Source organism: Mercenaria mercenaria, chromosome 2, assembly GCF_021730395.1.
Source record: "Mercenaria mercenaria strain notata chromosome 2, MADL_Memer_1, whole genome shotgun sequence".
Classification (NCBI taxonomy): domain Eukaryota; kingdom Metazoa; phylum Mollusca; class Bivalvia; order Venerida; family Veneridae; genus Mercenaria; species Mercenaria mercenaria.
Window position 1 is genome coordinate 57,985,566 of NC_069362.1, and position 279,300 is coordinate 58,264,865.

Here is a 279,300-nt window from a genome sequence, read left to right on the forward strand (position 1 = left end):
TGCAGAACCTATCAAAACATCAGTACTTGTAGGACCAACAGAAACATCAGTTCTTGCAGAACCAACAGAAACATCAGTACTTGTAGGACCCACCGAAACATCAGTTCCTGCAGGACCAACAGAAACATCAGTTCTTGCAGGACCTACCAAAACATCAGTCCTTGTCGGACCCATCGAAACGTCAGTTCTTGCAGGACCAACAGAAACATCAGTTCTTGCAGGACCTACCAAAACATCAGTACTTGCAGGACCCACCGAAACATCAGTACTAGGAGGACCCACCGAAACATCAGTTCTTGCAGAAACAAGAGAAAAATCAGTACTTGCAGGAACAACAGAAACATCAGTACTTGCAGGACCAACAGAAACATCAGTACTTGCAGGACCCACCGAAACATCAGTACTTGCAGGACCAACCGAAACATCAGTACTTGCAGGACCCACCGAAACATCAGTACTTGCAGGACCAACAGAAACATCAGTACTTGCAGGACCCACCGAAACATCAGTACTTGCAGGACCCACCGAAACATCAGTACTTGCAGGACCCACAGAAACATGAGTACTTGCAGGACCCACCGAAACATCAGAACTTGCAGGACCCACCGAAACATCAGTACTTGCAGGACCCACCGAAACACCAGTACTTGCAGGACCAACCGAAACATCAGTACTTGCAGGACCCCCCGAAACATCAGTACTTGCAGACCAACAGAAACATCAGTACTTGCAGGACCCACCGAAACATCAGTACTTGCAGGACCCACCGAAACATCAGTACGTGCAGGACCCACCGAAGTTTTCATTTCTCATTTTATAATTGTTATCTAAAAGCCTGTTTCAGATGAAGATATTGTGTAAAAATATGGCTTGTAAATTCATGTTCAAAACACCATTTGACCCCTTATCACATTGACATTACAGACAGAGTCCAGGCTCTTCATACTCAAGGGTGTGATTTTTTTCTCCAATACTGAAATAAAATCAGAAAGTGAGTGTAAATATATGAAAAAAAAGTATTTTCGACTCAACGTAGCGTGAAGTTTAAAGTCGGGATGAGGATAAAAATGTTCTGTGCAATATCTTAAGACCATTTTGACTCCTCCTGATCATGATCTTGAAGGTAGGCAAACGGATTCAGTGTACTTCACACCACAGTGGTGTTAAATATGCAAATGTTGTCTTAGATTTTTATATAAAATTCCAGTTCCAATTATATTTATCTTTTTTACATTTTCAGTATTGAAGAGAATGACATTGATTCCAGTGAGCGGTTTTTGATATAATCTGATATAGTACTTAGTACATGTCATTAAGAGGAATTGAAAGACACTTTTACTAAAAAATCTGCCCTGCATAATAATAAAATCATTTGACCTTTTATACTTCTTATCAATCATTTTAAGGCAATAAATTGAAAAGAACAAGAACTGTTTATTGAATATAGGTAAAATTTATCTTGATCTTCAAGATTGAACATAAAAGGTGCAATGAGTAGTAGTGAGTGTTATTTATATCACCTTTTCTAACAAGACTTTTATTGGGTGCATGAATCACATTTAGCGATAGCTCTAGTTCCTTCTAATATAGCCTCGTCTAATTTCTAATATATATATATATGTTTCAGTAACCGCTTCAAAAGGCATATTTATGAGCTTTAACGTTTTGTCATTTTTTCAGTCCATTTGAAACATGTTTTAACTACAACTGACCTGCCAAAACGTTGAATTATTTAGGAAAAAAAAATTCTGTGAACCTTCACATGTTTGAAAATTTACTTTTAGGCTATATCAAAAGATTAACATTCAATTTCCTTTCATTAACTGTCCATTATCTTAAGCAGGATATGATAGGATGTTACAAGCAGACGACAATTAATCCAAGATAATGGACAAAGTGGTATTTGGACTCTTATCATTGCTGTTCCAGTAACGTGTATCTTACTGTGCCAGTAAAAGTGCCATGTGAAACTTTTTTTTATTTCGTAAAAACGAAATCTTATTTCGTGATTTCGTTTTTACGAAATAAGATTTCGTGTTTACGAAATACATTTCGTTTTCACGAAATAACGAAATAAAAAAAGTTTCCCATGTCACTTTACGGGCATCATAGTATCTGAATAACAAGTACAGACAACAATAATGAGTTCCTAAATATCAGTTGATCCAACTTCTCACTGGAATTATCGAGGCTGAGATCTTGGACAACTGTATTTTATTCAGGCGATTTGGTCGGGGGGAATGAGAATGGGAAACAATCTTATGTAATATTCAATTTGCTACGTGCGCTTTGGAATATATTTGCTTTTATAAGACCGGATTTGCGATTATCATCTAGACTGGAAAATTAAGAGAGATTTAGGACCTATAGCAAACTTTGTAATAAAGAAGCAGATTTAACATTGTCATTTTGAATTTCTTGTTAGCAGCGTTGTATTGCAAACAGACGGTGAAGATGTAAGCTGACGTCCTTCATTTATGACGGAGCGTTTTATGGTATCGTGCTGTCCGTCTGCCTGTCCGTTCATCCTTAGGCTCTCGATTCTGATCGTAGACGTACACTGTGAGAAAATTCTTCATCATTTCACTTCATTTGCATTTCTCTATTTATGTGTTCTATACCACGACTATTAAAAAAAATTAATGTTAACCTTGTAATACCATGATGTTACTACATCAAAAATAGCAATCAAGTCTTAAATACATTATATAATATAAGTTTTTATTCCAATTATAAGGGATTTATTTCATCATGTAACATCATGATGCTACACCCCTTAAGTAGCATAAATGTCGACAAATATTTTTTTCTAGATATTTTTCCTAGTTAAAGATGTTTTATGTTACGTATGTCATATCATGTTGTTACACTCCTAAAATAGCACAAATGACTAAAACGTTATGCCTAAAATTCGTCTAAAATAGATATACAGCCTTCCCAATAATATTTTTGCATGTTAGATCTATTTCTTTTTATTTTGTCAGCTATATAATTATATTTTTCTGTAGGCTAATAAAATTTTGATTGATATTGCATACCCCTAAAAAATTAAACTTTAACATTTAACTATCGCCATGGTTTACATTATATTTGTCGGGTTTACAATATCAGCTAACACGCTCAAATACATGTACATGTGATATTCCGAAGGGACGCAAAAATGACGCCGCAATGTATTGTTTTGCATATGATACAAAAGTGACATCATAGAAAGTCCCCATGCAAGTTCCAGAAGATTTCAGTTACTTCGTTGCATACATAGTTTTTAACATAAATGTCACTCACCAATTAATTTGAGAAAATATTTGGCACACGCTTAGTCATTTGAGGAAAATGATGACATTCCTGTCCACAGATTAAAATAAATGAAGCTGAAAACACAATCTAGTATCATTCGGGGTGGCCAACCCACGTGACTTTTGGATATCGTACACATGGAGAAACTGTCCCGATTCAGGTAGCATTTTGCCCATATATTCCTGGTTACTTGACGGATTTTCATGAGAAAGAGCGCCAAAGACACAAAAATGAGTGCTTTCCTCCGCACAAAATCAGTACTTTTCTCTAACAGTTATCTACATAGTCCACGAAAAGCAGTTGGGTGAAGTACTGAGAACTGATGGCAGGTGCTTTGTGAGGAGAAAAGCACTCATTTTGCTGTCTTCTTGTGCATTGTTTAAACGTTATACGCAGTGCCGAAGCAGCTCAGCAGAATTTTGCAGGGAATGTTGAGGGACGGGTACATTTAGACCGAGGCACAAACTTAGATTAACAAGACAACATTAATTTTGAACAATTTCTCAGAAATATATAAAGTTACGAGGGTCATTCTAAACATAATGTCTGTGTACAGACTTCAAATTTAGCTTATCCCCCGCACCCACCCACACACACTACCACCACCGCATTGACTTCCAAGCACTATCCAAGAGGTGAATGTTACAGAGTAGTCTCCCCTTGGTATGGTCTAAAGTAAATGAAAAATACCACTCTCAAATGCTTTATTCGATAAATATTTTGTGCCCAGCCAGCATCTTTTTCAGTCTTGGAAAGAGGAAAAAGTCACAAGGACTTTGATCTGGTGAAAATCCAGGATAATTGACTTGTACCTCTTTTTATATCTCAGAAACTTTTGAACGATGACACTTTTGTGAGCCACAGCGTTGTCATGGATCAACTGGAGGACGCGAATACCAGTCCTTGGACACATTTATTTTTTTGTATTTTCAAAACTTTGTCTTTATAAAAACTTTAGCACTTGATAAAACTTTCCAGTAACCGACATTCCTGGCGGTATAGGAATTTGTACAACATTATCCCTTAAGTTAAAGAAGATGGAATACAATACCTTTTTGACACTTTTAGTTATTTTTTTTTTCTTTTCTACGGTCACCTTTTCACAGCCACCTTAAATATATTCCGGTCTCATCTCCTGTTAGGAGAGATCATGTAAATTTGAGATTTTTTTTTCACCGTTTCTTTAGTACATTTGGCCCTTTTGCTCCTCTGTTAATATGTGAGACACCCACCGGGCACAAACATTGCTTGATGATCATGAGTTCTTCCCGTTGACATGCAAAAAAAAAAAGACACTATCTCGGACACCTTCATCAATCAGACGCCTTACAGCAGCAATGTTCTTTGATGTCGCTGCTGTTTTATGCCTGACCATTTTAACCCTTAACCTGCTATATTTCTATAATGGACTGGTCCATCTTTCAATTTGGACAGTACCACTTATTACTCAAAGGGGTTTTCACTGAAAATTTACTGACTGAATAGCGAACAGTGCAGACCATGATCAGACTGCACGGATGTGCAGGCTGATCTTGGTCTGCACTGGTCGCAAAGGCAGAATCATCTGCCGCCAGCAGGCTAAGGGTTAAGAACTGTCTGACCATCTTTAAATTTACGTACCCACCTGTAAACACCGGGTTTTCTCTGACTTCCAAATCACTGAGTATCTGCCTTGCATGAACAACGTACTTTAATGTACGCTCTAATTTCATATTGTGTTCGCTTTTCACAGCTACATGTAGTTTGCTTAGTGTATATGACCACATCTCGGAAACACTGATTCTCCGAAACGGTACGATAAAAGAGCCGTTCATGTCTCATCCATGTAAAACTTGCATGTCAAACTTCTACGGAAGCGCGACATTGATTCTCCTATCTAGTCATCTTGAAATTCTGCAAGACAAGTGGGTTGATTATGTAATATTATACCTTTTACATTTTCAAACTATAAAATATTTCTCTTTTTGAAAATGTTTAAAAAGTCCTGTGCTTCCAGCCTAATTCTCGGGAGATCTTTGTAAAGGTTATCAATCACATTTAGGCAACATTTGATTACATATTTCAGTTTTCGTATATTCTATTAGAGATGTATTTGAAGAACATAAAGCTCATTGTGTAGTAGAAATGTTTTTACATTTTTGTAATTATCTCCCTTTACTAGCATTGACACATCTGAGTTTTTCTTTTAATTTAATTAGAATGTCTAGTCCTGTATCTGCATTTTATAGAAAATTGAACGTACCGAAAGGCAACTTTTAAAACTTTGTGTAGCATCCGATTTCATTTATTTTCCATTTTTCTTCGTTACACAAAGGGACGTAACACTAACATTACAAACGCATTCCTAATGGATTTCAACTAAATATGTAATTGTTAATAAATCTTAAACAAATGTAATACAATCGTTCTGATATTCACAGCATTCCGTAGGCGAAGTATATTTATCAAATTAAAACTTCTACATAATCAACTCTATCTTAGTTGGGCAACCAGGGTTGGACAATATAATTTAAAAATCCAATGAATCCAACATGTATTAAGCAGTCATAGTCCATAAATATATGTGAATAGCTGTCTAATCAGACGTTAAAGTTCCATAACTTGATTTTATTTTAAATGTGAATGTGAGTGTATATAAGTTTATTAATAGTCGCCACCGGTAACCCATATGGGCGACTCCTCCAAAGACTGTTAATAATGTTAGTGGGAGGATAGTGCAAGATACAGAAGACGATCTAATTCCAGAAGCTTCCCTGGTTCCGTTTAGCGGGCCAGGTGTTAAGCACCCATATCCCAATGTTAGAATTTTTTAGGAGAAGCGGGGGCTCGAACTCACGACCCCTGGTTTCGTAGACAAACTTGAACACTGGAAATTGCGTCCGCTCTGACTTGATTAAAATGTAATTAACCACCTTTTAAAATGTTGTGGGGGTCGTAGGTTCGCGCCTCACTGGGGCCGCGACCGCACCTTCTCATATGGCAGCAGTACTGGCTTTCGCTGGAAGCAGACTCTGGTGTGGTTCATTATCACAATCTAGCTAGAACAAATTAGTATAAACTAAACTGTTAGAATACCATCCCCTTATAGACTTAATTAATTCTGTTTAATGATGTAACAAATTTATTTTTTTTATATCAAAAACTCATTTATTGATATCATGAAATAAGATTAAAGCTGTAATCTGCCCTTAATTAAAAATAATGTTGAGATATCAAATAATCGAATTCTAAATTTGACTTAATTGGTTTGTGCATGATTGAAATCGTGGAAATGAATTCTTGAATAGCATTAATTAGTCCTAATATACTCATTTCATTCTATTATAACGCTGGCCAAAAACGTCCTAGCGATATAAAAAAAGAAAACAGGCAATAATTTCGATGTATGATACTTCACCATGAAAAATCTAGTATTGGCCTTACTGAAAGGCGCGATTGACAATATTGACAGCCTACTTTCGTTTTGAAGCGCCTGCCCCGGAGTGCGCATAAACAAAATCAACACACAAGCAGCGTTCGCACTCCAGCTGTCAGCCAGGCAAAATGGCCGAAACTGTGGGGAAGGGTGTGCAACGGAGAGGAGCTTTAAGGCAGAAAAATGTGGCTATTGTTAAGGATCATAAAATGGTGCAAAGGTTTTTCAAACAACCTACATTCTGTGGTCACTGTAAGGATTTTATATGGTAAGATATTGCATGCGTAACGGAATAATTTGTGGTATAATTTGATGACTGTATTTAACAGTCAGAAATGACATTAGATTTCGCGATTTTACTTCCTGAGTTTTTGGCGTTTATTAATTAAGTTCATGATGTATGACATGCTTAAAGCTGTCGTATTTTGAGAGGATCTATTTTTGTTTTTTTCCAGGGGATTTGGAAAGCAAGGATTCCAGTGTAAAGGTGAGTAAAGTATACTTTTTCATACACTGCACCTGTAGTAAAATATTGAACAAGTGTAGATGGTCAGAAGGTATCTGGTTAAGATGCAGATTTATAAGAGGAGAGTTTTAACCAAGTATCAGTCAAGAAATCCTATTACCTTTTATTTTTTCCCCTGTTCTCAATAGCTTTTAATGGTTGGAATATAATGAACTGTGCCTGAGGGAGATTTATGTCTGTAAACAGAAATATGTCGCAACTATGTAAAATTAAAAATGACACAACAGAATTTGGATTCCAGGTAAAATTATTTTCATAGAACAATCTTGTTTATTAAAAAAAAACTTTGTGGGTGAAAATTATCTTTAAGGCTAATGAATATAATTTAATCCATCATTATGCAAGAATCACAAAATTACACACGTATCACAGCCGATGTACAGAACTTAAAAATTTAAAAGGGCGATCTGCAATCAATGCATAGTAAAAACTGTTTTAAGTGATATCATAGCTACATGTTTTTCTTGTTGTTTTAATCACTGTGTCATTGTTAAGCAAGTAGCATATTTTATAGATGTTTTAATACTTTCTCTCAACAGTCTTTAATTAAGAAATAAAAATGCATAGAAAAGACTAAAGTTCTTTTCGATGTTATAAGGTTTATTTGAGTAATTTAAATATTCTTGCATTTAAATTGCCTTTAAGTAATGTACCACTATATGTTATTCTAAATTCAGCTGTAGGAATTGTAGAGTTGTATGGCAAATTTATCTGCAGTCACTAAGGCTGTAACGAGTATCCGAGTACTCGGATATTCACGAGTTTGACCAAAAGTTCGAGTACGGATATGCGTTATTGTCAAGATCGTTGGATCCCGATCTTTTTCATTAATACATGCAATTTTTAAAATTCTATCAATAAAACTAAACTAAAGCCACATTAAACGTCTTCAATAAATTTTCTACCACATCTAAGACGATTACGCGCTTTTAGATCATTCTAAACCGGATGTAAACAAATGTCTTAGGTAGAGTTAGCATCGGTCCTATTTTTGAACTAAAATTAATATGGAATCTGTCAAAATAGTGAATAAACATTTATCATTTAAGTAATTAAATTCAATAAAAAGTTAGATACAAAATTTCTGTCCAACAAATAAAAAAATTTTATCAAAAAAAACCAAAAAACGCGGAACTGTTACTAAATATTGTGATATTAATGACTGACGTCATATCGTTCATCTGCAAGAATGGCCGAACATTAAAGAAGTCCAGCCGCGAAACCTGACTTTAATTAATGAGCAAAACATTAAACATAGGTCAAAACTATTAAACTGGTCACTATGAGAACTGCAGAGCTTAGATTCCATAACGAAAACAGTACAAAAGATAACAGGCTTGCATTTTTGTATCATTATAAGTTGTTGCTGGTGATCTGTGGTTCGATCTGTAAATCGTCAGCCCCGACTCGCAGATCGGATCGGATCGCCACTTGTCTGACGATCCACAGCCCTAGCAGTCACCACTCAAGTAACTTAGAAATTTATACCATTTCTGTAATTTTTGCTCATATTCAGACACTTCATTAATTAATAAAAAAATTACTAACACTGCTCAAAAGCAATATAATATTGATTGTTCATAAGAAAAATATGTTGGGAGATTGCTATGTACAGCAGACCTTTGTTTTCTCGATCTAGACTAGAGACATTTTTCACCACTTGAGTCAGTATATACATGTACTTTAATAAATTTACCTTAACATTATTCCCAAAACATTTGCAAGCAGAATTTCTTTACTTGAGGTATAGCTTTTTCTGGCTGATTTTGTAGCCAATGTAAGGTCATATTTCCAGTTGAAAAAAGTACATTTATATTAAATTTCCCCAGATTGCTGACAACTTTCCCAGTCCAGACAGCAACAAATTAAAAAATGATTACTTTTCATATTTTCATAAAATTTATTGCAGTGTCTGAAGCGACTGTATTTTAGTAATTTTCCATTAAAATGCAATATTTATTATTCATTTTTCTGACATTAATTTTTGATAGAATAGAAATACTTCCCACTGCTATAGGGGTCACGTTTTCTAGATAAACACTGTTTTAAGTGAATATATGTATTAATAATTTAATTATCATTACCAGGGTACATACTCGTTAAATTACAATGGAACTTAAAATGCCAGCATTTTCCATACTGATTTGTAAATTTCATATCAACTGTGTGACATGTGTTAATATGTGCTATCACAATTAATGCCTTTATTTTCAGCTTTACTTGTATATATAATCAAATACAAATGTATAAATATACATGCATACACAGTACAAAGTAACAAGGCTCCAGATAATTTTTTTGGCCTATGAGTATTTACTCATCATAATTGTTTGTGAATGAGTAAAATGGTAAAATCTGAAATTGACTAGGAGTAATTTAACAGAAATAGTAATAATATAGAAATAATATCAGTCTTATAACATATTTATTTGGTGTAACACCCATGAATTTGTTTGCAGTTCAGTTTCAATTCAGCATTCAAGTTTTTGCTTCTTTTTTCTCCGTTGGTTTGCTTTGGCTTCACACTCGCTACCAAATCCAATAGAATATTCAATACACCTTTAACTGTGTTTTGGGGATCATTTTTGTTGGTTTAAAGAATGCGTAGTGTATTTGTTCACTTTTTACATTTTTAGAAAGAGACTTTTTTTACTCCGCTCCGGAAGTTGATATTTTAAATAGACACCGCTTTAAAATACACTACCATACCATCAATTTTAATTCCCAGCTATTTGATTTACGCATGCATTGAGTGTATAATATAGTTCAGCCTAGGTTATTATAGAGTACCGTTCAGTGTGTGTGTACGTTCAATATGGGAGAATTAATGCTGACCATGCTCTGTTAGGTAAAGCATCAGATTCAGATTTTGTTTACGCTAGTAAAAAGTCATTGCGTGCGTTCTGTATTTTCATATACGTTTTTATACGTTTAAAAATTACTAGGGAACTCGCCTAGCGGCTCGTCCAATATGGTTTTCTCAGCTGGGTACCAGTCCAAATATATCTCCATATTGCACAGAACAATGTTAAATAACCTAATATTATTAAATCCTATTTTCCATATTTTTTTCTCATATTTTTGTCAAAGGTTTGAATATTGATAAACAGTTCCAAAAATATGATTTAATCCATTGTTATATATTACCTCCCTGTATGGCAGTAAGTGTATCATTGATAATAGATGGGATTGGAAAGAGAATTATATAGTTATTTAAGAGTTCTGTAAAGTCATAACAAAGTATTTACAGCAGAATTTAAAGGGCAAAATGTTTTTATGTGTCACGTATTTTCTTACCTATTGTCTAGTCAAACATTATTAGAACTCTAAATGGTCTGAGAATGAAGTAAAATGTGAGGAAACATTATTTTATGGAGAAACTAGCACCAAATATAGCTTGCTAAATCATAAATAGATGGCATTTGATCTCTGAGGTCCCATTTCTCAAATAAACGACATGTGATATTATCTCTGTACTCGGAAACACTGAAATGACTATAAAAACAGCTTTTTTTCCCAAAATGTGAAGAGGTCCTAGCCTTTTGGTTTTGTAAAAAACAAGCAGGGATTTTGAAGTTTTATCATTGTTTTCCCCAGAATTTTGAAGTAAAAAGCATGATTTTGACTTGATTTGTGAAAAAATGTACAGTATATATTAATTTGATATTAGAATTGTTTTGCACAGAAGTTTTCTTTGGTTTTGGGTACATGCAGCAACTTCTATAGAACAATTTTTATACGCCCGAAGGGACGTATTATGTTATGACGCTGGTGTCCGTCTGTCCGTTAGCAATTTCGTGTCCGCTCTGTAACTCTTGAACCCCTTGAAGGACTTCAAGGAAACTTTACATAAATGTTCACCACACCAAGACGATGTGCAGAGCGCATGTTTTGGATGTCTCGCTTCAAGGTCAAGGTCACACTTGGGAGTCAAAGGTCATATCAGTCTGTTTCGTGTCCGCTCTGTAACTCTTGAACCCCTTGAAGGATTTCAAAGAAACTTGACATAAATGTTCACCACACCAAGACGACGTGCAGAGCGCATGTTCCGGATGACTTGCTTCAAGGTCAAGGTCACACTTAGGGGTCAAAAGTCATATCAGTTTGTTTCGTGTCCGCTCTGTAACTCTTGAACGGCTGGAAGGATTTCAAAGAAACTTGGAAGAAATGCTCACCACATTGTAACGATGTGCAGAGCGCATGTTCCGGATGACTCGCTTCAAGGTCAAGGTCACACTTAAGGGTCAAAGGTCATATATGACTTTGATTTTTGTATATTGCTCTGCATTGCAGTGCTCTTGTTTTTATTTGGCAGATCTCTTTTTTGTACTTACAATATATTTTTTTTTTAATTACTTCCCTTTTATGTTACTATAAATAGCTTATATTGAAACTTTTTTATTATTGGCCATAGGGAAAAACCGAGACCACTTTTCTGTGGTACAACATGGATGGTACCTCCAATTTTAAGGTGTATTTTTACATACCAGTACCTGATAAGGATTTTTTTGTAGACTATGAATATTTTTTTTGTGGACTTAGATTTGTTTTTTGAAGTTTTCCTTTTGTTGTTCCAGTCCTTTGGGGCTACAACAGTCAAGTTCTTAAAATTTTGCTCCCATCCTATGATGTAAGCCTTCGGGCGTATATTGCCCCGCTTGGCGGCGCTCTTGTTATTTATGTTTTGAAGTTGTTTCTGAATTGTGAAGGATATTTTGCAAACAGAGATTATGCATGATTACATGGTTAGAAAAGTACTACATGAAACCATAAAGGGAGGAAATAAAAAAGGATAGATCCATTAGTTTGTTTATCTATGTTAATCAAATATTTAAGTCTATGACAAATAAATGAGACAACAGTTACTGAAAATAAGAAATAACAAGAAATTCTTGTATGTTATGTCCACAACAACAACAACAACAAAATGCAGCTTTCTACATTACAACCAAAACCATTATGAACATAATAAGCCTAGGGAGGCCTTTTTCACATTAAGCATTGTTTTACTAAAATAAATAGACAGCAATTCCAGTTCCAATCTGTTTCTGAAAAATGTGTTAAATTAAAAAAAAAAACTATTAACATTTGTCATGAGAGAAGAAACTTCTAAAAAGAGCTGAATTTTCATTCTCATGAATTTATAAGATCGGATACTTAAAAACAGCATGACATTCTGAAATAGGATTTTCCTGAAACACCAGTTCAGTTATAAATTATATATTGTCAGAGTTTAAGAGAAGTTTATAAAAGAGGAAGGGCAAATTTTATAAGAAAAAGTTGGGCAGAATTTTGAAAAAAAAAATGGTGAATATTCAGATGTTTTTGAAATTTTCATAAAATTTGTTCTCATTTTCTACCACACTGAATTGAAATTATTATTTTTGATATTCTGATGGTTCGGGAGTTTTCTACATCAAAATAAAACTAAGTTTTTTTCTACAACACCAGAAGTGTCTTATAATACACGTTATTTGGACATCAGTGATATGATTGTTGCCATAAACCTGTTAGGTTTTGTCATACCTCACCATCTATCATAGTATTGACAGTATTCATTATTGTTTGATGCTAAAATGTACATTGTGTCTGCAGTGTCTAATAAAAGATAGCTCTCCACTAATTAGTAATGTCTGTTGTTAATAACTTACAGGTATATATTGTTAGGCAACATGATTAAATATATATTTTTTCAAGTTAATCACATACTGTATATTTACCATTATAAGGCCATAATGAATTAATTATTCGATTAATATCCCTTCCCGTCCCCTATTTTTCATGCTAGCCAGACTCATTTTTATACACCCGTCTCTGAAAGAGCGGGGCGATTATGTGAACACCCGTGGCGGCGGGTGGTCGGCGTCCAAAGCATGTCCGCTCTCTTCGAACAGTTTTCATCCGATCTTTACCAAACTTGCTGACAATGTTTTGTGGGCATAATATCTCGGCCAAGTTTGATAATCAGCCAAATTGCCCCAGACACTGTTGGATTATGGCCCTTGAATTACTCGAAAAACTGCGAATTTAGCCTTGTCCGCTCTCTTAAGTCGAACAGTTTTCATCTGATCTTCACCAAACTTGCTGACAATGTTTGTAGGCATAATATCTCGGCCAAATTCGATAACCAGCCAAATCGCCCTAGGCACTTTGAGATATGGTTGGCCTTTCATCCAATAAGAAATACAGTTGGTGTTAATTCTTTCCTTGTTCTGAGAAAAGTTAATAGCATTTGACAGTGGAAGACATTACATTTGAGTAAAAAGGTATTAGAAGGAGATTATTGCATGTTACACATGTTTTTAAAAATGCGTCAGTCATTTAAAATTGTCTTGTAAACTTTGTGTGAAAATTCTTTAACTTATGAAAAAGAAAGAAAAAAACCACAGGGTTGAGAAGGTTTAGGCTACTTTAAAACTACACCGTAGCTACAGTAGCAGCAGCAGGAGCCAAAACAGGGCTTGAAAGTAAGTGGTACTGCAGAATGAGCTGCTTAAGACTTTAACTCATCTTGCTGCAATTTGGACTTGTACTGTACTTCACTGAAGAAAATTGCCTGTTGAACTGTATTGCTCATGTGTACATGCATCTCTACTGTATCTGTATGGGATGGATTTAAAGAGTTGCAAAACAATAAAGTAACCTGTTTTGATGGCTGACAGCATTTTATCTATCCTGCGGCTCCCCAGTCGAAATTGATGGTTTATTACCATGGTAATTCATGCTTTACCAAGGTAGTTCATGGTCATGGGACAGTGGTTTAGCATGGTTGACCATGGCTGTGGTAATTGGCACCAGTCATAAAACATGGTATCAGACCATGGTCAAAAACCATGGTTGTGGACCACAGTCAACCATGGTCGACCAAGGTCCACGACCATGGCTGACCATGGTAGTTATTGACTATCAAAAACTGTTATGAATTTGAAAGGGTCAAGAAAATACATGACAATTGCAGTCTATATCTATTTTTGCAAGTCAGTCATTTATTTGTCATAAAATTGCTAATGTGACAACAAATTATAGTCAGACTATGAAAGTTTACCTTTGAATCTGTCTATAATTGCAGGGAAACTGTTCTATAACTAGGAAAACTTTTGGAGTCAAAATGCAGTCAGGTGTCTTTGGTGCATTAAGACTTGATAAGTGTGAAAATTACTAACATGACCATGGTAGTCCATGTTCAACCGTGGTTGAAAAAAGTTGACCACGGTAGACCTGGTGGTCAAACTGTTGATAATCTTTTCTGACCATGGTCGACCATGGCCAATCTTATCTGACCATGGTCGACCATGGCCGACCGTACTCCTGACCATGTTTCCACCATGGTATTTGATGGTTGACCATGTTAAAACTTGGTCAACCATCAAAAACCGTGGTGACCCTAGTCTACCATGGTCATTATTTTGCCTGGGTCCGTTTTTGTTAAATTTATCATATTTTTGGTAAAAAATTACTCTTGTCCTGTAAGATGAGCATTACTGTGAGTTCCACTTGCTATAGCAAAATGTCTTTTCATGTACATAGTATATGAGTTGAGGAGATTGAATTTTGTCAAGCCCTTAACAAAACAACAACATTAACAACAGTAGGAAGAAACAATGAAAGAAGTCCTCATGTTTGATCTTGTAAAGCATGCGGTAATGATATTGTGGAAACTACACTTATATGCATAACAATCAGTTGACAGTGCACATTTCCCTTGAGATAATTACATTTGATTGACACTTACATAAAACTGACATATTGAAATGATCACTGCATGTTTATGTTATGGTGATGATTTGAAATACACAATACAGATCAACTCTCAGGTTCAAGTTTAATGCTGATGAGCCTCTTATGGCTCTGAACTTTTAATATACCTGTGCACACATACATTTTTGCATAATTATGCAATCTTTAAACCAAGAGATTGTCACTGACTAAGCTTACATGCCTCCTCCATAAACTCAGACTTGAAATCGCAGGTTCATAAAACCAGCTTGTGCTTTCTCCTTATAAGATACAGACCCGGGGAGGGAGTGGGGTGGAGGTTATAGATTCAATAGCTGTATGCTTCCTCTCCACACACAGATCTGTATTGATCACTGATTTCCGGCCTGTATGCACCCTCAATAAACTTAGACCAGAAGTTACAGATTCAAAACGTGTACTTTATATAGACAGAGAGTGATAGGTTGCTAAAATATATAAGCTTTGAAACATAATACAATATCCGGGTTTATATAGACTAGGTTTGAATATATAATCAGCCTGCATAATCATAGTACTAAGTTTTTATTTATCTGGTTTTCATGTAGAAAGCTAGGGAAGCTGCTGTTTTAATATTTTATATCCTACATATATAAATATGAAGCTGTTATCATTTCTCTGCATATTTAAACTGCCCACGCACACATTAATATTTCAGTTGCAGTGATTGTAATGCTTATATCACTAAGTAAAGTAGCACATCCATTTTTAAATGTTTTTCAATTAAATTGATTACTATCCCTTTGTCTAAATCAAATTGAAATTAGGTGTCTTTGAAGTGTTTCATTAACTAAATGTATTAAAACACAATTAAATCATAATAATGATATATATCAATTAATTAAATTTGAATATTAATTAATTATTGTTGAAATAAGAGCTGTATTATTTTTTTTTCAATCAGCGTCATGAAATGATGGATTGTTGCCGAGTGCAACGGCATCAGTTTGACTGTTTTTATACATGATGAAATGTCTTCCACCTAACTGCAGTATATAAGTGCTACCGAATATCGAATATCGGAATCCCGTTCACAATTGCAAATGATCTTTCACAATTTTCAAATTGGGTCTTATTCACAATTGGTGTGAAAATCTCTAAAAATAGTAGAAAAACGTGAAAAAAATATTGAAAAACTTAAAAGAGGTTTGTTATCGACTTTTGCGAGGAAAAGCATCCGATCGATCAAGATTTGTTACGTTCATCATACTATACTATCAGCCTTTGAACGTTAATTCATCGTGTGTTTAGGTATACGAATCTGGTACGAGTCATTTCAATGGTTTCGTTGCACAGTTGTTTCCTACACCCCATTGAATAACATAGTCATAAAAAAAATCACAATTAAGGGGGAAAATTCACAATTTATTTAAAAAACAACACTAATTATGCTCCTGAAGGGAGGCATATAGTTTTTGAACCGTCTGTCAGTCTGTCATTCTGTCAATTTTCGTGTCCGGTCCATATCTTTGTCATCGATGGATGGATTTTCAAATAACTTGGCATGAATGTGTACCACAGTAAGACGACGTGTCGCGCGCAAGACCCAGGTCCGTAGCTCAAAGGTCAAGGTCACACTTAGACGTTAAAGGTCATTTTTCATGATAGTGCATTCGTGTCCGGTCCATATCTTTGTCATCGATGGATGGATTTTCAAATAACTTGGCCTGAATGTGTACCACAGTAAGACGACGTGTCGTGCGCAAGACCCAGGTCCGTAGCTCAAAGGTCAAGGTCACACTTAGACGTTAAAGGTCATATTTCATGATAGTGCATTGATGGGCGTGTCCGGTCCATATCTTTGTCATTCATGCATGGATTTTAAAATTATTGGGCATGAATGTGTACCACAGTAAGACGATGTGTCGCGCGCAAGACCCAGGTCAGTAGGTCAAAGGTCCTAAACTCTAACATCGGCCATAACTATTCATTCAAAGTGCCATCGGGGGCATGTGTCATCCTATGGAGACAGCTCTTGTTTTTATAATTTTTCTGGTACTGGACCCATTCACAATTTTTAAAAGAAAATCACTGAATAAATATTTAAATTACGGTCATTTACAACCATCAGTAACATCTGCTACACATGATATTAACGTTTTTAATTTCCCCTCACCCTCAGTCTTTCGATAGCATTCCCCACCATTGGAAGAGATATGATAATATGAGAAATCCTGCGCAAGATGTTGTGGATCTGTTGGGGGTGCGTGGCGGGGTGTGTGTGTTCTGTTGGCCAGTTAGAAATCATGTCCCAAAATACTGAGGGGCTGCTGTTCAATGGTGGGGAATGCAATCGAAAGACTTGAGGGGGAATTAAAAATGTTAATATCACTTGTATCAGATCATACCTCAGTAACCATTACATGTATTAAGATTGAAACCTTACGTAAGGCTTCTTAGTCATCAAGCATATACTAAAATAACCAAGTTAGGTAATTCTTGGTTGAATTTAGTTCAAATCATGAACTATGTTGGCCTGTTTAGTTCTGTATGCAACTGTCAAGCTGCATCTCAGTAACAACCTCATGATTATGATGGAAACTTCACACAAGACATTTACTTACATAAACAAGTGAGAGAACTCTTAGTTGAAATTAATCCAAATTATGGTCCTTATTTAATCTAGAAAATATGATTGAAGTGTCAACAAAGTTATATTAAAATGATAATCTGTAATATAAACTGTAATAAACATTAGTTCTTTATTTTGACTTATTATCATATAGTTGAGCATGCTGTCTAACAGACAGCTCTTGTATTAATTATACCATGCACATTAGACTCAATAAATTGATTTGCACAGTAGTAAATATCATGTGTATATATCTTTATGTATAAATTCAATATGGACCACTGATGAAATTAAAGAGTCTTTTATCTGATGGTAGAATGGAGGAATCGAAATAATGTGGTAATCAGGTTTTATATTTATGCCATTCCTAGAGGTAAAGTTTGAAATACAGAATTAATATATTATTGAGATGGTGAGTGAATGAGAGTAGAAATGGGCCAAGGCTAAGTATATTATAACAAGAGAAAGAATCAGGAAAAAATGTTGGGTACAAATTTGTATTGACATATCTTGTCCTAAGTCAGACAAACATACAGGTATACAAAGATGTATGTCTGTGATATATTTAGATACATACATTCCTAATGCTGGCTACATAGTTCACCAACATATGGTTTCTATTGTATTCCCCCCACCCACACACTGTTAGGTATCTATCACTTTTTTCCATGGCTCAATTTTTGTTATTTATATTTTTTTCTTATTCAAGGGAGATAATTTTTACAGGTTATCTCATGTTTATTTCTTGAGTAAGATATCTGATGCAGTCTTAAAACCCCCAGAATCATTCAGGTGCAAATAGGCTTATCATAATAAGCAGGCTGATGTGAGGAAATTATGGTGAGATAGCCTTCCAAAAGATTAAATTGAATGATAAACAATGCTTTGTACATACACCAGAATGAATTCTGCGAGTGCATAAAATCTTAAGATCACCTGAATTAGGTGTCTTAGTTGCTGAGATAGTCTTGTAAGAGATCAGTTAAAATATTGGGAAATATTCTCTCTTTGAACTGACGTTGATTGACTACGAACAATAAATTAAGATTGTAAAGAAAGAATAATATTTCAAGAAAGAGAAGATCACAAAGTTTCAAATATTCAAGTTTTTGTGTAAGTATGCATAGACATAAAGAGTTGATTTGTGCACTCATAACTGTCCTTCATTCAGTACTACTTTACTTATGTTAAAGTTTGACTTTAGTCAATGGAGATTTCATTCATTTGTGTAGCCAGAAATAAAATCAGTATAATGATAATGGGATGCTTTATGTCAGTAATTAGGTCAGATTGTTAGATCTGAGTTCAAGTATGTTTATTGTAAATTGTGAAATGAGCCGCGCCATGGGAAAACCAACATAGTGGCTTTGCGACCAGCATGGATCCAGACCAGCCTGTGCATCCGCGCAGTCTGGTCAGGATCCATGCTGTTTGCTTTCAAACCTAATGGATTTTACAGAAACTAATAGCGAACAGCATGGATCCTGACCAGACTGCGCGGATGCGCAGGCTGGTCTGGATCCATGCTGGTCGCATACCCACTATGTTGGTTTTCTCATGGCACGGCTCAAATGAATTTAGATAGTTGTGGCAGTGAATTATTGAATTGTGGTGAATAACTCACATCTGATAAATGGAGTAGCATTTTTGTATCTCTAAGTTTCCGGTTTTTCAAATGCAGAGCAAAAGCTCACAGTTAAAATATTGGGATATATCCTTTCTTTGAACTGACATTGATTGACTACAAACAATAAATTAAGATTGTAAAGAGAGAATGATATTTCAAGAAAGAGAACAACATTTTGTTGACCTGACTGCTGCAATATAAATGCTGTTTGATTGAAGCTGAGTCAATTAAGCAAATTAAATATTCATTGAAAATGGATAATAGTAGACAAAAATAATCTAGAAAATCTATTCAGTCATAATGATATCAACTGTACTAAAGTAATAAATGGAGGCCAGACAGGTGAATATTGATTGACTGAGTGATGTTAGCACAGGTTTCATTGTATTAGAAAGTGGGTTTGATGAATAGCCGATAAGGGGCTATAATTATGGTCATATATGTTGTAATAACCACTTCGGTGCATAACAAAGCAAGGCTAATCTCCCTTTACTGCATAATTGATGAATTGGAGGAACTTCTGGTGCTATTTCTTACAAATATTTCATTTTTGTGAATGACAAGGTGTAAATTTACAGTAGTTTTGTCTGCCATTAATTAAGGAATTCCCTTGGCAGTAGTTACTAAAATTCAGTCTGCTGATCTCTGTAAGAACAGAATGTATGATGTAGAGGGAGAAAAAAAAAACACTAGAAATTCTAATATTTTTGTCCAGCAAAACCTTAAAGGCATTCTGAAACAATATAATTTTACACCCTAGTTAGTGAGAAATAGGAAATACATAAAAACAATCACTACACATTTGCTTTTTGGTCGATTTTCCATAACAGTATTCCTGAAGTTTTGATATACCTTTAAACAACCTCTTCTCATGAACCGCTTGATAAATTTTCATCAAATTTGATCTGTAGCATCATTTTAAGGTCCTCCTAAGTTTTTAGCTCACCTGAGCACGAAGTGCTCAAGGTAAGCTTTTGTGATTGCCCTGTGTCTGTCGTCCGTCGTCAGTCGTCTGTCTGTCCGTCGTCCGTCGTCAACAGTTTGACTGCTAACACTCTAGAGGTCACAATTTTGACCCAATCTTAATGAAACTTGGTCAGAATGTTACCCTCAATAAAATCTTGGACGAGTTCGATATTGGGTCATCTGGGTTCAAAAACTAGGTCACCAGGTCAAATCAAAGGAAAAGCTTGTCAACACTCTAGAGGTCACAATTTTGGCCCAATCTTAATGAAACTTGGCCAGAATGTTGCCCTTAATAAAATCTGGGATGGGTTTGATATTTGGTCATCTGGGGTCAAAAACTAGGTCACCGGGTAAAATCAAAGGAAAAGCTTGTTAACACTCTAGAGGTCACAATTTTGGCCCAAACTTAATGAAACTTGGTGAGAATGTTACCCTGAATAAAATCTTGGATGAATATGATATTGGGTCATCTGGGGGTCAAAAACTAGGTCACCAGGTCATATCAAAGGAAAAGCTTGTTAACACTATAGAGGCCACATTTATGACTCTATCTTCATGAAACTTGGTCAGAATGTTAATCATGATGATCTCAAAGTCCACTTTGAAACTGGGTCATGTAGGGTCAAAAACTAGGTCACCAGGTCAAATCAAAGGATAAGCTAGTTAACACTCTAGAGGCCATATTTATGACCATATCTTAATGAAACTTGTTAATCTTGATGATCTATAGGTCAAGGTCAAATCTGGGTCAGGTGGAGTCAAAAACTAGGTCACCAGGTCAAATCAAAGGAAAAGTTTGTTAACATTCTAGAGGCCACATTTTTGGCTGTGTCTTCATGAAACTTAGTCAGAATGTTAATCTTGATGATCTTTAGGTCAAGTTCGAATCTGGATCATGTGGGGTCAAAAACTAGGTCACTGGGTCAAATGAAGGAAAAGTTAGTTAACACTTTAGAGGCCAAATTTATGACCATATCTTAATGAAACTATCTTGATGATCTTTAGGTCAATAGGTCAGGTGAGCGATACAGGGCCTTCATGGGGGATGATGGCCCTCTTGTTTTTAAATGGGAGGAGCTAATGGCCCCTGTTAAGGGGCGTCTAGAGCCAAAGATAGAAATAGCTTCAAACTCTTCATCAAACTTTTGTCTGTAGCATCATTATAAGGTCCTCTCCCAAATTTGTTCAAAAAGGTTCACTTGGCCCCTATTAGAAGCCACTGGAGCTAAAAATAGAAATACCTGCAGGCAACCTCTTCTTATGGACAATGTGATGGATCTTCCTCAACCACTCCCAAATTGTTACAGTTGAGGGCACCCACTGCCCTTGTGAGGAATTCAAGAAATAATTCTGGAACAGTTCTTGAATCTAATTCTATAATAGTTAATGAACATTAAATGGCCATTCTAGAACTTATAGTTAAGGAACTTCTTCCACAACTAAACCTAGAACAAATTCTTGAACTCCTAGTTCTAGAATGGCAATTTAATATTCTTGAACTATCCAAGAACTAGTTCAAATATTAATTCTACAATGATCTTGAACAGTTCAAGAACTTCTAGATATGATTACAGAAATTCAATATAATTGAGTCTCTCCCTTTGACTATTCAAGAACAAATTCAAGACCCCTGTCAAAAATTTCGTGAACTGATCTTGGCAGGGGCCACCAACATTTTTTTGAAACTACAATTATTTATCAGACTGACCATCAAAGCCAAAGTTAGTGGCCAGACTTTTTTTAGTCTCAGTCACTGTGACAATGACATTTTACACCCTCAACAAATGACATGAGTAAAACAGTTAACTCAGAGTGGGATTGGGAGCATAATTAGAAGTACACAATTGCTGCATCAAATACAAAACTTCAAGTTAAACAATGTATAATTTACTTTAATCTCAAGATTGAAATTCGGATACTAGCCTTGCTTCAGGGTCATGAAAACATGTGACATTTTAAAAGGATTTTATATTTTTTAAAACGAACAATTAATAACAACACCATAATTAATTTTGATATTCAGTATACTCGTGTTCCTTTTAAACCATTCCTTATGTAGTATGATAAATATTTCCTTCTTATTTGCTGCACAAACTTCTCAAAAATTGCTGAATCACATGTGCAAAAAATTTCCCAGCATGCAAAAATATTATGGAAACTGATCATGTGACATTATGAATTTAATGTTCATGAACAGTTTATGAACTTGTTCATTATTGTAAAAGGTAATAAACCTAAGTTTTATGTATACTGAATGAACAGTTCAGAAACTCACAATTGGGTTCAAGAACTGGTACTGAACTAGAAAAAGTTTTTGAATTTTAGTACTTTTAATGAACCTGTGTTCATGAACAATTTTGGTTCTAGACCAACAGTAACTGTTCAGGAACTGGTAAAGTTCTATAAGTTCTTGAACTTTGGCAGTTTTTGAACCAATGTTCAAGAACCATCATTGTTCTAGAATCACAGTCTATGAACTGTTTGGCTGGTTCAAGAACAGTTCTTTAAGTTCTTTAGAAGTTCTTGAATGCCCAAGAACTTAATACTAGTTCTTGAATATTTTTACAGGGGCCAGCCCCTGGTTTTAGGGGCTGCTAGAGCTAGAAATAGAAATACTTTTTAAACAACTTTTTCTCAGGAACTACTTGATGCATCTTCATCAGTCTTGATCTTTTGCATCATTATAAGGTCCTTATAAGTTTATGAAGAAAAAAAATTCCCTGAAATTTGAAACTTTATTTCTGAGGCCAAGGAAATTATCTTGCAAGGTCAAGTCTTAAAAAAAAAAAAATTAAAACTCCATAGGCCATATTCTCTGCCTTGTCATCAAGAAAGTGATCAAAATTTTGTCTGTATAAAATGTAGGATTATATCATAATTGGGTCATCCCGGATAGAAAATTTATCACTTGCCTCCCATCAATGTGGGTTCAAGCCTCACTCGGGGCATTGAATTCTTCATGTGAGGAAGCCATCAAGCTGGCTAACGGAAGGTCTGTGGTTTTACCCAGGGGCCCGCTCATGATGAAATAATGCACTGTGGGGCACTTGGGGTTTTCTCCACCATCAAAGCTGGAAAGTCGCCATATGACCTATAATTTTGTCGGTGCAATGTTAAACCCAACAAAATAAATAAAACAAGCAAATTCGATGAATTGGTATCCCCCGCCGAAAGGGTTTGTGGTGAGGAATGGCAAAAAGATATATCCGGCAAAAAGTTAAGGATGTTAATAAGAAGCAAATAATTTCATTAGTCAAAATCAATTTAACAGAAAACAAATGTTTAATTAAAGAGTACATAATAAATGTATGATACTTTGATCCTGACTAAAGAATTTATTTTGAATGGGATATGCTTACTGTAATAAGCTTAGCTTTTAAAATTAAATGCAGTTGATTGAAATGTGAGCTTGAAGTTTAACTGGAATGAAATATTGTCTTTGAGTGGTCTGGCACCAGGTGTTGCTGTTTTACTTGTACATTTGAAATTAAAAGATCAGATGTCCTTAAGAGAACACAGGTAAGATATCTTGAACATGGCTGAGGGCAAGGTTTGTGCAGTCACAACTTAACATGTTGAAGGTTTGAACATTTAAAAAAAAAAAAAAAAAAGGAATGGAAATATATATATCTATATATAGATATATGTATATATTTATTTTTTTAGGGGGTGGGGTTGCATGGGAACGGGAGAGGAAACAAAATTTCACATGCTGATTATAAATATTGATTGAAAATTAAAAATGAAAAAAAAAAAGGTATAAGGGTGAAGTTGGAGTGGGGGGGGGGGGGGGGGGGGGGGGGGGGGGGGGGGGCCAGGCAGAGGATGCTTGATCAGTGGTGGGCATGACTGGGTGGAGAAGTGAGGTGGGGGGATGGTACAACTTGGAAGGTTTGAAAAAAATCTAAAATAAGAAATGAAAAAAAAAAAAAATTTTTTGGGGGGTGGGGGGGAAGGGGGTTGGGAGGGGGAGGGGTGTGACCAGTGCAAGTGGGTGACCAGGTGTGGGTGCGCAACTTCACATGTTTATAATAAATGTTCACAGAAAAGAATGAAAGAAATTTAATGAAATTCTGCCAAATGGTAAGTTTGTTATGTACAAATATGTGGATTTTTAGACAATTAAAGGGCAATAACTCTGAAGTTACAAAAAGAAATCCGTACAAAACTGTCTGTGCACAACCACATTATAGTGCTCTAAATTCTGTTAAAGTTTCATAGTTCTAGGTCAAATATATCAAAAGTTATGATGCAGAAATTGGCATATCTATAGATCTGTAGTACCCTATATAGTTAACACTAGAAACTTCTAAGGGCCGTAACTCTGGTGTTACTTGGGCAATCTGTCTGAAACTTGATGGGCCCCATAACCTCATAGTGGTGAACATGTATATGAAGTTTGTTTGAAAAAAATCTAAAATAAGGAATCATTTTTTTTTTTTTGTTTTTTTTTTAGGGGGGTGGGTGTCGGGGGATAGGGGGGGAGGTGTGTGATCAAGGTAAGGGGGTGACCAGGTGTGGGTACACAACTTCACATGTTTACAATAAATGTTCATGGAAAAGAATGAAAGAAATTTAATGAAATTCTACAAAATGGTAAGTTTGTTATGTACAAATATGTGGATTTTTATACAATTAAAGGGCAATAACTCTTAATTTACAAATAAATCCAAATGAAATTGTGTGTACACAACCACATTATGGTGATCTAAATTCTGTTTAAGTTTCATAGTTCTAGGTCAAATATATCAAAAGTTATGATGCAGAAATCGCCATATTTATAGTACCCTATATAGTTAACACTAGAAACTTCTAAGGGCCATAACTCTGGTGTTACTTGGGCAATCTGACTGAAACTTGACGGGCCGCAAGAACTCATTGTGGGAAACATGTATATGAAGTTTTAAATAAATATTCCCAACCATTTCCTAGATATGGCTCCAGACGGACGGACGGACGGAAAGACGGACGGACGGACAACGCCAAAACTATATCCCTCCGTCTTTCGTCGGGGGATAATAAATGGATAGAAAACTTAATCGTAAAAAATCTTTGTTCACATTTTCGAAACTGTCCGTGAAAATGATAAGAATGTTTATGTAAAATTTCAGGCAAATTTGAAAGTGGGTTATATAAGCCAAAAAAATTAGGTTTCTAGGTCACTGGAAGAAATCAAGTTGTTTACTGGGTCATCTTTGGTAAGAACTAGGTGAGGTGAGAGATTCAGGGCTTTCATAGCCGTCTTGCTAATTAACATTGAATATAAACTATAAATCCTGGAAATCCGTCATCTGATGAATTAATTGAAAAAAATATAAAGCTACTTTCTACAGAACAATATTAAACTTTGTTATTGAAACAAAAAAGAGTTCTACTTGTACTTGGTTAGGGTACTTTCATGGAAAGGATTGGAAATACCACGAAACCAAGACACCTAGCATGCAGTTATAAAAATAGTACAGTTCACCTAGATGCATGCACAGACATGTCTATTTCCAATTGTAGACAATGTCATAAGAAACCTAGACAAAACAGTTGACAATTGTGTGGAAAAATAATTAATACTAGTGTTGTATCTAGACTTTAAAAAGGGCTGGGTGCTGAAGAATGATGGCCTGGGCTAGTGGTGGGGGGTGATTTGAAATCAAGCGCGCGATTTCCTGCATTTTGGGTCATTTTCAAATAATCTGATACCATCTTTCAACAGCAACCGAATAAACAATTTCTGTGCAAATAATCATGCACCCAGTGCTAGAAATATTACATATAATTACCTGTAAATTGATACCAATTACGTTTTAGATCCACGCCGCATTAATTACGTCGTCAGTTATTTTCAATTCTTGTTTACCAAAAAACTCGCTAAAAACAAGAAAGTCTCTAACACAATATCATTATCATTCACATTAATTTATCCATTTCATAATACAACAAAACAAAATGTTTGTAATAGATATTTAACTTGCCGCTACTTATGTATAATTATTGCTCTAGACTTTAAACACGTGTTACATACATAGCACGTGCTGTGATCAATACACGCCACACTTGTCAGTTGATACTTACTACCGTATCGACCCACTTTCGATACACGCTTTAGGGCATGCTACAGTATACATGATCTGTGTGACGGGTCAGTAAGAGGGATGCTGGTGGGCGGAGTTAGTCAATTAAAGCTGCTAATGTCGGCAATTAACGGGTGGGTGGAGTGAGAAAAGGGCATTTTTAGAGCTTCGGATGGCAGTTAGGGCAATTGGTGGGGGGGTGGGGAGGGGGACTAAAAAGGGCCTGGCGCCGCTAACTAGGGCTAAGTGAAATACTAAATACTTTCTAAACCAAAAATACAAGTTGCGGTCAAATTACTGTAGCAATAATACACCAAAACACCTTAAGATACCAATAAAAGCATTAGTTCTGATAATATTGAACAGATCATTGTGATTCTGATATGGCTCAATTTGATTGCCAGTTAAACAAAAAAGAAGGTCAAGGTATGTATATTCAGTGATAAACGACTGTTGAAAGCAGACCAGTAACAGAATATTAATTATGATGTAATTTATGCCAAATGATGTCCTCCAAACTGGCACATGATGTGTGGTTCAAATAAAGTTCAGCATAAATTTTATCAGCATGTAAGAATGAAATCAATTAAGGCCTTCTTATGAATTATGTCTCCCACCACACAGTGGTGTGGGAGACATAATAATTTACTCCAGTCTGTCTGTGTGTGTCTGTCACAAAGCTTGTCCGCACTCTAAGTCGAACATTTCTCATCCGATCTTCACCAAACTTAAACAAAATGTGTTTGACCATAAGACCTCGGCCAAGTTCGATAACTAGCCAAATCTGCCCAGACACTCTTTAATCATGGCCCTTGAATTACTGATGTGGTCCATTCATCAAAGCCATCGAGAGAAACTAAACATTTTTCAATGGGACAGTTGTGGGAGACATGCGCTTTTCTCAAAAGCATCTCTAGTTATCATCTAATTTGCTATGGTTCATTGTTCAGATGCCTAGATATTTAACCAGTCAGGCTTACAAGCTTACATTCTTGTTCTTGTGGTTCAGATCCTTCTGATTTCTGAACCGTGTTAAATCGGGCAACAAACCACCGGTTGTGGGTGACAATTACGGAGACATAGTACATCTGTCTGTCTGTCTTTCCATGTGACTTTACTAACACCACAGAATGGATGTAAACCAAACATGTTTTTACCTTGTCTATGTGCAAAATTTAGAAAAATAGTAGATATTCACCTTTTTGTATTGAGGTCTTATGATTAATTTATTAGTATAGGTTATAGATTATTTATTGATATTCTAATGCAATTAAGTTGTTCACAAAGTGACAAGGTGAGCTTTTGTGATCGCGCAGCGTCTGTCATCCGGCGTCCGTGTGTAAACTTTTGCTTGTGACCACTCTAGAGGTCACATTTTTCATGGGATCTTTATGAAAATTGGTCAGAATGTTTATCTTGATGATATCTAGGTCAGGATTGAAACTGGGTCATGTGCGGTCCAAAACTAGGTCAGTAGGTCTAAAAATAGAAAATCCTTGTGACCTCCCTAGAGGCCATATTTTTCAATGGATCTTCATGAAAATTGGTCAGAATGTTCACCTTGATGATATCTAGGTCAGATTCGAAACTGGATCATGTGCGGTCAAAAACTAGGTCAGTAGGTCTAAAAATAGAGAACCTTGTGACCTCTCTAGAGGCCATACTTTTCAATGGATCTTCATGAAAATTGGTCAGAATGTTTACCTTGATGATATCTAGTTCAATTTCGAAACTGGGTTACGTGCCATCAAAAACTAGGTCAGTAGGTCTAAAAATAGAAAAAGCCTTGTGACCTCCCTAGAGGCCATATTTTTCATGGATCTTCATGAAAAATGGTCAGAATGTTCACCTTGATGATATCTAGCTTAAGTTCGAAACTGGGTCACGTGCGGTCAAAAACTTGGTCAGTAGGTCTAAAAATAGAGAAACCTTGTGACTTCTCTAGAGTCCATACTTTTCATGGGATCTTCATGAAAGTTGGTCAGAATGTTCACTTTGATGATATCTAGTTCAGGTTCGAAACTGGGTCACATGCCATCAAAAACTAGGTCAGTAGGTCAAATAATAGAAAAACCTTGTGACCTTTCTAGTGGTGATATTTTTCATGGGATCTGTATGAAAGTTGGTCTGAATATTCATCTTGATGATATCTAGGTCAAGTTCGAAACTGGGTCAACTGCACTCAAAAACTAGGTCAGTAGGTCTACGTCGTGCGTGTGTCCGTGCGTAAACTTTTGCTTGTGACCACTGTAGTTTAAGATCCAGCCTTGAAATTTGGATGACATGTACAGTTTTGCACACCAGTCTTTAAACTGTCTTTCAGTGACCATAAATTTGACCTACTGATCTACTTTCTAATATTTTAGCATCAGTTTGCCATTTGAAGCATGTGGTTCAATATACTCAGGTGAGCGATTCAGGGTCATCGTGACCCTCTTGTTTATATTAGCACATTAATTTTGTACATCGTGACTTTTTACATCTTATTCAAAAATCTGATTCTGTTTTATTTTGCAAAGGTGACTTTGAGAAAAAGTTTAAGGCTGTCAAGAGAAATTTTTAATTTGAATTTCCCTTGGAGGTGTGGCCAACATTGTACACAAAATCATGCGGATGTAATTATAAATACATAGAAAATGTCCTTTATAAGGATATGATTTGAAGAGGTTTACTGCATATGTATCAATCACTTAATAGAAAATAGTCATCAAGGTTATCCAGTAACATTTAATAAGTATTGAATTGTTTTCCTGGATAGGGTGATGATCAACTGATAAAGTACTTCCTTTAGGAGCATTTATATTGATTCCTTTTGATAAGAAAATATGGCTTTTCTAAAAAAAAAAACACTTACATGCTGCAGTAAATTATTCACGAGGCTTATCTTTTATGAAAATGTCTGTTAAAACATAATGGAATGAAATCCATTAAGCTTTGCTTACACAGCTATGGGTTTTGACTTTGTATAAATTCAGCAGAGATTTTAATGCTGTGTATGAAAGTGATTTTAGCTCACCTGAGCTCAAATTGCTCTGGTTGAGCTATTGTGATTGTTCACCGTACATCATCTATCTGGCTGTATCATCTGTCCACACTTTTCACTGAAAGCATTTCATGGAAATGTATGAAACTGTCATGGATGTTCATTGGAGGGTCTTCTATTGAAATTGTTCAGACGGTTCTTTTTGGTTGCCTATAGAAGTCGCCAAAAATCTTCAAATGACATCTTCTAAAATCTAAAAGTATTTGTCAGATTTTGAAATAATTTCACAGAAATGTTCTTTGTTTGACCGACTACTAAAAGTTCTATAAGCCCCTGCTCCCCCTCCCCTCCGCAAAAAAAACAACAACCCCAAAACACGGAACACGGGATAGGTCTGTTTTTATCTATATGGCACTATGGAAGACTTTGAAAAAATCTTCTCTGCTGAATCTGCGGGCCAGTTTTAAACTAATTTGGCAAAATATATGTTTCATGTTACTCCTGCCTGTGCTGTGAATTGTGAACAATATATATAGGGCCATGATGGCCCTCATGTCTTAGTAAATTGGCATTGCTAGAGTTTTGTTATACATTTTATGCATATCATACAGACAAACAGTCAAATTTGATATCATAATATATAGAATTTTAATTTTAATGTTCAGGGTGACCAAATTTTTACTATTCTGAAATTTTTTTACTCACCTGAATGACCCTATCTTCATGAAACTTGGTCAGAATCTTGATGAATCCAAGGCCAAGTTTAAGAGGTGAGCAATATAGGGTCATATATATTATATTATACCAGATTTGACTCTGTTGTTTAATCTATCTTAGACATGTACTGCATCCTTTTCCATTTTCTCAGAAGAGTTGTAAATATTTCTAGGAATGATGATGAGCTGTTGATATAAAAATACATTATTAAGTAGCATTCATTTTGATTCCTTTGGCTTCGCTGAAATATTATATGCGCTACAATAAAATATTGGTAATTACACATAATAAATATTCAAATGAATGTATATTTTGTAAATGAAAAAGAGAATGCATAACATTACGTCACTATTTAATTATATTGCCTGAGTGCAAAGATGACTTGATTCATTGAAAAAAAAAAAGCAACAAAACTTAAATTGAAAATCACAGAATGAATAGGAAATATGTTGTAAATTTTAAATAAACTCTGTGGATCGCATGTTCAGCATCTATGAATCAGCATTTCCTTATACCATTTAGAATAGTCCTGAAAATAGATACATCAAGTGATGTGCACATTTCTGTTTGTTCTCTAACATGACATTGTAATGCAGACATCTTTATGATATCAGGCAATATCTGTGCATTATATAAGCAATAATATACTCTTCATAAATTGCTTGCGCAAGTTTGCTGGTCGATAGGCAAAACTCTTTGGACCAAGGCAAAATAGTTTGGACTTCAGACTAGCAAGCCATTCTATAGTACTGCAGTATTAAATGACATCAGAAATGGATTTTTCCATATTTTTTTCAAGTTTTTACCTAATTGTATTGAATATAGATGCAGGATATATTACTAGCTATTGACTGGCAAGTAATATATTAAAAGTCCTGTAATAATGTACATAATTATATTGAATGGCTTGCCAGTCAGTAGTCAAAACTATTGCCCGAAGTCCAAAACAGAGGGCAAACAGTTTTAAGTATTGACCTGCAAGCCATTCCATAAAACCTTTCTTGCATGACATCAGAAATAAGTTTTCTTTATTTGTTTTCATCAAGTTTTGACTTCAGTAAAGCAAAATTTAGTGTTGAACTTATAATATACTGGTCAATAGCACAAATTATGGATTGACATGTTATATTACTATTTGTTGCATATTTAATCAGTAGCACCAGTATCTCTTTTTTTTGCAGTTTAGTATATTTATTAATGCAAATCATGATAATTTGCTAGTCATTAGTTACAGGGTTTCTGGCACTGTATATTGCTGCCATCAGGTACAGTGCATGGAGATAATGATGTATCAGAAAGTGTGGCCAAGCAATCACACTGTGAATGCTAATTATAACCACAAATTTGTGTAGTTTAATCATCTAAAATAATATATTCTCATACATTAATGATACATTGTGATAAATACAGTATAACTGCTGTTTGTGGTGTCTCTAATGAGCCGATAGCTCCCTGTAACTCTTGGTCAAATTTGTTTTTATCAGTGTTACAGTAGTAATGTAGGTAATCTTTGGCTTTGATTATGTCAAATGAACATTTTGTATTTGAATTTCAGTGTGCAGTTTTGCAGTACATAAGAGATGTCATGAATATGTGTCATTCCAGTGTCCAGGTGCAGACGCGGGACCAGATTCTGATGTGAGTATTACCTTTGTACTTGAGCCAAGGTTGGGTACGGAATAGCACAAGCACATGTTAGCTTAATGCATTGAGGCATAACTCAAGTTGGGTATGGCTGAAGTGTGGGGGTATTGCTTGTTATTCTTGAAAAATGACATAGTCGCCGTCTGAAAGGTATTCTATTTTCTATCGTTATAATCCTTAAACCTCAGTCTTAGACAATACAATGAGGCAAATGGGCTCTTACCTCCCTCACACTCTGGTAAGGTAACAAACTCGGAAGTGAAATAATTTGTCAAAAAATAGGAGAAAGATCCAGGCAGGCATGCCAGAAAGTAGATGTTCATTTTACTTCCTACAGAAAAGTGGTTTTCACCTTTCAATCAGATGAAAAGGAAGTGTTAAATTTTGCTCCTCATGTTGTTCACCTGTTGGCTGAAACCAGAAAGATCGCACTAAAAAGTAGAATTGAAGAGTTAATTTCTAAGCTTTTGTTTATGAATACAGAATGTTATAGTTCCAGACTATTACAGATTAAACAGGATGTATATATATAGGAGGGATGATCAATAATTACGTAGACTACCTCTATATCTTTAATTGTATAAGACATGCATTAATAAAAAATATATCAATAGAAACTTCGTTCTATCCACTACTACATCTGTAAATATCAAAAATGTCTGTCTCTCCTACATCAAATGACTGCAACTTGAAAACGCACACTATCGCGCTGCCGGCCTGCGCCGTGATCAGTTCGACAACGTCAACGACGTCGCTTATCCTGAACGTGCTCAAGATACGTCTGGTGTGATCTCAATTCTTCTCAAAGTAGGCACCGGAACATTGTAAACAGATATAGTCAGGTCTCATCAGTCGTGATGACGTAGTTCAGAAAGTCATTGTTCTGTCTGATGCGCCGTAGAAACTTCTCCGACTCCTTCACGCGCCTGTCTCTCTCGAAGTCGGTCAGGATGCGTGGCACCCAGCGCGCGTGCACCTGCAAATACATGTACATCGGCTCTCAGAATAATAAAATATAATTTTGTGATTTTGAAAATTATAAAAATAACTGCTTGCGGTTTCCTAACTTAGGACAATTTATAGCATTTTAGTGTTCATCACAATAATTTGCAGCAATTTGAATATTTCCCTCATCCAATATTAAAGTACTATTATACTAATGTATATTAAATATCATTGTACAAGAGAAGTGAACACTGCTAAATACCTCCCGCATGTTTAATTTGGTGGTCAGAATGCAGTGTGCGGTTCCATAGCTGACATTGGCAGCCTCTGACAGCTCCCGTACGGTCATTCTGCAGTCACGGCTGACAGTCCGATTGTTGACTTTTGTCCACGACCTGCATCATCTTCAAGGGACTGTCGGCCATCAGAAAAGAATATCAGCGCACAGCAAACACAGTTTTCTCCCAGTGTCTGCTTCAGTAGCTTATAAGTTTCCGATGGTGTTTTGCTTATTTCTTTGCAAAATTAAATGTTTGCGTGAATTTCCAAACGTTCTTGTGACGATATATTTAAATTCATAGCATGCGTGACTGTCATAGAGCAGAAGTTGTTTATTTCACAATGCAATGGCTGAATGACGTCATATTTTCAGATAACGTGTTGCAAATGTCGTCAAACAGAATCGCGGATTTTTTTTAGAATTTCTGCGGCTGATATTTATTTTGTTAAGCTTTTATTTCAGCATGCGTATGACAAAACGTCACCTGGCTCGGTAGCGCATTACTATGGTTGCATTATATCCTGTTGTTTCGTACTGTGCTATGTCATGCTATTCTAATCAAGTCAGTCAATAGAAAAAGGTTTACTCTTTCAAATGGTACCATTTTCAACATGTTGCAAGTACTATGAAATTCTGGGACCAGTTTACGTAATTGTAGATCATCCCTCGTATATGCCTTTTACTGTATTGCTCAAAAGTTTCGATAAATAATTATTGTTCAAAAAGCCATTTGCAGCTGAAAGAGAATGGAAAAAAGAAGGGCAAATTTGATTTATTTCTTCAGGTTTTTTCAAAGACTTTTTTCAAACATTACTTTATATTCCATATATAATTTGCATGATAGCTCTCTTGCTACTGGGAATATAGGAAAATAGATGGACAAGGGAAAATGTTCCCATTATATTGATTGCATATTAAATACTAGACAAAACTGAAAGATCAAAAATTACAGCCAGCTACTGTATTAATATAGAGAAATATCATTATTTATTTGCATTGAAATAGATCACATGCAGGAAGGGTATTGCATGTTATTATTGACAGATTCTATTGTTTCTTTAATGTCAGCTGGTGCAGCAGATGCGGGTTCCATTGAATCATAAATTTCTATATAAGCATCATTTTACACAAATGTCGATATGTTACGTCTACATAAAAGGCCCTAGTCAGATTACAGGAATGCTGGACAGGTCATGGAATCCATTCTACACACTGGGACTGATACTGCCTAATGAGATTATTACATACTTCACTATAAATATTAACAAAATTACCCCTGCGGAAAAAGTCCAGAACAGTTCTTGTAAATTCTAGAATAGTTCTAAGTACAAGTCTTAAACATTCCATGTAACTATGTTCTAGAACACGTTCAGAACAGTTCTACAACGTTAAATGGCACTATATATAGAACAACTGGTTCTACAAATGTTCCAAAACAAACATGATATAAAAGTTCTAGAACAAAAGTAACAGAACAGTTCTAAAACCATAGGTTCTATATATGTTCTAGAACAGTGCCAGAAATAACCATATGGCTGGGAATCCCAGTGAATGTAAGTCTGCATATGATATGCTGTGTCAGTAATCATTTATTTCTGAAAGACAAATGATATGTATTTATTGGATAATCAATTGTGCCATAAAAAAGTCTCCAAATTCTGGGTCTGCTATAAAAAAAATTCCCAGCGATTGAGCATGATCTCTCTTTTCTTTGCTAAGTTTAGTATGCTCTTTCTTTATGGTGTTGCATGATTAAGCTTCAGTAAGGTTATCATTAGTTATGGGAAGTTTCAATTTTACAAATTTACTTGAAATCTAAAATGTCATGCCTTGATTTTAAATAACTAAAGTATGATGTTCTGGACATGATTCAGGAAATGTTTCATTATCTCTTCTATGATATGATTTACAAAAACCAAAGGTTAACAATTTAAAGCAGAAGAAAAAAAAAGATCTGGAACTTAGTTTCCTAGTAATTCTCCATGACATACATCTCCATCACATTTAAGAAATTTCTAAGTTTTCATTATGGAAGTTGCTTCAGGAAATCGGTATGAAATGTAGATCTGTTTTAATCAAAAGAGCTAAATCTGCTAATTATTTTTTGGCCAGTGGATTATATATTTTTATGCCCCCCTTTGAAGAAGGAGGGGTATATTGTTTTGCAGATGTTGATGTCGATCGGTCGGTATGTCGGTCGGTCTGTAGACCAATCCGTTTCCGGTTGATAACTATGCTAAGAACGCTTGGGCCTAGGATCATGAAAGTTGGAAGTTGATAGGGAGGTTGGTCATGACCAGCAGATGACCCCTATTTTTTTTTAGGTCAGTAGGTCAAAGGTCAAGGTCACAGTGACCAGGAATAGTTAAACGGTTTCCGGATGATAACTCAAGAACACTTTGGCCTAGGATCATGAAAGTTGATAGGGAGGTTGGTCATGACCAGCAGATGACCCCTATTGATTTTGAGGTTAGTAGGTCAAAGGTCAAGGTCACAGTGACCCGGAACAGGTAAGCGGTTTCTGGATGATAACTCTGGATTGCTTGGGCCTAAGATCATGAAAGTTGATAGGGAGATTGGTCATGACCAGCAGATGACCCCTATTTATTTTGAGGTCACTAGATTAAAGGTCAAGGTCACAGTGACCCAGAACAGTTGAACGGTTTTTGGACAATAACTTGAGAACCCTAGGATCGAAGGGAGGTTGGTCATGACCAGCAAATGACCCCTATCGATCTTAAGGTCAGTAGGTCAAAGGTCAAGGTCACAGTGACCCAGAACAGTGAATCTGTTTCTGGGTGATAACTCAAGAATGCTTAGGTCTAGGGTCATGAAATTTGATAGGGAGGTTGATCATGACCAGCAGATGACCCCTTTTAATTTTGAGATCAGTAGCTTAAAGGTCATAGTCACAGTGACCCAGAACAGTTAAACCAATTCTGGACTTTAACTTGAGACCGCTTTTGCCTAGGATCACAAAATTTGATAGGGAGGTTGGTTATGATCAGCAGATGACCCCTTTTGATTTTGAGGTCAAAGGTCAAGGTCACAGTGACCCGGAACAGTTAAACAGTTTCCTGATGTTAACTTGAGAATGCTTGGGCCTAGTATCACGAAACTTGATAGGGAAGTTTGTCGTGACCAGCAGATGATCCCTGTTGATTTTGATATCAGAGGTCAAGGTCACATTGACCCAGAACAGTACAACTTTTGTGTACAGTGACCAAATAATATCTATTCCTTGTGCAATTACTGAATGCATGAAGGGGGGCATTTCGTGTTCTACGAGCTCTTGTTAAATTTTTAGATCTCTAGATATTTTTATCTTGTTATTGTAAATGTTCTTTTCTGATCAAAACTTTATTAATTGTTGGTAAGGTTTTAACAAAATGTAATGTAAGCTATTACTGACATTCTTTTTAAAAAATCACAAGAACTATTAGCTGTAAATAGGGGATGACATAAAATAAATAGGGGGATGACATAAAATTGTCTTATTTTTGGTGAAAATAATTGCAAATGTTACAGTGGCAGGTAAGCTGAAAGTAACTTTACTGTGTGATAGCCCTTTGAGGAGAAACAAGAAGTGTCTTTAAAAATGATACACGGCGGTATTAGTCAATGCACACTTTAATCTACAAAACGTGTATGCACTCTGCACTTTTACAATATACAATTGGCTATTTGTAAAGCAAAACAAAATGTAGTTTTTTTGCCCCCAAAGGGAGGCATAAATTATAGTTTTTGAACCGTCTGTCCTTCTGTTGGTCTGTCGGTCTGTCCGCAGTTTTCATGTCCATACCATATCTTTGTCATCGATGGATGGATTTTCAAATAACTTGGCATGAATGTGTACCACAGTAAGACGACCTGTTGCGCGCAAGACCCAGGTCTGTAGCTCAAAGGTCAAGGTCACACTTAGACGTTAAAGGTCATTTTTCATGATAGTGCATTCGTGTCCGGTCCATATCTTTGTCATCCATGGATGGATTTTCAAATAATTTGGCATAAATGTGTACCACAGTAAGATCACATGTCGCGCGCAAGACCCAGGTCCGTAGCTCAAAGGTCAAGGTCACACTTAGACGTTAAAGGTCATTTTTCATGATAATGCATTCGTGTCCGGTCCATATCTTTGTCATCCATGGATGGATTTTCAAATAACTTGGCATGAATGTGTACCACAGTAAGACGATGTGTCGCGCGCAAGACCCAGGTCCGTAGCTCAAAGGTCAAGGTCACACTTAGACGTTAAAGGTCATATTTCATGATAGTGCATTGATGGGCGTGTCCAGTCCATATCTTTGTCATTCATGCATAGATTTTAAAATTATTGGGCATGAATGTGTACCACAGTAAGACGACATGTCGCGCGCAAGACCCAGGTCCGTAGGTCAAAGGTCCTAAACTCTAACATTGGCCATAACTATTCATTCAAAGTGCCATTGGGGGCATGTGTCATCCTATGGAGACAGCTCTTGTTATAGTAAAATTTTCATGTTTATATGTAGAACATATTTTACAGAACACATATTTTACATCATAATTATATAATCACAATCTAGAAAACGCTGTGTCAGAGTGGCAAAGTTGGCAGGTTTGTAGTCGAACTGAGACTGCCGAAGTTTCACTATTGAGGGGATTCATGTTTATGACGTAAGATGATTTCCACAGGAGCCTTGCAACGGATTATACTGTCTGACAATACAGCTCAGACCACCGCCACACCCCTTAAGAAAATATCTGTTCCATTTGAAAACCTGTGGAATTTTTCATCCACCAATCAATATTTACAGTTTTAATCAGCTATTAAATGACCTTCACCCCAGATATTTACAGGAAGTAAAGGTGAAATCAGTACCAGCATGTGACCTGGAAAAAAATCTTATTACATGACAGAATAAGCTGGTGTAAAATGGGATCCCTTTTATAAATTGCTTGCTAAGTCTTGCAATTTCATCTGTATCCATATTGAGACAAAATACAGAAAAAAATGTTCTGTTTTAGCATCATGTTCATTTGGGAGTACAGATGTGGATCATTGTGATATATCATATATATTTATCTTCATTTGGAATTCTCTAGATGCTCATATAATTTGATGAAGTATTAAACCATCTGTGGTGTCTGAAAATAAAGCGCTGGATGAATGGAAACATAAAACTTGTTAAAACACAATATTTCATCTCTGTTTTGTACAGTTAAGTTGCAAAATAATGAAAGTGCAAGTTGCAAGTGTTGAAATGGAAATTTCCTTTTCATCTTTATAAAACAGAAAAAAAGCTTCTCACTGATGAGAATAGATTATATTAAATTCATATGTTTGATTTTGTAATCATGTCTTTAACCTTGCAGTAATTTGCTTCTGTAATACACAGAATTGCTGCTGGGAGAAAAATATTAATAAACATCAGTCAGATAAGTAACTCGATCTGTAAGCAGCTTTGACAAAGGCACTGACTGAAGATATCTTTTAGCTTACTTCTGATGCCCAGTGTCAAAGATTTTCTCCAGAATGACTAAAAATTATTGTAAGAAACCATCTGTAACCGAATTTAACATGGAAGACTCAAGTTTTGCATACTGGTGTGTTAGGTCCTGACACGTGGATATCTTTTTTGATAATAATGGTTCATCTTTCTTTCCTATTAGTGACAGTTATCTCAGTCCATATAATCCTTTTTTTAGTCTGGTCAAACACAAACCTATATGTTACACCTACGTTTTTTCACAAACTTGTTTGAAAGAGGGAAATACCAATACATTTGCATATCCTGGACTCCTGCACATTATAGTTTCAAGACCTTCAAGGAAGGAGTTACATTTTGGTATTTTTTGTAGGGTCTTGAAATGTTTTCAAAATTTTTCTCACAAGAGAAATAATGAACAGTTATAATAATAATAATAATAATAATAATAATAATAATAATAATAATAATAATAATAACATCTTTATTAATAGAGGCTGCACATTTGGGAAACTCATTATCTTCCATGTGGGCCTTAAAAAATATTGATTATCAGTGTATTAATAATGGCACAAAGTTAAATGATAGATTACTTAGCACTTTTGAGTGACTAATAATTTTCTGCAGTTACTGTTACTATTACAATGATTGTTTTGCAGCAGAAGTTACAGCAGAAGAGAGAAGATTTTCATCTTTATCCTTATCCCTATTGGCAGTTTATTCTGAACAGAAAAAAAAGATTTTGTTCACTTTAATAGAATATTTGAAATGTTTCTAAGGCGAATCTTCTTGGTCTTGGTCTATAGCATAATGTATTGAAAAAAAAAACCTAATTCAGACCTGATTTGTTCTCCACTTCAGATCCACTGTTTGTGCACTCTTCTGCTAATCATATTACTGTCCCATCACTTTGCCATCTTTCTTTGATATGCCTCATCCTTCCTATTAGGGACAGTTTACCTAATAGGTATCATCTTTTTTTAGTCTGGGGCCACGCACTTAGTAAGTTTTGTCACACATTTGCTTGGAGGACTCAATAGGAGAAAACCAATCCATTCACATATCCCAGACTCCTGGGCTCCTGTAGTTTTCTCAAGCGTTAGTTTTGAGTTCTCCTTGCTTTGCTTGACAAAGGAAATGAATTGGGTACCTTGTTAGCTAGACTATACGAAGTATAAGGAGAGCTGTCCTACTCGACCCATCGTCGGTGTCGGCGTCCTTCCGTGTCGCCACCTTGGTTAAAGTTTTTTTTTACACTTTCTCTTTTTTCTTCTTATCTCTGTAATTACTCGATGGATTTGATTCAAACTTAAAATTGTTATTCCTCATCATCACCCACTTCATATGACACAAGGTGCATAACTCTGGCACAAATATTTCATGAATTATTCCCCCTTTTTACTTAGAATTTCAGGTTAAAGTTTTGATGCACTTTCACTTTATCTCTGTTATTACTGAATGGATTTGATTCCTACTAAAATAGTTGTTCAACATCATCACCCACATCATATGACACAAGATTCATAACTCTGGCACAGATATTTCATGAATTATTCCCCCTTTTTACTTTGAATTTCAGGCTAAAGTTTTGATGCACTTTCACTCTATCTCTGTTATTACTGAATGGATTTGATTCAAACTTAAAATAATTGTTTAACGTCATCACCCACATCATATGACACAAGATGCATAACTCTAGCACCAATTTTTCATGAATTATGCCCCCTTTACTTAGAATTTAAGGTTAATATTGATGCATTTTTACTATATCTCAGTTATTATGAAATGCATTTGATTCAAACTTGAAGTAGTTGTTCCACATCATCACCCACATCATATGACACAAGGTGCATAACTCTTGCACCAGTATTTCCTGAATTATGCCCCCTTTTTGCTTAGAATTCTACTTATATAGTGTTTTGATACACTTTATCTTTACCTCTCTTATTACTTAATATTTTTGACACAGACTCAAGCTATTGTGCAATATCTTTATCCACCATTGGAGATATTAAACACTTCATTGACCTCTCCAGTTTCCTCAGATATACCCAGTTTCACTATCCAGCATCGAAATAGTTGAGCGCGCTGTCTCCTGTGACAGCTCTTGTTTTTTTAGGAGCTCTAACCTTTAAGAAAAAAGGATAAAAAAATTAACAATAAAGCTGTAAAATCTAGCTTTTATAAATAATTGCTAATTTTATCATCTAGTCTAGCATTTATTTCAAAAAGCAATTTTTATAGCTATTTTATTTTTGTTTTAGTCATATACACTGTAGTATATTATAAGTTAAGAAGTTTAGATTGTTGTGTGAAATAAATTTATAATTAATGGTATAGCCCAACAGTCGGAATCAGATACAAATGCAAATGGAGCTTTCATATACTCAAATGCTAATTTATTCTCAAATACTAATTTAATTAGATATTTAATGAGAACCTATATTGATGAAAAGTGAGGAGATATGAGCAGGAGCTCTAGTTTGGGGGTGGGGAGGGGAATGTTCCCCAGGGATTTTTATGCCCCCGAAGGGAGGCATATTAGTTTTCAACTGTCCGTCCGTTCGTTCGTCACAACGTTAACTTTTTGCATGAAGGCGCTTTACTCGCGAACCACTGCACCAAGGACCTTCAAACTTCACATGCTGATAGTACTTATTAAGTACACCACCCCTACTGACTTTGGGGTCACCAGGTCAAAGGTCAAGGTCACAGGGGCCAACGTTAACTTTTTGCATGAAGGCACTTTACTTGGGAACCACTTCACCTGGGACCTTCAGACTTCACGTGCTGATAGTACTTACTGAGTACATCACCCCTACTGACTTTGGTCACCAGATCAAAGGTCAAGGTCACAGGGGCCAACGTTAACTTTTTGCATGAAGGCACTTTACTCGCGAACCACTGCACCTCGGACCTTCAAACTTCACGTGCTGATAGTACTTTTTTAGTACACCACCCCTACTGACTTTGGGGTCACCAGGTCAAAGGTCAAGGTCATAGGGGCCAACGTTAACTTTTTAGCCCACCATCATCAGATGGTGGGCTATTCAAATCACTCTGCGTTCGTGGTCCGTGGTCCTTCCGTCCGTCCGTCCGTCCGTCATTCCGTCCGTCCTTCCGTTAACAATTTCTCGTTATCGCATCTCCTCAGAAACTACCAGGGGGATTTTGACCAAACTTTGTCAGAATGATGTATTGGTACCCTAGTTGTGTCCCCCTGAAAATCAGACTGGTTCAACAAATTTTTAATAAGTTATGGCCCTTTGCTTATTTCTATAATTTACATAGATTTATATAGGGAAAAACTTTGAAAATCTTCTTGCCCCAAACCACAGAGCCTAGGGCTTTGATATTTGGTATGAAGCATCATCTAGTGGTCTTCTACCAATATGATTCAAATTATTTCCCTGGGGTGTAATATGGCCCGCCCCGGGGGTCACATGTTTTATATAGACTTATTTAGGGAAAAACTTTGAAAAACCTCTTGTCCAAAACCACAGGGCCTAGGGCTTTGATATTTTGTATGTGACATCATCTAGTGGTCTTCAACTAAGATTGTTCAAATTATCCCCCTAGGGTCAAATATGGCCCCGCCCCGGGGGTCACATGGTTTACATAGACTTATATAGGGAAAGACTTTGAAAATCTTCTTGTCCAAACCACAAAGCCTAGGGCTTTGATATTTGTAATGTAGCATCGTCTAGTGGTTCTCTACCAAGTTTGTTAAAATTATCCCCCTAGGGTCAAATATGGCCCCGCCCTGGGGGTCACATGGTTCATATAGACTTATATAGGGAAAAGCTTATAAAAACTTCTTGTCAATAACCTACAACATTCAAATTTGGACCACATGTATGGTTTTGAGTGGCAAGATGAACCTTGACATGAGTTGACCTTGATTTTGACCTAGTGACCTACTTTCACATTTCTGTAGCTACAACCTTCAAATTTGGACCACATGCATAGTTTTGTGCACTGAAATAAACTTTGACCTTGACATTGACCTAGTGACCTACTTCCACATTTTTGAAGGTACAGGCTTCAAATTTGGACCACATGCATAGTTCTGTATTCTGAAATAAAATTTGATCTTGATTTTGACCTAGTGACCTACTTTCACATTTCTCAAGCTATAGCCTTCAAATTTGGACCACATGCATGGTTTTGTGTACCGAAACAAACTTTGACCTTTACATTGACCTAGTGACCTACTTTCACATTTTTGAAGGTACAGGCTTCAAATTTGGACCACATGCATAGTTTTGTATTCCGAAATAAAATTTGACCTTGATTTTGACCTAGTGACCTACTTTCACATTTCTCAAGCTACAGCCTTCAAATTTGGACCACTTGCATAGTTTTGTGTACCAAAATGAACTTTGCCCTTAAGATTGACCTAGTGACCTACTTTCAGATTTCTGTAGCTATAGGCTTCAAATTTAGACCACATGAATAGGATTGTGTACCGAAACAAACTTGACCTTGGTATTGACCTAGTGACCTACGTTCACATTTTTGAAGGAACAGGCTTCAAATTCGGACCACATGCATAGATTTGTGTTGTGAAGTGAAATTTGACCTTGATTTTGACCTAGTGACCTACTTTCTCATTTCTCAAGCTACAGCCTTCAAATTTGGACCACTTGCATAGTTTTATGTACCGAAATAAACTTTGACCTTAAGATTGACCTAGTGACCTACTTTCAAATTTCACAAACTACAGTCTTCAAAATTGATGCACATGCATAGTTTTGTGTACAAAGAACTTTGTCCTTGAAATTGATCTAGTGACCTACTTTCACATTTCTCAAGTTACAGCTTTCGAATTTAGACCACATGCACAGTGTTGTGTATGGAAATGAAATTTGACCTTGAGCTAGTCAGTAAGTCTTGAAATTTGGAACACACAAAAATGACACATTGGTGGGCGCCAAGATCACTCTGTGATCTCTTGTTGCATGAAGGCACTTTACTCGGGAACCCCTTCACCTGGGACGTTCAAACTTCACATGCTGATAGTACTTATTGAGTACACCACCCCTACTGACTGGGGTCACCAGGTCAAAGGTCAAGGTCACAGGGGCCAACGTTAACTTTTTGCATGAAGGCATTTTACTTGCTAACCACTGCACCCAGGACCTTCAAACTTCATGTGCTGATAGTACTTACTGAGTACACCACCCCTACTGACTTTGGGGTCACCAGGTCAAAGGTCACGGTCACAGGGGCCAACGTTAACTTTTTGCATGAAGGCACTTTACTCGTGAACCACTTCACCCAGGACCTTCAAACTTCACATGCTGATAGTACTTACTGAGTACACCATCCCTACTGACTTTGGGGTCACCAGGTCAAAGGTCAAGGTGCTGCAGGGGCATTTGTCACCATTAGTGACAGCTCTTGTTTTTTCTTGAAAATGTGCAGGAGCATATTCTAGCATATCAGCATCAGTTCTGAAGATTCTTTCTAAGCTGAGGTCTGTTAGTCTTTCAGGAGCTGTGCTAGTGATCAATAAAATCATGTTAAAGGGTTATATATTTATCAGCAGTTATATATTTGCTGAAGCTGTTAATACAATTAGCTTTTGTTACGCTGTCATTGAAAGGACACAAACAGTTTCTGTATTTTCTATCTTGTTTACCTTGGTATCCTCTGTTGTTGACATTTCCGTTCTAATCACAAAGAAAACTTATTGCGCATAGGGTAGAGGACACTTTTTTTGGACAATAGAGAGATAAGTTCTCCGCTGACTGAAGTGACATATTGCCCAGAGCCCACAATGCTGCCAGTCTGAGAAAATGTCTTCTCTTAAGAGGAATCATAATATCATTTTTCTTCATGTCATATTTGACGTTGTACTAGATTTTTGATTACTTGAAAAAAAATAAGGAAAAAAAGTAATGTCTGTGGATATAAGGTCAAGTAGTTCAGTAGAAGATGGCAGTCTGCAACATTTATTGCATGTTTCTGTTGATTAACAAATCAGTCCGTTGATTTTTTAAACTATACAAAGTCTACGGAAAGATTTGCTACTATTCAACACTGTGTCCGCATCCACATCCTTTCAGCATCCGCACCTTCATCAAAGTTTTTATGCACTTTCACATTATCTCTGTTATAACTTGATGATTTTTCATCTAACTTAGAATAGTTATTTGTCATCATTACCCATCTCATATTAATCAGGGACCGTAACTTGTGCCAATATTTCATGAATTACTCCCTTTTTACTTAGACTTTCAGGTGCACTTTCATTCTACACTTAGGGCCATTTCTAACCCGACACTTTTTAATTTCGTGAATATAGTTCAGTATGTTAGTTTGAAACTATACATAAAGTTGTTTGGCTACATTAGCTGTAGAGAAATTATAAAATCTTTCAACCCTGACTATCCAGCAGTTTTGCGCCTGGTATGTGCACGATGTCAACACTTTGCACAAGGAAATGTTGGTAAGCAAAAAATATTGATTTTTGTTTTCATTTAGTTATTCTAGAATTCTGTTCACCTTGGAAAAATATGATTTAGCTATTAAAATTGTAATGGTTAGGATGAATATTATAGAGCACGGTCGCACAGTTGGCATGTTGCAAGCCGGACATTCACTCACACACACAAGTAAATTGGATTTTATTTATATAACAATATTTTGACAGCAAAAATTTACAAAATGAATCTATTCACAATAAATTATAATACAAATATACATTTATCAGTGAAATTTTCATATTGAGTTATTTTCTATTCTTTGGTAGACATGTACGCACAGGCCGAGTTGATGATGAGCCCAGGCAGCCTCGCAGAAGGGTGACAATGCCTGCACAGGATGCACTGATCATTACAGATCATCTTCAAGATTGTTTCAATACCGTGACATGCACTGCGAGGGTGAACAATGAAAGGCATGCTTAACCCATAAGTTGACAAACAGTCGCCAGGTGGCTCCGCGAACATGGAATAAGAGCTAGGCGGCCATTCAGGGGACTTATTCTGACACCACATCACTGACAACAGCGGGAGTAATGGGTCCGCTGGCACCAGCATATGATGCGGGCTGAGTACTCAAATGTCCTGTTAGTGGACATGAATTGGTTTAACTTGTACCACACCGATGGAAGGTTGCGAGTGTACAGACATTGAGGTGAAAGATTGAATGACGCATGTGTGTTCCAACGTTTGACGGTGGTTCCATGATGGTATGGGCCGGAGTGTAGTTACACACAAAAACAGACTTAATAGTTGTTTGTGGGAATCTTAATGCAGCTAGGTACCAGCAGGACATCTTGGTCCCTGTTGCAATTCAGCACCTATGACCCGGTGGACCTGGCATGCAGTTGCTGCAAGATGGAGCACAGCCCCATACCAATCATAAGACACAGATATTGCTGCAACAACATTAACTTTAGGGCCTTTCCCACCAAAGTCACCGGATATCAGTGTTATTGAGCACCTGTGGGAAAAGCTTAACATGCAAGTAAAGAGTCGCCCAGCAGCCCCTGCAATATATGTGAACTGGAACAGGCCCTTGTGCAGGAATGGAGGAATATTCCCCAATGGGTCCTCTGGAACTATGTGCTTTCCATGAGGCAGAGGTGTGAGCCATGGGAGGACACACAAAGAATTAATTACTCAGATGTACAAACTGTTCTGTGATTCAGTTACTTCTCACATTGTTAGAATTTTGCATTATACCATTTTGTGAATTAGGATTTTACAGTAATTTTTTAGCTCACCTGTCACATAGTGACAAGGTGAGCTTTTGTGATCGCCCTTTGTCTGTCGTCCTTCCGCCCACAATTTCTTATTAACATGATATAGACCATATTTTGCATCTGATTTTAATCTAACTTGCATACAACTTGTATTGGCGTAATATCTGGGTTCCTTTAAGAAACTGGCCAGATCCCTTGATGGGTTCCAGAGTTATGACCCCTTAACCAAAATTTGCTATTTTGGCTTTTGCAGCCATACAGAGACTTCACTTATGGTTTGATTTGATACAAACTTGCAAAATATTTTTAACAACAATAGAACTTTGATTCCATGATGAAATTCCATCAGATCCAATCATAGGTTCCAGAGTTACAGCCCCTGATTGATTTCTGAAAGAGCCAAAATTTGTTAATTTTTACCTTGTGAACATGATAGAAGTGACATTTACATTCGATTTTAACCACACTTACATACAACTTAAGTCATAATAAGATCTCTGTTCCTTTTGGAAACCAGCTAGATTCCATCATGGATTCTAGAGTAACTGTCCCTGAAAGGGGCAGAATTTTCTATTTTGTCCCTTTCAGCAATGTAGAGGTCTCATTTATGCTTTATTTGATAAAACTTGCACAGAATGTTTATCTTGATGATCTCTAGGCCAGGTAAGAAACTGGGTCATGTGGGGTCAAAAACTAGGTCACCAGGTCAAATCAAAGGAAAAAGTTGTTAAAAGCCTAGAGGCCACATTTATGACCCTATCTTTATGAAACTTGGTCAGAATGTTTATCTTGATGATTCCTATGCTGGGTCGTATGGGGTCAAAAACTAGGTCACCCGGTCAAATCAAAGGGAAAGCTTGTTAACACTCTAGAGGCCATATTTATGACCCTACCTTCATGAAACTGGGTAAGAATGTTTATCTTGATGATTGCAAGGTCAAGTTTAATAGATGAGCGATATAGGGTCATCACGACCCTCTTGTACTTAGAGTTTTAGATTAATTTTGATGCATTTTACTATATCTCTATTATCAATTTTAACTTAGAATTTCAGGTTAAATTGAGAGGTTATTCATCCACATAGCCAATTTTGAGTGTATCAATTTAAGAAAAACACGATTTTGTTATACATTATTTCGAATCTAATATGCTTTTTATCTGAAATAGAAGATAAGGTATAGTAGCACTCTTTCTTGGTCACAACAAAATCATCAAACCCCAAAAAGCCGATGATATGCATACTGAGACTTGGCTGTTATTACTCCTGTTAGGTTTGGTGGAAATCTGCCCAAAAATATAACTGAAGTGGCTAAAATTTAATGAATCTAGGACCATAACTCAGCTGAAAATCATCTAACCAGAAAATGTCGATAATATGTACAACTATTATATTGGCAATTATAAATCACTTGTGAAGTTTGGTGTGAATTCATCCAGTTGCGTGGACAAACTTTGTAACACACAGACAGACAGACAGACAGACAGGCAGACGGACAGCACTCAATATGTTTTCCCCGCTACGAACAAAAGATATCATATAGGTAATCTGTCCCAGAATAGTGATATTATCAGTTGTAAGTTGTAAGTTCTGGCACTAGAAACTCTTTCATCCAATTGATTTACTGGGTCAATCAATGAAGCTTTAATATTACTGTTTCAGTAAGTAACTGGCAAAATAATAGGCACATCTTAGGCACTTGATCAAGCAGATCAGTTGAGAATTTCAATACTGGAAATTGGTGTGCAGCTGTCCTCTACAGTATCCAGATGCTTCTAAACATGTCCCAGCTTTTTCTTTGTTTAACTGGAGGAAAAGTCTTGTATAGTCAGCAGCACTTAGGGTAGACCATATTTGCATACAGATGACACTGAAATATTGTAACATGAGAAAAATTGGCAAAAAAAAATATTTTAGACTGCAAACTGTTGTTTAGAAATAAAGCTGCATCTAAATGGCTCTTTTCAAAAAAGACAGGAAGTATTATCGCATGGTGTTGTCCATCAGTGTGTCGTCAGTGTGTAAACACTTTCCTTTTCCAGGTCATAACAAAGAATAAATACCAACAGCTTCTAAACTCTACAGAATGGTCAACAGGTCAAAGATCGAGGTCATTAGGTCATTGATCAAAAAATCATTTGGTCAAAGGTCAAGGTAACAGCATACATAATTACATACCCGCTTGCTTCTCTTAACAAGTCAATCAATGGGCACAGATGTTACAAATTAACAATCGAGTCTTGATAGCAATTACTTTGTTTCAAGAACTGTGTGATGAATAAATTTGAAACATCCTTACATTGGTCTCTCTTAGTCCGAATATTCTTCTAGTGACCAGAGAAATGGTTAACTTGCTAACGCATGGATGATGGAATGTCCCAATTAAAAGAAGTAGTCCCACGATTGAATATTTTTCTGTATCTGGTTGGAGTTGAATAGTTTACAGGGTTTTGTATTCATTAGTGAAATACATTGCGTATTTCAGACCGAAAATTCATATGTATATAATAAAGACTAAGATCGATCTTAGTTTTCATCTGGGATTCCTGAAGTGCTGCATTATTTGTTGGATTTTGAAAGGCAGTTTTTTGTTTAGAGGTTTCCTGCAAGACATTAAAAATTCAGTCCTCATAGCACCTGTTCATTTCACTCCATTGAAACCATTCCATGATAATGAGTATTACATTCAAATTAGTGACTTGAATACTCTCCCAGACAGGTATGTTGTAATGAAGGATTCTCAGAATAATATCTGATGATGTATTTGTAAACTAGTTCAGGAGCCTCCATTGCTAAGCATGTGAGGTCAGCGGTTCAAATTGTTTGCTTCCACACTGCTGTAGATTTGAAACCTCTCTATAATAACAGGATGTAGAATTCTTTCATGTGAGGAACTTGTCCAGCTGGCTTACAGAAGGTCAGTTGTTTTACCCGGGTGCCCCTTGTGCCTAAAATAATACCTGGAGGGGCCCTTGAGATCTTCCACCACCAAAAGCTGGAAAGTTGTCGTATGACCTAAATCATGTTTGATATGAGGTTGAATTCTACAAAAAAAAATATCCTGGTTCAAAGTCAACTTCAGGGTTGGGTTATAAAGAAAATGGCGAGACATTGTGGTAATTTCGTTGGAACTTTAAAGTGTTTTCACTAATATTTTTCACAGGAGAAATAATTAAAAGTTATGAAAATGCCTTTATTGATTATCAGTGTATTAACAATGGCACAATGTTAAGTGATAGATTACGTAGCACTTCCCGAAGATTTCTTACTGAGAATTTACAGTAAGGTTTCTGCAGTTACTATTATAATGGTTGTTTTGCTGCAGAAGTTACAGTTTATAAAGACAGGAGGTTTTTATCTTTCATCCTCATCGATGGCGAACAGTACATAAAATGTGAAAAATTGTGAAAAGTGTTTGAGGGAATCTTTCACCAAATCGGTCTATATATAGCATTACATTGAAAGAACCAGTAGAACTACAAATTCAGTACAACAGAAGTGATTTGTCCTGCATCTCTTATTCATGTTAATACTTATATAGAGACTGCTGTTGTGTAAATTGATGAATTAGGTTGAAAAAGTATTGTTTGTGACAATGTCAGCAGCTGTATGTTGTTGTCAATTGTTATTTTAGGCTTGTCATTTAATGTAACATAAGTTGTGTAGGAGTTTTTTGTATGTTAATATGTTAAACTAAACTTGACAGTTTTAAACCAAAGTGTAAAAGTTTCAGAAATAATATCAATTTGACTTTGACATGTCATCTAGAATGTGTGACAGGTTAAGCTCTTTCTGCCAGCTGTATATGTAAGGAAATCAGTGTGTTCGAATAGAGAATAGAAAACATTTTTTATGCTGTTGTAACTGTAATTTCATGTGCACCCCCCCCCCCCCCCCCCCCCCAACCCCAAACTCCACCATCCGCTCTAAAAAACTCCTGCTGTATAAGACACGTAGTAGCAGCAGCAGTTACTTATCACTGTAATGTCCAGAAATAACTGTACTGCTAGAAAAATTGTAGTCGTTTTGAACACAGTTTAATGTTCTTCAGACTAAAGGTTCTCCTGTTAATAATTTAGTTTGATTGTAACTTATTTAGTTTGTAACATTTTGCTAACAAAACTTCTCATAAACCAGTTGGTGGTTTGTCACCAAAGTTGTTCTATAAAGTATCTTTTTGTGAACTTCTCTCTACTGAAGTTAGAAAAATACCCATTGAACTTGTTCACATAGAAAAAAATGCTTCAGTTTTTAGTTACTCATTTGATTATTTTCAACCAGACTTGATCATTTCTCTTACTTTGTTTAAATGGTTCCTGTCAGTTACACTGTCTGACAAGTTACTGTAATTTCAATTGGCCTGAGTTTGTTTCACATTAGTTTGCAACTTATGCTATTTTTCTGTAGGCAACCAACTACTCATTTGTTTGGCTTCCTTAGCACTGACCAGGTCTGTCTAAGTGTATGCGGCAGTGCACAGGTCTTTTGAGATAGCTAAGTGGGAAATCATATATTTTTGCAATAAATTATAAATTCAGATCAACATTTGAAAATTTGTGGTCAATAGCAGTGAATGTAGAAACATACCACAAGAAAGAAACAATAACTTACCTGGAACAGGTCTCAGAAAGTTATAAGAAATTTGAAACTTGTTACTTTTTACTTGCAGCTCATGGGGCTCACTCTTACGCTGGAGCATTGATGTTTATTCCAAAAGCAGGGAAATGTGTTTTCTTGCTAAGCTTGTACTGGTGTATCCAAGGTTGGGTGAAATGCCCAGTGTTGAGCAGCTCCCACATTGTATTTCTTTGTTTTAACTGAATTAAGGGAAGTGAACTGAATTAAGGAACATTTTCAATTTTGTCAGCGAATGGCAAAAAAGGCCCAATTAAGTATAAGAACAGAATCAATTGAACTCCTGAATGGTGTTTTTGATGTAAATTACATATGAAATTTGTCACAGAGAGTCTGATTAATTCAGCAGCTTTAACCTCCAGAGAAATTGAAGGAAGTCTTTGAAGAAACTGAGGTCCCATATTTGTGTCAACTGTTGGTCTTTTATTCGATTACAGAGCGTATATTTGATTAAGAATTCATTCATGGTAACTGAATTTGTTACAGAAGCTATGCTTTCTTGTTATTACATGAACAGCAGCCTACAAAAGAGTTTAATTGTGCCCCCCTCCCCCCCCCCCATGAGTGGTGGTGGCATATAGATTTGGTCTTGTCCGTCCATCCGTCCGTCTGTCCGAAGTTCGTAACGCGCCTAGCTCTAAAAGTATTTGATATAAATTGATGAAACCTTGCATGAGTCTTTATCATGATATGAACTTGCGCACCTCCTACTTTTTGTCAAAATAGTCAAAAATGCACATTTTCACCTTGTGACATGCCTAGCTCAGAAAGTATTTGATATAGATTCATGAAACCTTGCATGAGTCTTAATCATGATATGAACTTGCGCACCTCCTATTTTTCATCTGGCTCCACCCCCTATTTTCAGAGTTATGGCCCCTGAAATAGTCAAAAATACACATTTTCACCTTGTGATACACCTAGCTCAAAAAGTAGTTGATATAGATTCATGAAACCTTGCATGAGTCTTAATCATGATATGAACTTGCGCACTTCCTGTTTTTCATTTGGGTCTGCCCCCAACTTTCAGAGTTATGGCCCCTGAAGTAGTCAAAAATGCACATTTTCACCTTCTGACATGCCTAGCTCAAAAAGTATTTGATATAGATTCATAAAACCTTGCATGAGTCTTAATCATGATATGAACATGTGCACCTCCTATTTTTCATTTGGGTCCGCCCCCTATTTTTAGAGTTATGGCCCCTGAAATAGTAAAAAATGTACATTTTCACCTTGTGACACACCTAGCTCAAAAAGTATTTAATATGAATGGTTGAAAACTCGCATAAGTCTTTATCATGATATAAACTTGCACACGTCTAATTTTTTGGCTGGCTCCACCCCTTATTTTTAAAGTTAGGCCCCCTGAAATAGTAAAAAAATGCACTTTTTCACCTAATTACATACCTAGCTCAAAAAGTATTTGATGTAAATTCAGGAAACCTTGCTGGAGTCTTTATCGTGATGTAACCTTGCACGCTTGGCATTCTTCTTGAGAATCTTAGCTCTTATTACAGAGTTATGGTTCTTGAAATAGCCAAAATAGTGGATTTTTTGTTTGTGATGCTCATAGCTCAAAAAGTATAGCGCCTAGAATAATGAATCCTTTTCATAAAATGTTTGTTGAGGCTATACCCCATTAAGACTGCAAACATTTGAATTATTGCCACTTATTTGTGACAAATGTACCAGTGGGAGCACACCCTGTGTCCTACAGGCACATTCTAGTTTGAAACATGTTTGGGATAAATCATACCTATTTTTAGCTCACTGGAGCACGAAGAACTCAAGGTGAACTATTGTGACCGGTCATTGTCCGGCGGCGGCCGTCATGCAGTGTGTGTCGTGTGTCGTCTGTCAACATTTGCCTTGTTAACACTCTAGAGGCCACAGTTATGACCCAGTTTTTAGCTCACCTGTCACATAGTGACAAGGTGAGCTTTTGTGATCACGCAGCGTCCGTCGTCCGTCGTCCGTCCGTCCGTAAACTTTTGCTTGTGACCACTCTAGAGATCACATTTTTTGTGGGATCTTTATGAAAATTGGTCAGAATGTTCACCTTGATGATATCTAGGTCAAGTTCGAAACTGGGTCACGTGCCTTCAAAAACTAGGTCAGTAGGTCTAAAAATAGAAAAACCTTGTGACCTCTCTAGAGGCCATATATTACACAAGATCTTCATGAAAATTGGTCAGAAAGTTCACCTTGATGATATCTAGGTCAAGTTCGAAACTGGGTCACGTGCGGTCAAAAACTAGGTCAGTAGGTCTAAAAATAGAAAAACCTTGTGACCTCTCTAGAGGCCATATATTTCAAAATTTCTTCATGAAAATTGGTCAGAACGTTCACATTGGTGATATCTAGGTCAATTTCGAAACTGGGTCACGTGCCATCAAAAACTAGGTCAGTAGGTCAAATAATAGAAAAACCTTGTGACCTCTCTAAAGGCCATATTTTTCATGGGATCTGTATGAAAGTTGGTCTGAATGTTCATCTTGATGATATCTAGGTCAAGTTCGAAACTGGGTCACGTGCGGTCAAAAACTAGGTCAGTAGGTCTAAAAATAGAAAAACCTTGTGACCTCTCTAGAGGCCATATATTTCATGAGATCTTCATGAAAGTTAGTCAGAATGTTCACCTTGATGATGTCTAGGTCAAGTTCGAAAGTGGGTCACGTGCCTTCAAAAACTAGGTCAGTAGGTCAAATAATAGAAAAACCTTGTGACCTCTCTAGAGGCCATATTTTTCACAGGATCTGTATGAAAGTTGGTCTGAATGTTCATCTTGATGATATCTAGATCAAGTTCGAAAGTGGGTCACGTGCCATCAAAAACTAGGTCAGTAGGTCAAATAATAGAAAAACCTTGTGACCTCTCTAAAGGTCATATTTTTCATGGGATCTGTATGAAAGTTGGTCTGAATGTTCATCTTGATGATATCTAGGTCAAGGTCGAAACAGGGTCATGTGCAGTCAAAAACTAGGTCAGTAGGTCTAAAAATAGAAAAACCTTGTGACCTCTCTAGAGGCCATACTTGTGAATGGATCTCCATAAAAATTGGTCAGAATGTTCATCTTGATGATATCTAGGTCAAGCTCGAAAGTGGGTCACGTGCCTTCAAAAAGTAGGTCAGTAGGTCAAATAATGAAAAAACGTTGTGACCTCTCTAGAGGCCATACCCTTGAATGGATCTTCATGAAAATTGGTCAGAATGTTCACCTTGATGATATCTAGGTCAAGTTTGAAACTGGGTCTCGTGCCTTAAAAAACTAGGTCAGTAGGTCAAATAATAAAAAAACCTTGCGACCTCCCTAGAGGCCATATTTTTCATGGGATCTGTATGAAAGTTGGTCTGAATGTTCATCTTGATGATATCTAGGTCAAGTTTGAAACTGGGTCAACTGCGGTCAAAAACTAGGTCAGTAGGTCTAAAATTATTAAAATATTTTGACCTCTCTAGAGGCCATATTTTTCAATGGATCTTCATGAAAATTGATCTGAATGTTCACCTTGATGATATCTAGGTCAGTTTCGAAACTGGGTCACATGCGGTCAAAAACTAGGCCAGTAGGTATAAAAATAGAAAAACCTTGTGACCTCTCTAGAGGCCATATTTTTCATGAGATATTCATGAAAATTAGTGAGACTGTTTACCTTGATAATATCTAGGCAAAGTTCAAAACAGGGTCACGTACCTTCGAAAACTAGGTCAAATAATAGAAAAACCTTGTGACCTCTCTAGAGGCCATATTTTTCAATGGATCTTCATGAAAATTGGTCAGAATTTTTATCTTGATAATATCTAGGTCAAGTTCAAAACTGGATCACATGAGCTCAAAAACTAGGTCACTATGTCAAATAATAGAAAAAACAACGTCATACTCAAAACTGGGTCATGTGGGAAAAGGTGAGCGATTCAGGACCATCATGGTCCTCTTGTTAATATTTTAACGTCAGAAACATTTGAAACATGTGTCTCATATTACTCAGGTGAGCGATTCAGGGTCATCATGACCCTCTTGTTATGAAAATTGGATCAGAACGTTTGTCTTGATGATCTCTGTGTCAAGTTCGAAACTGGGTCATGTGGGGTCAAAGACTAGGACAGTAGGCCAGATCAAAGGAAAATCTTGTTGACACTCTAGAGTTCACAGTTAAAGTTTGAAACTCATGAGAATTGGTCAGAATGTTTGTCTTGATGACCTCTAGGTCAAGTTTGATTCTGGGTCATGTAGGGTCAAAAACTAGGTCACACTGTCAAATCAAAGGAAAAGCTTGTTAACACTTATGACCCTATCTACATGAAACTCGGCCAGAATGTTTATCTTTATGATCTTTAGGCCAACTTTGAAACTTGGTCATGTGGGGTCAGAAACAAGGTCACTAGGCCAGATCGAAGGAAAATCTTGTTAACACTGTAGAGGCCACATTTAAGACCTTGTCTTCATGAATCTTGGTCAGAATGTTTATCTTGATGATCCCTAGGTCAAGATTGAATCTGGGTCATGTGGAGTCAAAAACTAGGTCACATGCTCAAATCACATGAAAAGCTTGCTAACACTGTAGAGGCCATATTTATGATCCTAACTTCATGAAACTTGGTCAGAATGTTTATCTTGATGATCTTAAGACATGTTCGAATCTAGGTCATGTGGGGTCAAAAACTAGGTCACCCGGTCAGATGAAATGAAAGCCTGTTAAGGCTCTAGAGGCAGTAGGCCCAATTACTCAGGTGAGTGATCCAGCAGCATCATGACCCTTGTTCATTTAGTCACCCTGGTAATACTAAAAACTGATGTAGGACATTATAACCTACTGGGTATTTCATGAACTTTGAACTGAAAGTGAGATTTTATCCTTTTCATGATATAATTCATGAACACATTTTAGAATTTATTCATAAATTGTTCATGAACAAATTTATAAAATGTGTTACAGGTCATTGATAAGACCAAGCACTTGATACAGTCTCATTTTCATTTCATGAATACTTTTTTGGAAACTACAGTATTTTTTGGTCTAGTAGATTGATCATAGTCAAGGGCACAGGCGAAGCAGCCATCCTATGATGTTTGAGAGTTTTAGGTCCCAGTAATTAGAAAGTTCATGAATATGTTTTCCAAACTAATGAATGAATTGTTTGCCAGAGATGTTTAATTCATGATCTACATTCATGTCATCTACCTCAATTTTATTTGTGATTGTTTCATGAATTATTGTTCATGAACACACTTTATGAACTGGTCATGAGTAATTCATAAACAGTTTATGAATGACCATGAACTGTTCATGAAAGTTCATGACCTCATGAGCTTCATCTTGACTGGTAACCAGATTTATAGAAGAAGAAACCTGACAGAATGGTTGTCTTTTGCCAGTACATAGAGGTATTGGACATGCCTGTTCATTGGCATCCGCTTCCCAATTGGGTTAAGAATATTTAAGCTCCCCAGTGCACAAGGTGAGCTATTGTGGTTACTCACCATTATCTGTCTGGCCATCCATCCATCTATCATCATTCTTTCTTCTATTAAAATTTTCTTCAAATAACATCTCTGAAACTACTAGTTAGAAATTCATGAAATTTGGCTTTGATTTCCTTGGATGGTTCCTATTCCAAAGATGGTGTTTTCTTATGGTTGCTTATTGGTGCGTCAGAGCTAACAGTTACGATTCCTGAATTACTGGTCCAAGTAATATAAATACTTGATTGCAGGTCTGAGTTCGAAATACTTTGATGGAATTGTTTCTTTGGTGACTTCCAAAGCGTTCAGATTATTATGATTTGTCAAAAAACCTGGTTGCTAGGTGTGGTCACTTTTCCTCCTAAATCATTGGTACAATTTTGAAATAGTTCCACTCGAATGATTCTTGACTGACCATCTACCACTGAAGAGTGTTCATATTACTCTGACTTGTCAAAAAGACGTAGCCACCAGAGCTGGAAGTAGAAAAATCTTCAAATGCCATCTCTTCAGTCAGTCAATTTTTGTTGAGCCCGAAAAACATAGTTGTCCAAATGGCTGTTCGGCGTATGTGTGTTTGTGCATCCGTTCAGATTTGTTTGTCCGGACCATAACTTTGACATGCATGGCATGCATTGAGGTATCTTGTTTGTATTTGGCATGAATGTTTAACTCAGTGAGACGGATTCTATCTCAAAGGTCAAGGTCACAGTTATGGGTCAAAGGGCAGGCTAGACATGTTGTCCGTGGGCATCTAGTTTTAAATAATTTCACAGACATGTTCTGCTAAGCCATCTTGATTTGTCAGGGAAAAAAAACATGGCTACTGTGGTCAGGCTAAGTTTCCAATATAATGGCTCTGTGAAAACCATTGCATGAACATCTCCGAATCTATGGGTCAGTTTTAAAAGTAATTTGGCAGATAATGTTTCTTATTTAATACATGTTTGAGCTGTGAAACTCAGAGTGAGCGATATAGGGCCATCATGTCTCTTTTGTTTTGTAAGATTTTATCTCAGTAACCAGAAGTTGGAATGGAATGAAACTTAAACACACTTGTTCAGTTGACCACATGAAATGCTTTCAGGTGCCATAAATCTGCTTGTCTTCTACAGCTGTAAACTGAAAGACAGGGTTGATAACTTGATATTACAAAATACCAGTTCATTTAGCTAAGAGTTACCTAATGAAGCTAAAATGCACACACTATAACCGATTGTCCCTAGCTGTCGGCACATTGCTACTTAATATACAACAAACATCAGATTTTACCAGGTCTTCTGTAATTGTATTGTAATGCTGTGTGTGGCAATGTTATTAACAAATATAAATTGTGAAATCTAGACATATCCTGGTTCATTTTAGCTTCAAAATTACAGGATATTACACCATTACCGACTGTAATTGATACATATCTCTAGCGAAACAATAGTACAGTGATTATCAGTTTTTGTATCTGGTGTGCTTGGTTTTACAGCAATATTTTATTTACCAGAAATTATTCAGGGATGGATCTAGGATTTTGGTTTAGAGATGGGGGTGTGTGTGTGTGTGTGTGTGTGTGCAAAATATTTGGGGAATCTGGGGACATGCAAAGATAGAGTAAAGTAATAAAAATGATGAGACATGTAATTTATTCCAAAATGATGGTCTTAAAATCAGCTTGAAATGTTTGAATATTTTTTATAACTAAAAAATAAAGCACACAGTACTATTCACATGTCGGGGGAGTTAGGGTGGGGAGAAGGACATATTGATTTCAGAAGTGCTGTCTGTCTGTCACAAAGTTTGTCAGTGCAACTCAAGCGGATTAACACCTAACTTCACAAAAATGACCTTTGCCCAGATCATTGACATTTTACGGTTCATTGATTTTTAGCAGGGTTATATTTGATAATATTTAATAAGTATAATTTAATAATGAACTTGAATGCAGAACCAACTTGGCAAAATGTTGGTTCAAGGTCATGGTCACAGTTTAAATGCCCATAACTACGGAGAAGAATGTTGAACTTAACAATTTTTAATTTGAAATCTGTATTGCATTTTTATACGCCCGTTTGAAAAACGGGACGTATTATGGGAACGCCCCTGGCGGGCGGGCGGGCGGGCGGGTTGGCGGGCGGGCGGGCGGGCGGCGTCCACAGACCTTGTCCGGAGCATATCTTCTACATGCATGAAGGGATTTTGATGAAACTTGGCACAGTTGTTCACCATCATGAGACGGAGTGTCATGCGCAAGAACCAGGTCCCTAGGTCTAAGGTCAAGGTCACACTTAGAGGTCAAAGGTCAAATTCAAGAATGACTTTGTCCGGACCATATCTTCTTCATGCATAGAGGGATTTTGATGAAAGTTGGCACAATTGTTCATCATCATGAGAAGGAGTGTCATGCGCAAGAACCAGGTCCCTAGGTCTAAGGTCAAGGTCACACTTAGAGGTCAAAGGATACAAGAATGAAAACTTTGTCCGGAGCATTTCTTCTTCATGCATAGAGGGATTTTGATATAACTTGGCACAAATGTTCACCACCATGAGGCGGAGTGTCATGCGCAAGAACCAGGTCTATAGGGCTAAGGTCAAGGTCACACTTAGAGGTCAAAGGATACAAGAATGAAAACCTTGTCCGGAGCATTTCTTCTTCATGCATAGAGGGATTTTGATATAACTTGGCACAAATGTTCACCACCACGAGACGTAGTGTCATGCGCAAGAACCAGGTCCCTAGGTCTAAGGTCAAGGTCACACTTAGAGGTCAAAGGTCAAATTCAAGAATGACTTTGTCCGGACCATATCTTCTTCATGCATAGAGGGATTTTGATGAAAGTTGGCACAATTGTTCATCATCATGAGAAGGAGTGTCATGCGCAAGAACCAGGTCCCTAGGTCTAAGGTCAAGGTCACACTTAGAGGTCAAAGGATACAAGAATGAAAACTTTGTCCGGAGCATTTCTTCTTCATGCATAGAGGGATTTTGATATAACTTGGCACAAATGTTCACCACCATGAGGCGGAGTGTCATGCGCAAGAACCAGGTCTCTAGGTCTAAGGTCAAGGTCACACTTAGAGGTCAAAGGATACAAGAATGAAAACCTTGTCCGGAGCATTTCTTCTTCATGCATAGAGGGATTTTGATATAACTTGGCACAAATGTTCACCACCACGAGACGTAGTGTCATGCGCAAGAACCAGGTCCCTAGGTCTAAGGTCAAGGTCACACTTAGAGGTCAAAGGATACAAGAATGAAAACTTTGTCCGGAGCATTTCTTCTTCATGCATAGAGGGATTTTGATATAACTTGGCACAAATGTTCACCACCATGAGGCGGAGTGTCATGCGCAAGAACCAGGTCTCTAGGTCTAAGGTCAAGGTCACACTTAGAGGTCAAAGGATACAAGAATGAAAACCTTGTCCGGAGCATTTCTTCTTCATGCATAGAGGGATTTTGATATAACTTGGCACAAATGTTCACCACCACGAGACGTAAATGTCATGCGCAAGAACCAGGTCCCTAGGTCTAAGGTCAAGGTCACACTTAGAGGCCAAAGGTCAGATACAAGAATGACTTTGTCCGAAGCATTTCTTCTTCATGCATGGAGGGATTTTGATGTAACTTGACACAATTATACATCATCATGAGACGAAGTGTCATGCGCAGTTCCCTTTTTTCGAATTACTTCCCTTTGTTGTTACTATAAAATAGCTTATATTGTAACTTTTTCATTACTAGTCGTAGGGAAAAATAGAGACCACTATTTCTGTAGTAAAAACATGCATGCTACATCCAATTTTGAGGTGTATTTTGACCAGTCTCTACCTGGTAAAGATTTTTGTGAGGACTTACAATATTTTTTTTTGATTTTTTTTTTTTTTTTTTTTTTTTTTTTTTTTTTTTTTTTTTTAAGATTAACTTCCCTTAGTTGTTACTATAAATAACTTATATTGTAACTTTTTTATAATTGACCGTAGGGAAAAACCAAGACCACTTTTCTGTGGTACAACATAGATGTTACTTTCCAATTTTAGGTGTATTTTAAGGTATCTCTACCTGGTAAGGAGTTTTTTTGAGGACTTAGAAAAACAAAACACTTAGTTATTACTAAACAACCACAAAATTAAAATTCCATTTGCAAATACAGGTGCTAGAGTAAAGAAATTTGCTGTGACGGGCGTATATTGTGACATTCTTGCACTCTTGTTGTAGTATAATTAAGAAATGATAAGTTCCCAAGTGTGGTTTATTGTAGAATAATCCGTGTTTTGAGTTCTTATGCATGAGAATATATCACGAAGGCCGTAGTGATATATTGTTTTGCATGAGAATGAAAAACTCTGGTTATTCTATGATAAATCACACTTGGGAACTTGTTATTTCGATTCTAACACAACATAGTTAAAACAACAGTGTTAGAAAAAATGGTAACTACTTTTTGCGACATGAACTACATTTCCGGCTATGCACCTGGATTTGTCTGATGAAATTTTCTCCATGTATTCTCCCCATTGCTTAAGGATTGCAGCAAATATTGTGTTACATGGCCGTCAAACCTTTCATCAACTACCTTCCAATCCCCAAAACCACAGCGAATCTCGCAGATTGTTCCTGTACACAACAGATTAGTTGTTTGTGCCATTTTGCAGCCAAACTTTGTTGTTGTTGTATGTGGATACCACGATTTTTTAATACGCTAGTATTTACAAACGTCACATGACTTTCATTCATAAAAAGAATTGCACGCAGGGATTTGGCGGTATACTGAACAGCCAAAACAGTCCTTTTCCGCGCATGGGTTATCGCAAAATAACTGTTGATTGATTTTCTTCTATGTGTATGTAGGTTATTTGCTGGTCGTGTTAGAATATAGCATAGTGATCGAAATAATAAGCCAGACACCATTTGGTAACTAGTATTATACAATTATGAGTTCCAGTGTACAGTATTAAAACAAACATCCATTTAAGGTCATTCTGAAGAAATTGTAGGTACAGAGCAAAATGGGCTCCCTTTCAAATGTTCATAAACCTGTTAGAGTTTTTTTAAAACATATCATGTGACTTCAAATTCAGAATGACACTTTGCATTCTGGGAGAAGATAAAGCCCAACAATTTACTGCAGTTTTATCCACAATGTGTTTATTATTCCTTGAGGGCATAATCAAATGACGATAAAAAAGCTATTTTCCACAAAAACTGAGATTACCATTACACACCTTAAGAGCAATAATTAAAGCTTGTATCTTGCCAAAAAAACTATTCTTAGCCATCTTCTAATACAATTACATGCTACGAGAAAAATCACAGTCTCTGCTTAAGACATTTGACAAATTCTTGTGTCGTTTTTAACAATTTGCTAGAACACAGGTCACAATCATTGATGCTCGTGGCGTCCTTTGACTTGTGTTTAATAATTCTTTAATGTGAAATGCCAGCCAGCTGGCATAAGGAAGGTAGGCGGTTCTACCAAGATGCCCACCCATGCCAAGCGGGGCACCTGGTGTCAAAGTTGAGCAGTTGTCATAATTATCCCCCGACGAAAGTCGGAGGGATATAGTTTTGGCGTTGTCCGTCCGTCCGTCCGTCCTTCCGTCCATCTTTCCGTCCGTCCGTCCGTCCGTCCGGAGCCATATCTAGGAAATGGTTGGGAATATTTATTTAAAACTTCATATACATGTTCACCACTATGAGTTCTTGCGGCCCGTCAAGTTTCAGTCAGATTGCCCAAGTAACACCAGAGTTATGGCCCTTAGAAGTTTTTAGTATTAACTATATAGGGTACTATAAATATGGCAATTTCTGCATCATAACTTTTGATATATTTGACTTAGAACTATGAAACTTAAACAGAATTTAGATCACCATAATGTGGTTGTGTACATACAATTTCATTCGGATTTATTTTGTAAATTAAGAGTTATTGCCCTTTAATTGTATAAAAATCCACATATTTGTACATAACAAACTTACCATTTGGTAGAATTTCATTAAATTTCTTTCATTCTTTTCCATGAACATTTATTGTAAACATGTGAAGTTGTGTACCCACACCTGGTCACCCCCTTACCTTGATCACACACCTCCCCCTGACACCACCCCCCCCCCCCCCAAAAAAAACAAAAAAAAAAAACAATTCCTTATTTTAGATTTTTTTCAAACAAACTTCATATACATGTTCACCACTATGAGGTTATGGGGCCCATCAAGTTTCAGACAGATTGCCCAAGTAACACCAGAGTTATGGCCCTTAGAAATTTCTAGTGTTAACTATATAGGGTACTATAGATCTATAGATATTACAATTTCTGCATCGTAACTTTTGATATATTTTACCTAGAACTATGAAACTTTAACAGAATTTAGACCACTATAATGTGGTTGTGCACAGACAGTTTTGTACGGATTTCTTTTGTAACTTCAGAGTTATTGCCCTTTAATTGTCTAAAAATCCACATAATTTATTTGTACATAACAAACCATTTGGCAGAATTTCATTAAATTTCTTTCATTCTTTTATATGAACATTTATTATAAACATGTGAAGTTGCGCACCCACACCTGGTCACCCACTTGCCTTGGTCACACCCCCTCCCCCTCTCAACCCCGCTTCCCCCCAAAAAAAAAATATAAAAAAATTTTTCATTTCTTATTTTAGATTTTTTTCAAACCTTCCAAGCTGAACCATTCCCCCACCTCACTTTTCCACCCAGTCATGCCCACCACTGATCATGCATCCTCTCCTCCCCCCCCACCCCCACCAACTTCACCCTTTTACCCTTTTTTAGCCCACCATCATCAGATGGTGGGCTATTAAAATCACTCTGCGTCCGTGGTCCGTCCGTCCGTCATTCCGTCCGTCCGTCCGTTAACAATTTCTCGTTATCGCATCTCCTCAGAAACTACTGGGGGATTTTGACCAAACTTTGTCAGAATGATGTATTGGTACCCTAGTTGTGTCCCCCTGAAAATCAGACTGGTTCAACAATTTATGAGTGAGTTATGGCCCTTTGTTTATTTTCTATAATTTATATAGATTTATATAGGGAAAAACTTTGAAAACCTTCTTGTCCAAAACCACAGAGCCTAGGGCTTTGATATTTGGTATGAAGCATCATCTAGTGGTCCTCTACCAAGATGATTCAAATTATTTCTCTGGGGTCAAATATGGCCCCGCCCTGGGGTCACATGGTTTATATAGACTTATATAGGGAAAAACTTTGAATAACCTCTTGTCCAAAACCACAGGGCCTAGGCTTTGATATTTTGTATGTGACATCATCTAGTGGTCTTCAACTAAGTTTGTTCAAATTATACCCCTAGGGTCAAATATGGCCCCGCCCTGGGGGTCATATGGTTTACATAGACTTATATAGGGAAAAACTTTGAAAATCTTCTTGTCCAAACCACAAAGCCTAGGGCTTTGATACTTGTAATGTAGCATCATCTAGTGGTTCTCTACCAATTTTGTTCAAATTATCCTCCTAGGGTTAAATATGGCCCCGCCCCCGGGGTCACATGGTTCATATAGACTTATATAGGGAAAAGCTTTTAAAATGTTCTTGTCAGTAACTACAACATTCAAACTTGGACCACATGTATATTTTTGAGTGGCAAGATGAACCTTGACATGAGTTGACCTTGATTTTGACCTAGTGACCTACTTTCACATTTCTGTAGCTACAGCCTTCAAATTTGGACCACATGCATAATTTTGTGCACTGGAAAAAACTTTGACCTTTATTTTGACCTACTTTCACATTTTTTAAGGTACAGGCATCAAATTTGGACCATATGCGTAGTTTCGTGTTTCAAAATGAAATTTGACATTGATTTTGACCTAATGACCTACTTCCACATTTCTGTAGCTACAGCCTTCAAATTTGGACTACATGCATAGTTTTGTGTACCGAAAAAAACTTTGACCTTGACATTGACCTAGTGACCTACTTTCACATTTTTGAAGGTACAGGCTTCAGATTTGGACCACATGCATAGTTTTGTATTCTGAAATAAAATTTGACCTTGATTTTGACCTAGTGACCTACTTTTACATTTCTCAAGCTACAGCCTTCAAATCTGGACCACTTGCATAGTTTTGTGTACTGAAATAACCTTTGACCTTTACATTGACCTAGTGACCTACTTTCACATTTTTAAGGTACAGGCTTCAAATTTGGACCACATGCATAGTTTGTATTCCGAAATAAAATTTGACCTTGACATTGACCTAGTGACCTACTTTTACATTTCTCAAGCTACAGCCTTCAAATTTGGACCACATGCATAGTTTTATGTACCGAAACAAACTTTGACCTTTACATTGACCTAGTGACCTACTTTCACATTTTTGAAGGTACAGGCTTCAAATTTGAACCACATGCATAGTTTTGTATTCCGAAGTAAAATTTGACCTGGATTTTGACCTAGTGACCTACTTTTACATTTCTCAAGCTACAGCCTTCAAATTTGGACCACTTGCGTAGTTTTGTGTACCGAAATGAACTTTGACCTTAAGATTGACCTAGTGACCTACTTTCACATTTCTGTAGCTACAGGCTTCAAATTTAGGACCACATGCATAGTTTTATGTACCGAAATAAACTTTGACCTTGACATTGACCTAGTGACCTACTTTCACATTTTTGAAGGTACAGGCTTCAAATTTGGACCACATGCATAGATTTGTGTTGTGTACGGAAATGAAATTTGACCTTGAGCTAGTCATTAAGTCTTGAAATTTGGAACACTCAAAAATGGCACATTGGTGGGCGCCAAGATCACTCTGTGATCTCTTGTTTTTTTCATGTTTAATTTTCAATCAATATTTATAATCAACATGTGAAATTTTGTTTCCTCTCCCGTTCCCCTGCACCCCCACCCCCTAAAAAAATAAATATATACATATATGTATATATACATATATATATTTCCATTCCTTTTTTTTTTTTTTTTTAAATGTTCAAACCTTCAACATGTTAAGTTGTGACTGCACAAACCTTGCCCTCAGCCATGTTCAAGATATCTTACCTGTGTTCTCTTAAGGAAACTGTCCTTTTAAGTTCAAATGTACATGTTAAACAGCAACACCTGGTGCCAAACCACTCGAAGACAATATTTCGTTCCAGTTAAACTTCAAGCTCATATTTCAATTAACTGCATTTAATTTTAAAAGCTAAGCTTATTACAGTAAGCATATCCCATTCAAAATAAATTCTTTGGTCAGGATCAAAGTATCATACATTTATTATATACTCTTTAATTAAACATTTGTTTTCTGTTAAATTGATTTTGACTAATGAAATTATTTGCTTCTTATTAACATCCTTTCACTTTTGCTGGATATATCTTTTTGCCATTCCTCACCACAAACCCTTTCGGCGGGGGATACCAATTCATCGAATTTGCTTGTTAGCATCTAGATTGGTGCCAGTACCAGGTCCTCTCTTTTAATGAATAAATCAAGTTTTTTTTTTTTTTTAACTATAAGTGTTAATTATTCAGATTGAGTTTCCATACAAATCAATGCCTTAACGTTTGTTGGTAATACTACTTATAAATAATGTCTGTTTGAAATTCGTGTTTTCAGTGTTGATCACAGGCATACACTCTTTCTTGTAGTTTTCATTATATGTAGGAGTTTATAAAAGAAACTCTTTACTTTCAAGATTGAAACTTGGGAGTATAGGCATTTTCAAAATTCTTTGATATTAAGATCAAACAATTTGTGTTTGTTTCATGAATAAATTCCAAATACAGTCAAACTTATGTTAAGCAGCCTGCCAGTGGCCAATATAATTTGGCTGTTCAAGACAGGTTGCTGCTGGAGACATGGTGAAATTAGAACAAATGTTACAGCTAGTACAATTTGCGTTAAGAGACTGCCTATATGCAAGGGAAGGGCAAAAGTGTTTTTTTTTTTTTTTTTAAAGCTATATCACTCTGAAATAAATACACTCGCTTTTCTAAACTCACTAGTCTACTTTAGTGCTATAAAAATACTGGTTCTGCCAAAGGCTGGCACTTCATAAGCAGTTTCTACTTTCTGCAAAACTTAAACTTCCATGAAAGTTCTGACCCTTTTAGAAAGGATTGAAAATGTTTTCATTTTGAGAGAACTTTATACAAATCACACAATGGCTTTTGTTCTTTTATTTCAACATTTGAATTATGCATGCTCAGAATTGCCTTTTCAAGGATATAGAAGAAATCTAAGAAGCAGTTCAGTATACATCAACAGGTATTTATTATGCTCTTTCTAGAATGTGGGAGGTTTAAAAGGTCCATCATTGTAAAAAATCATGTTTGTCTTTGATGTTCAGTCATATAGCTGTATACCTTTATACATGCTTATGAGCATAGACCAAAAACAAATTTTCTGTGATTTTGATAATGTTCGTTAACCTTTAGCCTGCTGGAGGCAAGTGATCCTGCCTTTGCGACCAGTACAGACCAAGATCAGCCTGCACGTCCATCATGGTCTGCACTGTTTGCTATTCAGTCAGTAAATATTCAGTGAACACCCCTTTTACAAACAAGTGGTACTGCCCAAATTGAAAGATGGACCAGTCCATTTTAGAAATTTAGCGGGGTAGAGGTTAAAGGTCTGTTTTGCTTGATGAGGTCAAAGGTCTAATAGGGATTATTTCATGTTCATCAAGCATATTTTAACTCCCAGGGAGGATTATCAAACAATTTGCCACAACTGTAAACTATTATAATGAAGAGACATACATAGAACAACTTTAGGCTATGTCAGTCAAGGTCAAGGTTGCAGAGGTTTGATAGGAATTACTTACTGATTTACGTCCTGGAAAGATTTTCAAACAAATTGCAACAACAGTTATCGAAACTAAGATTCTGAAGATGAGGTTAGTAAAATAAGCGGGCATTGTTACTTATCATTTACGCTGCTAAATTTCTAAAATGGACTGGTGCATCATTCAGTTTGGGCAATACCATTCATTATTCGAAGGGGTGTTCACTGAAAATGTACAGACTTGATCCCAGAGGCAGAATCACTTGCCACCAGCAGGCTAAAGGTTAAGGTAAGTTTTACTTGAAGTAAATATGAAATGAAAAGATGTGGCATTATTTCAATTCAAGGTCAAGGTTGCACCATGAAATAAACATGTAAGATAAAAGGAAAATTTTGAGCCAACAGTGTGTGTTTATTGCTTGGTGAAATTTAATTTGCATCTATTTGTACTATGACCAATTGTTATGATATTTTTGTTATGACAGTTGTCAAGCCCGCTTGCAGAAGCAAAGACATAGTTGTCCAAATTGCTGTTCAGTGTATGAGCGTGCGTCCATCCTGATTTGTTTGTCCAGACCAAACATTGACCTGCATGGAACAATCTTTTTAGCTCACATGTCACAAAGTGACAAGGTCAGCTTTTGTGATCACGCAGTGTCCGTCGTCCGTGCGTGCGTCCGTCCGTGTGTCCCTAAACTTTTGCTTGTGACCACACTAGAGGTCACATTTTTCATGGGATCTTTATGAAAGCTGGTCAGAATGTTCATCTTGATGATATGTAGGTCAGGTTCGAAACTGGGTCACATGCGGTCCAAAACTAGGTCAGTAAGGTCTAAAAATAGAAAAACCTTGTGACCTCTCTAGAGGCCATACTTTTCAATGGATCTTCATGAAAATAAGTCAGAATGTTCACCTTGATGATATCTAGGTCAAGTTCAAAACTGGGTCACGTGCCTTTAAAAACTAGGTCAGTAGGTCAAATAATAAAAAAAAAACTTGTGACCTTTATAGAGGCCATATTTTTCATGGGATCTGTATGAAAGTTGGTCTGAATGTTCATCTTGATGATATCTAAGTCAAATTTGAAACTGGGTCAACTGCGGTCAAAAACTAGGTCGGTAGATCTAAAAATAGAAAAACCTTGTGACCTCTCTTGAGGCCATACTTTTGAATGGATCTTCATGAAACTTGGTCAGAATGTTCACCTTGATGATATCTAGATAAAATTCGAAATTGGGTCACGTGCCTTCAAAAACTAGGTCAGTAGGTCAAATAATAAAAAACCTTGTGACCTCTCTAGAGGCCATATTTTTCATGGGATCTGTATGAAAGTTGGTCTGAATGTTCATCTTGATGATATCTAGGTCAAGTTCAAAACTGGGTCAACTGCGGTCAAAAACTAGGTCGGTAGGTCTAAAAATAGAAAAACATTTTGACCTCTCTAGAGGCCATATTTTTCATGGGATCTTCATGAAAATTGGTCTGATATCTAGGTAAAGTTCGAAACTGGATCATATGCGGTGAAAAACTAGGTCAGTAGGTATAAAAATAGAAAAACCTTGTTACCTCTCTAGAGGCCATAGTTTTCATGAGATCTTCATGAAAATTGGTGAGAATGTTCACCTTGGTGATATGTAGGTCAGTTTCAAAACTGGGTCACGTGCCTTCATAAACTAGGTCATTAGGTCAAATAATAGAAAAAACCTTGTGACCTCTCTAGCTGGGCAGAATGTTCATCTTGATGATATCTAGGTCAGGTTCGAAACTGGGTCACATGCGGTCCAAAACTAGGTCAGTAAGGTCTAAAAATAGAAAAACCTTGTGACCTCTCTAGAGGCCATATTTTTCAATGGATCTTCATGAAAATTGGTCAGAATTTTTTACTTGATGATATCTAGGTCTAGTTCAAAACTGGGTCACATGAGCTCAAGAACTAGGTCACTATGTCAAATAATAGAAAAAACGACGTCATACTCAGTTCAGAACTGGGTCATGTGGGGACAGATGAGCGATTCAGGACCATCATGGTCCTCTTGTTTATATTTGGCATGTATGTTAGCCTCAGTGAGACGGAGTGTCTTGTGCAAACCCTAGGTTCCTATCTCAAAAATCAAGTTTACAGCTGGAGGTCAAAGGTCATGTCAGATCTTGTCCAGCCCATAACTCTGACATGCATTGAGGAATCTTGTTTATATCTGGCATGAATGTTAACCTCCGTGAGACGGAGTGCATGCACAAACCCCAGGTTCCTATCTCAAAGATCAAGGTCACAGTTGGAGGTAAAAGGTCATGTCATTGTCCTGCCCATAACTTTGACATGCATCGAGAATCTGATTTATATTTGGCATGAATGTTTAACTCAATGAGGCAGACTCTATCTCAAAGATCAAGGTCACAGTTATGGCTCGACATTTTGCCCATGGGCATCTAGTGTACAGGGTTCGCACAGGTCTGGAAAAGTTATGGAAAACGAGATTTGTCTGGAAAAGTCAGGGAAAATTTAATTTTTGCATTTTGTCATGGAAATGTCATGGAAAATTTAGAAATCGTCATGGAAAGTAGGAAAGTGATCTGGAATAAGTCTGTATGTGCATAAAATGATTACATCTGTTTTAATTTAATATCAGAAAAATCCAGATTTAAACGCGTAATCTAACAATCAGTAATTTACGTCAATATTGGGGTTGAATCTGGTTGGGTACGAAATGACCGTTAAGTTTACTATTGCACCGTTTCCGTTTTATTAGCCCACCATCATCAGATGGTGGGCTATTAAAATCACTCTGCGTCCGTGGTCCGTCCGTCCGTCATTCCGTCCGTCCGTCCGTCCGTTAACAATTTCTCGTTATCGCATCTCCTCAGAAACTACTGGGGGGATTTTGACCAAACTTTGTCAGAATGATGTATTGGTACCCTAGTTGTGTCCCCTTGAAAATCAGACTGGTTCAACAATTTATGAGTGAGTTATGGCCCTTTGTTTATTTCTATAATTTATATAGATTTATATAGGGAAAAACTTTGAAAACCTTCTTGTCCAAAACCACAGAGCCTAGGGCTTTGATATTTGGTATGAAGCATCATCTAGTGGTCCTCTACCAAGATGATTCAAATTATTTCTCTGGGGTCAAATATGGCCCCGCCCTGGGGGTCACATGGTTTATATAGACTTATATAGGGAAAAACTTTGAATAACCTCTTGTCCAAAACCACAGGGCCTAGGGCTTTGATATTTTGTATGTGACATCATCTAGTGGTCTTCAACTAAGATTGTTCAAATTATACCCCTAGGGTCAGATATGGCCCCACCCTGGGAGTCATATGGTTTATGTAGACTTATATAGGGAAAAACTTTGAAAATCTTCTTGTCCAAACCACATCTTCTTGTCCAAACCACAAAGCCTAGGGCTTTGATACTTGTAATGTAGCATCATCTAGTGGTTTTCTACCAAGTTTGTTCAAATTATCCTCCTAGGGTTAAATATGGCCCCGCCCCGGGGGTCACATGGTTCATATAGACTTATATAGGGAAAAGCTTTTAAAATGTTCTTGTCAGTAACTACAACATTCAAACTTGGACCACATGTATATTTTTGAGTGGCAAGATGAACCTTGACATGAGTTGACCTTGATTTTGACCTAGTGACCTACTTTCACATTTCTGTAGCTACAGTCTTCAAATTTGGACCACATGCATAATTTTGTGCACTGGAAAAAACTTTGACCTTTATTTTGACCTAGTGACCTACTTCCACATTTTTGAAGGTACAGGCATCAGATTTGGACCATATGCATAGTTTTGTGTTTCAAAATGAAATTTGACATTGATTTTGACCTAGTGACCTACTTTCACATTTCTCAAGCTACAGCCTTCAAATTTGGACTACATGCATAGTTTTGTGTACCGAAAAAAACTTTGACCTTGACATTGACCTAGTGACCTACTTTCACATTTTTGAAGGTACAGGCTTCAAATTTGGACCACATGCATAGTTTTGTATTCTGAAATAAAATTTGACCTTGATTTTGACCTTGTGACCTACTTTTACATTTCTCAAGCTACAGCCTTCAAATTTGGACCACTTGCATAGTTTTGTGTACTGAAATGACCTTTGACCTTTACATTGACCTAGTGACCTACTTTCACATTTTTAAGGTACAGGCTTCAAATTTGGACCACATGCATAGTTTTGTATTCCGAAATAAAATTTGACCTTGATTTTGACCTAGTGACCTACTTTTACATTTCTCAAGCTACAGCCTTCAAATTTGGACCACATGCATAGTTTTGTGTACCGAAACAAACTTTTACCTTTACATTGACCTAGTGACCTACTTTCACATTTTTGAAGGTACAGGCTTCAAATTTGGACCACATGCATAGTTTTGTATTCCGAAGTAAAATTTGACCTTGATTTTGACCTAGTGACTTACTTTTACATTTCTCAAGCTACAGCCTTCAAATTTGGACCACTTGCATAGTTTTGTATACCGAAATGAACTTTGACCTTAAGATTGACCTAGTGACCTACTTTCACATTTCTATAGCTACAGGCTTCAAATTTAGGACCACATGCATAGTTTTGTGTACCGAAACAAACTTTGACCTTGACATTGACCTAGTGACCTACTTTCACATTTTTGAAGGTACAGGCTTCAAATTTGGACCACATGCATAGATTTGTGTTGTGTACGGAAATGAAATTTGACCTTGAGCTAGTCAGTAAGTCTTGAAATTTGGAACACTCAAAAATGGCACATTGGTGGGTGCCAAGATCACTCTGTGATCTCTTGTTTTCGTTGTACTTTTAAAAACGAAACTAAGCGTGAAATAGTTAAAAATAGTAAAATATGAGTCAGAAAAGAAGTTGCCGATACAACACTAACTGGGAAAGGAATGAACAGTACAAAGCATGGTTAAAGCCTTTCAAGTCGGATAACAGGAAAGCCTTATGCACCGTCTGTGACAAACTTATCGATCTGTCAAATATGGGTGAAACTGCAATAAAATCGCACATGAAAGGTGGAAAACACGTTGCAAGCATTGAACTCCGTGATAAAACGACAAAAACATGTGACATATTAAAATCTTTTTTCAAACCTGTGGAAACAAAACGCGAGGAAACTGTCGTGTCTGATATGTGTATTCCCCCACCCACTCAAGAACAATGTCCAAGACAAAGTGCCAGTGGGATAGACTGCTTTGTGTCTAAGGAGGATGTAACAAGGGCTGAAATATTATGGACATTTGTGACCCAAGCTAACTCTTTGAGAAGGACTGCTAAAGAAAAGCAACAGGAATTAGAGCAGTTGGACCTTAAACTTGACCATAAACTTGACTCACTAAAACAAAAAGAGTAAATAGCTGTTGGAACTTGAACTTTACTCTTGAAAAAGAAATTAAAACAACTGAAGTCTTATTTTGCAAATAGTTTGAAATAAAAGTCTTTGTATGCCAATAAAATGAGTGTATCATTGCATTTATTTCGAGTTTCGTATGTTTGGATTGCATCATGGAAAACCAGGCAATGTCATGGAAAAGTCATGGAAAAGTCATGGAATTCTTGTATCCAAGATCTGTATGAACCCTGAGTGTATCATTAGTTGCCCCACCATTTTATTACAAAGTCTTGGGGAGACATACATGCTTTTAGTTCAGAGGCAACATCTAGTTAATCTTTGCTCTCATTTGATAAATTATGAAGCTAATTCAAGAATAATTTAAGACAACTAAAATTCAGAAAATTGCATTGTATTCTGATCTCAGACAGTCTGCAGGTTTCTGGTATTCTCTTCTTTAAATAGCTTTCCTTCTCTGCCAGCCAGACAGCCTCCATTAGTACAGAATGTAGCCCCATCTTCTTCTATTATAGTAATGATATCAATACTTTTGAAATATGGCTTCTTATTTACACATGAAAGATTGGTTTCTGCTTCTGCACTTTTATCTGTACTTTCAAGTATGATGCCAGAGTCCCCAATGTTAATGAAATTAGGTGCTTAAATGTTGAGGCAGTGGCACTTTTTTTTCAATTTCAGAATCTGTGAAGTTTGATTTTGTTACAGTTGGAATGGAGGTTTAACAACATGCAGAGATTTTTTTTTATGTTTAAAATGATAAAAAAAGGATCCAAGAGTGCTGTTATCACAGACTGTTGTTAATGTAGTTTAATTTCAGAAGGTGATTGAATTTTGTTTGATTATATGAATAAAAACTTGATATTGGTCCTGTTCCACATACAGCTTGAGTTGCCATGCTTGCCATGAAATCAGGTTTTATTGAAAATATTCAGATATATAAAACTCCAGTGAAAGGAAGTATTTCTTATAGCTAGGTAATGAAATACTGTTTCCACACAAATATATTACTGGCAATCGACACATATATTACAGACATGAAAATTGAAAATTTATGAATTCAGCTACAGTCACCACAAATGATACCGTAGTAAATCATACTGATGTCACATACTTCTGGGGATGTACAGTATACTTTCGCTTATAAGACGCACTCCCTTATAAGACGCACTCAGACATGGGACTTACAATCTGGGGTTTCCTTTTCTTTTAATTTCCCTGTAGTACATGCTTTTAAGATGCTCCCCACATTTTGAACTGGAAATATGACTCCTAATAATGCGTCTTTTAAGCAAAAATATACCATACTTAAAAAAACCTCTGTAATTGATAATGCCCCATGTCATCTGCCTGGGATGCATTAGTGATAAACTGTCAGTTATATCCCAGTCACAAGACTGCTACGAGCTCGGTACGAATAGGTTTTCAGTCAAATTTTAGCAAACTGGTATGTGCGCGCGTCTGTACAGACATCGTTGACTTGTACAAGCATCATATGGATTTTTAGCTCACCTGAGCAATGCTCAGGTGAGTTTTTCTGATCGCTCGATGTCCGGCGTCCGTCGTCCGTCGTCTGTCGTCTGTCGTCCGTCGTCTGTCGTCTGTCGTCCGTCGTCTGTCAACATTTAGCTTGTGTATGCGATAGAGGCTGTATTTTTCAATTAATCTTCATGAATATTGGTCAGAATGATAATCTTGATGAAATCTAGGCCGAGTTCGAAAATGGGTCATCTCGGGTCAAAAACTAGGTCACTAGGTCAAATCAAAGAAAAACCTTGTGTATGCGATAGAGGCTGTATTTTTCATTTAATCTTCATGAATATTGGTCAGAATGATAACTTTGATGAAATCTAGGCCGAGTTCGAAAATGGGTCATCTCGGGTCAAAAACTAGGTCACTAGGTCAAATCAAAGAAAAACCTTGTGTATGCAATAGAGGCGGTTTTTTTCAATTAATCTTCATGAATATCGGTCAGAATGATAACCTTGATGAAATCTAGGCCGAATTCGAAAATGGGTCATCTCGGGTCAAAAACTAGGTCACTAGGTCAAATCAAAGAAAAACCTTGTGTATGCGATAGAGGCTGTATTTTTCAATTATTCTTCATGAATATTGGTCAGAATGATAACCTTGATGAAATCTAGGCCGAGTTCGAAAATGGGTCATCTCGGGTCAAAAACTAGGTCACTAGGTCAAATCAAAGAAAAACCTTGTGTATGCGATAGAGGCTGTATTTTTCAATTGATCTTCATGAATTTTGGTCAGAATGATTGCCTTGATGAAATCTAGGCTGAATTCGAAAATGGGTCATCTCGGGTCAAAAACTAGGTCACTAGGTCAAATCAAAGAAAAACCTTGTGTATGCGATAGAGGCGGTATTTTTCAATTGATCTTCATGAATTTTTGTCAGAATGATTACCTTGATGAAATCTAGGCCGAGTTCGAAAATGGGTCATCTGGGGTCAAAAACTAGGTCACTAGGTCATATCACGTAAAAACCTTGTGTATGCGATAGAGGCTGTATTTTTCAATTGATCTTCATGAATTTTGGTCAGAATGATTACCTTGATGAAATTTAGACCAAGTTCGAAAATGGGTCATCTGGGGTCAAAAACCAGGTCACTAGGTCAAATCAAAGAAAAACCTTGTGTATGCAATAGAGGCTGTATTTTTCAACTGATCTTCATGAAATTTAGCCAGAATGATTACCTTGATAAAATCTAGGCCGAGTTCGAAAATGGGTCATCTGGGTTCAAAAACTAGGTCACTAGGTCAAATCAAAGAAAAACCTTGTGTATGCAATAGAGGATGTATTTTTCAATTGATCTTCATGAAATTTGGTCAGAGTGATTGCCTTGATGAAATCTAGGTCGATATTGAATATGGGTTATCTGAGGTCAAAAACTAGGTCACTAGGTCAAATTAAAGAAAAATCTTGTGTATGCGATAGAGACTGTTTTTTTCAATTGATTTTTATGAAATTTGGTCAGGTTGATTGCCTTAATGAAATCTATGTCGAATTTGAATATGGGTCATCTGAGGTCAAAAACTAGGTCACTTGGTCAAATCAAAGAAAAAACTTCTGTATGTGATAGAGGCTGTATTTTTCAGTTGATCTTCATGAATTTTGGTCAGAATGATTGCCTTGATAAAATCTAAGTCGAGTTTGAACATGGGTCATCTAGGGTCAGAAACTAGGTCATATCTAAGAAAATGCTTGTTTTATTGCAAGAGACCAATTTTTTGGTCCAATCTTAATGAAAATTGGTCAGAATATTTGTTTCCATGAAATCACTAGGTCAAACGTGTTTTACACTGTTATGGAGTGTTTCTTAGGTGAGCGACCTTGGGCCATCTTGGCCCTCTTGTTTGAACTCCCCGAGGACTTGTGAAAATGTTTCACCGAGCTCTTGAGTTTTCTACCAGCTTGTAGAGATTTTTGAAGTCAGGTGCAAGCTCGCAAGAGCCCCATTCGGGAACCGCACGGCCCAGGAAGAGCTGGTACGGGCATCACACAATGTCTGTGCGGATTCTGTATGTCTCTCCTGCTTCTACTCACATCTAATCAACATCATGTAGACATGCATTTACTGTGAGGAGTTCCTTATCCTGAAATATAAGATATTAGTTTGATTTTGTGTTAATAGTCTAGCTTATACTAATAAATTTCAGAGAACAAATCATGAGTCGCTGCTTTATATTTAGCATTGCTGCAGTTTGATTCATGTTTAGACCAAGGAATTTTTTGGTCAGGCAGTATTAATGTGTCTTAATGAGGCTGGATGAAATCGATGACAAAAAACTTCAAGCTTGTCCTCTAGGAAATGTCCATAATTCAAAATTCCTGACGAAACTTGCATGGGAATTCACTGCTGGAAAATTAGTGAATGTTTTTTAATTCCTTTTCCTTGAATATAATGTAATTTACATGTATCTCATCTCAGCATTTCCAAGAAGATTATAGCATCATTTTGTTTTTCTTGAGAAAGAAAAAAAAACTTAAATTTAAACAGAGGTCTGGAAATTCAGTTTATTTTGTAGGTAGTGAATTAAACTGAGTTCATGATATTGTAATTTAATTTTGATGTTTGATATATTGTGAAGATAGGAATGAAAATGGGGATTGACTGGTTACAATACTTTCCCTTGATATTCTTGAAGTTTCAAAATTAAGAGTTTCTTTCTTTTCTTCTCCCTTGCCTATTAATGACTGTTATACATAGACTTTACACCCCAAAGGGGTTGATTTTCTTGAAACTGAAAATTGTTGCCATAGTTACCAGAAACTACTCAACAACTGACAATAACTGTCTTAATATGTTTTTTGCCTGTAAGGTGACAGCGTAATGTAACTACATTATGAACACATGAGGGAATGCTGCTAAAACCGTAACTACGAAGATTTTAGATCTCTGATTTGCCTTATATAGCATCACCACATTAATGTCTCGCATCTGCTACAGTCTGAAAATATTCCCTGATTGCTCTGCAATAGAGATTTATGGAAAAAAAAGATATAAATGGAAATAAAATATGATGGAAGAGGATAATGTTTGCACGGTATACATTACATCAACAATTTCACTTGTAGAAAGTATTTCTCACAGTGCAAGAAAATAATAGTACACCGTAACTTTATTTGATAAAAATATTGTGGTTTATACCCCGCTGTTCAACTTGTCTGGTATATAGTATTAACCATAATTTCCTGGAATAAACAGGATACAGGAAGCCAAATGTATTGTTGTGTGGGCCATTGAATTCTGTATTATGAGAGACAGTTTGACCAGTAACTACAAAATAGTCCAATCAAACGTCATAATCGGTCATTATCGGTCTGGTGGGATCCACTGATAAATAGCGCTTCTAGACATACAATTTAAGACTTAAATACCACTTTGTGAAGAAAACAGTAATATGTGGAGACTTCTTCCTTCAGTATGAATTCCCAAACTGCTGAAAAAAATTTTTTTATTGTTTGATGTAGAATTCAGGATGAATGCTCATATGCTTAACAACTAGCACCATATTTTGGAAACAGATTCAGACAACATCAAATCATAGAAAGAAAGAGTTGTTTTACATGAGAATTGAAAAGCGTATAAAAAAATGTATTAATCCATGAATGATGGTCAGTTTGCTGATAATATGGATTGAATTCAAGAAAAGGACTGCGTAAAGATGCTAAACCTTTGAAGAGTTGATTCGGCCTTTAAAAGCTCACTGTTTTCAAAGAATTGTTACATATCTTTTATATTTGATGCATTTGCAGCAATGTCCCAGTGATGAAATTTCACATGACTAGCAATTGTTTAGTTTTATTTGTTTACAAATGGCTTCCTGTTTTAAAGGGGGACAACTTTTTAAGAATATTTATGTATCCAGTCATGTGGGACAGTACAGTAAAGTCATAGGTGATGTTGCTCATTTTCCAAAATTTCTGTGATATGGTGATATACAGCTAAATCTTATTCAAAATGTAAATGACATTTTTGTGAAACAAACATGATTTTGCCAGTTGGGTAAAATAAATTGAGGTGTGGATGCAGAAATGTCTTAAGTGCTTCTTTGTTTAAATGCATTTAAACCTTTTTTGTATTCACTCTTCATATTATGAATTAATTATGTTTAGTCACATGAGCAAGAATGGGAAGATATAAGTTACTCAGAAGAAGTTAGTATGCATGGAAGGAATCCAAGTGCATTGTTTAAGTTTACTGACCAGTGTTTAAACATGAACTACTGTTGGAAGAAACAACATTAATTCCTACAAAAAGAAACAATAGTGTGAGTAAATTATAACCAATTTATGAACTTGTAAAATCTGTTGTCCATCCTTCAACCATTTTTCAATTCCATTTTAGTCTGTATGTTAAATTAGAAGTGTATTTTATAATTTCAGGCTACCAATTTACACAAGTTTAAAGTGCACACTTACGGGAGCCCAACATTCTGCGACCAGTGTGGTTCATTATTGTATGGGCTCATCCATCAAGGCCTCAAGTGTGAGGGTATGTACAAGCATTTTATACAAGACTGTTTGTCTTACGTTTGTTCAAATGGTACTGCTTTTAGGGGCCACTAGGGTGAAAAATATAAAACTTCTTCTTCATGTTGCTGTAGGTCAGTTTAAAGGGATTGAGCCCAGACACTACCAGATCCTAAATTAAGGTTTATCACAAATGGACCTGAATGTGAACTTTCAAGGCTGATGCTGCTGCAAGAAAACTCAGCCTTAGAAGAAGAAAAATCTAGGGGAATTTAATAAGCTTAGAAGATAAAATACAAAAATCTGCAGGTACTCTGGTTTAGCCATTACATCATACTCAAAGATTATCAGAATGTGCATTTGTGTTGAAGGATATGTATCTTCTATTCTTGCTGATCAGAATCAGTATGAATGGTATTGTACTTGAATTATGTTGCAATTCCTTCATTCAAAAGTATCTAAATCTTCATGAATTTTGCAATGTCACGGTAGGCTTGTGTTCAGAGCAACAATTGTAAATATACGAGGTTTAAATTTGAAAAAAGCTCTCTGGAATTCTAAGAAGGATGGTAATAAGGGTAAAAAGTAGCAAACAGTGTGTTTTAAATTTGCATTTCGTAGGAGAAAATGTTTTTTCTTTACACCAACCTCTTACTCTTGTTTTTGTGATGAAATTACCAGTGTGTTTCAACATGTATTTTAAGTTTATAGGTACAATTTATTTATTACCCAGCCTGTTCAAAGTTGAAAACTAGATAATGAGATTGATTAGCAGTTTGGCAGGTGGGTTGGAGGATGGATGGGTGGCATCAACCAAACTAAACGTTCAGGATGAGCTGTTTGTATAGGTGGATGGTCCATCGCCCATCATCAGTTGTCCATTTTCCATTGTCATTTGTCCACAATTTACATAAACATCTCTGAAACTACTTGTTAGAATTACACCAAACCTGGTCTATAGCATCTTGGCAGGGTCCTCTCAAATTTATTCAAATGGTTCGACTTGACCACTTAAGGGGTCGCTGTGGCTAAAAAAAGAAATGCTTTTAAACAATTTCTTCTCATGAACTGCTTGATGGATCTTCATCAGACTTGGTGTGTAGCATCATTATAAGGTCCTCTCCCAATTTTATTCAAGTAGGGCACTTAGCCCCTTGTAGGGGCCTCTAGAGCTAAAGGTAGAAGTACCTTAAAAACACTTCTTCTTATGAACTGCTTGATAGATTTTCATGAAACTTGATCTATAGCATTATTTTAAGGCCCTCACCCCGTTCTGCATAAATGGAGTTTCTTGGTACCTTTTAATGTCTGCAAGAACTAAAAATAGAAATATGTTTAAATATTGTTACATCTTCAAGCTTGGTCTGTAGTATCATTGTCAGGTCCTCTCTCGTAGTTTTGTTAAAATGGGGACACTTGGGGCCATTTATTCAGTCTTGGTTACCAGCATTTCTGCGGGCTTCTGCAGACATAAATACACAAATAAGCGTGTATTTTCTCTGTATTCGTACCTACTTTGTTGAAATAAAAAATCTGATAAAAATTTTTGGGGCTTAAAATCCAATTTGGGCAACATACGACAAGCTTAAGTAATATGATATTGCTAAAGAAAATTGTATATAGGGGACATCTTTTAAATCTGGAACATGTTTCATAACTGATTTGGTGAAATCAGATCCAGCAGAATAATTTAAAGCATATGAGGGGATATTAATTCAGTAGACTGTGGAATCAAGATCCCTGAACTCTAAGTACTGAAGAGTAAAAGTAATATGTATTGATGTTGTTAATGGAAATATAATTATAATGGCTGCTGGAATTACCAGATATAACATGATTGCTGTTAAGCAATTTGTTTTTAGCTCACCTGTCACAAAGTGACAAGGTGAGCTTTTGTGATCGCGCGGTGTCCGTCGTCCGTCCGTGCGTCCGTGCGTCCGTAAACTTTTGCTTGTGACCACTCTAGAGGTCACATTTTTCATGGGATCTTTATGAAAGTTGGTCAGAATGTTCATCTTGATGATATCTAGGTCAAGTTCGAAACTGGGTCACGTGCCGTCAAAAACTAGGTCAGTAGGTCTAAAAATAGAAAAACCTTGTGACCTCTCTAGAGGCCATATATTTCATAAGATCTTCATGAAAATTGGTCAGAATGTTCACCTTGATGATATCTAGGTCAAGTTCGAAACTGGGTCACGTGGGTTCAAAAACTAGGTCAGTAGGTCTAAAAATAGAAAAACCTTGTGACCTCTCTAGAGGCCATATTTTTCATGAGATCTTCATGAATATTGGTCAGAGTGTTTACCTTGATGATATCTAGGTCAAGTTCGAAACTGGGTCACGTAGGGTCAAAAACTAGGTCATTAGGTCTAAAAATAGAAAAACCTTGTGACCTCTCTAGAGGCCATATTTCTCAATGGATCTTCATGAAAATTGGTCAGAATGTTCACCTTGATGATATCTAGGTCATATTCGAAACTGGGTCACGTGGGGTTAAAAACTAGGTCAGTAGATCTAAAAATAGAAAAACCTTGTGACCTCTCTAGAGGCCGTATTTTTTATGAGATCTTCATGAATATTGGTCAGAATGTTCACCCTGATGATATCTAGGTCAAGTTCGAAACTGGGTCATGTGGGGTCAAAAACTAGGTCAGTAGATCTAAAAATAGAAAAACCTTGTGACCTCTCTAGAGGCCATATTTCTCAATGGATCTTCATGAAAATTGGTCAGAATGTTCACCTTGATGATATCTAGATCAAGTTCGAAACTGGGTCACGTGCGGTCAAAAACTAGGTCAGTAGGTCTAAAAATAGGAAAACCTTGTGACCTCTCTAGAGGCGATATTTTTCAATGGATCTTCATGAAAATTGGTCAGAGTGTTTATCTTGAAGATATCTAGGTCAAGTTCGAAACTGGGTCACGTGGGGTTAAAAACTAGGTCAGTAGATCTAAAAATAGAAAAACCTTGTGACCTCTCTAGAGGCCATATTTTTCATGAGATCTTCATGATTATTGGTCAGAATGTTCACCTTGATGATATCTAAGTCAAGTTCGAAACTGGGTCACGTGAGGTTAAAAACTAGGTCAGTAGGTCTAAAAATAGAAAAAACCTTGTGACCTCTCTAGAGGCCATATCTCTCAACGGATCTTCATGAAAATTGGTGAGAATGTTCAGCTTGATGATATCTAGGTCAGGTTTTTAACTGGGTCATGTGCGGTCAAAAACTAGGTCAGTAGGTCGAAAAATAGAAAAACCTTGTGACCTCTCTAGAGGCCATATTTTTCACGAGATCTTCATGAAAATTGGTGAGAATGTTCACCTTGATGATATCTAGGTCAAGTTTAAAAGTGGGTCACGTGCCTTCAAAAACTAGGCCATTAGGTCAAATAATAGAAAAACCTTGTGACCTCTCTAGAGGCCATATTTTTCAATGGATCTTCATGAAAATTGGTCAGAATTTTTTATCTTGATGATATCTAGGTCACATTTGCTCAAAAACTAGGTCACTATGTTAAATAATAGAAATAATGACGTCATACTCAGTTCAACACTGGGTCATGTGGGGATAGGTGAGCGATTCAGGACCATCATGGTCCTCTTGTTTATTTTGTTGAGCAATTTGGTCAAATGGGCATCTGTAGATAGCTTGTAAATACATGCTATGCATATATACAGGGTAGAATTTTAAACATTGCAAACATATAACTGGTCTGTCACCTCGGCATTAAAAGTGGTTAACTGCATTGGCATAAAGAAGCGGTCAACTACATTGACATAAAGGAGTGCTTAACTGCTTTGGCATAAAGAAGTGGTTTACTGCATTGACATAAAGGAGTGCTAAACTGCACTGGCATAAAGAAGCAGTTTACTTCATTGACATAAAGGAGTGCTTAACTGCATTGGCATAAAGAAGCAGTTTACTGCATTGACATAAAGGAGTGCTTAACTGCATTGGCATAAAGAAGCAGTTTACTACATTGACATAAAGGAGTGCTTAACTGCATTGACATAAAGAAGAGCTTAACTGCATTGACATAAAGGAGTGCTTAACTGCATTGACATAAAGGAGTGGTTAACTGCATTGACATAAAGAAGCAGTTTACTACATTGACATAAAGGAGTGCTTAACTGCATTGGCATAAAGAAGCAGTTTACTGCATTGACATAAAGGAGTGCTAAACTGCACTGGCATAAAGAAGCAGTTTACTACATTGACATAAAGGAGTGCTTAACTGCATTGGCATAAAGAAGCAGTTTACTGCATTGACATAAAGGAGTGCTAAACTGCACTGGCATAAAGAAGCAGTTTACTGCATTGACATAAAGGAGTGCTTAACTGCATTGACATAAAGAAGCAGTTTACTGCATTGACATTAAGGAGTGCTTAACTGCATTGGCATAAAGAAGCAGTTTACTACATTGACATAAAGAAGCAGTTAACTGCATTGACATAAAGAAGTGGTTTACTTTTTTGACATAAAGCAGGGATATAAATTAACACTCGCCCAGTGCGACCAGATTTAAGGCTGGTTTAGTCAATTTTCCAAGATAGTCACCCAACCGGCTAATGGCTTTGGATTCTCCTAATGTCAATATTCTGGGTTTTCTGAGACTGTCTTATTAAAATGCACAACGTCACTTAAATCGACCAGTTAAAACTAGCGATATATACTACGACCAATCGGCATACGCAGATTATTTACTTCGTCACTAACAATGGCTGCGCCCATAGAAATACAGCACTAGAAAGTAGGTGTATTGAAGGCTGTTAAAGAGCTTAGAACGGCCGGTCGCGGCAACAAAAGGAAATATTTTCAGGATTATGAAAAGTCCTAAAGGCCAAAGAGGACTTTTAATGAAAAATGGGCTGTTAACAGACCGTGGCTGCTTAGAAAACCGACCGCAGCATGGTTTGTACTTTTTGTACAAGTAATAATTTCGTGACAGGTTGCGAGTCCTGTAACTCATCAGTGTAACAAAATACTAGAATTCAGACGTCCTTAAGCGCGCAGCCTCTATTAAAAATGCCCATAAACAACCCAAATCCTTTAGTACTGCAAAAATCAGTCAAACTTTAAATTAAATGCGTCCATGTTTGAGAGGCTGTGTCCTATGTTTAGAACATGTCATGCACTGGTTGGTTACAACTTTCCTCGTTCAGTGTGAGTTTGATGAGTGTTCTGTATATAAGAAATTGATGGCAGGAAGGAAATTATAAGACTTATTATTAAGTATGTAGATCTTAACCACTGTTAGTATATTTTTCCGCTAATAATAGCTGGGCCCCTAACTTTTAGGCTGGGCCCCTAGAATTTGCCTGTAAGTAGCCCAGATGGCTAATAGGGTCTGAGCGTTAATTTATATCCCTGTAAAGGAGTGCTTAACTGCTTTGGCATAAAGAAGCAGTTTACTGCATTGACATAAAGAGGCAGTTAACTGCATTGACATAAAGGAGTGCTTAACTGCATTTGCATAAAGAAGTGTTTTACTGCATTGACATAAAGGAGTGCTTAACTGCTTTGGCATAAAGAAGCAGTCAACTACATTGACATAAAGGAGTGCTTGACTGCATTGGCATAAAGAAGTGGTTTATTGCATTGACATAAAGGAGTGCTCAACTGCTTTGGCATAAAGAAGCAGTTCACTGTATTGACATACAGGAGTGCTTAACTGCATTGACATAAAGAAACAGTCAACTACATTGACATAAAGGAGTTCTTAACTGCATTGACATAAAGAAGCGGTCAGCTACATTGACATAAAGGAGTGCTTAACTGCATTTGCATAAAGAAGTGGTTTTTAAATTACTACATTGACATAAAGGAGTGCTTGACTGCATTCACATAAAGAAGCAGTTAACTGCATTGACATAAAGGAGTGCTTGACTGCATTGGCATAAAGAAGTGGTTTACTGCATTTGCATAAAGAAGTGGTTTTTAAATTACTACATTGACATAAAGGAGTGCTTGACTGCATTCACATAAAGAAGCAGTTAACTACATTGACATAAAGGAGTGCTTGACTGCATTGGCATAAAGAAGCAGTTTACTGCATTGACATAAAGGAGTGCTTAATTGCTTTGGCTTATATAAAGAAGCAGTTTACTGCATTGACATAAAGAAGCAGTTAACTACATTGACATAAAGGAGTGCTTAACTGCTTTGTCATAAAGAAGCAGTTTACTGCATTGACATAAAGAAGCAGTTAACTACATTGGCATAAAATAGCTGTTCAAAAAGGTGTACACAAGATGTTATTTACAAAGTTTTATGCATTTTGTAACCTAGAAAAGCTCATCTGTTTCAGTGTCTGTCAAATAATACATTACCTGAAAACACACCAGATCTGCATTCAATTACATATAATGCTTTGTTTATATTGCTTTTGCTAAATTTTCTAATGAAACCAGTCGGAATTTATCACACCCAAATTGTTTTTATCTTGCAAAAGAAATATAAACTCCAGAAGTATTTAGCAGAGAGTTTCTTTTTTAATTTCATTTCCACATCCTGAATTCATTTTGATGGAGCATGACTCACAGTTAGGTCTAGAGAGAGTGAGAGCTCTGACATTAGCATGATGATAAAGAATCATCATCAGTGTCACTATAAAGTCAGAGATTTGAAAATCTTCTCTACAATAAGTTAATTATTGTTTAGAAAATTTGTAAGGCTGATAGAGTCAAGCAGAGAGCAAGAAATGTACATGCGTTTAGTTTTTCGGTTTTGGAATGCCAATCCAATCTAATGACTGAAGATAATGTTCTAATCCAGTAATTTCTTCTCCATCTTTCATGCAGTGCAGTTGTCACTAGGGTATTTAAATCAGAAGAAATCCAGGAACTTCCCATTTACCTCCAACAGAGTGTGTAAAATTTGACATCCAGTAACTTGACATCCAGTAACTTGACCAAACTTTGGTTGGGCAAGGTGTTCTTGCAATGCTATTTACCCTGCTAAATTTCTATAATGAACTTGTCCATCTTTTCAATTCGGACAGTACCATTAACAGTTAAAAGGGATGCTTATCAAAAATATATTGACTGAATGGCAAACAGATCTTGATCTGTGTAGGCCAAGAACCATAACTCAGATATGCATTTTGTCAGAATTATGGCCTTTTTTGTACTTAGAAAATTTGAGTTTCTTGGATGAAATTTTTGTTCAGGTCCACCTTTTCTCAAAAACTATAGGAGCAACAGCTTTGAAACTTTGCACACTAAGTATTGTTGATCATCTTTAGTTTACTATTTAGGCCAAGAACTATAACTATAACCTACATTTTGTCAGAATTATGGCCCTTTTTGTACTTAGAAATTCTGAACTCTTTTCTTTCATACTGTCTAGCACTTGCTGACAAGCGATGGCACCCATAGGTGGTGTCTAGTCAAAAGTAATTTGCTGTGATGAGCATTATATTATGACAATTTGTCACTCCTGTTAACTTTGACAAAGCATTATCAAAAAGGGTTGCAAAATGAATATTTCTTTGTGAAATATTTTTGTCAAATTTTGTCAGTGTAGGAAGGTTCAAATTTGTTTATTTATGAAGTGAAAGTTAAAAGACTGATAAAGATTATATGATTGTGTGTAATATTTGTGTCTTCAACATTTTAGTGTCTAATTAATAAACTCTAGACCAGTAAGTCTGCCTTTGGAACTTTCCCTAAAAATTGTCAATTAATATTTCGTTACAGGAAGGATCAATAGGAAATAACACATTGGTAGACATTGTTTCCTGAGATTTCTATCAGATATAATTCTTTTTTGACAGAAAAATAGTGTTACTAAAATTCTTGGCAGTTCCTCATGTCTGTAGAGATAGAATTTGAATATAAACTGGCATATCTGTATGCCAGAATTGGCAATATTCTTTAGCTCAGAGACAATTTATAAAATGTTTTAAATTTTGGCTTACTTAACAAAGCATTGTTCTACAATGTTATTTACTACTACTATAAAGATGGTATTTACAAGAGTTTGTAGCAAATATTGCCTTTTAAATTACTTGTCTTTTTCTAAGAAAGGCAACTTTGGGCCATATCTACTAATGATGTGGAGCAATAGGACAGGAGAATGAAGCTCATTTTTGCCAAAAATGATGTAGTATAGATTTTCTTATTATGTCTCCCCCAGGAGACATATTGTTTTTGCCCTGTCCGTCCGTCCTTCCATCCGTCCGTCCTTCCGTCCGTCCGTACGTCACACTTCATTTCCGAGCAATAACTGGAGAACCATTTGACCTAGAACCTTCAAACTTCATAGGGTTGTAGGGCTGCTGGAGTAGACGATCCCTATTGTTTTTGGGGTCACTCCGTCAAAGGTCAAGGTCACAGGGGCCTGAATATTGAAAACCATTTCCGATCAGTAACTAGAGAAGCACTTGACCCAGAATGTTGAAACTTAATAAGATGATTGATCATTAAGAGTAGATGACCCCTATTGATTTTGGGGTCACTCCGTCAAAGGTCAAGGTCACAGGGGCCTGAACATTGAAAACCATTTCCGATCAATAACTAGAGAACCACTTGAACCAGAATGTTGAAACTTCATAGCATGATTGGTCATGAAGAGTAGATGACCCCTATTGATTTTGGGGTCACTCCGTCAAAGGTCAAGGTCACAGGGGCCTGAACATTGAAAACCATTTCCGATCAATAACTAGAGAACCACTTGACCCAGAATGTTGAAACTTCATAGGATGATTGGTCATGAAGAGTAGATGACCCCTATTGATTTTGGGGTCACTCCGTCAAAGGTCAAGGTCACAGGGGCCCGAACATTGAAAACCATTTCCGATCAGTAACTAGAGAACCACTTGACCCAGAATGTTGAAACTTCATAGGATGATTGTACATGCAAAGTAGATGACCCCTATCGATTTTGGGGTCACTGCATTAAAGGTCAAGGTCACAGGGGCCCGGACATTGAAAACCATTTCTGATCAGTAACTTGAGAACCACTTGACCCAGAATGTTGAAACTTAATAGGATGATTGGTCATGAAGAGTAGATGACCCCTAACGATTTTGGGTTCACTCTGTGAAAGGTCAAGGTCACAGGGGCCTGAACATTGAAGACCATTTCCGGTCAGTAACTTGAGAACCACTTGACCCAGAATGATGAAACTTCATAGGATGATTGGTCATGCAGAGTAGATGACCCCTAACGATTTTAGGGTCACTCTGTGAAAGGTCAAGGTCAAAGGGGCCTGAACATGGAAAACCATTTTCGGTCAGTAACTTGAGAACCACTTGACCCAGAATGATGAAACTTCATAGGATGATTGGTCATGCAGAGTAGATGACCCCTAACGATTTTAGGATCACTCTGTTAAAGGTCAAGGCCACAGGGGCCTGAACATGGAAAACCATTTCCAATCAATAACTTGAGAACCTCTCGACCCAGAATGTTGAAACTTCATAGGATGATTGTTCATGCAGAGTAAATGACCCCTATTGTTTTTGGGGTCACTCGGTTAAAGGTCAAGGTCACAGGGGCCTGAACATTGATAACCAGTTCCGATGAATAACTTGAGAACCACTTGACCCAGAATGTTGAAACTTCATAGGATGATTGAACATGCAGAGTAGATGACCCCTATTGATTTTGGGGTCAGTCTATTAAAGGTCAAAGTCACAGTGGCCTGTTCATGTAAAATCTTTTTTTTGAAATAACTTCAGAACCACTTGACCTACAATGTTGAAACTTAATAGGATGATTGGACATGCAGAGTAGATGACCCCTATTTATTTTGAGGTCACTTGATCAAAGGTCAAGGTCACAGGAGCCTGAACAGTGACTTGAGAACCACTAGGCCAAGAGTGTTGAAATTTAGCGGGATGACTGGACATGCCAAGTAGATGATCCCTATTGCAGCCAACCATCCGTGTCTCTTTGACTTTCGCTCCTGACCCCTATTGACTTCTTGCCTATAGGACTTTGCATTGGGGGAGACATGCGCTTTTTTGCAAAAGCATTTTCTAGTTTAATTTGTTTTTGGTTGGTCCTGCTCTAGATCTTTGTAAATGTTCTCCAAAAAATATATCTTAAGCTCGAATAATCGAAGGGTCTGCTTAACACCTTGGTTGAAGTTTTGCTTGCAAGTATGTCATAGCTATCAGCTGAAGGCATATAGTTTTAAAACTTATGTTTTCTTTTTCTAGGTCAATCACCAACCTCATTGGGCCAACCCCATAGCTATCTCCAAAATAAATGCAGAAACTGGATTGAATCTCTATAGATATTTTAACATTTAGCTAATATTCGAATAGTGGGGCATTTCTTGTTTGTTTATAAAGACAGGGTTAGTAAAAGATACGCATAATAATGTACAGTAGAATTCCGCTATTAAGACCACCTATGGTTCTTTGTAAAACTGGTCTTATTAGCGGTCTGGTCTGATTAGTGGACAAGGCTATACGGGGAAGGTCTGGCAGATAATAACACATTGGAATACAATCAATACGCAATAATGGCAAACACAGTGTTCAATTTATATGTAGCTTTATTTTCTTTAATTTCTATATATACTACTATTACGGATCAAAATTAAGGACGCACTTAACTGATAATGATTTGAATTTTGTTCAAATAAAGACAATTACAACACTATCAAACCTTTTCAAACTTCATTCTTCGCTGAAATCCAAAAACGTATTTACATTAATAATAACAAACAAACACCGTTTAGATCTAATTAAATCCGTTTTAATCCAGTCAATTCGATCAGAAGGCATTCCTCTAATTACAAACAATTTAATTATTTCAACAATTTTATATGTTAAAATAGCGATGTAAAACACCAAACATCTTTAAATTACAATTTCAGACAATCAAACAGTTTGATACGTTGCTTTGATAACGTTTTAAGACTTGTTAGCAATTAACGGATAAATACACAATGTACATGCTTAACGTGTTAACACAATGTCGCACCTGTTAATTCCCGCGGCGATTCGCGGTAACATACAGAAAAAATTGAGTGGTCGTAATTGCGGTGATTAATTAAGTGTGAAAAAATCAAACAGTTCTGAAATTGGTGGTCGCATTAGTGGATTAGCGGTCTGGTCGCATTTTCGGACAAACGACCATTGGTTCTAAGAAGGAAATATTTCGTTCTTTGCAAAATCGGTCGTATTAGCGGTGCGGTCGTAATTTCGGCGTGGTCGTAAATAGGAATTTTACTGTATATGATTATGTCTAGGAAACATTTAGTATACAGTAAGCTAAGCTACTGGCAGTCTTACTTCCAGACCTATTAATATCTCTGTTATGAAATGCCATTTTTTCAAAAATCATGTAATTGGCACCAAATCAGTGAAAAGAATAAATGGTAATTATAATATATAATATATATAATTATATATAGCTCTTCATATGCTGCAGAGGTATGTTTAACTGTTCCTTACCTGAGTACAAACTAAATCTTTGTTTCCTGAAAGTAAACCTCTATATCTAAGTTGTGACACACCTCTTTGGGAGGTATCGTGTCCCTGCTCTGATTTTCTCATAGTGACAGGGTGAGCTTTTGTGATTGCCCTTTGTCCGTCGTCTGTCTGTCTGTCGTCCGTCCGTTCGTTCACAATTTCTTGTGAACATGATAGAGACCACATTTTGCAACCGATTTTAATCAAACTTGCACACAACTTGTATTGAGACCACATTTTGCAAACGATTTTAATCAAACTTGCACACAACTTGTATTGGCATAATATCTCGGTTCTTTTTGAAAACTGGCCAGATCCCTTCATAGGTTCCAGAGTTATGGCCCCTTGAAGGGCCAAACTTTGCTATTTTTGGCTTGTGAACAAGATAGAGACCACATTTTGCAATTGATTTTAATAGAACTTGCACACAACTTGTATTGGCATAATATCTCGTTTCGTTTCGAAAACTGGCCAGATCCCATCATGGGTTCCAGAGTTATGGCCCCTTAAAGGGCCAACATTTGCTATTTTGGCTTTTGCAGCCATATAGAGACTTCATTTACGGTTGTATTTGATACAGACTTGCAAGATATTTTTAACAACAATAGATCTTGGATCCCATGATGAATCCGTCAGATCCAGTTACAGGTTCTGGAGTTACGGCCTCTAGTTGACCCCGGAAAGAGCCAAAATTTGTTAACTTTTACCTTGTGAACACCATAGAAGTGACATTTAACATTCCATTTTAACCACACTTACACACAGCTTAAGTCACAATAAGATCTCGGTTCTTTTCGAAATCCGGCTAGATTCCTTCATGGGTTTCAGGAGCAAAATTTTCTTTTTTGGCCCTTTCAGCCATATAGAGGTTTCATTTATGCTTTGATTTGATACAAACTTGCATAGAATGTTTATCTTGATGATCTCTAGGCTGTATTCGCAACTGGGTCATATGGGGTCAAAAACAAGGTCACCAGGTCAAATCAAAGGAAAAGCTTGTAGACACCCTAGAGGCCATATTTATGACCCTATCTTCATGAAACTTGGTAAGAATGTTTATCTTGATGATTCCTAGTCCAGGTTTGAAACTGGGTCATGTGGGATCAAAAACTAGGTCATCACTCAAATGAAAAGAAAAGCTTGTAAACACTCTTGATGCTACATTTAAGACCCTATCTTCATGAAACTTGGTGAGAATGTTTATCTTGATGATTCCTAGGCCATGTTTGAAGCTAGGTCATGTTTGGTCAAAAACTAGATCACCTGCTGAAATCAGAGTAAAAGCTTGTTATCACTCTAGAGGCCATGTTTGACTCTTTCTTCAAGAAACTTGATCAGAATGTTTATCTTGCTGATTCCAAGGCCAAGTTAAACAGGTGAGCGATATAGGGTCATCATGACCCTCTTGTTAATTTTAATGAGCACTATATGATTTTCAGTTATCGTAGATACCCATGTATAATGCACAGTTTTTTGACTCCCGGGACTCCCGAATCGTGGGTGTGCATAATACACAGGTATAGACAGTTTTCCAACTTCAAAACAAGTTTGTTACCGATGTTCACCATTTTGGTAAAGAGAAACTACTCCCCGCGCTTACTGTCACCGCTAAAATCTAAGATTGCTGTTACGTTCCGTAAAAGATCAAATGGTTTATTTTTCTTTCAAACAAAATTAATTTCATATAAATTTAAAAGTATTTTGATGAAAGAAATGTTAATAAATCACAAAAATTATGATACTAATTAAAGATCCAGAATTATCTTTAACCGAGATCAAACTGTGAACAACATAATTGACACAAGGTGACACGTTAATTGCCGGTAATTACTGTTCCTGTTGAAACCACTTTTAGGTAATAAACTTTCAGCAGAACTTTTGAACTAAAATAAATGGATAAAAAGGCACTTTATAGCAAATTAGTAGTTTTAATAAATAATGTTTCCTCTTCCCTCTCCCCTCCCCACCCGCCCCTCCCCCCCCCCCAGGAGTAGTTTCATCTTTTGAATTTTTCACCAGTTGCATGTTGTTTATGGTCTCTTTTATGATTTTTGAACAGTTGTTTTGTCACAGGAAATTCTCCCGATTTCAAACTTATATAATATTTATAGGATGCAACTTGATATTTATGAATGTATAGTCACAGAAAATAGATTCTTATATGAATTCCACAGGAAAAAATGTAAATACTTAAGGAATTAAATCACAAAAAAAAACCATTTTAATGAAGTCTACGTAAACAGAACAGTCCTTAACCTTTAGCCTGCTGGCGGCAAGTGATTCTGATTTGTGACCAGTGCAGACCAAGATCAGCCAGCACAGCCTGTGGGTCTGCACTCTTCAGTATCTTTTTTGGTAAGCGCCCTTTTAACAGTTAATGGTACTGTCCAAATTGAAATATGGACAAGTTTATTATAGAAATTTAGCAGGGACCTAAGGTCAAACCACATTGAAACTCAAACTCACCTTGAGGCCAAAAAGGATTCAGGAATTTTTATAGACAGGTTCTGATGGTTGGTTTGAGGCTTCAGGAGTGGTCAGGTGGTCAAAAGTCACAGTTTTTCACATAAGTAAAAGTGTTGCTTTTTTGTCGAGGTTTATTCAGATATTATGTTGTTTAAATGTTTCAGTTGTGGTTTAACCTATGTCTTCAAGTTGTTTTAAGAACAATACATTTTAAATTTTGTATTGCATTATGTATTAGTACAGAAACAATGGTAATATAAGGGCTTCCTTTACTTTGACCTAATGACCAAGTTTTTTATCAGGTTGACTTACTGCTGTAATTTCTTTGTAGAGCTCAAAGTAGTTTCATATAAAAAAAAAAATCAGATAATCCTTGTAATGCCTGAATAAGTAAATTGCCAGAAAGGTCAATCCTTTGAAAAGCTTGGTTACTTTGTCAAATTGAGTTTTGTAAATGCTCCCCTGTGAAAAAGGTTGATGAACTTCATGAATTTATTCATGAACAAATTCATTAAATAGTTCATGAATAAATATTCATGAAAATCAAAATTTATGTTTCATGAATTTTTGATATCTCAGTATAGAAAATATTTTTGTATAACATTACAGTATGCACTTAACTTCTATCATTGACAACCTTTCTGTGTTCAATGATGCATGAGAACCATAACAAACATGCTGTTGTTTAAATTATCGTGAAATGTATTCATAACTATAAAGTATAATAAGAGCTCGTAGAACACGAAATGCCCCCCTTGATGCATTCAGTAACTGCATAAGGAACAGAAATTGTCTGGTCACTGTGCACTGGACGGTTGACGTACTGACCTAAAATCAATAATTATAGGTCATTTACCAGTCATAAGTGACCTCCGTATCAAATGTGATCTTAGACCGAAGCATTCTCTAGTTATTTGGCCAAAAAAGTATTTCAGTTCTGCGTCAAAGTTACCTTGACATTTGACCTACTGACATCAAAATCAACAGGGGTCATCTGCTGGTCATGATCAACCACCTTATTAAGTTTCGAGATCCTAGGCCCAGGCGTTCTCAAGTTATCATCCGGAAACCATTTAACTGTTCCAGATCACTTTAACCTTGACCTGTAATACACTGACCTCAAAATCAATAGGGGTCATCTGCTGGTCATGACCAACCTCCCTATCAGCTTTCATGATCTTAGGCCCAAGCGTTCTCAAGTTATCATCCGGAAATGGGTTAACTGTTCCGGGTCACTGTGACCTTGACCTACTGACCTCAGAATCAATAGGGGTCATCTGCTGGTCATGACCAACCTCCCTATCAACTGTCATGATCCTAGGCCTAAGCGTTCTTGAGTTATCATCCGGAAACCATTTAACTGTTCCGGGTCACTGTGACTTGACCTTTGACCTACTGACCTCAAAATCAATAGGGGTCATCTGCTGGTTATGACCAACTCCCTATCAACTGTCATGATCCTAGGCCTAAACGGATTGGTCTATGGACCGACAGACCTACCGACTGACTGACTGACATCTGCAAAACAATATATGTCACTGGATCATCAGGATACAAAATAAACATGATAAAGGGAATGACCATGTGAATGACAATCATGTCAGAATCGAACTGGAAAACTCATTTACAGGATCATACAATGATACAAAAATATTAGTGTTTACCTGAACTTAATTGAGATAAGAATCTTGTGCCAATTGTATTGGCTCTGATTTGTATGGAAAAGAAAAAAACCAGTTTGTTCTGTATTTGATAATGATAAGGGAAATTGTTTGGTAATTGATGGATGAGTGGCACACCAGACTTCCCCTGGTAGTTGAATGTGATGAGGTCAGAATTGATGCAATCTGTACATATTATCTCTGGCATATACCATTTATCTACTGGGACATCTGTAACCTGAATATGACCTAGACAGCATTATATGGCATTTTTTAGCTCACCTGTCACAAAGTGACAAGGTGAGCTTTTGTGATCGCGCGGTGTCCGTCGTCCGTCGTCCGTCCGTGCGTCCGTGCGTCCGTGCGTCCGTAAACTTTTGCTTGTGACCACTCTAGAGGTCACATTTTTCATGGGATCTTTATGAAAATTGGTCAGAATGTTCATCTTGATGATATCTAGGTCAAGTTCGAAACTGGGTCACGTGCCGTCAAAAACTAGGTCAGTAGGTCTAAAAATAGAAAAACCTTGTGACCTCTCTAGAGGCCATATATTTCACAAGATCTTCATGAAAATTGGTCAGAATGTTCACCTTGATGATATCTAGGTCAAGTTCGAAACTGGGTCACGTGGGGTCAAAAACTAGGTCAGTAGGTCTAAAAATAGAAAAACCTTGTGACCTCTCTAGAGGCCATATTTTTCATGAGATCTTCATGAGTATTGGTCAGAATGTTTATCTTGATGATATCTAGGTCAAGTTCGAAACTGGGTCACGTAGGATCAAAACTAGGTCATTAGGTCTAAAAATAGAAAAACCTTGTGACCTCTCTAGAGGCCATATTTCTCAATGCATCTTCATGAAAATTGGTCAGAATGTTCATCTTGATGATATCTAGGTCAAGTTCGAAACTGGGTCACGTGGGGTTAAAAACTAGGTCAGTAGGTCTAAAAATAGAAAAACCTTGTGACCTCTCTAGAGGCCATATTTTTCATGAGATCTTCATGAATATTGGTCAGAATGTTTATCTTGATGATATCTAGGTCAAGTTCGAAACTGGGTCACGTAGGGTCAAAAACTAGGTCATTAGGTCTAAAATAGAAAAACCTTGTGACCTCTCTAGAGGCCATATTTCTCAATGCATCTTCATGAAAATTGGTCAGAATGTTCATCTTGATGATATCTAGGTCAAGTTCGAAACTGGGTCACGTGGGGTTAAAAACTAGGTCAGTAGATCTAAAAATAGAAAAACCTTGTGACCTCTCTAGAGGCCATATTTTTCATGAGATCTTCATGAATATTGGTCAGAATGTTCATCTTGATGATATCTAGGTCAAGTTCGAAACTGGGTCATGTGGGATCAAAAACTAGGTCAGTAGATCTAAAAATAGAAAAACCTTGTGACCTCTCTAGTGGCCATATTTCTCAATGGATCTTCATGAAAATTGGTCAGAATGTTCACCTTGATGATATCTAGGTCAAGTTCGAAACTGGGTCATGTGCGGTCAAAAACTAGGTCAGTAGGTCTAAAAATAGGAAAACCTTGTGACCTCTCTAGAGGCGATATTTTTCAATGGATCTTCATGAAAATTGGTCAGAATGTTTACCTTGAATATATCTAGGTCAAGTTCGAAACTGGGTCACGTGGGGTTAAAAACTAGGTCAGTAGATCTAAAAATAGAAAAACCTTGTGACCTCTCTAGAGGCCATATTTTTCATGAGATCTTCATGAATATTGGTCAGAATGTTCATCTTGATGATATCTAGGTCAGATTCGAAACTGGGTCACGTGGGGTCAAAAACTAGGTCAGTAGGTCTAAAAATAGAAAAAACCTTGTGACCTCTCTAGAGGCCATATTTATCAATGGATCTTCATGAAAATTGGTGAGAATGTTCAGCTTGATGATATCTAGGTCAGGTTCATAACTGGGTCATGTGCGGTCAAAAACTAGGTCAGTAGGTCGAAAAATAGAAAAACCTTGTGACCCCTCTAGAGGCCATATTTTTCACGAGATCTTCATGAAAATTGGTGAGAATGTTCACCTTGATGATATCTAGGTCAAGTTTAAAAGTGGGTCACGTGCCTTCAAAAACTAGGTCATTAGGTCAAATAATAGAAGAACCTTGTGACCTCTCTAGAGGCCATATTTTTCAATGGATCTTCATGAAAATTGGTCAGAATTTTTTATCTTGATGATATCTAGGTCACATGTGCTCAAAAACTAGGTCACTATGTCAAATAATAGAAATAACGATGTCATACTCAGTTGAACACTGGGTCATGTGGAGATAGGTGAGCGATTCAGGACCATCATGGTCCTCTTGTTTAAATATTGCTCATTTTTAGCTCACAAACAAGAGTTCAGTGCTTTGTCTTTCTTCTGGCATTGGTAATTATTGTGCTTTGTCTGTTTTCTAGCTGTTTACTTTCAACAACTTCTTTTCATAAGACATGCGATGGATCTTCTCCAAACTTTGTCAGAAGCATGCTTGCATGGGTCAAATGGTTCTCACTCCTTTTAGGAACATGGATCTTTCTTAACATCGGTCAGAAGGGTCAGCTTTACTCCTACTTTTCTAAGATTGGTCAAATTGATCAGCTGTTCCCCTTTGAGGAACAGGCAGCGCTAAAAGTTGAAAAAACATTTTAAGTGTTATTTGTATTGATAAGAAAAAAAGAAAGAATTTCCAAAAAAATAATTTTAAAAGTGATTTTCGGTAGAGTTATGGCCTTTGATTTATCGCAGTTTATCTGGTCAGTGCAACTGCTCAGACAGTGCCAGGGGGAATTACAACAAACTTCATAAAGTGATGATAGCCAAGGCAAGCCTAGTCAGCATGTTCTGGTTTGGAGATTTCCAGTTGAGTTTAAATTGACCCTTGGTTTGTCAAATTTTATGTTTTGCACACTTCTGTTATATAATTGGGCAGATTTCCACCAAACCTTATAGGAGTGATCAGTAGCAAGTCCAAATTGCGTGTATCATTGACATGTCCTGTTCATTGATTTTCTGCAGAAGTATGGCCCTTGATTTTTTGTATATTTTACTTGCTGTACCCATACATGCCATATCTCCCGCCTGGAGACTTTTTCTCCCGTATTTTCAGTATATCTCCCGGTCTCCCGCCAGGACATGAAAACCTCCCGTAAAAAAATAAATTCAGAAATAAAGTCCTCTGTCGAAAAATCGTATCTGGGACCCAATGTAGACCTTGAGAAAATACTTGAAATTCAGTATCGAGTAGCCCGGAAATAGTACTCTTCAAACATAATTTTGATAGCTTGTTTATCGAGAGATACACGCCTGAGGCATTAATTATCTTTCCACCTACTGTCACCATCTGCAATTAACCATTTAATCTTACCCGTAGGCAATTGTAAACATGTGCATTCGAGATTTTAGACTGATTCAATAACATCAAAATCGCTGAACCGTAGTTTTAAAAACAATATGTAAACCAGTCTTAAAATTACGTCATTTTACCGCCATCTGCCAAAGTGTACTTTCGTTTTCGCTGACCTCAATATTTATCGAGCCATCAGAAGATGAGACAGGTTAGTGCTAACACCGAGTTCATGCTTCTCAATTTAAATACTTGCACAATATGCAAAAAAAATCAACCACGATTTAAGAAAAATTGGCGAGTTAATGTCAGACTACACAGAATTTCGGACAAACATGAATTCGGATAAGTGAATTTTATGAAATAAATTGCAGTTCATACTGCTCAAAGAATTGACTGCCATTCCTTTGTGATATTGTTGCAATAATTAATGGGAGAAGAATTCCCAGTTTAAATACATGTAGTTTTAATCTAAATATGGACAATCCAGCAATAGAACAACTTTCATTTTTGTTTTAACAACTTTGTTTCTGAAAAGAAATGAGTGCCCTTAAAAAGACTGTTTTTGACATGATATCTCCACAATCTTTTGAGTATTGTATGCTTAAACATGTCAAAAAAACCACTCTCTCCAGATGCAGAAGCATCAACACATAAAGCAAAACTAAAGTTCCTGGTTCAATCTTTCATGGAATTCTGAATTTCCAGCGGATTAATTTAAGTGCTGTAAGTATTAATCATGCATTCTGTACACAACTGTTGGCTCCACTCATCAATTCAATATAGAAAACTTGATGATTTTTTTCATGAAAACAGCTATTTAGCACGTAAAAATGAGCGAATAAAAGTCTCCCTTATTTTTACCCAAATCTCCCTTAAAAAGAGCCCTGTTGAGGCAAATCTCCCTTATTGACCGTCTGAAAATATGGCATGTATGGCTGTACCGTTGGGGTGAATTGGGCTTCACTTCACCAAACCTCATGAGTGACTAGTGTGATGGGTAGTTGTGCATGCCATCGGCACATTTCAGTGTAATGTTTTTCAGCAGAGTTATAATCCTTGATTTGTCAAATTCAGTGATGTCTGGGCTACTTCTATACCACTGGTTGGAATTCCGCCTAACTTCACAGAGTGATCACTGCCATGGCAAGTTTTGCATATCACTGGAATGTGATTCAGACAGTTTAGCTATTTTTGAGTAGAGAATACTTAGAAAAGTGAACTTATTAATTTTTCTCACAAATATTCAGCCAGACATATAAATTTGTGAAAGACTTGAAACATTATATATAACTAATGTGTTAAGATTTATGCGTGAATGGATGATAACTGTAATCGGAAATGACATCTTTACTGTCTGAAATTATACTGATAGTTTCATATTCAGCCAGTTTATATGTATGAGACAGCTCGGAAATGACCTTTTGCCAACTGGCATGGCTCTTTTCCATTATTTGCTGTTATTAGAGCTTAAGTTGGCAAACAGGAATTACCTACTTTTACCATAGAACAGAAATCAAATCAGTATCGTCAAAATATGACCACGTATTGCCCAAATTGTAAAAGCTTACCTACTTGAGGAAAGAATTGTATTGAAAGATACAAACGTCTATGCTCTACCCAACATTTATGTTGGAAAATACAACATCTTGTTCTTTGTAATAGTCAAATGTATCAAATGGCCTATTTGTTCAGACTTTTTACTGTTATGTAAGAATTTTTTTTCCATTTATCCTGAAGTATAGAATAATTTTAGTCTGATGGTGTCTTAATTTTGAGAATATGCAGGTTCTTTAGTTATAAGTTTCACGTCAAAAAAAAGGCAAATTCCCCTTTCTGGTAAGGGACTTTTATTGCTTTACAGTAGTCTATAGTTCTTAATGAAAATTTTATCAAATTATGTAGGTTTAAGTCCCTTACCCAGGGGCAGATTTTTATCTTCTCCAGCAGGTCATTGCTACATTTTGCAACCAAATAAGTTGATACTGGATAAAAGACTTAATGTAATATGTAATGTCACCGGAAATTCCCTAGTCGATTTTTCTTTTCTACAGAAAATAACTTTATTAAAAAAAGGTTGTGTTAAATACACTATAGACGACTACAAGGCTGTGATCTGGCTTCTGTTACAAGATAAGATCAATATAACACTAGAGGACTAGCTGGTGTCGCAACAAAGAGCTATATTTGGTTCTCAGAAAAAGTGTTTTTTGCATCTAAGACATTGTTAAGTTAATTAAGTTCCTTTGCATTAAAGTGCATTTGATAGTACCAGTGTATGTGTGTTGAAGAGTGTAATATGTTTGCATTAATATGTTTAGTAATGATGCTACAGACCAAGTTTGATGAAGATCCATCAAGCGGTTCATGAGAAGCTTTTTTCTAATTTTAGCTCTAGTTTTGTAATTGTCTTACATATTTTGTCGACTAAGCTTTGAAGAATGATACTGTTTGCTTTTTAGCTCCCTGAAAATATTCTAAAGACAAAGGCAGGTGAAGGTCAAGTGCCATTAAGGGAGAATTTCACATAGTCTCTGAGATGCATTATTTGCTCTTACTACTTGTCAAAAGAAGCTCTTGAGAGGAAGTCTGTTTTATATATATATAAATGTTGATTTTATCCCGCTGCTAAAATGATGGCAAAGACTTATGCAAAACAATATTTAGACAGAGTTCTAAACAAATATATTTATGTTTAAGCCATTATGCCTTAATCTTGCTAATGCAGAAAGCAATAAAGAAAGGCGATAATTTATTGAGAGCATTAATGATGTTTCAGTGTAATAGGCTGATATAAAAAGCAAGTTAATTGTGAAGTAACCATGTAAAAACAGAAACCTTGACACTGATTGAACAGCATATGCTCGTTGATTCTGTTATATCATAAATAATTCAAGCGAAGTAAATCTCCGCAACGCAACGGAAGCAGAAAATGTAAATTTTGAAGAAAAAAGCCAGCTTGAACCTAAGGTTTAAGGTGAGCTGTTAGTAATATTAAGGGGGATATGATGGTTGGCGTCCATTGTTTACCATTTTACAATTTTGCTGTTTATACTCGTGTCATAATTTCTAAATGGCCCACTGTTATTGAAGCCAATGGTCAGAATGTTTTCCTCAATAAAATGTTTGATGAGTTTTGCTTCTTTAGGACATCATGTTTAAAAAATTAGATCACTAGTTCAAATCATAGAACAACATTGATGAAATTCTTTGATGCCATGCTATTTTTCATCCACTTTCCATAAAGCATGGTCAGAATGTTTGCCTTAATATCTGAAGCTGGGTTGTCTGACTTCATAAGGTAAGTCACATCATGGTAAAACCTTGTTAAAGCCTTAGCCTGCTAAATATCTAAAATGGACTGGTCCATCATTCAATTTGGGCAATACCATTTATCATTCGAAGGGGTGTTCACTGAAAATTTACTGACTGGATAGCAAACAGTGCAGACCATGATCAGACTGCACGGATATGCAGGCTGATCTTGGTCTGCACTGGTCGCAAAGGCAGAATCACTTGCCGCCAGCAGGCTAAAGGTTAAAGCCTGATTAACATGAACATTGTCAAAATGCTTATCTTCATGAAATTTAATTCTTATTTGAAACTTTATTTTGTTGATCATTTTGTTATATCATAGAAAAATTGTTACCAGGCTGGAGGACAGGTTTTAAACCCAGTTTACCTGAAGTGCAGTCAGAATATTAATCTTTGTTAGATTTATGCCAAGTTTGATGTATTTGTTTGTGTTATAAACAAGGTCGGTGTAACTTGATCTTATCATAGAAAAAAACAATGTCACACTAATTTATGTGTATAGAGGTCACATCTACGACTGATCTACATGAAATCTGGTAGAATGTTTGCCTTTGTGAATCGTGGCATTTTGCATCGGGACAAGCTGACATTGACTAAAAGGCTTAATATTCTACATTATATCACAAGGAACTTTGTAAATAGATTTTTTTTCTTCAGAAAATAATTCTATTTTGAAAGAAGGTTGTGTTAATTAAATGATTGACTACTACAGGGCTTTGATCTGGCTTCTGTTACAAGATAAGATCAATATATCATTTGATACCTAGCTGGTGTCACAGCAAACAGCAATATTTAGTTCTTAGAAAAAGCTTATTGCCTCCAAGATAGTAAACTTAATTAAATTTCCTTGCATTAAAGTCAAAGGCAGATTAGAACTTTCATACTTTAGCTCAAAGTTTAGTACATTTTTAGCTCGACTATTCAAAGAATAGGTAGAGCTATTGGACTCACACATGCGTCAGCATCCGCGTCTGCGTCGGCGTCAGCGTCCCGATTTGGATCAGTTTTTGTATATAAGTTAGTATCTCAGTAACCACTTATGGGAATGGATTGAAACTTCACATGCTTATTCACTGTGATAAACTGACTTACATTGCACAGGTTCCATAACTCTGTTTTGCTGTTTTACAAAATTATGCCCCTTTTTCGACTTAGAAATTTTTGGTTAAGGTTTTATATGTAAACTGGTATCCTACTACTGGGAATGGATTGAAACTTCACACACTTGTTCACTGTCATGATCTGACATGTAATGCACAGGTTACATAACTCTACTTTGCATTTTACAAAATTATGTCCCTTTTTTGACTAAGCAGTGTTTGGGTAAGTTTTTGTATATGTAAGCTGGTATCTCAGTACTCACTAATGGGAATGGATTGAAACTTCACGCACTTGTTCACTGTCATGATCTGACATGCAGATTCCATAACTCTACTTTGCATTTTTACAAAATTATGCCACTTTTTCGACTTTTATTTTCATTCAACTGACAAGGCTGTTGAATAGTCAAGTGTTGCTGTCCTCTGACAGCTCTTGTATATGTTCACCAGTGAGACAGTGTACAGTATGTTTATATCACCTTTACATTTTAAAAAGATTGTCTAAGTGATAACATCTTTTCTTTGATGTCAAGTTTTGTGTAAGGAAATTTACTGTCTACATAAGATGCTGTTTTACCTCTTAAACAGAAAACCTGCAGGAGCTTTATTACATCGTTTGTGTGATGTATTAAAGTTATTGTCGTATTAAAATGAAATTCAGTGTGTTTATCATAAACTGTAATTACATTTTCAAGTTTTAGCAAAAAGGACCAATACAACAAGGAGTTCTCAGACATTTTTAACATATTTGTTGCAAAAGTCTTTGCCAGTTTTTATCAGTCAGAAAACATTTTTTTCCAATTTGATAAAAAGTAACATCTGAAACATGCAATACTTATTACAGACGCTACGGCCTGAAGTGTATTACAGTAAAAAAAATCAAGCCTAACCACCAGATCTGGTAACTTACCCTTCAGTTTCTCAGAGCAGGCGTGACAAATAATTCCTCAGTTTTAAAACAACTTATTTAGATCCCTTTATATAATCTGTATATGGTCTAAGGTATTCTGATATATTGTGTCAGAAATGATGTACAGTCTAACCTGTCTTAAGCAGCCAGCCAAGGGAAGCAGACAATTTGGCCGCTTAAGCCAGGTGACCGCCGATCGGAGGTGCAGCCAGTATATGTATTTTTCAGACTTCTGACCAGTCTATAGCCTTTAGGCCCATTTCTTTTTGGGTTTTCCATTATTATGTTACCAGAATACAATGATGTGCATTTGCCTTCGCAGTACGAATGGTCTTCTTAGCAATCTAAAACTCCGGCGTGTTTTTTTTACCACAAAAATTGTCACAGACAATTTTCCAACTACAGAACAAGTTTGTTTACAATTTTCGCCATTTTGGTAAGGGAAGCTACTCTCGGCGCTTATTGTCTACGCTAAATCTAAGATTGCCGTTACGTTCCGTAAAAGATAAGAGTGGTTTATATATTTTTTTTTTCAAACACAATTAATTTCGTATAAATTTAATAGTATTTTCATGACAGAAGTATAAAAAAATCACAAATACTATGCTACTAATTAGTTATTGAGTATTATCTTTAACCGAGGTCAAACTGTGAACAACAAAATTGACTTGAGGTGACACGTTAATTACCGATAATTACTGGCCATTTGATCATAACAAAAGGGGATTACACCCTTGGTTATCAGTTTTAATTGAGAAGCTCATGTCATTTTGTCGTTCTTGTGGTGAAGTCACGCGAAACTTAGCAACCACGTGCTTTTCAAAATCGGGTATCTTCGGCGATTATTGCCTAAAAATAATTGGTTTTAGAAGAAAAATGGCCGCTGAAAGGGGTCAGATACGGCGGTCGGGAGGCAGTTTCGGTGGCCGCTGGCTGCGGACGGCAGGTGGCCGCTGAATAAAGTGATAAAATAGAGGAAAATCCATCTGGGGCGTCATAAAATGGCCGCTGAACGGAGGTGACCGCTGATCGGAGGTGACCGTTAGTACAGGTTAGACTGTATATGTTTTGTACTAGTTCTGTTCATTTATAATAATATACTTCATACAAGTGCAGATGAAGGTCTTGTATCATTGAGGGAGAATTTCACCTTGACAATCCTTTTCCTTCTCTTACTACATGCCCTGAAAAAAAGTTTTGAGGAAGTTTCATACAGGGTTTGCACAGACCTTGAAAAGTCCTTTAATTTGATGAAAGACCTTGAAAGCTCCTTGAAAATGATGTTAACACTAAAAATCCTGAGAAAAAAAACTTCCATTGTTTAAAAGTCTGTGGATAGTGGAGATCATTTGAAGGAATATATCTTATTTTGTCACAGATCGATCATTGTATACATTGGTAGCAGTCTATATAATGCTAAAACTTTTCATGAGTTAAGTAACAAAATTGCTATGGCATGCGGAGTGGAATAAATAGGAGACATTGATGACAATAAACCTTGGGTGAAGCCATTTAAGTTGACAAAAACAAATGGGTCTATTCATCATTGGACAGCATTGTAAGCATGTGATATCAAGTTATGTAAAGCAGGCTGGAAAACCATAGCATTATTAGCATTATTCTGCAAATCTGGGTCATGTTGTTCTTTGTACTCAGGCCTGCAGGTAAAATTAATCCACACTGATGGAATAAAACATTCAGACTAAGATTTTTGAGACAGTCTTTTGAGAAGGGTAGGCCTTGAAAAAATGAAAATAAGTACTTGAAAGTCCTTGAAAATTGCTTGAATTTTTCCTACTATGTTCTGTTTGAACCATATATATATATATATAGGCAGAAAGACTGCAAAGACTTATGCCAAACAGTTTGTACAATAATTATGCTTAATGACAAATACATGTAAGCCTATGGTCCTTAATCTCACTAATGCAGAAATCAATAAAGAAAGAGGTGACAATTTATTGAGAGCAATGATGATGTTTGAATGTAATAGTAAAACATAAAAAACAAGTTAATTGTGAAGCAAGTATGTAAAAAAAGAAATCTTGACACTGATTGAACGCCATAAGCTCATTGATTCTGTTATAGCATAAATAATTCAAGGAAAGTAAATCTCTCAATCAATAATGGTGCAAGGGAAGCAGAAAGTATGAATTTTAGGGAAAGAGCCAGCATTTAAACAGTAGCTTATTTATTAAGACCACAGCAAAATGCTAGATGCCTATTATATTTGATACATAAAGTCACATAAATGAACTTACATCTTATAATATTTCTTAGTACTTATCCTTCCTACCTCCACTTCTAAACTCATGTCGATTTCTACCCCCCTCCCCACCCATTACACACCAGCTCTCCTCCCTCTCACCATTTTTGTTACAATCCTGAATTTTATTAGCTCACCTGAGCACTTCGAAGTGCTCAAGGTGAGCTTTTGTCATCGCCCTGTGTCCGTCGTCAACAATTTGACTGTTAACACTCTAGAGGTCACAATTTTGGCCCAATCTTAATGAAACTTGGTCAGAATGTTACCCTCAATAAAATCTTGGACAAGTTCGATATTGGGGCATCTGGGATCAAAATCTAGGTCACCAGGTCAAATCAAAGGAAAAGCTTAATAACACTCTAGAGGTCACAATTTTGGCCCAATCTTAATGAAACTTGGTCAGAATGTTACCCTCAATAATATCTTCGACGAGTTCGATATTGGGTCATCTGGGGTCAAAAACTAGGTCAACAGGTCAAATCAAAGGAAAAGCTTGTTAACATTCTAGAGGTCACAATTTTGGCCCAATCTTAATGAAACTTGGTCAGAATGTTACCCTCAATAAAATCTTGGACGAGTTCGATATTGGGTCATCCGGGGTCAGAAACTAGGTCACCAGGTCAAATCAAAGGAAAAGCTTGTTAACACTCTAGAGGTCACAATTTTGGCCCAATCTTAATGAAACTTGGTCAGAATGTTACCCCCAATAAAATCTTTGACAAGTTCGATATTGGGTTATCTGGGATCAAAAACTAGGTCACCAGGTCAAATCAAAGGAAAAAACTTGTTAACACTGTAGAGGCCACATTTATGATATATCTTCATGAAACTTGGTCAGAATGTTAATCTTGATGATCTTTAGATCCAGTTTGAATCTGGGTCATGTAGGATCAAAAACTAGGTCACCAGGCCAAATCAAAGGAAAAGCTAGTTAACACACTAGAGGCCACATTTATGACCATATAGTAATGAAACTTTTTCAGAATGTTTATCTTGATGGTCTTTAGGTGGAGACCCAATCTGGGTCAGATGGGGTCAAAAACTAGGTCACCAGGTCAAATCAAAGGTAAAGCTTGCTAACACTCTAGAGGCCACATTTATGGCCATATCTTAATGAAACTTGGTCAGAATGTTAATCTTGATGATCTTTAGGCCAAGTTCAAATCTGGGTCAGGTGGGACAGAAACTAGGTCACCAGGTCAAGTCAAAGAAAAAGGTTGTTAACACTCTAGAGGCCACATTTATGGCATTATCTCTATGAAACTTGGCCAGAATGTTAATCTTGTTGATCTTTAGGATAAGATCAAATCTCGGTCAAGTGGGGTCAAAAACTAGGTCACAGGCCAAAAAATGAAAGGAAAAACTTGTTAACACTCAAGAGACTACATTTATGACTGTATCTTCATGAATCTTGGTCAGAAAATTAACCTTGATGATCTTTAGGTCATGTTAGAATCTGGGTCATGCGGGATTAAAAGCTAGGTCACTAGGTCAAATCAAAGGAAAAGCTAGTTAACACTCTAGAGGCCACATTTATGGCATTATCTCTATGAAACTTGGCCAGAATGTTAATCTTGTTGATCTTTAGGATAAGATCAAATCTCGGTCAAGTGGGGTCAAAAACTAGGTCACAGGCCAAAAATGAAAGGAAAAACTTGTTAACACTCAAGAGACTACATTTATGACTGTATCTTCATGAATCTTGGTCAGAAAATTAACCTTGATGATCTTTAGGTCATGTTAGAATCTGGGTCATGCGGGATTAAAAGCTAGGTCACTAGGTCAAATCAAAGGAAAAGCTAGTTAACTCCGTAGAGGCCACATTTATGACCTTATCTTAATGAAACTTTGTCAGAATGTTAATCTTTAGGATCTTTAGGTCATGTTCTAATCTGGGTCAAGGTCGGGTCAAAAACTAGGTCACCAGGCCAAGTCAAAGGAAAATCTTGTTAACACTGTAGAGGTCACAATTTTGGCCCAATCTTAATGAAACTTAGTCAGAATGTTACCCTCAATAAAATCTTGGAGTTTGTTATTGGATCATCTGAGGTCAAAAACTAGGTCACCAGGTCAGATCAAAGGAAAATTAATGGTAATATCTCTATGAAACTTAATCAAAATGTTTGTCTTGATGACCGCTAGGTCAAGTTTGAATCTGGATCATTAGGGATCAAAAACTAGGTCACCAGATCAAAAAATCAAAGGAAAAACTTGTTAACACCCTGGGGTCACATTTATGACTGTGTCTTCATAAATCTTGGTCAGAATGTTAACCTTGATAATCTTTAGGTCAAGTTCAAATCTGGGTCATGTGGGGTCAAAACTAGATCACCAGGTCAAATCAGAGGTAAAGCTTGTTAACAGTCTAGAAGCCACTTTTATGATTTATCTTCATGAAACTTGGTAAGAATATTAATCTTTATGATTTTAAGGTCAAGTTTGAATCTTGGTCATGTGGGGTCAAAAACTAGGTCACTAGGCCAAATCAAAGGAAAAGCTAGTTAACACTCTAGAGGCCACATTTATGACCATATCTTAATGAAACTTGGTCAGAATGTTAATCTTTATGATCTGATCTTTAGGTCAATAGGTCAGGTGAGCCATACTGGGCCTTCAGGGCCCTCTTGTCTAGTATATAGTTACTTGTCCATATACCCTCCCCCTCTCCCTCTCCTCATGTTTTTAGCACCACTATTTGAAGAAGGTAAAGCTATTTGCACTCACCTGTTCTCTGTGATAATGTGACACGCAGAGCACAAGTTAAGTTATGCAAAGTATTTTTACAAAGATATGCCCCTTTTTAGCTCGACTATTCGAAGAATAAGTAGAGCTATCATACTCACCACGGCGTCTGCATTGGCGTCCGTGTTGGCGTCGGCGTCACACCCTGGTTAAGTTTTTCGTACCAGTCCACATTTTGACAAAGTCTTTTGAGATAAAGCTTTGAAACTTTCAGCACTTGTTTACCATCACCATGTCCAGTTATAGGCAAAAGTACATAACTCTGTCAAGCATTTTGACTGAATTATGGCCCCTTTTGACTTAGAAATCTTGGTTAAGTTTTTCGTACCAGTTCATATTTTGACAAAGTCTTTTGAGATAAAGCTTTGAAACTTTCAACACTTGTTTACCATCACCATGTCCTGTTGTAGGCAAGAGTACATAACTCCATTAAGCATTTTGGCTGAATTATGGCCCTTTTTGAACTTGGAAATTGGTTCTGTTTTCGTATATGTCCATGTTTTGTCAAGACTATTTGACATATGGCTTTTAAACTTTAAACACTTGTTTATCATTATGATTTCCATCTGTAGGCAAGAGTACATAACTCTGACAACTATTTTGGCTGAATTATGGCCCTTTTTGGACTTTGAAATTTTTGTCAAAACTATTTGAACTGTGGCTTTGAAACTTTTAACACTTGTATATCAACATGATTTCCATCTGTAGGCAAGTGTACATAACTCTGTCAACTATTTTAACTGAATTATGACCCTTTTTGGACTTGGAAATTAGTTAAATGTTTCATACAAGTCCACATTTTGCCTAACATTTAACTTAACATATTTGCCATCATGGTCACACATTGCCATTTAGTGCAAGACTTATTGAAATCCACAAATACAGAAACATTTTTTGTTTAATCAATTTTTTTCTTTTGTCTGAAAATCTATGGAAATATTTTGACCCCATTCTTCAATCAATTCTTCGAATAGTCGAGCGCGCTGTCATCCGACAGTTCTTGTTTGACTTAGCAATTTTTGGTTAAGGTTCTTCTGACAGCTCTTGTCATTATTTTCAGCATTCATGAAATAGTGTATATTTTTAATTTATAAAACTTGGATAGTAACTTAAAGTATGGAAAAAACAATTCCCCGTATATTTGACTTGCTGCCTTAATGGCATATAAGCATTAAGGTAGGCTATTAAGCTAAATTTGTCTGGCGTTGTTATACTGATTGTCATCTGTTTTATTGTTCCCTGGGAGCTGCATCTTTGGGCAATTCTCATGCACATTCAATTTGTAGAATAGTTTTCCAGTGAGGAGTCTGTTTTTACTTCAGAAACTGTAAACAGCAATAATTATTATGCCAAATAGAAATGAGCAGGTGCAATTTCTTTACAATATCTAATTGTCTTGGAGGTTATGATGACCTTTGCTTGTAAGAGTACATATAACATTGATAGAGTTGTGCATACAAGAGTATGTCTGTGCATACCTTTTGAAACTGGAAAAAGCACTTTAGGAATGTTTTTAATTCCCTACTGGTTTCTGTCCTTCAAGTTGGTACCTCCAAGTAATTTTAATATAACTTGGCACAAATGTACCCAATAACAAGACAATTTGTCAGGTGCAGAACAATTTCCCCATGCTCAAAGGTGAAGGTCACAGTTAAAGGTCAAAGCTCGACAGGTGTGTAAAGTTCCTGTGTACTTACCAGTCAAACATCTTTCAAGGGATTTTAATGTTACTTGGCACAAATGCTGCCCATAACAAGTTGATGTGCCACATGCAAGTCCCAACTCAAAGGTCAAGGTCACACTGAGGTCAAAGGTTAACAAAAAGACATGTCTGCTTGATAAATTTGCCATCCATTAGGGATTTTAAAAGTACTTAGCACAAATGCGCTGTAACCTTAACCATCTGTGAAGGGATTTTAGTATTACTATACACAAATTTCCTCATGATGAGATGGGAGATGAGATAATGCACAACTGCCAGACCCTTAGTTCAAAGGTCAAAGCTGTCATTGGTTAACATGGTATTAACAGGTTTTATTTCATTTCTATTACATAACTATCCATCAAGGGATTTTAATAATACTTGGCACCAATGTTTCATGTAATAAGATGAATTGTCATGGGCCAAATCCAGATCCATAGCTCAAAGGTTCAGATCACACATAACAGATTTATATTCAAATGACTTGGTGCAAAAACAATGTGTCAAGCGCAACACCAACACTACCCATACTTAGTTCTGTACCTCCAGCTACTGTATATTCCCAGCTAATAAACACCTGCTCCTTATTAAACATCTTCTGCCATATTTTTAAAAAAATTAAAAGGTTAATATACTGGTCATAAGTAAAAAAAAAAAATACCAGTATTATGGTAGTACTATTACTGTTAAAATTCGTTCATTAGAAGTCAGAATTACAGTTCAATATGAAATGCATTTGGGCAGCATTATTAAAGGAAGATACAATTATTTAGAAAAGACAATGGTTTTCGTTTATGCCATGTCTACATTTCTGACAAGCAAAATGAATATACAGCAGGATATATATTGATGCTAATAATGCAGACTTTCTGTTGATGATTAATTTCTTTTGTGACAGAAAAGATCTTTTACTCCAAATATAGATTCTTTGGTTCCTTTATGATACATCTCTGGCAGTAAATCTAAAATAATTGAAAACTAATATGTCTTATATGATAAAAGTTATTATCTTGGTATTGTTTGTGGACATTATTGTCTCATAGAGCAATTATTTGGGATTTGCACAGTATTTTCTTTGATTAAACTATATTATTACTATGGTGTCCTGTACATTCTAAGCACCGTAGACACCGTAAGCTGATGTTATAATTGCTTAGCTCATCTCAGCAGGAAGTGCACATCGTTAGCTTTTAGGATTATTCGATGCCCGTCATCAGTCCTTGCTTTTCATCCGCAATTTCTTTAAAATACATCTCCTTAACCACTATGCTAATTTAAACCAAACTTCGCAGGAATGTTCCTTGTGTGGTCCCCTTTCAGATTCCTTCAAATCTAGCCATTAATTAAGTATTCTGGTTGCCATGGCAACCAAAAGAAAAAGATGTGAACTACACCTCAGAAACTTTAGAAAAAACTTGAATTTGTTACTTATCTTTATAAAACTTTATCAGAATGTTTGTCTCAATGAAATCTAGGTCTAGTTTGAAACTAGTTTGATATTTCCTGGAATAGCCCATTTAGATCTACATATTATCTAGGGAGACATTGCAGTATTCTAAAGTTACTGTAGCAGTAGTCTGATAATCTAGCAAATTTCAGGAGTATCAAGCTCGAGCTGAAAACACGTTTTGTAAAAGTAAGGAAGATAATTATATATGTACGTTGCATGTATATTTTCTTTGTCTAGAAAATTACAAATCTTGTCTGCTATTTTCCAATAAAATAATCAATTATGGTCATAGGAATATATTTAATGCTGTCTTTGTTTCAAAAGAATGAACAGTCTTCCTAGTACTATCTAAATATGAGGAGCTTCCCCAGTCACTCCTACAAGGGTGTTGCCCTAGACCCACAGTTGGAGTGCATCCCTGGACTGCCATCATATTTTCATTTTTTCCCCAGATTTTGGTGTTCATAGCTCTTGATTCCAGTTTCTGTGGTGACTTTATGGCCTTGCCACTCATTGTGATTACAATAATGAGGTATTTTAAACACCATCTAGAGAATATGCTGGCGCCAACATGACTTGCATGATACTGTTCTACCAACAGAGAGACAATTTGACAACAACAAAACAAAGCAAGATGTGAATTTTTGTTTTATGTGTTGTTTTTGTATTCATTGAATTCTTGTGAGTTTGGAAGCATTGTAGAATCAGTTACTGCTAGAAGTAGAATTAGTAAATTCTTCTTCAGAATAGGATATAATCTTTCAGAACTCGTGCCTACAAAACCAGATATTTTCTTTCCATGTGGACAAATCCATTATTATGCCCCGCTTCGAAGAAGTGGGGTATATTGTTTTGCAGATGGTCGGTCGGTCGGTCGGAATGTAGACCAATCTGTTTCCGGATGATAACTCAAGAACGCTTGGGCCTAGGATCATGAAAGTTGATAGGGAGGTTGCTCATCACCAGCAGATGACCCCTATTGATTTTGAGGTCTGTATGTCAAAGGTCAAGGTCACAATGACCCTGAATAGTAAAACGGTTTCCGGATGATAACTCAAGAACGCTTGGACCTAGGATCATGAAAGTTGATAGGGAGGTTGTTCATGAACAGCAGATGACCCCTATTGATTTTGAGGTCTGTATGTCAAAGGTCAAGGTCACAGTGACCCTGAATAGTAAAACGGTTTCCGGATGATAACTCAAGAACGCATAGGCCTAGGGTCACAAAAGTTGATAGGGAGGTTGGTCATGACCAGCAGATGACCCCTATTGATTTTGAGGTCAGTATATCAAAGGTCAAGGTCACATTGACCACGAACAGTAAAATGGTTTCTGGGCAGTAACTCGAGAACGCTTGGGCCTAGTGTCAGGAAAATTGATAGTTAGGTTGGTCATGATCAGCAGATGACCCCTATTGATTTTGAGGTCATTAGGACAAAGGTCAAGGTCACATTGGCCAGGAACAGTTAAAATGGTTTCTGATCTTCTTATCTAAAACCACAGAGCCTAGGGCTTTGATATTTAGTATGAAGCATCATCTAATGGTCCTCTACCAAGATGATTCAAATTATTGCCCTGGGGTCTAATATGGCCCCGCCCCGGGGGTCACATGGTTTATATAGACTTATATAGGGAAAAACTTTGAAAAACCTCTTGTCCAAAACCACAGGGCCTAGGGCTTTGATATTTTGTATGTGACATCATCTAGTGGATTTCTACTAAGATTGTTCAAATTATCCCCCTAGGGTCAAATATGGCCCCGCCTGGGGGTCACATGGTTTACATAGACTTATATAGGGAAAAACTTTGAAAATCTTCTTGTTCAAACCACAAAGACTAGGGCTTTGATATTTGTAATGTAGCGTCATCTAGTGATTCTCTACCACGTTTGTTCAAATTATCCTCCTAGGGTCAAATATGGCCTCGCCCTGGGGGTCACATGGTTCATATAGACTTATATAGGGAAAAGCTTTTAAAATCTTCTTGTCAATAACCTACAACATTTAAATTTTGACCACATGTATGGTTTTGAGTGGCAAGATGAACCTTGACATGAGTTGACCTTGACCTAGTGACCTACTTTAACATTTCTGTAGCTACAGCCTTCAGATTTGGACCATATACATAGTTTTGTGCACTGAAAAAAAAATTGACCTTGACATCGGCCTAGTGACCTACTTTCACATTTTTGAAGGTACAGGCTTCAAATTTGGACCACATGCATAGTTTTGTGTACCAAAAAAAATTTTGACCTTGAAATTGGCCTAGTGACCTACTTTCACATTTTTGAAGGTACAGGCTTCAAATTTTGACCACATGCATAGTTTTGTGTACCGAAATGAACTTTGATCATGAGATTGACCTAGTGACCTACTTTCACATTTCTGATTGTACAGACTTCAGATTTGGACCGCATGCATATTTTTGTGTTCTGAATTGAAATATGACATTGATTTTTACCTACTACTTACTTTCACATTTCTCAAGCTACAGCTTCCAGATTTGAAGCACATGCATATTTCTGTCTACCGAAATGAACTTTGACCTTGATATTGATCTAGTGACCTTCTTTCACATTTCTCAAGCCACAGCTTTCAAATTTGGACCACATACATATTATTTTGTACCAAAATGAAATTTGACCTTGATTTTGACCTTGAGCTAGTCTTGAAATTTGGAACATTCAAAAATGGCTCAGTGGATGGCACCAAGATCACTTTGTAATTGCTTGTTAGGTTAAAGGTCAAGGTCAGATTAAACCAGAATAGTAGAACTTTTGTTTACAGTGAGCATATAATTTCTGTTCCTTGTGCAATTACTAAATGCATCAAGGGGGGCATTTCGTGTTCGACGAGCTCTTGTTGAATTAACCTCTCATCAGTATCAGCCTCCCTGCAACAATCATCTGTTAAAGAAGTTCAAGTAATGTTGCACAAACTACTTCTGCCCCTGTCTTAGAAATGACACAAATGTTACAATAAACCACAGATACACATGGGGCAACTATTAAATCAGTCTGTAACAGGTGCTACTCACTTAAACATTGGGACATTTAATGCAGTATTATTACATATATCTATCTACCTTTCAAGGTTTTCTTGAAAGGAGGAGAAAGAAATTTTTTAATACCTTAATTGATCCAGTAAGAACCAATACAGTTACCATGGCCTACACAATTGCTTCTCTAGATTAAGGTTAGAACCATGCATGCTATTTTTGAGCTATGTTCCTATTTTGAAAATCTCTTAATTGTGCTTAAAACATTTTATTGTCAGTATTTGCACTCTGATACAAATTTTAGAGCCAGCATATTTAGAGAGTAGGCTGGACATCATCTTTTAATTTACTAGAGCAAAGATCTATGAAGTTCAAGGTCAGATGCATGAGTTCTAAATCCAACATGTTATTTTTGGAGCTTGTTGGATCCTGACTTTTTTTTACCATGGTTTTAAACTGTCAACCATTGGTTCATCTGGTTTAAACATATTTTGTTATCCCCCGCCGATGAAATCGGGAGGTGGGTATTGAAATGGCGTTGTCCGTCCGTCCGTCCGCAGCCATTTCTCAGTAACTACTTGGTAGAATTTCATGAAACTTGAAATAAACATGAACCAACATACTGCGATGATGCCCGTCAAGTTTTTTTTTTTATTGGTCAATTTCCCTCAGAGTTATTGCCCTTGATTTAATAAAAAATGTCCGTCTTCAGCCATTTCTCAGTAACTAACAGGTAGAATTTCATCAAATTTGAAATAGACATGAACCAAGATACTGCGCTGATGCCCGTCAAGTTTTTTTTTTGATAGGTCAATTTCCCTCAGAGTTTTTGCCCTTGATTTAATGAAAAATGTCCGTCTGCAGCCATTTCTCAGTAACTAGCAGGTAGAATTTCATCAAACTTGAAATAGACATTCACCAAGATACTGCGACGATGCCCTTCAAGTTTTTTTCCGATTGGTCAATTTTCCATATAGTTATTGCCCTTTAATTGTTTAAAAATCCACAGATCTGTACATAACAAACCAACCAGTTGGAAGAATTTCATTAAACTTCTTTCATTCTTTTCCATGAACATTTATTATAAACATGTGATGTTGTGTACCTACACCTGGTCACCACCTTACCTTGGTCCCCCCCCTCCCAGTTCAGTATTTATAATCAACATGTAAACTGTTGTATCCTCACCCCACCCCCACCCAAACAAACCATTCATTTTCTTTTAATTTGATTTTGACTAATGAAATTATTTGCTTCTTGGTAACATTCTTAACTTTTTGCTGGATATATTTTTTTGCCTTTCCTCAACTCTGACCCTTTCGATGGGGGATTCCAATTCATCGAATTTGCTTGTTTTGCAATATTTTTACAACATGATTACAAATATACAATAAAGGATTGGACAGGAAGCTTTATAAGCTTAAGGTTGTCCTCTCCCATTGGTTCATCTGTAAGGTCAAGGTCACAACAAGAAGTCAAATGCCTGCATGCACTTGTGTATTTAGATTTTTGTATGATTTGGTTTGCAGATTAAACATATTGTTGATGAATCGGTTACCTAACACCTCTTAAAGATAATTCTACATTTCTAGATGATTGAGTGTATCTAAGTGTTAGAGTTGTTATTGTCAAATGTCTTACCACACCCATCTTTTATTGATAGACAGTTTCCTTCTGTATATTAATGGTCCTCAAAGACACTATAAACTGAACATAAATGACATCTAGATTGCCACTGTTGTAGTAGAAAATTCTTCACTTGTCTATTTCCAGTAGTTAATGCTCTTAGATTTGATTTAAGTTACAAGTTTGGTGACTTTCCCCAAATGAAGAGTTTAATGAAAATGGATAAAGTCAGGTTTAATTGATTTTCTGTCGGGTTTGGTTTCAGTGTTGGAAATAACAGCTGTAATTATCAGGAAAGCCTGATTGGTATCAATCATATTTATTGTTGGAATTTCTGCAGGTTAAAGCAAAGCTGGTGTGTGGCTAGAGGCTGGAAGCACTTTAGGTGATATGATGGGAGAATGAGTTAAGTACATTGTATCAGGGCCGTCGCCGACTTCGAAAAAGTGGTCCGGACATGGGACGTCGAATGCGTTCCATGAGTGCCGAAGGCAGGAGAGGGGGAGAGCAGGAAAGGGGGTTTTCTCCTCTTGTAAGGTGGGTTTGGGGGTGTCCCCCGAGAAAATTTTAAGATTTGGGATGCCCGTAAGTGCGTTTTCCTTGCATCTTGAAAGCATTTTCCATTAAGATTTTCAGTCAATTTTATAACAGTTTTCAAGGATAACTATCCAACATTTGCCCAATGAATGTTGATGCGTTTCACTTCTGAGTGTCAGCCAATACAGAAGAAAACAACTATTTCGACCCCTATGTGAGTCTCATCAGGCGGTGGCATTAATAATGAAGGCTTTATCAAGATTCGAACTTGACAACTTGCCGTCTAGGTGAGCAACCATACACACATGACAATAAGCGATGTCATTAGTTTCATCGTATACAACCACGATCTATTGGTGAACCACGAAGGCTGAAAACTTCTGTTCACCGGATTTTTCTGACCAAAGGTGCGTTTCGGAAATTTAAATGTCTTAGGTTGATTTGGAATTTCCATTTTGCAGCAATACGTTAAGCAACAAGTTAAGCATACGGTTTCAGAATTTAGAGTAGATAGAAATGAAGTTTATAGTTTTTTATAGCTTAGATGTACGTCGGCATTTTATTTGATTTAAAGCAGTTATTTAAGATTATTCAAAGTAATTAGAAAAAATTAGCTTTCGGTTAGGTTTGTTTTATTATACCAAGAAAAACCCAATTGTTTCCATTTATTTTAAACATACGACTTTATTTCCATCAAAGCAATTACTATAGGTTATAAAAAAAGAATCGCCCTTTAGATCATACCAGATTAAAGATATATCAGATAAGCATTTAATTATGATTAATCCAATCAGGCAGGGTTGATACTTTTGACACGAAGTGTGCCGAAGTTTTCACACCCCGCGGGCAATCATGACAATAATATATACCGCTTGTTGCGGATAATTAGCAAGGCAATATTTCGGCACTTTTAATCTAAGCAAAAGCTGAAATTTTATGCAAAAAAAAACACAAAAAAAAACTGGTACGGCCGATATCTTGCTCGGCCAAAAAAGTGGTCCGGCCATGGCCGGACCGGCCGGACCGCCCGCGACGGCCTTGTGTATGCACACAAAATAGAATTGACAGATTTTCTGATAATGTGATAAGAAACTGTAAGATTGCCAGTCTTGTAGCCTGGGCACTAGACTGGCTCCTGTCCCTATGATTGTTCTGTCCTATTCATTGACAGTGGAAGTAATTTCAGCAGGTTGTTTCTATATTGATATTTTTATTGCTCCTATGGCATTGCAAATTTATTAATTTCCATCGTTTCTTTATTCAAATAATTTCTCAATTTCTAATGTATGCCTTATAATTTTTAGTAACATTAATATTTGTTAGAATATTCTGCAGGTTCGATGTCATAACGTAATGGAAGATGGGAAATGTACAGATTATTAAGAGATGCATGCTAAAATTGCTAAAAACAAAAATCATCAAAGGAAATGCAGTTACTAAATACAAAATAACATACGCAAATACAAAAAAAAAAAAGAAGAAAATTTATGAATTCAGTAGATTTATTTATATTTCCAGTTCCAATTCATGCTGATATTCAGAAATACCTGAAGTTGTTTCGGCTTCTAGCCTCCTGAAAATTGTGGCACTTCCTTTTTTTGCAGGTAGGGAGTGGGTTGGTTAGGGGGAGGGTACATGGATTTTATTATTTTAACCTTGTCTGTATGTATGTCTGTCTGTCTGTTCATCCATCTTTGTGGCATGCAATTATTTCAAACTAGAGTCTGAGTCAGAGTCAGTAAACAATTTGCGCAGCTCTGGTTGTGTTTGAGATTTCCTTTTGACAGTCAGAATTATGCATAAAGGATCTCTAAGTGTGTACGTGTCACATGTATCTTGAAAAATTATTTGACATAATATTAGGACAGGTATTCAGCTTGTGAAGTTTTGAACCTTGGGTTTTGTTTGGGATGTAATTCATTCAATCAGCATCAAGAACAGAACAAAAATCTTTATATAATCAGTCCAGTAAAATTAACAATGTTTATAAACCAACATGAAATTCAAGTGAAAATGATACACCCTTTTCATATTTTGTATTATCTTTCTTTTAAATAAGTGTCTAAGGAAAACAAATGAATTTAAAATCTTAAGAGATTTTTTTGTCTCTTCATAAGGCTATGATGACCCATGGAAAAAAAAAACTTGACTAGCTAATTCATTGATAGAAATCAGTATATATGCTCTATATTCTCTCCAGAAAGAAATTGGAAATGAAATCAATGCTGGAATATTTTTTATATCAGAAATGACAGTAGTTCAAATTCATCTTTTTTTCTCATTTATCAAGAATGATGGAAATGCTGTACCACTTATTCATGTAGCTAACATTGATTTGCATAATCGAAATGAATGTAAAAAATATGCACATACCATCTGTATCACATTTTCATGCCCCCTAAAGGTGGGCATATTAAAATCGCACTGTCCGTCTGTCCGTCCATCTGTCTGTGCTGGAGGTCTAAAGTGTTTTCCATCAGTCCATTTGTCAAACTTCCATCTGTTCTGGTCCTTCTACAGGTTCAATCCAATTTGAAATGGAACCAATGGTAACTGCATCAACAACATGAACTGTGTAGTTGTAGTTTTAACTCTGCCTGCAGTTTCTATTCTACTGAAATGAAACTTTGTATACATCATTAAAATGGAATGGACATCAGCCTGTTATCAGGACTTCCATGTCTGATAATTTTTTTAGAGTTATGCCTGTTATGGACTTTATTGAAACTGCTTCACTGACCTAGTGGTAGAGCACCAGCTTCTAGAGCAAGAGGTTGTTGGTTCACTGCTTAGCTGCATCATACAAAGACATGAAAAATGGTACTTTTAAGTGGCTTCCTCCCGTGTTGCTCAGCATTATGAGGATAGTTCCAGGACTGGTCTGCCTGGTGTCAGTATAACATGACTGGGTGGGGCATCATGTCATGTGTCTACAGCCTGGTATTCCATTGAGGCAGATTATAAAGTATGGCGTTGTGCTCACTGCTACAAGTAGGCACTGTCGATTATATGTATGAAAAATTGTTGATGAAGACTCTAAATCCAAACACACAGTAATATCATTATTATGGCAGACAAGTTCACATTCTGACATGATAACCTGGCTAGTCAGCATAATAAGACACTACTTGGGCAAGTTTGGAGAAGGTAAAATGACTAGTTAACATACAAGACACTGTTTTGACTATAGTTAACACCACACCTTGAAAAGGTACAATGGCTAGTAAACCAGATAAGGCACTGTTTTGACAAGTTAACAACACACCTTTAGAAGGTAAGATGACAAGTTAACATAATAAGACACTGTTTTGACAAGTTGACACCACACCTTGAGAAGGTAAAATGAATAATAAGACTGTTTTCACAAGTTAATACTACTCCTTGAGAAGGTAAAATGGCTAGTTAACATGATAAGACACTGTTTTGACAAGTTAACTCCACACCTTGAGAAGGTAAATAATAAGACACTGTTTTGACAAGTTAACACCACACCTTGAGAAGGTAAAATGGCTAGTTAACATAATAAGACACTGTTTTGACAAGTTAACACCACACCTTGAGAAGGTAAAATGGCTAGTACTAAGACACTGTTTTGACAAGTTAACACCACACCTTGAGAAGGTAAAATGGCTAGTTAACATACTAAGACACTGTTTTGACAAGTTAACACCACACCTTGAGAAGGTAAAATGGCTAGTTAACATAATAAGACATTGTTTTAACAAGTTAACACCACACCTTGAGAAGGTAATATGGCTTATTAAGTTAACATAATAAGACACTGTTTTGACAAGTTGACACCACACCTTGAGAAGGTAATATGGCTAATTAACATAATAAGACATTGTTTTAACAAGTTAACACCACACCTTGAGAAGGTAATATGGCTTATTAAGTTAACATACTAAGACACTGTTTTGACAAGTTGACACCACACCTTGAGAAGGTAATATGGCTAGTAAACATAATAAGACATTGTTTTGACAAGTTAACAACACACCTTGAGAAGGTAAAATGGCTTACTAACATAATAAGACACTGTTTTGACAAGTTAACACCACACCTTGAAAAGGTAACATGGCTAGTTAACATAATAAGACACTGTTTTGACAAGTGAACAACACACCTTGAGAAGGTAAAATGGCTTACTAAGTTAAGGCTGTTTTGACAAGTTAACACCACTGCACCTTGAGAAGATAACATAACTTGTTAACATTTATTATAATAAAGAGTACTACACCACACTTTGGCATGATAACATAAATTATATAGTTTCTTGACATAATACAACATTGTTTTGGGAAGTTTACACCCACTGACAAATCAGCATGAAATGGCCAGACATAAGAAGCTGAGATGTTCCAAAATATAATATATGTAATTGATAAATCAGCAACTAAACACATCAATAATGGCCCAAATCACAATTTGCTAAGTGCTGTTTGCTATAATGTCTGATGTTCGTCATATGGTTCGCTGTACGTGTTCACTTTATGGATATAATATACCTTGGATATAGCAAACACTTTTTTCCCCCCAACAAGTTCCTTATGACTGAGTTTTACTGTAATATTTGTTTAGATGAAATTTTATGTAATAATAAGTTTTGTTCTGGAAACTGCGGGCTTTGCTAAAAGTTCAGTATTGTTACTAAAAAATCTTCAAGGCATAGATTTATTTCAACCTCTACATCCATTTTCCATAGAATTTCTTTGGAATTTTTCTCCAAGATTTTCAGCATACAAAATCTTTATAGCAGATTTACAATGGTAATCAAGTTTTGTGGGAATTTGCAGCTCACTGTGTTCACTGAGCTCTGTCCCAGTAATTGTTTGCTTATAAGGTTGTTTATGGCACATTTAGCACCAGTAACAGAAGTCAAGGTCTCCCGGATGGTAAACTTCTTTTACCATTCATTGCTCTGGACAAATTAATTTAATAAGTGGCATTGGTTACTGGTGGTAATTAGATCCTCCAGGCAATCATATTTTTGCACCATTTTGGACTTGTAATAGAAATTACAAGCTTAAGAAAACTGATTAGTTTGCATGAGTGACATTAATTACATCTTTGAGACCCTTAGAATGTGTTATTGAACCAGTAGTAGACAATACAATGTTGAAATTTGTAGAAACTTGGTGAAAATTGTTGGTAGAGCTTTTGTAATTCTGTCAAAGAATAGTTTCTTAATTTTCTTTGATGTGTTAAATTTGCTAAAAAAACGGTTTAAAGTCAAACTGAAGATTAAACCAATATATTAGGATAAAACAAACGCTTTAAGGTCTAAGTGGGGAAGATTCTTTTAATTTAATCCAGAATATTTGAGAGAAAATAGATAAAGGACAAGTAGATAACCTAATTAGCCTTAGAAAAGTCATTGCTAAACATAATTGTGCTTAGTATTATAATTACACAGATCACTTCTAATCTTCTTGAAACACAAAAATTATGTTTCATTTGTAGAAACCTGTATTTGTGTAATTACATCTTGGTTATGTTATTAGAAAAACCATTGAAGAGACTAAATGTTTCATTATATCTGAATTGGTCAATTTGAACAGTTTGAACTGTTACACTATAATCCATAATGGTACAAAGGCTGTTTATGTTTATATGGTGAAGATGGTTTTGAAACTTACTTAGTGGGCTTTAGGGGCCTCCTTGGCCAAGTGGTTAAGGTAGCTGACATTAAGTCACTTGCCCCTCACCAATGTGGGTTTGAGCCTGATCTTTACTCGAGACATTAAATTCTTCATGTGAGAAAGTCATCCAGCTGGCTTGCGGAAGGTCGATGGTTCTACCCAGGTGCCCGCTCGTGATGAAATAATTATTCACGGAGGGGCATCTGGGGGTCTTCCTCCAGTATCTGGAAAGTCGCCATATGACTAGTATGTTTGTGTTGGTGTGAGATGTTAAACCCAACAAAACAAACAAACAAGCTTAGTGGGCTTTAAGTGTTAAAGTCATTGAAATAATGGCAAAGAGTTTTGCAATATTATTTTTTTTTGTTGTTGAGTTGAGGAGAGTGCTGCTGTGGATGTTATGTTCAAATTGACTTTTCCTGTTTTATCAAATGATAATGGTGGACTAGCTTAAATACTGCCTTCTTAATCTTCTGGCTGAGACAGACATTTTCTAATTCAGCTCCAGGATTATCTTCTGACTAATTTATTTTCCCTAGGAGGAAACAGGTCACATATTTAACAGACAGTGCATTATATAACTGAAAAAAATAAAGACTTTGGTGCACAAAAAGAGAAGGAAAATTTGAGAATGATCAGATACCACAAAAGTTGTCTCAAGATTTCAGTTAATTGAGCTCTCCGGCTGAGAGCTGAATAAGCTTATGGTGAGCTGTTTTGAACACTCGCTGTCAGTCTACTGTCCACGCGACATTTTCTCTAAATGAAATCAGACCTTTCAAATGGCTTGGTAGAAGCTGAAACTTGGCATAGATAATTCGGTAAAATATATATTCCATGGGGACTCGTGTTGACAAAGCGACAGAATGGAAAAGCTTATAAACAAGTATTTGAAAATGCAGGCAAGATTTTAAAATAGTTTCACATAAATGATCCTTAGGTGACCCTGTAATGAAAACTTAAAAATATCTTCTCATCAAAAACTGATGGCCCAATTTTGAAATAATTTTACAGGTATACCTGTTTCAGCTGTGGAGCTGAGACTGGTAAGTGATTTTAAGGCCATCATGACCCTCTTGTTTTAGATTGAGAAAAATGAATACAATAATTAGGAAGTATAATATTACAGAAAATATTACTGTTGCCCACAGAAAAGTAGACTCTACCTCATTAGAGACAGGTCACAGTAATGATATGAAAATAGGATTTTAAAGTTAAACCTTACTGAAAGCACCAAACATATCAATAGAGATATTAAATAATCTTTTATGATTTTCCATAATTTTCTGACAGTTCTACACTTAGGGTATAGTCATGCAACTGATTATGTGATCACCTTAGAAAGACAAAATTGAGAGGGGGCAGAGAGGTTGTGGGATGGGGTCATAATATTTGCATACTGAGTGGCAACTGTTTCTATGTTTTTGCTGGAGTAATAAAAAAAAAATGGTGCCACCATATATCATGGTTATGATGGGACAGGGTCTGGCTGATTGTCAGTTGAAAGATTTTTTTCCCTTTGTGCTCTTATAATCAGTCAGCTGAATAGGTAGAATTTTGGCTACCAGACTGTAAATAACTTTGGAATTTTTTCAACTTTTAGCAAAGACAGTGTCTCAATAGTGGTTGCTCAGTATACAGAACCATGTGGTCAGTTTTAGGGAAGAAATCGATTAGTTGTGATCTAAGATTTACAAACCTGATATTGTGTTAACTGTTATTGACCAGGCAGCAAGATATTAAGGTAATCACAATTTTGTGTGTTAATGGGCATTCACAGTAATTGCTCTGATAGGACAATATTGTTTGGTTCAAATGTAATAGCCATGATTTCTTTTGGTATTGTAAATGCAATAGTTCATTTTTCTTCCAGGAGGTGAATCAGTTTCTTCAATATCTGAAATCTTGGCGTTTAGGCCTTTTAGCTCACCTGAACTATGTGAGAGCTATGATGACCTTTCGTCCATCGTCCGAGGAGGTGTGGGGAGGGGGAGGGCGTGCTTCTTGCGTCATATTTTTAGTTAAACATCTCCTCAGAGAATTACACCAAAAATTTGACTTCTCATGAACAGTGTGGTGGATTGTTACCAGAATTAGCCTGTACTGTCTTTGCACATATTTCTCTCAGTTTTGTTCAGAAGCTTTTGTTTACTTAGAAAAAGCTTTAAACAACTTTTTCTAATAAACCTCTAGATAAATCTTTTTCAAACATGTTTGCTTGGACATCTTGAAGCTTTGTTCAAATGTTTTTAGGGGCCAGCTCTTGAATAGCTGAAAATAGAAAAACCTTGAAATGGCTTCTCACAAACTGCCTGGTAGGTCTTACCAAACTCAATTGGTTTGACTAGCATGCTTGTGTGGACCTTTCTCAATTCTTTTGAAATGGTTGGTCTTGGTCTATTATAGCTAGGGGCTGCAAGGGCTGAAGGTAGAAATTTATAACCTTTAAACAACTTTGCTCACGTCTGATGGATTTTCACTGAACTTAGTCTTTAGTATGCTTATATAGATCTCTGTCAATTTTGTTCAAAGTGTTCCACTTAGCCCCTTGTATGCTTTATGACCTAAATTCTGTCAGTGTGACTGTAAACCCAGCAACAACAAACAAAAAATGAAAACTACAAGAGATTTTTTCATGAGACGTGGGATATTGATAGCAATATATAAAATATACAGATTATTTTATTTTGCCCTATTATCCATCCCTCCATCTGTCTTAGCTGCCCATCTGTCAGTCAAAGAGATAAATCTTTTATTAACTTTTGAAGTACAAGGAATGTTTTCATGAAACCTGACTAAGGGGAATATTTGGAGAATTTGCAGGTTCTTCAGTTCCAATTTTCATTATAAAAATGTGGTCTATGACATTGATCCCCTTCTGTTGGCAGGGGACTTTCATTGCTAATAGTCTTGTTGTACTAATCCTGATTTTGAGGTTTTGTAATTGACCTTTATTTGTCATAAAACACATAATTCTTAAGAGTACATTGCAAGGCCAGTTTTCCTTATTAAGCTAAAGACAATTTTAATTAAAACTTAGAAACATTTTCATAATTCAGTGGTCTTAATTTGATATGATATTGCTGTCTGTAATGGAATTGAGTTGGTTTTTCCTTTGTAGAAAGTGAAAATAGAATCTTTTGAGAATAACACTGCAAGCACACAATGAAATGCTCAGATAGAGGAATTATTTTACTAATGAATATGCTAGAAATATAGAATTACTCAGGTGAGCCTGAGACAGGGTCTTCTTTAATTACCATATATGTACTGGAAAAATGTGTATTTGTGATATTTTGTGCACTGAAAGCTCTGTTAGAGCGCTTGAGACATGTCAGCAATGACTTGCAAGTCATTGCTGCTAAACAGTTAGAATTTATGACTTTTGATGTTTTGTGAAATAGTATTCAGATAGAAAGATAACTTATAACAGTGACATAAGCATTAAATTGCAAGTTTTAGAGATACCAGTATCGTAAATACAGTTGTACTGCTAAACCTCTCAGTAGCCTAGTTGTAGTGGGTCTGCTTAGAGTGTGAGAGGTTGTGGGTTTAGTTCCTGGCCGCATCATATCAAAGACATGAAAAATGATACTAGTGGCGTCCTCGTTTGGTTTTCAGTATTAAAAGGATAGTAATATCTAGGACTCGGGTCAGCCCGATGTCAGTTTAAGTTGACAAGGTGGGGTATCATGTCACATGTCTATGGCATGATATTCCAGTTAAGCATCACTATAAAGTTGGACATATTGTGCTCACTGCTACAATTAGACACTCACTGTTGTTCATATGATTGTAAAATTGTTGAAAAAGACGTTTACACACGAAGGCATGCACACACGACCATGCACACATACAATTATATCACTAATGGAAACAGTAAATATTTCCTCGGAAGATACTTTACTTCCTGCTAACACCTGAAAGTGCTTGATCAGAGAACTTTGCTGTCTGTGGAAGGTCAGGAGTTTTTTTTTTTTAATAAAAACAGAAGTTTGGCTGATACTTGAGCCCGATGATGTAAGAGGCAGATCAGTTGACAATTTATTGACTAAGTAACAATATGATCTAAGAAATGTGTTAGATATTGTCTAGACTAAGATATTTAAGAAACATAGAGACTGTATTTTGTCTATGTGCTATTAGAGAAAAATGTTTTACCGGTCTTACAGAAAACATTTACAGCAAGCAGTACTACAGATTTTATTTGCTTGGGCAAGTCAGACCATTTGTTATTACATGTAGAATTGAAAATCATTTCCAAGTACTATATCAAACTTAAAACATGAAACCTAGTTGTTCTTAGGTGATCAGTTTCTATCTAAAAGGTCCTACTGTGGAGGTTGAAATCCTTTTTACCAAAATTGTATTTCAGTCTTTAACAGTCTGGAATTTTTGCATGACTTACTCAAGGAGTGCATGGAAACTCAAGAAGCATTCATTATATATTTAATTTGATTGTAATGTGTGATAATTTGTTCCACAGTAATGATATTAAATAAAAAAATATAGTGTCTTTTCAAGTTGTTTTTTTTCAGAGAAATGATAAAGTTCGGACTTCGATATTTTTTTCAGTACAATTACTTGGAAACTCCTATATTTAATCCTGAGATTGTGAACATAAAAAGCGAGGTTGAAGTTTTCATGCTTGTCTTCAGTTATTAGTTGATTTCACTATTTTGGACAGTTCGTCTGTTAAATGATGACATGATAATGTATAAGGAATAGCCAATATGAAGGGTTTTTCTGATTATGATCATGCATATTAATGCCAATTTCTGTAGGCTTTCCTACATCAAAACACATTATTCAGTCAAATAAGCTTGTCAGGTTTTACAGGAACTGTCAGTGTCTTCTGGTATTTACTACAGTTGAAGGAATTTTACCAGAACTACCTAACATTTCCAGCTATAATTAGTGTGATTCTAAATTCTTAAAATTACCAAAAATATTCATTTCCAAAACAAAACATAAAAGAGCAGAATTTAGAACCAGTGATTTTCTGTTATTTACAGAAACTTTATGATAAATCTATTGTAAAAAATTCCTTATCCCACGCTGAAGGTGGAGGGATTTAGTTTTGGCATTGTCTGTCCGCCTTTTCATCTGACCGTCGGTCTGAAACCATATCTATGACATGGTGTGGAGTATTTAAATAAAACATGGTGGAAATGTTAACTACTTTAGGGAAATGCCGCCCTGCAAGTTTCAGTCAGATAACATTTGTAAGACAAAATTTATGGTGCTTTGTACATGTGTATATATATTACATACAGGGTGTTTTTACCAAATAGTAGTGACAAGGTGAGCTTTTGTGATCGCACTTTGTCCGTCATCCGTCCGTGGTCAGTCCATCCACAATTTCTTGTGAACACGATTATGAGACCACATTTTGCAATTAATTTTGATCAAACTTGCACACAACTTGTATTGGCATAATGTCTCGGTTCCTTTCAAAAACTGGCCTGATCCCATTATGGGTTCCAGAGTTACTGCCCCTTAAAGGGCCAAAATTTGCTATTTTGGCTTTTGCAGCCATATAGAGACTTCATTTATGGTTTGATTTGATACAAACTTGCACAGAATCTTCATCTTGATAATTTCTAGGCCAAATTTGAAACTGGGTCATGTGTGGTCAAAGCTTGTAAACACCCTAGAGGCCACATTTATGACCCTATCTTCATGAAACTTGGTGAGAGCGTTTACCTTGATGATTCCTAGGGCAGGTTTGAAACTGGGCCATGTGGGGTCAAAAACTAGGTCACCTGCTCAAATCAAAGGAAAAGCTTGTTAAAACTCTTAAAGGCCATATTTATGACCCTATCTTTATGAAACTTGGTTAGAATATTTATTTTGATGATTCCTAAGCCAAGCTTGAAACTGGGCCATGTGGGATCAAAAACTAGGTCGCCACTCAAATCAAAATAAAAGCTTGTTAACACTGTAGAGGCCACATTTATGACCCTGTCTTCATGAAACTTGGTCATAATATGTATCTTGATGATTCTAAGGCCAAGTTTAACAGGTGAGCTATATAGGGTCATCATGACCCTCTTGTCATGAACTATTCATTAATTTTAAGTTATAAACTGATCATGAACTCATGGACTATCTTGACTGAGAATATTTGCTGTGTCTGAGTACAAAAATAAATCTTACTTCTCCTTAATTGTTATACTGCAGTCTTCCCAAATGAATAATTCTGTTCATTTTATGTAATTTCAGCATGTGATATGAATGTACATAAAAGATGTGAGAAGAATACACCAAAGTTATGTGGCATTGATCATACAGAACGCCGAGGCAGGATTCTACTCAAGACCTACTCAGATGGTGATAGACTCATAGTTGAAGGTTTGTTGTCTTTCGTTGCAATTTATAAAAACTAGGCGGTTGTCAACAACATATCTGTCTATCTTCCTTATTTCCTCATGGAAACTTGGGCAGAGATTTGTTGTCCTTTGTCTTTTATAGGACTGATGTGTATAAAAATGTCAGCTTGACTTACTTGATCAAATTAGAATAGAACTCTTCCAGATCGTTTACAAAATTTAAGATCAGGGTTTAAATTTCAAGTAAAATACTTCAGAACAATATTTGAGCCGTGCCATGAGAAAACCAACATAGTGGGTTTGCGACCAGCATGGATCCAGACCAGCCTGCGCATCCGCGCAGTCTGGTCAGGCTCCATGCTGTTCACTTTTAAAGCCTATTGGTATTGGAGAAACTGTTAGCGAACAGCATGGATCCTGACCAGACTGCGCGGATGCGCAGGCTGGTCTGGATCCATGCTGGTCGCACACCCACTATGTTGGTTTTGTCATGGCGCGGCTCATTTGTTCCATACACCTTTTTAGACTTTGTTCTGTTTTATTCTATCTGGCCTATTCTTTGTCTGTGTGGAAATTGTTGACTTAATCCTACTTGTTGTCTTTATAAAGCAGTGAAACTTGTGAACAGAGACTTTTAAAGCTTACATGTATTACAAGTTACCAGAAACTTGATTACTGGGACCACAGTCATACTCTTTCCTAAATGATGTGCAAGAGCCATGCCATCTGTTTTATGCACCCCACAACAACCGGAAATGGGACAGCATACAGTATTTTGGTCTGCAGAGCTTAATAGAATGATTGCCTGTGGTCAGTAGATGACTTTGTTTAGAGGTCAGTAGGTCAGAGGTCAAGGTCACAGTGCTTTGATATTTAAAACTTGTTTCTGCTCAATGAATGCAGAACACTTTGGCCTACAGTGTTGGACTTCATAGGAGAATTTCCTGTTGTAAATAGATTACCTTTATTTTGTAAGGGTTCAGTAGGTCAAAGGGCAAGGTCTGTTTATGATAAATGAATGATAGGGCCTGTTTATGGAACTATTAAACTGTTAGTAGGCCTACAAAGCCAGTACAAGTATATGGATATTTCTGAGTTATCTGTTTGCTATTTTGTGCTAATTTAAGGATGTCTTAATAGCTTGCATTGTGTTTGTTTTGTTTTAGATTGCATACTCTCCAAACAAATTGATTTTTACACCATTGCCTGGTAATGCCTGCATCACTTGTGATTAAGGAGAGTGAGAGTATTGGAGACAGAATGGTAGTGTTTAGTAGATATTTTGATTACAGAGGAGAAGTTTGCCCCCCTGGGGTATCTGTTCCACGACTACTGCAATTTTACCTCCATCATTTATTGTTCCAATAATATGCTTTTTTGTAAGCATAATGAAGAAATTGATAGCTCTCTTATGCCCAAAGAAGGAGGCATATTCTGTAATGGCTTTGTTTGTTGGGTCGTCCGTCTATCCAGAATACTTTCGTGCCTCATCTATATCTGTCAAGAATACTTCCGTGCCTCGGCTATATCGGTCAAGAATACTTTCGTGCCTCAGCCATATCTTTTGAACAGTTCAGTTGATTGCAGTCAAACTTAATGTTAAGTGTACTTTGCTGGAGTCTTGGCCCATATTTTTATTAACGTTTAAAGTTTGAAATTTGGACATCGACTTAAGAATGACAAATCTTAAATTGTCATAACTTTGTTCGTAGCAAATTTATATTAATGAATTTATAGAGTGGTTTGTGCATTCAGAATGCTCAGTCATGCTAATTTTCATTATAATCTGTGGTAATTCGGCAATGAAAGAGCAAAATGAAAACTAAGCATTTTAAAGTCTAAGACTAACTTTATCTTTGAAGAACATTAAAACTGTTAGAAAAAGATGATTGCAAAAATTAAGAGAGGCTTCGTTTGTATGGATCTGTCAGGATACTACAAATTTCTTAAGAAATCTGGGCTCAGTAAGTAATATTTAAGAAATGATGTATGACATTGATTTATCGTTGTATAAAATCACGATCAAATCATTGTTTGAGATATATTATTTCATTTTGAACACATTCATTATCAAGGTATTATTGTCTACATCTTTGAAGATATTCACCAAATATTTGCCAGTTTTATGTCAATTTCTTTTCCAGCGCGCCACTGTGACGTTTGATGCTATGAAGTAATAATTGTGACGTACAAACAGTCGCCTCAGTCACAATCAAATGCATTTTTTTGTTTCACTTGGGGTCAAAAATAAAAGTTTGTAAAACTCTTTTATTTTGAAATGTTAATTTACCATATATCTTGGTTCTACAAAAACAATGGTAGTTGTCGCTGTCTGATAGTTCCACAGTACTTTTTTTTTCGATATAAAGATGAATCTTCAGGGAAAAAATAAAACAGACATGACCATTTTTAAAGGACTGTTTTATTCAAATAACTCTTTGAGACCCAACAAAATTGTTACCACATGATAAGGTACATAAAAGTAATGTAGAAAACCCAAAAAACTAATAAATTACACAAAGATTTGTAGTTATTATCTTCTTTTGAAGTTCAAAATTCTAGAACTTGCTTTCAGTTTTTACATACCTTTTGAAATCCATTTATTCAACTCAGATATGTTATTTTCTAAAAATTCAGTCATTTCTCTTTAAATAATGGTCTCATTTTTGTGATTACGACTATGTTTGGCAGAGATATCGCAATTTTAAAATGAAAGCCGAAATTTACCCAAAAAGTCTACGGACAAGACATCATCGCCAAGTGCTTTCTACATAGGTTTTAGAAGACAGTCTTTTAGTTCTGTTGAACTTTTTATGTTTAAAATGATCAAGAACAAGTAAATAACAAACAAATTTAAGAAAAGAAGTATAATTGACGGTCTTCGGAATGTGTCTTCGAATAATTGAAGGATTTGAACAACTGTGACTAAATCAAAATGTCATTATGTGACAAGTTCTGTGCTATTGCTTACATAAATTAGGACTAATTGTTTTCATATTTCACTATATATACTAAAAATAATGATACTTGGAAGGATCCTCACTGAAATAGGCTGTTAAAAATCTCCTTCAGCTTGGTGTCTACGGACAAGACATTTGACCATAATTTCTGTCTAAAAGACAGATAGAGTAATAATGTTTCTGATCAATGCTCATGCATTTAATGGGCTTTTAAAAGAACTGACCTTGCAGCCTGTTATGTACCATTTAGACTATGTTTATTTATCTGTAATAACTTTTAACCTTAACTAAACAAAATAAACCACAATCTTCCTGAAATTGGATGGTGGAAGAAACCACCTGACTAGACTTTGTTGAGGCAAATTATTTACATGCTGTTATCAACCATATCAATCAAGAAATGGTAAAAAAGTATAAACACAAAGTTTAACATGAAGAACTCTATGAGTTCATCTAAACATGTTCATTAAAGTAGAAACATTAAAAAAGTAGGAAGAACTTGTTAAACTTATAGCTGAGAACAACATCTTAAAAAGATTACAACTGTGTCTTAAATGGAAAACTAATGAAACAAACTCCCTTGCTGACTGCTTAAATAGCTGTATGTTGTAAAATACTCATATGACATTTATTCTGTGAGATGCATAACTCATACTAATATTTTAAGTAGTCCTGCAAAATAAAATTCCTGTGAATTTTAACCCGTTTACAGAATAATTAAATGTTCACTGTGATAAGTTTTTATCACTTAGTTTTGAGTCAGCTAATGACTTACATATGCTTTTTTCTTAAAATTCCCAAGATACATTCTCTTTTTCTAGCCAGTAATATTTTTGATTAATATTGACCTTTTTCCATTATATAAGATAGTATGACCGGAGACAAAGTTTTTTAACTATCTTTTTATCACATTTACTTCTTTTTTTCATGTTATCACCTATATTAATATTATTTTCTTGGAAAAATACTGGAACAAATGTTAGTAACTCCAATTGTAAATCAAACTATGATTTCAAAATTCTAGACCTCTGCCTCTAATGCATGTGGGGAAGTTGGCAGTTACTTGCAGAGAACATGTTTGTACAGTACAGAATCAATTAACAATTGTTAAGTTACATAACTGAAATTCTGTTGAAAAAGGGCATTAAACCCCCCAAAAACAAACAAATCTAAATAGCTCTCATTTTTGAAAGGGAGAAAGCTGCAAGGAGACTACGGTAATCACGTAGTAAATTGCTTGTAATTTCTTTTTTAAGATGATTTAAACTGCTTCAATTTTATGTGATTTCAGTCAGTTACAGAATAAAAGTTGATAGGCAAATGAATAGAATGAAATCTTGAAAACCAATCACCATTATATCTTGGCCCTGAAGAGCACAGAAATATGCCATCTTGAGTGGATTATAACAAAATGTTTAAGTTGAAAGTGGACAGCCCACACCATGTCTAACAATAGATCCATACTCCACTAGAATATGACCAAATGTCAAATGATTTTGCTTCTATCTTTTCATTCTTTCTGTTTTACTACTAACTTGTAAAAGATTGGGGTTTTTTTGCACTTCAGAGTCTCTTGATTTATTTCAAAGAACTCTTGATATATTTCTAAGGTCCAGTGCTGGTTTTTATTGAAAACAGAAAATATATTGAATAGTATTTGCGTAATGTCTTGTCCGTAGACACCCTCATTGCATGCCTTGTTTTTGCCATAACAAAGGGAGGGTTAGAAAGAAATGTATTATTCCTTTTTTGATAGCGTTTAACATTTATATAAGTCATGTATAAGATTAAAACATATTCTATATCCATTGTACTTCTCAGATTCAGATTGTACACACAAGAATAAATGGGTAACATTTTGCATTTGGAAGAAGTAAGTTTCATTAGAAATATATTTATTCTATATTTTGTATAAACATTAAGTGTGGTGTATCATTGAAACTTGATAAATAGCTCCAGTATGATTTTATAAATGATATTTGTCAAAAAACCTTCGTTTCTTTAGTGTCTACGGACAAGACATGTGTCTACGGACAAGACATTTTGCAATTCAACAACTATTTATATCTATATAACCCAGTTTAATTCCGTCTAATGTTTATCAACTTAGACACTATCCTAGCAGCTTTCATACCAACAGTGATTAAACTCTAATATTGTATCCTTCACAAAGAAAATAGGTGTCTACGGACAGGACAAAAAAAATGGCGCATTTATCATTGTCTGTTCAGAGTCAAATTTGAGGAGATAAGAAACTTCCACCTGAAAGAATACTATTATTTTCAGAAGAAGGTAGACTGAAGTTCACACAGACAAATAAGACAGTAAAAAAAGAATTATTTCATAATGAAATCACATATCTGATATGGGGAAGAGCAAAAAGGCAAAATATATAACAAAACGGTTATGTCAGTCTTCAGTACATATCTTCTGTTGTGGGTGACATAGACAGTTGAAATAACTTGCAGCTGAAAGAAGATGAATTTTCCTGTAAACCAAACAGCACAAAAAGGTCTTGCTGGTTCAGGTTTTAATTAAAATGAAAAGACAAAAAGCACATTTTTTAAGGTGAAACAATATAACGCTGAATTTTGGCCTTTTTTCTGTTATTGGACAGCATGGCGTTCGTTTTATATGTACATCAGCTACCTGATAGTAGTTTTACCTGCAACTGGGTAGTGATATGTAACTCCTGAAGTGCTGAAGACAGAATATATAAACATGCACTTTTAAATTTGGGTGTATAACATGGAGCACCTAAAAAGTATGCATTTGATTGTGACTGAGGCGAGTGCAAGTGTTACATAATAACACACAGTTTCAGTCTTCTTTGTTTTATAGGGGAATAAAGCTGATCTTATTAGAATTGTACATAACGTATAATGCCCTATATTGCTCAACCGATCATTTCATTATTGTGTCACTTTTTCCTATAAAATTATTCATTTCATTTGCTGAAATGATATATTTCTTGCCCAGCTTTGGAGAATAATCATCTAGGCCAGTGAAAAGATATTAGTCTGTCATGATTGAGGGAGTTTGATGAAAGAGTTTTTGTACTTTTATTATATGTCATGTTCAATGATTGATATCATTTTACAGATATTGTGAGTTATGGGGTAACACTCTGTAAGAGACAGCTACAAGATTTGGAAGATTAGATAGTCTGTGCTGAGGATGCATTATTGTAGCGATCTTCCTAGAAATGAATTTCTGAATGCAGGATGTCTTCCATCATGCAGGCATATAACTGCTTCGCTTAGGGTGAATTAATTTTATCATTGTTTAATTTAGTTTCCAACATTCACCTTTCCCCCTCGCCCCGCCCCCACCAAGAAAAAATAAAAGAAATAAAAAGAAAAATATTTTTATATATATTTAAAATAGAAATTCAAAATATGAAAATAAAGAAAAAAATTATTTCAATGAGGTCACAGCTTACGTAGTATTACTTAAATGAATAAATTAATGTATTTATCATTGCATTATTTTTAGACTTGAAAAGAAAAGCAGTTTTCAGCTCTTTGAACAAAAATTCATGTATGTGTACATTGATGGAGCTCTAAATGTTTTGTTGTCTTGTTTTTAATTTTTTTTTATTTAATCAAAATGAAAATTTTTCCTCATCCCAGAAATTGCCCAAACTCGGCCAACTTTTCCAATTTTGTATAAATGCCATATTTGCTGGAGACCCTGGCTTGGTGATGAATTACAATGTTTTGAGCACTGAACATTGTCTTATACGATGTATTTGGTGACTTATATGGTATATTGATCTTGAAAACGAACATTCATCTTAATTCTATCTGATTGTCAGAGTTTTCTTGTTACTCGCATAACAACCTCATTTTTCATCCAGTCACAGCTGAGGTAATCTTACTGTCTTAACAGATGTACTTCATCTTATCTAAATGAAACTTGGAACAACTTGTATACCCCTGACAAATGATCATGTTAGAAACATAATGATAAAGATTGATTTTGGTGTGTCACTTCCTGGTGATATTCATTATGTTTAAATTTTGTATTTTTATATCTTTTTAAGAAGTTTAAGAAATCCTAAGCAGAAATCTTACTGTTAAAAAATGTATGAGTTATGGCCCTTGCTTTAGAAAAAAATGTTGAAATGTTTCATCTGAACAAATTTTAATGATAAAATTGTGATATAAGTGTATATTATAATGTACTTCACAGAATATAAGCCTGCCAAATATCTTCATTATATATAACCTTTCCAGAAATCCATAACAAGTCTTAGAAAATCTGTATCTAATTTCAGTAATCATCAAGATTATCTTGCTATTATCTGGTGCTTTGTTCTCTGTATGCTGTAAGCCCTAATATAATCAAACAGTGATATTGACTAACTTCTTATGTCTGCTCTGTATTCAAATAGTTCCTTCAGCCTAGATAAGCCCTCTAATACTGGTGGATAATCTCTTTTTGTACCAGAAATTATCTTTACCAAATATCTTGATTATCCCAAGCTTCCAAGAGACTTGCAGGAAAAGGTTGAGGTATTATTTTAGCACTTTGAAATAGATGAAGGTTATTTGTCATCATTCTCACAGAAAGTAGTGCTGCAAAACTCTTGAGTATTCAACTATGATGCATTTTAATGTTTCCGCTACCAGGAGTAATGTTAAAACATTTTGCAACTTGCAACTTAAATCTGTTTTAAGGGCCATATTAAAGTCATGTTCACACACCAGCTTTAATGAATTTTGTTCTGACAAAATTATTTATGATATTTTGGCAACTTCTCTTACACCATTGGGCAGCTTTCTACTAAAACCTTACACAAGTCTAGTTACACATATCTTCAGCATATTCCAGTTCATTGATTTTCATCAGAGTTATGGCCCTTTTTTTCGCATATTTTACAGTGTTAACCCTACTTGCTGTATACAATCAGGCTGAATTTCACCAAACTTCATGAGTGGATAGTTGTGCATATTATTGTCATGTTCCAGTTAAATGATTTTCAACGGTGTCATGACCTTTGATTTGTCAAATTCTTTTATCTATTTCTCCTGTACCACTGGTTGGAATTACACCAAACTTCACACCACTGTCAATCCTAGTTGTGTATACTATGAATGTTGTTGTTCAGTGATTTTCCCTGGCGTTATTTCAAAGTTTTTCAACAAAATTTTGTTTGCAGTTAACAGTAAGTTAGTATACCAGTAACTACACACCACAACTGAATAATCACACTCTCCTCTGTCATGACAATACAAACTGAATGACATAGGTGTCTTAATTCTTGCTATCATTTTGTAGAAATTATGCCTCTTATAGTTAGCATATTTTCAAGCTTTCCAGTCTTTGTAGTTGTATTCTAAACCTAAGTCCTTGTATTGTAAAAGCTCTTCAGCTGTGAAGAGCCCATTCATAACTCCCATGCTGTACCAAAATCAAATGTTTAAGCTTTCTTTAAACACATTTACTCATATATAATGTACAATACTTGCTGGCTGGGTGAAGTAAATAAAAATGCTGCTTCCATTAGAATTTTAACAATTACTGCCTGATGATTTGATTTTATTGCAAGCTTTCTGCTATTTTATACCACAAGCGTGAAACTAGGTCTCTAATTGCTGATGTTGATGTGATACTTGTGAGCAATATGAAGGAATCACATGAAAACAGACATAAAACAAATAATTGAATATATACCATTAGGTCTTGTTATGGAAGAAAATCATTTAGCCTACATTTCATTTCAGTAAGATAGACGCTAGGGTAATATAAAAGTTGTTTCCTGAGACCTTTTCTCTGTCTCTATCTCTGTTTTATCCTCTGTCTCCTCTCTGTATGCTTTGAAAGCAGTTCCAATGGCTATTCCAATTTTGCAACAGCTTGCAAATTTTATGCCCTAGGTTTCTCTTTTCAGCTCACCTGAGCACAAAGTATGATTGCTCACCATCTGTTGTCTGTCCTTACGTCTGCTGTCCACACTTTTCTTCAGATGACATCTCTGAAACTACTGGTCAGAATTGCACTAGACTTGGTCTGTAGCCTCCTTGCTTAGTCCTCTATCAAATTTGTTAAAATGTTTCAACCTGATCCCTTTTAGGGGCGACCATAGCCAAAATTAGAAAAAAAACTTTCAAATGCCTTCCCATGAAATGCTTGATGGATCTTCATCAAACTTGGTCTGTAGCATCAGTTAAAGATTCAAATAACACTAAAATACTCATGTATTTGATCTTTTGTTATGGTCATTACAATAATTGTTACCTTTAGAGAAGTAAGAAATGTATGAAATGATTGCATGTCATTTAGAGACAAAATATGGAGTGGGGAGTAAGATTAGTTCACCTCTGACTTTGAATGGTAAGTTACCATTTAATGGAAGCCATTAATGGAACAGAATAGGTCCAGGGAAGTGGATTGAAGTTGGCAGTTTAAGACAGGTGGCCACTGGTTCAAGATTACTGTTAAGGCAGGTGGGACTGTACAGCCATCTTGTCCGTTTAGAGTCAAAAAATGAATTTCAGTATGAGATTCATCTTTGTTTTTAGCTCACCTGTCACAAAGTGACAAGGTGAGCTTTTGTGATCACACGGTGTCCGTCGTCCGTCGTCCGTCCGTGCGTCCGTCCGTAAACTTTTGCTTGTGACCACTCTAGAGGTCACATTTTTCATGGGATCTTTATGAAAGTTGGTCAGAATGTTCATCTTGATGATATCTAGGTCAAGTTTGAAACTGGGTCACATGCCGTCAAAAACTAGGTCAGTAGGTCTAAAAATAGAAAAACCTTGTGACCTCTCTAGAGGCCATGTATTTCACAAGATCTTCATGAAAATTGGTCAGAATGTTCATCTTGATGATATCTAGGTCAAGTTCGAAACTGGGTCATGTGCCATCAAAAACTAGGTCAGTAGGTCTAAAAATAGAAAAACCTTGTGACCTCTCTAGAGGCCATATATTTCAAAAGATCTTCATGAAAATTAGTCAGAACGTTCAACTTGATGATATCTAGGTCAAGTTCGAAACTGGTTCACGTGCCATCAAAAACTAGGTCAGTAGGTCAAATAATAGAAAAACCTTGTGACCTCTCTCAAGGCCATATTTTTCATAGGATCTGTATGAAAGTTGGTCTGAATGTTCATCTTGATGATATCTAGGTCAAGTTCGAAACTGGGTCACGTGCGGTCAAAAACTAGGTCAGTAGGTCTAAAAATAGAAAAACCTTGTGACCTCTCTAGAGGCCATGTTTTTCATGAGATCTTCATGCAAATTGGTCAGAATGTTCATCTTGATGATATCTAGGTCAAGTTCGAAAGTGGGTCACGTGCAGTCAAAAACTAGGTCAGCAGGTCAAATAATAGAAAAACCTTGTGACTTCTCTAGAGGCCATAATTTTCATGGGATCTGTATGAAAATTGGTCTGAGTGTTCATCTTGATGATATCTAGGTCAAGTTCAAAACAGGGTCATGTGTGGTCAAAAACTAGGTCAGTAGGTCTAAAAATAGAAAAACCTTGTGACCTCTCTAGAGGCCATACTTGTGAATGGATCTCCATAAAAATTGGTCAGAATGTTCAACTTGATGATATCTAGGTCAAGTTCGAAACTGGGTCTCGTGCCTTCAAAAACTAGGTCCGTAGGTCAAATAATAGAAAAACCTTGTGACCTCTCTAAAGGCCATATTTTTCATAGGATCTGTATGAAAGTTGGTCTGAGTGTTCATCTTGATGATATCTAGGTCAAGTTCGAAACTGGATCACGTGCGGTCAAAAACTAGGTCTAAAAATAGAAAAACCTTGTGACCTCTCTAGAGGCCATATACTTCATGAGATCTTCATGAAAATTGGTCAGAATGTTCACCTTGATGATATCTAAGTCAAGTTCAAAACTGGGTCACATGAGCTCAAAAACTAGGTCACTATGTCAAATAATAGAAAAAACGACGTCATACTCAAAACTGGGTCATGTGGGAAGAGGTGAGCGATTCAGGACCATCATGGTCCTCTTGTTTGTCTGACTGAATCATGTCAATAAAAAAGCTACTACACCAGAACTGTCTGATAATCTCAGTTCACTGATTGGTCTAATTTATTTCAAGCTTTCTGGTATTTTATGCCATGTCGCCTGATTGTAGACTTTGATAGGGATTTTGTGAGCAGTATGAAATAATAACATAAAAATGAAGTAAAAAAAGATCTCTTGTGGGTCCTTATTTTGTGATGGTTGTATGTTTGCTGTATCCTTGAATACTTGGAAGCAGTAATGATAAAACTACAGATGTTGGATAATCTGCTATTCTAGAGGGTGAGAGAGAGAATTGTAGCCAAATAGAATCTTTATTGAAGATTGATCATACTGTTTAGTTTTTGATTTCTCCTTTTTTTTTTTTAAAAATTCAAAAATTAATAGCTTTTAGAATTTGAAAACAGATCCTCTTAATTTGAGTCTAACAGGAAAAGTGTTTTCAAGATTGAAGAGTGATTCACTTAATTGTTTTATAAATGTTTATAATTGATTCCGCTTTTAAGTTTAGAAATATGGTAATCTTGTCTTTTCCACCTGAGACTCTCAGAAGTTATAGGTCATAGATCTGGAGACACAGACACTTGGGGCTTTGACAAGCTTATCTTAGTATTGGTCAACAATGTTCTGCAAATTCTACTATCAGGCCTAATATACTCAAGATTCCAAACTTCTCCTCATTGTTTACATACAGTGACCTTGTTCCGGACAATTTTATTTAACTTAATCCGACACAAACACATGTTTTTGGTGTTAATCGATTGAGCCTTTAAAAAGTTTTCCATTCATATATATATTATTACCTGTCATGGCCTGATACCAGCAAATTTCTTCGTTATTTTCATCTCATGTTAGTGATTTTGCACGGCCACATCAGCTTTCCGTTGGATCTGTCCGTGGCGCCCAGCTGACATGCACAGGTATCGACAACGCAGAACAGGGGAACCAATTATGTTTTAGAAAAACAAAGACGCCTGACTGCATTTTGGCTCCAAAGGTTTTCCTAGTTATGTCTCCCCACCTCTGGGGGAGACATATTGTTTTTGCCCTGTCCGTCCGTCCGTCACACTTCATTTCCGGGCAATAACTGGAGAACCATTTGACCTAGAACCTTTAAACATGATAGGGTTGTAGGGCTGCTGGAGTAGACAACCCCTATTGTTTTTGGGGTCACTCTGTCAAAGGTCAAGGTCACAGGGGCCTGAACATTGAAAACCATTTCCAATCAATAACTAGAGAACCACTTGACCCAGAATGTTGAAACTTCATAGGATGATTGGTCATGAAGAGTAGATGACCCCTATTGATTTTGAGATCACTCCGTCAAAGGTCAAGGTCACAGGGGCCTGAACATTGAAAACCATTTCCGATCAATAACTAGAGAACCACTTGACTCAGAATGTTGCAACTTTATAGGATGATTGATCATGCAGAGTAGATGACACCTACTGATTTTGGGGTCACTCCGTCAAAGGTCAAGGTCACAGGGGCCTGAACATTGAAAACCATTTCCGATCAATAACTAGAGAACCACCTGACCCAGAATGTTGCAACTTTATAGGATGATTGATCATGCAGAGTAGATGACCCCTATTGATTTTGGGGGTCACTCCATCAAAGGTCAAGGTCACAGGGGCCTGAACATTGGAAACCATTTCCGATCAATAACTAGAGAACCACTTGACCCAGAATGTTGAAACATAATAGGATGATTGATCTTGCAGAGTAGATGACCCCTAACGATTTTGGGGTCACTCTATTAAAGGTCAAGGTCACAGGGGCCCGAACACTGAAAACCATTTCCAGTCAGTAACTTGAGAACCACTTGACCCAGAATGATGAAACTTCATAGGATGATTGGTCATGCAGAGTAGATGACCCCTAACGATTTTAGGGTCACTCTGTTAAAGGTCAAGGTCACAGGGGCCCAAAAATTGAAAACCATTTCCGGTCAGTAACTTGAGAACCACTTGACCCAGAATGATGAAACTTCATAGGATGATTGGTCATGCAGAGTAGATGACCCCTAACGATTTTAGGGTCACTCTGTTAAAGGTCAAGGTCACAGGGGCCTTAACATTGAAAACCATTTCTAATCAATAACTTGATAACCTCACGACCCAGAATGTTGAAACTTCATAGGATGATTGAACATGCAGAGTAGATGACCCCTATTGATTCTGGGGTCAGTCTATTAAAGGTCAAGGTCACAGGGGCCCGAACACTGAAAACCATTTCCAGTCAGTAACTTGAGAACCACTTGACCCAGAATGATGAAACTTCATAGGATGATTGGTCATGCAGAGTAGATGACCCCTAACGATTTTAGGGTCACTCTGTTAAAGGTCAAGGTCACAGGGGCCCAAAAATTGAAAACCATTTCCGGTCAGTAACTTGAGAACCACTTGACCCAGAATGATGAAACTTCATAGGATGATTGGTCATGCAGAGTAGATGACCCCTAACGATTTTAGGGTCACTCTGTTAAAGGTCAAGGTCACAGGGGCCTTAACATTGAAAACCATTTCTAATCAATAACTTGATAACCTCACGACCCAGAATGTTGAAACTTCATAGGATGATTGAACATGCAGAGTAGATGACCCCTATTGATTCTGGGGTCAGTCTATTAAAGGTCAAGGTCACAGTGGCCTGTTCATGTAAAATCATTTTTTGGAAATAACTTGAGAACCACTTGACCTACAATGTTGAAACTTAATAGGATGATTGGACATGCAAAGTAGATGACCCCTATTTATTTTGAGGTCACTTGATCAAAGGCCAAAGTCACAGGAGCCTGAACAGTAACTTGAGAACCACTAGGCCAAGAGTGTTGAAATTTAGCGGGATGACTGGACATGCCAAGTAGATGATCCCTATTGCAGCCAACCATCAGTGTCTCTTTGACTTTCGCTCCTGAACCCTATTGACTTCTTGCCTATAGGACTTTGCATTAGGGGAGACATGCTCTTTTTAGCTCACCAGAGCACAAAGTGCTCAGGGTGAGCTATTGTGATCGCTCACCGTCCGGCGTCCGTCCGTCCGTCCGTCGTCCGTCCGTCCGTCCACACTTTCCTTTAAACAACATCTCCTCCTAAACCAACAGGCCAATTTTCATGAAACTTCACAGGGATGTTCCTTGGATGGTCTTCTCTAAAAATTGTTCAAAGAATTGAATTCCATGCAGAACTCTGGTTGCCATGGCAACCGAAAGGAAAAACTTTAAAAATCTTCTTCTCAAAAACCAGAAGCCCTAGAGCTTAGATATTTGGTGTGAAGCATTGCCTAGTGGACCTCTACCAAGTTTGTTCAAATCATGACCCCGGGGTCAAAATTGACCCCGCCCCAGGGGTCACTTGATTTTACATAGAAAAATCTTAAAAAATCTTCTTTTCGAAAACCAGAAGCCCTAGATCTTAGATATTTGACCTGTAGCATTGCCTAATGGACCTCTACTAAAGTTGTTCAAATCATGACCCTGGGGTCAAAATTGACCCCGCCCCAGGGGTCACTTGATTTTACATAGGAAAATCTTCAAAAAATTTCTAAAAATAAAGCAGAAGGCCTAGGTCTTAGATATTTCACATGTAGCATTGCCTAATGGACCTCTACAAAATTTATTCAAATCAGACCCCCGGGGTCAAAATTGACCCCGTCCCAGGGGTCACTTGATTTTACATAGGAAAACCTTAAAAAATCTTCTTCTCAAAAAGAAGAAGCCCTAGAGCTTAGATATTTGACATGTAGCATTGCCTAGTGGACCTCTACTAAAGTTGTTCAAATCATGACCCCCGGGGTCAAAATTGACCCCGCCGTAGGGGTCGCTTGATTTTACATATGAAAATCTTCAAAAATTTTCTTAAAATAAACCAGAAGGCCTAGAGCTTAGATATTTCACATGTAGCATTGCCTAGTGGACCTCTACAACATTTTTTCAAATCATGACCCCAGGGTCAAAATTGACCCCGCCCCAGGGGTCACTTGATTTTACATAGGAAAATCTTCAAAAAATTTCTAAAAGGCCTAGGTCTTAGATATTTGACATGTAGTATTGCCTAGTAGACCTCTACAAAATTTCTTCAAATCATGACCCTGGGGTCAAATTGGCCCCGCCCCATGGGGTTACTTGATTGTACATAGAAAAATCTTCAATATTTTCTAAAAATAAACCAGAAGGCCTAGAGCTTAGATATTCGACATGTAGCATTGCTTAGTGGACCTCTACAAAATTTGTTCAAATCTTGACCCCCTCAGGGTCAAATTGACCCAGCCCCAGGGGTTACTTTATTGTACATAGGGAAATCTTCATAAATTTGCTTAAAATAAACCAGAAGGCCTAGATCTTAGATATTCGATACGTAACATTGCCTAGTCGACTTCTACAAACTTTGTTCAAATGATGACCCCCGGGGTAAAATTGGCCCTGCCCCAGGGGTTACTTGATTGTACATCGGAAAATTTTCCAAAAAAATTCTAAAAATCATCAGTTTGACATTTGAAACATATTACTCTGGTGAGCGATCCAGGGTCATCATGACCCTCTTGTTTACAAAAGCATTTTCTAGTTATAGAATACTTTTCCTGTATTTATAGACAGATTCAAAGGTAAACTTACATAGTCTGACTTTTATTTTTTGTCAGCAGTTTTATGACAAATAAATGACTGACTTGAAAAAATAGATATAGACTGCAATAATTGTCATGTATTTTCACGGCCCTTTAAAATGCATATTTATGCAGTTGACTTTTGTCCACAACCATGGTCTGATACCATGTTTTATGACCATGGTGCCAATTACCACAGCCATGGTCAACCATTGTCCCATGACCATGAACTACCATGGTATTAAACCATCAATTTCGACTGGGTTATGCCACTTTTCTTTTCTCAAAACATGGGTAATGGCTAAGAGGGCTTTTCCTGAGGTAGTAAAAGCGAGAAAGTAGAAATTTTAGAAAAACGTTTTTAAAAATGTAGTGGATAAGCCAGACTAACTTAAAAATTGCCATAGATTTGTTTAAGAAATAGGTAGAAGACAGTGTTTGTGTCAGTGTCTGTCATTGTTCCAATAACAAATGGTGGACTTAGTCATAACTTTAAAAGTACAAAGGATTTTTTCATGAACCTGGCACTTAGACAGAAAGCAACATGTGGAAAATACAGATAATTTTTATTTGGTTCTAAGTTTTTATCCATTTGTCCATCTATCTGTCATCTGTTGGTTATAAAAGATAGATCCTAATTTTAATGTCCAAAGTTCAAAAATATTTTTTCATTAAACTTGACTTATAGATACTAGATAATTTTTAGAGTGTGCAAGAGTGTTTCCATTAAGTTTCATTATAAAAAGAGATGTTTCCTGTGTCAGCAAATTTGACAAAATGTCCCTTCAAGTAGGGGACATTTATTGCTGGTCTTGTTAATCCATATTTGGAAAGTATTTCTTTGATATTTATGATAATAAAAAACTTGTCTTCATGCTGTGTTCTATTTATTGGTCCTATGTTTGTCATAACTTCAGATGTTCTTTTGGGATCTCATTATTGTTGTAGTAATAAAAGTTCCAATGTCATAATAAGTTGTTTTGATGGTAGCTTATTGCAATAAAATGGGATTTTAGTGGCCTTCATAGGGATGGTTAAAAGTTTCATTGGCAAAAGCAGTTTGTGTTTCATCCTCACAAGAATTCTCAACATAAACAATAACATAATTATGCCATACATAGTTTTTCCACATTTGGAAGTGCAGTGTACAGAAATAACCATATCTTTTACCTTGCTTATTTTTACCTTACCTGAGCACAAGGTGCTTGTGGTAAGCTATTCTGATCACGCTCACAGTGTCTGTTGTGCGTGAGTGCGTGCATCTGTCAGTTGTCAACAATGTTTTTAAAGGACATCTCTGCCAGAACTAGTGAATGGATTTTGATGAAACTTGGCCAGGTGTTAAATCTGTCCTATTGTCATATCACATCATTTTGTGCCAGTAATGTTCAGTACCCAACATAACTGAAAGTTGGTCTAGAACCATATATATATATATATATACTGATGTGATATTTGTGTGCAGTTTGAAATGCTCACACAAAAATGACATAAAACAGATCTGTGGGTCGATTTTTGAGATATATACCATTTATGTATTTATTATGGAAACCATTATATTACACATCTCATTTCGCTTATATTCACATTCTTTATTTAGAAATGCTTAGTTTAATACTCAGTGGGGAAATTTATGATTGTTTCTGGCAATTTTGAAAGTAAAAAAGTTAAAAACTGCAGTTTATAATGTGTGCCTGTTGGCTTGTTTTTACTGCACCATGATCCAGTTGTTTCCAGTTTCAGTGTCTTATGTTGGAAGTGATAATAATGAAATGATAGGCATAGATTATTCTGCTATTCCAGGGAGAGTTTGCTGGAGCAGAGGAAGCATTTATGCTATCAGAAAGAGCTTGAAGCTGAAAGGATTGAAGATTGATGAATATTGGTTGAGAAAAATTTCTGAGAATATGAGCTGTTAAAATTTAGCAAAAGAGGAGCTGTTTTTACCCAATCAGGAGCCTCGAATTAGCATGATTTCAATATAATCTTGTAAACTGAAGAAACAGAGTTAGTTTACAAAACCGCAAGAGTTTTGAAATTTATTGTTCTGCAGGAAAGTCTAATAGAGTTTATATTGTGTTTGATAAAGGATGGTTCACCTCTGTGTTACATAAATGTTTTTCTATAGATTAAAATCCCCACCTTAATTAGCATTCAGATATATCACTTTTTTATGAGTCATTCAGATTGAAATAGTTTTCATTTTCTTTCTAAAGAAGCAGTGAAAGTTCTAATTTCACAAAAATTCTTATATTATATTCCTCGTCATATCTTTTGAAAATTGATGCCAAACAATATAGGGGGAAAACATTGCAGTAATTGTACAAAAACATTGTACAGTCATTCTGTTTTAATTAAGCTAAATAAAGACAGCGTGGCTGGTAAATCCATATTAAGATGCTCTAATTTTTCTTTAACATTTATGGTAAGAAAAAAATTGTCATGTACAGTCACCCTGTTTTAAGTTAAAAAAGGACAGCATGGCTTGTAAATTCATATTAATGATTTATTTCTTTAACATTTATGGTAAGAAAAAAATTGTCATGTTCCTCCCTTCTTTTTATTGGTCCTATGTTTGTCAAAACTGTAGATGTTCTGTTGGGATCTCATTATTGTTGTAGTAATAAAAGTTCCATGTCATAATAAGTTGTTTTCATGGTAGCTTGATGGCAGTTTATTGCAATAAAAATGAGATTTTAATGGCCTTCATAGAGGATTGTTCAAAACTTTCTGAGCAAATGAGAATTTATATGTAACAATATATCTTATTTTGGTGATGCCTAATCTTCACTAATATAAGACTTAGCAGCCAGCACAATGCCAGCACTACAAAAAAATGGTAAAAATAAGAAACGATAGCAAATGACCTTCTCTAAACATTTTACTTTGTTTGCTTTTATAGAAACTCTTTAAGGGACTTTTTTTACCCACAACTTTTAGGCGAAAAAAAAATTCTCTCAAAAATCCTTAAAAAGTGAGTACACTGAAAGTGACTGTATTGGTACAAACTTTAATTGACATAAAACTTTTGCAAGATATTCTTATAAATAACCATAAATATTGTGCAGAAGGTAGTAAACCATTGCAACACTTCTGAAGTAGTGCAGAAAAATTACATTTCAGCAGGGGGCATTATGTCCAGCTGTCCATTTTTTCCTTAGGGGCAAACAGTAGTTGAAGCTTAGCTGCCTTCTCCATTTAAAAACAATGATAACTTTGAGCATCAAAGCATTGCACAGAAATGAATTGCATTTTTTCTTTCTGTTTCAGTAAAAGAAGCAAAGAACCTTATACCAATGGATCCAAATGGACTTGCTGACCCATATGTGAAGGTGAAATTAATACCAAATGATGAAAACAAAACAAAAAAGAAAACTAAAACAGTGAAAGCTACACTCAATCCATTGTGGGAGCAGACATTCGATTTGTAAGTACCGTTCTGTTAGATAGAGAATCACATGATTCCAATGTTCTAGAGTTACATTATATGACATTTTATGTTGCATAAAAATTGATTGCAAACTTAATTGTAGAGAAAATTGCCTGATGCAGAACTAAAATAACTTACAAAAAGTGTTGCAAGAACTTTCAAAGAAATTTTGGTACAGGAAAAGGACACATTATCTTTTCTAGAAATGTCATTTTAGATTTGATGCATGGGAAAACGTTTTAGAAGATAATGTTAATGGATGGTTTCAGAATACACGTAACAAGCAGATTTCAGTTCATAACAAAGTTCGCATGTACTTAGTAAGGGATTGTTCTGTTCTTTTTCTCGAGTAATTTACAATTTTGGCACTTTTGGGCTTCTGTAGAAAAAAAATTGAGCATCCAGTCAACATTTTTGCAGTGTGTGGACAGGGTTTGACCCAGTGTTCATGCACATTATAAATCATTGCCATGAATATAAACTTGGCTGATCTGGACCATGTTTCTTTGACTATTCCAAACATTCAGTACAGACTTAAGTCAGTGGAGTGAGAATTGTGTTCTGAAATATTTAGAAAGTGTGCAGATTGCTCTAAATAAAATCTGGTGCAGACAGAATAGTCACCTGATAAATAACAACAAAGGAAAGCTGGTTTTGGTTCCTGTCATCTATGTATATTCTCAATACAGAACTGTGTACTATTTTATTATCATTAAAAGCTATTATCTTTGAGCCAAACACTGTTTAAAAGGAATAATACAAGGATTACTTGCATTAAAATGATGGTTTGGCTTTTAATTTTGCTTTATAAAAGTTACGCATTTAAAGAAAGGTCGTCTTCATTTCGAAAAGGTAACTCGTTCCCAGATACTCAGCCTAACTGCTGTCTACTCAACACAACAAAGTTGCTGTCATCAAAGAGAATTTTGCATAATGGTATTATACCCCATCATTTTGCCAAGGGGATTTTGACTACATGACTTGTATTTCTGCTAAAGAGGAGGTTTTGTCCACTGTGTCAATTTTGAGCCTAGGGGATTATGACCAAGGTGATTTTGAGCGTTCTCCTATTCCTATGACAACAATTAGTAAATTACCTCAGAATTGTTATAACACTGTTTCGGGAAGTCAGAAAAATATGGTTTGGAAACACATGAAAACAGCTTTGTACAGTATCTTATGAGGCATTATAGAGAAAAATTAAATTGGTTTTGAAATTCATGACAGTCTCAACAGTTACTGTTGATCAGCAAGTATACACATGAGGCTACATGTAAATCATTTTCAAACCACTTAAATATAAATAGATAGTGTAATAAATCTCACTCTATATATATATATATAGAGTCGGCCTCATTTGGGTTGGACACGTGTATGTCCTACTTTTGGTTTGGTGTCGAGAAAATGGTATATTTAGTCTTCATTCATCCCAACCTCTTGTAAATTCAGTTTCTTGTGGTCAGATGTCCAAAGGAATTATAGCCTAGTTCATATTCTGTTGTAGATAGTCTGTAAGCCTCTGTAACATTTCCCTGGTCAGCCCAGAGTCGGTATAATGTGACTGGGTGGGATATTATGTAACGTATCTCCGGCTTGATACAGCGGCACTACAAAGTTGGACATGGTGCTCATTGCTACAAGCAGACTCATCGTTTGACTGAAAAATTGTTGAATAAGTTGCTAAACCTGAACATACACTCACAAGATTTTTGCCTGTTAACTTCAATGATGTATCTTATTTGGATGATATACTAGTGTGCACAGGACAAATTGATGGAGAATTCGAAATTGTCTCTCTGCTTATTTTCTGTCCTGTAAATTAGTTTGGTTGCCTAAAGGAAACTAAAGTGAAATGTTAAAGGGTTAAGATTAGTTTATCAGAATAACAATCATTATGTGTTTATATTAACTATAAGTCAGATGTCTGCAACTTCCCATTAACAGGAAGAGTGATTATTCTGAGTATTGCCTGCTAAGAGTGACCATGATTTGTAATGTCTAGAAAATTTGTTCAGTCATCTGAGCACAAGGTACTGCAGGTAAGCTATAGTGATCACTCACTGTCGGTTTGTCTGTCCACACATCATCAGATGACATCTTCCTTGAAAGTACTGGTCAGAATTGCACCAAACGTGGTCAGTGGCATCCTGTCATGGTCCTCTATTAAGTTTAATCAAAGGTTTCAGCTTGGCTTCTTTTAAGGGCCGTTAATGCTAAAAATAAAAAAAAAGCTTTTAACATGGTCTGTAGCATCACTGTAAGGTCCACATCCAAATTTGTTCAATGGGGGCAGCTAGCCCATTTTAGGAGCTGCTAGGGCGAAATACATAAATACCTGTAAACAACTTCTCATGTACCCTTAATTATGTAGGTAAATATTATAAAGAGACTTTCCAGAACACCCTCATTCTGCTCCAGTTGTCTGTGTCTTCTTACTTCCCAATTTTAATGACCTAAGAAGAATATAGTGTTTGAACTGTTGGTCATCTGTCACATTAAATTATGTAATCAGTATCATTTTACTGCTACTGAACTTTTGATACCTGGAGCATGTTATAGTCCTCTTCCAAAGTTGCAAACTGTCTAATAGGGACATCATGGCCCCCTTGGTTTGTTTTTCTTGAGAGGGGTTAGGGGTGCAAGTTGTAGCTGATACCATGTTTTCAGTTTTCTTCAGCAGATAGTACACTGGTATGTTTTGATCTGTGTATACTTTTGTTTTGACAGTAACCTTAGTCAAGAGGATTTTGCAAAAAGACTTTCTATAGAAGTATGGGACTGGGATAGAACGTCCCGAAATGACTTTATGGGCTCACTGTCCTTTGGTATATCAGAAATAATGAAGGAGCCAGCTGAAGGATGGTTCAAACTACTCAGTCAGGAAGAAGGAGAGTTTTATGGTTTACCTGTTGTAGATGATGTCTCGGCCAATATACAAATGATTCGCTCAAAAATGGCGGTATTGTACTTTTTTGACATTTTTGCTCATTAGCCAAACCATATGTAAAAGCATTTAGACTCTTAAGTATAACATGGCAATGATGTGCGTTAAGTGGTTATTGACACAACAAAATGGATATTTGTACAAGGGTCTTGCCCAAATGCTAATATAGTTTTAGGAGTGTGGGTAACCATTTTAAGTAAACCATTGCTGCTAAATGAGTTGATATTTTAATATGTATAATTATAATTCCCATTTTGGAAAATCAGGAGGTACTATATGGTACATGTGTGTCTGTCTGTCCATCTGTCATAATTCGCGTCGCGAGCGTAACTTTATAACCAGTTAAGACTTGGCATATAGGTAGATGGGGATAATATGATGTGTAGAGTGCTTGAACCAACTCTGTAGGTCAAAGGTCAAGGTCACATATTGAGTTTGAAGGTCAAAACTATCCGTCAAATTTTGTGTCCAGAGCTTAACTAAAGAACCATGCAAGGTATTTACTTCAAACTTTACATGTAGGTAAGTGGCAATGAGAACGGTGCAGAGCTAATGAATTGAGTCAGCAGGTCTAAGGTCAAAGTCACAATCTGAGCTCAAAGTTAAAATCTGTCTATCATATTTCGTGTCCGGAGCATAACTTATTAACCATTCAAGGTATTGACTTCAAACTTGGCATGTTGGTTGGTAGTGATGAGACGATGTACAGAGAACAAGAACCTGATCTGTAGGTTTAAGGTCATGGTCACAGACTGAGCTGAAATATAAAATCTGTCTGTCATATTTAGTGTCTGGAGCATAACTTATTAACCATTCAAGGTAATGACTTCAAACTTGGCATGTTGGTTGGTAGTGATGAGACGATGTACAGAGAACAAGAACCTGATCTGTAGGTTTAAGGTCATGGTCACAGACTGAGCTGAAATATAAAATCTGTCTGTCATATTTAGTGTCTGGAGCATAACTTATTAACCATTCAAGGTAATGACTTCAAACTTGGCATGTTGGTTGGTAGTGATGAGACGATGTACAGAGAACAAGAACCTGATCTGTAGGTTTAAGGTCATGGTCACAGACTGAGCTGAAATATAAAATCTGTCTGTCATATTTAGTGTCTGGAGCATAACTTATTAACCATTCAAGGTAATGACTTCAAACTTGGCATGTAGGTAATTAGTGATGAGACAATGTACAGAGAACATGAACCTGGTCTGCTGATTTCAAATTGAGCTCAAATGTAAAATCTGTCATATTTAGTGTCTGGAGCGTAACTTATTAACCATTCAAGGTATTCACTTCAAACTTGGGATGTAGGTAGGTGGTTATGAGATGATGTTCATTATTTTTCATTTATTTTTAGCTCAACTGTTCGAAGAATAAGTAGAGCTATCCTACTCACCACGGCGTTGGCGTCACACCTTGGTTAGGTTTTTCGTACCAGTCCACATTTTGACAAAACCTTTTGAGATAAAGCTTTGAAACTTTTAACACTTGTGTACCATCATTATGTCCAATTTTAAGCAAAAGTACATAACTCCATCAAGGATTTTGACTGAATTATGGCCCCTTTTAACTTAGAAATCTTGGTTAAGTTTTTCGTACCAGTTCACATTTTGTGTAAAGTGTTTGACCTATGGCTTTGAAACTTTTATCACTTATTTATTATAACAGTCTCTATCTGTACAGACTTCTGGAAAGTTGTCGGTCCAACGGACACGACAGCAGAATTTTGACGCGGTCCGCTGGTTTTAACCCGGATGCGGTCCGACTGATTGTATCCCGAGAACCGCAACATCTCGGACAAAATGGCGTCAAAAATACGGTGCTGAATCCAGAAAATTAATGAAAATACACACCTGCCTAACGTAGAGGAAGCAAAAATGAGTATGAAATGAAGAGGTTCTAGCTTAATATAAATGATACATGGCGAAGATTCGTGCCTTTTTTGGACATAGAAATTAGTTAAGTTTCGCATACCATTCGATATTTTGTCTATTAACTGTTTGATATATGGCTTTGAAACTTTGAACACTTGCTTACCATCATGGTCACACATTGCCATATAGTGCAAGACTTATCCAAATCCACTAATACAGGTACATTGTTTGCCTTATCTATCCCTTTTTCTTTTGTCTGAAAATCTCTGGTAATATTTTGACCCAATACTTCTATCAATGCTTCAAATAGTCCAGTGGGCTGTCAACAGACAGCTCTTGTTTTGTCCTTTAGTATCCTGTCACCACCACTGCGTGCATACACACACACCCTGCTTCCCCCTCACACCTCCCACCGAAAAAAGTTCTTCAAATGTTGCTTTTTCGTTAAATTTTACTTCTGTCCTCTGATATAACTGTTCAGGCGTATATTGTCTCGCTTGGTGGAGCTCATGTTGTGCATGCATCTGGTTACTGGTATGAATTACAGGATTTTATGGGGCCTCCTAGGCCAAGTGGTTAAGCTGGCTGACTACGAATCACTTGCTCCTCACTGATGTGGGTTCAAACCTCGCACGGGGCGTTGAATACTTCATGTGAGGAAGCCATCCAGCTGGCTTTCAGAAGGCCAGTGGTTCTACCTAGTATATTAATATCTTTCTGAAATATCATAGAAAAACAATTTTGCCATTTACAAAAACTAATAGGCTGAGATGAAATTTTTAATATAAGCCAAAAAATATGACTTGGAATTTTTTTTTCTGCTATTCTACTCTTGTTTAGTGTACATATCATGTCATGTTTATGAAATCAGAACAGTACTTGGCATGTGCTGCAAGCTCAATAGGGTAATTTAGAACATGATTTTTGACAATGCAAATTCATTGAAATACTCAGCTGGTACTCGCATCAGTTTTACAGCTCGTCATTGAACTATGAGATCAAGACAAATTGCTAAAGAGAAAGATGATATTGTGGCGGATCTGAGTTATTTCCTAGAATGTCTGGCTGCTGTTAAGACTTGATTTTATATCAAATTTGAAAGCAATACAGACACCATAATCTGCTGGAAAACAATCAAAGTGATCAATGAGTATTTTTAGACAGGAGATCCTGGTGTCAGTATAAAATGCTTTTATGCTAAAGAACATCAGGATTTGATTAACATGAAAGACTACAATGAAAATTAATTGAATTCAGCTCCAAGCTCAGGCATACTGTCACTTTTAAAGATATCATCCAAACAAAATCCATTTGTCAAGGCGCCATTTTGGTAACTTAAAGATTGGCTATCAATAAAGAAAAAGCAGTCTCTAAGTTCAGTATATCCACATTCCAATTTAGACAGCAGTTACTAAAGACAGAAATTATTTACAGGGTTATTATACAGGGATTTAGTAGGGTAACTGGAGTTACGAGCAGCAGCCATGAAATTAGATTTCCAAAGTAATTAGTCATATACATTAATAACACAGAAGGAAATGCAGAAAGCGACAACCATTTATGGAAGTAATAAAGTATAATCTCTATTTTAGTTAACAATAACATAAGTCCCTGACCTGGCCTTTTAGCTTAGATTTGGGGAAAGATACTTTTTTTGATACGCCCGTTTGAAAAAGGGACATATTATGGGAACTCCCCGGGCGGGCTGGCGGGCAGCATCCACAGACTTTGTCAGGAGCATATCTTCTTCATGCATGGAGGGATTTTGATGAAACTTGGCACAATTGTTCACCATCATGAGACGGAGTGTCTTGCGCAAGAACCAGGTCCCTAGGTCTAAGGTCAAGGTCACACTTAGAGGTCAAATGTCAAATTCAAGAATGACTTTGTCCGGAGCACATCCTCTTCATGCATAGACGGGTTTTTGATGTAACTTAGCACAATTATACACCATCATGAGACGGAGTGTCATGGGCAGGTCCCTTCTTTAGAATTACTTCCCTTTGTTTTACTATAAATAGCTTATATTGTAACTTTTTCATTACTAGTCGTAGGGAAAAATTGAGACCACTTTTCTGTAGTACAACATGCATGTTACATCCAATTTTGAGGTGTATTTTGACCTATTGCTACCTGGTATGAATTTTTTTGTGGACTTACAATTTTCTGGGGGATTTTTTTTTTTTTTTTTTTTTTTTTTTTTAAGATTAACTCAGTTGTTACTATAAATAACTTATATTGTAAGTTTTTTATAATTGACCGTATGGAAAAACCAAGACCACTTTCCTGTGGTACAACATAGATGTTACTTTCAAATTTTAGGTGTATTTTAAGATATCTCTACCTGGTAAGGAGTTTTTTTGTAGACTTAGAAAAACAAAAGAATTACAATAATTACTTAACAACCACAAAGTTAAAATTCCATTTGCAAATACAGGTGCAAGTGTAAAGAAATTTGCTGTGATGGGCGTATATTTTGATATTCTGGCACTCTTGTTCAGTTTGAAATATGACCCAATAAAGGCTTCCGAATCAGCTGAAAATAAGAAGCCTGGTACTTATTTGAATACCATTATGTAAACTGACTGCACCAGCCTAAGGGAAACATGTACTAATGAATTTTCAATGTAACAAAGAAGAAAGATGCCTCGAAAGCATTGTTTGATATTAGTCACTGAATTCTATTGTCAGGAATATCAAGAGCATTGCCTTACAGGTGCAGACGCTCATCTGATTTTTTTGTCTCTGTATAATAGAAATATTGACCTACCCATGATTTTCTAAGTCCAAAAGGGGCCATAATTCTTGCAAAAAGCAATGCAGAGTTATGGTACTTGCTGTGCAGTGTCAGCTTCTGATGGTGAATAAGTGTTGCAAGTTTTAAAGCAATAGCTTTGACCGTAAAGGAGAAAAGTTTATCTAAAGGCAAAATTAACCAAGAAATCTGATATTTTCTAAGTCCAGAAGGGGCCATAATTCGTGCAAAAAGCAGGATGGAGTTATGTTTCTTGCTGTACGGAGTCAGCTAGTGTTGCAAGTTCCAAAGCAATAGCTTTAATAGTTTTGGAGAAAAATTGACCTAAACATAAAACTAAACCAATAAAACTGATATTTTCAAAGTCCAAAAGGGGCCATAATTCTGGCAAAAAGCAGGATGGAGTTATGTTTCTGGCTGTACAGAGTCATCTAATTATGTTGAACAAGTGTTGAAAGTTTTAAAGCAATAGCTTTGATAGTTTAGGAGAAAAGTTGACCTAAACAAAAAACCAGGCAACGCCGACGCCGACGCCGATCAAGTGATGGCAATAACTCATCATTTTTAACTCGACTATTCAAAGAATAGTAGAGCTATTGGACTCACCCATGCGTCGGCGTCTGCGTCTGCGTCGGCGTCCCGATTTGGTTAAGGTTTTGTATGTAAGCTGATATCTCAGTAACCACTTGTGGGAATGGATTGAAACTTCACACACTTATTCACTGTGATGAACTGACCTACATTGCAAAGGTTCCATAACTCTATTTTGCTTTTTTACAAAATTATGCCCCTTTTCGACTTAGAAATTCTTGGTTAAGGTTTTGTATGTAAGCTGGTATCTCAGTAACCACTTGTGGGAATGGATTGAAACTTCACACACTTATTCACTGTGATAAACTGACCTACATTGCAAAGGTTCCGTAACTCTATTTTGCTTTTTTACAAAATTATGCCCCTTTTTGACTTGGAAATTCTTGGTTAAGGTTTTTTATGTAAGCTGGTATCTCAGTAACAACTTGTGGGAATGGATTGAAACTTCGCACACTTATTCACTGTGATAAACTGACCTACATTGCACAGGTTCCATAACTCTATTTTGCCTTTTTTACAAAATTATGCCCCTTTTTCAACTTAGAAATTCTTGGTTAAGGTTTTGTATGTAAGCTGGTATCTCAGTAACCACTTGTGGGAATGGATTGAAACTTCACACACTTATTCACTGTGATAAACTGACCTACATTGCACAGGTTCCATAACTCTATTTTGCCTTTTTTACAAAATTATGCCCCTTTTTCAACTTAGAAATTCTTGGTTAAGGTTTTGTATGTAAGCTGGTATCTCAGTACCCACTAATGGGAATGGATTGAAACTTCACACACTTGTTCACTGTCATGATCTGACATGCACTGTGTAGGTCCCATAACTCTACTTTGCATTTTTTTCAAAATTATTCCCCTTTTTCGACTTAGCAGTTTTTGGTTAAGTTTTTGTATGTAAGCTGGTATTTCAGTATCCACCTATGGGAAAGGATTGAACTTCACGCACTTGTTCACTTTATGAGCTGATAAGCACTGTGAAGGTTCCATAAGGGTAGAGACCACCAATTGTTTTCCCATAGACTTACATTATAACATTATGGCGTGTACGGCCTTCCATACATCGAAACATGTATATCTAACTACATATTTTTCAAGAACTATCTTAGTTCTACCAAAATATCGGACGAAAAACATATGAATAGTGATACTTTATTTAAGTAATTTTCGTGTGAATGAGATGACCCCCTGTTTACATCGTTGGCATGGCGGGAGAAATTCGTTTGATAAAACTTTTTTTCAATACACATAAAATGTAGCAAATTTTGTCAAAATGTATAATAAAATACTGTAAATGCAGTGAAAAAATATCAATTTCGAAAAAATAATCACTTCCTGGGTTTGTTTACATGATTGACCAATCAGAACGCACAGACGTTACCTTATTCCCAGGTATACACTTACCTCATTCCCAGTAAGTTCCCTGTACTTTTTTGAATTGGTGGTCTCTGACCTATAGATGAATGTTTTGTATCACATTTTCAAATTTTACAGTGATATTGTCAAACATGATCCAATACCAAATGTCTTACAAAGTTTCATCAAGAAATGTTCAGTTTTAAGAAAGATATGGACAGTTTACTGAGGTCACCCCCTGTCGATTTATATGCCCAGATTCAGTCCTTGTCGTCGTCTGATTGCAATTTTTCGTGAAGATTTAAGTTATCTGCATTGGATTTGACTTGGAAGCTGAAATATGATTCATTCCGTAAAAAATAGAAATAAAGTCTATTAATTTTGATCATTCTCTGACATTACAGAGATAAAAATGATCATTTTTGGCCCAAAAGCTCAGACAAAAATGGGCACATTTGTCCAAAAAGAGGCCAAAATTTAAAAAATATTCAAATTTCACGCTTATTTTTGCACGAAAACGTCTTTCTACATCATTTACAACAGATTTGTGGCCATTAACATTACCTGTGATGGCTTCCGACGAAAGTCATGTTTTAGCTCTAATATAGGGTAGAGACCACCAATTGTTTTCCCATAGACTTACATTATAACATTATGGCGTGTACGGCCTTCCATACATCGAAACATGTATATCTAACTACATATTTTTCAAGAACTATCTTAGTTCTACCAAAATATCGGACGAAAAACATATGAATAGTGATACTTTATTTAAGTAATTTTCGTGTGAATGAGATGACCCCCTGTTTACATCGTTGGCATGGTGGGAGAAATTCGTTTGATAAAACTTTTTTTCAATACACATAAAATGTAGCAAATTTTGTCAAAATGTATAATAAAATACTGTAAATGCAGTGAAAAAATATCAATTTCGAAAAAATAATCACTTCCTGGGTTTGTTTACATGATTGACCAATCAGAACGCACAGACGTTACCTTATTCCCAGGTATACACTTACCTCATTCCCAGTAAGTTCCCTGTACTTTTTTGAATTGGTGGTCTCTGACCATAACCCTTTTTCCCATTTTTGAGTCGGCTAAACGCTGTCAAGCGTTTGACGAGTCCTTGCTATCGCACGATTTCTCATTCTTAAATGGCCTCACAACACAGCGAAGTGATGTAGTTCCATTGGATTGTCTCTAATTTCAAAGAGTTCACTGATTGAATGAAGTTCATTTATGTCAATCCTATTTGCTATGACCAATATACGATGTAATCTGTCATATTTATGACTTATAATTGTGCAATACTCGAATAAAGCCACGTATTTTCTTCCGTGGTAACTCATTAAGCATAAACATGCATAACGATTCTGCGGGATTTGGTAATACATTTGCGCATATGATTATAGTGACGAATTGTATGCCCTTTTGTCACAAAATAGCAAATATGATGTTCAAAAATTCAAATAAAAACTGCATATTAACTTATTAGCCAGATTATCCATTTGTTACCCTGTCCGTTTCAAAAATATAATCTTTAAAATCATTGCGCAAATAACAAATTTATTGTGCTGTGCATTTTATAAATTGCGCAGACTTACAAAGCTTGCGTAACATCCAGCGAAAGACAAAATATAGTTCCAGAACATACTGCTAGTATTTTATTGAGTGGGTACCTCTGAAAGCATTGGAATGTCTCTTATCAAAGAGTTTACCACATCGATGAAATTAAATTATGACAGCTTCATTTTAAATGACCCGAATAAGATATGTGCAGTACGTTAATTCTTCCGCGAGACTTCGCGGATGAATCCTAACTACATTCTGGACACTTCTCGGCGAACACGCGTGACCTGTTTATAACAATGCTTCTACGACTTTGCGTGGGTTGAATTTTGTAGTCAGTAAACGGATAAATTATCGGAAGAAGAAGCTCTTACTGGTTTGTTTAGTTACTACTGATATTAAAAATGATATTAATTCTTATTTTTCGAGAAATAAACAAATCGGCGAAACATTAAATCGTATTTTCTTGTAGTTTTTGAAATCGAAAGTAGATCGTCTATGCTTGGCTGCTTTGACGAAACGAAACAACTTTTTATGAAAAGATTTAAATAAGAGGTAATTTAACCGTAAACTTCAATGTCAGATACTGCCAATTGCTGCTAAATGTCTTCGTATCATCACAATTTGTAAAATATATTGTTGAAACTGGAGAAAAGTGTAACCGTATCCGGATATAATATTTTGGGTAAATATCGAGCTGTGTTATGAAATTTTAACATTCAAGTAACATACATGATAGATATTATTGTAACAGAAATGATTCTAGAATTTATTTTTATTACACCTACATATAATCTATGTCAGACTCGTATTCTAGTCCTGAGGCATGATCTGAAAGTAAAAAGATGAAGTGACAGTCATACTTTGGATATTGTAATACTAGAAAGAATCTAGATCGTAACCTTTCTGGAATTTTGACTGGTTTGGATAATTTGCTTACGATTCAGGTTCGCAAAAAATGAAACCGTCACCCATTCTGCTTTTCATGATGACACATGGCTTGATTTTTGCAGTCAGTAAGCGGATAAATTATCCCGAGAAAGAGCTCTTACTGATTTGTTTAATTACTACTGATTTAAAAATGATTTTATTTCTTATTTTTCGAGAAATAAACAAATCGGCGAAACATTAAATTGTATTTTCTTGTAGTTTTTGAAATCGAAAGTAGATCGTCTATGTTAGAGTGCTTTGACGAAACGAAACCATTTTTTTTATGAAATGATTTAAATAATTTCACCATAAACTTCAATGTCAGATACTGCCAATAGCTGCTAAACTGTCTTCATATCATCACAATTTGTAAAACATATTGTTGAAACTGGAGATTTTGGCAGTATAAAAGAAAGTGTAATCATATCCGGATATAATATTTTGGGTAAATATCGAGCTGTGTTATGAAATTTAAACATTAAAGTAACAGACATGATAGATATTATTGTAACAGAAATGATTCTAGAATTTATTTTTATAATACATACATAGAATCAATATCAGACTTATATTCTAGTGCTGAGGCATGACCTGAAAGTAAAAATATGAAGTGACAGTCATTCATACTTTGAATATTGTAATACTAAAAAGAATCTAGGTAATATTTAGAAATTGAAACATAAAATTTTCAGTTAAAAATCGCACCAAAGGCTGTATCAAGGGTCTACATTTTCAAAATTTCCTTGTGGTGATACCCCAAACCCTACTTGCAGGAGGGGGTATCCTCCCACACACTCCCCCCATATTGCCACTTTACAGTTTGATACATTTGCCCTTTTACCACCTGCCACAATGCCCATTTCAAAATCTGACTGCAGTTCAAAGCGGGAAGGAACACCCCTCCCCACACCCACCCTGCTACCGACCACGTAAAAATGGCTCAAACATTTTTTTCAGCCCAGTCTGGGCCTGTCTGTCTACATGAATCAAAACGGATAATTGAAAGTACATAGACTTGGGGACTACTGACATGGTTTTGAAGGGGTTAACAGGTCTGAAATAGAATAAATGATGGTTTTAACTAAAAAAGAACTGCATTTATCAATATTGGTTATCTTTTCCGAAATTGGTAGCTAGTCCGAGTAACTTCTCTTAGTTTCGAATGCGCAATTTTCCTGTCAGTGTAAACATTCATGACACTATATATATTGACACTCAGCAACATTTACATATCTTTAAACGCAAAAGTAAGTATACTTTAAATTCACATCCCTTATAATATGATTGAACAATACCTAGCGTGTGGCACGGTTATTGCCAGGCCCCTTATCTGTAAAATATCTGAACAGTTCTTTCGCCCATCCGTTACAAATTGTATGTGGCAATCCGCGCTATAAAATTTCAATATATAAATTTTCATATTCAAATTTTATCATGTGCGAATATATACCAGCCGATAATTGCCTGTTTTGGTAATGCCGGAGGCAAATGTTTACTGGAAAAATATTTATAGTCATGGGCAGTATCTAAGTGTCACCTGTCAAATTGTAGTTTGTACTTTCAACATTTTTATACGCCCGAAGGGACGTATTATGTTATGACGCTGGTGTCCGTCTGTCCATCTGTCTGTCCGTCCGTCCGTCTGTCCGTCTGTCCGTTAGCAATTTCGTGTCCGCTCTGTAACTCTTGAACCCCTTGAAGGATTTCAAGGAAACTTTACACAAATGTTCACCACACCGAGACGATGTGCAGACCGCATGTTTTGGATGTCTCACTTCAAGGTCAAGGTCACACTTAGGAGTCAAAGGTCATATCAGTTTGTTTCGTGTCCGCTCTGTAACTCTTGAACCCCTTGAAGGATTTCAAAGAAACTTGACACAAATGTTCACCACACCAAGACGACGTGCAGAGCGCATGTTCCGGATGACTTGCTTCAAGGTCAAGGTCACACTTAGGGGTCAAAAGTCATATCAGTTTGTTTCATGTCCGCTCTGTAACTCTTGAACTGCTGGAAGGATTTCAAAGAAACTTGGCAGAAATGTTCACCACATTGTAACGATGTGCAGAGCGCATGTTCCGGATGACTCGCTTCAAGGTCAAGGTCACACTTAAGGGTCAAAGGTCATATATGACTTTGCTTTGTGTATATTGCTCTGCATTGCAGTGGTCTTGTTTTTATTTGGCAGATCTCTTTTTTGTACTTACAATAAATTTTTTTTTTTGAATTACTTCCCTTTTATGTTACTATAAATAGCTTATTTTGAAACTTTTTTATTATTGGCCGTAGGGAAAAACCGAGACCACTTTTCTGTGGTACAACATGGATGGTACCTCCAATTTTAAGGTGTATTTTTACATACCTATACCTGATAAGGATTTTTTTGTAGACTTTGATTTTTTTTTTTTGTGGACTTAGATTTGTTTTTTGAAGTTTTCCTTTTGTTGTTCCAGTCCTTTGGGGCTACAACAGTCAAGTTCTTAAAATTTTGCTCCAATCCTATGATGTAAGCCTTCGGGCGTATATTGCCCCGCATGGCGGCGCTCTTGTTATTTTTGCGAACCACTCTTCAATTTTAGAGAAATATATTAGGTTTAAATACTTGTATAATGTCAATCAAAGTTTTACTAGGCATCGATTGAATGTCCATTTCATCTATTGTAACAAAATCTCTGTTCAGTTGGGGAAAAAAACTAAAACCAAACTGAAACTGGTAGACTATACTACCAGTACATCAATCATTAGCCGACTCTCAGGCCCTTCAGGCCTTTGATTATAAAATTATGCCCCTTTTTTGACTTCCGTATTAATTCAGTTGACAAGGCTGTTGAATAGTCGAGCGTTGCTGTCCTCCGACAGCTCTTGTTTTTTTTTAAAATCAGATGAGCTTAAAAAGGAATGTCCTTCGGCTTCCAAAAAGTGACTGTGTTGCCTCATTCCAGTTATGATTGAAGTCATCTTAAAACAGCATTTACACAATGAAAATGAATTAAGAAAAGAATGTTACTGTTGAAACTCTCATTAAGCAATGTTAAATGTATGCACATGTATTACAGGACACGAAGATAGATAAGAGACCCCCTCCTGTAGACCTACCACAGAATATGAGTAAACAAGACATTGTCAGGGCCTCAGATTTCAATTTCCTCACTGTTCTAGGCAAAGGCAGCTTTGGAAAGGTTTGTATTGGGTTGTGTACATCCTAACAAATAATGGAGTCACTTGACCTAATTTTTAGTGAACTATGACTTAATGGCATTTTATACGAGCACAAAGGTGCACTCTTTTGTTACTTTTTATTATTGGGTGACCATATTACAATGTGTCAAGTTTGATATGTCAAAATTTGGCACAGATTAAAACAAAAAAACAAAAACAGGTGGGTTAGAAAAGCTTTGAGTGTATAAAAAAGCTTCTAATCCATAGCTAGAACATAACTGGGTCTACAGTCATCAAATTTTCTAGCATGCTAGTATATAGTCAGTACATGGTCTCATTTTTTTTTCTGCATCATTAGGTCAGACGTCGGATAGTGTAGGTAGAAAATGAAATTCCAAGTTTTCCCACAACGGCATTTGGGTGGGGGGCGGGGGGAGCAAATATGTTTTTTTAGCCAGCTCTTGTTCATTCTTTCTCTTATCCTTTTACCTGAACATCACTGCAAGTAAATATTAAGGTTTTTATGGTCCTTCCTCTTTCCTAGTGTTTCTCCATATTTTTTCTTTATACCCTAGTTACACATACAACCTCCCTAATTTAAAAAACCTGTATGTAAAAACATCTATTCAGTCATGGCTATATCAATATTGGCAGCCATTTTCAAACAGTCTAGTATGATGTCATTCAGGTCTTTTTACCTGATTTCATTTTCTGTTTAATTAGAAAGTTAATTTAAAATGCAAAAAGACAGAAACAAAGGGCTAATGACGTTTTTTCTTGCTAGAGAGACATTATCACATCATTTTTTCTATTGATAGCAATGGTTCAATGTCATATATTGAAGTAGTTATTGGGATATTTTAAGTAGTTTTTGCTCAGTATTATCAACTGTCAAGCATTGAAGCTGGTAAATACTATTAATGAACAAAATGTATTATTTATTACAGGAAAATGAATCTTATTTATGTTCAGATATAAAATCTATGGCTACAAAAATCAATAAGGCAACAATGTGAAATGCTGCTTTTTACTTTCTGAATTTCTTCAATAACAGTTTATTTTAAAAAAGGAGAAAAAAGGTGTTTTGTTTTTATGAGAATGTCATCAGCCCTTCTATCTGGAAAAGTTATACTGTTCGAACTACAATTTTTGTAACAAGAGTTTTCCTGAATTTCTGTGTGAGTATAAGATTATACATAATTCTAATGGTCTCCAAGGCTTGTAAAAGGAGTATCTAAATTTTCAGACATTTTGAACACCAAAAAGTTTTAAAATTTAAATTTTGACTTGAATTGTTAAAAGGACTTGAAAATGTCTTTGAGATAGCCAGAATTTTGAGAATTCTTCACATGAACGACCTGTTGGATCTTCATCAAACTTGGTTTATATGCTAGCACAGTAAGATCCTCTCGCAGATTTTTTCAGGTGGGAGTGTTTGGCCCTTTAATGGTCCACTCAAGTTAAGAATGGGAAATGAAAACTTCAAATGACAGGCTGGATTTTACCAAACTTGGTCTGTAGCATCCTTGTAAGGTCCTCTCCTAAACTTGTTTGAATGGGGGAACTTTGCAACTTTTAATGGCCACTAGCGATAAAAATAGAAAAACCCCTCTTGAACTACTTGATGGATCTTCATCAACTTGGTCTGTAGCATCATTGTAAGGTCCTCTTCAAATTTGGTTCTGTTTGGTCCCTCTAGAATAGAACTTCTTAACTTGAAGTCTGTTCTGATAGTAACGCATTTTTGGACCATCACAATGAAATATAAACAACTTCCATTTTAATGAACTTACGAAAGAATGTTCACCAGACTTTGTAGTTCTTCTTCTTCAGGTTAGTGACTTCAAATAGGCTGCTTGTTTAATATCACTGGGATAATATATCACCTTCTGATAGAAAACAGTAACCACTTGTAAAACTATATTATATGCAAGCACAATTATATACTTCTTCTTAATTTCAAAAAAGAACTTATTCATAAAAAGTGTCAGGTTTTGAGATCGCATGGCTCAGTTCAGTAGGAAGGCATTCTGGCTCTTCTAGTTGTTGAGGGTCATCATGTGAAAGCTTGGATTGTTCATTGACAACAACCCTTAGAATCTTTCTCTTTTTTTGAGACTTTTAAGTTTAATTAAGGTATTATGTAATAAAAAATCTTTTGCAGCTCTCATTGATTATTGGCTAAAGCTGAAATCAAACTTAGTGGCATGGAATAATGAGAAGATAGCATGTAAATAATATCTGAATTGTGCATACTAAGCATTATTCATAAAACTCTGCTCAGATTTGGTAGTAACAGAAGGTATTTGGCTTGTAGTATGATTTTTCAACAGTATTGCAGTTATGTAATGATGGGCGGTTAAACTTTCTAGTGTTCCTGGATTCTGTGGCAGTACTAATCTGTTCTCTGCAAGGACCTGCAACTTCTCCACGTGAATATGAGGTACGGGGTGTATGATTTCAGCCACAATGTCTTTTATCAAATTGTCAGGAAAAACAAATGTCACACCTAAGGAACAGACAGACAACCCAGGAGTCTGTAGATCTGTGTTCTCCATATTGAGCAAAGTGGGTAAGCTGGAATATAAGATGATACAGGGTAAAAATTCAGACGGAAAAGTTGCTAGCCAGACAGTATGTAAGTTTATGACTGAAATCTGTTATTTTTGTCACTAGGTAGTTTTAGCAGAGCGTAAAGGCACAGATGAACTATATGCCATTAAAATCCTCAAGAAAGATGTGATAATTCAAGATGATGATGTAGAATGTACGATGATAGAGAAACGTGTTCTTGCCTTGCCAAGTAAACCACCATTCCTTGTTCAGCTTCATTCCTGTTTCCAAACCATGGTAAGTTTCCTGTATATTTCATACTACTTAATGAAAGGAAAGCAGTAACTGTTGTCACCTTTTTGTGTGCAATGTTGAGAAGGTGTAATCATGACCAAGTAGGGTTCAGATCAGTGACCTCTTGGTTAAACGGCTGACCCAATACCCACTAGATCACTACTCTCAGGTCAGTGGCTCAGCATGAAACTGTTGAAACTATAGGAATAAATAACAGGGTACAATAGTTTTGCACGGAGCCTTTGATGTAAAGATCATTGATATTACAGTCTTTCATAGTCACATCCCCTAGCCCAAGCATAAAGTGGAATGGTAAGGGAAATGTTTCAAAAACCTCCAAAACTGTAAAATAGTATTTAAGAAGTAAAGTTAGATATTTATCTCATGCGCTGTGCCTTCTTCAAGTTTATTCCTCATTTAGCTGTTGTTTCTAATCCCCATGAGGATTGTTGCGTGGTTTCTGCTGCTAGTGTAACATAAGAATTTATTGCTAACAGTGTCTGCAGTACCAGCCAACAGGAAAATTGCTTTGAAAAATGATACTATTAACACAGGAATAGACAGAAACACTTAGTCAGGCTGACTCTTCCTTTTTTCTGTTTACCAAAAAGGGAAAAACAGTATAAAATTTATGTTTTGCATAGGGTAGTGATGTGAAATATCTGAATTTAGCCCATTAGTTGTCATTGTCAGTTAAACTGGCTGTTTGTAAAGCCCCTATCCTCTTGGGAAATCTTAAATGTTCTTTATTCTCAACCTGTCTTTCTCTTAAAGGTGGCAGTCATATTTAAGCAATATTGTATGACACTTTTCAGTTTTAGTATATTCTGTTAGAGATTTATATAATGAACAAAAAGACCATATATTGGAGTGGGCTTGTCGGTCAGTCTGTTTGTTTTCATGGTTTCTGGACAATAACTCATGAAAGGCTTGACAGATTTAAATAATGTTTGGTACACAGGTGTAACATTATAAAGTACAGGTCAATTTTTCGACTTTGAGGTCAGTACGTCAAAGGTCAAGGTCACAATGAACTGGAACAGTTAAACGGTTTCCAGATGATAAGTTGAGAATGCTTGGGCCAAGGGCCAAGGATCATAAATTTTGGTATACAGTTGTAATATCATAAAATACATGTCAAGTTTGACTTTTAGGTCAGTAGGTCAAAGGTCAAGGTCACAATGACCTGGAACAGTTAAATGGTTTCGGGATGGTAACTTGAGAAGGCTTGGGCCTAGGATCATGAAAGTTGATGGGGAGGTTGGTCATGACCAGCAGATGACCCGTATTGATTTTGAGGTCAGTAGGTCAAAGGTGAGGTCACAGTGACCTGGAACAGTTAAACTATTTCCGGACTATAACTTGAGAACACTTAGGCCTATGATCATGAAAGTTTATAGGAAGGTTGGTCATGACAGCAGATGAAAGCTATAGATTTTGAGGTCATAAGTCAGAGGTCAAGGTCACAGTGACCTGGAACAGTTAAATCGTTTCTGGACGATAACTTGGAAACGCTTGGGCTTAGGATCACAAACCTTAATAGGGAGGTTGATCATGACCAGCAGATGGCCCCTATTGATTTTGAGGTTTGACTTTGATATTGGCTTACTTCTGTGACAAGGTCATATTGTGGGGGTATAATTCATCATTCCTGTGACAGCTGTAGTTGATTTTTATTTAATTTTGCCATTACTCCCCTTTAATGTTTAAAATCTTCAAAAAGTGGACTGTACCCATTTTTAGCTCGACTATTCAAAGAATAGTAGAGCTATTGGACTCACCCATGCGTCGGCGTCCGCGTCCGCATCCCGATTTGGTTAAGGTTTTGTATGTAAGCTGGTATCTCAGTAACCACTTGTGGGAATGGATTGAAACTCCACACACTTATTCACTATGATATACTGACCTACATTGCACAGGTTCCATAACTCTATTTTGCTTTTTTACAAAATTATGCCCCCTTTTCAACTTAGAAATTCTTGGTTAAGGTTTTGTATGTAAGCTGGTATCTCAGTAACCACTTGTGGGAATGGATTGAAACTTCACACACTTATTTACTGTGATAAACTGACCTACATTGCACAGGTTCCATAACTCTATTTTGCTTTTTTACAAAATTATGCCCCCTTTTCGACTTAGAAATTCTTGTTAAGGTTTTGTATGTAAGCTGGTATCTCAGTAACCACTTGTGGGAATGGATTGAAACTTCACACACTTATTCACTGTGATAAACTGACCTACATTGGACAGGTTCAATAACTCTATTTTGCTTTTTTACAAAATTATGTCCCCTGTTCGACTTAGAAATTCTTGGTTAAGGTTTTGTATGTAAGCTGGTATCTCAGTACCCACTAATGGGAATGGATTGAAACTTCACACACTTGTTCACTGTCATGATCTGACATGTCCTGTGTAGGTGCCATAACTCTACTTTGCATTTTTGTCAAAATTATGCCCCTTTTTCGACTTAGAAATTCTTGGTTAAGGTTTTGTATGTAAGCTGGTATCTCAGTACCCACTAATGGGAATGGATTGAAACTTCACACACTTGTTCACTGTCATGATCTGACATGCACTGTGTAGGTCCCTTAACTCTACTTTGCATTTTTTTTTTCAAAATTATGCCCTTTTTTTGACTTAGCAGTTTTTGGTTAAGTTTTTGTATGTAAGCTGGTATTTCAGTATCCACTTATGGAAAAGGATTGAAACTTCACACACTTGTTCACTTTATGAGCTGATAAGCTCTGTGAAGGTTCCATAACCATTTTTCTCATTTTTACAAAACTATGCCCCTTTTATCTACTTTTGTATTCATTCAATTGACAAGGCTTTTGAATAGTCGAGCGTTGCTGTCCTCCGACAGCTCTTGTTTACAAGGTAATTTCTAGTTTTACATTTGCTGATAGATACCAGGATATTTCAACAATCAGAGCCAATAGGCAAGTTTTAAAATAGTGTGTAACTTCTTAATTCATATATTTCAAATCTATCCAGGTTGCACAACCAACATAGGTAGGTAATAATAATTATACAAACTTGCATTTTTAATTAATTTCAGCTAGATTTGTAATTGTCAGTGCAAATCTTTAAACAAATTTAACTCATTTGGTCTTAAATTGATGTCATCCACTACACAAATTTTGTTCATTAAATTTATAATATATGCTAATTTTTTTTTTTATCTTGGTTGGGTAACCAGAATGGCAAAATTAAGCTTTAAGAATACTTCCAGTGAAAATTTAACATGTTCAAAGACTTCATTGAGCACAAGTAAGTGTGAATGATCATTTATTAAACTCTCAAACAAATACATGACTTGATCAATATTTAAAATTCATGCTGATCTGCTAGGCTTTGGTTGGTAAGCCAGTATTTCTTTGCCTGACTTTCTCAAGACATGCTTTAAAATATGCTGCCTGAAATTGTCAGTAGTATATTGAATTTCACTGTACATGCCTTTGAAAGAAAGATAGTTTTACTGAAGTTTACAGCAAATACTTCCAACTTTCACCTTTGGGAAACATAAGTTAAAGTTTGTAACAAAGATATATCTGCTTCTTTCGTGCCTTATTTGCTTTATGATAATGCCTATTGATGTTTTGCATATCTATTACAAAGTGTTAGTATTATATTTCCTGTCTTAGAGATTTTATTCCCACTAAGGATAAAGGGGTTAAGTTTTCACATGTTTTGTCTGTCTGACATTCCATATGTTCAACTTTTGTCCATATCTTCTTAACCCCTTGAAAAATACTTTATGACACTGAGGAATGTTTATCTCATTGAGTCCACATTCAGATTTATGTTCCAGTTGTTTGAGCCTTTGGTTTAGTTTTGGGTCTGTATCTTCTTAACTGTATTCAGATTTTTGTCCCGATTGTTTGAGCCTTTGGTTTAGTTTTGGGTCTGTATCTTCTTAACCCATAGAAGAATGTTTATGACACTTTGGCTGAATATTTATCTCATTTAGTCTGCATTCAGATTTATGTCCCAGTTGTTTGAGCCTTTGGTTTAAGTTTTGGGTCTGTATCTTCTTAACCCATAGAAGAATGTGTATGACACTTTGGCTGAATGTTTATCTCATTTAGTCTGCATTCAGATTTATGTCCCAATTGTTTGAGCCTTTGGTTTAGTTTTGGGTCTGTATCTTCTTAACCCATAGAAGAATGTTTATGACACTTTGGCGGAATGTCTATATCATTGAGTCTGCATTCGGATTTATGTCCCAGTTGTTTGTGCCTTTGGTTTAGTTTTGGGTCTGTATCTTCTTAACCCATAGAAGAATGTTTATGACACTTTGGCGGAATGTTTATCTCATTGAGTCTGCATTCAGATTTTTGTCCCAATTGTTTGAGCCTTTGGTTTAGTTTTGGGTCTATATCTTCTTAACCCATAGAAGAATGTTTATGACACTTTAGCTGAATGTTTATCTCATTGAGTCTGCATTCAGATTTTGTCCCAATTGTTTGAGCCTTTGGTTTAGTTTTGGGTCTGTATCTTCTTAACCCATAGAAGAATGTTTATGACACTTTAGCTGAATGTTTATCTCATTGAGTCTGCATTCAGATTTTGTCCCAATTGTTTGAGCCTTTGGTTTAGTTTTGGGTCTGTATCTTCTTAACCCATAGAAGAATGTTTATGACACTTTGGCTGAATATTTATCTCATTGAGTCTGCATTCAGATTTATGTCCCAGTTGTTTGAGCCTTTGGTTTAGTTTTGGGTCTGTATCTTCTTAACCCATAGAAGAATGTTTATGACACTTTAGCTGAATGTTTATCTCATTGAGTCTGCATTCAGATTTTTGTCCCAATTGTTTGAGCCTTTGGTTTAGTTTTGGGTCTGTATCTTCTTAACCCATAGAAGAATGTTTATGACACTTTGGCTGAATATTTATCTCATTGAGTCTGCATTCAGATTTATGTCCCAGTTGTTTGAGCCTTTGGTTTAGTTTTGGGTCTGTATCTTCTTAACCCATAGAAGAATGTTTATGACACTTTAGCTGAATGTTTATCTCATTGAGTCTGCATTCAGATTTTTGTCCCAATTGTTTGAGCCTTTGGTTTAGTTTTGGGTCTGTATCTTCTTAACCCATAGAAGAATGTTTATGACACTTTGGCTGAATGTTTATCTCATTTAGTCCTCATTCAGATTTGTGTCCCAATTGTTTGAGCCTTTGGTTTAGTTTTGGGTCTGTATCTTCTTAACCCATAGAAGAATTTTTATGACACTTTGGCTGAATGTTTATCTCATTTAGTCTGCATTCAGATTTGTGTCCCAATTGTTTGAGCCTTTGGTTTAGTTTTGGGTCTGTATCTTCTTAACCCATAGAAGAATGTTTATGACACTTTGGCAGAATGTTTATCTCATTTAGTCTGCATTCAGATTTGTGTCCCAATTGTTTGAGCCTTTGGTTTAGTTTTGGGTCTGTATCTTCTTAACCCATAGAAGAATGTTTATGACACTTTGGCTGAATGTTTATCTCATTTAGTCTGCATTCAGATTTGTGTCCCAATTGTTTGAGCCTTTGGTTTAGTTTTGGGTCTGTATCTTCTTAACCCATAGAAGAATTTTTATGACACTTTGGCTGAATGTTTATCTCATTTAGTCTGCATTCAGATTTGTGTCCCAGTTGTTTGAGCCTTTGGTCAAGTTTGGGTCTGTATCTTTTTAACCGATAGAAGAATGTTTATGACACTTTGGCAGAATGTTTATCTCATCAACCAACTCGACAGGCAGAAGTCATTTCACAATTGTTTGAACATATAATTTGTTCAACATAATGGGACTCTTTGTGTCAGAACTAGCTATAACCCATTTACAAGTTACTTGGTGGAGAATATGTAGAGGATAGGTTCATGGTACATTGCTTGAGCAAAGTTTCGAACCTGCATGATGACAGAAGCTCCCTGTTTCTGTCCTGTGGCAAAATTGTCACTTTGGTGTAATGATTATTCGGCAATGTTCAGAAATCCAGCCAACTTAAAAGCATTAATGAGCTTACAAGCAGTGTTAAAACCACATAACTCTGTTCTTTTTTTCTTTGTTTTTCAGGATAGATTATATTTTGTAATGGAGTATGTAAATGGTGGAGATTTAATGTTTAGAATACAACAGGAAGGGAAGTTCAAGGAACCTATAGCTGTGTAAGTTACAGTAGTAGTTTAGATGAATTGAGCTGATCCACTCCATGGTACGGGTATATCAGTTTTCTGCCAGAATTGTTAGGTTTGAGTTGTGTATTTTTCAACAAAAATTGTCAGCTAATTAAGATTTTCCTTCTTTGAAAAAAAAATGCAGATGGTTTGTTCCAGTAAAGCATAATTGTTGCACCCTCCGACAACAAAGTTGTAAGTGGGGGTATACTGGTTTCAGGTTGTCTGTCCGTCTGTCTGTCCATCTGGCCGTCTGTCCGTAGACGCAATCTTGTGCGCACCATCACCTTGACAGAATTTAATGAAACTTCACACAAGTGATCAGTACCAACAGTAGTTGTGCATGGGGCATGTTAGGTTCTTTCAGAAAAAAAATTTGCAGAGTTATGGGACTTTGTTTTTTTTGTTACTATACTATATACATAGACACAATCTTGTGCGCACCATCTCTCCTCATCCCTTTGACACAATTTAATGAAACTTCACACAAGTGATCAGTACCAACAGTAGTTGTGCATGGGGCGTGTTAGGTTCTTTTAGAAAAAAAATTTGCAGAGTTATGGGACTTTGTTTTTTTGTTACTATACTATATACATAGACACAATCTTGTGCGCACCATCTCTCCTCATCCCCTTGACACAATTTAATGAAACTTCACACAAGTGATCAGTAACAACAGTAGGTGTGCATGGGGCATGTTAGGTTCTTTCAGCGACAAAAATTGCAGAGTTATGGGACTTTGTTTCTTGTTAACATACTATGTACATACAGTCTGCATATGCAATCTTGTGCGTGCCTAATCTACCAAACCCTTATACACAATTTAATGAAACTTCACACAAGTGATCAGTACCAACCCTAGTTGTGCATGGTGCATGTTACATTCTTTTAGATAAATATTCTGCATAGTTATGGGACTTTGTTTTTTGTTACTATACTGTATACATACAGTCTATATACATACAGTCCACATAATTATGCAATCTTGTGTGCGTCAAATTGCAATGTACTGTGTCAGTGCATGCGGGGGGTACATTCATCACCTTTAGTGATAGCTCTAGTTTATATTCTAATTTGACCTTAAGCATGACTGTTCAAAGAACAGGTAGAGCTATTATACTCATCCATTCTTCAACATACAGGTCTTCATCCCAGTTTGGAAAAGTGTTTGTATGTAAGCTGGTAGCTCAGTATCCACTAATGAGAACAGATTGAAACTTAACATACTTGTCTGCATTCAATGCAAAGGTTCAATAACTCTGTTTTGCGTTTTTACAAAATTATAACCTTTTTTTAGCTCACCAGAGCACAAAGTGCTCAAGATGAGCTTTTGTGACCGCCCTGTGTCCAGCATCCATCGTCAGTCGTCCGTTGTCATCAACAGTTTGACTGTTAACTCTCTAGAGGTCACAATTTCGGCCCAATCTTAATGAAACTTGGTCAGAATGTTACCCTTAATAAAATCTTGGACGAATTCGATATTGGGTCATTTGGGGTCAAAAACTAGGTCACCAGGTCAAATCAAAGGAAAAGCTTTTTAACACTCTAGAGGTCACATTTATGACCCTATCTTCGTGAACCTTGGTCAGAATGTTTACCTTGATGACCTCTAGATCAAGTTCGAATCTGGGTCATGTTGGTTCAGAACTAGGTCACTAGGTCAAATCAAAGGAAAAGCTTCTTAACACTCTAGAGGCATTTATGACCCTATCTTCATGAAACTTGGTCAGAATGTTTATCTTGATGATTCCTAGGCCAAATCTGAATCTGGGTCATGTTGGATCAAAAACTAGGTCACTAGGCCAGATCAAAGTGTAAACAAGATTTTCAGTTTGAAACCCATGAGAATTAGTCAGAAAGTTTGCCTTGATGACCTCTAGATCAAGTTCGAATCTGGGTCATGTGGGGTCAAAAACTAGATTACCCAGTCAAATTAAAGGGAAAGCTTGTTAACACTCTAGAGGCCACATTTATGATCCTATCTTCATGAAACTTGGTCAGAATGTTTGTCTTGATTATCTTTAGGCCAAGTTTGAATCTGGGTCATGTTGGGTCAAAAACTAGGTCACTAGGCCAGATCAAAGGAAAATCTTGTTAACACTCTAAGAGACCATATTTTAAGTTTGAAACTCATGAGAATGGGTCAGAATGTTTGTCTTGATAATTTCTAGGTCAAGTTAGAGTCTGGGTCATGTGGAGTCAAAAACTAGGTCACCCAGTCAAATTAAAGGAAAAGCTTCTTAATACTAGAGGCCACATTTATGAAGCAATCTTCATGAAACTTGGTCAGAATGTTTATCTTGATGACCTCTAGGCCAGATTTGAAACTGGGTCATGTTGGTTCAAAAACTAGGTCACCCGGTCAGATCAAAGGAAAAACATGTTAACACTCTAGGAGCCACATTTTTGATTCAATTTTCATAAAACTTTGTCAGAATGTTTGGTATCATACAGTCTTTTATAATTTCGACTCAGGGACATGTAGGGTCAAAAACTAGGTCACATGGTAAAATCAAAGGAAAAGCATTTTTATAACTTAGAGGCCACCTTTTTGCTCTAATCTTCATGAAATTTTGTCAGAATGTTTGTTTTCATGAAATCATGGACAGGTTTTAATCTGGGTCATGTGGGATCAAAAACTAGGTCACTAGGTCAAATGAAAGAAAATGCTTGTTTACACTCAGGCCACATTTTTTGGTCCAATCTTAATGAAAATTGGTCAGAATATTTGACTCCATGAAATTTTGAGCAGGTTGAAAATTGGGTAAAAAACTATGTTTCTAGGCCAGATCAAAGAAAAAACACTAGAGGCCACATTTTTGCTCCAATCTTCATGAAACTTGGTCAGAATGTTTATCTCCTTGAAGACTCAGGCAAGTTTGAAACTGGGTCATGTGGTTTCAAAAACTGGGTCACTAGATCAAACATGTTAGTTATGGTGTGTTACTCTGGTGAGCGACCTAGGGCCATTATGGCCCTCTTGTTTACTTAGCAATTTTTGGTTAAGTTTTTGTGTGTAGGTTTGTACCTCAGTACCCACTGAAACTTCACACACCTGTTCACTGCGATTAGTTGACATGCATTATACAGGTTCCATAATTCTGTTTTGCTTTTTTGCCTAGCCCGCTTGCGGTGAGCTCGATATTGTCCCCTCTTTTGGTGGTTTGGTGTATGTTCGTGCGTGCGTCGGTGCGTGCTTCCGTCCGATTTTGTCCAGACCATAACTTTGACATGCATGGACAATCTTGTTTATATTTGGCATAAATGTTTACCTCAATGAGAAGACATGTCATGCGCAAACCCCATGTTCCTATCTCAAAGGTCAAGGTCACAGTTGGAGGTCAAAGGTCAAATTGAAGTTTGTCCGGAGCATTTCTTCTTCATGCGTGGTGAGATTTTGATGTAACTTGGTATGAATGTTCACCATTATGAGACAGAGTGTTGTGCGCAAGAACCAGATCCTTAGGTCCAAGGTCAAGGTCACACTTGACATCTGGAGGACTGGACATTCTGCCCATGGGCATACTTATTATAAAATTATGCCTCTATTTTGTCTTCTGTATTCATTCATTTAACTTCCTTTAGCGACAAGGCTGTTGAATAGTTGAGTGTTGCTGTTGTCCGACAGGTCTTGTTAAAACTTTCAAGATTGTTTTAATCAGGTACTCGGTATTTTATTCTTAATTTATTGACAAGTTCTTTAATACTCAGTTTGACTCATCTTAGTTTTCTGACGATTTTTTCAAAAGAGGCATTTAAGCCCTAGGTACCCATGGTTATTTTTCCAAGTAACATTTTTCAACATGTTCATTTCCCACCATTTTTTCATATAAAAAGAAGACAGTATCTTACAAAGAACAGATTTTAAACTGATAAGAAATGAAGAAGATAGTTATTTTATAGGATTCCCACTTTGTTATCCGGGCAGCTGAGAGAAATGCTGTAAAACTGTTAGAACAAAAAAACTATTTCTTCATTGTATTGTAGTCTCACCATAGTGTATAAATATCTCATGCCTACTGACCGTTGATTTGGTAATGTGATGAGTAGAATTGATCTGAGATGTTGATTAAGACAAGATCAGCCTGGAATATTCATTGAATCATCAGGGATTTCGATTCATTTCCATATGATAAAGAAATAGTGGCCTTTTTAGTATTCACTTAAAAAACTTGTCTCTGGAGAATTCTGATGTCTCTAAAGCAATCTCATCTGTTTTCTGCAAGTCAAATGTCTTAAGGGTGAATGTTCACATTTTAAGATAATGGTCCTGTCTGTTGGACATGCTTTTAAGAAGCAGGATACAGGGAAAGGTTTTTGAAAAAAATTATGTTTGTTTGTAAGCATATTTGTTGGGGTTTGTAAACTTTTGTAACAATTTTTTTTTTTGTCTGAAAATGATAATTTTATTTATACTTCTGATAAATCTGGGATTGTAAGGACAGCTTTTCAGGATTACTCATTTTAAAATCTCCCTTTTAAATAGAATAATTATAGAAAGGTTTATGATAAGTAATTCCAGAGAAAAAAAAAACAGAATAGAGTATCTTTCATAGACTGGCTGGGAGCATTTATGTTTATGATACCATCGCTTTGTGCCAGTGTGCGTAACTAATAAAGCAGCTCTGCTATGGATTCAGACAATGTCATACAGGGCTAAATTGGTCTGAATGCTTTATTTGTCTCCTCTCATTGTTAACTTACTGGACTTTGACATCGCACAATACTGTAATCAGACTGTTTTTTGTGAGACAGAGTTGCAAATAGTTTGCTTTATAATTGGTACATAATGAAAGGGCATCCTGTCTTCAGTGGTAGATTAATTAGTCATGCCTTGGCATTGTAAGAAAGGACTGGATAAAACATTTTGTGTTTTCCGCTCTCCAAAAATGATATTTTCTCATCACGTGTGAATGCAGTTCACATTGAATTTATTACCGATATTTAAAGATTATTATCAGTTTGTTAAGACCTAGTTATGTCTTCCCCTCCCCCTGTGGGAGACATATTGTCGCCCTGTCTGTCCATCCGTCACACTTCATTTCCGATCAATAACTGGAGAACCATTTGACCTAGAACCTTCAGACTTCATAGGGTGATAGGGCTTACGGAGTAGATGGCCCCTATTGTTTCTGGGGCACTTGATCAAAGGTCAAGGTCACTGGGCCTGAACATGGAAAACCGTTCCTGATCAATAACTTGAGAAACACTTGACCCAGAATGTTGAAACTTCATAGAATGATTGGACATGCAGAGTAGGTGACCGCTATTGATTTTGGGGTCACTCGGTTAAAGGTCCAGATCACAGGGGCTAGAACATGGAAAACCATTTCCAGTCAATAACTAGAGATCCATTTGGCCTAGAACCTTCAAACTAAATAGGGTGTTAGCGCTTACAGAGTAGATGACATCTATTATTTTGGTGTTTACTCCATTAAAGGTCAAGGTCACAGGGGCCTGAACATGGAAAGCAGTCAATAACTTCAGAGTCATTTGACCTAGAACTTTCATAATTTATAGGGTGATAAGACTTATAGAGTAGATGATCCCTATTGCATTTCAGTCACTATGCCAACCATCAGTGTCTCTTTGACTTTGGCTCCTGTCCCCTATTGACTTCTTGCCTATTAATACTTTGCTTTTGGGGAGACATGTGCTTTTCTACAAAAGCATCTTTTAGTTTAGAGCTTGTGATGACAGTTTTCAAAAATTGTGTTACGAAAATTACATTACCATTACGATAAATGTTGGCCACAAAAGATGAATATGGAAAATTATATCAATGCATATTATAACATTCTTACATTAGAAGATTATAATAACCAGTATACAATTAAATGAACCAAAAAAAAGTACAGAGACCCAGCTATTCAAACTTCTGATAGCTCTTGCTGTAGTTTGATTGTGGGGTTAAAAAAGTTGCCAGACATTATGGTTAATTAGTTGTGAAAGAACCCATGGGAAATTTTCAGCCAGCTCTTTTCATCTCATGTTCATGCAAATGTTAAATATTGACTCCTACTCTACTACACCACTGGGACAGTCCATTGGCAACAGTAAGGTTTCATAGTTATTAATATATATAGCTGCTGTCAATAGTATCAAAGCAAATTCTCACAAGGGAGAATTGATTTACAAAAATCCAAATAAAGAGTGTACTTTTGTATGTTTCTAGGTTGTAAGCTCACCTGACCATTTTTTATACTCCTGAAGGGGGCATATTATGTTGTGACACAAGTGTCCATCTGTTTGTCCGTCCGTTAGCAATTTTGTGTCCGCTCTGTAACTCTTGAACCCCTTGAAGGATTTCGAAGAAACTTGATACAAATGTTCACCACATCGAGACAACGTGCAGAGTGCATGTTTTGGATGGCTTGCTTCAATGTAAAGGTTACACTTAGGGGTCAAAGGTCATATGACTTTGTTTTGTGTCTGCGCTCTAACTCTTGAACTGCTTGAAGGATTTTAAAGAAACTTGGCACAAATATTCACCACAACGAGACTACATGCAGAGAGAATGTTTCAAATGGCTTGCTTTAAGGTCAAGGACACACTTAGGGGTCAAAGGTCATACCTTCAGACGTATATTGCTCCACATTGCAGTGCTCTTGTTGAAACTATATTCCTCGGTGGTTTTGTCAACATTGTAAACAAGCTTTTACAGCGATTTCGAGAAATATGAATACTGGCTGAGGCATTAGCCGATGTGTATATTCATATTTCAAGATGTGAACATTTTTCATATCCCCCTCTCAGGATTGCAATATTAATTTTATTATTCCAAAAACATACAGGGCCTAAACATTTATTGAAATCAAATCTACATAATTGGGGAAGTGATTAATTTTACTAAAATAATCAGTAAAAATGATATAATAACATTCTAACATGGTTCAGTTTGATTGCCAGTTAAACAAAGAAGGAAGTTAAGCTCTGTATATTCTGTGATAAATAACGGTTGACACGTGGACAGGTAAGACGGCATTAACACATCAAATATGACGTCATATTGCCACCTGATGTCTAGTTCATTACTACACAAATAAATGAAGCCTAGCATAATTTTTACCAAAACATTCCAAGAACATGTAAGAATGAAAACAATCAGACTTTCGAGTGGTTTGTCATCTAATTCATCATGGTTCATTGTTCAGATGCTTAGATATTAAATCACAGGGCTAATGCCCTCGTGGTTCAATTCCTGCACATCTGAACTCTGAATTGTGATTATTAGACGAATTAGACGACAAACCACTCTAAAGCATTGATTATTTGTTAAAGTATCATGTGTTACACTAAATTTTGTATACTTTTTTTTCTTCTTCTTTATTTTTGTCGAGCCCGCTTGCAGAAGCGAAGACATAGTCGTCCAAATGGCTGTTTGGTGTATGTGTGTGTGTCAGTGCGTGTGTCCCGCCGTGCGCCATAACTTTGACATGCATGGAGCAGTCTTGTTTATATTTGGCATGAATGTTAACCTCAGTGAGACGGAGTGTCATGCGCAAACCTCAGGTTCCTGTCGCAAAGGTCAAGGTCACACTTAAAGGTCAAATGTCAAATTCAATAATGACTGTTCAGAGCATTTCTTCTTCATGCATGGAGGGATTTTGATGTAACTTGGCACAATCAATCACGAGTGTCATGCGAAAGAACCAGGTCCTAAGGTTAAGGTCACACTTAGAGGTCAAAGGTCACATACAAGAATGGCTGTCAAGAGCATTTCTTTTTCATGCATAGAGGGATTTTGATGTAACTTGGCACAGTTGTTCACCAGTATGAGACAGAGTGTCTTGCACAAGAACCAAGAATTACTTCCCTTTGTTGTTACTATAAATAGCTTATATTGTAACTTTTTTATTACTGGTCGTAGGGAAAATCAAGACCACTTTTCTGTCTTACAACAAGCATGTTACATCCAGTTTTGAGGTGTTGTTTGACCTATCTCTACTGGTAAGGATTTTTATATGGACTTAGATTTTTTTTTTTTAAAGATTTACTTCCTTTTGTTGTTAATATAAATAACTTATATTGCTCTTTTTTATTTGGCCTATATTTTTGCCTCAATGAGACAGAGTGTCGTGTGCAATTCCCAGTCCTTTTGACAGCTGGCGGGCTTGACATGTCGCCCATGGACATCTAGTTTATTTTAATAATCTCACTTGTTATTAGGTGCTTGCTTTACAAGCAAAAATTTAGCAGCTGGTTGACTTTGATCATTCCAGTATGTAACTCAAAGCACAAGATAGTAATCAAATCTAAACTGGTGTATGTGGAAAAAATCATATGTGCAGAAAACCCAAATAGCTGTTAGGCACATGAGATATTGAATTGTTGGGGAAAATGATAAGTGATACGAAAAAGAAAATATCATGTGTGCAGAAAACCAAAGTAACGCTTTTGCACATGAGATATTGAATTACTGGGGTATATGGTATAATTCTCATATAAAACCAGTATGTAATTTACATTGAAAATTTTCACAACATATAATAAAACACATTATTACATGAATCTCTACAAAAATTGCCTGTCCATAGTTTGTTCTATATGACGGGTTTATATTCAACACGTTTCATGGGCTAATAAGTAATAAATGAAAAAAAATATGCTGAATATTATTTTTTCAGATGTCGTGTAGTAAAACACTTATTGAATGTCTTGCCAGTCAGTAAGTGTATATATGTATATGTTTGGATATACAGTCGAAACTCGGTATCTCGAATTCCGAGGGATCATGGGTTTGGCTTCAAGGTAACTGAAATTCGACTTAAAATGATATTATTTTTGTGCACATGTTTTCGGGACGCCACTTGAAAATGTCTTCGAGATAACCAGAATGTTGAGAAAAACGAGTTTGAGATATTGAGTTTCATTTGTTTATGCCAAAAGAAGACTTTGCTACTTATACTGTTATTGTATATATAAAAAAAACTATAGTGAGTTGTGTTATAATTTATATTTCAGGTTTTATGCAGCAGAAATAGCTATTGGTCTTTTCTATTTACATTCTAAAGGAATAATTTATAGGTAAGAATTGCTGTTCAGTGAGTAAAGGACAATGTACTAATTAATTTGTAGTGCTTTTACAATTCAGTAAGAGAGAGGAACTGAAATGAAATGTTTTCAAGTGAAATGTCGCTATTTGAGCCTTGTGAAATGCAAAATTTGATGAGATTGATGGTTAAGTTTTGCCGAGAAACTTACAAAAAAAAAGATGACAGAAAACTATCATTGATGATTCGTTACGCACATTTCACCAGTGATTTTAAATGCTTTTTTTACGTGTGAAATGTGTAATAAATTATTTTCCTGCTGACTCTGAGTTTTCTCATATTTTAGAGATCTTAAATTAGACAATGTATTATTGGATGCTGAAGGACATGTGAAAATAGCAGATTTTGGAATGTGTAAAGAAGGAATTTTAGCAGAAAAAACGACAAAAACATTCTGTGGCACTCCAGACTACATAGCACCCGAGGTATATTTGAATATGCTGAGTAATAATATCAGTTTGTGTTTCCTTTGGAATTAAAAAAAAAATGTCAAATATTCTTGTAGAATTGGAAGATTTTTACCTTGACTATTTGAAGAATAAGTAGTGCTGTTGTACTTGCCCTGGCAATGGATCACTGTTTCATTTAGGTTAAAGTGTTGTGGCAAGCTTCATCAAACTTCATATATAAGGGTTGATCATTGTAAGACTTCTGAGTTTAGGTATCAGGTATTCTAAAGGTCCAGGTTACTGGGGTCAAATATTGCAGTAGCGCTGGCAATCCTCAATTTCTCTATATCTTCTAAACAACTGCCCCTTGAATTATCAAATATTGCATAAGAATTGATCTTAGTAAAGGCAGACCTCTTTTGGTAAAGGGTCAGGTACCTCTAAGATCAAGGTCACTAGGGTCAGATTTTGTAACAATGTTCATTAAAAGTCTGTGGCAAACTTCTCAGTTTCACTGCATCTTCTTAAACTTATATCTTATAATGGTTCTTATTACTGTTATCCCTCAAACTCCCACTTCTAACCCCTACCCCACTTCTACACTTCTCCTCATCACCTCCCCCACCAAAAAAACAAAATTAATTTGCATTTCACACACTAATTTATACACTCCCTCTTCCACTTTCATACCTACCCACTCAGTCACAACCCTCTCCCACCACCAACACACAAGACTATTTTAACATTCTCACATTGACTTTTATCTCATATTGTTTCTTGATATCACTCAAAGCTCTCTTGATATCACTCAAAGCTCCATTCCCTAACCTTCGCCATTTTTAGCTCACCTGAATCAAGGGTTCAGGGTGAACTATAAGCTTAGATGGATGGTCCAGCATCCAAGGGTCTTTTGTCAACAATTTACTTGAACATCTTCCCTTTTGAAACTACTGGTCAGAATTACACCAGACTTGTTCTGTATCATCCTGGCAAGGTCCCCTCTCAAATTTGATCAGATGGGCGGCATTTGACCCCTTTTAGGCGGCGCTAAAAATAGAAAACCCTTTAAACAACTTCTCGTGAACAGCTTGATAGATGTTCATCAAACTTTGTTTGCAACATCAATTTAAGGTCCTCTCACAGGACTGCGGTACTTGGCCCCTACTATGGACCGCTAGAGCTAAAAATGGAGATACATTTAAACAACTTCCTCTTGCGAACCACTTTAAGGATCTTCATTAAATTTGAACTGTTGAGTCATTGTAAGGTCCTCTCTCAGTTGTATTCCGAAGAGGGTTGAGTTATAAACAGAAAAACTTAAATGACTTACCAACTGCTTGCTGGATCAACATCAAACTTGGTCTGTAGCAACCACCCGCTTAGCTCAGCAGTGGGAGCGCACATCTATGGATCGCGGGGTGGCGAGTTCGATCCCCAGGCGGGGCATTATGTTCTCCGAGACGATTTGATAAAAGATAATATGTCTGAAATCATTCATCCTCCACCTCTGATTCATGTGGTGATGGTGAAGTTTGCAGTTACCTGTGGAGAACAGGTTTGTACTGTTACAAAATCCAGGAACACTGGTTAGGTTAACTGCCCACCGTCGTATAACTGAAATACTGCTGAAAAATAGCATTACACCGAAAACAAACAAAATGGCCTGTAGCATCTTTGTATGGTCCTCTTTCAATTTTGTTAAAATAGGAGCACTTGGCCCGTTTAGGGGCCGCTAAAGTTATTAGGCTCATTAACAGCTAATTTCCTCATCAAATTTTGTCTGTTATCAATGTTAGGCACTCTCACAATTCAGTTCAAATGGGGGCACTTAGCCCCTTTTAGGCGCCATTAGAGCTAAAAATAGGAAAACCATTAACAACTTCTTCTCATGAACCAGTTGATGAATTTCCACCAAACTTGGTATGTAGAATCATTTTAAGGTCCTCCTTCAAATTTGTTCAGCTGAGGGCACATGACCTATTTTATGTTTTTGTATGCTTAACATAGATACCATCATTCATGATTTATGAGTCCTAAGTATGATCAAGGTCAGTTGAGCGACTTATGATCACTATGTCCCACTTGTTTTTTTCCCCACACTTCTCTATATCTATGGCTTCTTAATATCCCTCATACCCTACCCTCCATCCCCGTACCAATATTCTGTTTTGTAACATTTCTTGCGCTAACATGTATAATATTGTTTCTTAGTATCCCTCATACCTTCCCGTCGTTTATATGACTGAAAAAGGCGTTAAACCCGAACACACACACACCCTCATACCTTCCCCCTAGGCACTTCCACCTTTCTTTTTCAGTTGCCCATATTGTTTCTTAGCATACCCCCTTGTAGCATTACATCTCTCTCTCCCATCCACACAGATAAGAAGGCTAAAAAATCAGTATAATTTTCTATTGCGTTCACTATTATCTGTCATTTTCACTTTTGCATTGGTAAACATTTTCGAATAGTCGAACACTCTCTTTGTCTGACGGTACTTGTTTTAGAATGTTTTATATGAATAGTTTTGAGATGAAGTTGTCTGCTAAATAGGTTGTCTTAATATTGTAATGATTTCCTTTTTGTTAGCTCGACTATTCGAAGAATAGGGGAGCTGTCCTACTTGCCCTGGCGTCGGCGTTAGCGTGAGCGTCACACAAATGTTAAAGTTTGCGTACCACCCCAAATATTTTCAAAGTCCATTGAGATATTGCTTTCATATTTTGCATACTTGTTTACCATCATGACCCTAGTCTTTAAAAAGGAGGAGGCAACTCTGTCAAGCATTTTGACTGAATTATGACCCCTTTTCAACTTAGAATAAATGTTAAAGTTTGCGTACCACCCCAAATATTTTCAAAGTCCATGGAGATATTGCTTTCATATTTTGCATACTTGTTTACCATCATCACCCCAGTCTGCAAAAAGGAGGAGGCAACTGTATCAAGCATTTTGACTGAATTATGACCCCTTTTCGACTTGACTTGAGAATATGCTTATTGTAATGTTAAAGTTTTACTCATTGCTTATATTATACTATCAAGCACTGAGAATAGTCGAGCGCGCTGTCCACTGACAGCTTTTGTTACTGTTACATTTGGTGTTAAGGTAGTTGACTGTAAATGACAATTGGCTGTTTCCGTGCAATAAGTATTCTTGTATGCTATTCTGGCATAATCAGGCTCATAGCAGACGAGCAGACGGCAAATATTGCTGATAGTCCATACGGATCCAACAGCTTAAAGTTTGTCATATATCAACTGTAAAATTAACATTTCTGTTTTACAGATTGTCTTATATCAACCGTATGGTAAATCAGTGGACTGGTGGGCTTACGGTGTTTTACTATATGAAATGTTAGCAGGACAGGTCAGTATTTTGTTGTGTCTAATATAGTACTATTATGTAAATAAAAATGTGCTTTTATAATTGTTGGTAACATTTCTTAGGTGTGTCACAAAGAACCATGGTCAGTACGATACATTCTAATATGAATAATCCTTGCACATTTTTTTTTAAACACGGAAATTTGACATCACATTGACATATTATTTGGCGCCATACATGTGCTGAGAAAGGGTGATATACTACTTTATATAAAAAGACGTTTCAGAATCTAAGTGATATAGCAGACCTTTATTACACTTAATTCACATGCACTGTATCAGTTATTAGATGGGTAGAATTTATTCTATAGGATGTGTTATACCCTGTATTATAACACTGTTAAAACACTTTTAGGTGTTACTATATTTTTCACAATACATACACCATGAAATGGTGCTTCCCTATTTCACCTTGTTGCTAACACAAAATACATATTAGAATCAAAATGATATATAGCAGAACCACGTTGTAACATGCTACGCCCATGTGAAATTATTCCACAAGCGCACAACCTTGTCATATTTTTTTAGATGTAAAAGGCTAAAAACATGGTTCTGCGATATATTATTTCTTAAAGAATCTTTTACTTTTCCATTTTAAAAACCCATATATTGTGAAGTCATTAAATTTTGTAGGTGTAAAATTTGTGTAAAAGGGATATTTAGGGCCTTCTCCAGCATTGCTGTTGAATATGTCAATTTCAGTAGTACCAATTTGTTCACAGTCCTTGCATTACACATCCTAGAATTGTAAATTATTTACAATACTATGGCAAGTATTTGCCATGACAGTTGGAATGGAGGCTTTAAACTGAAGGCATACATCTGTAAGGGATGTTTCCTACTGGGAAATTGGTAATTCAGTAATCATTATAAAAGTCAAAATTCAAGTTATGTCAGTGTTCCAAAATGTTCAGTGTTCCAAGAGCAGATGACGCTATGGCCTAAAATAGCTACATTTCAAGGTTTTTGCACAAATGATGATCAATTCAGTGTTTTATAGCCAACTTTCAATTTGCTGATAGAATTGATATTTTTTTCATACTGCCTTTTCATGGAAGAAGTGATGCAATCCTATAACTCTTTTTATATATGTATACATGAGGTACATTTTGTCTGAGGGTCTCCTGGTCAAGCTGTTCAAGCTGTTCAAATTACAAATTATCTGCCAACTCCTTCTGCTCTGTCTATTCTCGGTTGAACTGAACGAGGGTGGCTATTTCTTGTGATGGAGTGTTACAATTGTCCTGTGTGTGGCTGTGGTTCTACCTGCATTCTAGTCTGACTTGAACAATGCCTGGATCGGCAAAGATGTATGCCATTGTCAGTTTGAATCCTGATATGGTCTGTTTCTCTTGTGTGATTAAACGTTTCAGCTGGCATGTTGATGGTTGTCGTTCCACCCGAGGACCAGCAAGTAACTGGTACATTGCATGAAAGAATACTGATAAATCTGCTTCCCCCATTTGAGTTTGACAGTACACTATATATACATAGCTGATTTCTAAAACTTAAAAGAAACTTCTGTTACATATGATTCTGAAATCTCACATATTACCCATTTTTCATTGAAGACATTAAAACCGTTTTAGCGATATTGCATTACGTGAATGCTCCCTTAAGGATTCCCCCGTGCAATTCGATGCATTTGATCGTACAAAGCAGACGTTAACAGTTTTATATGGAGAGCAAGTGATACCCTTGAGAATATAGAATCTCAGAAGAACAGATTTCATATAAAAGTTGTTCAGTTCTCATGCCAACGAGGCATGTATTGATATTTTCTCATATGGAATGAAATTGTAAACAAAGTGATGTTGATTTTATATAGTACCTTAACATGCAAACTTTGTAAGGGCCTCTCCCAATTCTGTTCTAATGGGGGCAGCTGGTCCCTTTTACGGAACAACTAGAGGTAAAAGCAGAAATACCATTTAACAACATTTTGTGATGAAAGGCTTGATGGATCATCATTAAACTTTGTTGGTAGCATCATTGTAATGTCCTTTCTAAAATTTGTTCCATGGTAGCATCATTGTAAGGTCCTTTCTAAATTTGTTCCAATGGGGGTCCATGAGTTCCTTTTAGCAGCCGCCAGAACTAAAAAAAATATAGAAATACCTTTAAACAACTTCTCCTAATGGACTGCTTGATGGATCTTTATTTATTTAGGTCTGTAGCATCATTGTAAGGTCCGCTCCCAAATGTTCAAATGGGGTACTGGCTCCTTTCAGTGGCAGCTAGAATTGAAATAAGAAATTTCTTTGTATGACTTTCTCATGAACTGCTGGATGGATCTTCATAAAACTTGTCTGTAGCATCATTATAAGGTCCTCTCCAAATTATATTCAAATGAGGGTGCTTGGCCCCTTTGAGGGGCAGCTAGAGGGTAGAAAAAAATGCTAAATAACTTCTTCTCATGAACTACCTGATGGACCTTCATTGAACTTGGTCTGTAGCATCATTGTAAGGTCTGCTACCAAATTTGTTCAAATGGGGGCGCTTGGCTCCTTTTAGGGGCTGCTAGAGCTAAAAAAAATAGAAATACCATTGAAAGATATTTCCTCATTAATGACTTGACAGATCTTTACCAGACTTGGTCTCCAGTATCATTGTAAGGCCCTGTTCCAAACTTTTTCAAATAGAGGCACCAATCCACCTTTTAGGGGCCGCTTTAGCTACTCTCTAGAACTCTGGTAAGCAGTTAGAGCCATCGTAGATCTGTTGTATTTAAAACGGGGACACTTGGCCTCATTTAGGGGCCATTAGATCTGAATATAGATATTTAATGACTTTCTCATGGACTGCTTGGTAGATTTCCATTAAACTTGACCTGTAGCATCCTTATAAAGTTCTTTCAAATTTATTTAACCTTAGCCTGCTGCAGGCGAATTTAACAGCCTTTGCAAACAGCTTGGAACCAGATCAGACGCCGATTAAATCGGCGTCTAATCAGGTTCCAGGCTGTTTGCTACTCTGACAATATTTCTTCCAATTTTGGAGCAAATTGAATGAACTTTACAATTTTAGCAGACAACATTTCCAGCAGACGACAATTTACCTAGCATGCTAAAGGTTAATTTGAGCCCCTTGACCTATACTAAGCAGTTACCATTCATGATTCAGTATATTATAAATACGCTTATCGGTCATTTTTGTGACCTAGGACCACTATCGTCTTTCTTTGAGTGTTTTAAGTTGTAGTCTTCAGCTAAGAGCAGTCAAAAACTTCTTCACAAAACTTCTTTACAAAATAAATTAAGAAAGATGACTCATCTATAGATTACTTAGTGTTTTGTTAGATTGTTTCCCTTGAATTAGTTGGCTAATTGATTTCTGCTTAAGTCTGTGCTAGGGGACACAAGAGGTGTTTTACATTTCATTTACCACTCATGAACAGACTCAAGCAAACTGAATCTGCCTTTAATAGGTTTGCTTATATTATTTGCTTCTCTTAGGATTTTCTTACTGATGTTTTCCTGGTATATCTTAGCCCTTGTAGGAAAAGGTAAATGAAACTTGGCTATAAAACAAACTGCAAATGGGCATAAAGAAATGTATCTGTTGAAAAAGTTTGAAAATGTTTTCGAAAATCAACAAGCTGATCCTTTTACATGGTGACAACTGACTTATGTTTGTATTTATTACAGCCACCGTTTGATGGAGAAGATGAGGAGGAGCTGTTCACATCAATCACAGACCATAATGTGTCCTACCCTAAATCCATGTCTCGAGAGGCTGTCGCAGTCTGCAAAGGGGTATATATACATATAAATGCTCTTTCTCTTCAAATTTTATACAAAGGTTAATCAGTGAATTTGTAGGCAGTATTTGCAAAGCAAAACCAGTAACATGATTTATCAGGATAGTTGTCAAATATATCTTCTGTTCGTACAGCATAATTTCTGAATTATTCGGACATGACCCGATTCATTTTCCTATTAAACAAAGAAGGCTGAAAACTGTGTGTTATAATACAACAATTCATTTTTCTGACGTCACAGTTATTATGTAGCGTCAAACGGCATAGCGGCGCACTGGAAAAGAAACTGATGGAAAAACAGGCAAATATTTAATGAATGTCATCAAGGATGTACTTTAAAATCTTTGGTATTGTCTTAGAATCGAAATAATATATCTCATTTAGTGATTTGCTCTTGAATAAAATAATTGCTTGCTGTTCAGATGCATATTATTATATCACTCGGGCTGTGCCCTCTCGATATAATTCCTTCGCATCTGAACTCTAAACTATTATTTTATTCAGCGACAAATCACAAAATGAGATTACAGATTTTAAAGTTCCAGTCAGTTTACAATCATGTATTTATTAATAGACTATGATTATGAAGTGTTGGTTGTAAAACTTCTTCAAACAATGCCCAAATTCCAGTTATTGCAGTTGAAAAAATCAGGCTGTTGCAGCAGTTTCATCGACTGGCAAGCTCTGCAGTTTCATATGCAACTAGCTAAGGCCATGTTATCTGTACCTTTAACCCTTAGCTTGCTGGCGGCAAGTGATTCTGCCTTTGCGACCAGTGCAGACCAAGATCAGCCTGCACATCCGTGCAGTCTGATCATGGTCTGCACTGTTTGCAATTCAGTCAGTAAATTTTTAGTAAACACCCCTTCAAATGATAAATGGTACTGCCCAAATTGGAAGATGGACCAGTCCATTATAGAAATTTAGCATGGTAAGGGTTAATTGTTGTAAACAAACATGACAGACATTAGAAAATCATACATGTCTTGACTAACTGAAAAATCGGAGTGGGTTCAAGGCATAATTACAACGAAGGTTTATCTAAATTTTAAGATCTTTTCAAAAACTTCAAAAAGAAAATTCAAGTAAAACTTATTGTACTTGTTGAGCTACTAAATAAAATGGCCATGTTTGTTTTGCTTGAGTTATTATGTGATCAGTCATGTGACATGGTGACGTCCCGATGCTGCGATGCACTATCTTTATAACCCGAATTTTTAGCTTCATTTTCACAGTTATTTTGGGATTGTAACATTTTTTGAGGTATTTTTCACACAAAACTGGAAAAGTAGTTCAGATGATGTATAAACATAAACAGACATTTAAAAAAACCAAAAAAAAAACCTTACTGGAAATTATTTACCTGTGCAGCAGTATATACTGCCAATTTAAGATAGAGGCTGTTGTCACATCTCTCAAAATCATCTCTGTTAACTTCACTGGCACTGAGGTACTGTGAAGCAGACAGAGTGAGCTACCATGTTGTTTTTTTCCAAGAAATAATGAAAGGAGAAAAACAAAACTCGAAACACTAACGTTATTTTTTTTTCTTTCTGGCAATGTCACTGCGTCAGTGTATTTATATTATCTGTAAACTAATACATGTTGTTATCATTTTCATCTTAAGGTCGTTAGTCAGTGGCTCTTGCTGAATATGAATCAACTTGATTTTGTTTCTCATTCTAAGAACTGGGATTAATGGAATTGTACTTTGCTATGCTGTTCTAAGTCTTCTTCCAAGATCATTTTTTGCCCCTCAGCTGTATTACTGTGTATTCTCTGTCAGCATATCTCATAAAATGGAAAATCTTAAAAATTTTATGATGTTATGTTTTGACAAGTATGTTTAGGAGAGGGTATACTGGAGCCACCATGTTGATTTGTGCATCTGTCCGTATGTCCACATATGATGACTTCTTGAAAAGATGGATTTATTGAGTTCATTTTTGTCAAGCCCGCTTGTGGAAGCGAAGACATAGTTGTCCAAATGGCTGTTCAGTGTATGTGCATGGGTGAGTGCGTGCTTCCGTCCGGATTTGTTTGTCTGGACCATAACTTTGACATGCATGAAGCAATCTTGTTTATATTTGCCACGAGTGTTAACCTCAGTGAGACGGAGTGTCATGCACAAACCCCAGGTTCCTATCTCAAAGGGCAAGGTCACACTTACAGGTCAAAGGTCAAATTCAAAAATGACTTTGTCCGGAGCATTTCTTTTTGATGCATAGAGGGATTTTGATGTAACTTGGCACAATTGTTCATCATCATGAGACGAAGTGTCATGCGCAAGATCCTAGAATTACTTCCCTTTGTTGTTACTATAAATAGCTTATATTCGTAACATTTTTATTACTGGTGGTAAGGAACAATCAAGACCACTTTTCTGTACTACAATATGCATGTTACATCCAATTTTCAGGTGTATTTTGACCTATCTCTGCTGGTGAGGATTTTTATGTGGACTAAGATTTTTTTTATTTTTAGCTCACCTGAGCACAAAGTGCTCGGGATGAGCTATTGTGATCGCTCACTGTCCGGTGTCCGTCCGTCCGTCCACACTTTCCTTTAAACAACATCTCCTCCTAAACCAACAGGCCAATTTTGATGAAACTTCACGGGGATGTTCCTTGGATGGTCTTCTTTAAAAATTGTTCAAAGAATTGAATTCCATGCAGAACTCTGGTTGCCATGGCAACCGAAAGGAAAAACTTTAAAAATCTTCTTCTCAAACACTAGAAGCCCTAGAGTTTAATATTTGGTGTGATGCATTGCCTAGTGGACCTCTACCAAATTTGTTCAAATCATGACCCTGGGGTCAAAATTGACCCCGCCCCAGGGGTCACTTGATTTTACATAGGAAAGTCTTAAAAAATCTTCTCCTCAAAAACCAGAAGGCCTAGAGCTTAGATATTTGACATGTAGCATTGCCTAGTGGACCTCTACAAAAGTTGTTCAAATCTTGACCCCTTAGGATCAAATTGACCCCGCCCCAGGGGTTACTTGATTGTACATAGGGAACTTTGACATGCATTGAGGAATCTTGTTTATATTTGGCATGAATATTAACCTCAGTGAGTCAGAGTGTCATGCACAAACCCCAGGTTCCTGTCTCAAAGGTTAAGGTCACAGTTGGGTGTCAAAGGTCATGTAAGATCTTGTCCGTCCCATATCTTTGACATGCATTGAGGAATCTTGTTTATATTTGGCGTGAATGTTTAACTCAATGAGACGGAGTGTAATGTGCAAACCCCAGGTTCCTATCTCAAAGGTCAGGGTCACAGAAGTCAAAGGGCGGGCTCGACATTTTGCCCATGGGCATCTAGTTTTGGTTACATTTCACAAATTTTGCCCCTTTTCTACTAAAATTCAGCAAAATGTCAATATTCATTAGATAACTTAAGGATGAATTATTGTGTTGGTAGACAGTTAAATGGTTATAAATTGCAGGCTAAGTTCTACCTCATATTAGTACATATCAAATCATTTTCATTTTAAAACATTTTAAACAAATTCCTTCATTTATGTCCTCTGTTATGCCGCTTATTATCTAGCTGCAATATTGATGAGCTTGCTGTCTCCCATGACAGATGTTAAATCGGTAGAATGCAGACTTATGTTAAAAATGTAACAATCTACTGCTGCAAAGAATATTTGTGATCTGAAAAGATATGATTCCCCATTCAGAAATGCAGTGTAGAAGATATTTTACTGACCTGATATGCACAATGAAAATCAGTTAAAATAATTTGGATCTGTACAACTCTGTTTTCTACATGTATTATATATTAATAACTGTGGGTAAGTTTCAACTATGGTGATGTAAATGTAAAAGTAACATGTACCTTTATGATTATAGATACATTATATGCACAAATAATAACAACATTTTCTTTTACACCTCATAGACTAAATTCTGGTGTGATAGTAACCTTTAACAAAAAATGCAATTACTTCATGAATATAAAATAATAAAGATGAGATATATACATGCGTTGTGGCAAAGCTAAATGACATGCCCTATATTTAAGTTAAAATTTCTGTCCGACTCATGTTGTTGTATGAATCAGGATTTTTCATTTAAACCTTAGAAATATAAAGCTGATCTGCATCTAAAGAAAATATTGCAACTTTACTAATGGAAGGGTATGTAACTCTTCAACTCTTCAAACCTTACTATGGACAAATTGATTCCACAAAATAAGTTACCTCCACTTCTATAAACCTCTTTTCAGGGCAGTTCATAAATATGATTATAGAGAACAATTTATTATTAGTTAATCACTGACATATTTTATCTTTTTTGCATCACAGAATGTCTTGGGGTACTTAAGCAACACACTGAGTCTTTTTTTAATTCTTCAGTTACTTACCAAGAACCCTGCAAAGCGATTGGGCTGCGGCCCTACAGGTGAGAGAGATTTCAAAGACCATGCTTTCTTCAAGAGAATTATCTGGGAGAAGATAGAAAACCGGGAAGTTCAGCCACCATATAAACCCAAAATCGTAAGTGAATACAAGACACATGTTTTGTGGGGCCTTCTATCTGTTGTTACTTTAAACTTAGCTGGGTCACTTTTGCTTTTCTGAAGGGTTAGGAAATCTTTGCTGCTCCTTATCAATGTATAACTCTGTGAACAAATATATATAACCACCACCTTCATGTGCATTCTAGATGCTTTAGAAAAGCTTGTTAAGTCCTGCTATTCAAAAATATATTTGTCTGTTCTTAATTGAAAATTTCGGAGCTAGTTTTTTTTTTTCTTAAATTTTTATTCAGTATAGTGGTTACAGATAAGTTTCATGTGATTACTCTAAAATGATTATTTATTGGTTTAAAATCTAATTTGAATCGTAATAAACAATTCTACAAGTAATATTTAGCAAGTTTATTCACTATTGAACAAAATTTAGTAATGCAAAATGCAGTAAAATAGCATACAAGAAAAAATTAGGAAAAATAAGAGAACCCAAAAGTGCCCCATGCTACATCAAGGTTACGGACTCAAGGTAAGGTAGGGCATAAAAAAATCCGCTATTAGTTAGGCACTATAAATAGTGAAAAATGTAACGTGTGCAAATACATGTATCTATACTCTCGCATATTGTAATTGTATACATAGACAGCTACCCCCGTTGTTCTTAATATTGTCAAAATAAGTTGTCACGTATCCAAAAATATTCCTTGAACCAAAAATGAAACTAGAGTTTATTTTTAGACTGTTAAGTAGAAAAGACATACATTACTTCCTGGTTCTTAATAGAAACAGCATTTTTATAATTAAAAAAAGTATTGTTTTCATAAATAAAAAAAAATGTACTGCATAGATTTTACACAATCTCAAAATTTAAATGTTAGAATGAAAACATGAGTTTATAAATCAAAAATAAAAAGACCAAACGATACATGTTTTTTGAAAATAAACTAAGGTTGAACAGTAGCAGACATACGTTTTGAAAATAGTTGGAAGTAATAAAAATGTTTAACAAAGCATTTTGTGGTTTCGTTAAATCTGAACACGAAATATTATATAAATAGGTCAGATTAGACTCTTTCCGCTACTCTGTATCTGTAAGAAAAGATCTAGACATAACATGTTGGTATTCTGGCGGTACTTTTATCTTAATTCGCCCAATTTAAAATAGGTTTGTTACACCTTTGAAACCAGAACATGAACAGTATAATTTCCAGTAGAAATTCTTTGTTATAATCATGTATAATTTGAAACAGTCTTACATTTGGAATGAATATACATGCCAGTTTATTAAAAAATAAGTGAAAGGAAGTTCTTTAAATAATGGCTGCAATATGAAAGGCCTTAGATATGTCCATTATTTCAGCGTGGTATATAAGTCGTACATTTATCCGATTTAGGTTTGTTAGTACTCATTACCAAAATAATATCAAGTTGTTACAATATTATGAAGTGTAGAAGCGTACAAGTAGGGAAAATCAAACTCTGGGTGTAAAGGTCAGAATATGAATTACATTGAGACTGCATGTATATACCCCCCTCTCCTGGTTTTAGTTAGTTTTCCCAATTTATTGTGATTTTGGATATTGTGAACACAGTGTCGCATGGATGCTTTGGTATTTACCTGCATGTACATGACACGGATCAGTTTTTGAAGCCTTATTAATCACAATGTCAGTTTCTTAGTATGAACAAAACTGTATTTACTGTTTGAATCTGAATATACACATGTACAAATATGAAGAAAACAACTTGACGGAAAATGTAATAGTTTCACAAAAAATGTTAACAAATTTTATCAATGGATTTAAACGAAAATTCTTGGTATCTAAGAAGAATTCGTCTCCTTGAAAAGTATAATAGTTTCACACATAACATAAACCAGTCAATATTAACATAATGAACCAATAGACAATAAGGAAAAATAAAATGCATTTTGTATGAGACATGCACTTGAATAGCATTATTTTCCTTGGGGTATTGATTACTCTTCTTGTCTGACTTGAAAATAGGACAAAATCTTCGTCCTTGACTGGTATGTTGGATACCATTTATCATTAGAGAAAGTCCAAATTTGGTCATTCCTGTTTTGTACACAAGGGACCTCTTTCTTGTACTAATTCACTTGTTTCAACCAATTCATAAGAAATTTAAAATGGTTCCTGAAATGTAGTGATTTCTGGCCATTAGATTAATACGCACAAACTATATATGAGCCGCGCCATGAGAAAACCAACATAGTGCATTTGCAACCAGCATGGATCCAGACCAGCCTGCGCATCAATACAGTCTGGTCAGGATCCATGCTGTTCCCTAACGGTTTCTCTAATTGCAGTAGGCTTTGAAAGCGAACAGCATGGATCCTGACCAGACTGCGCAGATGCACAGGCTGGTCCGGATCCATGCTGGTCACAAACGCACTATGTTGGTTTGCTCATGGCACGGCTCATATAGCTTTAACTCCTGGTATGTTATTTTACCAACTGACATGATGTAAAATATTTGTTAAGGGTTAATTTACATATCTTAAAGTATGCAGCGTTCAAGGACTTAAGATATTCTCTGCTCTGATAAATTAAGTTTTTTGCAAGAAGTGTCTGTTGAAACTTGTAATGATATTTGTTTGCTTTCTTCAAGTTACACAATGAAAGAAACTTGATTGTCATTGAAATGGTTTTTCAAATACCAACTGCAACAGGTAGACAAAAAAAAACTACCGACATTTAAAAACCATTTATATAGAAATGGTAGGTAATTGGCAAGTTTCAATAATTATTTTCTTTTAAAGCACTGTGATTCAATAGCGGAGTTGGTGCGTTATTTATACTATTGGAAACTCTTTTTTTTTGTCAATGTTGAATAGTTTTTAATGTAAAGTAAATTTTTCAGGTTTCAGCTCCACCCTCATATATCTGAATTTTTATCAAATGATTCTGACACTGTTATTTAAAATTTTGAGCAATGAAAAAATTGATTCCTTGAAATCAATGTCTTTAGATAAGGGAACATTTTTTTTTAGCTAAAACAGATTCAATGTAAAGAGAAGGATGTTGATGCTAAAAAAAAAATTTGTTTATTTTCACTTTTTACCAAACATTATTTCAGAATTCCATATCTTTAACTTACAGATTAAATTACTAAGTAACTTTCTGCTATATATTTAAGTAGGTGACCTGATTTTTCTCCCCCGATTAAGCTGTTTTATGTCTTCTCTATGTGTCTGTGTGTTCTGAAACTTAATGATTCATTAACTCCAGAAAGATACTCTAATTGAAAACAGTAATCGGGAAAGTCAGACCTTGTTGATTGTGAAAAAAACATTAAAAAACATTTGCCATTTGAAGATAGAATCTTTTACAGGGGATTGAGCTCTATTCATGGTCGCATCCTTTCTTTATTGAGCTACTGCAGATTTTATAGCATCAGCAAAATCTCAGAATCTTCAAACAGCACCATATTCCTTGAAATGTAGATGATTTTTCAAAATATCTTCAAAAGAAGACAATTACAACCACTAAACAATAAAGCACAAGGTTCACAGAAGCTTTATATTACACGATTTGGAAAATTTTCAAATTGGTGATTACTGATAAATTTATACTTTGCTGCCAGACTGTTGACCTCATGTATTGAATTTAAATTTTTTTGAAACAGAATTGTTATTTTGTTTAAAATGTATCACTGAATATTGCTGACATTACAGATTGAAGAAAATAAGTAGGTTTTTGTCATAATTATGCTATATGGGAATACTTCCATTAGTAAATAGTCATTGAAGGACCACAAAAATATTTTTAACGTTACATTTGAAGTTAGTATCTAAAAATAAAAAAAAAATTAAACATTTCCAGTGAAAGACGCATATTAAATATCTTTTATTCTGATCTTTTTTGCAAAAATGAACATTTATATAAAAGTGATCAGTGATTACAAATATAAAAAATTATTTAACTTAATATATAAAATTATATTTATTTATTTGTATATATTAAACAGGTACCATTTCTATACACTGTGAGAAAATACATACTAATATGCCTCAAATTTCTTTTAACAAAAATTGTATTCATTGGTTATACCCCATATAAACAGTTGTAATATCTAAATGATACTTTTAATATGTTGACAATGTCTTAAATTTTAAAGTTGCATCTTGACTTTTTCACTAGAAAAAAACTCTTATTTCTTTGCTGAGCACTGCATTTTGAGCTCATCTGAGCCTAAAGCTCATGTGATGTATTGTGATCCCACTTTGTCCCCTCTTAGCCATTTTGATGATTTAGTCACCTTAGTTAAAGGTTAATATTTACTGAAAATATTAAAAAGAAAAAAAATCACATAGTCTCTGTGGGTCATTAAGTAGTCATTTCATGCAGACTTTGTTATCTTGAAGTACATATTTAATTTAAAAAAGGATACACATACCATTATATAAAATCTGAAAATCTCCCCCCCCCCCCCCCCCCCCCCCCCCCCCCCCCCCCCCAAAAAAAAAAAAAAACTGGTATAGCAACCAGACAAAGCAGAAAATAGTACACATAATGTTGGACTTTCAGCTCTGTCTGTCTCATTTTTCATTTCCTATAAATCAAAAAGCACACTGCATGGGAAAAGGTCATACCAGGATAGAGAAGGTTTCGAAATGAAAATTTTCTAATTTTACTTTCTTTTTTTTTTTTTTACTCTTTTGCTGTTTCACCAACATGCAATACATTGGAAAGTTTGGGGATATTTTTTAAGGCAAATGAAAGTAGATAGGAGTATACGCAGTTTATTTTGCTGTAAACATATTTTGCCCTTTGCCAAAGTCATGATAAAGTGACTGAACTATTGACATGTTTTCAAACTATAGTTCATGAATTTCATGCCTTAAAAATCAATTTGTTTGCAACATATTTCGGGATATGAACAAACCAATATGCAGCAATTCAAAGATTGAAGTAGTCATTTTTTTTTTTAATTATATTTAGAAAATATAAAATCATATAATTTTTAGAAGGGTCGTCTAAACAAGAAACTGACTGTAAAAAGTTTTAAAAAGTCACTAAAAAGAAATAAACTATCTTATAAATTGTTAATTTTTAGCTCATCTGATTTTTTGAAAAAAAATGATGAGTTATTGTCATCACTTGAGCGGTTGTCGGCGTTGGCGTCGGCGTCGGCGTCTGCGTCGGCGTTGCCTGGTTAAGTTTTATGTTTAGGTCAGCTTTTCTCCTAAACTATCAAAGCTATTGCTTTGAAACTTGGAATACTTGTTCACCATCATAAGCTGACCGTGTATAGCAAGAAACATAACTCCATCTTGCTTTTTGCAAGATTTATGGCCCCTTTTGTACTTAGAAAATATCAGATTTCTTGGTTAAGTTTTATGTTTAGGTCAACTTTTCTCCTAAACTATCAAAGCTATTGCTTTGAAACTTGGAATACTTGTTCACCATCATAAGCAGACCCTGTACATCAAGAAACATAACTCCATCTTGCTTTTTGCAAGATTTATTGCCCCTTTTGGACTTAGAAAATCAGTTTTCTTGGTTAAGTTTTATGTTTAGGTCAGCTTTTATCCTAAACTATCAAAGCTATTGCTTTAAAACTTGCAACACTTGTTCACCATCATAAGTTGACCCTGTATAGCAAGAAACATAACTCCGTCCTGCTTTTTGCAAGATTTATGGCCCCTTTTGGACTTAGAAAATATTAGATTTCTTGGTTAAGTTTTATGTTTAGGTCAACTTTTTCTCTTAAACTATCAAAGCTATTGCTTTGAAACTTGCAACACTTGTTCACCATCATAAGCTGACCCTGTACAGCAAGCAACATAACTCCATCCTGCTTTTTGCAATAATTATTGCCCCTTTTGGACTTAGAAAATCATTTTCTTGGTTGAGTATTATGTTTAAGTCAACTTTTCTCATAAACTATCAAAGCTATTGCTTTAAAACTTGCAACAGTTTTTCACCATCATAAGTGGACACTGTACATCAAGAAACATAACTCTATCCTGCTTTTTGCAAGAATGATGGCCCTTTTTAGACTTAGAAAATCATGGGTAGGACAATATTTCTATTACACAAAAAAAATCAGATGAGCGTCAGCACCCGCAAGGCGGTGCTCTTGTTTAACTAGGGGTGATCTGATACACTCAAAAGTTTTACTGCATTCTCAACACTATTCTCGTCCTGAGGGAGTAATGCCAGAGATTTTTGATGTACCTCTTCGATATACGGGACTGTCCAATAAATCCTTTTTTTATGTCTGATTGTAATTAGATTACACACAATTATATTTTATCTGTTTGGGAAAAACTAAAAAATATTTTCGCGATATTATTATTGAGGTTCAAAACATGTGCATTGGCACAATCCAATATTTATTTACATAATTGCAATTGTTATGATATTACAAATAAGTTTATTAAGTGGCATCACAAATTTTCTACGTGAAATTTACAAATCATGCCTTGAGCTTGACCGAAAACTGCAGTGGTAGCTTTATACTGAAGATAGAAGATTTCATAAATGCCAGTTGCAAAAAGTATCTAAAAATAACAGGATGCAACTGTGCAGTTGTATAACAACTTATTACCAACTGTGTATAAATGTCAGGTGTATCTAGGTGATGGGTTCCTCGGCCATAGTGTGCTGAACAGGCAGATAGTATTTTGAGAGAGAATGAACAATTCACTTTATCATTATGTTGTTAATGGTTAAGACATTACAACATTTGCTGGTTGCTATTATGTGTTCCATTTTAACTTGTATTTTATTGTAATTTTCTGGGTGTTTTCCTAAATGCCATGTTATGTGATTGTGAAAACTTAGTGAATTGATGTCAGTTATTTTCCTTGTTTTTCCCAATGTCTGCAATTGAATGGCACAACTCTCATATATACAGTGACGGGATAAGATGGAAAATCTGACACAGTTCACTTAAAAAGAGAATAGTGTATAAAATGCAGTAAAACTTACGTGTAGTGGGGTCATAATACGATATTTTTAAATGCCCGAAGGGACGTAATATTTTATACCCCCGTAGTCCGTCCCTTGGTTAGCAATTTCGTGTCCACTCTGTAACTCTTGAACCCCTTGAAGGATTTCAAAGAAACCTGACACAAATGTTCACCACGTCAGGCAACATGCAGAGCGCATGTTCTGGATGGCTGGCTTCAAGGTCAAGGTCACACATAGTGGTCAAAGGTCATATAAGTGTCTTTCGTGTCCGCTCTGTAACTCTTGACGCCCTTGAAGGATTTCAAGGAAACTTGACATAAATGTTCATCACATCAAGATGACATGCAGAGTGCATGTTCTGGATGGCTCGCTTCAAGGTCAAGGTCGCACTTAGGGGTCAGTAGTCGTATGAGTGTCTTTCTTGTCCGCTCTGTAACTCTTGATTTGCTTGAAGGATTTTAAAGAAGCTTGGCACAGATGTTCACCACATGAAGACGACATGCAGAGCACATGTTCTGGATGTCTGGCTTCAAGGTCAAGGTCACACTTAGGCATCAAAGGTCATTGCTCTGTAACTCTTGAACCCCTTGAAGGATTTCTAAGAAACTTGACAAAAATGTTCACCACATCGACACAATATGAGAACGCATGTTCTGGATGGCTAGCTACAAGGTCAAGGTCACACTTAGGGGTCAAAGGTCATACCTTCCGGCATTTATTGCTCTGCATTGCGGTGCTCTTGTTTTCCATTTAGTAACCTCTTTCTTTATGTAGTCTGTGGTCAATTCTCTTCTATTTATTTAAAAATTTAAAAGAACAATTTATTGTATAGCTTTTTATGCTTTCTAAATATCATAAAAAAAATCTAAACTTTAAAAGATTTTAGCATTATTATAATAAAATTTCATAAAGTGTTACATGCCACCTTTAAACAAACACAGCTAGACTGCAATAATATTGATTAAAAAAGTTTTTTTACTGTGTAATTGAGTGATTGGGTTTTATAAAATCCTCAGACAATCTATTAATCTTTCTAGGAAATAAAAATAAGCCACAAGGTCAGTAAAGGGAATCATGTCTCAGATGAGCTACTGAGGCCGGTTTTTGGCCTGTTTTAGTCTGCACATAACGGCTTTCATGTCTTGTGAATGTTCTGTCTTGTCTTGTGTTTGTATGTCAACTTTTTTTTGTTTCTTGTCTCAACCAGCTGCTCAGGTGGGCTTATACTCTGATGCTTATTTAACATGATTAAGATATTTAATTAATATTCTTTCATAAATCGTACTGCAGACATTATAAATTTGTGTATGACAGGCTTCGTGAAATTTCTAGATATATAGCCTGATGTTTGGTCAGAAAACTTACAATAATTGTCTGACCAAAGAAGTATTTTGTTATTTTTAAAATAGTAGTTTTAAAGGTAGTAGAAGCCTAATTTCTGTTAAAACTTCAATAAAAGTAAATCCTGAACTTGAGTTAAATATTATCTTGGACATTGTAAAAGATATAGAAGTTTTAGACCACTGTATCAGCCCAAAGGTGGAGCAGAAATTTGATGCAAAATAGACATCTAGGCATAACACAGCTAGGGTGTAGCTGTCAGCTGACTCAATATTGTTGCTTTCTATCTTTCTAATACATTTATAAGAAAAGGATTTTTCAGAAAATGACCTTATAACTTATTTTCATATAATTTCATAACTGAAAAAAAAACTGATCCCCTTAATCATGAAGTGGTACAAAATTAATCAATAGTTCAGCCCCATATTCAAGGAGGCGGAGCAACTGCCAAAATACAGGGACAACTCTCATTAAATCATGTTTCTATGTATCAAATAGATCATGTCTAGCAAAATAATTTGTAAAAAAAATTTGTTTTTGTTTCCTTTTTTTATGCAAATTATACATTCAAAGTTCAGGTTTTACCTTTTTGCACCTTTGTATCATTTCCGTGAAATTAATATTGTCTGAAACAACAACGTTGAGAAGTCCACTAACGTTATTAGTTTTAATGTTGTTATTTACATCAAAATTTTACTTATTTTCCATTAGATTTAAAAGTTGGGATGAAGTTGAATCGTCTATTTTATTAAAATTGCAACGAACGGCATTGACGCCATTTTGTTTAAACTGTGACTCTGTAATGACCTTGAAGCCCCGATAATGCATGTACGCACGAAGACCATAAGTGCAGATAATACTAGCCAATGAAATGGAAACACTATCCAAGAAACTAAAGAAGGCGTGGTTTAGTTTATTTGAGACGAAAATGTTGGCGATTTAACCTGTCAGTAGAATGAAACTGAGGCGTTCTAACTATAAGTTGGTCATAAGTCAATTATTGATATGCTAATGAATTAAGATTTGTCTTCAGTAGGCTACACGTACATTAGAATGTCAGTAAATTATCTAATATAACATATACTTCTGAAATTGCTTCTGTCGAGTAAGTTGTAGCTTAATTAACATTATTTCAGCCCAAGATTTTGATAATCTTACATTAAAAGTCATCTGACATACCCTGAATAATTTACTGTCAGGCTTTAATAAAAGACAAAAACAGTTTAACCATATCTTTCACAAAACAGTCTGTATTGCCCAGAAATTATTGAAAATGGTTATGTCTAGTAGAACTTAAAAATGCATTTAAAATCTTAGAATTACCAAAATGCTTCTGGTTTCATGAATCGTAAAGCGATATCATAAAAAATATTTACAAGTTATTTAAAGGATAAATAATAATCGGCTAAATATAAATTTGCATGATAAAAAGCTTTGATATTTAAGATTTAAATTTAAGAGTATAATTGTTATAAAAAATCATTTATAATTGGTCGACAAATAAGTAATTGTTTCTTTTTTTATTGACCTTACCCTGGATTAAAACCTGCTTTGTTTGTTTATCAATTCACACCTTTGACCCATATCACATTTTTATGCACATTACAGATGATTTACACATAATCACATTCCTACCCTGTAACAATTTTCAGCACATTTTTTCCAGATTTATTCCTATCTATAATGCAGCAATCATCATTTGCAGTTTCAGGTGATCTTCCTTTTCCCAGAAACAGGAAATCGTGCACATACAGAGATAGATCACAAATCGGTACCTCGCCCTTTGAAACAGTTTCTTCGTAAAAATTACATTGGCATTAAAAATAGATTTCATGGAAAACATGACAGGTCATCTAAATAAATCTTTTATTTACCCCATTGATATTGCTGATGAAATATGGTATAATCAGTTCTGTCACAGCATGTCCATGTTCTGAAGTATATTTCAAAATAGATTGTCCCTTTAAGGAGCGAGATGAAAGCAAATTTGATTTAAAATGGAAGGATTTTTTAGCTTGCCTAAACCAGAGGTTTGTTAGTTAGTACTAGCTAGAGCAAGCTAGCTGTTAGAGCTGGTTGTTGGTCTGGAGTCCATTGTGCGTCAGTATTCTTACATAAACATTATCTAAAAGTACTGCTCAGAACTAAACAAGACTTTGACTGTAACATCTAGGCATGGACCTCTGTCAGTTTTGTTTTTTTTTTTTGTTTTTTTGATGGAGGCCATTAGAGCTTAAAATAGACAGACTTATTGATACACCTGAGTACAGATAGCTCAAAGTAAGTTATACTATAGGATTGATGGTTATCAGTTGTTTGTTTTCTGTCATCCACACTCTCACTAAACCTCTAAACTAATTTCAGCTTGACTGAACAGGTATTTTCTTTTATTGGCAAATTTCAGATTTGTTCAACTCAAAGTCTCCCATGCAGAATTCTGTTTACCATGGCTCCAAAGGAACACCTCTGGCCTGATTTTAAAATAATTTTACAGTACTAATCCTTGGATGGCCCTCTACAAAAATCTTTCAAGTGAAAACATTCCTCTGAAACCACTGACCTGATATTAAAATAATATCTCTGAAACATTGCTTGTGTGACCCTATTAGTATAGGTGGATGGTCAAGCGCCCATTGTCCTCACCCACAATGTACATAAACATCTTCTGTTCTGAAACTACAGATCTTAATTACACTAAACTTTGCCTAAGGCAACCAGGCAAGGTTGGTTCTCAAGTTTTTTTCGAACGGTTTCGCTTGATTAAGGGGCTGCTAAAACTAAAAATAAAAAAAACAAAACTTTTTAAACAACTCTTTCTCATGAACTGCTGCATGGATATTCATCAAACTTGGTTTGTGTCATTATTATAAGGTCCTTCCTTGTTCAAATGGGGGAAGCTTGGCCCTATTTAGAGGCTGCTAAAGAGCCTTAAATGGAAAACCCTTTATACGACTTGTTCTCATGACCCACTGGATAGATCTTCATCAGTCTTGCAGGGTTCTGCCGTTTTGTCACGTTAAGAAAATTTTGGGAACGAATGTGCGCACAGGACGACCGGAACTGAGTACGAATCATTCATTTTTATGCCCCCACTTTTGGGGGTAGGGGGGGTGGCATATAGATTTGCCCTTGTCCATCCGCCCGTCCTTCCGAGAATGTTGTGTCGCGCCTAGCTCCAAAAGTATTTGACGTAGAGTCACAAATCTTTACAGGAATGTTGGTCAGCATGTGTAGTTGTGCACCTGGGGTTTCACGTCCGGATTCATTCAGTCGTGTATGAGTTATGGGCCCTGACTTTGTAAAAATTGGTCATTTTAGTGTTGGGTCGCTCCTAGCTCCAAAAGCGTTTGAGGTAGAGTCACAAAACTTTTCAGGAATGTTGGTCAGCATGTGTAGTTGTGCACCTGGGGTTTCACATCCGGATTCATTCAGTCGTGTAGGAGTTATGGCCACTGACTTAGTAAAACATTGGTCATTAGCTCACCTCAGCACGAAGTGCTCAAAGGTGAGCTTTTGTGATCGCCCTGTGTCTGCCGGCGTCTGTCGTCCGTCGTCAACAATTTGACTGTTAACACTCTAGAGGTCACAATTTTGGCCCAATCTTTATGAAACTTGGTCAGAATGTTACTCTTAATAAAATCTTGGATGAGTTTAATATTGGGTCATCTAGGTTCAAAAACTAGGTCACCAGGTCAAATCAAAGGAAAAGCTTGTTAACACTCTAGAGGTCACAATTTTGGCCCAATCTTCATGAAACTTGGTCAGAATGTTACTCTTAATAAAATCTTGGACGAATTTGATATTGGGTCATCTGGGTTCAGAAACTAGGTCACCAGGTCAGATCAAAGGAAAAGCTTGTTAACACTCTAGAGGTCACAATTTTGACCCAATGTTAATGAAACTTGGTCAGAATGTTGCCCTCAATAAAATCTTGGACGAGTTTGATATTGGGTCATCTGGGGTCAAAAACTAGGTCACCAGGTCAAATCATAGGAAAAGCTTGTTAACACTCTAGAAGTCACAATTTTGTTTGGCCCAGTCCTGATGAAACTTAGAATGTTACCCTCAATATAATCTTAGATGAATTTGATATTGGGTCATCTGGGGTTAAAAACTAGGTCACCAGGTAAAATCAAAGGAAAAGCTTGTTAACACTCTAGAGGCCACATTTAAGACTGTATCTTCATGAAACTTGGTCAGAATGTTAATCTTGATGGTCCCAAGGTCCAGTTTCAATCTGAGTCATGTAGGATCAAAAACTAGGTCACCAGGTCAAATTAAAGGAAAAACTAGTTAACACTGTAGAGGCCACATTTATGACCATATCTTAATGAAACTTGGTCAGAATGTTAATCTTGATGATCTATAGGTCAAGTTCATATCTGGGTCAGTAGGGTTCAAAAAACTAGGTCACTAGGTCAAATCAAAGAAAAAGCTTGTTAACACTCTAGGGGCCACATTTTTGACTGTATCTTCATGAATCTTAGTCAGAATGTTAATCTTGATGATCTTTAGGTCAAGTTCAAATCTGGGTAATGTGGGGTCAAAAACTAGGTCACCAGGTCAAATCAGAGGAAAAGCTAGTAAACACTTTTGAGACAACATTTATGACCATATCTTAATGAAACCTGGTCAGAATGTTAATCTTTATGATCTTTAGGTCAATAGGTCAGGTGAGCGATACAGGGCCTTCCTGGCCCTCTTGTTTTAATGTTGTGTCGCACGTAGCTCCAAAAGTATTTGACCTGGAGTCACCAAAGTTTACAGGAATGTTGGTCAGCATGTGCAGTTGTGCACCTTGGGTTTCACGTCCGGATTCATTCAGTTGTGTAGGAGATATTGCCCCTGACTTAGTTAAAAATTGGTCATTTTAATGTTGTGTCGCACGTAGCTCCAAAAGTATTTGACCTAGAGTCACCAAAGTTTACTGGAATGTTGGTCAGAATGTGCAGTTGTGCACCTGGGGTTTCGCGTCCGGATTCATTCAGTCATGTAGGAGTTATGGCCCCTGACTTAGTTAAAAATTGGTCATTTTAATGTTGTGTCACACGTAGCTCCAAAACTATTTGACCTAGAGTCACCAAAGTTTACAGGAATGTTGATCAGCATGTGCAGTTGTGCACCTGGGGTTTCGCGTCTGGATTCATTCAGTATTGTAGAAGTTATGGCCCCTGACCTAGGAAAAAATTTGTGTCCTTTGTCATATAGTGGGGGCATCTGTGTCCCATGGACACTTTTCTAGTTTCTTCCATATCCGAATAGGAGAGTTTCCCACAAAAACGTCATTTTGATCAACAATGAACAATTTTAAGCTAGGTTTCTGTATCTGTAAACAAGAAAAACATTCAGTCTAATGATTAATGGCCTAGTACTTCATGTCGCTTCATAAAAAGCCCGATAGACCACACAAACCTGATGTTGTTTACCGTTCTCCACCCATTGGTGAACTACAATAAAGACTTCAATTTTAGTAATGTTACTGTCTTAATTTCAGTGACATACGGTCCAAAGTTGTTGACCCCAAGATTTTGAAAATGTCCCCACATTTTTAGCTCACCTGAGAACGAAGTGAAGTGAGCTTTTGTGATCGCCCTGTGTCCGTCGTCCGTCGTCAACAATTTGATTGTTAACACTCTAGAGGTCACAATTTTGGCCCAAACTTAATGAATTTTGGTCAGAATGTTACCCTCAGTAAAATCTTGGACGAGTTCGATATTGGGTCATCTGGGATCAGAAACTAGGTCACCAGGTCAAATCAAAGGAGAAGCTTGTTAACACTCTAGAGGTCACAATATGGGCCCAATCTTACTGAAACTTGGTCAGAATGTTACCCTCAATAAAATCTTGGGCAAGTTCAGTATTGGGTCATCTGGGATTAAAAACTAGATCACCAGGTCAGATCCAAGGAAAAGCTTGTTAACACACTAGAGGTCACAATTTTGGCCCAATCTTAATGAAACTTGGTCAGAATGTTACCCTCAATAAAGTCTTGGACAAGTTTGATATCGGGTCATCTGGGGTCAAAAACTAGGTCACCAGGTCAAATCAAAGGAAAAGCTTGTTAACATTCTAGAGGTCACAATTTGGGCCCAATCTTAATGAAACTTAGTCAGAATGTTACCCTCAATAAAATCTTAGAGGAGTTTGATATTGGGTCAGTCGGGGTCAAAAACTAGGTCACCAGGTCAAATCAAAGGAAAAGCTTGTTAACACTGTAGAGGCCAGATTTATGACAGTATCTTCATGAAACTTGGTCAGAATGTTAATCTTGATGATCAATAGATCAAATTCAAATCTTGGTCAGATGGGATCAAAAACTAGGTCACTAGGTCAAATCAAAGGAAAAGCTTGTTAACACTCTAGAGGCCACATTTATGACTGTATCTTGATGGAACTTGGTCAGAATGTTAATCTTAATGATCTCAAGATCCAATTTGAATCTGGATCATGTAGGATCAAAAACTAGGTCACAAGGTCAAATCAAAGGAAAAGCTTGTTAACACTTTAGAGGCCACATTTGTGACCATATCTTAATGAAACTTGGTCAGAATGTTAATCTTGATGATCTTTAGGTCAATAGGTCAGGTGAGCGATACAGGGCCTTCATGGCCCTCTTGTTTATACCAATGGGACATGTGTCCCCACCATTTTTGATCCTTGGCAGAACCCTGGTCTTGGTCTGTAGCATCAGTACTAAACACAAATGAGACCATTCATGATGCAGTGTGTCATACATATATTCAAGGTCAAGCTGTCAACATCAAGTTAGCGACTTAGATCAACTTTGGCCCTCTTGTGCCAAGTGTCAGGCTATTACGGAAAACTTAAAAAATCATCTACTTTGAAACTGCTGGCCACATTTCAGTTCAACAAAAATACATGTCTCTTTTAGAGGACCCTCATCGAATTTCCTTCATGTAATGTTCATTAATTTGTTAAAAAAATAAGATCTGTTAAAAGATCCTTTGTAAAAAGACATGACAACCTTGGGGCAGAGCTAGTTTTCTCTATAACTATGGCTGTGTGGAAAACATTAAAAATCTCCTCTGAATTTGCTGGCTTGATTTTAAAATAATTTCACCAAATGTTCCTTTGATAGTCTTCAGTGAAATTCCTTCAGGTCATTTTGCTATGTTAAAAGACATTGCTCTCAGGGGATGGGGCAGGTTTTCCTTATATTGCAATAACTGAAACTTCTTGCCAGAAAATGCTGACTTGATTTCATAACTTCAGATAAATGTTCCTTGGTGAGCCAAACTTTTTCAGATGATCCCACTTTGGTAAAAAAAACATTGCATCTAGGAGACATTGCTGCAATGTTCCTTATTTGGCAATAATGCAAACTTCTTGTCAGAAACTGCTGACTTAATTATGTCTCCAATCACACAGTGGTGTGGGAGACATATTTACTCCTGTCTGTGTGTGTGTCTGTCTGTCACAAAGCTTGTCTGCACTCTAAAGTCAAACATTTATCATCTGATCTTCACCAAACTTGAACAAAATGTGTTTGCCAATAAGTCCTTGGCCAAGTTGGATAACTAGCCAAATTGGCCCAGGTATTTCAGAATTATGGTCCTTGAATTACTGAAAAACGCTCAGGTCTTGGGCACATAAATCACCCAAAAAGGACCCCTAGTAGTATAGGAGTCCTTTTAGGGTCCTTTATGTGCATGCGCTCTAAGTCCAGTCTTCAGTGAGTAAACAGTATATAATAGAGACTGACTTACTATTCCGATGATTAGGCAGTTGTGGGAGACATGCGCTTTTCTCAAAAGCAGCTCTAGTTTCAAAATAATTTCACATAAATATTCCTTGGGTGAATCCATTCTAAACAGGACAGGTTTTTCTCTAAAAAAAGTATTACTGGCCTGATTTCATTTTGATTTTACTGAAGAGTTTCTTATGGACATCATCTACCAGAAGTGTTCAAATGAATTTCATTTGTCAAAAATCATGACTGCCTGAGAGGGTCACTTTTCCCTCCATGTATTTAGACGAGCTAGGATGTAAAAAAAAAATCTTCCCTATAGAAACTGTTTTTAGAATTTAGAAATAATTCACAGAAATGTCCCTTTGGTTATTCAAGTTTGCTCTATATGACACCAGTTTGTCAAAAAAAAGATGGCCATCAGAGGGCATAGTCACTTTTTCCTACATTAATAGTCTCCTGTATGTATATTGTAGATAATTTAAAAATCTTCTTATCAGAAATCATTGGCCTAATTATGTCTCCCACCACACAGTGGTGTGGGAGACAGACATATTGATTTACTCCAGTCTGTCTGTCTGTCTGTCGGTCACAAAGCTTGTCCACACTCTAAATCGAACATTTCTCATCCGATCTTCACCAAACTTCAACAAAATGTGTCTGCAAATTAGTGCTCGGCCAAGTTCGATAACTAGCCAAATCGGCCTAGGCACTTCGGAATTATGGCCCTTGATTTACCAAAAACACTCTGATTTCTTGCGCAGTTTTACCCCTAAACCAACGCCTACACTACTAGTAGTATAGACGTCCTTTTGGTGTCAAGAAAGCACATGCACATGTGGATTAAGTAAACCGTATATAAACACTGACTTACTATTTACATGATTAGGCAGTTGTGGGAGACATGCGCTTTTCTCAAAAGCATCTCTAGTTTTAAGATAATTTCACATGTATTATCCGTCTACTAAAATACATTCAGATGAGCAATCAATGGTCATCCGGGCCATCTTGTTTTCATGAACCATCTTATGGATCTTCACCAAATTTGGTCTGAAGCATCCTTGGATAGACCTTTCTAAAGTTTTTTAGCTCACATGTCACAAAGTGACAGTGTGAGCTTTTGTGATCGCGCAGCGTCCGTCCGTGCGTAAACTTTTGCTTGTGACCTCTCTAGAGGTCACATTTTTCATGGGATCTTTATGAAAGTTGGTCTGAATGTTCATCTTGATGATATCTAGGTCAAGTTCGAAACTGGGTCACGTGTGGTCAAAAACTAGGTCAGTAGGTCTAAAAATAGAAAAACCTTGTGACCTCTCTAGAGGCCATATTTTTTACAAGATCTTCATGAAAATTGGTCAGAATGTTCATCTTGATGATATCTAGGTCAAGTTCGAAACTGGGTCACGTGCCATCAAAAACTAGGTCAGTAGGTCAAATAATAGAAAAACCTTGTGACCGCTCTAGAGGCCATATTTTTCATGGGATCTGTATGAAAGTTGGTCTGAATGTTCATCTTGATGATATCTAGGTCAAGTTCGAAACTGGGTCAGCTGCGGTCAAAAACTAGGTCATTAGGTCTAAAAATAGAAAAACCTTGTGACCTCTCTAGAGGTCATACTTATGAATGGATCTTCATGAAAATTGGTCAGAATGTTCACCTTGATGATATCTAGGTCAAGTTTGAAACTGGGTCACGTGCCGTCAATAACTAGGTCAGTAGGTCAAATAATAAAAAAAACCTTGTGACCTCTCTAGAGGCCATATTTTTCATGGGAACTGTATGAAGGTTGGTCTGAATGTTCATCTTGATGATATCTAGGTCAAGTTCGAAACTGGGTCAACTGTGGTTAAAAACTAGGTCAGTAGGTCTAAAAATAGAAAAACCTTGTGACCTCTCTAGAGGCCATATTTTTCACAAGATCTTCATGAAAATTGGTCTGAATGTTCACCTTGATGATATCTAGGTCAAGTTCGAAACTGGGTCATGTGCCGTCAAAAATTAGGTCAGTAGGTCAAATAATAGAAAAACCTTGTGACCTCTCTAGAGGCCATATTTTTCACAAGATCTTCATGAAAATTGGTCTGAATGTTCACCTTGATGATATCTAGGTCTAGTTTGAAACTGGGTCATGTGCCTTAAAAAATTAGGTCAGTAGGTCAAATAATAGAAAAACCTTGTGACCTCTCTAGAGGCCATATTTTTCATGGGATCTGTATGAAAGTTGGTCTGAATGTTCATCTTGATGATATCTAGGTCAAGTTTGAAACTGGGTCAGCTGTGGTCAAAAACTAGGTCATTAGGTCTAAAAATAGAAAAACCTTGTGACCTGTCTAGAGGCCATACTTTTGAATGTATGTTCATGAAAATTAGTCAGAATGTTCACCTTGATGATATCTAGGTCAAGTTTGAAACTGGGTCACGTGCCATCAATAACTAGGTCAGTAGGTCAAATAATGAAAAAACATTGTGACCTCTCTGGAGGCCATATTTTTCATGGGGTCTGTATGAAGGTTGGTCTGAATGTTCATCTTTATGATATCTAGGTCAGGTTCAAAACTGGGTCACATGAGCTCAAAAACTAGGTCACTATGTCAAATAATAGAAAAAAAACCACGTCATACTCAGTTCAAAACTGGGTCATGTTGGGACAGGTGAGCGATTCAGGACCATTATGGTCCTCTTGTTTAAAAAAAGAATATGCTTGACTACACTTAGTTCATCTAGAGCTAGAACTCATAAACAACTTGATAGGTGATCACCAACTTGAGTCTGTAGCAGTCTTATATTGACCTTTCTCAGGTTTGTTCAAATGGTCACCTTGACTACATGTAGGGGCTTGCAAAGCTAAAACTAGATAAAACGTGATCAAGCTTAGAAACACCTTGAAACAGGTGACTGAATTATTGCCATTCAGTACAACTAGGTAAATGGAGTTAACCTGGACAATTTCCATGTTTCTTATATATTATTGTATTTAACTAGACTGTTCATTATTGATTAAAATAGTAATTAATGCAACAGCTTGAAAAGCAAGTTCATGTAAGCTCCATTTGAACTGCATCTTATTTAATATTGTGTATGTTTATAGAAAAGGAAAAATATCTCTTTTTTGGTCCTTACCACAAATTGCTTTGTCAGTACTTTTAAGTTACAGTTTGATTAGACTGTAGTCATACTGTTCTATGTTCATATCTTGGCAAAAGTATTTATTCAAGACTATTTTTCCTCTTGGTTATTGTTGTGCGAAGTGAGAAAGTACTCACTGTACTGACTCAAGTTCAGTGAAAATGCTGAATTGTATATAATCAACCTTGTACCAGTCAGATAACTATCCTAAATCCAACACTAATTTTCATTGAAAGACAGTGTCTTCTGTCTAACTTCAGTTCTTCATATTAGGATTAGGCCCTTGGTTGACAAACCTTTGTTCATGCTTACAATAACCTAAAGCCAATTGTTCATGCTTACAATAACCTAAAGCCAATTCTTCATGCTTACAATAATCTAAAGCCAATTGTATGCAAATATCACAATGTCCTTTTCAAGTGCATTTTGGTTGAGTTATTGCCCTTTGATGCATAATATAAGTATAAAAGTTATTTGAAATAAGTTATCTTTCCTTGACTTAAAACGTTTTTAAGAAGTCTGTTTTGCCTTCCTTGCCCAATCCGTTTCCATGCTCAAATACACTAAAATGAATTGATGGAAGCAACACACGACCATGTAAGGACTCATCTTGTTGCCAAGGTGTTTGGTAAAAAGTCTCTGCAGTGTTTTTTGGAAGGTAGTCGCATGTTTCCTGAAATGTGTTTATTAGTATTCCTTTCACTGCAGTTATAAAAAACTATAAATTTGTATAATGCTGTTTTGCTGCATTTTACAGAATTTACACAATGATTCATGAAAGGTTGGTAAATTTGTATTGTTAAGAGCTCATGGAAATGAAGACTGTTTTTGATGTTAGGGTGAATAAGTTCAGTGAATAATGAGTTTTCTATTCTGGCCTTTGGGGCAGGCCCTAGCTGCGCAACATGTTCTGTAAGTTTTATTTTATGGCTTTTGTTTAAGGTTTACAGACGGTAAATTCAAGGAGAACATTCAATTTGTTCATATAGGGAAGCTATCCAGCCGGCTTGTGAATGGTCTTAGGTCTTCCCATGTGCCTGCTGGAAATGATGTCCTAACAGGCACCTAAGGGCCTTTTTCACTGAAAAATATTACCAAAATTGTGTCAGTAAGACTTAGAAACAAACCAAAGAAACAAACTTTTCTGTCCCTCAAGATGCAATAATTCTTTTTTTTTCTGCCTCATAATCATACTCATGATTTTGCTTTCATAAAAACCTTTGTTGTTGCAATAAAAATGCAGGTTATATATTTCAAGTTAACCAGTTTAGTAGTTACTTCTTCCTGTTTGCAAAATATGACATGTATAACATCATTAAATACCTCCTACAATAGGATTTGTCATTTCCCTTCCTAACAGCTTAGGTCTCAGATGTCTAAAACTATTGATTTCCAGTATGACATCCACATGGAACTTGCAGCAGATGAAATTCAATGCTGCTGTAGTTCATTGGCTTGAGGCAGACTTAAGCTATTTAATTACTAATACACTGGAAACCTGTTATAACGCTATTCGATATACCGCGGTATTCATTATAACGTGGTATGCTTTTGGCTCCCGAATTTTTGGGGGTAAAAAATTTTTTTTTTTAAAATGAGTCCGCGGATGTTATTTAATTTGATCATAACCAGCGTTAAAACTACATGTACCTGTGTACATTAAAACATTTGCCATAACAACTGTGACAAAAATCAATAACCGTCTGCTAGCTAAATACTTGTTTGGGTATCGCCTTTGTTAAAGTTTGAATACATGTAGACACGTGACAATTAGGCAGTCAGTACCGTGTCAAAATTAGATTGTTTGCATAACAAGCGTGTAACATTGGTCATTCAACTATCAAACCGTTAAAGTTTGCACCAATTAAGTGGTTGACATGAACATTTGAGTGAATAAAAAATCAAACAACAGGCCCAGTTTTGTAATAAAATGCAGCCATTTTTCGTAATCATCACATTCAGTTCATCGGAATTAACCAAGATTCGGCGCACTGAAAGCCATATTGAGATTGTTCTTCCTTTTTAATATCGTATATTAACGACGGTGATTTAAAAAATTTCTATCTTATTTATCGATTTTCTTCATGTATTCAAAATTAAAATTTTTAAGACTGTCCGCGTTTTTTCTCTTTTAGTTACATAAACCCCCATTGCATACGTAATTTTCACGACCGCGTTATATGTTTACTTCCGGGGTACACAATTCCAACTTTCTTTTAGAATCACGACGAAATGAGAAGCTGACATAGCGTTATAATTCTTTTAATGTATTTTTCAGTAGCAATTAAGGTAAATAAATGTCCCGTTTATACGATTAGAATTTCTTATGTAACATAAAACAGCGTTCAAAATATGTCTAATACATTACCCGTGGGTGGGGTATTGCATATACTGCTTATACCATCAACCCGCGTTATAAATTTAACCCTGCTAGATCCGCGGGTCTCGAACCTTGGACCCTGACGACAGCGTTATAACGGGGTCCCAGTGTACTAATTTATTTTAGCTTGATTGTGATGAAAGCTTCAAGCTTGTCTTAAACACTCCTGAGTTCGGTTCCTGGAGGAACTGATGTCAAATTCCTGGAAAAACCTGGTACTGATGTCAAATGAGAAGGCATGGTTGTGGCTCTTATCTTATCCTCTCCTACAAGCTCTTTGGACATTGAACTACTGCTTCTTTGATTCAGCAGAAGAAATTCGGTCTGCCAACATTTTCAGATTCAGATACATTTCAGTAATTTGAAATGAAGGATAACAGTTATTATGATTGCCTACAATTTTAATAGTCCATTTTATTTCAGTAACCTTTTAAATCAATTGAATACAATCCAGATTACATTAGTATCTCTAACTAAATCAAAAGAATGTGAGTTATCAGGATCAAGTTACTGTCATTAGTAATTGTTTTAACCAATAGCTAGCTTTTTCAATAATTTCTGTAGAAAGCTATCTTGTTTGGCATAATTTACAAGTATAGAGATTTAGATGAAATTTGAGAACAGCAGGAAAAATATTGTGCAACTCGTGTTTCATACAGGCTTTGACTGTTGAAACATAATCCATTTGGGTAGTAAGCCAACGAAGTCCAAGGTCACATTATGCAGTTGTTTTTGAACATGGAGTGACCGTCATGCGCTATTTTAAAACTAATTTGCATAGCGCAATACCCTTATTTGGATTTGTTTATCGCATTTTCTTGGAAGCACGTTTTATTAACCAATAAGACAGGAAAATTCGGAAAATGACAATGAGGAAACTGTTTATTCAGGGAATGATAGTGATCTAAATAAGAGTATGGTTCTTATGTCTAACAAGTTCCATGTAAAGATCAATATTTAGATTATATCATCGAGTATTACCATTCATTGAGATCTTTATTCAGGTCTTAGTATTTTTCCATTTAAACTGGTCATTAAATATCCTTAATAAGTCTTCCTGGATTTAAAAAGGAGAAATGTTCATACTAAAAACAACATTTTTTAGCTCGTCTGATTTTTAGCTCACCTGTCACAAAGTGACAAGGTGAGCTTTTGTGATCGCGCGGCATGCGTCTGTCCATAAACTTTTGCTTGTGACCACTCTAGAGGTCACATTTTTGATGGGACCTTTATGAAAGTTGGTCAGAATGTTCACCTTGATGATATCTAGGTCAAGTTCGAAACTGGGTCACGTGCCGTCAAAAACTAGGTCAGTAGGTCTAAAAATAGAAAAAACTTGTGACCTCTCTGAGGCCATATATTTGATAAGATCTTCATGAAAATTGGTCAGAACATTCACCTTGATGATATCTAGGTCAAGTTCGAAAGTGGGTCACGTGCCATCAAAAACTAGGTCAGTAGGTCAAATAATAGAAAAACCTTGTGAACTTTCTAGAGGCCATATTTTTCATGGGATCTGTATGAAAGTTGGTCTGAATGTTCATCTTGATGATATCTAGGTCAAGTTCAAAAGTGGGTCACGTGCGGTCTAAAACTAGGTCAGTAGGTCAAATAATAGAAAAACCTTGTGACCTCTCTAAAGGCCATATTTTTCATGGGATCTGTATGAAAATTGGTCTGAATGTTCATCTTGATGATATCTAGGTCAGGTTCAAAACAGAGTCATGTGCGGTCAAAAACTAGGTCAGTAGGTCTAAAAATAGAAAAACCTTGTGACCTCTCTAGAGGCCGTACTTGTGAATGGATCTCCATAAAAATTGGTCAGAATGTTCATCTTGATGATACCTAAGTCAAGTTCAAAAGTGGGCCACATGCCTTCAAAAAGTAGGTCAGTAGGTCAAATAATGAAAAAACGTTGTGACCTCTCTAGAGGCCATATTTTTCATGGGATCTATATGAAAGTTGGTCTGAATGTTTGTCTTGATGACATATAGGTCAGATTTGAAACTGGGTCAACTGCGATCAAAAACTAGGTCAGTAGGTCTTGAAATAGAAAAACCTTGTGACCTCTCTAGAGGCCATACCCTTGAATGGATCTTAATGAAAATTGGTCAGAGTGTTCACCTTGATGATATCTAGGTCAGTTTTGAAACTGGATCATGTGCTTTAAAAAACTAGGTCAGTAGGTCTAATAATAAAAAAACCTTGTGACCTCTCTAGAGGCCATACTTTTCATGGGATCTGTATGAAAGTTGGTCTGAATGTTCATCTTGATGATATCTAGGTCAAGTTTGAAACTGGGTCAACTGCAATAAAAAACTAGGTCAGTAGGTCTAAAATTAGAAAAATCTTTTGACCTCTCTAGAGGCCATATTTTTCAATGGATCTTCATGAAAATTGATCTGAATGTTCACCTTGATGATATTTAGGTCAGTTTCGAAACTGGGTCACGTGCGGTCAAAAACTAGGCCAGTAGATATAAAAATAGAAAAACCTTGTGACCTCTCTAGAGGCCATATTTTTCATGAGATCTTCATGAAAATTAGTGAGAATGTTCACCTTTATGATATCTAGGTTAAGTTCAAAACAGGGTCACGTACCTTCGAAAACTAGGTCAATAGGTCAAATAATAGAAAAACCTTGTGACCTCTCTAGAGACCATTTTTTTCAATGGATCTTCATGAAAATTGGTCAGAATTTTTATCTTGATAATATCTAGGTCAAGTTCAAAACTGGGTCACATGAGCTCAAAAACTAGGTCACTATGTCAAATAATAGAAAAAACAATGTCATACTCAAAACTGGGTCATGTGGGAAGAGGTGAGCGATTCAGGACCATCATGGTCCTCTTGTTGAGTGTTGGTGTCGGCGTCGGTTAAATTTTTTGTTTAGGTACACCTTTTCTCAAAACCTGTAAGAGCTACAGCTTTGAAACTTTGCACATTTGTTTATCATTGACTGTGTAGTTCAAGGACCATAACTCTGATATGCATTTTGTCAAAATTATGGCCCTTTTTGTACTTAGAAAATTTGAATTTCTTGGTTAAAATTTTTGTTTAGGTCCACCTTTTTTCAAAAACTATAAGAGCTACAGCTTTGAAATTTTTGTTTAGGTCCACCTTTTTTCAGAAACTATAAGAGCTACAGCTTTGAAACTTTGCACACTTGTTGATCATCATTAGATAACTATATAGGCCAAGAACCATAACTCTAACCTGCATTTTTTTTAGAATTATGGCCCTTTTTGTACTTAGAAATTCTGAACTGTAACTCTTTTCTTACATACTGTCCAGCACTTGCAGACAAGCGCGGTGCTCTTGTTTTGTTGGATGCCGGAACATACAAGAAAGTTGGACATTTAAGGTAGTTTTCCGTGTCTCAAAACTGGAAGTGATGGCGTTAAGTCATGTATCCTAAAAGATCAAATAAAAGTCCAGATCTGGCATACGTAACCACAAATAAATGTCAACATTTAAATATTATAACCCAGACTTCTCTCACAATTAAACATAGAAGTAAGGTGATAAAATCAGCTCGAAATAAGTATTGACAAATTCATCAGAAATAAGCATGCAAACATAATATTTCATTTAGCCTAAAAGAAAGAAGATATGTCAATTTACAACTGTGAGAAGTTTCATTTAAATCTGCATTGTAATATTGTATGCAAGAATGTCAGCAGAATGATGATTTTCCCATCAATTCTCATTATGAAAATTTTTCAGATCAGTCTAGCAAAAAGTCAGGGTCATGGCCCTATCTTTAAGTTAATAGTGAACTGTTTTGAACACCCTCCATCAGAGGTTTGTTTGTCAAGAACTTTATTGATAACACATAAAAGACCTAATTTCTTGAAATATATACAAACTGTTTATGGCCACAAGATCATGGACAACTTTAGTAATGGGCATGACACCAGAGTTATGGCTGTTTAATTTGACAAAATTGTTATATTTCACATTGTTTTCTAGAAATCTTCGTAAATCTTTCATGGAATGTATATGATCGCCAGATTTTGGACAAGTTATATATTCAGCAGAAAAAACAAGGACAAAAGTCCAACTGGAAAAGCCACATTAAAAGAACACAGTTAATCTTACAGTACCGCGGGTTTGAAATGTTTCCTGCCACACAAAATGTGCCCTGCTGAAATGAAGGAGTTTACGCTTCCGACGGCACAGGCATTGAGCAGGATGTTGACAGAAATAACGGGCACAGTGAGTAAAATTGAATGTTTTTGGTTATTTTCTTTTTACAGTAAAAACTTTTAAGAAATCGGGGAATGCAGCGGGATGTAGTTGTATCTTGCAGACACATCCATGCCCAGTTTGTGAAGAAATATGTAATATTGTTATTTTGCGTGTTTTTCTTTGGGTACAGTAACATGAAAATTCCAACAGCAGTGAATATTTCGAGTCATTTTACCTCCTGTTAAAAAAGGAATGATGTATTTCTGTCATATACTAGATAATATCTGATCGATTGAGATATAATACATGTCCAGGAAAAGGCATATCCCCTCCGTCTGCCAGCTATTTAGTTAAGTGCCGCAGGCATCTGGCGATGGTGCCGAAGGTATCTTGAGGGGCGCAGGCATCTCAAATACTATTGTAATCAGTCGTACATGTAATTTTGACCAACTAGCATGTATTTAGGTACAAAAATATCACTAACCATGTTTTTCGTCCAGTTATTGTGTAAGACAAATCTTCTCAATCTTAACTTTGTAACATTAATAGTTTTTATAAGAAGTTTGCAGTATTTTTATGCCCCCAAAGGGAGGCATATTAGTTTTCAACTGTCCGTATGTTCGTTAGATCGTTTAAGTTAGTTTGTTCGTTCGTCACAACGTTAATTTTTTGCATGAAGGCAATTTACTCGCGGACCACTGCACCCAGGATCTTCAAACTTCACATGCTGATAGTACTTATTGAGTACACGACCCCCACTGACTTTGGGATCACCAGGTCAAAGGTCAAGGTCACAGGGGCCAATGTTAACTTTTTGCATGAAGGCACTTTACTCGCAAACCACTGCACCCAGGACCTTCAAACTTCACTTGCTGATAGTACTTATTGAGTACACAATCCCTATTGACTTTGGGATCACCAGGTCAAAGGTCAAGGTCACAGGGGCCAATGCTAACTTTTTGCATGAAGGCATTTTACTCGCGAACCACTGCACCCAGGACCTTTAAACTTCACATGCTGATAGTACTTATTGAGTACATGACTCCTACTGACTTTGGAGTCACCAGGTCAAAGGTCAAGGTCACGGGCCAATGTTAACTTTTTGCATGAAGGCACTTTACTCGCGAACCACTGCACCCAGGACCTTCAAACTTCACATGCTGATAGTACTTATTGAGTACATGACCCCTACTGACTTTGGGGTCACCAGGTCAAAGGTCAAGGTCACAGGGGCCAATGTTAACTTTTTTGAATGAAGGCACTTTACTCGCGAACCACTGCACCCAGGACCTTCAAACTTCACAAGCTGATAGTACTTATTGACTACACGACCCCATATTGACTTTGGGGTCACCAGGTCAAAGGTCATGGTCACCAGGTCAAAGGTCAAGGCACTGCGGGGGCATTTGTCACCATTAGTGACAGCTCTTGTTTTTCACTGTTTTGGGGATTGGGCCAGGTCCCTTCCAGTTGGGAAAATCACATCAATTTGTATCAAATCGGTAATAATTTATCTCCTAAAATAACAATATTCAGTTACCAAACAAGCCCACTGGTAACCAATATTGATGCCTAGATTAAAAACAAGGTGTGAAAACCAACATTTTAGCACAAAAACTGTCATAAATTTGTCATTTTTAACCAATTTTGAAGATTTTTTTCAGTATGTTAGTTTGGGATTTTTCTTTACAAATTGGGAGTAGAACATACTATTTTTTATTAGCGATAGAGCCGAATTGCAGTTCCAGATTGGCAAAAGAGTCACTGGTTTGGCTTTCGACAAAAAGGAACGTAAATAGACAAAAGCCTGTAAAAAAACTGTCTTAATCCCTGATATGTAAAATTATTAGAAATTTGATCATTTTTGGCAGATAAACATTATTGTGGGCAGTTCTTTCATAAAACTACTCTCACTCATCCCGCTCCATGTTTTTCTGTAACAGAATAATCAGCACCCTATTCACTGCTCTCTTATCAGGATCTCATTAAAATATTTAGATATAAATGCATAATATTTAAAACAGGTACTTTCCCCCAGTTTTGTGTGGAAAATGAAAAAAAGCTCCTTTTATGTTCGGTAAATTCCGTAAATATTTTTACAAGGATTATTTAAATGTCTTTGTCTAAAATGGGGCTTAACTCAATCTGATCATTTCTGAAATTCTACAAAAAAATATTAATGTGTTCTGCTCACTCTTTGTCGTTTAAATCTTACTTAGGTCTGTGTGCTTATCGGCGTTTCACATTCTGGTGCACTGACTGTCATGTTTACGTCTTTGAGTCAATGAAAGGAAGTTATAACGAGCTTGAATTTTTCTAACTTAATTCCTCCCGATGCTTGCATTTCAATACATGTACATCCATCTGAAAATACAAAATGAACAATACATTTAACTACTATTTACTCCCATTGATAATTTCATTGGTTCCTCAGGGAATAAAGGAGCTTTTTTCATTTTCCACACAAAATTGGGGAATAGTATCTGCTTTAAATATTCTGCGTTCATATTTAAATATCATAATGAGATAAGAGAGCAGTGAATAGGGTGCTGATTATTCTGTTACAGAAAAACATGGAGCTGGATGAGCAAGAGTAGTTTTTATAAAAGATTACTGCCCACGATAATGTTTATCTGCCAAAAATTGTCACATTTCTAATTATTTTACATATCAGGGATTAAGACAGTGTTTTTACGGATTTTTGTCTTTTTACGTTCCTTTTTTTCCGAAAGCCAAAACCAGTGATTTTTTCGCCAATTTTGGGGCCGAAATTAAGCCCCATCCCCAGTCAAAAATTGTATGTTTTACTCCCAATTTGTAAAGAAAAAAACCATGCTGAAAAATAAATTCTTCAAAATTGGTTGAAAAATGACAAAGTTATGACACAATTACTGGACAAAACACATGGTTGGTGATATTTTTGTACCTTAATACATGTTAGTTGGTCAAAATTACACGTACTGACTGACTACAATAGACTATTTGAGATGCCTGCGACACCATCGAGATGCGGCCCTTACCTAAAAAGTCCGCAGAACGAGGGGATATGCCTTTTCCTGGACATGTATTATGTCTCAATCGATCAGATATCATGTCTTTATATAATATATGACAGAAATACATCATTCCTTTTTTAGCAGGAGGTAAAATGACTTGAAATAGTCACTGCCTTTGGAATTTTCATGTTACTGTACCCGATGAAAAACACTCGCAAAATAAAAATATTACATATTTTTTCACAAACTGGGCATGGATGTCTTGGCAAGATACAACTACATTCCACTGCATTCCCTGATCTCTTAAAAAGTTTTACTGTAAAAAGAAAATAACCAAAAACATTCAGTTTTACTCACCGTGCCTGTTATTTCTGTCAACATCCTGCTCAATGCCTGTGCCATCGGAAGCGCAATGCCTACATTTCAGCAGGGAACATTTTCCTTCGCAGGTAACGTTTCATACCAGTGAGTACTCTGCATGGTGAAAGAGGTATCTGTTAATGTATATAATTGATCACATATATATGAATGTAATTACAAATGACCTTGACACCACCGCTGGGGAGTTTAAACTGCAAGATTGCTGTAGTAAAAGCAGAGTTATGACCCTTAAATTAGTCACAATTATTTTATTTCACATTGTTGTGACTGGCCACATTTTCTGTCTGATCTTTTTAGAATTTTTGTCTTATATAACTTAGGCAAAGTTCTATACTGGGTCATGTGGGGTCATAAAAATCAGACATTTGGACAAATTATCCCTGTACACACTGTAGAGGCCACATTTTTTACCTGGTCTACATGAAACTAGGTCAGGTTTATATTAAATCTAGGTCAAGTTCAGCCCGCCTGCTTAGCTCAGTAGGGAGAGCATTGGTCTACAGAACACGGGGTCGTGAGTTCAATCCCCGGGCGGGGCGTATGTTCTCCGTGACGATTTGATAAAAGACATTGTGTCTGAAATCATTTGTCCTCCACCTCTGATAATTCATGTGGGGAAGTTGGCAGTTACTTGCAGAGAACAGGTTTGTACTGGTACAGAATCCAGGAACACTGGTTAGGTTAACTGCCCACCGTTACATGACTGAAATGCTGTTGAAAAACGGCGTTTAACCCAAAACAAACAAACAAACAAAAGGTCAAGTTCAAAAGTGAACCATTTCAGTCACGAAAACAAGGTCACTATATCAAAAAATTGAAAAAATATTGTAAACACACTAATTTTGTACCAGTTTGAGCTGTGAAATATTGTGAGTGACTCGAGGCCATAATGACCCTTTTGTTAAAAAGTATTTTAATGAAAATTTCTATGGTGAAAGGAATAAATTAGAGAAAAAGTTGAAAATGTATAATTTCAGAAAATGACGAAGCAGAAAATTTTATATTGCATTGTATTTATCTGTTTTCAACTGTAATTGGCGCCTCAAACCTGAAAATAATTTTACAGTGGTGAAATGGATATATCTATGAAATGAAATATTAAAGAAAAACTTTTTTCCTGTATTAACATTATTTCTAAATATTGATCTTAAGTGGGACTGGGATGGCGTAGGGATGTGTTAAATATGATGTTAAAATACTTAAAGAAGAAAGTAGGGTCATTGTTATTGAGAAAAAAAATCTAATTGATTTTAATCAAATGTTCAAAAATCTAATTGATCAGCTGTAAAAATGGTGTTGGAGATGATATATTATAATGTTCTGTGTAAATAATAATTTTGCTGCAAAAAAACTTAAAATTCTTACTCTGTTAGATATAACTAAATATGTACAAAAATATTAGGTGATGTTACTGGAGATAAGATGTATAAATAGACCAGTATCCAGTATGTATTATCGTAATATAAAAATGATAATAAAATACTTAAGATTGGATTGTAATTCTTTTTCCAGGAAGCAGTATCGTTCAGTGAACTTGAAAACCATTCTTTGAATAAAAAAAATGTAGACACTGTGACTGGTACATAACAAAATCAAGTGTCACGATATTGTGTCATTTTAATATATGATATACATGTATTTACAAAGTTACAACAGATAAATAAGGAGAAGGCCTACAGTGAAACTATTATACTGGCTTATTTTGATATATGTATTTAAGCACTTACAATTATTTTGCTCACAAAAAATTATTCTATGAAACACGTTATTAAAAGGCTTCAATTTCAGATTTTGAAGATGGTGGCCAATTTCTGCTTTCATAGTTTTTAGGTATTTTTAGCTCACCTGTCACAAAGTGACAAGGTGAGCTTTGTGATCGCGCGGCATCCGTCGTCCGTCCGTAAACTTTTGCTTGTGACCACTCTAGAGGTCACATTTTTCATGGGATCTTTATGAAAAGTGGTCAGAATGTTCATCTTGATGATATCTAGGTCAAGTTCGAAACTGGGTCACGTGCGGTCCAAAACTAGGTCAGTAGGTCTTAAAATGGAAAACACCTTGTGAGCTCTCTAGAGGCCATACTTTTCAATGGATCTTCATGAAAATTGGTCAGAATGTTGACCTTGATGATGTTTTTATCTTTTCAGGATTTTACATTACTTTCCTAATACACATTTTGTCAATAAAACTTTAATCTTCAGTATTAGTCGTTATGTCTCCCAAACTTTTCAGGCTTGTTGGGCTCAGAGCCCCAAAATTACCCGAGAGGTTACTCTTTATTAGCCAACCATCTACAGATGGTGGACTAGTCATATCGCCTTTTGTCCATGGTCTGTCCTTCCGTCTGTTAACAATTTTTGTTATGGCATCTACTCTGAAACTACTTGGTGGTTTTCAGTGAAACTTAGCCACAATGAACTGGGTTGCATTTGGACAGGTGAGCGATATGGGACCAACATGGTCCTCTTGTTTTATAAAAGTTTCAATTTTTGTCATCTGGTGTACATAGTTCAAAACTACTTTCTTTGATGATAAACTTGAAATAGATCTCTCTTTTTTTGTAGTACTTTGATAGAAATTGGTCACCATGATGTCAACAAATTTATTTTTTGTTTGCTATGTATTTGTTATTTCTGTTATTTTTCTTTTCTTCCACATTTTTACAGCATGATCCGAAGAAAGCGGAGAATTTTGACAAGATGTTTACACGCTCAGCGTTCAAGTTGACGCCAACAGATAGTCTTGTTATAATGAACATAGATGACAGTGCCTTCGCTAACTTCTCTTACTGCAATCCATATTACGAGCCAATGGCTAGCTCACTGTCTGCTACGACATCTATACAACACTTGTAAATGTATCACAATATCACTTTTCTCGTGCTTATGCAGTCTTTTTTTCTTGTGCACGTGTAAGCATGACATGTAGAAAACGTGTATGAGTGTTTATTTCATGTGAATTACTGTAACTTCCTGAAGATTTAACGATTATGTTCGCGCAGTTTGGACGCTGGATGTGAATGGTTGCTCAGGAGTACTTAATGGTAGAATTCACAGACTGCAGACAACAGCATTATATTGCCAGAAACAACTTTACGGGAAGATACAAAAGTCCCGCTGTTGCAATTGTCTGGATCTATTGTGTCCAACAAACAGTGGCAGTTTTTGTATATTTTATTCCTTCTTTTTCTATAAAAATGACACGCTTTAAAGTTTTTTTTCAACATGTGAAGAGATAATGACTTTAAAATCTAATTGTTTTCCTTTCTGTTTTGTTTTTTGCTGTGCAAACAGAAAAATAGATGTCTTGATTTTCTCTGCATTTTTTGTATAGGAATTTAATTTTATGTTGTTTATTTGTTCAAACCCTATAAAGGTTGTACTCAAAAGTAATGTAGTCAGTCATAGGACTTTTTAATATGGCTTAAGTTTGTGTGAGAAGTGAATTGATTGGAATTTATGTTGTGTATTCTAATATGAAAAATAAACATGTTTATTTGCATTAAAATGGCAGTATTGCAATTTGAACTCGCACCAAACATATTATTTGATCCTTAAAGGCACCACTTTGTATTATATATAAAAGACATTTCAGAATCAAAATTATATGTAACAGAACTGTGTTACACATATTTTACACACTGAAGCAATTATTAGGCATGCAGAGTTACTTGTTAGACAACTACGCACTCATAAATTATTCTACGGGATATGTAATCCCTGGCCCATGTGTTAGTATAATTACAACACAGTCATGTAACTACTATTTGGCACCATAAATGCACCAGTATGTTGTGCTCCCCTATTTCATCTGATTCTTTTACATTAAGGACATATCAAGGGGGGAATGCAAAAGAAATCTACAGGCTTTTTATATTAATTTACAGTTAGACCTCTTTCACATCTGCCCCACGATATTAGAATTATTATGATAATTAGTGGAACATTTTTTCAGTATATTTCAACTCTCCGAATTGGTCATACATCATGCAGATTAATTCACTAGGGTTACTCCTTCAAGAAATTATTCGGCAGGCGTATCATCTTTTCATCTTAAACATGGTTTTACTGTATATTATTTCTTAATTTGAATATATTTGGAGACTGTTGAAGACTGTATTTTAATGTGTTCCTTTTGAATATCAGTCCTGTCTGTCAAGAGATATAAAAGAAGTTACTAACTGATATATATATATATATTTTTTTTTTTTTTTTTTTTTTTTTTTTTTTTTTTTTTTTTTTTTTTTTAGATGTTTATAACATAGAATGCTATTATATGCAGATATCATGTTAAACATACACCTTTCTGTCATACAGTTGCAGTCACTTGAAATGGCATTGTTTACCAAAATGCTCATTATTTTTATTTCACTAAATGCTTGCGTGTCCTTGTTTACAGTAGTACTTGAGAGTGTTTTATGTAACTGGTGATGGGATGAAAATAGGTTAATCAAAAACAAGGAAGTAAATCCAACATTACCTAGACCTTGACCACAACGAAGGCAGGCATAAAACACAATCATGTTGATCATCATCTGTTACCTCTATAAAGCAAATTTGTGTAATTAATTTATTGTTTGTTCACTATTTTTGCTACACCTTTTAAAGACACATCTGACAGTTTCCTATATGTGTTTAGGCAAAAATTTTCCTACGGACAGAATATCTTTAAACTTGTGTACTGACTGAGAATCAAGTTTAAAATGGAAATTTGTATTAAAAATTATTTGCCCTTGAAAATAGATTTTTCAGTATTTTCCGACTTTCAAGGGCAGACAATTCATGACCAAGGCTGGGTACCTATGATTTGCTTCATTTTATATTTTGGTTTTTAATTTGATTCTCTGTCAGTAAACACAGTTTAAAGAAGAAATTCTGTCCGTAAGAAAATTTTGCCCCATGTCAATATAGACACTGTGGCAATTGTCCTTGACTATGAACATGACAAAATGATACCTCAAAGTCCTGGTTTTTCCGATGGACCGCATTTCTTTAAACTTTGTATACTGAATGGAAATGATGACTCAAACAAAAATAAATAAAATGCACGGTTTCCTTGCCTTAATCTTGAATTATCTGCCCTTGAAAATTGGATTTTTTAGTATTTTCTGATTTTCAAGGGCAGATAATTCAAGATCAAGCACCGGTACCTATGATTTTTAATACATATTTCTGTTTTAAACTTGATTCTCAGTCAGTACACAAAGTTTAAAGAAATTCTGTCCGTAGGAAAAATTTTGCCTATATACATATAGAAAACTGTCAGATGTGTCTTTAAAAGGAAAGTAACTTCATATTTACAAAGTAACATATTTCCTACTGATTGTAGAAAATTCTTATGTTGACAATACTTTTACATTATCATTTTTTAATTGTGATTCTGATCATACTTTAGTCTTGTCTTATGTATATTTAAGAAATTTTGAGCATATCCTATTTGTTCCCATTGTAATGTTTTGAAAATGCCATTATCAAAATACTTATATAAACATTGCATTGATTTCGCATTTCTTGATAGTAAATATAAAAAGAAACATGTCGGAGGTATATTTATCAGATCTTCATGACAATAAACAAATAACTGTATTGACATTATGAGCATCAGTTGGTTCTTTGTCAGTAAGTTCTTTGCTAAGCCCCCACCAGTTTATTCTCTGAAGCACCCATTACTTTACAGTACCCAAACATTTAAGTACCCACCAGCACTACATATAATGTAAATAACTGTCAAGACTTGTAACAGTTCTATCAGTATTTCTTTGTATTTCAGGTTGTTCTGCAAATGTCAGAAATAGAGTCTTTTTAATGAAAGTTTTGTCTGTCATGCCATAATTTATTGAACAAATACTTTTCTTCCATATTTATTTTTATGCAACACAGCTAATCTGTATCCCATGTATAAATTGTTAAGCATATATCAAAATGTTTAATGTGTTATTTGCCAATAATCAAACTGAAGCAGATATGATACATGTACATGTTAACCAATTGTTTGTTTCCATAGGCTCTAAGTACTTGTTTTGCTAAGGCTGTAAATAATGTATTGTTAGTTTTTATTGGTATTTAGAACATAAAACTTAGCTGATTGCTTGGTGGTGAGATTTCTATCTTTATAGCTGAGTCATCTTTGCAGGTCCAAAGCACATGCTTTGTAATGATAAAAGAGTTCAAGGATAGAATATCAGTTAAAACATAATCACAGTTGGGTTGAGAACTATAATAGGTATTGCTTTAGAAAGTCATGTATATATGTTTAGTTGTAATTCAATAGAAAATGAAAAACCAGTAGGAATCAAGAGAAAAGGTAGACATTGTATTACATACTGATCCTCAAGAAAACAGTGTCTTTCTGCGTGACCTAGTTTGTTCTTTTTTCCAGGTGTAGTTGGCATGATTAACATGTGCCAATACCCTCCTGTAGTCTAAATGGAGGAGAACTTATGTGTTTGATTTCATTTGCTTGGTTCATTAACATTTCATGTCTGCCTTCCAAATTACACTGATAGGGGGCTTATTTCATGGCCATCTGTTTGATACTTTGTAAAGATCTTACACTTGTTTTGCCATGTGAAATGTTTGTACTTTTATCACAAATCTTTGCTCTTTACAATCTTGCCAATGCTGCCATAATGTTGATTATTATAATTTCTTTGAAAAAAGGAGTGCTATAGTTTAATGCCTTCAAAAAGGTGCAAATGTTATTTGTTACTATACAGATGCTGTTTTATATTTTGTTAAGCTTGCTTTTCTATTGGTGTTTTCCTTGTCTGTTTTCGTTGTCATAAGCAGTTCTTTTCAGGTTGTGATACACAGAAATTAGTTGTCATGGATATAGCATGAACTCTTGCCTGAAGTATATTTGAACAAGAAGATTACTAAACATGATTGTATTGTAGTAGCATTGTTAGTTGCAGAAAGATTGATATGAAGGGCTATTTTTTCAAAGAGTGGGGGCCATCTGAAGATTATGTTTGAAAATAGATGACATTTTCAGTGCAATTTTATCAGTTTGTTGTGTACATATTTTTATGATGCAGTTATAACTGTAAGTGTATCTAAACAATGACTGCGCTTATCTTCGTTTGACAGTGTAACATGCATTGTACCATGAGCACTGTAAAATTAGTGATCTGATGATAGTAAAACATCTAAGGTATGATCAATTTGCAGTCCCCAGTTCACATCCATTAAGATACTACAGCATAAAGTAGCGCCGCTGTGTGAAAACAAATAGGACTTTGCAAGCTGTATGGATCCATATCAGCCTGAACATCCATGCAGTCTGAACACCATCAGTCATTTATGAACCATTTTAATACAAATTGAACAAGTAATGATAAAGAAAAAGAGGACATACATCATTCATGAACCATTTTAATACAAATTGAACCAGTAATGATAAAGAAGAGAGGACATAGATCATATTTGAACCATTTTAATACAAATTGAACCAGTAATGATAAAGAAGAGAGGACATAGGTCATTCATGAACCATTTTAATACAAATTGAACCAATAATGATAAAGAAAAAGAGAACATAGGTCATTTATGAACCATTTTAATACAAATTGAACCAGTAATGATAAAGAAGAGAGGACATAGGTCATTCATGAACCATTTTAATACAAATTGAACCAGTAATGATAAAGAAGAGAGGACATAGGTCATTCATGAACCATTTTAATACAAATTGAACCAATAATGATAAAGAAAAAGAGAACATAGGTCATTTATGAACCATTTTAATACAAATTGAACCAGCAGTTATAAAGAAGAGAGGACATAGGTCATTCATGAACCATTTTAATACAAATTGAACCAGTAATGATAAAGAAGAGAGGACATAGGTCATTCATGAACCATTTTAATACAAATTGAACCAATAATGATAAAGAAAAAGAGAACATAGGTCATTTATGAACCATTTTAATACAAACTGAACCAGTAATTTTAAAGAAGGGAGGACATTGGTAATGCATGAACCATTTTGACACCAACTGAACCAATGATGATAAAGAAGAGAGGACATTGGTCATGCATGAACCATTTTCACACCAACTGAACCAATGATGATAAAGAAAAGAGGACATTTGTCATGTATGAACCATTCTGACACCAACTGAACTAGTGGTGATAAAGATGAGAAGACATTGGTCATGCATGAACCATTTTCACGCCAACTGAACCAGTGATGATAAAGAAAAGAAGACACCGTTCATGCATGAACCATTCTGACACCAGCTGAACCAGTGATGATAAAGATGAGAGGACACTGGTCATGCTTGAACCATTCTGACACCACCTGAACCAGCGATGATAAAGATGAGAGAACACTGGTCATGCATGAACCATTCTGACACCAGCTGAACCAGTGATAATAAAGATGAGAGGACACTGGTAAATGCATGGACCATTTTGACACTAGTTGAACCAGTGATAATAAAGATGAGAGGACACTGGTAATGCATGGACCATTTTGACACCAGCTGAACCAGTGATGATAAAGATGAGAGGACACTGGTAATGCATGAACCATTCTGACACAAGCTGAACCAGTGATAATAAAGATGAGAGGACACTGGTAATGCATAGACCATTCTGACACTAGTTGAACCAGTGATAATAAAGATGAGAGGACACTGGTAATGCATGGACCATTCTGACACTAGCTGAACCAGTGATAATAAAGATGAGAGGACACTGGTAATGCATGGACCATTCTGACACTAGTTGAACCAGTGATAATAAAGATGAGAGGACACTGGTAATGTATGAACCATTCTGACACTAGTTGAACCAGTGATAATAAAGATGAGAGGACACTGGTAATGCATGAACCATTCTGACACCAGCTGAACTGGCGATGATAAAGATAAGAGGACACCGGTTATGCATGGACCATTTTAACACAAAATGAACCAATACAGGTAAAGTAAAGAAGATACTGGTCATGCCTGACAAATCATGATTTACAAAAAAACTTGTAATGATGATAAGTGTTCTAGATATTTTTGTTTGGTGTCCAGTTTAAAGCTCATCATGATGAAGAGAGAATGGTTCCTGGCACAGTTAAATGTGTTGTTCAGTTGCAAAACCATTGTCCACATAGAGCAATAACAATTTGCAGTAGTAGTGAGACATGTCTGAACCCTTTTGAATTAGTGCCAAATCATTATAATTATACAGTTGGTCTTGTCTATATGATATTGATTAAGTTCTGTTGAACTTGATTTTGTTGTACAGTTGTTTTGATGTGGAATCCCGGTTGTATTCAAAGGAAGGCCTATTAAAGAAACCTGATTCAGTATATCCTATATTTTCAGATTATGTTCTGTTGAACTTGATTTTGTTGTATAGTTGTTTTGATGTGGAATCCCGGTTATATTCAAAGATAATGGCCTAAGAAACATGATTTAATATGTCCTCTTATTTTTTATGAAGGATTTTTTTTAAAATCCACAAAATTTTGGCTTTATACTTTTCATTATTATTATCAGACCATTCAAGTGCCAAAATCAAACTGTGTAAGATATTTTGGGAATGAAGAACAAATCATTGATTCTTAAATGAAAATTTTTCATTAGTCCATTCATGTAGCTTTAGGAGAGATTGCAATTCTAATTCAGCTGTTAATCCATTGTTGACAAAATTAGCTTTTGGATATGTGAATTTCGTAATAGATTATCAATATTTTGTAATGAAAAACCTTTTTGTTTGTATGTATTGTTCGGTTAACATGAATATATTAATAAGAGACTGGTGTTGATTTTGTTGATATTTTTTTATGTGAAAAAGAAGTATATAATGTGTATTTAGAATAGTGTTTTATCTCGTGTATCACTTTCAAAGTACGAAATTGATGGGTTACTTATTAAATAACATTAGATTAGGGTCTATATGTTTTTTTTCTTGCCAAAGCAAACAACATGTTTAGTGGATGGAAATCTAGGCAGAAATATTATTTTGTATATGCCATTTTTGTACATCAAAATTGTTGTTTAAAACATAATGCCCTTTTTTTGTGTAACTTAAGTGGCACTAATTTTTTCCCCTTTTTACCTTACCTGAGTACATATTACTCCAGATGAGCTGTTGTGATCACAATATAACCGTCATTTGTCCATAACTTTTTTACATGCCCGAAGGGACGTATCATGTTTTACCACCGGTGTCCATCTGTCTGTCCGTTAGCAGTTTTGTGTCTGCTCCATAACTCTTGAACCCTTAGGATTTCGAGGAAATTTGACACAAATGTTCACCACACCGGGATGACGTGCAGAGCACATGCTCCGGATGACATTCAAGGTCAAGTTCACACTTGATGGTCAAAGGTCATATGAGTGTGTTTCGTGTCCTCTCTGTAACTCTTGACCCCCTTGAAGGATTTCAAAGAAACTTGACACAAATGTTCACCACATCGAGTCATTGCAGAGTGCATGTGCTGGATGGGTGACTTCAAGGTCAAAGTCACATTTAGGGGTCAAAGGTCATATAAGTTTGTTTCGTGTCTGCTCTGTAACTCTTGAACTGCTTGAAGGATTTTAAAGAAACTTGGCACAAATGTTCACCACATCAAGACGGCGTGCAGAGCGCATGTTTCGGATGGCTGGCTTCAAGGTCAAGATCACACTTAGGGGTCAAAAGTCATAGTGCTGTAACTCTTGAACCACTTGAAGGATTTCGAAGAAACTTGACACAAATGTTCACCACATAGTGACAACATGCAGAGCACATGTTCTGGATGGCTGGGTTCAAGGTGTAGGTCACACTTGGGGGTCAAGGTCATACTTTCTGGCGTATGTTGCTCCGCATTGCAGTGCCTTTTTTTTATTCTTAACACCCTAGATGTCACAATTTTGGCCTAGTCTTAATGAAACTTGGTCAAAATATTTGCAAAAGTAATTTCTTGGACAAATTGGGTCATCTGGGTTCAAAAACTCTGACTTTGGGTCATATCATAGAAATCCCTTGTTAACACTAGATGCCACATTTTCTGCTTGATCTTCTCAAAAGTTTGTCAGTTTGTTTGCCTTTATGAATTCAAGTTGAAGTTTGAATCTTGGTTACCTGAGATTTAAAGCTAGGTATATAGTTTGAACCATAGAAAAACATCAGCACTTTAGAAACCACAAGTCCTGCTTGATCTTCAGAATCACAGAAAAATCTTGTGAACACTTTCAAGTCTTGAACTTCATAGATATTTCTTCAAGTTTGAATTGGTTTGTCTAAGGTCCAAAATTAGGTCATTAGGTAAGATTGTAAAAAACAATGATAACATTCTATAGGCCACATTTTATTCCTGATCTTCATATATGTTTGTTAGAATATTTGCTTCAATAAAATCTAGACAAGTTTGAAACTGGTTATATGAAGTCATGAACTAGGTCAGAAGGTCAGATAGTAGAAAAACATTGTTTACACTCAAGAGACCACATTTTCTGCCTGATCTTCAAAACATTTTTCAGATTTTCTCCTTGAAATCTATGACAAGTTTGAAACTGGGTTACCAGAGGTCAAAAGCAATAGCATTAGGGCATTGAAAATTCTTGTTTACATATTATAGGTCAAATTTTATACCTGATGTCTGTCTTTATGAAATCTAGGTGAAGTTCAAAACTGATCAACTAGAGTCAGAAACTAGGTCGCTTGGTCAGATAATTGAATAATGGAAAAATTGGTAAATGATTTGAATTAAGCATGATCAGAAGGTTTTTTATAATGGAGTGTAGATCAGATTTAATTCTAGGTTACCTGGGGGTAAGAATTAGGTTAGGTGAGCAATATGGGCCATCATGGCCCTCTTTTATAAATTCTTACTTGAAACTCTTTACCAACATTGATGAATACAGATGGATGGGTGTTGTATGACTGCATAGATGATTACTTAAGTCTAGTCTGAATCATTTAAACATCAGATCATTGATCTTTTATATTTGCAGTATTTCTTCTGTGTACTTTTAGCTTGCCTGAACTTTGTTTGGGGTAACTATTTGTATAGGTGAATGGGCATTTTTATTTTAACATCTTAATTGACCTGTCTCAGATTTGTTCTAAAGGTTTTGCTTGGTCCTTTTAGAGGCATTCAGCTAAAATAGAGAAAAAAACTTCAAACAACTTATTCTCATGAACCACACAATGGCTTTTCTGTAGCATCCTTGTTTGATCCTCCCTCAGATTTGTTCAGTGGTTATGCTTGGCCCCTTTTAGGGGCTGTCTGAGCTGAAAATAGAAAATCCTTGAAAAATACTTTGCATGAGCAGCTTGATGGATCTTCATCAGCTTGTTTTGAAGCATTCTTGTGTTGTCATCCCTAAATTTTATATAAAGGGTTTGGCTTTGCCTCTTTCAAGGGCTACCAGAGTTAAAAGTAGTACTTCTTCTCACGAACTACTTTAGTCTTGCTTATAAGCATATAATCACATTCTAATTGATGGAAATTCTGGATGTAAGTTCCGAATTTTCATAAAGGAATTGCTTAAAATTGAGTAACAGTAGTTGTCTAAGGTTTGCATGTTTGGGTTAAGATAATTTGATGTTATATTATTGGGAGTATTTTACAAGGATATTGGATTACCTTATACCTATTTAATGGTTGTGCACACTTTGAATAATACCTGGTGTAATTATATAGATGAATTAACAAAACCTTACTGTAAACAGAAAGGATAATTTTGTAGTGGTTTTACCATAATTAACTCATATTGTCTTCATTATATTTATTTTCAGTCCAATGTCCCAGTTCCTTCAATTTTAAATTGTTTATATCTTAATGTGGATTTATTCATTTCATCCATACTCTGTAAACTTACAAACTGATGTACCTGTTTTAAGTTCTAAGGTAAATTGATGTTTAAACATAAATGATATGTTGATCATGTTTATTTTTGTCCATATGGAAAACATACGCAAATTTTCAAATGTTTTTTCATCATTTAAGGTCGTTTAATATTTATACAGCAAAGAGCAAAGCAAAAAGTTGTCTAATCCTGGCAGATTATATAATTATATTACAAATTAGCGGCAATATTGTGTTGGGCATTATTGGAATACCCAAGGATACACATGACTTTGGCTAGTAAGGAACGCAAGAACGTTAAAGAAATCAAAGACACATTTTCAGAAATGTTAGTAACATGTTAAAATGTTTTGCAACCAGTTAATTTCCTTGGTATTTTGAAATTTTGAGTTTTTAATTCCTTGTCAAATTATAATACTTTTTAATAATTGGATCCCATACACTATTGTTAGTTGGCTGTAAATGGAATACTAAATATACACCACCTCATGATTGTTGCAAGCATTGTTATCAGTAAATGTTTTATTGATTTTTTTTGGTTTGGGTGGGGGGAGGGGTTAAGAAAAGGTAAAATTTTTGTTTGGCGATCTTGACAGGTCTGCAATATAAATATATGTCCCAATCCATAGTTGCAACAGCTGCAAAGATTGGCAAACAGATTTTACGTACTCTTGTTCTTGGTCACCAATAATGCCCAACAATTTCTTTTTCTCTTTGATTATATGTTTCAAACTTTAGCAAATCTGTGTTCGTATTTTCTCTTGCTTTTTTGGCATGACCTTGACATTTACTATTTTGTTGTATATGGTTTTTATCTTTCAGCTGATGAATGGACTTTTTCTAACTGTATTAGAGATTTATTAAAATATTACTGAATATCATTCATGACTCTCTCTTTATTTCACCATTGTGCGTATTAAGGGGAAATGGGACAGTTGCCTACATGTATATAGGCAAAAAGTTTTCTACGAGCAGAATTTCTTTAAACTTTGTGTACTGATTGAGAATCAAGTTTAAAATGGAAATATTTGTTAAAAAGTCATAGGCTTGATCTTGAATTGTCTGTCCTTGAAAATCAAAAAATACTAAAAGAATCCAATTTTCAAGGGCAGATAATTCAATATTAAGGCAAGAGAACTGTGTATTGTAAATTTTATTAGCCCACCATCATCAGATGGTGGGCTATTCAAATCACTCTGCGTCTATGGGCCGTCCTTACATCCATTAACAATTTCTCTTTATCCCATCTCCTCAGAAACTACTTGGGGGATTTTGACCAAACTTTGTCTATTCAAATCACACTGCATCTGTGGTCCGTCGTCCTTCCATCTGTCCGTCCTTCCGTCCATTAACAATTTCTCTTTATCGCATCTTCTCAGAAACTACCAGGGGGATTTTGACCAAACTTTGTCAGAATGATGTATTGGTCCCCTAGTCATGTCCCTCTGAAAATCAGACTGGTTCAACAATTTTGGAATGAGTTATGGCCCTTTGTTTATTTTTATAATTTACATAGATTTATATAGGCAAAAAACTTTGAAAATCTTTTTGTCCAAAACCACAGGGCCTAGGGCTTTGATATTTAGTATGTAGCATCATCTAATGGTCCTCTACTAAGACTGTTTAAATTATTCCCCTAGGGTTATATAGACTTATACAGGAAACACTTTGAAAATATTTATGTCCAAAACCACAGGGCCAAGGGCTTTAATATCTGTAATGTAGCATCATCTTGTGGTTCTCTACCAAGTATGTTCAAATTATCCCCCTATGGTCAAATATGGTCCCGCCCTGGGTGTCGCATGGTTTATATAGACTTATATAGGGAAAAACTTTAAAATTCTCTTGTCCATAACCTACAACATTCAAATTTGGACCACTTGTATAGTTTTGAGTGGCTATATGAACCTTCACGCGAGTTAACCTTGATCTTGACCTCGTGGCCTACTTTCACATTTCTGCAGCTACAGCCTTTAAATTTGAACCACATGCATAGGTTTGTGTGCCGAAATAAATTTTGGCCTTGACAATGACCTAGTGACCTTCTTTCACATTTTTTGAAGGCACAGGCTTCAAATTTTGACCACATGCATAGTTTTGTGTTCCGAAATGAAATTAGACCTTGATTTTGACCTAGTGACCTACTTCCACATTTCTCAAGCTATAGCCTTCAAACTAGGACCACATGCATAGTTTTGTGTACCTACATGAACTTTGACCTTGTGATTTACTGTTACATTTCTCAAGCTACAGGCTTCAAATTTGGACCACATGCATAGTTTTGTGTTCTGAATTGAAATTTGACCTTGATTTTTACCTAGTACCTACTTTCACATTTCTCAAGCTACAGCCTTCAAATTTGAAGCAATACATAGTTTTGTGTACTGAAATGAACTTTGACCTTGAAATTGATCTAGTGACCTCCTTTCACATATCTAAAGCTACAGCTTTTAAATTTGGACCACATGCACAGTTTTGTTTACTGAAATGAACTTTGACCTTGATTTGGCCTTGAACTAGTCTTGAAACTTACCGTCGTTTATACGACTAAATAATTGTTGAAAAAGACGTTAAACCCGAACACACACACTAGTCTTGAAACTTGGAACATTCAAAAATGGCTCAATGGTGGGCGCCAAGATCACTCTGGGATCTCCTGTTATAATTAACATAGATTTATTTAGGGAAAAACATCATCTAGTGGTTCTCTACCAAGAGTTTTCAAATTATCCTCCTAGGGTCAAATATGGCCCTGCCCTGGGGGCCACATGGTTTATATAGATTTATATTGGGAAAACTTTGAAAATCTTCTTGTCCAAAACTACAGGTTTTATGACTTTGATATTTGGTATGTAGCATCATCTAGTGGTCCTCTACCAAAATTGTTCAAATTATCCGCCTAGGGTCAAATATGGCCCCGCCATGGGGTGACATGATTTATACAGACTTATATAGGGAAAAACTTTGAAAACCTTTTGTCCAAAACCACTGGGCCAAGGGCTTTGGTATTTGTTATGTAACATCATCTAGTGGTCTTCTACTATTATTGTTTAAATTATTTCCCAAGGGTCAAATATGGCCTCGCCCCAGGGATCACATGGTTTATATAAACTTATATAGGGAAAAACTTTGAAAATATTCTTGTCCAAAACCACGGGGCCTAGGGTTTTGATATTTGTAATGTAGCATAATCTAGTGGTTCTCTACCAAGTTTGTTCAAATTATCCCCCTATGGTCAAATAAAGCCCAGCCCTGGGGGTCACATGGTTTGTATAGACTTATATAGGAAAAATCTTGTCCATAACCTACAACATTCAAATTTGGACCATATGTATAGTTTGAGTGGCTAGTGACCTACTTCCACATTTCTGTAGCTACAGCCTTCAAATCTGGACCATGTGCATAGGTTTATGTACTGAAATAAACTTTAATCTTGACATTGACCTAGTGACCTACATTCACATTTTTTGAAGGTACAGGCTTCAAATTTTGACCATATGCATAGTTTTGTGTTCCGAAATGAAATTTGACCTTGATTTTGACCTAGTGACCTACTTTCACATTTCTCAACCTGTAGCCTTCAAATTGGACCACATGCCTAGTCTTGTGTGCTGAAATGTACATTGACATTGAGATTGACCTAGTGACCTACTTTCACATTTCTCAAGCTATAGCCTTCAAATTTGGACCACATACAGTTTTGTGTTCTTAATTGAAATTTAACCTTGATTTTTACCTAGTGACCTACTTCCACATTTCTCAAGCTATAGCCTTCAAATTTGGACCACATGCAGAGCTTTGTGTATCAAAATGAAATTTGACCTTGAGATTGACCTATTGACCTACTTCCACATTTCTGTAGCTACAACCTTCAAATTTGGACCACATGCATAGGTTTGTGTACCTATATAAATTTTGACCTTGACATTGACCTAGTGACCTACTTTCACATTTTTGAAGGTACAAGCTTCAAATTTGGACTACAGGCATAGTTTTGTGTTCCGAAATGAAATTTGACCTTGATTTTGACCTAGTGACCTACTTTTACATTTTTCAAACTGTAGCCTTCAAATTTGGACCACATGCATAGTGTTGTGTACAGAAATGAACTTTGACCTTGAGATTGACCTAGTGACCTACTTTCACATTTCTCAAGCTATAGCCTTCAAATTTGGATCACGTACATAGTTTTGTGTTCTAAATTGAAATTTAACCTTGATTTTTACCTAGTACCTTCTTTCACATTTTTAAGCTACAGCCTTCAAATTTGAAGCATATGCTAAGTTTTGTGTACTGAAATGAACTTTGACCTTGAAATTGATCTAGTGACCTACTTTCATATTTCTGAAGCTATTTGACCACATGCATGGACCACATGCACATTTTTGTGTACCGAAATTAACTTTGACCTTGATTTTGACCATAAGCTAGTTTTGAAATTTGAAACATTCAAAAATGGCTAAATGGTGGGCGCCAAGTTCACTCTGTGATCTCCTGTTGATACATATTTCTGTTTTAAACTTGTTTTCTAGTCAGTACACAAAGTTTAAAGAAATTCTGCCTGTAGGAAATTTTTTGCCCTAACACAAGGCAACTATCCCATTTCCCCTTAACAATAATATTTAGGAGCCTTGAAATTCAATATATTACCTGTCTTTGCCCTACAGAAATTCAATATATTACCTGTCCTTGTCCACTCAATTGTTCCGGATTACAAAACACCTGAAATAGATATGCGTAATTACATCTGTTTATGCAAGCGATTGCAACCAAGATTAGACTTATTAAAAGATGTCACGCTGTCTGCTTTGAACAAAAAGTGAAATTCAGCAATAAATATAGGTATTTGATCGTGTTTAACATCGGTTTTCTGTGTAAAACTACCCCCACCTTTCACCTCAAAACGAATGGCCGAGTTCAAGAATCCTGTACCCACGGTGTGATATTTTGATAATTAATTTTCTTATTAAACCTTAAAAATCCTTTCTAAAAAGCTGGATTTTAATATACCTTCACGCACCTTACAGTAATGACAAAAATACAGCATGATAATGGCATATAAGTTTTTTTTGTTTTGTTTTTTTTTTATTGCTAAAAATAACTAATTAGCGAAACCAACCAAAAGTTGTTTGTGCATTTTATTATTTACTAAAACAATAAGCGGTAAATGACCAAGTTGGCCGTAGCAGTTAAAAAGAATGTATGGAGTTGATGACAATTCTTTTTGTTAAACATCGCGAAATGACCATCAAAACCACAGGACTATGCTAATCCAGTACGAAAAGAGCATTAGTGTCCGGCGGATGTTTTCTATTATGTTAAAATTACGACATATTAACATTTCTATATCGACAGGCTTCCGTTTCCGAGTGTTAAGGTTGTTGACACTGAATCACTCGAACATAGTCGTAAAATTTCCAGATAGGGTCAGATTAATGAAATGAAAAGTTCAAATACTACCCCATCACATTCTATGAACTACCCCAAGTACACGATCCTGATTCCAAACGGTAGCACGGTCATACAACTATACGTTCATAATGGGTATTGCTTTATCTCATTGCCATAAAGTTTTAAAAAAAAACTTTCAGACTTAATCATGGTCTAAATAGTGATATTTTGAAATGTAAACACTAGCGATCACGAGCTATGACCGTCTGGGGCTACGCAAGGTGCATGATCTTGACTAGAACTTCGTATATGGTAGTTAGTCAGCCGAAAATTCGCGTTAAAATCAAAGCATCCACCTGAAATTAACGCTCTTCCGTACTTGAGTAGTAAAGATACATGATTTATTTTTTGTTTTACAAAAAAGATAAATAAATAGAAATCACATGTAACTTTGGTTATGACAAGTTTTTTTTTTTTTTTCTGAATGATGATAGTAATGACACTATACCAACATATGGTCAGAGCGTGATTTTTTTGGCAATGTTTTTGTTGTTTTTGCAAGAAAAAAAAAATCACATGTCACCTTTTTGCCACCGGAAAATATTGATATTATGTAATCAGCAAATCCAGCAGATGTTCAAAGATAGGAAATGTCGAGTTACCTTGTTAATATTGTAAGCCAGATTTTTCTAAAAAGAATTTAACAAAAATCTATTTCTTTAAAAAAAGCAACAGAATTTTCAATAAAATACTGCATTTTTTTTCTCCAAATTGGATTTGACAATAATCATTATAGCGTATGGTGGTATGATAAGAAATTGTCGGTCTTGCATGTCTGTACTCGTGTTTGATCATCCTTCTTTCCGTGCTTGAAGAGTTTGGTTGGAGCAGTAAGCTGTTGCTGACAACTGGTTTGTCACATTATCTTTTATACAACTTTCATACTGATGTTCTTTTCTGCAGAGATATCATATTTTGTGAGTGTTGTCGTTGTGAATTTTCCGGTGATTGTAATATATCATTCAGATGAAGGAATGTCTTTGTAAAACCAGTCTTTATTTTCATAATAGTTAATTATGTCAAGTCACTTGAGTCATATTCATCTAATTTTTGACACATTTGCCATACTTATCATTTTTTTCTTAAAAATATATGACTAAGCCATTTCTTTATTAACGTTGCTTAATAAAATTATATTATTACGTTTTAAGGGTCTTTTGTTTTTGACACATTAACTGGTAGATGATTAACGTCTTGGAGTCGAGTAAATGTATCAAATGCTTAAACATTTTGTTTTTGTTTTCAGAGAGCAAGAAAAGATGTAAGCAACTTCGACAAAGAGTTCACCTGTGAACAGCCCAAGTTGACACCCACTGACAAACTCTTCATTATGAACCTTGATCAAACAGAATTCGCGGGGTTCTCCTTTGTCAATCCGGAATATATTCTCACAGTTTGAGGCTACTTTCGCCAATAAAACTCTTTGTTTTTCGTATACTTTGCTGTGGAACTAATCAAGTTCTTCTGTAAAACGTGCTCACTGATTTTGCAATATCAGGGCTAAAATAAAATGATATATGCGTATTTATACGAGAGAAAAGAGCGGGAACTCGACTTTCACATGCAGCCTTCTATATATTCTATCAATCAATGCATTTGTTTTTCAGTGTTAGCTTTATCATAAGGGCATAAATGCCTGTTTGTATATGTTGTCATCAATATATTTCTTCTTTTTCTGTAAAATATGTACCGATATATAAATGGCCAAGATGTTACTATTTATTTAGCTAGTATATACACATCAAATATTCATTCATGAACCCATGTTGTTATTTGTTCTCACTACATAAACTTGTTATAGAGGGGACTTAGTGCATATAACTCATATCTTTTACGTTTACGTCACTGCCTCTGTTTCACAATTCATGCTCTCCGAAATTAAGAAAGAAAATCCGTATATGGGCAATCGAAATGTTTTGCCTCATAGTTACATATAGCTTGGTTACCGATTTGAATTCTTTGCAATTCGCAAACACATATCTGATATTAAATCCGTTTGCATTATTTGTTTCAAAACCTGATACGTGGAAATATAATACATGTATCTTACCATTAGATTAGATAAATCGTGCTCATCGTCTGGCCGAGTATCTTACATACAGAGAACAGATCTAATCATAAGCACTTAGTATTCTTGACGACAAATTGCAACTATAGCCAAACTTCGTTCGCTCGAACTCGGTTAATTTGAATATTCTCTCTTTTGGTCCCGGCAAAATCCCTGTGTAATGTGCATTGTTCAATCCTGGTAACCGTGTCGAGTTCGAGCAAACGAAGTTCGACTTATACAGACGATTAAAAATATCCAATGCCTGTCTTTCACTAGATTTTACTTCAAATGCTTGAGAATCTAATGTCTAAAATAATAGTGTATGTAGAGCTACATTTATATTCAAATATTATAAAAATGACTCCCTTTTTGTAGTGGTACTCCACATTTGTACTGTGTTTAGATATACGTGTTTAGATATACTTCTATTAAGTGACCTAATGCAGGGTACAGTTATTACACACACAAATTATTAGGTTTATGATAACATAAACTGTATATAGTACTTGTTCATATTTTCAAATATGAAATTTTAGTCTATAATTTCACCATTCTCCTTTTATAATTTATTTCCGTAAACATATTGTTCAATGGAAAATGCAAAATCAGTTTAATTACCAGGTGTAGTGATAATTACGTCAGAAGCACATACATTATTCAGTGTACAGATACTGAAGTTCCGTGAAATCAAAATCAACATGATACGTGCTACTTTCAAATATTATAACATTTGTGTATCAAGAAAAAGCTTGATATGACTTTTGTCTTATATTTGTGGTATTAAGCAATTCAGGAATTGTTGTAATGCATCAGAAAAGGTGATTTAAAGCTGTAGAATGAATCCAATTTAACAATGTTCACACTTCGTTTGAAAACAATATTTGCATTGTCAGTCTATATACAAGAACTGTGATACTGTACAAAAATCAGGTCTAGCCAATAAATATATCATCAAAATAGTTTCCACCATTTATGCTTGTACATAATAATTGTATTGTAATCAGAACAATTCTGTTAAACCCGAATGCAGTTTGAAATGGTTAAAAGATTAGTTAAACTTGCATTGTGCAAAGAGAACGAAAGAAATGCTGGCTATTATATTTTAGTTATATATTAAGAATAATACATTGATTACTGCCTTGTCTTTTGACCATTAACTCATTGATAGAGGGAGAATATTATTTGAATAGTCAAATGCTTTGGTGAAATAAACGTTTCCTTTTTCAATACACCCATGGTTAATATGTAGAATCGAATTTTTGCTTGTTTCTGAAAGTCAAAAATCATACTTAAACATCAAACTTTAAGGTCAAATAAGATATGTTGATGGAGATAAACGGTATAGAAATGTAAGACGATGGAAAGGTCAGTGATTCTCCACTTTAGACACACCTGCATAAACGTTGTCAAATCTTAAGTACTTTGACTGACTTGTCAAAATGTACTTTGTGTTTGCGCGAATATGGGCGACTCGGTGTGGACTCTAAATCGTAACTTGTCTCTTCACAAATAGAAGCGACTCGGTGATGACTCTCTTAATCGTATCGATTATTATACCTTGTCTCTGCGCGAATAGAAGCGACTCGGTGATGACCCTCTAAATCGTAGCGATTATTATACCTTGTCTCTGCGCGAATAGGGGCGACACAGTGATGACTCTCTAAATCGTAGCCATTATTATACCTTTCTCTGCGCGAATAGGGGCGACTCAGTGATGACTCTCTAAATTGTAGCGATTATTATACCTTTCTCTGCGCGAATAGGGGCGACTCAGTGATGACTCTCTAAATTGTAGCGATTACTATACCTTCCTCTGCGCTTTTTTTTTTTTTTTGTTTTTTTTTTTTTTTTTGTTTGTTTTAGCTACAGGTATCACCTAAGGCATCATTTGGTATTTCACTGCTGGTAGACATTGTTTTGAATGTTACATACTTTCTAAAAGTATCTATTTATATCTAACTGTTTTAAAAATGTCACAAAAATAGAAAGATGCATTTAACATATTTCGAGCGAATACAATTGTTAGAAAAGCAAGAAAGCAACGCAGTTGTTGTTGCTCTGCCTTGCCTAAGGTTGCCACGTACTAGTAATGGACATAATTTACTACGCATTTGTTTTCATAGAAATGTAAACGATTTTCGATTGTTCAATAAATGCCAACATTTGTGTGTTTTTGTGACTTTTAAAAATAGAAAAGAGGTTTTAAATGAATAAAATTAAAGTGCATGACATATATTAATTTAACATACTGTAACGTACTATCAGTAAATGGAGGCAGTCTATCTGTAGAACAAAAATGGCAACTGTTGCAGTGTAAGAATTTTAATGCAGTTGGAAACATTGTCTGACGGGTGCATTTGTATGATTTAATTTTACTTTGACAGAGAGTTTCTATCAAAACTAGTGAAGTTTTTAAATTATCTCTGTGTTTAATTGCGAATGCATGCGTTTAACAGCCAGCTTTAAACAATCAACATCTAACAGAAGTTTTTATAAGACTTTGTTTAGAATAAATTAAAATCTTGTTGCTTCATTATATTTGTTGTTTCTGTCGGTATATACTGTTGCTGATGTGTGTATATATTTTATGAAATTGTTGTTTATAGTTTGTATATATTTAAAACATATATTATGTGTATATGCTTCTTTTATTAGACTTTTACATCTGATGTTGGGCTAACTTTTTAAAACCGGTTTTGGGGACAAACTTTTTCTTATGATGGAATATATAGAAATTTTGACAAATCATTAGAATTATTCTAGTCGCAAAATCTATCCCTTGTGTTAATTCTGTTGCCTTCTAAACATGTTTCAAGATCTTCTTGAATGAAGTGTTACAGCCATGTTATTTCCAAATCTAACTGAAACATCGGTGACGTTGTACGAAAATACTTTCATATAACTGTATCGCCATTGTTTTTTATCTAGGAGACATATTGACATTCAGGCGAGAATACTCTTATTCTGAAAGCTTACAGTATATTGTTGCTATGACAGTGCTTCACGGAGGAAGTCTGTATATATACACATATATGATATAAGACTCCAGTACTTTTAAATACAGTGTGATAAAGTTGCATGCAAATTATTTAGGTAGAATAACAACCCATAAGGTATTGCATAAAGTTATGAAAATCATAGATTTAGATATACACAAGTACACTTTTATACTACATTTTCACTAGAGAACATTTGCTTGCTTTTAGGACACTGCTACAGGGATCAGCATTTTGAGTAAGATCTGTGTCCTTTCATACAAATTTTTGTTTAAAACGGCATATCGAATCTTTCGATTTCATTTTTATTAAAACAACAGGGTTCGTAACGTCTTAAAATTGCTAGATAAAGGCAGAAGCTATCTATGTAATCTAAGGTCAAAAACGTTAATGCAAAATTAGTCTGAAAAGGAAATTTGAATTCTCACTGATATTGATGCATTTCAGGTAAATTTTACACGATATTCAGCCAACCTTATAAAGCACGAACAAAATTTAATATTGTGTAATCATTTTGTGTTTCAAGTATACTTTTGTACTGGCTTTATGTCTGTATCTTTACTTTTGTTGCTTGATTGAGAGTTATAACAGCAATCAATTACTAAAAAAGTGATTTTCTAAACACATTAAAGTCGAAAATATTTATTTCAGAAATTTATAATTAGAGGGTTTTTTGTTGTTGTTTCTTGATGGAGACTGTTAAATGATTACTTGCAAGTTATGGTCATTCTGGTAAAGAATTATTTCTAATTGTATTAAAACTTGAGATAGTCATGAATTCTGCAGTTTTCTTTGAGGTAGGTAAAGTATAAGTTACGACATTGCAAAATTATAACAAATAATTGCAATATTACTGGGACATTTTACTTGAGTATTTTGAAATGCAAATTTTGAAAATTACCTGCATTAACTACAAAATATGTTTGAAATTTCAGTTAATGTACAACAACAAAAAAATGAGCGTTTTTGTATCAAAGTCTTGTTTTACCAATAATTTATTTTCATCTATTAGCTAAATAATGGTCATATTTGCAGTTTTGCTCAGTAAATCTGTAAAAAGCCTGTATTACGCCACCGACTTCTTCAGAAGATGTTATCACAGTTGGTTTGTTACAAAGTTCAATGAAATTCCTTTGATATTCTTGATATTCTTTTTTTTTTTAAATACGTTATTTAATGTAACGTTTTGCTCAATGTATATGAACAAATCTTGAATACTAAATGTGTATTTTCACATCAAATCTGAAACTTTACAAATGCTGGTCTTAGCTTAAAAGGAATAGGAAATAAGGTATCTCTTAATAGATGTGTTAAATAAATCAGAATTCAACATCATGACACTGTCATTTTTTGACGTTTATAATAAATACATTCAGCACTATATGTTTATTTTTCATTCTAAATATTTTAAATTTTATGGTGTTTTTTCATCTGCTTAGATTCTCTGTGAACATACGTGGATATCTAACGTTGTCATTGCGGCATGGTCTTTGGCGATAAGAGGAATACTGTGTTAAAAGTTTTTTTATATGGGAATGAAAGCTTTGTTTCTGGTCAGATTATGAAAAAACCCTACCTACCAAACAACCTTCTGATCAGTTTTTCTATGACAGAATTCCACTCAAGTCGGTACTAGCGGTCTTGAGGGGTGTTTGCACATTTTATTACATGCCATGATTAGACTCAATAAAACCGAGTCTGCTATTCATTTGTTCGGTTGAGTTCTATATTTCAAATGGATATAGTTTTTTTTTCTTGTAACGTAAATATATTTGAATTTCATAGGTAATTCATTTTCATTTTTTATGCATTTTGAAGTTTTCAATGTTTTGGTTTTATTCTATAAAATATATAATTGCTAAATTTGGGTATAAAGGTATTGTTTTTTTTTTTTCTTTTTTTCAGAAAAGATGTTTTGTTTTTTACAAAATGTTATCATTTAATATCAGTTCTTACTTCTATTATTGGGATAGGGCTACTTAAGTGTCCTTTATTTGAAAATTGGAACTGAATAATTCACTTCTTTTAAGACATTGATTTTATACTCTACTCAATCTAGAAGCGTCTTCTGGTTCTTCAATGTTTTTAGGCTCTAAGGTGGTGGATCCGTAATGAGACACGGTAATTTCCATGCGGTCGTAAATGTTGTTTGACGCGCACATGGCTTTCCGAATAACGTTTAGAATGCCGAAACAGCAAAACTGAGATCATGTTATTTGCCTGTTTTAATTACGGGTCCATTACATGAAAAAAAGGCATTTGGAAGAGTATTTGACTAACCACTGCCGAAAAAGAGATATTATTTATACTAGGTATATTAGGGTTACATCGTTTTTTCTCTCTCTCTCTCTCTCTTATAAGCTTCACATGTTGGTGTTGTCATATTTACAGCTTTTGTTTTCTTCAATTCTAGATGCAAGTTGTTTGTATGTTATGATATTATGTATTTGTATTGACTCTTTATTGAACTATTAAAAATAAACTATTCTACTATATACATTTGAGTTTAGTTTTACGTTACAGAAAGGTTATCCGTTGTCAAAATCTTTTAAGCTAAAAAAAGCCCTTAAGCACTCAATCATAATGGTTAAGGTCGCAGACTTTAAACTGTTTGCCCTTCATCGATGTGGGATAGGAAGTTCTTCATGTGACGAAGCCATACAGCTGGCTTATGCAAGGTCGGTGAATTCCCGTCTGTGATGAAATATTGCACGAAGTGGCAACTGGGATCTTCCGCCTCAGTTTAAGGCTGGAAAGGTCGCCATATGACCTATAATGACTCTCAGCATTTACGAGTAGAAATTGACAGAATCCCTTTTACTGATTTTCAAGTTGGGTAAATACACCATGATCATACGCAGAAATGACAAAACCATGGGTTATAGGGACTCTAACCAACCTTATATTTGCAACACAATACTTTCATTTATACGTTAATGGTAAGTTATTTTATATATATGATTTAGTAAGGCTCTTTCATAAAATGTGTTAAGATGTTAAGGCCGATATGAATTTAAACCAAGCCGACAATGCTATACCTAAAAATAACGATTTATTTGTTTAATGTTTGTGTATATTTGTATACCCAGTACATGCATTGCATTTATCTATTATATTTACAATGCTGCTGAAGTTGGCATTTACATGTATGTGGTAATTAGATATTTGAACATATTTCATGAGCATTAATAATATTACTACATATAGAACGTTGCACTTCTTTTGGAGAAAATTTAGATATTATTGTATTCACGAAATACGGACTTGTTTATATAAAACATAAAAACCTGGATCGATGCAATACAAAATTTGTTAATGCCAAAGATGACACGTAAAATACATGAATCGTTGCAAACAAGACTTGTTAATACCATTGATAACACATAAAATACCTGGATCGATGTAATACAAAATTCATATATATACCATAGATAATACACGAAATCCTGGATCGATGCAATACAAAATTGTTAATTACAAAGATGACACATAAAAATCCTGGATCGATGCAAAACAAAATTTGTATATACCATATATGCCACATAAAAATCCTGGATCGATGTAATACAAAAATGTTAATTACAAAGATGAAACATAACAATACCTCGATCGTTTGTTAATACCTAAGATGACACATTAATTACCTTTGTCAATAAAACAATAGTTTTCAGCATGTTAACTGACTTGATAATGAGACAAAACTTAACAAATATTCTAACTAAAGACAAATACTTTACCAATACTTTTTTAAAATTCCCAATAGTATATTTCTGAAATGCTGCATACCTTTAGATTCACCTGATGCCAATCACTCATCGCAGTTTCTGTAACAACGAACAAGTATATCAAATGAATGTATATAATTTACGACCTCATCTCCTCTTTAACTGACTTTTTTTTAAAAAAATGGGCTCAAGTTATAAAATGAATAGAAATTTATTAATGAATAAGTCATTACTGATATTTCAGTACATTGTGTTAGAATATTGGCATCTAAAAACAACAACAGCAGCAACAAAACAAGCGTATATGGCGTCGGCGCTAATACAAGGATGATTTTTCTTGGAAAAGAGTGCTAAACTTTACGACATTAAACACTGCCTGTGTCAGTAACTTTCTTTTACTGTCACTGTAGATCATGGTCTGATTTTTGTATATAAATTGAAACCTGATGTTTGAGTAATTTACTGTCTGTCATATACATGGAATGTGAATCTTGAAATAACGCCTTTAAAATGTCTTTAGGATCGCAGAAAATGAAGCGAACAGACAAAATACGAATTGTTTTTAAAACATTGTTTCAGCTTAAAACTGATATATATTTAATCGATGGTAGGAAATTCGAATAACTCATTGCAAACGTTGCTATGTATCTAATTACAATATGGATCAGTGAGCGGTTTAGATAACTAGCTTGGGCTACGTACATAAAAAATGATATGATTTTTAAAATCTGTAAGGGACATTACCCGATGTTACATGCTTCGAATACTAAAACTGATCTTGAAGGATATTAGTGGCAAAGATTTAGTAATAAAACAACAGAACAAGTTTTCCAAGCGAGAATTTTATTACAATATTCATACTATAACTTAGTGATATATAAAAGTTGTAATCTATGTGGATCATGAGAATTTTTTATTTAGAAATTGCACTACAATCTTATAAGGTTCATGCCCTGAAACTAGTTCACAATCTCTGATGTACTTGTAAGTCTAAAGGAAAATAAGGAAATAAGTCTGAAATTAGATAAAGTTACGTACTTATCTGTAGTGCGTCCGCCTGTTGAGGTGAATGTAGTGATTCCATGATTATATATAAAATCACACACACTGGACTGTACTCAAGTCGTAGATGCAAGGATTTATTTAGAGTACGATAGCGCACCTAAATGTTTGATATTTTAGGCAAATAATTACACAAGTGAAGATATATTTTCTTTCTTTTTTTTTCTCCGTACTTGTTATCATTTTTATCACTGGAACATTTGTATAGAAATTGATGAATGCATGACCTAATATTTATGATTGTTGATTGGATGAGGATCTCAGTGACGTTTGCCACTAATGATACATAATCTAAGGCAACCGGAAAAAAACTCAGCTGAAGACATAAAAATGTCATCTCTTAGTACAATTCTTCAAAATATTCTAATCGGATTTTAGTATTTTCATTGTTCAGCAATGTCAATCGTCGTTTTTATTGATCTGCCTTGTCCAAATTTAAATATACTGAAACTATTTCGCTCAAAACCACACATCATTTAAGGGCCTCGTATCTGATTATAACTGATCGGAATCATGTGCTAGATACATGTTTCAAACTTTAAATTTACATCAAATTCATATGAAGTTTACAGAAATATATATAACACTGTAAAATGATGAATAGGTGTTAGAAATTGTTAAATAAGCAAATAGAATGTTGCGTTCTTCACTTATTTCTATTTACTGCCTTCTGTGCACTATATTTGGAAATTAATCATATCTTGCAAAAGTTATATGTCAATTGTTCCAAAACTTAATTTTAATAAATTTTAATGATTTTTACACAAATGTAAACAATCTGGTATGTTATCTGACACATTAACTTGACATTATACATGTGGTGATAGGTCACCTTTATCACAAACTTTGTACATGTATTACAATGCCGTATACATTTTAAAAGCCTTGTAAACAGAAGAAATCAACAGTGTATTCTACTATACACGTTTGTATCTCTGTAAGGACATTTACCTGTGCATGATGTCAAAAAGACCCTTCTATTGATGTATCTAGACATGATGTCCAATCATTTAATATCATAAAGCAATGGAGCTTCCGGAACAACCGTCGTATAAGAAATGTATAACGAAAAACAGTATGGAAACCCTCTGCTCTATGTTATGTTTGTTACCTGTTGATATAGATGAGATAATGAATTTGTCAATATAAATGTTCAAAGTATTGGGAATTTTCTTGATTTGTTCCTTTTAGGAACTATAGACGAAAGTGAAAGCTTCCATTTAAAATCAGCGTCTTTCCTCATGCACTGATTTCCCTGTCAACTTGAATTTTCAGATATGTACCTAAAATATCATCAACGAAAATAAGAATCATATTAGGCAAAACGATATTTGTGTATTTACGAGAAATAGGCGTAAAAATCGCGTCTGATTAGAAACGGATACATATATCAAGTGTTACTATCAAATATATCCCGAAAATTTATACTTTTTCAAAGAACTTTTTAAAGGAAATGATATGCTTAACATGCAAAGCGATGCGATACACTTTAAATGAAAGAATGACCTACAACCTGAAATCGCGTCATGTTATAATAATCCCCAAAATATATATCATTACATAGAACTTTCTATATGGAAATAAAATTCAAATTAGGCAAAGCGATACTTGTGGATTGAAAGAAAAAAAGATTAAAAAAAACAGGTACGAAAGACGTGAAATCATGTTTCTTGGAATATGGTTACCCAAAAAGCTTTATTGAGGTTTACAGAGGAAATACTTATACCAATATCAAAGGCACAGCCTTACATATTTCCGCGAAATATCGAACGGAATTTTAAAATCTAAGTATGTGTATTCAAGCTTTAAGTAATATGTAATGCAAAAATAAATTAGATATTATCAACTTTCGGTTTGTTTTAAGCAGTATTATCTTGTATTTGTTGGATTCTAAAACATTCATAGTGGATAGTCTTACACTGCCGTCAGATTGTCCGGCATGGAAATACTTAAGGTAGAGACGGTGGGCATTTGAATACATATCAAGCGTGTTTTTTCGCTTGTATTTTATCCTAGTCAAAACCACTTCTCTTGTTTTGTACATGAATGCCCGGTAAGCACCTATGATTTATAATTTTTATATGTATTATTTATTAGTCTCATCAGTGTACATATTCAGCAAAATATAACATAGATAAAATACATTGTCATCCAGTAACTGAGTAACAAGACACTTCTCTCGCGTATAAATCATAATAAATTATCCAATACCATACAATTGTTGTCAGTTACAGTAAAACTTACTAAAATGTCATTTGATGACAGTAAGAAACTTTAAGACTTTTAAAACCATAAGACATATTTTACATATATACAGATCAACATTTAAGACATATACATGTGGTAACAGTGTTACTCATACAACAAAAATATGTTATTAACAAATTTTATCGACTACAGGATAAATAGAAAATTCGGTTACTGTCTTTCTGAACTTAAGCTCCGGAAAATTTAATCTTTTCTGCAGCTGACCGGGTAAATTTAATATCAGAAAGACCGCAAATATTCTTTATAATGGCTTTATTTCACTTCTCATATGTCAAAGTTGTGATACAACGATATAATATCCAAGTAGTTTACAAGTATACAACTTTATTTCGATACTAAATAGAATTAATTTCAATTAAAGGCTATCCTAGCAACTATTTTGATTACATCACATGCATTGTTCAGACTAGCCACTAGACTCAGATAATAAATATATTTCTATAATTTTTCTTCTTTTTTTTTCTAACTTCAATTCATAGAGAAAAAAGCCAGTCTATTCTAGAGATTTTCTTTGAGGAATAATGTTAATTTAAAATTGACAGGCTCAATTCATTCCATTGATTAATAGAAATGTAAAAAAAAAGAAGATTTATCATAGTGTAGGAGCTAGTCTTAGTTGTTTACTGCAGATTTCATTTTTTTGTGTGTCAGCGAATTGTTACAGAAGAAATTACACTTACAAACCTAGCTTCAGATTAAGGTTACAATATTCCAGCGCAACATAATCGCTTGTATAAGCTGTTGTTACTATTATAGTAAGGTATATAATACAAGCAATCATACGGAGATGGTTATAATTTACAATGTACATAGGTATGATGGTGCCTTGAGTTATATGTGATGAAGCATTGATCGCACGGTACTATATGGCGACTTCAGACTGTTAGTATGTTGTGGTGTAGTGCAAGATACAGAAGATGCTCCAATTCTAGAAGCTTCGTGTCAGGTGTAAAGCACCCATACACGGGACTCTTATCCCAATGTTAGTTATCTTAGTTAGAGGAGCGGGGGCTCATACTCACGACCCTTGGGTTTGTAGTCAAACAGTGTTACCACTGGACCACTGCGTCCGCTCATTTGAGTGATTATGGCCCTGGCAAGGATATAATACCGAGGGCTGGTACCTTCTTCCAGGGCCATTATCTCTCAAAGGCACCGCTGTCCAATGTATTTACCCGTTTATTACATGTTTATATACCTACAATATGGAAAGAAAAATTTAGTGTTCCATTTTATGGGTACATATACATAATCATCTTCAGCCTTTGTAGGCCAGTTCGAGTATTCCGGTTTTTTATAAAAAAATTTAGATGCAATTGTATAAAAATCAAATGCTTTCACAGCTTACAGTATTTCTGGGGGAAAAGATGACGTTAGGCTTCAGATAATAATACTAAAATATAAGCCTTTGTGCCTCTATGAAACGTCATGTCGTCATATCTGTTAACGGACGTAAATTTGCCACGCTAACGCCAGGCCCATCCTCGCCATGATAATGATAATGATAATGTGATAATGTGATAATGCATGAAGCAATACAATAACACATAAAATTGTTACTATTTACAGGTAGTCCTGTAATAATATCATCTTGTAATAATGCCGTTTTCCAATACATATATTAAGTACAGATACATTCTCAGAATATGTTCAGAAATTTACAATGTTGAATAGCATGTTAATACCGGCAAATCGAAACTTGTTCCGTACAAGTCAATAATATTACGTCATAGTAGAAAAACGTATAGTGATATTAAGAAAAAGAAAGCATCCAAAATCGTCGCGTAAATAGCATACATTTTGGCTTTATGCATAAAACATAAAATATAAGGCATATTAAGTGATGAAATTCTAGTATATATTGATATACAGTACAGAGATGCATAGTTTTTATTTCTTGCGGCAGAGTTCAGTAGCGAAAATTATTTTTGGAAATTCCAAAAATATGAAATATTGTGTACCTTGTTGTCACAAAAGCAGCCGTTACTTATTTTTCAAATGCCTTATATTTCAATGTAAAATTGATACTTTAAACATACTTGTCAATGACGTTCTCCTTTTCAAATATGACATACGAAATTAATGAAATCACACACGTTATATATGTTGACTAGCAGGTATATTAATCATACCATTGTTTATTGTTTGTTGTATGTATTGAATCATACTTGCCATGTAATTGGACATTCTATCTATCTATCTATCTATCTATCACCGTACGCCGGAATAGTTTGCCAACGCCATAATTACAGTTTTCAGCCACACTAATAAAAGTATTCACATTTAGTTTGTCACATGATATTTTTAAAAAAAAAATATGGACGCGACGTTATGCACGATGTTGCGCTTTCGGAATGTTCCGACTTTTTTTGTTTCTTTGCTCTGCCTTTTTTATCATAATATAAGCGTATACGGATCTGTTATAAACTAAGGATTCCTAAAAAATGTTTTATTCACGGTTGATAAAACTCCAATACGGACATCGTTGTATTTGCACAAATATTAAAGAGAAAAATGACCTTAGGCACAAATGCACAAGATTTGAGGAACACCAATCCACACCATTTCACGTAAATAGAGTATTGTACGTGGTTATGGCTAATCCAAGACGGAGGTTTAACGGAAGGAGTTCTCTCTAGAAAAAATATGTAATTTCTTGTTTTTAAAAAAACGAAAACACTAAAACAAACTATGAAAATAAATGTCTTTCTGATAATCTGATAATGCAGAAGACTCATTTTTGGCTCCTACATGTCGCTAGTGTGTAGCTCTGAAATATATTGTTGGTGGGTCAACGTGTTTTGTGTGTGTGTGTGTGTTTCCCCATTTTACCAGGTAAATTGCAAACCGCCAAATCAGGGTAATTTTTAACACCGTCGTTGTTTTAATGATGGAATATTTTTTTTTAGATTTGATAATAATTTCTGAAAAGTTCCATAGTTAAGCAATAAAACCATAAATAGATAAAATAAATCACTGGAAATAAGTAAAGAATCAGGGCTTTTTTTCTAGTAAAACAAAAATCGGCACGCGTCAGTTTTTACAAAACCAACGTCAAACAAAAGTTAAAATTAGAAGCGAAAAACTGAAAATGCAAACCAAACTGGGTATTATGACTAACTAGAATTAAGACATAGTCTACTAAAGGAATTTCAGTGTAATAATTTTGTCTCTAGAGATGGCTGTTGTTCATGTCTCTAGTGCCGTTCTACGTTCAGGATATTCTGAAATCAAGTCCCGCATCCGACGACTGTTTTGTTTTTTCCCTTTCATATCTATACTAGTATTATTTAAATAACATTCTTTAGAATATTTGAAGTTTAACAACTGCGTCTCGTTATTTCTTAATACTGTGTCTTAATTAGTTTGCAAATGTTTACGTTTATCAGTTTACTGGTCACAAACGGTTGTTGGTAACCGTTCACGGTCACGCAGGTGTATTGTAGACCTTATCATACGTGTTTCAAGGCCGTATAATGCACTTTAAGTTACAGACAACAATTTTAACAATAGTTTACACCTAAAATATCTAACATTATGTGACCACAAAATTGGGGCGGTTAATTATATATGCGTTCATTTTCTTTTCTGTTTTTTTTTTTTTTTTTTACTTTTTTTGTCACAAAAAATCATAATATTCAAGTGTAGTTCATAAGATAGAAATAATGCAACATTCAACACTTGTATTCACTTTGATATAGGTAAGAGTTACATGTCAAATAATTCCTACACATATCAGAGAAAAACCTGACATAACATGTATACAAATATGAATCGAAATTACAAAATTGGTTTCAAATGAAAATGTTCAACTAAGTTAACTGATTCCAAAGTGAATCAAGTAGATATTAAATGTACATATGAAATATTTATTCTTGTATTAAAATTAGATTTTAACTTTCGTACTCTATCCTTTGAATTATCTTTCAAGGTTTCAAGCAAATCGACGTCAATTTGATGTATTGTGGGTCGTAAATCATTGTTGTCAGTAGGTAGTTGCACAATATATAACTTTCATACATTTGAGTATCCTTTCAGAATTATTGATAAATGTGTGCATGATATAGCAATATTTGAAATGCAGGTGATTACCATGACAACTGCACTGCTGTTGATACTGTTATAGCGGCTACTGTTAGATTGTACTCGATCATTATTTCATCTTTTAATACATCCCCAATCGGCTTCTTGCTTTTGATATGTTTATTTTTATTTTTTCGAACGGAAAATCAACGTTAGGGTCGGTGCAAACTTTAAAGGTCTGTTGGAACACCACGAACACTTTTTGCTTTAGACTATCTAAATATACGTTATAATAAAGTACAAGCTAAATATCTATTTATCAATTTTCATGTCTGATAAATTTTATTTTCTGGTTCATTTTGGAGATTAGTCCAAGTAATCTACACGGATATAAAATAATATAACAAGCCTGCTATGCCATGTAGACATATTTTTTACAAAATGTAAAATTGTAGAAATATAAAACTCTATAGTTCTCACTCAGTTTTATTAACGTTTCGGCCATAAGGCTTTATCAAATGACAAATTCCGAGAATTACTTAAAACATGGCGTCTCATAATATACAACATATTCATTACTAAAATGAAGAATAAATTTAAAAACGAATAGTTTATCATCAACAAATAGAAATATAAAAATAGGCAAGTTTTAAATTTATTTTTCCGTTTTAGTAATGATCTAATGGTTAAGTGCAAAATTTTATGAGTATCTTTGTTTGTTTTAGCTTTTTGTTTGTCATATATCTATGGTATATAAACTTTCATTGTCCTACCAACGCATTGATTAGGATATAAATTTATCGCCCATGATAGCATTGGACTCACTAGCTGATGTGTTTTGCACATAAGTCTTTATTTTATTTTTAATCATAACTTCATTAGCAGAAACAGTCTTTGTGCATCATAAAGTATCGATTTTAGCGGATTTGACGTTGACGTTTAATAACGTTACGTCAGTTTCGGTTTGTATTTCAAAGTTGTTATATTATGAGACGCCATGATTAGAGTAATTCTCGATTTTTCATTTTGATAAAGGCCTTATGGCCGAAACGTTAATAAACTGAGTGGACTATAGTCTTAAACATTGGTACCCCTTAGGGTAAATACTGTGTTGTAGAAATATATGTTACAATAAAAGCTACTTAAACTTTGATGGGCCATATACATTTTTTGTCTGTCATATTCAGTGATACTTCAAAGCGCTTAATTATTTATCTTTAAAATTGACAGACAGTAAATGTTCAAAACTTCCGCATTCCAAATATGTTGAATGTGATTGGTTATTCAACGGATGTGTTTATCTGTGGGATTTACCCGTTTACGGTCAGGACGACCCGACTGGCGAAAAGCCAAAGGACGCGTTTTTCAATATTTATGAGACGCTAAACTTGTTGTATTATCTAAGCTGCGCATGTAACAACTTGAATATAGCACAAACACGCAAGTATGCATTTGCACCGCTGAACATAAACTTTTTTTATGCACTTAATAAATCTGACTACGCACATAAATAAATATATTTATAGACACACAGGCAAAAACTCCATTTAATAATTACAATGAACATCCTATGGACGTCGAAAAATAAAAGTTATTATAAAATTTGAATAACAGTATTTATACCCTTTAAAGCCACCATGCTAGATAGATAGATATTATTTATTTCACTCCAATAAGGAGAGCATGATATTTAAAAATAGAACAAATATATACTTACATTGATTATGCATGAGTAAATATATATAATTAATAATTATGTATATTGTTAACAGGTCGGAGACCAAGAGGATTGAGATACGTTCTCTCGATCTGAACATTGTCTCTCGTTTGAGAGAAAAAATGTCTTTAAAACAATCATTTCATTACAGATACATTAGTTATTCATTTAAACAACTTCTTATTTCAAATAAACTTTACAGTAAACACATTTTCATAAAAAGTTTGCTTAAGAACTATAATGCTTAAACAAAATTCCCAAATAGTTTGGATTCTGAACATCTGATAAAAGAAATGAATAAATTCACACATTCTGAAATGAGAGTTTTAATTATTCTTTCATTGATTTTTATTGCTTAAGCTAATTTGAGTGTTTCGGTCTAAAGACTTTTTGTCTTTCGGACGAGAGACATTGTTTAGATCAAGCGAATGTCTCTCAATCCAGGTGAAGACTTCAACCTGGTTAAAGAGTGCCAATACAGCAAGGATTGCATGTTAAACATAAATCATCGTCATTTTGGTACACTTAATTGCATGTTATTTTACTGAAGAATATTAAATAGTAGATCTATGCAACACTTAAAGAGTCAACTTAGTTACAATTTTAAAAAGTGCAACTATGTAATCGCCCTAATTACAACCATAATGCACGGTATACATATTATTTCATTTTATTAACTTTCTTTGCAACAATAAATATATCAGCGTTATTATTGTTATTATTATTGTTCTATCACTTTTGGCATATGATTTTTTTTTCAAACTGCAGAAATAGTGTTAAAAGTAAAATTGGTCAGCCTGGTGGATTGACAATAAAAGCTTATAATATTTATTATAGATCTATTTCTTTATAGGAATAAAAATAAATTACCAATTAATAAGGAAAATAAACAAATACACAACAGGTAATTTTATCATGATTTAAACATGAGGGCATCACTGAATTCAATTAAAAACCGAGATTTAATTTTATGCATAAAACATTAAAATAATTTGGATAGTTATCATTTGTTTTATATTAACTCAATTATCCATTGTCTTTTTCAATAATTTTTAAAAATACCCTCCAAATATGCCTGTGAAGCAAAAATTTGAATTCGGTATACCAAGATAAAGCAGAAAAAATACTTATTACAGAAATGATATTGTTTCATTAATCCCTTATTTCATTAAAAAGAATAAAATAATATGAAAACATGGTAGATTCAATAACAAATGTTTTAGAGGTAATCTGGTGTAAATAGGGTCTAAAATTTTCATGCTAAAATAACATTGGAATTAAATGTACATATTTGCATGAAGCTGGTATTAACAAGTATTGCATAAGTTTTCATCAAATGTCATCTTTAATAAGATACAGATTTTAAACAAGAACTGATATGACATTTTATCAAGGATATACCTGCTGCTTAGATAGCAACTTAAACCTAGTAAAGCGTTGAAATATAGAAAAAAATAAAAACAACATTGAGATGTTGCACTTTTAAGCAGTTGTATTTTAAATGTGAATGAACATTTTATGGCATCAGAATAAACAGCCTTCACTAAACAACATTCAACGAGTTGAATACATTAAAGTAATGATATAATTAAAATTATGACAAAAATACCTTTTTTGAAAGGAAGAACAGCTTCCGTCAATTCCAGTTAAGAGTTCGATCCTGTTAGAGTACGATCCCCTATTACAGCGCGATCCTGTTACGATCCTGTTAGAGTACGATCCTGTTAGAGCACGATCCAGCTAGAGCGCAATCCTGAATGAGTACGATCCTCTATTAGAGTGCGATCCTGTTAACGCACAATCCTGCTAGAGCGCGATCTTGTTAGAGCACGATCCTGCTAGAGCGCGATCTTGCTGACACCAACACGCAAAATTAGGATTTCACGGGGCATTATTATTTTAAACAAAAACTATGCCACGAGAAAACCCGGTCGTACGTGTGACGTTACTTTCATTCGTGTAATAATACTTTAATCCCCACATACAGACAGACGCACAAACAGTCCAAGTGCGGTGCGAACAAAAATTAGTCTACATTAGACAAAGTCATTACACTAACTGATTTTTAGAACATGATTTCTACTTTTTTCCTGTCATAATCTAAATTCATGGAATTTCATACTACATTGACTTCTAGGAAAAAGGCCTTTATAAGGTAAAAATAGATTTTCTAAAAATAGACATTATTTGAAATAATGCGCGGGATTTTGAATATCGGTAGTAAGGAGTGGTTTATATTAACAAAGTTTTGTAGCGTTACCTCTACAAATATAAATAGTTAAGTTTACTACGAAGAAGATGTAGTTATTTCTGTCATAAGTCTTGTTACTCAGTCTTCACTTCTATGTAGTAATGATATTTGTCATAACAATATTGTACGCCATTCTATTCATCATTCATCTTGTACAAAGTGAACCTGTGCCTAATACCGAGTTGTACTATTATTCCGCTGGCTTGGAATTCTCCCAAAACTGCACAAGAAAACAATGACCTATAAATATTGAAAACTAGCACAAAGTGAAATACTTCGTGCTGACAAGACGTCCCCGGTCGCACAGACTGAAGTCACAAGTTCAAACGCTTTTTTTCCGCAGGAAGTAGACTGAGATGATTTACTTCACAATATATCCATTCAAAATAAAAATAACAAGTTTATTAGCAATGATACGACGGTATTGAATTAACATAATGGTTTCAATGAAGATTATTTTGTTTTAACTAAATTGGAACCTAACGTTAAAAAACTTATGATGATATTCATATGTTGCAGTTATTAAACAAAATAAATTATCAATAAAAACACATAATTTTTTTCTAAATATTGAGAGAGTTGTATATGTAATTGAATCTGAATGCAAAATAACATAACATGAAAAAACAAACACAAACATTATTTTTATATAACTGATAATTTGCAGTCATTTTTTAGAAGAAGGGAAACCAACCATACTCACAAAAGATTGGAAATATTTTGTGACCTAGTAGAGATCTATGTATTCCATCATAGCATCGACTGTACGTATGGCGGTGCACAAATAATATAGATCTGCGGGAGGCACATGGTTTTACTTCTTGGTGTGTGATACTCTTGAGACAAACTTTATGCAGCCCTTGAGTGACCCTATTTTATAGACGGATTAAAACTTTCCCGTCACGGTGATTTGCATCTGGTCAGATAAAGTGCATTGCCCAATGACTTTCGTAGCGGGGATTAGCTAGGAAACTCCCCCCGACTAATGAGTCCGTGTCAATATCTATTGATCTAACAACCTTGTTTTAGCATTTGTTACTAATCAGGATTTATTTAGCCGTTTATACAGATATGTAATCAGTCTAGTCATTTTTCTGAAATCCTACTTTTAAATAGCGGGTGCAGTATAAATATGATCATTCGTGGAAGCTATTCAGAGAAACACTCCTTTATCGAAACTGAAACAGACAAGCTGTTTAAAACTATACCAATAACATACTAACTACTCCTAGACCACATAAATGTTTACAATAATTACTTTATCAATAAATACTTTATATACTATATAAAGCAAATAGTTGGGGAACCACGTCACATGGCATTGACGTATAATGGTATTTTTACAAACAACGCATTTGCTTTTATTTCAATTGTAATAATTTATGGAACATTTTCATAGACATTCTGACATTCGGATATTGGATATTTCTGTGATGATTGTAAACAACATAAACATAACAATATAGAACAAGTTAAATTCGGTCTTCCGTCACCGTTAAATTTAGATGGTTGCGATTGTCCAAAAAAAGCCTCATTCAATGTATGCGATGTATTTCGTACATGCCAAAAATTACGTGTCTTTTTTCTATTCTGTTCTATACATGTATTTTTCTATACATTTAATATATTATGTACATGTCTAAGGTACTAACACATCGTTTCTTCATGATATACTTGATGTAGGACGTGCAGAAAGACGAAAATATTATCATTTTAACCGAGGTGTCTCTCTCAGGCCATTTAATAAATATTAATAATGCTGCTGCAGTGACTGGAGATGTTGGAGTTTATGACATTCCATCTTTGACGACCCTACCGGTGGTCGGTAAAACTTCAAAGATCAGTCCAGAAATGACGAATTTTACCAGTACTAATTATTTTTGTCTTGCATGTGTTTGTTAGATTTATTTTAGGTGCAGCACAAGATGTTTGGTGGATAAATCGACCCGAAATATTTGTGGAACAGGTGCGCGGACGATTTGCCGGTAGCAGTGGCGGCAGAGCGGAGACCCTGAGTTCCAGCAATTCTAACCGACTTTCCTGCAAATCAGTTAGCTTCTAGTTGGTCATGCACACATACATATATTAAGGTAACCTACCTCCTTAAGTAGCCTCGCATGAACTAAGGTTATTAAGTTTATGGCCCCTGGACACCGACATATCTTATAGTGTCAGAATAGTGCTGTGATGTCTGCCAACAGCGAATTTGGTGAAGGTTGGTGAATCTGAAGTTGGGAGATGAATCCTGCATATCCGGTGATACGAACCTTGCGAAGACGATTGTGCATCCTTACAAAGAGTGTGCTGGTTTGGTTGGAAAAGAATTCGTCGGAACTGGCAGAGAGTTGTGAGTTCAGCAATTCCAGCGAATCCAACAAATAATGCAGAAATCGAGATTACTGCAGATCCAGCAGATTGTAATTACTAAGCAATCAATGCATTTTTAAAGCAGCTGTTTCATATACTGCATGCCTCATTTTTTCTTAATGTCGTCTAACTATAAACTTTAACAGAAATTATTGGGAATAAAAGAATCTTAAAAAGAGATGCAACGAGGGCGATTGTGCTGATTTAAAGATTGTTCAAGCAATACTGATACAGACTATGATGTTAGGGGATGCATTCGTCTCATACAAATCAAAACCAACATGTAAGTGACATGCCGCGTCGCAACCCTGACCTTTCAGAAACTGATGATAATTGTAGCCATGACAACCTTAGAATGCGTGATAATGTTATGGGTGATTCTGTTAGGCATAATGATAATCCTGACATGAGACAAGCTCTTACAGAAATGACTTCTGCTACAGTTCACACTGTTCGTCAGTCGAATACCGGTATTGCTATAACGCAGGGTTTGGATGAACTTATGACAGTTAAGGGGTAAGTTAGATGGAGGCAGGCAAACTCAGAGGAGTGATTTAAGTGTTGCTAAATGCAAGGGGCGGATATCGGCAATTGGTGTATACAGATGTAGTAGTTACAAATAAAATCTGGAAAGAAGATCCCTCTGAAGCACCGAGAACAAGGCAAATAGTGAAAATTGCAGACTCGGTTTGATTGAGTCTGTTCATGGGCAGTAATGGAAAAAGCAACACTGCCCACGCCCCCTAGCACCGGCTTAAGCAGTATTCAATCTTCAAATCAAAATGAGTTGAAATCAATGATCCCGAAGGACCAGAAAATATAACAACACAAGACATGGTGTCAGTGAAATAAAATTCATAAAATGATGATACAGGAGCCTCTGGGATTAAAACGTAATATACACTGTGTAACTATAAAAAATAGGTGGTAAAGAAACTTGGAATGTTTGGTTTAACATTTCGTAAGTTGCAGACAGATTTCGATGAACAGATGGTTATAGGTGCAATGAACTGTTGCCTAGATTACCAGGTGATGCAGGTGATTTTGTATTTGGCCAATTGCAACCAAATGTTAGGCATGACTACACTGAATTGGTAGAAGAGATAAACCGTTATTTGAGGGTGATTCGTACGGCTGTGAATTTTGGTGCAGAGTTTAGTTGGCGTAATCAAAAGCAAAATGAGTCTATAGAGAAATTTGCTTAAAATGTTGTATGGCAGTGCTGGCTGTGATAGTATTCCAGCAATAAAGTGTCAATATATATTCAGACGTTTTTTTAATGGTTTGTATGACGACAAAGCTAGATAGCAGGTAGGAAACACTCAAATGAGGACATTATGTTGAGATGTGTAAAGCCCTGGGATTTTCAGTGCAATTACTTCGATGTGAAAGAGGTTTCAAGGAGTAGGTCATGTAAAAAGTGTAAGATGTGGTTACGAAGAGATATGCTGGTGAATATAGAGAGGCATGATTATAAGGTGAGTAAGGATATCGGTGGGGATGTGTCTCGCCGATCGGCGGAGTCGTGTATCTGGTGGAGAGGCTGATGCAGAGACGACTGATGAACCAGTCAGTAAGAGCCGGTACGCACGAAAATGGAGACAACTTTTCGAAGCAGTCCTAAAGCCCTTTGTGGATACATTCTCACAGGAAGGCACGATTGAAAATTCAGCGAATGCTCTTAAAAGGGTTACAAAGATGGAAAACGGTTTGAATGAAGATAACTGCAGTAAGGAACAGATGAGGACAGATGGGTCAGTTCTGCAGGAAAGAGAAAAATCAAAGTCAGAAGAAGACAAAAATGTGAGTTCGGACCTAGGAGGGGGTAAAATAATTGCAAGAATGCAAGCAAAATGTTACAAGAAAGAGGACAATACTTCAGCAGAGATTTAGCAGCGAGATAGCAGATACTCAATAAACCTAATATGATGCAAAGATATCATACCATGATAATAGGCCGTATATTAGCAAGTTAACAGATACAGGACCTGCGACTAAACACAATTGGTTATTATAGGACTCGTTACAGGTAATTTTTTCTTCTAAATATGGATGTGGTGCCTAGATCATTGATGAAAGAAATGTTGAATAAGGCTCATCATGCAGTGTCAGGGAGGACAATTTGGTAGGAAAAGGACTTGTCAAAAACTGAAAAAGAGGTAAGAACTCCAGCAGAATTGTCAAGATATAACGTTGATTACGATAGTAGGGTAATATCATATGTTAAGTAAACAGAAAAAATGCACCAGAGAATGGTTACAGCACATCAGGTTGCAAGGCAGATTCTTTGTTTGGCTTCTTTGCTAAAAATGATAAATGTGGTTAATACATCAAGCTTTCTGAAAACGGGTATAAAGAAGGTGGCTATTTATGGCATCTTCATCAAACTAGTTTATCGGGTATTAGCTATGTACAAGCTATGCCTAACAATGTGCGTATGTGATCAGGCTACAAGATTCGGAGGCGTCGCGGGTGGTTCATCGTGATAAGCTTACAAAAACAATGATAATTATCAAACAGGGAATGCCACTTTCCAAAAACACAGCCTCCCCAAAACGAAACCCACAGCATGTGCACACTTCTAACAAACACACAATCACATACAAAGCAAACACCCGAGGACAAAACAAACAAATAAAGGAACACTACATTTCTAACACACAAACAATCACATACAAAGCAAACACACGAGGACAAAACAAACAAATAAAGGAACACTGTAGGGCACCGCCTTGGAACGGTCAGTGGCAAACACACTACTACTGGGGAGCTTAAATAGGTTTATGGCGCGCATCCAACCTCTTAAGCTCTATACTGGTTGACAAGTTACAGAATGGTACAATGTCCTTAAACTGGTCATGGTCAAGGTCAGATCTTGGATGCATATTTTTCTTGCATGCAAATATTTAGTTTGTGTTTATTCTTTCTTAAGATGGCCTCTACAATGCGGAAATGTGACAAAGAGAGGAAGGGTGTATCAGGGTGCTATCTGCAACAAAAACGATGAGAAGTCTATGATTGAAACTCATTTTACAAAAGTCATGTGAGTGACTACGATGTCCCATATAAATGTATAGCATGTGACTTCCCATATAAATGTATAGCATGTGACTTCAAGTGTTCCCGGTAACCTCGCTAAGTGCAATGGAGACAAATAACAAAAGCGTTATCGACCTGAGTCACCTAGCCCGAAGGTTGTAAGGTAGGGTGAAGATGTAGTGAAGCTGTCTCGTGAAGCATCTAGAAGTCACTTGCTCAGCTTAGGAGGTAAGGTAAAGTCACCATCTGAGGTTTTGGACCAGATACTGAGAAGTGAGGACGAGCATATTTTCTTTGAAGAGGAGACTAATAACAGTGATACCGGTATTGTAAAGGTACACAGCCTACCATAAGTTGTAACGCTGAAACCCAAACAGAGGGAATGGACCCATCTAATGTAGAAAAAAATTGATACCATTACTGTAAAAATCGCTGAATTAAAGGGATCACTTAAAAAATCAAAGTGTTTTGATGGATAAGGTTTTGGAGAAGACTACCAGGGCATGCAAGCTGATTTGTTCGGTGCGCAGGGAGCCGGGCCACTGCAGAGAGAGGGAGGTAAGACGCTACGGGGCCAAGCCAAGAAACAGGTCTCAATCAAGACACTTGACATTAAGATTTCTTCAGTGACACATGAAATATCTTGTCGTTTCATTAATAAATACACCATAATACACTTTTTATGTTTTTTATTAATATTATAATGAAACATTATAGCAAGGACTGGATGTGAAGCCCAGGTGACCATGGCTGATGAGCATACTGAGAATAATAAATGGTACGGTCCGAATCCGGATTTATCCGAACTTGTGCATCTTGAAAGTTCATTCATTCTTTGAGTTTATCAACTTACTTCAGCTAACTGTACTAACACGTTGTTTCTTCCTGATTTACCTGATGTAGGACGTACAGATAAACAAAATATTGTCATTTTAACCGAAGTGTCTCTCTCAGGCCATTCAATAAATATTCATAACTTCTCAATATATTTTGCGGGTTCAGTGGCTGGAAATGTTGGAGTTTACGACATTCTATCTTTGAGCAACTAAATCCGGTGGTCGGTAAAAATTTAAAGATCAGACCAGCAGTTACGAATTTTACCAATACTAATTATTTTGTCCTGCATGTGTATTATTTTAGGTGCAACACAACACGTTTGGTGGTCAAACTGACCCGAAATATTTGTGGAGCAAGTACGCGGACAACCTGCCGGTATAAATGGCGGAAGACGCCGAGTTCAAGAAATTCTGACAGACTGTCCTGCAAATTCAGCATCGCATGATATATAACGGAAACGAGCATTGGATCTTCCTTTTCCATGCTTTGGAACTTTTGCCACAGTGCATCAGATTGTCTTCTTTTTTTCTCTCGTAAATTATCCGCTTTGTTAATTTAAAAGGAGAATCGAAAGTGAAAGTAAGGATGACGTTCGATGTTTGGATTCAAGTTAGAGTTTCTGCAGTTAAGCTATTTCTTGTTTTGAATTTCTATGTACTTCAATTTGATTGTCGTGTGCATGGAACATGGCGGACGAATTTTGTTTTATCCTGGAGATGGAAGACAATTCTTGCATTACTTTGTTTGCATACAGCGGTGCGTGGTACGGTCAACCAATCAGAATGCTGAGCGCCGATGATGTTGGTTTGTTTATATTTTGCACATGTTCTTCTTTCGTTCTGACTTATAGACAGAAAAATACTGAGATGATTCAAAGAGTACTGTCAAGTGTTGATCGTGATGGAAGCTTGTTACTTCAATGGTTTTACAATTTGTTAATGTTCTGAACTGCTGATGTTAACCTGATTTATGAATTAACTTGATGCATATAAATGAGCCACGCCATGAGAAAACCAACATAGTGGGTTTGCGACCAGCATGGATCCAGACAATCCGCGCAGTCTGGTCAGGATCCATGCTGTTCGCTAACAGTTTCTCCAATTCCAATAGGCTTTAAAAGCGAACAGCATGGAGCCTGACCAGACTGCGCGGATGCGCAGGCTGGTCTGGATCCATGCTGGTCGCAAACCCACTATGTTGGTTTTCTCATGGCACGGCTCAAATGATATAACTATGTACTGAAGATGAATATTTTTTGTTTTATCTTTTTGATATGCGGGTTTTGCACGTGTCCTTTTCATATTTTTCAAGTGTTGAATTATATTTGAGGAACATCGATTTTCCTAGAAGAATATCAAGATACAGACTTAATACTTATTTTATAAAATTATTGCATGAATTTTATATTCATGGGCAGTTGTATATGAGTGTCTTACTCATCTCACTCTTATATTTGCAGTTTGCACCGCTAAGGTGAGTAGAGCTCATCTTTGTGCCTCCGCATGTCCATGATTGAAGACCTAGATCTTGGTCTGCCATTGACAAGCTCTGGTAGACTTCGGATGCATTAATTACGATTTATGAATCTATCATGTACGCATTTTTCATCCCTCAAGTCTCTCATTCTTTAGGTGGTATCGTTCTCATTCTTTAGGTGGTATCGTTTAGGCATATCAGGAATTTAGGGTCCGGCTCCTTGGGTAAAATTGCTTAAGTAGCCTCGCATGACCTAGGATTTGAACCATACCATACATTTTTATGTTGTTTTTAAGTTCTTGGTCCCTGGATCCCTACTGTATTTTGTATATGAACTGCATTTCTATCATAACCTAGCATATGATATATTGAACTACTGATGTTTAACTGACACATAGTTAAATTGTTATATAAGTACTACATATACATTGCATATCAATATAATTATTTTGTTTTGAAAATAAACACATTAATGTTTTGTTAAAAACAAACAAGGATAAATATCCAACAGGGAAAGCCACGTTCCGAAAACGCAGCCTTTCCAAAGGTTAACCCAGCACGCGGACGCGCACACGATAAACACGCACGCACGCACACACGCACACACAAAGAAAACACACCAACACTCACACTCTCACATAAAGCAAACACACTAACGAATAAATAAAGGAACACAGTGGGACACCGTCTTTAAACGGTCAGTGGAAAACAACCACTGGGGAGCTTAAACCGGTTTTTGGTGTACCATATCCTCATTCTTACCCCATCGTGTAAATAAAAGTTATCCCACAAGGTAAAACCCTAACATGTATACACAATGGCAGCAGAAGGCATGTTATGTAAAACACAAAACTACTCTTGCATGTTATGTAAAACACACAAAAAATCTTGTATATTTATATAAAAAACAACCCTTATGTATGGAACGCCGTGGCTGTCTTATATGGACATTTTTCATGTTATTCATTCGTTTTAAGAATATATAGGTTCATTCTCTCATTATATAAATTGAAAAATGTAATATACGGAACCGTTTCTTCTTTATATGGAACCAGCTTTTCATTACATGTATTCATTCGTTTTAATAATACATAGGTTCATACAAATGACTTGTCTGAAAACTGCATCCCCAAACCTGACGTTAATATTGTTCGAGCTTTACAAACTTCGTCACAGGTCCACATAGTATAATTAAGAAATAATAAGTTGTAATAAGAGTGGTTTATCGTAGAATAACCCGTGTTTTGAGTTCTTATGCGTAAGAATATATCACGAAGGCGTAGGCCTGAGTGATATATTATTTCGCAGAAGAACGAAATACTAGGGTTATTCTACGATAAATCACAATTGGGAACTTGTCATTTCGATTCTAACACGACAAACTAGTATCAACAGTGTTAGAAAAAAAATAGTAACTACTTTTTACGACCGTGCTACGCACTTGGATCGGATGACGTCATTGCACGCGAGTGGTTTATTGCAGAATAACCCAAGATAGATTTTGTACTACATGTAGAGATAGTACCTAAGTTTTTCAAATCATAGGTTTGAAGTTAAAAAGCTTTTAAATGAAGACAAATGTCCATATATTTCTCAAAAACAGAAATATAGACAATATTTTAACCAGAAGTGCGGAGTTATGAGCATTTAATATTTTCATGATAACGAAAATACTGTGATCAAGGACATGTAACTCTTCTTGAACATGGAGAGCATAAACATCAAAGGGACATAATATAGTCAATATTTTCTAATTGGGTGCATTTGATTTAACATTCAACTTTGATCTGGATTGCTAAATACTGATCCATGATACTGTGTGCTAAAAATTTAGAACATCTGGAACAGTCTATTAACAGAAAAAGTATGCTTTAGCAGAATCTAAATAGTTAAGCTCTAACTGGGACTCGAACCCAGGACCTCTCACACCTAAGACAGACACTCTACCACTTCCCTATAACAGCAGTAGCTAATAGCTATGCAGTTTAATTGCTGGATTACATTGAGTGAACTGGAACAATAATCGGTGAACTCCGGATTATCGGCGTATTCGCTTTGTTACCTAACGGCATTTTTTGTGTAAAGAAAAAATATAATCTAATGCTGCCAACGTCATAATTGGTCAAATCTGCCCAAATTTCTCTGACGTGTTGTTCAAAGTATGAACTTACTAACTGGCAGTACCAGTGAAATATTACTTACACTGAATATTTTATATTTGCCCTTTTTGCAGCTGCCGAACGGCAAAGACGATAAGATTTGTCCAAATATAAGTAATTATTTTACCAGTTTTGAGAGAATTTCAATTAATGGGAAATTACAGTTACAAACTAAATACCTTTCTGCAACACATGGAGCCATTAGCATTCACTGTCAATCAGTATTATGACTAAGATCGACTGTCATTCATTCATTTCAAAGTTTTATAGACAGAGTCCGTTGTTTACATTTTTATCGTAACCGGTGCACTTGTAAAAATCACTTTAGTTTGAAAAATCAAAGTATGCGAAGAGCTATGGTACGGTCTCTACTACATGTATATAGGTTATTCGCTGGTCATGTTAGAATGTTTTACAATATTGCAAGCGAGAAAAGAAGCATTTTCCCTCGCAAAAGTCTTTTGAATTAGGGCAGTTAGCTTTTCATTAATTAAGTGGTATACAAAGTAGACAAATCGTATGTTCTGACTGAAGACACTTTGTAATTATTAATTCTAAACATATCCAGGATTTCGCCAGAATTTTTTACCGACCAAATTAAGTTTTACCAGAGTTTTCCTGTACTTTGTCACAAAATCCTTTCACATGGGCTTTTACAGTAGTAAGGCATGATGTTAATAACTTGGAAATATTTGTGGTGGTACAAGAGCCTGAATTAGCGGTAAAACGCTTCTTACTTAGAAATCTTACTTTCCATAATTGCTTTCACATAAATTTTGTTCAATCAGTAAGAAGTATTATTGAGTCTATTATTTTTATTACCCCCACCCCCTACTTTATGGCGCTGATTGTTTAATATTATGTGCACTATTGAAAGTGGTGCTTTATCTCTTAATTTGGCAACTGATATATCTGTTTTAAAATAAAATTAAAAGCCTTATGGGACTTTAATTGTATGTGTAATAATCTAAACCAAATGGCCATTATTAAACAAACTAATATAGGTAACACACTTTAAAATCCCCTGTACAAACTGTAGAAAAAGATTCTAGTTGTTTCGCATAGAGTAAGCATGTTACATATACTCATGTTCGGAGCGGATACCGTGATAAGATGTTGGACTATTATCAGTATTTCGGATGTGACTTGTAGTAATTGTATTATGACTGATTTAAAAGCAAACTGTCGTAAAGAATAACTGCCACAGAGGTTGTAGTTAGAGACAACGAAGTCGGCAAGAATAAATAAAATGCAAGTAAACTAACTTTATATTATAATGATATCAACGACGTATCAAAACATTATAAATATTAACAATAAATGATAAATATTAATCAATCAACCTCTGCATGTGTTTTAATATGGAAATTTACATGATAGTCAGAATATTTTGTTTGTTTGTTTGTTTTGGGTTTAATGCCATTTTTCAACAGTATTTCAGTCATGTAACGGCGGGCAGTTAACCTAACCAGTGTTCCTGGATTCTGTACCAGTACAAACCTGTTGCCAACTTCCCCACATGAATCTGAGGTGAATGACTAATGATTTCAGACACAATGTCGTTTATCAAATAGTCACGGAGAACATACGCCCCGCCCGAGGATCGCGATCGCGACCCCGCGATCCGTAGACCAACGCTCTTACCCACTGAGCTAAGCGGGCGGTATATTTTATATTTTGATATATTGATAACGTAACATATAAGCACAGATGGTGCAGATGGTGCTTGGCTCCAATTTCATGCTACCATTGCTATAATTATTGTTGAATACTTTTATTAATAATATGATTTGGTTTTTATGGCTGATTTTGGTTAATTACGGAAATAGCTGGATCCCAGCATCACACATTATGTTACATACACTAGTAAAATGGAACCATATTTAGTTTATACTAATTTGTTTTAGCTCGATTATGGTGAAAGCTTCAAGCTTATTGGAACCACTCTCGAGTCCGCTTCATGGAAAAACCAGTACTGGTGTCATATGAGAAGTCATGGTCGTGACCCCAGTGGGGCTCGAACCCATGACCCCTGGATTTTGTTACAGCATGTACTCGTTGTAAAGTACTATCAAAGAAGTATAAAATACACAGAATGGCAACTGGCTGTAATCTCGCGTGAGCTCGTGTCAGAGCGTAATTCGGCGTTATCTTACTAAAAACAAACATCGGCGAGCATGGAGTTACAATTTGTACCTTTAAAACTACATTTAAAAATACATGTTAGCTTCTAAAACAAAATTAGTTTAATGTAAAATGGTCTTAAGACACGAAGTACACGTTTTTTTTTTGCCATCGAAAGAAGCGTGGTCATACGGAGATAATTATTTTACCGATGAATAATTTCTTTCGCATACAAAATGGCGCGTGGAGAAAACGCCACTTCCGGTAAACGAGATCTCGTTTTTTGTCACGGGAGGTTGGCGAGATTAGCTCTATATGCCTTTCAAGTTGCCAATCTATTTATTTTTATAGCTCTTTGGTACTATGTACGAATTTGGACCAATCAGAAACAAGTACTATAGCACCAGTCAAAGCGCACTTCTACTAGGGTATAAATAGGTTGACAGATGACGATCAAAGGTGCCATCATCAACAATCAGACTTACATTTAGTTCTGAAAAAAAAAACACCGCTGCAGGTGAAACTTAATGATGGTTCAAAAGTCCCTGTATATCCTTCATTGTTATCTCCCCTCAGATGCAACAAATGTCAAAGCACGGTCATTCTGCAAATAAATGCACAGGGAAATCGATCTGCCCCCACTGTACTGGACCCAATACTCGTTATGAATGTCAGTATCGTAACATGAAATAATGTGCAAACTGCAATGGACCATATAACGCTGCCTATATTATACACCAGTTATCTGCAAAACATTTATAAGAAAACCCATGCAATTAAATATGAATATGAGGTTAGAATGAAAGATGCTGGTATCACATGCTCGGAAGCACCAAAAACTACCTATGATCTAGTGTGGATCTAAAACTGAAGGCATACACTGAACAATATTGTACGACGATGCTCCAGAGAAGTCCAGCGCATTATCTAGAAGAAGAAGAAGAAGAAGAAGAAAAACGCGAGGAGCGTTTGCTAAGGTTAGATGAAGGCAGGAAGATTGAGGCTCAAGAACCTGAGAAGAAACGATTTTGAGCTCGAACAGGCAGAAAAGAAAGTATTATACCAGCTGTAACGCTTGAAAGAAGAACGAGCTTTAACAGAGGGAGATCGAGTTTTGAAAGAGCAGGAGTTGGAAATGTTAAGAATTAAGACTGAAGCCCGAGCTTTGGGGGCTGATAAAGGTACTGAGCACCTGGGTAGCAAAACATTACGGCCAAGACTACTAGAATTCAAGGAAAGTAAAGATTATATGGATGAATACCTTGAACGATTTGAGCCGTTTGCAAAAGCCAGGGATGAAAAGAAGATACAAGTTATTACTGACGGGAAAGGGCATGGACGTATATACAAGCATGCCAAGACCAAGCTAATGACTATCATGCATTGAAGAAAGAAGTTCTGAAGCGTTAACAGTTAAGAAAGGAAGGTTTCAGGGAATGCAGGCCAGAGCGAGGTGAAACTGATTTTCAGCTCATTGCAAGGCTGAACAGGTATTTCAGTCGATTGACGGAAATGGCAGAAGTTGGCAATACATTTGGAACACTGAAAGATCTTATGATCAGAGAACAGATCATCCAAACTTATTTCACTGATCTTGCTTTGTTCTTGAAGGAAAGTTTGTAAATTCGAGAGCTAAGATCACACACGCAGAACAATACATCGAAGCTCATGGTGGCTCTATCACCTCTAACCGGATGAATAGAAGTAATTTATCATGTTGCAAACGGCCACAATCTTCGACCGATGTTGAAGAAAGAATATATAAATCATAAAGAAGTCCAAGTTTTGAAAGGTACAGGGTGTGAATTGGCAACACTGTCAGGAAATACTTCGTATCAAATGTTGGATAAGAGGTATCTTGTGGTCGCGATCGAATGACGTAAAAGGACAGTTCCTGCAACACAGATAGAAGTTGATACGTCATATTTTACAGGTGAAATTGAGGCAATGGTTTTGCCAACCATGACATGCGATTTGATAATCGGAAAAATAAAAGAAATTCAGATAGGCAAGTCATAAAGTGGAAAACCCGTGACGAAAGAAAGTTCTCTCTCCGGCAAAGATATTGCTGCAACTGGGATGTTGAAAACCCATCATGCAATAAATAAAGAAACAATGAAACTACTAAGGTTTGCAAAGCCAAACAGCAGACATTTAAGTTGAGCAAATAAAAAGTGTTCAGAAAGATTTTAAGACGTAAAAGAAACTAGGGACTTATGCTTCAGATTAAACGAAGCTGAAAACGAAAAGAGGTTATAAATTTTAGTTTGAAGTGAAGAAAAACGTATTATATAGAATCTTCGAGAAGAAGGAAAGAGTTATTAAACAGATAATAGTCCCAACACAGTTCAGGAGGTGTTCTAACTCTAGCTCATGGGTCTAAAGTTTGGGGACACTTATCAACTAAAGAGACAGTTAACAAAATATGAACAAGTTTTTACTGGCCTGGTATATCAAATAGAGTAACAAAGTTATGCCGGTCATGTGATATATACCAGAAAGTTAAGACTGAGTTGGCATCAAAAAGCCATAATTGGTAAAGATGGGTCGCAAGAATATAGACATCCAAATGGGACGGAATGAAACTGGAGACAATCTGATGTCAGACCAGAGAACATGAATAGATGACCACGTCGTCATAATATTAAGGGTCCAGATAGAAACATGAACAGCCGAGATGATAAGGATTATAAAGATTGTGGCTGAAACAGATATGAGAATAAAAAGTCATGGAGACGAAATGACATTAGAAATTATAGCGAAGAAATATTTGTACGTAATGGCGACAGGAGTTATAGTGACAAAAGTTTCGGTGACAGAGATTATTATGTCAGTGGAAAATATGACAAAAATTCGGGTAGTAGAAGGAGCAAATGAAGAATATTCACGATGATGGAAAAAATAGAAAGCGATGTATTATTGCATAAATGTAATATTTTTTTTTAAATCATATACTTTATATGTTGAATCTTTTAGGGTTTTTAATCTTTGATAATAATTCACGCAGAGGATGACTGAATGTATGATATTGATGGCAGTGGTTCACAATTTGTAAAATCGGGAAAAAGTAAAAAGAAAAAGAGAGATTGTATGTAAATTATTATTTAAGTTATTAAAAACTGAAGGTATTTTTAAAAGGTGGCTATTTGTCAGATTAATGTATATTTGATATATCGATAATGTTACACACCTCATTGGTTGAGGGTTGTTAGTTTGAAATATTGTGTGATTTTTCTGATCCCTGAAATCATCTAACTCATAACTGAATAAATTACGAATCGTTGGTACACGAATCATTTAGGGGAGGTAGCCAGAGAAAAACTTTATATGTGATATATATGGTCTCACCAGCTCTTCATTTTAACAAAGGACATTCTACATGGTTTGCCAGTTAGTCTGAGACAAAGTCACCTTAGCGATTGGACCCATTTCGTTGCTCAAGGTACTAGTAATAAAGGCTTTGGCACTTCCTAGGGTCATATAACCCGTATCCTGACAATAATTGAGAATTTAATGACATGCAAAAATCTAATCATTCTACTAGAAACTCGTAGCATGTCGGCAACATTCTGGTAGCTTTATAATATTAAAGTTGTTACATTTCATATTCAAATGCTATGCAGATTTTGAAATCTTTATTTTGTAGTTTTCGATGTTTCAAGGTGGGCAACAATATATAGCGCAGACACAGAACATTCCCTATCTCACCATGGGATTTTGACTTTGAACCACCATGACAGAAAGTTGTAATATGACAGAAAGTTCCTTTTTGTAAGTAATATCATTATGGTTAACATCATTTATTATGGTACAAGCTATAGGTGTTGAAATATTACAGAACTGACACAAAAGATCATCACTTGACCTTTGATAACAGCGTAACCATGAACCCACATGAACGAAAATTCTATCAATAATGAATCTTTACAAAGCAGACACAACTTGTGAAGATCTGGTTCCAATCCGTGACCATATATATAAATATATATACAGTTAACCTCCCCTGACGGTTCGACAACATCAGAATCAAATGAAATGAAAGTGATAATTACGTCACGAGTTGGACTAGTGAAAGTCGTAGAGACAACAGACGGACAGTAATCATGACAGGATAACTGATAAAAAAAACAATAAATTTTTCCTTGTTTTTTATTTATCTGTTTCAGCATACACCTAGCTATACATAAATACTTACAAATTCATTTAAATATATAGATTTTTTTAAAAATTCAAACATAGACATTATATAGCCTTAGGTACTGAAACTACTGAGTATAACAGGTCACTTTTAGTTATTATCAACGTTTCATAACAACATGGATATTATATTGTAGTGTTGTGACATTGCGTATTGCGTGTGACGTTGCGAGGATACAAATTTTTGTTTTACATGTAAAATCAAAGAACAGAAGATTTTAACTTTTTACTAGTGTCTACGCAACTTGTTACATTATGTATCTAGGGTTCATTCGGCGACAGTTATTTCGATCTTACGCCGACTCTAAGCATACTGATGATTAAAAAATCATTCGCCTTTACTGAAAAGCAAATTTTGTCCTTGGTATTAACTAAACCTCATTGACAAGGGTCTGGTTTCTGTTCTGAGGATAGAATGATAAAAGCAATCATGATTTTCTTTGAAACTTGTTTCTATGGAGTAATATAAAATTTATTCATCGAGTATGGGTGATATGACATAAGTCTATACAATTATTATTATTATTATTATTATACCAGATTTATATAGCGCCCTTTTTATGATCAATTTCGCGTTCAAAGACGCTTTACATAGTTCAAATGCAGCCACAAAGGGCGCATAATTCATCCTCTACTAGTATAGACACAGAGCGATCTGACCAGAGGGACAGAGTGAGACAAAGCCCCCATGACAGAGAGATCAGAAATCAGATACAGGCTTGTCCGGCTAACTTAGCCTAGCTCGTTGCGAATAGACAGCCTGGTTCTTTAACGTGCCCAGTGTATAGCACTGATACACGCAAGGATTGCCTGGGTTCCTGACCAGTAAACCTCTAGTTGGGTGGGAAACTCTGAAACGCGTTTCTGAAAATTCCCGAGTAGCTGCCGGGGATCGAACCCCCGACCTCAGGATTGGGAGGCCAGTGTGCAAACCACTGAGCTATCCGTCCACAATAACAGGTCAACATCCAGTATACGCGTAAAAAGAACGTTTTCACGGGTCTAGCTTATCTATAGGTAACATGACCAAAGGAGGATTGGGGTTAGAATAAGGTTTGATGCGCGCAATAAACCGTTGAACTCTACATCCTATCGTTCCAAGGCGGGGCCCCATTGTGTGCCTTTGTTCGTTTTGTCTTGCTGTGCTTCCATTGTGTGTGTATCTAAGCGTGTGTTTCTGTATGTATGCATGTCCGCATGCTGTATGTTGAGCTTTGAAGAGGCTGCTTTTTTAGAACGTGGCTTTACTTGCTGGATATTCATCATCCTTGTTTTCATATAGCATTTTATTATTGCATCCTTCTGCTAGTATTTGGTTTTTGTTTAGGAAACTATCTTATACTCGTCTGTATATAAGGAGAGGCTATTTCATGTATTGTGACCTAGAAGGTGACATTTCTATACAATTGCACAAACTAAGTTTAGAATATGTATCCACATTTAAAAACGATAACTGAAAAATTATTTGCTTAGATATAATCATTACATGACGTGATGTTTAATTAAGAGCGGGAAACAAGAGGAGATTGATTCGATTTTATTCAAATGTATCAAATGTGCATTGTACCCAATGTCTTTACAGAAGTAAGAACAACAAACTGCACTTTCATACCGTCTGGTTTGTTACAGGAAAGCGTATGGTCCGACTATTCAAGGGCTAACATCAAAAGAGCGGCGTGTTTTTAATAAAGAAATAATTTATAGAAAAAGAGAGTTTTGACACTATTTATGCACGATGGGTGGTTATACGTCGGGCTGCGCCCTCGTGAAATTATTTGTACGACGTATTACCGCCCGAGTGTATAAATAATGTTAAAACACGACTTTGCTATAAATCATTTCGATTCTAATATGCCCTTAATCTAAAACAGTAAATAAAATATAGTAGCACTTTTTCTTGGTCATTTACCTCACCGCACGTTGACGTGACGTCATTCTAGCGCAAGTGTGTTTTAACAGAGAAAAGCATATTAGAATACCAAATAATCATAAAGTCTTTAGCCTTATATTTTTATTGAATGCAGTAACCTAGACTTCTACTAGCAAATCACCTACTCGTAAATGTTTTTGTAATTTGTAAGACCACAAAACTGGTACAAATGTGAAATTCCGAGATTTTTGCTACAGAATAATTTTCTACAGATGGTTTCAAATCTGATAAAAGTCTTTAGATAAGGGTAAAGATTATCTAAAGTTTTCTCAACTAACATGCGTGTGTTTCATTAAATCCTAATTGACTGTGAAATCTCAAAAGAGGACAGCGAGAAATCCGTTTTCATCAAAGTTTCTGTAAAATTGATGTTAAAAAATGAAGTCAATACATTTCAAGTTTCGATTTACTCCCTCACTGGTCAAGATTAATGTACAGACATACATATGTAGTTAACATATCAGTAAGACGATTCTTGTGAACTTTATATTTAAGAAAGCACGTAAAGCTTTACGTAATTTTATTTGCAAAACTGATTGTTTTTTTTTTTGTTGTTCATTATATTAAAAAGTATACAAACCTATACATATTGAAATCTCTAGACAGATAAATTTGACCATACAGCTATAGACTTCAAAAGGACATAGGTAATTAATTAATGGAAACAAAACGTCTTATTCATCATCTGTTTTGAACGAGGAGGCTCAACGACTTGATGCAGTCTGTTCATGAGAGGAAATGAAATGAGGAACACACCCCACGTCGTCCCCTGTCTCCGGTTTAAGTGGAATTCTATGACTTCCCCAATAGAGCACGAATATCAACACCGAGTCTACGAAATTTACTAGCCGCCACTGGTAACTTCAAGTGTGTTCTTGTGTTAGGATAAAAGTGCAGTGGGAGATTGAAACTATTTAAAACGTTTATGATCTATGCTTTGTAAAGGTGGTGCCTACAAAGCAGAAGGTGAAATAAATGTAAGAAAGCACAATTCTTTTGCTGCAGGACTTGGGCTTTTGTCTCATATAGAGAGGCAAGGCTTACACACGAGATATCGGCACAGAAACTAAAGTGAACTCTTAATTCTATACAGAAATCGTCTTAAATGTTTGTCTGACAAAAATGTGCTTAGACTGTTTCTAGATGATCTGACTACAAGTATGGTGTTCCATCAAGACATCGCACATGGCCATATTGACAGTCACTGGACTACCCTACAACAAGGAAAGCCCATTTCTTTACTCCCGAGAAATGGATGCTAAATCTTGGAACTCAGCCTAAGTGGACAAAGGTATACACTGGAAACGACTTATGACTACAATAAATTTACTACAATTTGTCCGTGTTCAGTATAATTTTCACACGCAATACTGAAACTCCTGCTCAGTTCCTGTCCATATAAGAGCCTAGCCTTTTCCAGGCGGATTCCTTCTGAACCTTTCGTGCAGAATACATTGCATTATCTTTCTTAGGAGTCGCTGAGACCATGGAATATTTTGAATAGCTCCTGCTTTACAGACAAGATAATCTTAGGTGCGACCGTATGAACGTTATAAACCGCTTATAGGCTAAAGTAAAAGCAAATTTTATAATACAATTAACGTAACGTATCTAGAGGTTTTGAGAGACACTGTTTTTAAGAACAGTTAAAAACCAACTATACCTAGCCCGCAGCAGACGACTGACGCAGCCATGATACAGTCCCTCGCTCAAGGACACACCGCAGTGGGAGTAGCAAGTCTTCAAACCTGGGGCCTTCAGTTCTCCGTAGGAAAGCGTCTTAGCCCTCTTGACCACTACGTCCACGTACAAATTTCGACATATTATACATTGTTATTT

The 279,300-nt window shown here is 35.7% G+C and overlaps 1 protein-coding gene across 1 annotated transcript; it reads left to right on the forward strand.

Annotated features, from left to right (window-relative positions):
• Positions 1-6,823: 6,823 nt before the first annotated feature.
• Positions 6,824-241,647, forward strand: LOC123564026 (calcium-dependent protein kinase C-like). The gene is made up of 16 exons (XM_045357280.2): positions 6,824-6,980; positions 7,168-7,199; positions 31,479-31,561; positions 78,081-78,189; positions 127,577-127,705; positions 146,516-146,672; positions 149,403-149,634; positions 161,757-161,879; positions 164,536-164,709; positions 170,760-170,851; positions 179,825-179,887; positions 180,200-180,338; positions 183,592-183,672; positions 187,340-187,447; positions 191,815-191,955; positions 240,487-241,647. The coding sequence occupies exons 1-16, from the start codon at positions 6,841-6,843 to the stop codon at positions 240,637-240,639; spliced, it is 1,956 nt and encodes a 651-aa protein (XP_045213215.2). The 5' UTR covers positions 6,824-6,840; the 3' UTR covers positions 240,640-241,647.
• The last annotated feature ends 37,653 nt before the right edge of the window (positions 241,648-279,300 follow it).

Excerpts from the sequence above, each read along its gene's own strand:
- LOC123564026 (XM_045357280.2), top strand. The coding sequence starts at position 6,841 with ATGGCCGAAACTGTGGGGAAGGGTGTGCAACGGAGAGGAGCTTTAAGG. Across the intron at positions 78,190-127,576 it reads TCAAGGCCTCAAGTGTGAGG|CATGTGATATGAATGTACAT; the intron begins GTATGTACAAGC and ends ATGTAATTTCAG. Across the intron at positions 180,339-183,591 it reads CAGACTACATAGCACCCGAG|ATTGTCTTATATCAACCGTA; the intron begins GTATATTTGAAT and ends TCTGTTTTACAG.